This window comes from Anomaloglossus baeobatrachus, chromosome 3 (assembly GCF_048569485.1).
Source record: "Anomaloglossus baeobatrachus isolate aAnoBae1 chromosome 3, aAnoBae1.hap1, whole genome shotgun sequence".
Classification (NCBI taxonomy): Eukaryota; Metazoa; Chordata; class Amphibia; order Anura; family Aromobatidae; genus Anomaloglossus; species Anomaloglossus baeobatrachus.
This window is the reverse complement of record NC_134355.1, coordinates 134,411,240-134,670,964: the sequence shown is the minus strand read 5'-3', so window position 1 is coordinate 134,670,964 and position 259,725 is coordinate 134,411,240. Positions and strand designations below refer to the sequence as shown.

At 48.1% G+C, this 259,725-nt stretch overlaps 2 protein-coding genes across 5 annotated transcripts; one reads left to right on the top strand and one right to left on the bottom strand.

The window, feature by feature from the left end:
• Positions 1-17,281: 17,281 nt before the first annotated feature.
• On the bottom strand, positions 17,282-166,339 carry DHX57 (DExH-box helicase 57). 3 transcript variants are annotated; one of them, XM_075339468.1, is made up of 24 exons: positions 166,237-166,339; positions 149,981-150,213; positions 145,667-145,819; positions 145,283-145,501; positions 142,091-142,899; positions 128,281-128,489; positions 127,461-127,582; positions 127,175-127,370; positions 119,597-119,721; positions 119,351-119,484; positions 111,809-111,863; positions 105,370-105,587; positions 98,003-98,119; positions 89,367-89,463; positions 89,103-89,276; positions 62,479-62,679; positions 52,180-52,456; positions 40,631-40,726; positions 38,679-38,762; positions 36,378-36,515; positions 32,575-32,649; positions 31,031-31,162; positions 30,744-30,944; positions 17,282-19,038 (listed from the first exon to the last, which is right to left on the bottom strand). In XM_075339468.1, the coding sequence occupies exons 1-24, from the start codon at positions 166,246-166,248 to the stop codon at positions 18,895-18,897; spliced, it is 4,221 nt and encodes a 1,406-aa protein (XP_075195583.1). In that variant the 5' UTR covers positions 166,249-166,339; the 3' UTR covers positions 17,282-18,894. The 3 variants fall into 3 exon arrangements, with proteins under 3 accessions (XP_075195583.1, XP_075195584.1, XP_075195585.1); XM_075339469.1 differs by lacking the exon at positions 166,237-166,339 and adding an exon at positions 166,087-166,134; XM_075339470.1 differs by lacking the exon at positions 31,031-31,162.
• Positions 166,106-256,916, top strand: MORN2 (MORN repeat containing 2). 2 transcript variants are annotated; one of them, XM_075339472.1, is made up of 6 exons: positions 166,106-166,305; positions 172,000-172,053; positions 207,752-207,858; positions 208,368-208,504; positions 245,251-245,372; positions 256,755-256,916. In XM_075339472.1, the coding sequence occupies exons 1-5, from the start codon at positions 166,278-166,280 to the stop codon at positions 245,351-245,353; spliced, it is 429 nt and encodes a 142-aa protein (XP_075195587.1). In that variant the 5' UTR covers positions 166,106-166,277; the 3' UTR covers positions 245,354-245,372; positions 256,755-256,916. The 2 variants fall into 2 exon arrangements, with proteins under 2 accessions (XP_075195587.1, XP_075195586.1); XM_075339471.1 differs by lacking the exon at positions 256,755-256,916 and having other exon boundaries at positions 166,108-166,305; positions 245,251-248,071.
• Positions 256,917-259,725: the final 2,809 nt, after the last annotated feature.

The following is a 259,725-nucleotide window of genomic DNA, read 5'->3' as shown; positions in this document are numbered from 1 at the left end:
AAATCAATGATGGAGTGATTTTGGCAAGTCTCTCTCTCTCCAAGCGCTTCATAATCACCAGTGCAACGTGGCTGTCACACTGCTCCCATTGCCTCTTATTCTTCTTCTTCATTAGCCTCATGACATTCACTGCACCCGCTCATTAGCCTCATGACATTCACTGCACCTGCTCATTAGGCTCATACATATTCACTCCTCCCCCATCTGTAATTGGTTGCAGTCTGACGTGTCCCCATGCTGAGTGATAGCTGTCTGATTGCAACCAAGCCTAGCCGCCGGTGGGTGTATCTACATCATACAGTACAATAAATAATTAAAAAGGCGTGCGGTCTCCCCAATTTTGATACTCAGCCAAGATAAAGCCTTACAGCTGAGGGCTGTTATTTTCAGGATGGGGAGACCCACGTTATTGGCAGCCCCCAGACTAAAAATATCAGCCAGCAGCCGCCCAGAATTGCCTCATTCATTAGATGCGACAGTTCCAGGACTTTACCGGCTCTTCCCGCTTACCCTGGAGCAGTGGCAATCAGGGTAATAAGGAGTTAATAACAGCCCAAAGCTGCCACTAAGTCCTAAATTAGTCATGGCAGGCATCTGAGACACCCCCCATTACTAATCTCTAAGTGAAACTAAATAAACACATATAAAAAACAACAAAAAGGAGGAATAAATATCATTACTTACAGCAAAGATGGAACTGCAGCTGTACATTACCTAGAACAATTTTATTATTATTATTATTATTATTATTGTTTATTTATAGAGCACCATTGATTCCATGGTGCTGTACATGAGGGGGTTACATACAGAATACATATACAAGTTACAATAGACAGACTGGTACAGAGGGAAGAGGGCCCTACTACTACTCCAGCAGGATACAGCTAAGGCCCCACTAGGTGAAGGCATCACAGGTGCAGGAGGAGCAAATCACACACGCTTCCAAAATATGGAGGGGTCGATTGCTGGATGATAAAACTGCACAATGATGGCTTGCATAGAGTGCTGTTCACACTTGCAGATGCACAAACCCGCAGTTATTAGGCGACGCCCATACTATTAGATCCGGCGGGCTGCCAAGCCGTACTTCATTTGTGCATCATACAGGGACAGGAACTCTAATATGCAAGGCCTAACAAAAAGGGGCCTGGCTGTATCCTATACAAAAAAGAGGTTTTTAATTGGTGTTATGGCTACAAGACAGAAGCCTACAACCCTTGTCACGGGAAGCCAGACTGTAAAGGATCTAGAAGAGTGAGTGGAAAGGTAGCGGGTGAGGTGAGAGTAGACGAGGCGCTCCGAGAGTGGAGATGAAGGGGGAGATTGGAGACTAGTCTGAAGTTGCTTGTGCTGGACGGATCAAGGGAAGGTTTTTTTTAATAATGGAGTAATGATAGAGTGTTTGAGGGAGGAGGGGAAGATACCAGAAGAGAGAGAGAGATTGAAGATTTTAGTGGTGACAACCGGAGAGAGGGATTGGACTAGGTGTGAGGGAAAGGGATCAGTAGGGCAAGTGGTAGGACGAGAAGATGAGAAGAGCCTGGAGACTTCCTCATCTGACTGGGTCAAATGTGGAAAGTGAGCTGGATGGGATATGGGGAGGGATGGGATTCATGACGCTTGGTGGCTGGGAGCTGATCTCTTGGCGGATGTTTTCTATTTTCTCTGTGAAATACGAGGCCAGGTCATCAGCATGAAGGTCTGTACTTTGGGACTGAGGAGGGAGTGAACGGTGTCAGAGCTTTTTTGGATTGTTGGATAGTGAGGAAATAAGGGTGGTGAAGTAGGTCTGAAGAGATTAAGGGAAGAATTGTAGGTCCTTAAGATGAACTTGTAGTCGAAGTTTTCTGGTGTGCGGGTTTTCCTCCATTGGCGTTCGGCACTCCTAGAGCATCGCTGGAGAAATCGGGTTTGGGATGTGAGCCAAGGCTGTTTGGAGGTTCTGAGGGTGAGGGGTGCTGCTTGGTCTAGGGTACTTCTGAGTGTGTCACTGTAGTGCTTTACAGCCAGATCAGAACAGGAAAGTGAGGAGATAGGGGACAGTGATGAGTGTAAAGAGTCTGTAAGTGTCTGAGAGTCAATGGGCTGTAGTTTTCTGAATGTGTGATAGGTGGGAGTGTGCTGGGGTGGACGAGGGTTTGTGAGCTTGAAGGAGAGGATATTTTGGTCAGAGAGGGGAAGAGGGGAGTTGTCAAACTGAGAGATTGAGCAGAGGCGGATAAAGACCAGGTCAAGAGTGTTACCATCTTCATGTGTCTCAGAGGATGAGAGCTGTGAGAGGCCAAGGGAGGTGGTGAGAGATAGAAGCTTGGATGCAGATGGGGAGGAGGGGCTGTTCATGGGTATGTTAAAGTCTCCTAGGATGAGGGTTGGCAATTCTGAGGACATGAAGTGTGGCAGCCAGGCTGAAAAGTGGTCAAGGAACTGGGTGGGTGAGCTTTGGGGACGGTATATGACAGCTACAATGAGGGAAAGGGGATGGAAGAGCCTGATGGTGTGAACCACAGATGGGACTGAGAGTGATGGAGCTGGGGGGGATGACCTGGAAAGTACATTGTCGGAACAAGAGTAAGGGTATGTGCGCACGTTGCTTTTTACCTGCTTTTTACCTGCTTTTTTGCTGCTTTTTCTTCTGCGCTGTTTAATGCCAAAATGGATGTGTTCTTCTATTCAAGCAAAGTCTATGGGAATTTGGGTTTCTTGTTCACACTATGTTGTTCAAAATGCTGCCTTTTTGAGGCAGAACTTTGGTTAAAAACTCAGCTTTTCAAAGAAGCAACATGTCAATTGTTTTTGCCATTTGGGTTTTGCACTGCAAAGCTGAGTTTTTGCCCAAAGTTCTGCCACAAAAAGGCAGCATTTTGAACAACATAGTGTGAACAAGAAACCCAAATTCCCATAGACTTTGCTTGAATAGAAGAACACATCCATTTTGGCATTAAACAGCGCAGAAGAAAAAGCAGCAAAAAAGCAGGTAAAAAGCAACGTGCGCACATACCCTTAGGCTACTTTCACACATCCGGTTTGAGCACTGCGGCTCAATCCGGCTGTGAAAACTATGCAACGGATGCGGCGAAAACACCGCATCCTTTGCATAAGTTTTTACATGCGGCCCGTCCGTTTTTTCCGGTTGCGGCATGCTACTGAGCATGCGCAGTGGAAAAAAATGCATGCGGCGAGCGGATGCGTTTTTTTTCCGCATCGCGCCGCATCCGGCCTCCATAGGTATGCATTGAAAAATGCACCGCAGCGGCCGGATGTGGCGCGATGCGGTGTTTTTTGCCGGAGCAAAAAACGTTGCAGGGAACGTTTGATCCGGTCGCGGCATCGGCTAAATCTGCCGCATGCGGCAAAAACCGGACCGAACGCAAGCCCCTGCGGCACAATACGGCACTAATGTAAGTCTATGCAAAAAAACCCGCAACCGGCGTTACAAAAGCCGGTTGCGGTTTTTTTGCAGAACGCCGTATTGTGCCGCAGAGCAAAAATCCGGATGTGTGAAAGTAGCCTAAACCGACTCCACCACCATGTCTGTTTTCAGGTCTTGGTGAATGTGAAAAGTGTAAACCACCGTGAGAAATGGCAGCAGGGGAAGTAGTGTCAGAATCCTGAATCCAGGTTTCAGTGAGGGCTAGTAGGTTAAGAGAGTTATTGAGAAAGTAGTTGTGGATGTAAGGAAGCTTGTTACATACGGACCGTGGATTCCAGAGAGCACAATTAAGAGGGAAGTGAGGGTGTACAAGTAATGTTAATAAGATTATCAGGGTTTCTATGGGAGGTCGGGGAGGGGGTAAAGTTAGCATGGGGTGAACCAGGATTAGGAGAGATATCACCTTAAAGAAGTAGAAGGAGAAAGATCAGATTTTTTTTTAACTTGTGGCATGGCTTTTTCTGCAAGACCCTGGAGCATGATGGATTGAGATTATTCAGATAGGTGAAAAGAGCTTGGGAGCAGTAGATAGGAGAGGGGAGGAGAGAGGGGCTGATGTGGATGAGTAGTGATTGAGGGGGGGACAAGGCGGTGAAAGTGGACAGTAAAAGCATATAGGATGATAGAGATAGAAATAATGGTCATGGTTGACACAGAAGGTGTCAAAGAGTAGTTTACCTGCCTCCTGCCCTGACTGCCATTGAAATAACTGCCCAGCACTTAGCAACGATGGCACGTTGCATAAGATGGCACGCATGCAGGCACCCCACATGCATGCACCCCTTAAGGAGCACACAAATATATAACTTTAAGAAACACTAAAAAAAAAAAAAATCATGAAAACAATGTGCTAGCCAGTTATGGTTACTTTTCGAGACCAAATGGGGAAAAATTATGGAATCATGAAAAACAAAAGAACATCACTAGTATTTTGCTGCACCACCTCTGGCTTCAAAAACAGCTTGCAGTCTCTTAGGCATGGACTTAATGAGTGACAAACAGTACTCATCATCAATCTGGCTCCAACTTTCTCTGATTGCTGTTGCCAGATCAGCTTTGCAGGTTTGGTGCCTTGTCATGGACCATTTTCTTCAACTTCCACCAAAGATTTTCTATTGGATTGAGATCTGGACTATTTGCAGGCCATGTCATTGACCTTATGGCTCTTCTTTCTTGGGCATTTATTGAAGATGTAATGACAGACATCTCCCGAGTGCCATTATCTGACATGCAGCCCCATATCATCAATGATGGTGTAAATTTACAAATTCTCTTCAGGCAGTCATCTTTTTATTATTTAGCTTTTCCGTTAGTAAATTCCATTTCCTTTCTTACAGTTCGGTCACAGACATTGACTCCAGTTTCCTCCCATTTGTTCTGTTGTGCATTTCCTGTTTTGGAGACTTATTTTAAGTTTCCTGTCTTGACACTTTGATGTCTTCCTTGGTCTACCAGTATGTTTGCCTTTAACAACCTTCTCATGTTGTTTGTATTTGGTCCAGATTTTAGACACAGATGACTGAAGAACCAACATCTTTTGCAATATTGCGTGATGATTTACCCTTTAAGAGTTTGATAATCCTCTCCTTTGTTTCAATTGACATCTCTCGTGTTGGAGCCATGATTCACATCAGTCCACTTGGTGCAACAGGTCTCCAAGGTGTGATCACTCCTTGTTAGATGCAGACTAACTAGCAGATCTTATTTGATGGAGATGTTAGTTTTGGGAATGAAAATGTACATGACGATTCCATAATTTTTTCCTCATAATTGAGTGATTCCATAATTTTTACCCGTTTGGTCTTGAAAAGTAACCATTACTGGCTAGCACATTGTTTTCATGATTTTTTTTTTTTGTGTTTCTTAAAGCCAGAAAGTTGCCATTTGAAATGACTTTAGTTTTGTGCCATGTCTGTGATCTGCTTTTTATAAACAAAAGTAAACAACTGAATGAACATCCTTAGAGCCAGGTGATTCCATAATTTTTGAAGGGGTTGTATGAGACAGTAATCTAAACGTCATATTAAGGTAACTGCTAGCGACCAGCGGCTATAGGGTAGTACAGAAAATCTGTGAGCCCCGGGGGGTTGTAAGTTGTGATTCAGACAGATGACAACCCATCTAGATAGATGGAACAGCAATATTTGTTTTCAATGTACCTCTGAGAACCTCTTGGAGTCAGGAGAATGTGGAAAGGGGTTGGTGGGAATTGGTGAGGGAAGGTTAAACCATATAAAACATAGTACAACATGTACATACATAACAGTGTAACTGGAGTAGATTAAGGCACTGTTCATGTGCTAAATTTCTACTCTAGAGGGGCAACAAGCGTGACCCAAAGACACAATGCTCAGCTAAGTCTTGATAAAGCGACTTCCAAGGGAAGATGTGATCATCCTGCAGGCTGTTTCACACATCTGCTTTTTGCCATCATTCGCAATCCGTTGTTTTGTGAAAAAAACTGATCCAGTACTGGATCCGTTTTTTTGTCATTGACTTGTGTTAGCGATGGATTGTCTCACGTTTTATCCATCGTGCGATGGATCCGGCATACGTTGTTTGTTTTAATGGAAGCCTATGGGCGCAGGATCCTTCACAATCTATTAAATCTCTCTCTCCTTTTCCAATAGAAGAAAAAATTACGACGGATACGTTTGACAAGATCTGTTTTTTTTTTTTATAGGATCCATAGCATCAGTTTTACCACAATCTGAGATGGATCTGTCACATCAGACACAAAACAGATTACGACTGATAACAAAAAACTGATGTGTGAAAGAGGCCTAAGAGAAGAAAAGCTGAGTGGGGAGAGTCATGACGTGTTGGGGCCCGGTAGCTTTGGGCACTGGTTGCCATGGCGTCTCACTCGGTGCCAGTCCTTGAGGGGTCGAGGCCTCTGTGGCATAGGGGCATCTGGCAAGGTGGGGATGCCTGCTTTGTTTAGGGAAGCCACACCCTCATCCACTGATCGCACCACATTTGTGTTGTGCGAAAATAGTAGAGCAAAAGGAATCCCCATTTTATATTAGCCTTAGCCAGAGCCATAGTAACCCCCTTAAGCTCTCTCCTTCGTACCAGGGTGGCTGGGCATAAGTCCGCATACAGAGACACAGTACCTGGAAATCCAGGAAGGAGTGGGGTAGCCCGGGCAGCAGCCAGGATCACATGGGGGAAGCACTCTGAGCCGGCTGGCACAGAGCCCTATGGATCCTCACGATACTCAGCAAAGATGCATCTGTCTGGGGCAGGAGAACTTTGAAGAGATTATAGGCAGTCTCCTTCAGAGATGAGAGAGACTCTGGGAGCGCTTTGATTATTATATTAGAGAGGTTGTCCGAGGACAGTAATTAGCGCTTTACCCAATACCTGCAGCTAGGTTAGGCAAAGTTCCCCCTTAATTTGCCTGGGGTCAAAGAGATTTTTTTATACAGGAGATTTTCTATGACTACGGTGCCTGGATTGATTATCTGGAAATGAGATCTGAGTATCTCGAAAATTGCCGGGGTAATATAATAGATTTTTTTATACGGGAGATTTTCTAGGAAAAAATCCCAAAACCAGCGCTGATAATAGGTTAGTTTATTTAATACTTTATTAAGGGTGATCCTTGTTTCAAGCAAACATACACGCATAGACCCATAAAACATATAATGAATAGCCGCAATAGATCACAGCAGCTGTTTGACAGATTAAACAATCGTAATGCCCCAGCCGGTGGCAGATTACGATCATAAACTTGCAACAGAAAGGGTCCAAAGACCATTCAGAAAGGTGCACAATTCAATAATAGTAGCGCTACATAAAACATTGGGGCCAAAAATGATTAGTGCCACGTTGAGGAGGAAAAAATAAATATTCAGGCTTATAATAAAAGCCAAAATTTCCGCCGTTCTAAGGTCCTATAATTGTGTACAACAACGATGTAAAGGCGCACCGGCTCAGAGTTATTCCAAGAAAGTTGTTACCTGAGACTAGTCCTAAGCGCCAAGTCCCCGTAGGTATATTTCTGCACTGTGCTCCCAGAGGCCTGGAATCAATTCAGCGCAAGGCTTCCCTGTCTGTGTTGCCAGTGCAGGAGAAACAAAGCCGGCATGCGCTGTATAGTGCCGACTTCCAAGAGAGAAATAGTTTCAAACAGGCGTATAGCTTCTCCAATAGCAGCCCGGGCGTGTGCCGCATGCACAACTGATTAGATCCACAGGAGGGAAGAAGCCACCAAATAGATCTTCACCACACAGGGTAAGCTGAGGACAGTCCAAATCCGACGCGCGTTTCGGGGGCGTTACCGGTCCCCTTCCTCAAGGAATACTGGTCTGGTCTCAGGTAACAACTTTCTTGGAATAACTCTGAGCCGGTGCGCCTTTACATCGGTGTTGTACACAATTATAGGACCTTAGAACAGCAGAAATTTTGGCTTTTATTATAAGCCTGTATATCTATTTTTTCCTCCTCAACGTGGCACTAATCATTTTTGGCCCCAATGTTTTATGTAGCGCTACTATTATTGAATTGTGCACCTTTCTGAATGGTCTTTGGACCCTTTCTGTTACAAGTTTATGATCGTAATCTGCCACTGGCCGGGGCATTACGATTATTTAATCTGTCAAACAGCTGCTGTGATCTATTGCGGCTATTCATTATATGTTTTATGGGTCTATGCGTGTATGTTTGCTTGAAACAAGGATAACCCTTAATAAAGTATTAAATAAACTAACCTATTATCAGCGCTGGTTTTGGGATTTTTTCCTAGAAAATCTCCTGTATAAAAAAATCTGATTATTATATTACCCCGGCAATTTTCGAGATACTCAGATCTCATATCCAGATAATCAATCCAGGCACCGTAGTCATATAGACCGGATCTGTCCTCCTCCAGGGCCTCTGCTGTGTTGTCGACCCGTTGTTCCAGGGCGGCAGCTTTATGAGTAATCTCCTGGAGCTATGCTGTGAAGGCCTCAACTGCCGCTGACAGTTCAGACCGAAAGGTCAACCAGATCGACTGGAGGAGGTCTTCTGAGGTCCGGAGGTGGGGAGGGAGACTGGTTCCTGCTGAGTGGCATCTCGCGGTCCTCGTCTGACCTCGCTGGGGAAGATGGCGCTGGCACCATGATGGTAGGCCGGGGTTCCGTCCGCGTTGCTAGCAACTCCGATATGGAATGGGCAGCCGTCCCCGGAGAAGACAATCTTAGAGCGGGTCATTTAGCTTTAGAAGGTGGCTTGACTCACCCACTGGGATGCAGGAGGATGGAGTGTTTTTTTTTTTTTTTTTTAAGGCGCATATAGACTCTAATGTGTATGCGTTTTATCTATGAAAAACAAAGTTAGACCATATATGTGAAAAATAGATGTCTTAGGGCTCATTCACATGACCGTTCCCCGTCTGTCCTGGTCAGTTCCTGTTTTTTTGCGGACCCACGGACAGGACCATCTTTTCATTGTCTTTTCTGTAGGATCAGATTGCATACAGAAGAACTTTCATGTGCATCCGATCCTACAAAAAAACACATTGGATGCTGCATGTCCGTTCCGTTATTATGGAACATGTCCTATTCTGTTCCGTAATAACGGATCGTGACTCAATACAAGTCAATGGGCCCGCAAAATCCCTGGAAGCCGCACGGAAGCACTTCCATGTGACCTCCGTCGGGTGCCCGTGCAGTCTGTGTCCCGCTTTCTGCCTGCCCCGCAGCTGCCCGCACTGCAGTATCAGCAGCTTCTCACACTGCAGTACTGGCAGCCGCGGGCATGACGAGCGCTGCTGTCAGGAGGTTACATTAGATCATTACCTGCTGTGACAATCTTCTGCTCTCCTGACGTCAGCGCGGTCACTGCCTTCTATGCCCGCCGCGTTCTCACATCAAGTCTCGCGGGCGGCCAGAGACTGTCACTATCAGTGACGTCACGGGCCCCCACGATTCCTCGCTGTGAACGCGGCGGGCATAGAAATCAGTGACAGCGCTGACATCAGCAGTGCAGAGATCGTCACAACAGGTAATGACCTCATCTAACCTCCTGACAGCAGTGCTCGTCATCCCCTGCAGTGACCTGGGCTGACCTATTGATGTTAGCTCAGGTCACTGCACTACTCTCCCAGCCAATGTGGAACATTCTGTTCTTCATTGACTGCGTCATTGACTATGGTATGGATCGTCGTGGGACTGCCTTATTAGATTACGTCGGACCCAGATTTGATTCTTTTCAATAAATTGGTGAAAGAGGGAATGTTTTGGGGAGTGTTTTCTCAAATAAAACTTTTAATTTTTTTTTATTACTGACTGGGTTCGTGATGTCAGGTATCTGATAGACGCGTGACATCACTAACCCCAAGGCCTGATGCCAGGTGACATTACACATCTGGCATCAAACACATCTGGCGTCTTTCTCATCTATAGCTATCCCTCCATTCATTCATTCATCCCTCTATCTCTGTCTCTATAGCTATCCATCTCTATATCCGCTCATCTATTTATCTTTCTTGCTGCTTCCGTTTTTTGCAGCCCGCAAAAAAAGCGGAAGGCACACAGATGACACATGGATCGTACATGAAATGGAAGCCACGCGGATGCATCCATGAAAAAAACGGACCTTTTTTGCGGCCCGCAAAAACAGAACGGTCGTGTGAATGTAGCCTTATACTGCAGCATTTTTACAATCAAAAGCAAACAGATCAACATTAACAGAAGAATTAAAAATGTAATTTGGGCTCTAAGGAAAATGAATAACATTCCCTAACATTTACTTATAAGCCCGTACAAGCAACGAGGAATAGGCAGAACATATACAATGTAAGTCCTCCCCCCCCCACCCCATATACAGAACCACACCTGTCTGATTATTTTTTAACTTTATGCTGACCTCTGGTTACAAAGGCCTTGCACAAAGGATGGGCTCCTTCGTCAGATAAAGGCTTCTCATTATGGTGAGTGAACTCCTGGGTGACATCCAATATTATCAACTATACTAAGCCTGCATTACTGTAAAATACAAAAAAAAAAATTTTAATTGTTTTCAATTGTATTTTTTTTTTTTCTTTTTTTTTCAATCAATCATTCAGATTCTTTAAGGGAACTGGTAAAGTAACAAAAGAAATGCTATTAATATATGTGAATGAATATATGTGAAATATGGAATTAATCTGCAGGTTAATAACTTTGAGGCCATAACAGCCCCGCTGCCAGGAGGACAATAAGTTTATTCTTCCCAGCGGCCCTGCGGCTTTCAGTGAGAGGCGCGGCCAACTTAGTTCAGCAGATAGTGAGCGGCAGCAGTAACCGCGCTCTCAGCACCAACTTGACAGCTGGGCTCAGCATAGATCACGCTGTCACTCAGTGCCAGGTTTTCAGCTGCCACTTACTATGCACATAGCAGTGAAACCTTACTGGCCACGTCTCTATGACTGAAACCTCGAGTGAATAAAGTTCATTTCTTCGGCGCTCCATTGGGAGACCCAGACGATTGGGGTGTATAGCACTGCCTCCGGAGGCCACACAAAGCATTACACTTAAAAGTGTAAGGCCCCTCCCCTTCTGGCTATACACCCCCAGTGGGATCACTGGCAGCTCAGTTTTCAAGCTTTGTGCGAAGGAGGCTCACATCCACGCATAGCTCCACTGTTTAGTCAGCAGTAGCTGCTGACTATTTCGGATGGAAGAAAAGAGGGCCCATATAGGGCCCCCAGCATGCTCCCTTCTCACCCCATTTCCATTGGAGGTGTTTGTTAAGGTTGAGGTACCCATTGCGGGTACGGAGGCTGGAGCCCACATGCTGTTTTCCTTCCCCATCCCCCTGAGGGGCTCTGAGGAAGTGGGATCTTACCGGCCCCCAAGCCCTGAGGCCGGGCTCCATCCACAGACCCATAGAACCTGCTGGATATGGAGCTGGGTACCATTCAGGGACAAGGCCCTGCAACATTCAGGTACTCTGTGTCCCCGTTTGGACGGCCGTGCACATTCCAGACTTGCTGGGTGTGCTAGTGCGCCGGGGACTGTAGCGCTGCGCGCTGGGGTTACAGTCACTCTGAGTGACTTTATGTATGGGGGACTGCCGCGCCGGCCGCCCCTGGAGCGGCGGCGCGGCTGAGACTTGTAGTGCGCCGGGGACTTAGCGACGACCGTGCTTTTACGACGGCGTCGCTTATAAATTTAGTCCCCGGCTTTTGCGGCCTAGCTCCGCTTCGTTCCCGCCCCCTCCCTGTCAATCAGGGAAGGGGAGAGACGCTGTACGATTAGTCAGCGCCGAGGGCTGGAGTCTTATTTACATGCTCCAGCCCTCTCACTGAGCACAGTGGGGCGCAGGTTTCCCGCTCTTTGTCTGCACACGCCCAGGGCCTGCCCCCCTCCATAGGACGCCGGCAGCCATTCCTACATGCAGTCTGGCTGGAGAACGGACACAGGCTCTGGGAGACCCAGACAGGGGATTTCTGGCGACCACACACCCGCGTTAAGCGGGCGGTAAGCAGCACATTAGTGCTGGCCCCACTAGTGCCACAGTGTTATATTGGTGTACTTTTTTCTCTGTACCATATATATATATATATTGCACTGTAAGGTCGCTTCTTGGCTGTATACCCTATCTTGCTCTGAGGAGACGACAACATGTCATCCGCAAAACGCAAGGGTGCCAAGACACAGGCTGTATACGCTGCTTGTGCTGCTTGTGGGGCTGATCTACCGGCAGGTTCCAAAGACCCCCATTGTGTGCAATGTTCAGTCCCTGTGCCACTTCGTCAGCCGGAGTCTGTGGAGGTAGTGACCCAGGCAGAGTCACCGGTGAACCCTGTCCCGGTGACGGGGACAGAGTTCGCAGTTTTTGCTGACAAGATGTCTGTCACTATGACAAAGATCCTAGAGACCTTGCAGGCCAGGCCAGTTACTCAGACCATGGACACTGCTGCGGCAACGTTCCCCGGTCCCCCTCAGCTGGAGTTAATCCGTGCATCAAGGGGGTCCCAGGCATCTCAGGCTGAAGGCTCTGACTCAGATGACAGTCCCAGGCTGCCTAAGCGAGCTCGCTGGGAGAGACCCTCCACGTCATCACGCGGATCAGGGTCTCAGCGAGAAGAGTCTCTGCATGATGACACAGAGGAGGGTGATCAGGAGTCTAATCCTGACACCGCTCTCAATCTGGATACTCCTGATGGTGACGCCATGGTAAATGACCTTATAGCGGCCATCAATAGCCTATTGGATATTTCTCCTCCTGCCCCTTCAGCAGAGGAGGCAGCTGCACAGCAGGAGAAGTTCCATTTCAGGTATCCCAAGCCTAAACTGAGTACTTTTCTGGACCACGCTGACTTCAGAGAATCAGTCCAGAAACACCATGCTTATCCAGACAAGCGTTTCTCCAAACGTCTTAAGGATACACGTTATCCCTTTCCCCCTGACGTGGTCAAACGCTGGACCCAGTGTCCAAAGGTGGACCCCCCAATCTCCAGGCTTGCGGCTAGATCCATAGTTGCAGTGGAGGATGGGGCTTCACTTAAAGATGCCAATGACAGACAGATGGACCTTTGGTTAAAGTCTGTTTATGAAGCTATCGGCGCGTCGTTTGCTCCAGCATTCGCGGCCGTGTGGGCACTCCAAGCTATTTCTGCTGGTCTGGCACAGGTGGACTCTATCATACGTCCAGCAGTGCCGCGAGTGGCGTCCCTAACCTCACAAATGTCTGCGTTTGCGACTTACGCTATCAACGCTGTCCTGGACTCTACGAGCCGTACCGCAATGGCGTCTGCTAACTCTGTGGTTTTGCGCAGAGCCTTGTGGTTAAAGGAATGGAAAGCGGATTCTGCTTCCAAAAAATGTTTAACCAGCTTGCCACTATCTGTAGACAGACTGTTTGGTGAGCAATTGGCTGAAATCATCAAACAATCCAAGGGTAAAGACTCCTCCTTACCCCAGCCCAGATCAAGCAAACCTCAACAGAGGAAGTGGCAGTCGAGGTTTCGGTCCTTTCGAGGCTCCGGAAAGACCCAATTCTCCTCGTCCAAAGGGACTCAGAAGGAGCAAAGGGGCTCAGATTCCTGGCGGGCTCACTCACGCCCCAAGAAGGCAACCGGAGGCACCGCTTCCAAGGCGGCTGCCTCATGACTTTCGGCCTCCTCCCTCCGCATCCTCGGTCGGTGGCAGGCTCTCCCGCTTTTGCGACATTTGGCTGCCACAGGTCAAAGACCGGTGGGTAACAGACATTTTGTCTCCCGGGTACAGGATAGAGTTCAGTTCTCGTCCTCCGCCTCGGTTCTTCAGAACCTCCCCACATCCCGACCGAGCAGATGCCCTTCTGCAGGCGGTGTGCTCACTAAGAGCAGAAGGAGTGGTGATCCCTGTCCCTCTGCGGGAACAGGGGCAAGGTTTTTACTCCAATCTCTTTGTGGTTCCAAAAAAGGACGGCTCGTTCCGTCCTGTTCTGGACATAAAGCTGCTCAACAAGCATGTGAACGCCAGGCGGTTCCGGATGGAATCCCTCCGCTCCGTCATTGCCTCAATGTCTCCAGGAGATTTCCTTGCATCAATAGACATCAAAGATGCTTATCTCCACGTGCCGATTGCTACAGAGCACCAACGTTTTCTACGTTTCGTGATAGGAGACGACCATCTCCAGTTCGTAGCTCTGCCATTTGGCCTGGCGACAGCCCCACGGGTTTTCACCAAGGTCATGGCGGCAGTAGTAGCAGTCTTGCACTCTCAGGGACATTCGGTGATCCCTTACCTGGACGATCTACTTGTGAAAGCACCCTCTCAAGAGGCATGCCAACACAGCCTGAATGTTGCGCTGGAGACTCTCCAGACCTTCGGGTGGATCATCAACTTTTCAAAGTCAAATCTGTCACCGACCCAATCACTAACGTACCTTGGCATGGAGTTTCATACTCTCTCAGCGATAGTGAAGCTTCCGCTGGACAAGCAGCGGTCACTACAGACAGGGGTGCAGTCTCTTCTTCATGGTCAGTCGCACCCCTTAAGGCGCCTCATGCACTTCCTAGGGAAGATGGTGGCAGCAATGGAGGCAGTCCCGTTTGCGCAGTTTCATCTGCGTCCACTTCAATGGGACATTCTCCGCCAATGGGACGGGAAGACAACTTCCCTGGACAGGAAAGTCTCCCTTTCCCAGACGGCCAAGGACTCTCTACAATGGTGGCTTCTTCCCACATCATTATCACAGGGAAGATCCTTCCTACCCCCATCCTGGGCAGTGGTCACGACAGACGCGAGTCTGTCAGGGTGGGGAGCAGTTTTTCTCCACCACAGGGCTCAAGGGACGTGGACTCAGCAGGAGTCCACCCTTCAGATCAATGTTCTGGAAATCAGGGCAGTGTATCTTGCCCTACTAGCCTTCCAGCAGTGGCTGGAAGGAAAGCAGATCCGAATTCAGTCGGACAACTCCACAGCGGTGGCATACATCAACCACCAAGGAGGGACACGCAGTCGGCAAGCCTTCCAGGAAGTCCGGCGGATTCTGATGTGGGTGGAGGACAGAGCTTCCACCATATCAGCAGTTCACATCCCGGGCGTAGAAAACTGGGAAGCAGACTTCCTCAGTCGCCAGGGCATGGACGCAGGGGAATGGTCCCTTCACCCGGACGTGTTTCAGGAAATCTGCCGCCGCTGGGGGGTGCCGGACGTCGACATAATGGCGTCTCGGCACAACAACAAGGTTCCGACCTTCATAGCGCGGTCTCGCGATCAAAGAGCTCTGGCGGCAGACGCCTTAGTGCAAGATTGGTCGCAGTTCCGGCTCCCTTATGTGTTTCCACCTCTGGCACTCTTGCCCAGAGTGCTACGCAAGATCAGATCCGATTGCGGCCGCGTCATACTCGTCGCCCCAGACTGGCCGAGGAGGTCGTGGTACCCGGATCTGTGGCACCTCACGGTCGGCCAACCGTGGGCACTACCAGACCGACCAGACTTACTGTCCCAAGGGCCGTTTTTCCATCGGAATTCTGCGGCCCTGAACCTGACTGTGTGGCCATTGAGTCCTGGATCCTAGGGTCTTCAGGATTATCACAAGGGGTCGTGGCCACCATGAGACAGGCTAGGAAGTCCACTTCTGCTAAGATCTACCACAGAACGTGGAAGATTTTCTTATCCTGGTGCTCTGCACAAGGAGTATCCCCCTGGCCATTCGCGTTACCTGTCCTTCTTTCCTTCCTGCAATCTGGGTTGGAAAAGGGCTTGTCGCTCGGCTCCCTTAAAGGGCAAGTCTCGGCACTATCCGTGTTTTTTCAGAAGCGACTAGCACGACTTCCTCAGGTGCGCACGTTTCTGCAGGGGGTTTGTCATATCGTCCCTCCGTACAGGCGGCCGTTAGATCCATGGGATCTAAACAAGGTCCTTGTTGCTCTCCAGAAGCCGCCCTTCGAGCCTCTGAGAGATGTTTCACTTTCTCGGCTCTCACAGAAAGTGGCCTTTCTGGTAGCGGTCACGTCTCTTCGGAGAGTGTCTGAACTAGCAGCGCTGTCATCTAAGGCTCCCTTCCTGGTGTTCCACCAGGACAAGGTAGTGCTGCGCCCCATTCAGGAGTTTCTCCCCAAGGTAGTATCCTCTTTTCATCTTAATCAGGATATCTCCTTGCCTTCCTTTTATCCGCATGCAGTTCATCGGTATGAAAAGGATTTACATTTGCTAGATCTAGTGAGAGCACTCAGAATCTACATTTCCCGCACGGCGCCCCTGCGCCGCTCGGATGCACTCTTTGTCCTTGTCGCTGGTAAGCGCAAAGGGTCGCAGGCTTCAAAAGCCACCCTGGCTCGATGGATCAAAGAACCAATTCTTGAAGCCTACCGTTCTGCTGGGCTTCCGGTTCCATCAGGGCTGAAGGCCCACTCAACCAGAGCCGTGGGTGCGTCCTGGGCATTACGACACCAGGCTACGGCTCAACAGGTGTGCCAGGCAGCTACTTGGTCGAGTCTGCACACTTTCACCAAACATTATCAGGTGCATACCTATGCTTCGGCGGACGCCAGCCTAGGTAGAAGAGTCCTGCAGGCGGCAGTTGCCTCCCCGTAGGGGAGGGCTGTCTTTGCAGCTCTAACATAAGGTATTTCTCTACACACCCAGGGACAGCTTTTGGACGTCCCAATCGTCTGGGTCTCCCAATGGAGCGCCGAAGAAGAAGGGAATTTTGTTACTTACCGTAAATTCCTTTTCTTCTAGCTCCTATTGGGAGACCCAGCACCCGCCCTGTTGTCCTTCGGGATTTTTGGTTGTTTTCGGGTACACATGTTGTTCATGTTCAATGGTTTTCAGTTCTCCGATGTTACTTTGGAGTGAATTTGTTTGAACCAGTTATTGGCTTTCCTCCTTCTTGCTTTAGCACTAAAACTGAGCTGCCAGTGATCCCACTGGGGGTGTATAGCCAGAAGGGGAGGGGCCTTACACTTTTAAGTGTAATGCTTTGTGTGGCCTCCGGAGGCAGTGCTATACACCCCAATCGTCTGGGTCTCCCAATAGGAGCTAGAAGAAAAGGAATTTACGGTAAGTAACAAAATTCCCTTCTTCCTCCTGGCAGCGGGGCTCTCAGTGCAGAGTCTGCGTTAGAATACTATTATCTGGCAGATAAGGCTGGAGACACACTTGTGTATGACTCACGTGATGATCGCACCACACTGCCCAGACTGGCCGGTGGCTCTTCTTATAGGAGCGTGTCAGCTGCATAGAAATACGTGACGCTGACCTGCTCCTGTTAGGAGAGCTGCGGCCGGTCCAGGCAATTTGATCCTTCCACGTGACACAAGCAAGTGTGACTCCAGCTCTTACCCCATATCTTTAAGTTAATAGCATTTTTTTTTTTTACCTGAGATTCTCATTTAAGGATGTTAAAATGTGTAATGTAGATACTAGTACACAAATTCTAGGCTCTTGAGAAATACTGTTCTTTATTTATATAATTTAAAAAAGTGTGTAACATGTAGTTACAACAGTTTCCAGAAATAAATTACAGTCCAATTTTAATTCTCCATGAAGTATAGGGAAGACATTAGGGCTATATGCACACGATGCAGTTTTTGTCTGCACACAAACTGCAACCAAAACTGCACCTTGTCACAGAGAGACTGGAAAGGTCTTAAACGCATGCAATGTAGTGGCGTTTTGCATGTGTTTTTGGTGAGGTTTTGGAGCCAAAAAAAGCACCAAAAACGCAAGTAAAACGCATGCAAAACGCACCAAATTGATAGCATGCGTTTTTCCTTGCATTTTTGATGCCCTCATTGATTTCAATGGGAGACAAATGTTGACAAAAACGCAAGAATGAACATGCTGCTTCTTTTTTGTCACAAACTTGTAAAAAAAAAAACGCTGACAAACTACAACATGCGCACAGTAAATCTGACTTATCATAGACTTTGCTGGGAAGTCAAATGTCAGAAAGTTCTGACAATAAAACTGCACCAAAAAATGCGACAAAAAAACGCAGAGTGCGCATGTAGCCTAATCAGTTTTCCCAGGGTCTGCAATATGCTATTTGCTGCTAATAGAACATGATTTGTGCCAATTACTTGATAGACTTTTTTAGGGTATTGAACAAAAAGGCAGCTTTCTAAATCAGCAGCAGACTCAATTTTTATGAATAGCTGATGTTAATCTATTTTCTCATGCTCTTCATTGGGAGACACAGAAAACCATAGATGTATGCTGCTGCCACCAGGAGGCCAATGCTAAGTATTACATTACAAAAAAAAAAAAAAAAATGAAGTAATCTCAGCTTGCTACAGCAGCTATTTTATTCTCCATGTCAGCAGTTTTTCACTTTTTTGACATTTTAGGCTGCACACGTCAAGCTAGGTGGATACGTTTGGCAATACATTTGGCAAACATCTTGGAAAAGCTTGTGGCCCAGAAGGGAAATGTTGTCAGTGGCCCACACGAAAAAAACTTAAGTACATATGCCGCCCTATGGGTTCATACGCTCGCAAGTCTATAGCCTCCTGCTCATGTGCTTAAACCCAAGCAGGTATATAAAATGTATGTAAAGACATATGGCCATATTGCATTCAGATGTCTGTAAGTGGTAGTTTCTTACATAATCTCTTTGTGATTGGTGGGGAGCTAACCTCTGGGATCCCCCCAAATGACAGTGCTGAGAACTGGAACATGACCCGATTTAAGTGAATGGGAGCATCACGCTCCTATAAATGCCTAGCCAAATACCAAAAAAAAAAAAAAAAAAGTAATTTTCAAGAAGTTATCTGACTGCAGATAGACTTTTTTTCCTGTTTCAGTGGGACATGTATACTGTACATACAAAAATGAATGAGAATTTTTTTTACAATTTCCCAATTGGGATCACATGGAGACAATAGTAGGTTTATGTTACAAAGTTGCATTTTATTACATGATTAAGCCGCTAATGCCGCTCTAGGAGTCCACTTATACTCCTGCGTACGTGAATAGCAATACGGTGAAATGAGGACTTTTGTCTGTAAACAGTCTCTTCGAATATTGGGACAGAAATAATTCTGTAGGTCCGCGTTACTGTGTAGACACGAGTTTTACAATCATGGCAATAATACGGGAGCCCCGGGGGCAGGTGCACAGGTCCATTGTCGGATTCTTAATTTTATCCTTCAACAACTGATCAAGTTCACTCCGCAGCTCCTTCACCAATTCTGCTACCTGTAAAGACACAATTACAAATAAACATTGCCTGTACATGATCAGTGTATCTTATATTATTGTTAACCTACAATACTACAGAACTAGCTGCTTTGAGAATCTGTGCAATCTTTGGTACTGTGTTCCCAGTATCATGGTATCAATATCTGGTGATGGTGTGCGTCATCTGTTACAACACCAGTCACTTGGCTGCAGCCTCCACATTTCATCCAAACTAGAAATTAGAGGTTTCGTCTTTATTAGACTTAATGTGAAGTCTTCAGCCGATGAGTGGGCACTGATTTTCTGCAGTTGTCACATCTTTCCCCTCTCTCTTAAGAGGCAGGGGACACAGTACCAAGTGCAGAGGAGTGGCACAAGTCTGATAGGTGAGTAGTGCCCTTTTTTATTTTTTTTACATCACCCTAGGCCGATTACGGTGAACTTTTAAAACTAGAGGATAACCCCTTTAGGACGTTGAAGGAAAATCTGCTGACTGCCTGCAGCCACCACTAGAGGGAACTTAGACTCTTACTGCCCAATATGGAGTGTGCAGTGATCTCCCTCTAGTGGTGGCTGCAGGACACAGCAGGCTATCTTTCGAATCTATCTTTAGGGTGGACAGTGTATTACGGTAATACAAATAGAAGTACAAACTTTGGCTCAATTTGAAAAACTGAATAATGGAAAACAGTTTCTCAATTTGAAAAGGCTGATTACTATTCAGGTTACATGCTCCTTCAGGAGTAATTTTAAGACTAGGAGAACTGTGCACTCTGAGAAAGGCAGCGCTAATAAGTCTGCAACACATTTGTTAAAATAAAGATTAAGTGGACAATCCCTTTAATGTGTGTATTTACTGCAAATGACTTTTAGAAGTGAAGACAACTTCATTTTAGCAATATATCCACAATACTTATACAGGCCAGATGTACAGCAAAACAATGCCATTTTGTCATATGTCCAGTGACGTAATGATTAGGGTCACATAGGACCCCGCCTAGATCCCCTACAGACTGTCTGTGGCTTGTTAGACACGCAGGAAGCACCGTCTGTGCTGGGCTGAGTGCTCAGAAAAGGAGGAGAGCTGTGTCACTCATTGTGGGATCAGACCGAGAGTCTGGGATAATGCACACAGAGCCGAAATCCAGGAGTCGGACGCAATGGGAGCAGAGGTGAGCGCGACCATCCTATGACGCTGCGCATTCATTAGCATGTTAGCACATCCACAGGGTACCTGAAAAGGTAACCCTGTAAGGTACTAATTTGAGGCTAAATCCCCAAACCTTGAGCCCCAGCATATGGGTGGGTGGATTATTAGTGCCTAGTACACTGAATGGGTTTTTTGGGGGAGGGCACTCTATAGTGCCAACACCAATCACTCAAGAGGTCTGTGAGTTAAATTCTGCAGAGATTAGATGTGAGTCTGGTGGTCTGGGCCGGATGGAAAATGGGAAATGAATAGATCCAACCAGACGTGTGTAAGCCACTGGATTTACCTGTACAGCAGTCATGTATACCATCTGCAGAACTGATATCTACCACTATATGGTCACTATATATGAAATACACAAATTAGGACAGAAAATGGAACCATATCAAAAATGCATAAATGGACTACACCCTAGGATGAAATTTTTAAAATAGAGAACTAAAGGGGAGAAATAGTCCTGGTCATATCACAGAAATCAAAAACACGTTAAATACTAGCTCCTTGCAACAATATAAAACATTTATTAAATAACATTATAGCAAGAAGTGAAATACAACATCATCAAATCATAATTATCAGGTTTTTACAGGGAGTCCCTGAAGACAATTCACAGAGGGCCAGCAAACCACACATGGCAGGAAGTAAAAAGTTGTTTTTATAATAATCATATCCCATATATAAATCATGGATTTCAAGATGTAAATTAAATGATTTTTTTTCACGCTAAAGTGCAACTCTCAGCTAGAGTGGGGTTTCCAATTAGGAACTCCTACATGGTATAATACTCCAGACAATCGAAAAAGCCATGATGCAGTCTTAATAGCAGGAATCACTCACCCATGGTGGTTTAAAATTCCCAAGAAAAACGTGCCCCAAACACTATATGGTCACTGTATGGGTGTAATAGATTCAGTACAGTGGGGGTTTTTTCATTGTAATATGTAATTTTACAGCAGTTTTTTTTCTTATATATGGTAATATTAATGGTAATTGGCCTTTGAGTACTAGGTTTTGTTCAGTAACAGTATGAAGTGTTTGTTTAGTATATGCTGGTAATGTGGTCATAGTTTGGCAGTACAAGTGGAACCTTGAATTATGAGCATAACTTCTTCCGGGAATGTGCTTGTAATCCAAATCACTCTTATATCAAAGCAAAGTTTCCCATAAGATATAATTGGAACACAGACGATTCGTTCCACATCCCAAAAATATTTACTGTATTCCTATAACATTATTACAGCAATACAAAATACTGACCAGTATACAGAACAGCCAGAGAGCCTGGTATATACAGCCTATGCCTGCCACACATACATCACAGATGTACAGGAAGTTAATCAGTTATCTAAAGTTGGTTTAGTAGTGGCGTAGCAAGTATGGATCACTGAACACGCAAAGGCCGGAACCCGGAAGTGAGGAAAAAAGAGAATTTTGTTTACTTACCGTAAATTCTTTTTCTTATAGTTCCGTCATGGGAGACCCAGACCATGGGTGTATAGCTACTGCCTCCGGAGGACACACAAAGTTACTACACTCAAAACGTGTAGCTCCTCCCTCCCAGTATATACACCCCCTGCTAGCCAGTCCTAGCCAGTTTAGTGCAAAAGCTGAAGGAGGACATCCACCCACAAGAAGAGACAGAGTAAAAACCGGAAGAACCGGAACCTCTGTCTACAACAATAACAGCCGGTGAAGACACCGGAACAAGAAACCTGCCAACAGGCAATAGGGAGGGTGCTGGGTCTCCCATGACGGAACTATAAGAAAAAGAATTTACGGTAAGTAAACAAAATTCTCTTTTTCTTTATCGTTCCTATGGGAGACCCAGACCATGGGACGTTCCAAAGCAGTCCATGGGTGGGAATAAACAGACAACTGAGAAGCAGGCAAAACCTAACTTCACAAATGGGCGACAGACGCCTGAAAGATGCGTCTGCCTAAGCCCGCGTCTGCCAAAGCATAAGCATGGCTTGGATAGAGCTTCGAAAAAAGTATGCAGACTAATTCGAGCTGCAGTCTGACAGACCTACTGAGCCGTAGCCTGGAGCCTGAAAGCCCAAAAGGCACCGACAGGTCTGATCAAATGTGCTCTGATCCCCGGCGGGGAAGGCACTTGAGTACACTTGTTGGGCCTCGGAAATGGCCGACCTAAGCCAACGACCCAGGGTCGGCTTAGATGCCGAGAGACCGCTACGCTGACTAGCGGTCAGCACCAGAGAGAGGTGCACTGCCTAATAACGGCGGTGCAAGACACATAGATCCGGAGCGCCCGCACCAGATCCAGGATATGCAACGCTTTCTCAAACGATGAACAGGAGCCGGACAAAAGGAAGGCAGGAAAATTGCCCCGGATAAGGTGGAAGCAGTAACCACCTCAGGGAAAAAAGTCCGGAGTCGGACGGAGACCACCTTGTCTTGATGCAAAAGGCCAAGAAGGGGGTGACTCCGAGAGAGTACAGCTAGAACTCTCTGGCGGGAAATTATAGCCACTAGAAGACTACTTTCTATGAAAGATGAAACAAAGAAACCTACCTAAGAGGCGCAAAGGGGGGTTTCCGGGAACCGGGAGGACCGGATTAAGGTCCCAGGGCTCCATAGGCCGCAGGAAAGGCGGAATAATGTGAGATGCGCCCTGAAAGGAGCGCACCGGAGCCAGCCGGACGATACGCCGCTGGCACATACTGACAGAGCCGAGACCTGTCCCTTATGAGGGATAGTCCTAGCTGTAAACCGGACTGTGAAAGAGACAGGAGGGTCGGCAAGGCTAAAAAGGTCAAAGGACACTTTGAAGCTTGAGTCATAGCGGAGATGACTTCAGGAAGGATACCAGAAGTCGCCAAGATCCAGGACTCAAGATCTACGCCGTCAATCTGAGAATCCAGAATTCTGACGGAAAAAACGGACCCTTTTGAGAAAAGGTCTGAACGGTCCGGAAGATGCCATGGCAATCCAACGGACAGAAGGAGCAGGTTAGGGTACCAAGCCTGCCTGGGTCAGTCTGGAGAATGAGAATGACCCGACGGCCCCCTTAACTGATCTTGCGCAGGACTCTGGGCAAGAGGTAGAGACGAAGCTGGGATCAAACATGAACCAGTGTGCCTACCGCAATGGACCACGGTTGGACAGCTGAAATAGTCTGCCTCGCAGTTTTCACATCTAGGATGTGGGCTGCGGATATGGTGGACTAGGAGTCCCTTGTCCACTGAAGAATGATGAGCCGCCAAGATTGCCAGACGGCTGAATGTCCCGCCCTGGAAGTTGATGTAGGAAAACGCTGTCACGTTGTCCGACTGGCTCGAATGTGCCTAGCCGCCAACAGATGGTGAAGGCTTAGAGAGCTAGAAATACAGCTCTGATTTCCAGCACATTGAACCAGAGGGCTGAATCGGACAGAGTCCAAGCGCCCTGCGCTCCACGTTGGAGATATACTGCTCCCAAGGCGGAAAGACCAGCACCCTGGTGAGGATCACCCGGGACGGGGCTAGGAAGGAGCATCCCTGAGACAGAGTGGCCGAAACCACCACTGCAAGGAGCCCCTGGTCAGTGGCGAAGCCACCACTCCGAGAAGGAGGGAGGTCGCGTGTACAGCGGAAACCCTCCAGTCTCAGAGGACGCAGGAGAAACTGGGCAAGGCATCGCTTCCATTGACGCCACCGTCTGACCAGCACCTTATTTGGTGTCTGATAGAACGACGTCGACCCGGAGGGACTACTGATCGACTAAGAGCAGCTTCACAAGTGCCGACAGAGTCTCGAATTGCGTCCCTGAAAACCTCTGGTGCGAAGTCAGAGTGGACCTGGACAGAATGACAAGCCACCCGAATAGATTAGAGTGGCGAGAGTAAGCGAAGTATTCTACTAAGAGTCTGCGCTGGATGAAACCCCGATAAGAAAACCGTCCAGGGCAAACGATCACTGCCAACCCCTAGGGGTGCAGGACCCTAATCACAGCAGCCCCAAGGAGAATACTCGAGGGGCCGTGGCTAACCCAAAGGGAAGAGCCACGAATTGGACCACTCCGATGGCAAAACGTAGTCAACGCTGGTGTGAAACTGCGATTGATCCTTGCCGAAAGGCATCCCTGATGCCGATGGCTGCTAGGGAATCTCCTTGGGTTCTTGATTGATCCGGTGAAAAACACACGGAACAAGACCGAGACTCCATGTGAAAACGCCACACCTGACCATGCTTGAAAAGCTAAAGATCCAGGTCGGAAGGCACCGCCCTCTTCGGGGACTAGAAATAGATTTAAGCAAAAATCTCAGAACCGTTCCCAGTCGGGAACCGGAACAATTACTCCGTTGGCCTGCAAGAAATGCCACGGCCTGTGAGAAGGCGGCGGCCTTGGAGCCGGGAGGAGTTGACAGAAAAAATCTGTTTGGCGGGTGGACAGAATTCCATCCTGTAGCCATGGGAGATATAAACTCGCCCCCACTGAACGGAGACGTGGTAGAACCATACGTCGCCAAGTGGAGAGAGCCTGCCACCGACCAAGGAGGTGGTTGGCGTGGCCAGATAGCTCGGAGGAAGCTGACTCCGAGTCTCCTGCGGTCTTCTGAAGACGCAGCTTCAAGCCATTTGGTTCTATGAACTAAGGCCGAGCTAGAGGACGATCAGAAGGAGGAACGGAAACCACCGAAACCTCAACTGATTCCTGCCCTGGTTTAGGTTTGTGGCAAGGAAGAACTCTCGTCGCCGAGAGCTTCCTAAATTTCATCTAGTTGGTTCCGAAGAGACTGGTCCCACCAAAGGGGAGCCCAGCAAGGAACCTCTATAGAGGCATCTGCCTTCCATTGCCGAAGCCACACCTGCGGATAGCGAGGAAAGTAGCCAAAACCACCGCTGTGCGGTGTCCAGCATGGCAGACTTGGCAGAGGATGGAAAGACTGAAGTCTGGAAGTTCAGGCAACCGTCTTGGGCATAGAGTCCCTGTGAGGGAATGCATCTCCTCTGAGGAGCCATCAGCCACTGACATAACGGTCCGGGCTGAGCCACCTGAGGTGAATGAGCCCACCTCTTGACCATCATTGGTGGACGGGGGAAACCCAGTCCTCAGAATCACGCTTCATGGGAAGCGACTGTCAGAGCGGACCCTGGGCTGGTTACAGGGGCCTGACAACTGCGTGGTTAAGGAACACACGTTGTGTTCACCTAGATAAGGTAACTCCGGCGGATTGAGGTCCAGTACAAAGTTAATGTACCGTGGGATCCTTATAGAGGTGCCGTCAGCCACTGATACAACTATCCGGGCTGAAAGTCTGGACACCGGAATGGCCACGCTTGGCGAATGAGTACACTCCTTGACCACCTCTGATGGGAGGGGGAGACAGGCAGCAGAACCCCGCTGTGGGATCTGCAGGACAGGCTGCGGGCTTGGACGCAGCGGGTTGAAAACTGGAGTGGTTAAGGAACACACTCCTCGTCTTGTTAAAGGTATACTGATGCCTTTTTGCCAGCGGGGAATACTCCCCTGATACAGGCGGATGGAGGTCCAATATAATGGACGCAATCTAATCAATCGCATCCTCGTCATCTACGGACGGATCAAAGTACGTAAAGCAGCGTCCGAGCCCCTGATAGAGACATCCTCCTCGTCCAGTGGGTCAGCTCGTATCGGAGCTGCGGGACGGGGAGGACAGGGGACCCTGCGTCTCCCTGTCAGGAGGACGGGGTCTGTGAGCTTTGCTGAGCAAGCAGAAAACGCCCTGAGAAGGGGGTTGCATGCTCAGGGGATGCCGGGACAGCCGACCCCTGGAAAAAGAGATTCCCCCAGGGGTCAGCCACCGAACCCGGAGCAGCTGGAGGGACCATGCATGAGGCTCCAAGCTGAGGGGCCACAGCTGTTATGAGCTCGGTACAGCCGTACGAGACTACCAGCAGTGGATAATAAAAAACAGCCTGCAGCCTCGCTCTGTGAGACCTGCTGCAGAGGTGGGGGGCTCTGTCTAGAATGTGTAGAAAACACAAGACAGGGGTTCAGCCTGGGGAGACTCCAGGCTGAGGCACCACCACCTAAGAACCATGACAGTATGGGTCTGTGCCGGTTCAGGCAATATGAGCTTACATGCAGAACATGTAGTGTACAGCCTTGGAGCTCTGCTCCTAGTGAGACATGCTGCTGAGGAGGAGGTTCTATAATAAAGAATTAACTCCTTCACGATGCCCTGATAGTATATAAAAGTGCACAACCAGAGGTTGTGACTTGTCAGGCCGCTGTGAGTGCCCCCCCAGGTTCCAAGCCTGGACCCCCAGCTAGATATTCACTCCCTCTGCACTGCAGAGCAGCCAGCGCCAATCAGCGTACTAAGAACGCTGAGAAAATGGCGCTAGAGTGAGGGGGGAGGGCGGGGGTTAACCCAGGAGCGGGAATCGGAGGGCTAAGAAATGTACAGGGGAGGGAATCATCTCCTCAACAAGGAGTGTCCTCCCCTGTGCAGAGCGGCCGGCGGGCGGTGCTGCAGCGTCCCCCTGCATGACTGACATGCAGGGGAACGAGACGAAACTAGGCCGCGGCCGAAGCCGGGGCCTAGAGTTAAACATGCGGCCGAAAATCAGGCATCATCGGCGCGGTACACAGAAAAAAAAACAGTGGAACCGGCCGGAAACACAGTACAAGCAGCATTATCAAAGTCAAACACTGTCCCCCTAATAAAGTGCCCCACATTGCAGAAGGACCCTCTGAATAACGTCTCTATACTTAGCTTTGAGACGCAGGGTCCAGTCCCTGGTGGGGTGGGGGTCCAGTGCTCCGTCCAGCAGGGTCCTGTCAAAGGGCTGCGGATGGAGGCCGGTCTCCTGCAAAGCAGTGAGAACCGTGTTGGCTCCCACTTCAAGCCAGAGCCCCAGCATGGGATGGTGAAGGAGCGCGGCATGAAGGGCTCTTGCCCTGAATCAACCTTAACAGCACCGCCGCCAGGGGGGTGTGAAGGGACATGCCGGGGGTCCAGTGGACCCGCTTTTCTTCCAAATCTGTAGAAAAAATGAAAATCAAAAAAGGATGCATGTGTGTGTGTGATCTTTCCTGACACAAAGCAAAAAACTGGCTAGGACTGGCTAGCCGGGGGTGTATATACTGGGAGGGAGGAGCTACACGTTTTGAGTGTAGTAACTTTGTGTGTCCTCCGGAGGCAGTAGCTATACACCCATGGTCTGGGTCTCCCATAGGAACGATAAAGAAAGACCGCGATTGAGGGCTTATGTGCAAGCGCTAGAAGCAGTGAATATTACTACCACAGTAATATCTGTGCCGGGAGGGAGTTACAGTACTGTTGAGGGGTGGGGAGGGTTCACGTTATGCTCGTATTGTGAAATCTTGCCATTTACCAAAGTTACAATTTTTTATAAAATGTCAGCATTTCTTGCAAAACGCTCTCAAACCAAGTTACTCTTAATCCAAGGTTCCACTGTACAAGGCATGACAACCAGTGGCATACATACAGTTTGTTTGCCAGACTTACATCATGAAAACTCTTGCACGGCCGCGCCAGTGACCACTCTGACCATAGAGAGTTAATGTTCCTTTATTTCATCTTTAGGTCGACGCGTTTCTGGAGTCTCTGCTCCCTTCCTCAGGACACACAGGAAAAAAGTACATCAAATCTGCTAGACCATGAGGACTGCAGGATCTATATACATTCCGTCATGATGACGTCAGAACCCAACCTCTTTCTCAAAAAAATCGGCGGGAAAGACATCAAAAAAACAAAAAAAACACATAATGAAAATGACACAAGAAAATGAGCAAGAAAAACAATTACATATGATAATATCACCATATTATCTCATAAAATGAAATAAAATAAAGGTTTGGAATAAACAGATTACTGAGAATTAAAAAATGTGTGGATTATTGTGTATTAGATAAAATACGGGAATAAAACACTGCAACTTCAGTGCCACTCCAAAGCGGTCTCGAACCCCTAGGAATATTTACTCCTTTCTCAAAGAGGTGGCACATCAAAGGGAGAAACCATGTCTCCACCCTAGGAGTCCTGAAAACACCCTTTGAAATCAAGTGTAGAAAGAAACACCTATAAATGTGTAGCCGTGTGGGAAGATACGTACAATTACTAGTGTTAACGTGACAATACTGCGTAAGTCTCAGCGTGAAATACCTAAGAAGGGGTGAAGAAAGTTCAGAGCGTGGGAAAAAAGAGAGTGCGCATGTCAGAAAAAGGTCCGGAGCTTGTTGAGACGGGGTGAAGAAAGTTCAAAGCGTGGGAAAAAAAGAGAGTGCGCATGTCAGAAAAAAAGGGGTTCGGAGCAAGTCAGTCTTCCAAGCTCCATACAGAGAATAGTCTGCCGGTTTCCGTAAAAAATTATTACAGACCCCGAAAAATAAAAACAGAAAACCAAAGAAGAATGTTGTGAAAAAAAGGGGAAAATATATACATATTAAAAATGTATATATATATATATCTAAAAACAATGTGTATAAATATGCAACTGACACAATGTATATATAAAAGTAGATAAAAATCAGTACATGTTCCTAGTTTGTTCCTAAAAGTACTGATTTTTATCTACTTTTATATATACATTGTGTCAGTTGCATATTTATACACATTGTTTTTAGATATATATATATATATATATACACATTTTTAATATGTATATATTTTCCCCTTTTTTTCACAACATTCTTCTTTGGTTTTCTGTTTTTATTTTTCGGGGTCTGTAATAATTTTTTACGGAAACCGGCAGACTATTCTCTGTATGGAGCTTGGAAGACTGACTTGCTCCGAACCCCTTTTTTTCTGACATGCGCACTCTCTTTTTTTCCCACGCTTTGAACTTTCTTCACCCCTTCTTAGGTATTTCACGCTGAGACTTACGCAGTATTGTCACGTTAACACTAGTAATTGTACGTATCTTCCCACACGGCTACACATTTATAGGTGTTTCTTTCTACACTTGATTTCAAAGGGTGTTTTCAGGACTCCTAGGGTGGAGACATGGTTTCTCCCTTTGATGTGCCACCTCTTTGAGAAAGGAGTAAATATTCCTAGGGGTTCGAGACCGCTTTGGAGTGGCACTGAAGTTGCAGTGTTTTATTCCCGTATTTTATCTAATACACAATAATCCACACATTTTTTAATTCTCAGTAATCTGTTTATTCCAAACCTTTATTTTATTTCATTTTATGAGATAATATGGTGATATTATCATATGTAATTGTTTTTCTTGCTCATTTTCTTGTGTCATTTTCATTGTTATGTGTTTTTTTTGTTTTTTTGATGTGTCTTTCCCGCCGATTTTTTTGAGAAAGAGGTTGGGTTCTGACGTCATCATGACGGAATGTATATAGATCCTGCAGTCCTCATGGTCTAGCAGATTTGATGTACTTTTTTCCTGTGTGTCCTGAGGAAGGGAGCAGAGACTCCAGAAACGCGTCGACCTAAAGATGAAATAAAGGAACATTAACTCTCTATGGTCAGAGTGGTCACTGGCGCGGCCGTGCAAGCCCTACTTCACCATTCTCTGTTATCAGCCATTTTGGGTGCTGCTGCCTTTGGCCGGGATTTGTTGCCTGCATAGTAGTTGTGACTCTCACAACTCTCTGGGTGAGTGATATTCATTATTTCACCTTATATATTACTCGGATAAGACCCTATTGCGCTTCTCTTTTCCACAGTTTCTTTTATTTATATATCATGAAAACTCTAGCATATGTTGATTTCCCCAGTGACAAAAGAGTTGAGCATTTTGAAGGACATCATGCTTAACCTTTTATTTCACCAGTCAGCAAATGACGACTTGTTAGATAAGGCCAAAGCCATTGATCTCTGTCGACCATCAACTGTGTATGGGGGTCTTCTAACTTTCCCTAAAGGCCCCTTTACACACTGAGACTGTAGCAATCCCGGCCAGGTTGGGATCGCTGGTGGGATCGCTGAAAAAGTCTCTGGTGAGTCGCTGGTGAGCTGTCAAACAGGCAAACCTGGCCAACGACGCAACAGCGATCCGGACCTGCATAACGACCTAGCTAGTCATTGGGGACGTTGTAAAGCAGCTTTTTGAAAGGGAAGTAGCTAACAAAGTCACTGTAAAGTCCCCTTTACACACTGAAACTTTCTAGCGATCATGCTGCACAGCGGGAAACAAAGGACCAAAGAATAGTCCTGAACGATTTGTAGCGATCAGCAACTTCACAGCAGGGGCCAGGTCGCTGATGTGTTTCACACACTGCAATGTCGCTGGGGAGGTCGCTATTACGTCACAAAACCGGTGACGTTACAGCGATGCCGTTTGCGATGTTGCAGTGTGTAAAGCCACCTTAACATATTATGTAGGGGAAGAGAAGGATATAGCCCTGTTGAATTTTAATGGCTGATAATTTTGCTCAGTGCATATACAAACTGCTGTCAATTAAGTCTTATTGAAAACACAGAAATGCTTAGCCAAGCCCAAGCAGTCCCATGTAAGGGGGACTCCGCAGAGATAGCCAACGTGCATGGCCAGCTTTACACTTCTTGTTATTTAGGCTCAATGGTCCTAATTGGTAGTGATTTTACCTGATGTGAGGCAGCTGCAAAACGAATCCATCCATCATCCAGCGAAACAACAAATTCTCCTTTGTGAAGCTCAACATTAACTTGTCCACCACCGAATAATACCAGAGGGTATACAGACACCATACTGCAGTCTCGTACAAAAACACGGCTGGTCTTAATTTTTTCATGATACACCAAGTAAGGGCTGTCAAAATGTCGCACCTAAAACAGATACCCAATAAAAAGATCTCATAACATGGATAAATGAAGAGGGCTTTACCCCAGGAACCAGGGGGTAGGTGTCTAACCTGGAAATTAATGGAGGAAGGGTGGATGTGAACGTAACCATCATTCTTGGTGACAAACTTCAGCTCCTCAGCTTTAGGTTGCATTTTTACGGCTACACTTGTAGATTGATACTTTCCTTCTGGAGATTTCACCTGAACACACATTTAAAAGACAATTTATACTGGTTTTAAGACAATCTGAACAAAGGAGTAAAGAGACTCCAGTCAGATGTTAAGGGGATTATCTGGTTTGGTGCATGCTTTTCCTCATTTCTAGTTAAGCAGATAATGAGAGGGATAGTACCAGCTTCCTGGAAGTAACTGCATATTGTAATGTTTCTATACTTCAAAAACAGTGTTGTTGCAATGCAATTATTGGAAATGATCACCGATTCATGGTTTTATTCTACATTTCCCTTAAAGGGGTTGTCCATTCCTTCTCACTCCCTATGTTCACCTCCATTAAAATACAAAAGCTTATACTCCCCTCCTATGCCGTTCTAGCAGTGTTGGTATTCATGAACCTGGGGCTTACGTGAGGTTGTTACCATCACCCAACCACCGGTGGATGCTTTCTTCTCGCCTTCAAATGTATAAGGAATTACCAGGAAGTGAGTGGCCAGCCGAAGCTCTGACTTCCTGTTGATTACTCATAAGTCTGAAGGTGGATAGAGAGAAGTCGGTGGGGATTGGACAATGGGCTCACTTGATGCATCAACCTCACAAAGAGTACCGGGAACATGAGTGCCGGCACCTTTGGAACAGCGCCGGCACGTGAGATTAGTAGAAGCTTTTCTATTTTACCCGGGAGCAAAAATATATATGAAAATCAATCTCTGCAAGGTACTCCAGAGAGATGTATGCCAGTTATACTATGAATCACGGATGTGTGCAACCGAACTGAACAGTGATTTACAGATTGGGTGAGGTCTCCTGCTGCTGATTTCAGGTTGAGACCTATGGCCAGTCCATATTGTAACACTGAAACACAGATATGCGAAAATGGCCTTACCGAGAACTGCCAGGGCCAGCAGCTTTACAATTTTACCTGCTAGAGCATGGGGTTCCAATTCTCCGAAAAATGGAGAGTCCCAGAGGTAGACTTTGCACTTTTGATATACTTTAAATGTTTTAGTTTTACAGAGGACCCTGAAATTAGTTCAATATGAAATTATAGCCCTCAGTTTACAAAAGATTGTGCACCCCCTCTAGGTGAACGCCGTCTCATCTACCTAGTCTACTCTATTACTACACCGTACATGTGCAGTGATCTGCGGGGAGATCTTGCTGACAGATCATTACATAGATCTATGTAAATGACGGATTTGGTTCCACCATGTCACAAGGTCCGGTTGATGAAATCATCAGATTTTTTAAGAACGTGGTCCCCAAAGAGATCTTTAAAATGCCTTTAATATTTTATATTAGTTGTTAAATGGAATAGTGACTGGATTTGCTATTCATTTATTAGAACAGTTATCAATGTATTCATTGTATTCTGCTATTTTCTGTAGAGCTGTAAATTAAGACATGGAAAAAAAAAAAAAAAGTAGCCATGGACTTACTTGGACCACATTGGGATACAAAGCTGCACACAGCATTGCTGACATTAGTCTCATATTCTCTGCATTGGTATTAGCCTGTAAGGAAATAAAATAAAACAAGGCTGATTAACCCCTTCATCACCATGGACGGATATATCCGTCATGAAACATGTCCCGTTAAGCCCCGCCCCCTCCCGCGGGCAGGTGGCGGCGGTCGGCACACATATCAGTTGTTTTCAACAGCTGACATGTGTGCCTGCTAGCCGCGGGTGGAATCGCTTCCACCCCCGGCCATTAACCCCTTAAATCTTGCTGCCAAAGTCTGGCAGCAAGATCTAAATGCGCGCGGCCATGTTTTTTACTTACCGCCGCTCCCACCGGAAGTCACGTGCGTGATCACGTGTCTATCGGTGCTTGCCATCGTAGCACAGGGTCATGTGATGACGCCTACAGCTATGATGTTTCACTTTCGTTTTCCCTCGGCCGAGAGCAGAGGGAAAAAGAAAGTGACTGTATCTGCTGTTTACAGCTGTATAGCTGTGATCAGCAGATAGATAATAGCGATCGGATTGCTGATCGCTATAGCCCCCTAGGGGGACTAGTAAAATAAAAAAAAAAAAAAAAGTAAAAAAAAAAAAGTTTAAAAAAAAAAAAAAAAAAAAAGCCTAAAAGTTCAAATCACCCCCCTTTCCCACCATTGAAAATTAAAGGGTTAAAAAATAAATAAATATACACATATTTGGTATCGCCGCATTCAGAAATGCCCGATCTATCAAAATATAAAATCAATTAAACTGATTGGTAAACGGCGTAGTGGCAAAAAAAATTCCAAACACCAAAATTACGTTTTTTGGTCGCCGCAAGTTTTACGCAAAATGCAATAACAGGCGATCAAAATGTAGCATCTGCGCAAAAATGGTACCATTAGAAACGTCAGCTCGAGACGCAAAAAATAAGCAGTCACTGAGCCATAGATCCCAAAAAATAAGAACGCTACGTGTTTCAGAAAATGGCGCAAAACGTGAGACACTTTTATTGGACAAACTTGCGAATTTTTTTTTAAACCCTTAGATACAAGTAAACCTATACATGTTTGGTGTCTACAAACTCGCACCGATCTCCGGCATCATACCTACACATCAGGTTTACCATATAGTGAACACCGTGAATAAAACATCCCAAAAACTATTGTGCCGTCACTTTTTTTGCAATTTTTCTGCATTTGGAATTTTTTTGCTGTTTTCCAGTACACCATATGGTAAAACTTATGGTTTCATTTAAAAGTACATTTTGTCCCGCAAAAAACAAGCCCTCATATGGCAAGATTGACGGAAAAATAAAAAAGTTACGGCTCTCGGAAGAAGGGGAGCAAAAAACAAAACCGCAAAAACGGAAAGTGCCCCGGGGCTGAAGGGGTTAATAGCAAAAGTGTAATTTTTAGAGTCTACTGAAATGCCATGTAGTGCTGCTACATTATCACAGGGTCTTTCAAATAGAAAGCCTCTCTCTCTCTAGCTAGCTAGCTATAGTCATAGCCAAAAGTGTTGGCACCCTTGAAATTATTTCTCCCAGAAAATTATTGCAATTACACGTTTTGCCATATACATTTCCTTTGTGCGCATTGGCACAACACAAAAAAAGTCAAATTGGACATAAGCCTATTTTTGTGGTTTTGTGTGTAATTAACAAAATTGTTGGCACCTTTCCAAAATTGTGGGTAAACAACTTTGTTTCAAGCGTGTGATGCTCATTCAAACTCACCTGTGGCAAGTAACAGGTGTGGGCAATATGAAAAACACACATGAAACTAGATATAAATGGGAGAAGTTGACTTAATCTTTGCATTATATGTGCCACACTACGCGAGGAGAACAGAAAGAAGAAAACTGATTGCTTGAGCACCAAAATTGTTAAAAATATTAATCTCAAGATTAGAAGTGAATTTCCAGAAATCTAGATGTTCCTTTGTCCACAGTGTGCAACAGAGTCAAGACATTGACAGCCAATTGCACTGTAACTAATCTCCCTTGTCGTGGACGGCAGAGAAAAATTGATGAAAGGTTGCAACGCAGGATAGTCCAGATGGTGGATAACCAGCCCCAATCAAGTTCCAAAGAAACTCAAGCTGTCTAGCAGGCTCAAGGTGCATTTGTGTTAGCGCAAACAATCTTTCAACATTTGAATGAAATGAAAAGCTATGGCAGAAGACCCAGGAGGACCCCACTGCTGAAACAACATAAATAAAGCTAGACTGAAGTTTGACAAAATGCACGTGAGTAAGCCAAAATCCTTCTGTAAAAAGTGTCTTGTGGACAGAAGAGACAAAGCTAGAGCTTTATGGTAGCATATCATTCTACTGTTTATCGAAAACAGAATGAGGCCTACAAAGAAATGAACACAGTAACTACAGTTAAATATGGTGGAGGTTCAAAGATGTTTTGGGGTTGTTTTGCTTCTTCTGGCACTGGGTCCCTTGACTTTGTGCAAGGCATTAAGAAATCTGAAGATTATCAAAGGATTTTAGGTCACAATGTAGTGCCCAGTGGCAGAAAGCTGGGTTTGTGACCTAGGTCATGGGTCTTCCAGCAGGATAATGACCCCAAACATACTTCAAAAAGCCCCCCGAAATGTATGGAAAAGCACTGGAGAGTTCCCATCGAACACCTGTGGAAAGATCTTAAAATTGCTGTTGGGAGAAGGGCTCATTTTTGGGGGGAAAAGTTGTAGTTTTGAGAGATGCCATTCATTTTACCATATACTTTCTAGGGAAAAAAATATTCTTAGCGCAGTGAAATTCTAAAAAACAAAACAAAACTGCTCTCTCACCCCCTCTGAATTTCAATTCCATCTAAGGCTAGGTTCACATTTCCGTTGTTTTAAATCCGTCAGGTCCGTCAGCAATGGATCAGTCGTTTTTTAGATGTCAACTGACGCAACGGATGTGTTTTTCACAGGATTCCTTTCACAGGAATCCTGTGAAAAAACTGATCCGTCGCGTCCGTTACATCTGCTGTGCGTCCGTTTTTTGACGGAGCAGTCATGATCCGTTTGTGTTTGTGACAGCCCAGTGGGTGTGCCAAACATGCTGGGCATGCTCAGTAGAGCATGACGGAATCCAGCGCTGGATTCCGTCGTAAGACTGATTACGACGGAATCCAGCACCATAGACATTCATTACAAGCTTGACGGATGGCGACGGATTCATGCGCGGCGCGTTAATTTTGACGGCCCGAAAAACGTTACATTCTGCGTTGCTCCCGCCCGGCGGTCAGTCCAAAAACGACTGACCGCGGCGCAGCAGATGCAACGCAAGGTAATCAGTTGCAATCCGCCACTAATACAAGTCTATGGGACACAACGGAATCCGCTAAATGGATTGCGTTGTTTACCATAGCCGCGGATTGTGACTGATACATTTTAACGGAAATGGGAACCTAGCCTAAAGGAGGAAACAATGAATTGGGTGCTATTTGGCCGCAGGGATCGTGTGACAAAGTCCGTGAATCCAGGGGACCCAGTACTGACACCACTGGAATAAGTTGTGGACAACACCTTTAAATGCCCAAATTTAAATCAAAAACAAAAAAACTATAAACACTCACATGACTATCAGGAATCACAGCACTGACAGACATCACTGTAACAAGGGTTGGTCTAGGAGGTAAATAAATCTGTTTTTTTTTCCGCTTTATTTTATTTGGGGCACCTCTACAACTGAAAAGCTTATCCAGTAGTTGACCACCGCTTTACTTTTATGCACAGGTCCCAAGTAAACATAAAAACTAAATATGTTTTGCAGATTATTATGTAAGGAAAGCACTTGCCTCTTCACCTGTAGTTTCCACCACTCCATCTCCCTTGTGCCCCCATCTCTTTTCAATATCTCTAGCCCTGAGCCCTTCTCTCACAAAGCCAATGTCGGACAGAAGTTCTGTAAACTGTCGTTTCAGACTCGCCATTTCCTGCAAAATAAAAGGTTGCGGTAATATACTATTGTTCTATAGTGCGGCAGTGCTTACATTTCATAAAATAGGATGTCAACAGAAAAATGAACTTATGTTTTACAATTAAAGGGAACCTGTCATGCCCCTTGACTGTTCCTAACTGCTACTTTAGCAGTATGCATGTGGATTTCTGTATGCTGCACACTAACACCGCAGACTGTGAAGATTGTACAGCTGCAGCTTTGCTTCGTGCTGATGAGCTAAAGGGAAACTGTCACCTGGATTTGTCCCCTATAAGTTGTAGCCAGCACCAGTAAGCCCTTATATACAGTGTTCTAGAATACTGTATATAAGTGTCCAGGCTGATCTGTATAACACAAAAAAGAAAGGTGGTTGGGTCTGAGTGGTATTGCTGGTCTCGAGTCTGGCGCCTCCTGGCTACATGTAGATGACACATCCTACATCATCCGCACTGTGTCCTCCAGTGCACTACTGCGCATGCGCACTTTGCCCTGCTGAGGGCAGATCAAAGTATTATAGGGCACATGGGCAGACGTTCTTTGACCTTTCCCTGCACCTGCGCATTACAGTATTTTGCTGTGCCCTCACCAGAGCAAATCAAAGTGTGCATGTGCAGGAACACATTGGAGGTCTCTATGCGGAGGACATAAGACACATCGTCCACACGGAGCTATGAAGGAGGACGGCGATAGAAGGAAGACAGGAAGCGCTGGACCAAGACCAGCAACACCCATCGGACCCGACCGCCCAGCAGGTAAGTTCAATAAAAGGTGTTTTTTTTTATGTTCTACGGAGCAGCCTGGGCACTTATAAAAAAGTATTCTACTATGGTGTATATAAAGGCTTACTGGTGGTGGCCACAGCTTATAACTGAAAATCCTGGTTACAGGTTCCCTTTAAAGTGAATCTGTGAGCAGGTTTTTGCTACCTCATCTGACAGCAGCATGATGTAGGCAAAGAGATCCTGAATCCAACAATATATCACTTAGATTACTGTGTGCAGTCATTCTCACACAATCAGAACTTTTAGATTTAGCCATCTAGCAGAGTTGGGAGAGCTTGCTCCGCCCTCATCAGGCTCTTACTAGAGATTGTACATTGACAGTGAGGTGCCAATCAGAGGTGGCAGTGTCTGACTGCACATGATATTGTCCAAGATGCTTAAACAAACATGGCAAATAAACAATAGATTGGACCTTGATAAGACAGATAACCCTGAATTCTCTGTGTTAACACTTGCAGCATGTTGTCTTCAGCTTACATAGCAAAAGCCTACTGACAGATTCCAGGGTACTTTACACGCTGCGACATCGCTAGCGATCTCGTTAGCGATGTGAAATTCTAGATCGCAAGTGCGATCTTTCGAAATCGCACATGCGATCTAGAATTTCACATCGCTAACGAAATCGCTAGCGATGTCGTAGCGTGTAAAGTACCCTTCCCTTTAAGACTAATCTAGGAGGTGATTATCCCCAGACTATTCCTGCTTCAAATATTCTAATCACACCTTCCTTGGTATGATTGACAGTCTGTAGAATGCTGAGCTCTACTAGAACTGAGAAGGCGCTCAGTTACGCCAAGGCGAGCTTGATTAGAGGGTGCGAGGCAGGACTAATCTAGGGGAAAGAGGCAACCTACTGGATCAGTCCTGCCTTATTTCATAGCTACAAAAGTTGATTGTTCAAAGATTATAGCATTTGAATGTTATGATACGATTAAACAAATCCTCATTCATACCACTATAGTAGTTAAGAGGACAGTCAGAGGACCTGACCGGTTTCTTTTAAAAGGGATTGTCTACTTTAAGCAATTTCTTTTTTTGCTTTTCCAAATAAAAGCTAAAATCAGAAGTGGTGCTGCCGGGAACCCCATGGATGAGCCATAATCAGCAGGGGAACCTGGCAGTGAGTGTTCAATTCATAAGCAAAAAAAAACTATAATTAAATTGCAATGATGTTAAATAGTGGTCACCTGTCACCAAGGAAATCCTGAGCACATTCTGGTGCAGTTATACAGTCTTAAAGCATTTGGTTGCAACCATTACTGTTATGGTTAAGGGGCAGTTACTGCTTCATATTAGTTTACTCCGATAATTCCTTCAACTTCGGAAACCATTCAGTAAGTATACAAAAAGAAGATACACCTGAAACAAATATTTACCTGGAGTACTCTGGAAGACAAGAAGTTCTCTCGACAATACTGGTACCCAGCCCGCGAGTTCTCTTTAATGACTGTACGCCAAGCCTACATCAATGGAGGAAAGAAGAGATTTCATTTTTCATGACACTGATCCAAAGTGCAGCTGTCTTCTTTAACATTATATTATATTATATATTTTAAATTGGATGAACCCAGTGGGGGGAGATTGGGGGAAAAAGCTTTTAAAATCAGAGTAAAAAAAAAACCCAAACACTTGTTTTTGAGTCAAAGCTATAACTTTATAATGTTCCATCACTTGAGTGAGTGAGCTCTCATTGCTGTGTGACAAGCTGTACTCATTATTTGGTACCATTTTGTCATACATGAGATTTTATCACTTTTTCTTTACACTCTAGAAGGCAAAATGAATAAAAAAAAAAACATACAACAAACCATATAAACAGCAGTACTTGATACAGTTTATGTTTCGCTACTTTTACACAAACAAAATGGCTAAAATTGTTAAATTCTGAGACCCACAGCTTTTTAATTTTTCTGTACACAAGTACTTGTAACAGCTGAATTTTTGCAGGAGAAAGTGTACTTTACACTGGTGCCATTATTGGTACATTCAACTTTTTGATCATTTTGTTAAAGCAACAATCCTGTGTTTTTCCCAGTAATTTTTTTTTTCACTGCTCAAGTGGCACTTTAAAATGTAAGACCCCCGTCTTATACACCCCTTCCAGCAGCTTCACCTTTTACCGACATGGCTCTGGTCCCCTGGCGCCATCTTGTGACAGTAACTTCTGACTGGCTGGAAGTCAGAAGTTACGTCACAAGCTTCCAATGCATCTCTATGGCAGACAGAAGGAGGCATGAACAAGGCTCTCATAGAGATGCATTGATTTGTGATCTCCAGCATGCTCCATGAAACACTGAAGCTGCTGGCAGGTCACAAATTGCCAGAGACAGACCAGGGTGGCACCGATAGAAGGTGAAGCTGCCACAAGGTAAGTATAATACAAAATACTGGATTGTTGCTTTACAATGTTGCCAGTCTAGATGAACACCACTTTGTTTGTATCTATTTGTTTTGGACTATTCATCTTATTGCATAAATAATGTGAAAATCATAAAGGGTTGTTTTAAATGTGGAGATACCAAATGTGTTTAGTTTTGTGGCCATTTTTTTTTTTTTTTTTAAACTAAAACACTATTTGAAAACTGTAATTTTGGGGCTTTTTTTACTTTCAAACACTGATTTTTTTTTTTTATAATGTGACCCTTAGATAATATGCATATATTATTTATGCAATCAAAGCCTGGGATTACTAAACAGACAGATTTGCTATAATTGGCTTTGGTATATGGTAAACCCAGGGGCCATTATTAGGCCAACACTCCTCGTGATGCTGTCATTACTGACAGTGCTTGCAGACACCCTTACAAGCCAATGTCTTTTAGATACCGGCGTGTCAGCATCAATTTTTAAACAGAGGATTAGCAGGGCTTTTACCTGAAGCGTCTTTGATGTCTTTTTCATCACTTTTCTGCAGACTTATTAATATTTATAAGAGATTGGTGGTTTCAACCGCTGATTGGCAGATTTCTATGTACAGTGTGCAGAAGAAAAAGCTGCTAATCAGTGGTGGGGTGAGGTTACACTATCTGGCAGCACGCCAAGTAGTTGTTCTCTAGTGATAATCTCCTGTTGATAAATAGCGATTTTAGAAAAACCTAAAGCAAGCAGCTCAGTGACACATCGCTGGAATCAGGGTCTCTGCCCCTACATTATCCTGCGTTCAAAAGAGGTAAAAAATCTGGTGACAGATTCCCTTCAATTTATGTAAACTCTTTAACCATATAAAACAACTAGAATGGAAGTGATGCAGATGTTAGTCCAGGATGGTTATGCCCCATGTATGCTGGCTTTTACAATGAAAGGTCTGGGTAAGAACGTTCGCCTCTACCTTATAAGCCTGGAGAAGAGCCAAGTGATCACTGCTGCCTACAGCAAATTCTTGTTTCTTCTTGTTTGCATCTTCCTTTTTATCCCATGGACACACCTGAAAATAAATAAAAAATTAAATTTTAATAGATGCATAGTAAAAAGACAAGAAGTAGAAAGCTGGCAGATTTAGGTTGACAATGATGCATGTTATTTCAAGGGAAAAGGACCATAAAAGAAAAAAAATATATAAATTTGATTATTCCATTTATCATGATAGCAGCTTAAAGGGAGTCAGTCAGCAGTTTGACCTCTCAGAGCGGGAAAGGTGAGGGGTAATACAGTGTAAGCATACCTAGGCTCCAGACCGTGCTCCATGTATGATTGGGAAAAGCAAGTTCTAACCCTCTTGGAGCTGCGATCCCAAGTGTCTGGGGAAGGTGGGGGGGGCATTTATCCACAAATGAAGGGTGCTGGGCACTCTGCACTGAACACTTCCCAACCCTTCCTTCTGCTAAGACTGATTGGACACTACAACTGTAACTCATGAGCAGATGGAAGGGGCTGTGGAAAGCACAGAACACTCTACATCAGCGGTTCTAAACCTGGGGGTCGCGACCCCTAGGGGGGTCAAACGACCAAAACACAGGGGTTGCCACCTCTCTCACCTCCCCATCCACCTTCCCCCGTATGCCAGGACTGCTAGCTTTACTCCCGGCATAGCTTTGGGATCCCCGCAGGAAAATGAATCGATCGCGCATCGGATCTAGGGAGATACCAACTTCCGACGTCCCCCCTTCTTGTTTGGTGCAGCCAGGACAGATCCGGAATCTGTGGCACGTATCAGGCAACCAAATCCAGGGATGCAGGACGAACGCGGCTGCCGGCATCGGTAATCGGCTTGAAGGGCTGCGGGAGAGCACGCCATAAAGGAGCCGTTCGGTACCCAGCAGTGATCCGCCATCACTGTGTTACAGTGTGCCCCCGGACAGACACCTCCCCCATCCCCTCTGGAGTAACAAGTAAGACTCCCAGACATTGGGAATCTACCAGTTATTTTTGTGGCTCAATAACTGGTCATTTAAAGCAGAATGTCCTGTTTTATACTTTTATGCACTGACTGTGGGCTAGGGGGGAACTGGATGAATCTGGAGGGAGGCTTTCTATGAGAAATGTGCCCCAGAGCTGAGGGATGGAGCTTGCTGACCCAGCTATAGGAAACCTAAAAGAAGTGACAAATGGAGAATTATCCCTGTAATAAGGAAGGCTGTCTAATTAAGGGCAGTCTTACCCATTGGGCACGGTAGGCGGCTGCCCGGGGGCCCCTGAGTCCTAGGGGCCCCTCTGCCCGTAGGTGGGTTAAACAGGTGTGTAGGGGAGTTAATCATGAAAGGAGCCGGGTGGAGAAGGACCTTCCAGCCTCCTGCACACAGAGGGGTAAAGGACCTTATCACATGACCCGCAGGTCCTGAAAGTGTAAAGAACAAGCAGACTACAGAGAGGAGGAGGGGGAGGACCAGGATCTGTAAGTGTGTGTGAACCTGTGTGTGTATATGTCAGTGTGTGTTTATATGTCAGTGTGTGTGTGTATATAAAGAGACAGTGCTCTGACAGTGCGCTGTTAAGACGGCCCTGATTAAGGGGGGGGGGGAACGCTCCACAATCCATAACATCGCATTATGTGTGTCCGGCGCCGGACACACGTAATGCGATGTTATGGATTGTGGAGCTGCCAAGAAGATTATAAAGGTGAATTTTTGAGCATTCCTGAGGATGAAGAAGATAAGAAAAGATGTATTAGGATGCTATTCACTGCACCCACAAGGTAATGGCAGCAGCTTCATAGGGTCCAGGGGGGGTGACAGGTGCGCTTTAAGCATGTGAATACGGCCCCCTGGTCATAGTAACAGGTGTGTAATAGAAGACAACACAGGGAATAGTAAATAATAGGAAACTTTAACAAGCTCTTTAGACGTGACTATCTTTTATTTTTTCTTTAGCAAACCGTCTCATGACAATGAATCGTGTAGAAAAGAATATTAAGAAAAGAAAATACACTGAGGATTTCTTGCAGTATGGTTTTACCTCAATAATTACAGCAGGAATTGAGAAACCACAATGTGTTATTTGTTGTGAAGTTCTCTCAGCTGAATCTATGAAGCCGAACAAACTAAAACGGCATTTTGATAGCAAGCATCCACTCTTTGCTAGCAAGGATATCAGCTATTTTAGAAGCAAAGCTGATGGACTCAAGAAATCTAGATTTGACACTGGTGGCCAGTACCATAAACACAATGTAGCAGCTGTTGAAGCGTCATATTTGGTGGCACTCAGAATTGCCAGAGCTATGAAACCTCACACCATTGGTGAGGATTTACTGTTGCCAGCTGCAAAATACATAGTTCGAGTGATAATTGGAAATGAATATGTTCAGAAATTGAATGCAATTTCCTTATCTAATGACACTGTCCGCAGAAGAATAGAGGACATGTCTGCTGATATTCTTGATCAGGTGATCCAGGAAATTAAATCTGCACCACTACCAATATTCAGTATCCAGCTTGACGAATCTACAGACGTGGCAAACTGTGCACAGTTGTTGGTTTACGCAACGTATATTAATGATGGCGACTTTAAAGGTGAGTTTCTTTTTTGCAAACCGCTTGAAACAACAACTGCACATGATGTTTTTGATGCAGTTGGTTCTTTTCTAAAAGCGCATTACATCTCCTGGGAAAAGGTTTGCGGTGTATGCACAGATGGCGCTCCTGCTATGCTAGGATGTTGCTCAGGATTTCAGCGTTTGGTACAAAATGAATCGCCAAAAGCAATCGGAACACACTGTATGATACATCGCCAAATATTAGCGACTAAGACACTGTCGCAAGATTTACAAGAAGTAATGAAAAGCGTCATAACGTGTCAATTTTGTTAAGTCGAGCGCCTTAAACAGTCGGCTGTTTTGCCAACTGTGCAACGATCTAGATGCGCCAAACAATGCTCTGTTATTTCACACTGAAGTCAGATGGTTGTCAAGAGGAAAAGTTTTAAAATGTGTCTTTGAGCTTCGTGAGGAACTGAAAACGTTTTTTAATCAGAAAGCAAGACCGCAATTCGAAGCACTGTTTAGCGATATAACTGAGCTGCAGAAAATAGCTTACTTGGTGGACATCTTTGTCATCTTGAATGACTTAAATTTATCACTGCAAGGACCAAATGCAACGTGCCTCGATTTGTCTGAAAAAATGAGATCATTCCAAATGAAACTTCAGCTTTGGAAAGATAAATTGGATAAAAATAAAATTTACATGTTTCCTACATTATCTGCCTTCTTTGAGGAACATGACATTGAGCCAGACAACAAAGAAGGGAATTTTGTTACTTACCGTAAATTCCTTTTCTTCTAGCTCCTATTGGGAGACCCAGACGATTGGGTGTATAGCTACTGCCTCCGGAGGCCACACAAAGCATTACACTAAAAAGTGTAAGGCCCCTCCCCTTCTGGCTATACACCCCCCGTGGGATCACGGGCTGCTCAGTTTTAGTGCTAAAGCAAGAAGGAGGAAAGCCAATAACTGGTTCAAACAAATTCACTCCGAAGTAACATCGGAGAACTGAAAACCGTTCAACATGAACAACATGTGTACCCGAAAACAACCAAAAATCCCGAAGGACAACAGGGCGGGTGCTGGGTCTCCCAATAGGAGCTAGAAGAAAAGGAATTTACGGTAAGTAACAAAATTCCCTTCTTCGGCGCTCCATTGGGAGACCCAGACGATTGGGACGTCCAAAAGCAGTCCCTGGGTGGGTAAAGAAATACCTCATGTTAGAGCTGCAAAGACAGCCCTCCCCTACGGGGAGGCAACTGCCGCCTGCAGGACTCTTCTACCTAAGCTGGCGTCCGCCGAAGCATAGGTATGCACCTGATAATGTTTGGTGAAAGTGTGCAGACTCGACCAGGTAGCTGCCTGGCACACCTGTTGAGCCGTAGCCTGGTGTCGTAATGCCCAGGACGCACCCACGGCTCTGGTTGAGTGGGCCTTCAGCCCTGATGGAACCGGAAGCCCAGCAGAACGGTAGGCTTCAAGAATTGGTTCTTTGATCCATCGAGCCAGGGTGGCTTTGGAAGCCTGCGACCCTTTGCGCTTACCAGCGACAAGGACAAAGAGTGCATCCGAGCGGCGCAGGGGCGCCGTGCGGGAAATGTAGATTCTGAGTGCTCTCACCAGATCTAGCAAATGCAAATCCTTTTCATACCGATGAACTGGATGAGGATAAAAGGAAGGTAAGGAAATATCCTGATTAAGATGAAAAGAGGATACCACCTTAGGGAGAAACTCCTGAATGGGGCGCAGCACTACCTTGTCCTGGTGGAACACCAGGAAGGGAGCCTTGGATGACAGCGCTGCTAGCTCACACTCTCCGAAGAGACGTGACCGCTACCAGAAAAGCCACTTTCTGTGAGAGCCGTGAAAGTGAAACATCCTTCAGAGGCTCGAAAGGCGTCTTCTGGAGAGCAACTAGTACCCCGTTTAGATCCCATGGATCTAACGGCCGTCTGTACGGAGGGACGATATGACAAACCCCCTGCAGGAACGTGCGCACCTGAGAAAGTCGTGCTAGGCGCTTCTGAAAAAACATGGATAGTGCCGAGACTTGCCCTTTAAGGGAGCCGAGCGACAAGCCCTTTTCCAACCCAGATTGCAGGAAGGAAAGAAAAGTAGGTAACGCGAATGGCCAGGGGGATACTCCTTGTGCAGAGCACCAGGATAAGAAAATCCTCCACGTTCTGTGGTAGATCTTAGCAGAAGTGGACTTCCTAGCCTGTCTCATGGTGGCAACGACCCCTTGGGATAATCCTGAAGACGCTAGGATCCAGGACTCAATGGCCACACAGTCAGGTTCAGGGCCGCAGAATTCCGATGGAAAAACGGCCCTTGGGACAATAAGTCTGGTCGGTCTGGTAGTGTCCACGGTTGGCCGACCGTGAGATGCCACAGATCCGGGTACCACGACCTCCTCGGCCAGTCTGGAGCGACGAGTATGACGCGGCTGCAATCGGATCTGATCTTGCGTAGCACTCTGGGCAAGAGTGCCAGAGGTGGAAACACATAAGGGAGCCGGAACTGCGACCAATCTTGCACTAAGGCGTCTGCCGCCAGAGCTCTTTGATCGCGAGACCGCGCCATGAAGGCCGGGACCTTGTTGTTGTGCCGGGACGCCATTAGGTCGACGTCCGGCACCCCCCAGCGGCGACAGATTTCCTGAAACACGTCCGGGTGAAGGGACCATTCCCCTGCGTCCATACCCTGGCGACTGAGGAAGTCTGCTTCCCAGTTTTCTACGCCCGGGATGTGAACTGCGGATATGGTGGATGCCGTGTCTTCCACCCACATTAGAATCCGCCGGACTTCCTGGAAGGCTTGCCGACTGCGTGTCCCTCCTTGGTGGTTGATGTATGCCACCGCTGTGGAGTTGTCCGACTGAATTCGGATCTGCTTCCCTTCCAGCCACTGCCGGAAGGCTAGTAGGGCCAGATACACTGCCCTGATTTCCAGAACATTGATCTGAAGGGTGGACTCCTGCTGAGTCCACGTACCCTGAGCCCTGTGGTGGAGAAAAACTGCTCCCCACCCTGACAGACTCGCGTCTGTCGTGACCACCGCCCAGGATGGGGGTAGGAAGGATCTTCCCTGTGATAATGAGGTGGGAAGAAGCCACCATTGCAGAGAGTCCTTGGCCGTCTGGGAAAGGGAGACTTTCCTGTCCAGGGAAGTTGACTTCCCGTCCCATTGGCGGAGAATGTCCCATTGAAGTGGGCGCAGATGAAACTGCGCAAACGGGACTGCCTCCATTGCTGCCACCATCTTCCCTAGGAAGTGCATGAGGCGCCTTAAGGGGTGCGACTGACCATGAAGGAGAGATTGCACCCCTGTCTGTAGTGACCGCTGCTTGTCCAGCGGAAGCTTCACTATCGCTGAGAGAGTATGAAATTCCATGCCAAGATACGTTAGTGATTGAGTCGGTGACAGATTTGACTTTGAAAAGTTGATGATCCACCCGAAAGTCTGGAGAGTCTCCAGCGCAACATTCAGGCTGAGTTGGCATGCCTCTTGAGAGGGTGCTTTGACAAGTAGATCGTCCAAGTAAGGGATCACCGAGTGTCCCTGAGAGTGCAAGACTGCTACCACTGCCGCCATGACCTTGGTGAAAACCCGTGGGGCTGTCGCCAGACCAAATGGCAGAGCTACGAACTGAAGATGGTCGTCCCCTATCACGAAACGTAGAAAACGTTGGTGTTCTGTAGCAATCGGCACGTGGAGATAAGCATCTTTGATGTCTATTGATGCAAGGAAATCTCCTTGAGACATTGAGGCAATGACGGAGCGGAGGGATTCCATCCGGAACCGCCTGGCGTTCACATGCTTGTTGAGCAGTTTTAGGTCCAGAACAGGACGGAACGAGCCGTCCTTTTTTGGAACCACAAAGAGATTGGAGTAAAAACCTTGCCCTTGTTCCTGAAGAGGAACAGGGATCACCACTCCTTCTGCTCTTAGAGAGCCCACCGCCTGCAGAAGGGCATCTGCTCGGTCGGGATGTGGGGAAGTTCTGAAGAACCGAGGCGGAGGACGAGAACTGAACTCTATCCTGTACCCGTGAGACAAAATGTCTGTTACCCACCGGTCCTTGATCTGTGGCAGCCAAATGTCGCCAAAGCGGGAGAGCCTGCCACCGACCGAGGATGCGGAGGGAGGAGGCCGAAAGTCATGAGGCAGCCGCCTTTGACCAGCGTGATGACGTGGATGGTCTCTCCCAGCGAGCTCGCTTAGGCTGCCTGGGACTGTCATCCGAGTCAGAGCCTTCAGCCTGAGATGCCTGGGACCCCCTAGAAGCACGGATTAGCTCCAACTGAGGGGGACCGGGGAACATTGACACAGCAGTGTCCATGGTCTGAGTAACTGGCCTGGCCTGCAAGGTCTCTAGGATTTTTGTCATAGTCACAGACATCTTGTCAGCAAAAACTGCAAACTCTGTCCCCGTCACCGGAACAGGGTTCACCGGTGACTCTGCCTGGGCCACTACCACCATAGACTCCGGCTGACGAAGTGGCACAGGGACCGAACATTGCACACAATGGGGGTCATTGGAACCTGCCGGTAGATCAGCCCCACAAGCGGCACAAGCAGCGTATACAGCCTTTGTCTTGGCACCCTTGCGTTTTGCGGATGACATGTTGTTGTCTCCTCAGAGCAATATAGGGTATACAGCCAAGAAGCGACCTTACAGTGCAAAATATATATATATATGGTACAGAGAAAAAAGTACACAAATATAACACTGTGGCACTAGTGGGGCCAGCACTAATGTGCTGCTTACCGCCCGCTTAACGCGGGTGTGTGGTCGCCCGAATCCCTTGTCTGGGTCTCCCAGAGCCTGTGTCCGTTCCCCAGCCAGACTGCATGCAGGAATGGCTGCCGGCGTCCTGTGGAGAGGGGCGGGCCCTGGGTGTGTTCAGACGAAAAGCGGGAAACTTGCGTCCCACTGTGCCCAGTGAGAGGGCTGGAGTATGTAAATAAGACTCCAGCCCTCGGCGCTGACTATAGAACAGCGTCTCTCCCTTTCCCTGATTGACAGGGTGGGGGCGGGAACGAAGCGGAGCTAGGCCGCAAAAGCCGGGGACTAGATTTATAAGCGCTGCCGTCTGGTCGGCGCGAAGTCCCCGGCGCACCACAAGTCTCAGCCGCGCCGCCGCGGCGGTCCCCAACACATAAAGTCCCTCAGAGAAGCTGCAGTGACTGTAACCCCCGCGCGCAGCGCTACTGTCCCCGGCGCACTAGCACACCCAGCAAGTCTGGAGTGTGCGCGGCCTGTCCATACGGGGACACAGAGTACCTGAATGTTGCAGGGCCTTGTCCCTGAACGGTACCCCCGCTCCGTATCCAGCAGGTTCCATGGGTCTGTGGATGGAGCCCGGCCTCAGGGCTTGGGGGCCGGTAAGATCCCACTTCCTCAGAGCCCCTCAGGGGGATGGGGAAGGAAAGCAGCATGTGGGCTCCAGCCTCCGTACCCGCAATGGGTACCTCAACCTTAACAAACACCGCCAATAGGAATGGGGTGAGAAGGGAGCATGCTGGGGGCCCTATATGGGCCCTCTTTTCTTCCATCCGATATAGTCAGCAGCTACTGCTGACTAAACAGTGGAGCTATGCGTGGATGTCTGACCTCCTTCGCACAAAGCTTGAAAACTGAGCAGCCCGTGATCCCACGGGGGGTGTATAGCCAGAAGGGGAGGGGCCTTACACTTTTTAGTGTAATGCTTTGTGTGGCCTCCGGAGGCAGTAGCTATACACCCAATCGTCTGGGTCTCCCAATGGAGCGCAGAAGAAATTATGATGATAACTTCTGTGAAAGAACATTTGCACATGCTTTCAGAGGAAATTTCATCATACTTTCCTAATCTACCTGACACCCCATTTGCACTTGCCAGAAGTCCATTCACAGTGAAAGTTGAAGATGTTCCGGAGACAGCACAAGAAGAGTTCATCAACCTAATTAACAATGATGCAGCGAGAACAGATTTCTCTACAATGCCACTGACAAAATTCTGGATTAAGAGTTTACAGTTATATCCTATTCTGTCTGAGAGTGTGCTGCGCCTTCTTCTTCCTTTTCCAACAACATATCTTTGCGAAACAGGGTTTTCAAGATTGCTGGTAATCAAGTCTAAATACCGAAGTAGACTTGTTGTGGAAAATGATCTTCGCTGTGCCCTTGCAAAGACTGCCCCAAGAATTTCTGAATTAGTAAGCAAGAAGCAACCACAACGATCTCACTGAATTTGGCAGCATACTGTAGCAAAATATTGCACTGTTGTTTACTGTTATATTTAAACCCATGCTATGCCATGGTGAAATGTTATTTATTGGAATTCGGAATAAATATTTCTCAACATATAATTGTTTTTGTGATTTTTTTAAATTATGTTTGATTTGTAGCAATGAGAATACATAATGCATATCAGATATTTACATTCCGAATCATAACTAGCAAAATTACAGTTTTAAAGTAGCCACCAAAATTATTTTTTGGGTTGGGGGTCACCGCAACATGAGGAACTGTATTGCGGGGTCACGGCATTAGAAAGGTTGAGAACCACTGCTCTACATGATGGGCACACTCCCCCGGACAGTTGTTATAATAATGCGAAGATTATATCTTGCTTTCCTTGTTTAACTTAAGTATTTTTAAACTTTACCCCAATATGATCTAGCGCTGATAGGAGTTTTAAAGAGAACCTTTTACCAAGTTTACACTGCCTTGTCTAAAAGCACTAAAACAAATATTAATGGATTCACTGGTTTGCAGCCAATGTAACCTGATGGGCTCTATTAGAGGTTTCAAATTGAAGGCTTCCCTCTGTCCTTCCTCGCCATCCTCCATAGTGCTGACAGATCTTTCCTCATCTGTGTAGGGATATCGGTCACTCTTATCTAGCAGGACAGGTACAATTGCTGTAACACTTTACTGCACATGGGGGATAAACCAGCCTAACTTATATCACCCTCCATAAGAACAGCATGAACTTAAAGGAGTTTTCCGAGCACAAATTGTTAAAACATTATAAAGCCTATATGAAATGAAGATCGATCCCAATTTACTTGATGTTGAAATTCGTCTGTCTCTTAGCTGTGGCCATGTGACATCCAGCTCCTTACCTCCTGCTACAGTATGCTCAAAGCACAGAGTACAGAGATTTCCTGTCTGTGCTTCGAACAGATTGTAGCCTATCAGTACAGCCCTTCATAGAGGCAGGACTCAGCCAGCAGCTCTCAGTAGTAAGCCGGGGCCACACTGGGACTAATGCGATCCTCGCATGACACTCGGCTCCCGCTGTGCTGCCAGCGTGAGCCGAGTGTCATGCGAGAATCGGCACTGCGACTCATCATGCGATTGGACCTCAGCTGCGGGCAGCGGGCCGGCACTCAGGAGGGGCGAACCAGCGCTGCGGAGGAGAGGGGGGGGGGATTTATCTCCCTCTCTCCTCCGTAGTCTGCTATTGCGATTCTCGCCCTGCACTCGCGGTACACCAGTGTTTTGCGAGTGCAGTGCGATCTTTCTCTCGCTCCATACCCTTGAATGGGTGCGAGAGAAAATCTCGCATTACACCTCTGTAGCATGCTGCGACTGTTTTCTCGGTCCGATTGGGGCAGAGAAAATGAATCGCTCATGGGTGCTGACACATAAGCTAATATCGGTCCGAGTGGAATGCGATGTTTTATCGCATTCCACTCAGTCCGATTTTCATGCTGTGTGTCTTAGGCCATATACGCTGAATGTTGATGTCATGTGGGGGCATAGCCCGTGGCCCTTGACAAGTTATGAGTGACTGGGGAGGGGGGAGAAGGGAGTGTACAGTGAGAGGCAAAGTAGAAGCCACATACATAATGCAGGCTCCACAAAGAACAACAATAGTCCTATCCGCTAGTGACTTTGGCCAGAGGGGATGGTGCTGGTTGCAAGTTTATATTAGAATAAATGAGTACATTTTTTTTTTACTCTCGACCCCCCACAGTACACAGATACTAGGTGTAGTACAAAGAATGTTGTTAGGAGGGAAAAATTGTGTGCAGTGCTTTATCCATCTTGAGGCTGTCCAGGAGTCTCAGAGTGGTGTTTTGTAGGCAGAGAGGGTGGAAAATGAGTTTAGGAGTGAGGGAGCTCAGAGTCAGATAGAGCACACTACCTCCTGGAAAATGTAATCTAGAGGCTTAGAGGGAAAGTTCAGAATACAAACAATTGCAGACCATGAAAAATGGCTCCAGGATTTAAAAATATAAATAAATATATAAAATATTTAAAAAGGGGGCATTGGAGACTCATTAGGCTGGGGCCACACGGGGACTACTGCGATCCCCTTGCATGAGACTCGGCTCGTGCTGGCAGTACAGCAGAGCCGAGTCTCATGCTTGTGTCCTTGCAACTGAGGTCCGTTCGTGCGAGCAGACCTCAGCTGCAGGGGGCGGGCCGGCACTCAGGAGGGGAGGGAGGGATTTCTCTCCCTCTCGCCTGTGTAGCCGGCTATAGACATTCTCGCTCTGCACGCACGGTACACCGATGTACCGCGAGTGCAGTGCGATTTTTCTCTCGCCCCATTCACTTGAATGGGTGCGAGAGAAAGAGTCTCGGATTACAATCGCAGCATGCTGCGATTGTTTTCTCGGTCCGATTAGGGCTGAGAAAATAATCGCTCATGTGTGCTGTCACACAGGCTAGAATTGGTCCGAGTGGAATGCGATGTTTTATCGCACTCCACTCGCACCGATTTTCTCGCCGTGTGGCTTAGGCCTTACACAGATGGCAAGATGTGTTTTGTTTTTTCATTTGAGCCTGGAAACCTTCTTTCTTGACAGGTTTGATTTACAATGATCCCATATGTCAGTAATTCCTTCTCCTAATGGATACTAGAACCAGACCTTTAGTGATGACACACCAGAATGCAAAATCTGTTTCATCACATCAAACTCACATTGTGGCTAAAGAGAAGTTTGGGTTAAACATCATGATACTCACAAATGGAGACTTAGAAGCCAGGCTAGCAGCAATAGTGAGAACTGGGTCCAGACAGCGAAAGATGGCACCAAAGAGCATGAGTTTACCAATCCTCACATCTACCGGCAGAGAGGCCAAATGGTACCCAAGTGGCGTCAGCTTTTCTTGCTGGGTAAGTGCACCAAGATCCTGAAGACGTAACTTGGAAGCATGCAGAGATTCCACTCTGGGAGGTTCAATTAATCGGGACAAGACTGTATCCAGACGACACTCTGAAAACATCTCTAAAATTTTTATTCTGTCAAAAAAAAGTAAAACAAGGAAAATTCACAAGAGCACTGTTATACTGTATAGAGCTGTAAATAGTGGGTAGAAGAAGTACAGAGTAAGGAAAATGATGAAACATACATAGGCTACCGCATGTCAAACATCAGTTCCCCAAGGAAAGTCATGCTAAAAAAAGAAATAATCTAATGCTTTGAGTAACGACAATTTAAATTACATGGAATAATAATATAAAAAAAACCAAAATGTGGCCACGAGATCGCTGAACTAATGAGTCAAATTATGTTAACATATTCAGCAACCCGATTTACCTACTGGGCAGATTGCTGTAGATTTCATAAAATCACTGTTTTAATCAGCAGATCATCATCATCAGTAGAAAGTACTAGTAAACCTGCTGCCAAGTAGTCATCCAAATTCATGAGCTCGGTGTAACCTCACCCTCAGCACTGATTAGCAGCTTTCAGCCCAAGCACAGTGCACACAGAAAGCTGCCAATCCGTGCAGTGGGTGGAGTTAAACAAGGCTAAGCAGCCAGAGAACTGGCAGCAAAAACCTGGTGATAGACTCCCGTTAATGAAGTGAAGAAGCTAAGCTAATAGAACCAGTAATCTAGTAGAAGGAGTAGGCATCGAAACCGGCACGAATACACTACAGAATAATCTGTTACACATTTGGATTGCCAGTACCACACAGCGGCAAACCAAAATTCATATCCATAGAAATATTAATTTATATATATATATATATATATATATATATATATATATATATATATATATATATATATATATATATATATATATATATATATATATATACACCCTATACGCTAGTATACCCAGAACAGTGCATAGCTATTTATTCTATTCCAATTCTCATCATGCTATCAATATCTTCACATAGTAGGATTCTGAGCATGAGTTACTAAGTGGCAGTAGCTCCTGGCCCCAAGGAGTTGTGTACTCAATGAACCTATGCTATGTAGTATGGTATTCATTGCAATAGGTCATACATAAACAAAACGAAACGGTTTCCCTTGACCGGAAACTATGGCTTTAATGACTTCTACATTGGAGGTTCCGTTGCATAATCTGTGATTTATTTCTTCCCAACAAGACGAGATAGAGTGGAGGAGCCAGATACACCTCATTTATAAGTAATGTTAGATAACAATGTTGTCCATTGTGCGAAAGATCTGGCACATCAACGTGTTGGTTTGTGGTATAAATGGATACCATGGCACAAATGTGAACAGTATGTATTACAGTTCTGCCAACTCTGAGGTTGTACAGTACAATACATTATTACTCTTTTAGAGCACTACAATATACCGTATTTTTCGCTTTATAAGACACACTTTTGTTCCCCCAAATTTTGTTCCCCCAAATTTACATTATATATATATATATATATATATATATATATATATATATATATATATATATATATATATATATATATATACATACATATATACATATACATATATACACACACACACACACACACACACACTGCAGGGTACGCTCTGGAGCGCTGCTGGGGGCAGGTGAAGCTGCGGGCTGCAGCCTTTGATCTCCTGCTCCCACTCATATAATATGCACAGCCGCTGTCCATCACCGTGGTGCTGAAATTGCACCACAGTGACGGGCTGGGGGAGCAGTGCATATTATATGAGCCTGTGTCCCACTGTGATCGCACATGCCCCCCCTGTGTTAGATATGGCCCCCATGCTGCTCATCCTAAAATAAAAAAGCTTTACTTACCCCTTCCAGCGTTTCTCCCCGGTGTCCATGCTTCCACTTTGATCAGGTACGCAGAGATCTCAGTCTGCTGTGCCGATCACATGACCGGCACCAAGAACCAGGAAGTGGAGGAAGAGAAGCACGGAGGGAGACAGGAGGGAGATCGCTGCTGGAGGAGGTAAGGAAAGAGTGTTTTATTTTACTATGAGCAGCAGCCTGGGGGCGATATCTAACACAGGGGAACGTGTGCAATCCATAGGGGACCATAGGCAGCACAGGGGAACGTATGCAATCCATAGGGGACCATAGGCAGCACAGGGAAACGTATGCAATCCATAGGGGACCATAGGCAGCACAGGGGAACTTATGCGATCCATAGGGGGCCATAGGCAGCAAAGGGGAATGTGTGCAATCCATAGGGGGCCATAGGCAGCACAGGGGAACATATGCAATCCATAGGGGGCCATAGGCAGCAAAGGGGAATGTGTGAAATCCATAGGGGGCCATAGGCAGCACAGGGGACTGTGTGCAATCCATAGGGGACCATAGGCAGCACAGGGAACGTGTGCAATCCATAGGGGGGCCATAGGCAGCACAGGGGAACGTGTGCCAGCACAGGGGAACGTGTGCCAGCACAAGGGGGCTATATTCAATATAAAAGGGCAATATACAGATTAAGGGGGCTATTTTTAGGATGGGGGGCTATGAGGGACATATACCCTATATGATTTGTTAGACGGACACTGGCATTATAAGATGGACCCCATTTAACATTAAAAAAAAAAAAAGAAGGGAATTTTGTTTACTTACCGTAAATTCCTTTTCTTCTAGCTCTAATTGGGAGACCCAGACAATTGGGTGTATAGGCTATGCCTCCGGAGGCCGCACAAAGTATTACACTCAAAAGTGTTAAGCCCCTCCCCTTCTGCCTATACACTCCCCGTGCTCCCACGGGCTCCTCAGTTTTGGTGCAAAAGCAAGAAGGAGGAAAAGATTATAAACTGGTGTAAAGTAGATTCAATCCGAAGGAATATCGGAGAACTGAAACCAAACAACATGAACAACATGTGTACACAAAAAAACAGGGGCGGGTGCTGGGTCTCCCAATTAGAGCTAGAAGAAAAGGAATTTACGGTAAGTAAACAAAATTCCCTTCTTCTTTGTCGCTCTATTGGGAGACCCAGACAATTGGGATGTCCAAAAGCAATCCCTGGGTGGGTAAAATAATACCTCGTAATAGAGCCGTAAAACGGCCTCTTCCTACAGGTGGGCAACCGCCGCCTGAAGGACTCGTCTACCTAGGCTGGCATCCGCCGAAGCATAGGTATGCACCTGATAGTGTTTCGTGAAAGTGTGCAGGCTCGACCAGGTAGCCGCCTGACACACCTGCTGACCCGTAGCCTGGTGCCTCAAAGCCCAGGACGCGCCCCCGGCTCTGGTAGAATGGGCCTAGAGCCCTGAGGGAACCGGCAGCCCGGTAAGCTTCGAGAATTGGTTCCTTGATCCACCGGGCCAGGGTTGATTTGGAAGCCTGTGACCCTTTACGCTGGCCAGCGACAAGGACAAAGAGTGCATCCGAGCGGCGCAGGGGCGCCGTACGAGAAATGTAGAGCCTGAGTGCTCTCACCAGATCTAACCAGTGCAAATCCTTTTCACATTGGTGAACTGGATGATGACAAAAAGAGGGTAAGGAGATATCCTGATTGAGATGAAAGGGGGGTACCACCCTTGGGAGAAATTCCAGAACCGGACGCAGAACCACCTTGTCCTGGTGAACACCAGGAAAGGGGCTTTGCACGACAACATTGCTAGCTCAGACACTCTCCGAAGTGAAGTGACTGCTACTAGGAAAATCACTTTCTGCGAAAGGCGTGAGAAAGAAATATCCCTTATTGGATCGAATGGTGGTTTCTGAAGAACCATCAGCACCCCGTTCAGATCCCAGGGTTCTAACGGCCGCTTGTAAGGATGAACGATGTGACAACCCCCTGCAGGAACGTGCATACCTGTGGAAGTCTGGCTAGGCGCTACTGGAAAAAACACAGAGAGCGCTGAGACTTGTCCCTTAAGGGAGCCGAGCGACAAACCCTTTTCCAGTCCAGATTGAAGGAAGGACAGAAAAATGGGCAAGGCAAAAGGCCAGGGAGAAAAACCCCGAGCAGAGCACCACGACAGGAAATTTTTCCACGTCCTGTGGTAGATCTTGGCGGACGTTGGTTTCCTAACCTGTCTCATAGTGGCAATGACCTCTTGAGATAATCCTGAAGACGCTAGATCTAGGACTCAATGGCCACAGTGTCAGGTTGAGGGCCGCAGAATTCAAATGGAAAAACGGCCCTTGAGACAGCAAGTCTGGTCAGACTGGTAGTGCCCACGTTTGGCCTACCGTGAGATGCCACAGATCCGGGTACCACGACCTCCTCGGCCAGTCTGGAGTGACGAGGATGGCGCGGCGGCAGTCGGCCCTGATCGTGCGTAACACTCTGGGCAACAGTGCCAGCGGAGGAAACACATAAGGGAGTTGAAACTGCGACCAATTCCGAACTAAGGCGTCTGCCGCCATAGCTCTGTGATCGTGAGAGCGTGCCATGAATGCCATGACCTTGTTGTTGTGCCGGGACGCCATTAGGTCGACGTCCGGCCTCCCTCAGCGGCAACAGATCTCCTGAAACACGCCCGGGTGAAGAGACCATTCCCCTGCGTCCATGCCCTGGCGACTGAGAAAGTCTGCTTCCCAGTTTTCGACGCCCGGGATGTGAACTGCGGAGATGGTGGAGGCCGTGGCTTCCACCCACATCAAAATCCGCCGGACTTCCTGGAAGGCTTGCCGACTGCGTGTTCCGCCTTGGTGGTTGATGTAAGCCACCACTGTGGAGTTGTCCGACTGAATTCGGATCTGCTTGCCTTCCAGCCACTGCTGGAACACTTTTTAGGGCAAGATACACTGCCCTGATCTTCAGAACATTGATCTGAAGCGAGGACTCTTGCTGAGTCCACGTACCCTGAGCCCTGTGGTGGAGAAAGACTGCTCCCCACCCTGACAGACTCGCGTCCGTCGTGACCACCTCACAGGATGGGGGTAGGAAGGATTTCCCATGCGATAATGAAGTGGGAAGAAAGCCACCCCCTAAGGGAAGCTTTGGTTGCCTGAGAGAGGGAGACGTTCCTGTCGAGGGACGTCTGTTTCCTGTCCTATTTGCGTAGGATGTCCCAATGAAGAGGACGCAGGTGAAACTGCGCGAAAGGAACTGCCTCCATTGCTGCCACCATCTTCCCCAGGAAGTGCATGAGGCCCTTCAAGGGGTGTGCTTGACCTTGAAGGAGAGATTGCACCCCTTTCTGTAGTGAACGCTTGTTGATCAGCGGAAGCTTCACTATCGCCGATAGGGTATGAAACTCCATGCCAAGATATGTCAGCGATTGGGCTGGTGTCAGATTTGACTTTGGAAAATGGATGATCCACCCGAAACTCTGGAGAGCCCCCAGAGAAGCGTCGGGGCTGTGTTGGCATGCCTCTTGAGAGGGTGCCTTGATCAGCAGATCGTCCAAGTAAGGGATCACCGAGTGACCCTGAGAGTGGAGGACCGCAACTACTGTAGCCCTGACCTTGGTGAAAACCCGTGGGGCTGTAGCCAGGCCGAACTGCAGTGCCACGAACTGCAGGTGTTCGTCTCCTATGGTGAAGCGCAAGAAGCGTTGGTGCTCTGGAGCCACCGGTACGTGGAGAAAAGCATCTTTGATATCGATCGATGCAAGGAAATCTTCTGGGGACATTGAGTCGATGACGGAGCGGAGGGTTTCCATCCGGAACCGTCTGGTCTATACGTGTTTGTTGAGCAGTTACGGGTCCAGGACAGGACGGAAAGACCCGTCCTTCTTTGTAACCACAAACAGGTTGGAGAAAAACCCGTGACCCTGTTGCTGAAGAGGAACAGGGACCACCACTCCTTCTGCCCTCAGGGTGCCCAGCGCCTGCAGAAGAGCCTCGGCTCGCTCGGGAGGCGGGGATAACCTGAAGAATCGAGTCGGGGGACGAGAGGCGAACTCTAACTTGTAACCGTGAGACAGAATGTCTCTCGCCCAACGGTCTTTTACCCTTGGCAGCCAGGAGTCGCAAAGGCGGGAAAGCCTGCCACCAACCGAGGATGCGGATTGAGGAGACCGAAAGCCATCAAGAAGCCGCTTTGGTAGCGGCACCTCCGGTGGTCTTTTTGACTTAGACCGCCATGAATCGGAGAGCCCTTGATCTATTCAGAGGCCTTTTGGACGAGGAGAATTGGGACCTGCCCGTGCCCCGAAAGAACCGAAACCTCGACTGCCCCATCCTCTGTTGGGGTATGTTCGGTTTGGGCTGGGGTAAAGATGTATCCTTTCCCTTGTATTGTTTGATGATTTCATCCAAACGTTCGCCAAACAGTCGGTCGCCAGAAATTGGCAAACTGGTTAAACGCTTTTTTGGAAGCAGAATCTGCCTTCCAGTTCCGTAGCCACAAGGCCCTGCAGAGTACCACCGAATTGGCGGAAGCAACCGCCATACGGCTCGCAGAGTCCAGGACAGCATTAATAGCGTAAGACGCAAATGCCGACGTCTGTGTGGCTGCGTCAATTTGCGCTTGACCTGCTGAGATAGCTTGTAGCACCCATACGGCTGCAAATGCTGGTGTAAAAGAAGCGCTGATAGCTTCATAGATGGATTTCAACCAGAGCTCCATCTGCCTGTGAGTGGCATCTTTGATTGATAGATGCTATAAGATCGTTCACTATGGCGTCCCCATCAGGCGTATCAAGATTGAGAGCGGCCTCAGGATCAGAATCCTGATCAGCTGTCTCCGCTTCATCATCCAGGGATTCCCCCCGCTGAGACCCTGACCAATATGAAGATGTCGAGGGAATTTCCCAGCGAGCTCGCTTAGACGGTCAGGGGCTGGGGTCTGTATCAGAGACCTCACTCTGGGATCTATGAGACACCCCGGGGAGACCTCTGGTCCAACTGAGGTGGGCCAGGGAGCAATGATTCAACAGTGCCCCTGTGCTGAGATACCGGTCTGGATTGCTCAGTGGATCCTGCCAGCAGATGGGTCGTACATGCGGCGCAGGCAGCATAGTAAGCCTGTGGTTTGGCGCTCCTGCCTTTTATGGGCGCCATGCTGTTGACTTCCCTGAGCAACACAATATATATACAGAATCAACTGTGCACCATACAGTGTAAAGCATATCTTATAAACATATGATTTAAAATTACACTCCTGCACAAATGTGGCTAGCACCACAGATGCTGCATACCCCCCGCATAAAGCGGTTGTGAGGCCACCAGGGTCCCTGCCTGGGTCTGTCAGAATTTGTCCCCCTCTGCAGCATTCAAGGAGCTGACAGGAATGGCTGCCGGCTTCTGAGGAGAGGACAGTGAGGGGGGTGGAGTATGCAAAGCATGCTCCAGCCCTCAGTGCTGCTCATCCTGTGCAGCGTCCCGCCCTTCCCCTGCTTGTCAGGGCTGTGGGCGGGAGGAAGAAAGACTAGGCCGCAAAAGCCGGGGACTCGAGTAATAAACGCGGCCGCCGTAAAAGCGCGGCCGCGCGGAAGTCCCTGGCGCACTACAAGTCCCAGCCGCGCCTCAGTGTCAAAACATGGCGGCGGCGGTCAGCGCGGTAGTCTCCCTACATAAACACACTCAGCGATGCTGAGTGTGTAATGGCACGGCTGCCGGCGTCCTGAGAGAGGAGGAAGCCGTGGGCGTGACCCTTAGAAAGTGCGGGAACTGGTGCCTCACAGTGCAGTGAGGGGAGTGGAGTATGCAAAGCATGCTCCAGCCCTCACTGCAGCTCGTCTGTAAAGCGTCCCGCCCTTCCCCTGCCTGTCAGGGCTGTGGGCGGGAGGAGGAAACACTAGGCCGTACAAGCCGGGGACTCAAGTAATGAGCGCGGCTGCCATAAAAGCGCGGCCGCGCGGAAGTCCCCGGCGCACTACAAGTCCCAGCCGCGCCTCAGTGTTAAAAACATGGCGGCGGCGGTAGTACGGTAGTCCCCCTACATAAACACACTCAGCGACGCTGAGTGTGTAATGGCACATTAACCCGGTCAGCGCCGCGGTCCCCGGTGCACTAGCACACCCAGCAATGCTGGAGTGTTGCTGTGCGCAGTCCCCACAGGGACACAGAGTACCTTCAAGTAGCAGGGCCATGTCCCTGAACGATACCCGGCTCCTATCCAGCAGAGTCTTAGGAGCTGTGGATGGAGCACGGTCTCAGTGCCTGGAGACCGGTAAGATCCCACTTCACCCAGAGCCCTGAGGGGGATGGGGAAGGAAAACAGCATGTGGGCTCCAGCCTCCGTACCCGCAATGGATACCTCAACCTTAACAACACCGCCGACAAGAGTGGGGTGAGAAGGGAGCATGCTGGGGGCCCTATATGGGCCCACTTTTCTTCCATCCGACATGGTCAGCAGCTGCTGCTGACCAATCTGTGGAGCTGTGCGTGCGTGTCTGACCTCCTTCGCACAAAGCAAAAAACTGAGGAGCCCGTGGGAGCACGGGGGGTGTATAGGCAGAAGGGGAGGGGCTTAACACTTTTAAGTGTAATACTTTGTGCGGCCTCCGGAGGCATAGCCTATACACCCAATTGTCTGGGTCTCCCAATAGAGCGACAAAGAAATTCTCTTTTCCTTCACCAAATTTGGGGGTGCGTCTTCTAATCAGGTGCGTCTTATAAAGCGAAAAATACGGTAATTCATAGGTTTTATTAAAGTAACTAATTGGGCTAGACACACTTTTTAATAAGAAATAAAAAATCTTGTTACAAAAAGTATGCATCTAAGACCCCATTCACATGTTGAATATTTGGTGGGGTTTATACTGCAGTATTTGTAGCCATAACCAGGAGTGGAACAATCAGAGGAAAAGTATCATAGAAACACGGGCACCACTTCTGCATGTTTTACCCACTCCTGCTTTTGGTTTACAAATACTGAGGTAAAAAAACCTCAAACTCTCAATGTGTGGACATGGCCTTACAGTTCGGAGGCAGCTTCCTCTGCTCGAGGAAAACACTGACACAGCATCCTTCACAATCACTGAGGGAGCTATTCTCTCTCCTCCAGCCCAACACTGATCAGTCTGATTGTTGCAGGAACGAAAGGAAGATACCAGGACTGGCACATTACTAACGCTGCAGGTCACATGATTAGTTACATGCCTGGAAAGAGTGGTAGTGTATTCATTGGTGTGTGTGTGTGTGTTTTCTATACATACACATATAGGTGGATTATGATCAGGGCAATCTGGGCTACTGCTCTGGGCTCGAGGCTCCAGGGAGGCCTATGGCAGCGTACATTTTCAGGCAGTAAGCTTTCCTGGAGCTCGGTATTGGTAATACAAAATGACAGTGCAGCTCCAAGGAAACTCTCGTCGCCTCCTCTGTGATGTGCCGGCGTGATAACGTCATTGCATCAGCATACATGCACTGACAACCCAAAAAAAAAGTAGAGCCTTAGGGACCTGAGCACCGCCGTAAGAACAGGAGAGAGGCATGTGTTTTTGTTTTTTAAATATACATGTGCATGGGATGTATGTCTGTAAATAGGGAGGCTATGTGAGGGCTCATCCTGTACATAGGGAGGCTATGTGAGGGCTCATCCTGTACATAGGGAGGCTATGTGAGGGCTCATCCTGTACATAGGGAGGCTATGTGAGGGCTCATCCTGTACATAGGGAGGCTATGTGAGGGCTCATCCTGTACATAGGGAGGCTATGTGAGGGCTCATCCTGTACATAGGGAGGCTATGTGAGGGCTCATCCTGTACATAGGGAGGCTATGTGAGGGCTCATCCTGTACATAGGGAGGCTATGTGAGGGCTCATCCTGTACATAGGGAGGCTATGTGAGGGCTCATCCTGTACATAGGGAGGCTATGTGAGGGCTCATCCTGTACATAGGGAGGCTATGTGAGGGCTCATCCTGTACATAGGGAGGCTATGTGAAGGCTCATCCTGTACATAGGGAGGCTATGTGAGGGCTCATCCTGTACATAGGGAGGCTATGTGAGGGCTCATCCCGTACATAGTGAGGCTATGTGAGGGCTCATCCTGTACATAGGGAGGCCATCTGAAGGCTCATCCTGTACATAGGGAGGCTATGTGAGGGCTCATCCTGTACATAGGGATGCTTTGTGAGGGCTCATCCTGTACATAGGGAGGCTATCTGAAGGCTCATCTTGTACACAAGGGGCTATGTGAGGGCTCATCCTGTACATAGGGAGGCTACTTGAGGGCTCATACTGTACATGTAGCAATACCTCAAACAGAGCTGTTCGAGCGGGATTCGATGGATCTCTGGTGGCTGCTGCTCTAGAAGTTGATGCTGATAATGATGACTGGTGAAGAGGTGAAAGCAAACTCCAGAGGCCACACGGCCAGCTCTTCCTTTCCTTTGTATAGCGTTGGCTCGAGACACCCAAGTGTCTTCCAGGCTCTCCATGCTTTTACCAGGATCATACCTAAAAAGCAGTGATGTGAACATCTTCACATTTATTAAAATCTCCATACCAAAAACTTTAAATAGATAAAGAGATTATATAAATATATTAAATACAATTTCTATATGGTCTTTTATAAGGATCTTGGGTAAGAGATTTAGTGTCAAACTAAACTGTGTGCATTATGGCAACACATAAGGTACCCGTTGTGCTATATTACGCATGCTACGCTATGGTGCCTCTGGGAAGTGTTGCAATCTCCCCTGTGTTGCTTCCATAACATAGCGTACATTGGAACAAGTCAGTTTTCTTTTTCTCAAGTGATCCATAAGAACCTCTGTTTATTAAAAGAATATTAAGAGTGAGAGTATCACCCCCTAGCTGTCAATAAGCCTTAGGCTATAACAGTGTGTGAAAGGAGCCTATGTTCACTGTTCCCGTCGTCACTTCTGTTCGACCTCCCCACCGCAAAATTGGTTTGGACGCATGCGCCAACAGGCCATTTACTATAAAAAGGTGCAGACGGAGTCACCGTGTGCTCTGTCTTGCACCATTTTCGGGTGTATACCTGCTTTCTGCAGGACACACAGAGGCAGTCGACTACATCTGGCATACCTCCCAACCGTCCCAGATTCTGCGGGACTGCCCCGATTTTAGAGGTGTGTCCTGCACTCCCGCAGCTCACAGCTGATGTCCCGGCACCTCCCCTCAGTGCAGTGAATGAAGGGAATTTTGTTTACTTACCGTAAATTCCTTTTCTTCTAGCTCTAATTGGGAGACCCAGACAATTGGGTGTATAGCTACTGCCTCCGGAGGCCACACAAAGTATTACACTTAAAAGTGTAAGGCCCCTCCCCTTCTGCCTATACACCCCCCGTGGGATCACGGGCTCCTCAGTTTTAGTGCAAAAGCAAGAAGGAGGAAAGCCAATAAACTGGTTTAAGCAAATTCAATCCGAAGGAATATCGGAGAACTGAAACCATTCAACATGAACAACATGTGTACACAAAAAAACAGGGGCGGGTGCTGGGTCTCCCAATTAGAGCTAGAAGAAAAGGAATTTACGGTAAGTAAACAAAATTCCCTTCTTTGTCGCTCTATTGGGAGACCCAGACAATTGGGATGTCCAAAAGCAATCCCTGGGTGGGTAAAATAATACCTCGTGATAGGGCCGTAAAACGGCCCTTTCCTACATGGGGGCAATCGCCGCCTGAAGGACTCGTCTACCTAGGCTGGCGTCCGCCGAAGCGTAGGTATGCACCTGATAATGCTTGGTAAAAGTGTGCAGACTCGACCAGGTAGCCGCCTGGCACACCTGCTGAGCCGTAGCCTGGTGCCGTAATACCCAGGACGCACCCACGGCTCTGGTAGAATGGGCCTTCAGCCCTGAGGGAACCGGAAGCCCAGCAGAACGGTAGGCTTCAAGAATTGGTTCCTTGATCCACCGAGCCAGGGTGGATTTGGAAGCTTGCAACCCTTTACGCTGACCAGCGACAAGGACAAAGAGAGCATCCGAGCGGCGCAGGGGCGCCGTGCGGGAAATGTAGATTCTGAGTGCTCTCACCAGATCCAACAAATGCAAATCCCTTTCACATTGATGAACTGGATGAGGACACAAAGAAGGTAAGGAGATATCCTGATTGAGATGAAAGGGGAATACCACCTTAGGGAGAAACTCCGGAATCGGGCGCAGAACCACCTTGTCCTGGTGAAACACCAGGAAGGGAGATTTGCATGACAGCGCTGCTAGCTCGGACACTCTCCGAAGAGACGTGACCGCTACTAGAAAGGCCACTTTCTGTGAAAGGCGAGAAAGGGAAACATCCCTCATAGGCTCGAAAGGCGGCTTCAGGAGAGCAATTAGAACCCTGTTCAGATCCCAGGGCTCTAACGGCCGCTTGTAAGGAGGGACGATATGACAAACCCCTTGCAGGAACGTGCGTACCTGTGGGAGTCTGGCCAGGCGCTTCTGAAAAAATACAGATAGCGCAGAGACTTGTCCTTTAAGGGAGCCGAGCGACAAACCTTTTTCCAACCCGGATTGCAGGAAGGAAAGAAAAGTAGGCAAATGGCCAGGGAGAAACTTCCTGAGCAGAGCACCAAGCTAAGAATATCTTCCACGTCCTGTGGTAGATCTTGGCAGAGGTTGGTTTCCTAGCCTGTCTCATGGTGGCAATGACCTCTTGAGATAATCCTGAAGACGCTAGGATCCAGGACTCAATGGCCACACAGTCAGGTTCAGGGCCGCAGAATTCAGATGGAAAAAAACGGCCCTTGAGACAGCAAGTCTGGCCGGTCTGGTAGTGCCCACGGTTGTCCTACCGTGAGATGCCACAGATCCGGGTACCACGACCTCCTTGGCCAGTCTGGAGCGACGAGGATGGCGCGGCGGCAGTCGGACCTGATCTTGCGTAGCACTCTGGGCAACAGCGCCAGAGGTGGAAACACATAAGGGAGCCGGAACTGCGACCAATCTTGAACTAAGGCGTCCGCTGCCAGAGCTCTGTGATCGTGAGACCGTGCCATGAAAGCTGGGACCTTGTTGTTGTGCCGGGACGCCATTAGGTCGACGTCCGGCATCCCCCAGCGGCGACAGATCTCCTGAAACACGTCCGGGTGAAGAGACCATTCCCCTGCGTCCATACCCTGGCGACTGAGGAAGTCTGCTTCCCAGTTTTCTACGCCCGGGATGTGAACTGCGGATATGGTGGATGCCGTGTCTTCCACCCACGTCAGAATCCGCCGGACTTCCTGGAAGGCTTGCCGACTGCGTGTCCCCCCTTGGTGGTTGATGTATGCCACCGCTGTGGAGTTGTCCGACTGAATTCGTATCTGCTTGCCTTCCAGCCACTGCTGGAAGGCTTGTAGGGCAAAATACACTGCTCTGATTTCCAGAACATTGATCTGAAGGGTGGACTCCTGCTGAGTCCACGTACCTTGAGCCCTGTGGTGGAGAAAAACTGCTCCCCACCCTGATAGACTCGTGTCTGTCGTGACCACCGCCCAGGATGGGGGAAGGAAGGACTTTCCTTTTGACAATGAGGTGGGAAGAAGCCACCACCGAAGAGATTCCTTGGCCGCCTGAGAAAGGGAGACGTTCCTGTCGAGGGACGTCGACTTCCCGTCCCATTGGCGGAGAATGTCCCATTGTAGTGGACGCAGATGAAACTGCGCGAAAGGGACTGCCTCCATTGCTGCTACCATCTTCCCTAGGAAGTGCATGAGGCGTCTCAAGGGGTGCGACTGGCCTTGAAGGAGAGATTGCACCCCTGTCTGAAGTGAACGCTGTTTGTCCAGCGGAAGTTTCACTATCGCTGAGAGAGTATGAAACTCCATGCCAAGATATGTTAGCGATTGGGTCGGGGTCAGAATTGACTTTGAAAAGTTGATGATCCACCCGAAACTCTGGAGAGTCTCCAGCGCAACGTTCAGGCTGTGTTGGCATGCCTCTTGAGAGGGTGCCTTGACAAGTAGATCGTCCAAGTAAGGGATCACAGAGTGACCCTGAGAGTGCAGGACTGCTACTACTGCTGCCATGACCTTGGTGAAGACCCGTGGGGCTGTCGCCAGACCGAAAGGCAGGGCTACGAACTGAAAGTGTTCGTCTCCTATAACGAAGCGTAGAAAACGCTGGTGCTCTGGAGATAAGCATCCTTGATGTCTATTGATGCTAGGAAATCTTCTTGAGACATTGAGGCGATGACGGAGCGGAGGGATTCCCTCCGGAACCGCCTGGTTTTCACATGCTTGTTGAGCAGTTTTCGGTCCAGAACAGGACGGAAAGACCCGTCCTTTTTTGGCACCACAAACAAATTGGAGTAAAAACCGTGACCTTGCTCCTGAAGAGGAACAGGGATCACCACTCCTTCTGCCTTTAGAGAGCACCCGCCTGCAGAAGAGCACCGGCTCGGTCGGGAGGTGGAGAAGTTCTGAAGAATCGAGTCGGGGGACGAGAACTGAACTCTATCCTGTACCCGTGAGACAGAATGTCTCTCACCCAACGGTCTTTGACCTGTGGCAGCCAAATGTCCCCAAAGCGGAAGAGCCTGCCACCGACCGAGGATGCGGAGAGAGGAAGCCGAAAGTCATGAGGAAGCCGCCTTGGTAGCGGTTCCTCCGGCTGCCTTCTTTGGGCGTGACTGAGCCCGCCAAGAATCTGAGCTCCTCTGATCCTTTTGAGTCCTTTTGGACGAGGAGAATTGGGACCTGCCCGAGCCTCGAAAGGACCGAAACCTCGACTGTCCCCTCCTCTGTTGGGGTTTGTTAGGTTTGGGCTGGGGTAAGGAAGAATCCTTAGACTTGGACTGTTTAATGATTTCATCCAATCTCTCACCAAACAGTCTGTCACCAGATAACGGCAAACTGGTTAAGCACTTTTTGGAAGCAGAATCTGCCTTCCATTCCCTTAACCACAAGGCTCTGCGTAAAACCACGGAGTTGGCGGACGCCACTGCCGTACGGCTCGTAGAGTCCAGGACAGCATTAATAGCGTAAGACGCAAATGCAGACATTTGAGAGGTTAAGGACGCTACTTGCGGATCAGATGTACGTGTGACAGTGTGAATCTGCGCAAGACCAGCTGAAATAGCTTGGAGTGCCCATACGGCTGCGAATGCCGGAGCAAACGACGCGCCGATAGCTTCATAGATGGATTTCAACCAGAGCTCCATCTGTCTGTCAGTGGCATCTTTAAGTGAAGCCCCATCGTCCACTGCAACTATGGATCTAGTCGCAAGCCTGGAGATTGGAGGATACACCTTTGGACACTGGGTCCAGCTCTTGACCACGTCAGGGGGAAAGGGATAACGTGTATCCTTAAGACGTTTGGAGAAACGCTTATCTGGATAAGCGTGGTGTTTCTGAACTGCTTCTCTGAAGTCAGAGTGGTCAAGAAAAGTACTCAATTTACGCTTGGGATACTGAAATGGAATTTCTCCTGCTGTGAAGCTGACTCCTCCACTGGAGGAGCTGAGGGAGAAATATCTAACATTCTATTGATGGACGCTATAAGATCATTCACTATGGCGTCACCATCAGGTGTATCCAGATTGAGAGCGGTCTCAGGATCAGAATCCTGATCAGCTACGTCTGCCTCATCATACAGAGAGTCCTCCTGCTGGGACCCTGACCAGTGTGATGAAGTCGAGGGCCGCTCCCAGCGAGCTCGCTTAGGCTGTCAGGGACTGTCGTCCGTTTCAGAGCCTTCACCCTGGGATGCATGGGACCCCCCGGAGCACGGATTTGTTCCAAATGAGGGGGGCCAGGGAGCATTGAATCAACAGTGCCCATGGTCTGAGTTACCGGTCTGGACTGCAAAGTCTCTAGGATTTTAGACATAGTCACAGACAATCTATCAGCAAAAACTGCAAACTCCGTCCCTGTCACCTGGACAGTGTTCCCAGGTGGTTCTCCTTGGGCCACCTCTAGCAGAGACCCCGGCTGAGTAAGTGCTACAGGGGAGCATTGCACACAATGGGGGTCAGTGGAACCTGCCGGTAGAACAGCCTCACATGCAGTACAAGCAGCATAGAAAGCCTGTGCCTTGGCACCCTTGCTTTTTGCGGACGACATGCTGTTGTCTAGCCATCTAGGAGGGTATATAGCCAAGAATAGCGACCGTACAGTGCAATGTATAGCATACAAGCATAAAGTACAAATGAACACTTCGGCATTAGTGGGGTCAGCACTTCAGGTGCTGCTTACCGCCCGCTCAAAAGCGGGTGTGTGGTCGCCAGAATCCTGTGACTGGGTGTCCCAGAGCTTGTCTCCCTTCTCCAGCTCAGACTGCAAACAGGAATGGCTGCCGGCGTCCTGTGAAGAGGGGCGGGCCGTGGGCGTGCCCCAGACAAAGTGCGGGAAACTGGCGTCCCACTGTGTCCAGTGAGGGGGCTGGAGTATGCTAAGCAGACTCCAGCCCTCGGCGCTGTCGTTCTGAACAGCGTCCCGCCCCTCCCCTGACTGGCAGGCCTGGGGGCGGGAACGAAACGAAACTAGGCCGCAAAGCCGGGGACTCGAGTAATAAGCGCGGCCGTCCTATGTGCACGGCCAGCGCGGAAGTCCCCGGCGCACCACAAGTCCCAGCCGCGCCACAGTGTAAAAACAGCCAGCAGCGGCCGGCGCGGCAGTTCCTAATACATAAACTCACTCAGCTAAGCTGCAGTGAGTAATAGCACAAGCGCTCCGCGCTGTTGTCCCCGGCGCACTAACACACCCAGCAATGCTGGTGTGTGTGTGCGCGATTTGTACGGGGACACAGAGTACCTTAATGTAGCAGGGCCCTGTCCCTGACGATACTCAGCTCCATATCCAGCAGGTTCTCCGGGTCTGTGGATGGAGCACGGTCTCAGTGCCTGGAGACCGGTAAGATCCCACTTCACCCAGAGCCCTGAGGGGGATGGGGAAGGAAAGCAGCATGTGGGCTCCAGCCTCCGTACCCGCAATGGATACCTCAACCTTAACAAACACCGCCGACAAGAGTGGGGTGAGAAGGGAGCATGCTGGGGGCCCTATATGGGCCCTCTTTTCTTCCATCCGACATAGTCAGCAGCTGCTGCTGACTAAAACAGTGGAGCTATGCGTGGATGTCTGACCTCCTTCGCACAAAGCATGAAAACTGAGGAGCCCGTGATCCCACGGGGGGTGTATAGGCAGAAGGGGAGGGGCCTTACACTTTTAAGTGTAATACTTTGTGTGGCCTCCGGAGGCAGTAGCTATACACCCAATTGTCTGGGTCTCCCAATAGAGCGACAAAGAAAAATTAAATTACATTTTCATCGGCTCTGGATTAGGGGGGCGGCCAGGACTCGAACCCATGAACTGTGAAGCTCATTGTTCCATAGGCAGCAGCTCTACCACTGAGCCACTGCCCGTATTGAAAAACATAGGAAAATTTGGTTATCTTGACCTCTATATTGCAGTAGAGAAATCAGAAGCAGATTATCCAGATGTAAAGATGGATGGATGGATGGAGGGATGGATAGAGAATAGATTAGATGGATGGATGGATAGATAGAGGATGGATGGATAGAGGATGGATGGATAGAGGATGGATGGATAGAGGATGGATGGATAGAGGATGGATGGATAGAGGATGGATGGATGGATAGAGGATGGATGGATAGAGGATGGATGGATAGAGGATGGATGGATAGAGGATGGATGGATAGAGGATGGATGGATAGAGGATGGATGGATAGAGGATGGATGGATAGAGGATGGATGGATAGAGGATGGATGGATAGAGGATGGATGGATAGAGGATGGATGGATAGAGGATGGATGGATAGAGGATGGAAGGATAGAGGATGGAAGGATAGAGGATGGAAGGATAGAGGATGGAAGGATAGAGGGCTAGATAGAGGGCTAGATAGAGGGCTAGATAGAGGGCTAGATAGAGGGCTAGATAGAGGGCTAGATAGAGGGCTAGATAGAGGGCTAGATAGAGGGCTAGATAGAGGGCTAGATAAAGGGCTAGATAGATAAATACTGCATCGCTTTGTAGGTGAAGGAAAAGAAGGGAATTTTGTTTACTTACCGTAAATTCCTTTTCTTCTAGCTCCAATTGGGAGACCCAGACAATTGGGTGTATAGCTATTGCCTCTGGAGGCCACACAAAGTATTACACTTAAAAGTGTAAGGCCCCTCCCCTTCTGGCTATACACCCCCAGTGGGATCACTGGCTCACCAGTTTTAGTGCCAAAGCAAGAAGGAGGAAAGCCAATAACTGGTTTAAAGACCAATTCAATCCGAGGAAACATCGGAGAACTGAACCATACCACATGAACAACATGTGTACCCGAAAAAACAGAAAAACCCCGAGAAAACAGGGCGGGTGCTGGGTCTCCCAATTGGAGCTAGAAGAAAAGGAATTTACGGTAAGTAAACAAAATTCCCTTCTTCTTTGTCGCTCCATTGGGAGACCCAGACAATTGGGATGTCCAAAAGCAATCCCTGGGTGGGTAAAAGAATACCTCATGATAGGGCCGTCAAACGGCCCTCTCCTACAGGTGGCCAACCGCCGCCTGAATGACTTATCTACCTAGGCTGGCGTCTGCCGAAGCGTAGGTATGCATCTGATAATGCTTGGTAAAAGTAAGTAGACTCGACCAGGTGGGTGCCTGACACACCTGCTGAGCCGTAGCCTGGTGCCGTAATGCCCAGGATGCACCCACGGCTCTGGTAGAATGGGCCTTCGGCCTTGAGAGAACCAGAAGCCCAGTAGAACTGTAGGTTTCAAGAATTGGTTCCTCGAGCCCCCGAGCAAGGGTGGATCTGGAAGCTTGCGACTGTTTACGCCGACCAGCGACAAGGACAAAGAGTGCATCCGGGTGGCGCAGGAGCGCCATGCGGGAAGTAGAACCTGAGTGCTCTCACCAGAACCAACAGATGCAAATCTTTCTGAAATTGATGGACTGGACGAGGACACAAAGAAGGTGAGGTGATATCCTGATTGATATGAAAATGGGATACCACCTTAGGGAGAAATTCCGGAACCGGACGCAGAACTACCCTGTCCTGGTGAAGGACCAGGAAGGGAGTTTGTATGAGAGCGTTGCTAGCTCGGAAACTCGCCTAAGAGACGAGACCGTTACTAGAAGGCCACTTCCCGTGAAAAACGGGAAGGGAGACATCCTTCAAAGGCTCGAAAGGCGGCATCTGGAGAGCAATTAGAACCTTGTTCAGATCTCAGGGCTCTAACGGCCGCTTGTACGGAGTGCTGAGAAGACAAACTCCCCGTAGGAACGTGCGTACCTGAGGAAGTCGTCGTTTCTGAAAAAATACAGATAGCGCTGAGACTTGTCCCTAAAGGGAACTGAGCGACAACCCATTTTCCTACCTAGATTGCAGGAAGGAAGGAAACATAGACGATGCAACCGGCCAGGGAGAAACACCCTGCGCCGAGCACCGAGATAAGAACATCTTCCACGTCCTGTGGTCAATCTTGGCGGACGTTGGTATGCTAGCCTGTCTCATGGTGGCAACCACGTCCTGAGGTAATCCTGACGACACTAGGTTCCAGGACTCAATGCCACACCATCCGGTTGAGGGCCGTAGAATTCAAATGGAAGAATGGCCCTTGGGACAGCCAGTCTGATTGGTCTGGTAGTGCCCCCGGTTAGCCTACCGTGAGGCACCACAGAACCGAGTACCACAACATCCTCGGCCAATTTGTAGCGACGAGGATGGCGCGGCCGCAGTCGGTCTTGATCTAGCGCAGTACTCTGGGCAACAATGCCAGAGGTGGCACCTAAGGTAGCTGGAACTGCGACCAATGCTGAACTAAGGCGTTTGCCGCCAGAGCTCGATGATTGTGAAACCGTGCCATGAAGCTGGCACATTGTTGTTGTGCCGTGACGCCATTAGATCGACGTCCGGCCTCTGTCAGCGGCGCCAGATCTCCTGAAACCCGTCCGGGTGAGGAGACCATACTCTTTCGGCCACACCTCAGCGACTTAGGAAGTCAGCTTCCTAGTTTCCACACTTGGGATGTGAATTGTGGATATGGTGGATGCCGTGTCTTCCACCCACATCAGAACCTGCCGGACTTCCTGGAAGGCTTGCCGGTTGCGCGTTCTTCCTTGGTGGTTGATGTATGCCACCGCTGTGGAGCTGTCCGACTGAAGTCGGATATGCTTGCTTTCCAGCCGCTGTTGGAAGGATTGTAGGGCAAGATACACTGCTCTGTGTTCAAGAACATTGATCTGAAGAGTGGACTCTTGCTGAGTCCACGTACCCTGAGCGCTGTAGTGGAGAAAAACTGCTCCCCCCCTGATAGACTCGCGTCTGTCGTAACTATCGCCCAGGACGGGGATAGGAAGGACCTTCTTTTTGACCAAGAGGTGAGAAGAAGCCACCACCGTAGAGATTCCTTGGCCGCCTGAGAAAGAACGACGACTCTGTTGAGGGACGTCGACTCCTCGTCCCATTGGCGGAGAATGTCCCATTGTAGTGGACGCAGTAAAACTGCGCGAAAGGAACTGCCTCCATTGCTACCATCTTACGTAGGAAGTGCATGAGGCGTCTCAATGTGTGCGACTGGTTCTTAAAGAAGAGCTTGCAGCCCGTAGTGAATGCTGTTTGTCTAGCGGCAGCTTCACTATCGCTGAGAGAGTAAGAAACTCTATGCCTAGATATGTTATCGATAGGGTCGGGGTCGGATCTGACTTTAAAAAGTTGATGATCCACCCAAAACTCTAGAGAGTCTCCAGCGCAACGTTCGGGCAGTGTTGGCATGTTTCCTAAGAGAGTGCCTTGACAAGTAGATCGTCTAAATACGGGACCACAGAGTGACCCTGAGAGTGCAGGACTGTGACTACTGCTGCCCTGACCTTGGCGAAGACCAGTTGGACTGTCGCTAGCCGGAAGGTAGAGCTACGAACAGAGGGTGTTCGTCTCCTATAACGAAGCGTAGAAACGCTAGTGCTCTGGATCAATCGGCACGTGTGGATAAGCATCCTTGATGCCTAATGATGCTAGGAAATATCCTTGGGACCTTGAGGCGATGACATGGCGGAGGGATTCCATCCTGAACCGCCTGGTGTCCACGAGCTTGCTGAGCATTTTTAGATCCAGAACGGGACGGAACGGCCCGTTGTTATAGGTACCGCAAAGAATTTGGGGTAAAAACCGTGACCTTGTTCCTGAAGAGGAACGGGGGTCATCACTCTTTCTGCCTATAGAGTGCACCCTGTTTGCAGAAGAGCAGCGGCCCGGCCGGGAGGTGGAGAAATTCTGAAGAATCGAGTTGGAGGACGAGAAGTGAGCTCTATCCTGTACCCGTGAGACAGAATGTCTCACACTCAATGGTCATTGACCTATGGCAGCTAAATATCGCCAAGGCGGGAGAGCCTGCTACCGACCGAGGCCGCAAGTCATGAGGAAGCCGCCTTGGAAGCGGGTTTTCAGACTGTCGCTTTTTTGGACGAGACTGGGCCCGCTAAGAATCTTAGCTCCTCTGATCCTTTTGAGTCCACATTGGACGAGGAAAAATGGGACCTGCCCGAGCCTCGAAAAGGCCGAAAACCCCGACTGCCTCTTGCTCTGTTGGGGTTTGTTGTGTCCGGGCTGAGGAAAGGATGAATCCTTACCCCTGGACTGTTTGATGGTTACATCCAACGCTCACCAAACAGTCGGTCAGCAGAAAAAGGCAACTGGTTAGGCAACCTTTTTTGGAAGCAGACTCTGCCTTCCATTCACTTAACGAGCAGACCAGGCTCTGCTTAAAAACACGGAGTAGCGGAGGCTACCGCCGCACGGTTCGCAGAGTCCAGGACAACCTGAATCGCGTAAGAAACAAATGCAGACATTTGAGAGGTTAAGGATGCCACCTGCGGCACAGATGTACGTGTAACCGTGTCAATCTGTGTAAGACAAGCTGAAATAGCTTGGAGTGCCCCAAGGGAGAGAATGCCGGAGCCAACGGTGCGCCGACAGCCTCATAGATGGCTTTCGACCAGAGATCTATCTGTCTGTCAGTGGCATCTTTGAGTTTGCAGTTCCATCTCCCACTGCAACTATGGATCTAGCTACAAGCCTGGAGATTGGAGGATGCCGCTCGGGACATTGGGTCCAGTCCTTGACCAAGTCAGGGGACAGGGATAACGTGTATCCTAAGCCGTTTGGAGAAGCGCATATCTGGATAAGCGTGGTGTTCCTGGACTGCCTCTCTGAAGGCAGAGTGGTCCAGAAAAATACGTGAAGCTGACTCCTCCACTGGAGGAGCTGTGAGAAATAACCCACATTCTATAGATGGACGCTATAAGATTATTTACTATGGCGTCACAATCAGGTGTATCCAGATTGAGAGCGGTCTCAGGATCAGAATCCTGAGCCGCTACTTCCGCCTCATTACACAGCGAGTCCTTCTGTTAGGACCCTGATGAAACCGAGGCCGCTCATAGCGAGCCCACTTAGGCTGTCTGGGACTGACGTCCGTGCAGAGCCGTGACTCTGGGATGCGTGTGACATTCCCGGAGCTGTTAGTTATTCACACTGAGGGGGGCCATGGATCAATGATTCAACAGTGCCCATATTGTGAGAGACATGTCCGGACTGCTAGGCTTCTAGTATCATAGCCATAGTCTCAGAAAAAACTGTCAGTAAATACTGCAGACACCGTCCTCATCCCCTGGCCATTAGTGCATACAATGGGAGTCTATGCTGTACCAGCTGTATAGAAAAACATGTGGTTCTGCACCTTTGTTTTACACAGAGAATATGCTGATAACTCCTCCGCATAATCCAGGAGGGTATATACAACGTGCGACCAAACAGTGCAATGTATATAGTACAAGCATATCTATAAGTGCACTTCTGCACTAGTGGGGTTAGCACCACAGGTGCTGCTTAACGCCTGTTACAGCGATTGTGTGACTATCAGAATGCCAGGGTCTTCCACACTTGTCTCTGTATCGTACAGAAACTGACACTAATGGCTGCCGGTGTCCTTGTAGAGAAGGAAGCCGTGGGCGTGCCTGAGAAAGTGCGGGAATCCGGATTCACAGTGCACACAGTGAGAGGGGTGGAGTATGCAAAACATACTCCAGCTCTCAGCTCTGCTCTATGCAGCGTCACGCCCCTACCCTGACTGTCAGGGCTGTGGGCGGTAACGAAGGGAGACTAGGCCCAGAAGCCGGGGACTCGAGTTAACAGCGCGGCCGCCGTAAAAGCGCGGGCCGCGCTGAAGTCCCCGGCGCACCACAAGTGCCAGCCGCGCCGCAGTTCCAGCGGCCGGCGCGACCGATTCATAGAAGTGGCCAGCGTCCCGCCCCTCTCCTGACTGGCAGGTCTGGGGGCGGGAACGAACGGAAGCAGGCCGCAAAAGCCGGGGACTCTAGTTATCAGCGCGGCCGCCGTAAAAGCGCGGGCCGCGCTGAAGTCCCCGGCGCACCACAAGTGCCAGCCGCGCCGCTGCCAGCGGCCGGCGCGACCGATTCCTGGAACTGGCCAGCGTCCCGCCCCTCTCCTGACTGGCAGGTCTGGGGGCGGGAACGAACGGAAGCAGGCCGCAAAAGCCGGGGACTCTAGTTATCAGCGCGGCCGCCGTAAAAGCGCAGGCCGCGCTGAAGTCCCCGGCGCACTACAAGTGCCAGCCGCGCCGCAGTCCCAGCGGCCGGCGCGACCAATTCCCATAAGTGAGCCTGCTTCAGCAAAGCTGAATGAGGCCATGGCACAGGCGCCGCAGCGCTGATGTCCCCCGGCGCACTACAACACCCAGCATGCTGCGGTGTGAGCGCCAAATGCACGGGGACACAGAGTACCTTGAGGAAGCAGGGCCATGTCCCTGATGTACTCCGCTCCATCCAGCATCTTCTCCAGGGGCTGTAGATGGAGCCCGGTCTCAGTGCCTGGAGACCGGTAAATCCCACTTCACCCAGAGCCCTGTAAAAAGGGATGGGGAAGGAATCAGCATGTGGGCTCCTGCCGCCGTACCCGCAATGGGTACCTCAACCTTACAAACACCTCCGACATACAGTGGGGTGAGAAGGGAGCATGCTGGGGACACTATATGTGTCCTCTTTTCTTCCATCCGACATAGTCAGCAGCTGCTGCTGACTAAAAAGTGGAGCTATGCGTGGATGTGTTGCCTCCTTCGCACAAAGCACAAAACTGGTGAGCCAGTGATCCCACTGGGGGTGTATAGCCAGAAGGGGAGGGGCCTTACACTTTTAAGTGTAATACTTTGTGTGGCCTCCAGAGGCAATAGCTATACACCCAATTGTCTGGGTCTCCCAATGGAGCGACAAAGAAAAGAGAATTTTGTTTACTTACCGTAAATTCTTTTTCTTATAGTTCCGTCTTGGGAGACCCAGACCTTGGTGTTTAGCTTCTGCCTCCGGAGGACACACAAAGTACTACACCTAAAAGTGTAGCTCCTCCCTCTGAGCTTATACACCCCCTGGTGAGCCAGTCACAGCCAGTTTAGTGCAAAAGCTGAAGGAGAATAGCCACCCACAAGTAGAACAGAGCAAGAGCCGGAACAACCGGAGACTCTGTCCACGACAACAGCCGGTGAAAACACACGGAACAAGGAAATTGCCAACAGGCAACAAGGAGGGTGCTGGGTCTCCCAAGACGGAACTATAAGAAAAAGAATTTACGGTAAGTAAACAAAAAAGGGAATTTTGTTTACTTACCGTAAATTCCTTTTCTTCTAGCTCAATTGTCTGGGTCTCCCAATGGAGCGACAAAGAAATTCTCTTTTTCTTTATCGTTCCTTTGGGAGACCCAGACCTTGGGACTTTCCAAAGCAGTCCCTGGGTGGGAAATAAACAGAAAAACTAAGAAGTAGGCAGAACCTAACTTCACAAATGGGCGACCGCCGCCTGAAGGATGCGTCTGCCCAAGCTCGCATCTGCCGAAGCATGAGCATGCACTTGGTAGTGCTTCGAGAAGGTATGCAGGCTAGCCCAAGTGGCAGCCTGACAGACTTGTTGAGCCGTAGCCTGATACCTAAAAGCCCAAGAGGCACCGACAGCTCTGGTCGAGTGTGCTTTGATCCCCGGCGGAGGAGGCGCCTGCGCTCTCTGGTAGGCGTCCGAAATGGTCGACCTAATCCAACGGGCTAAGGTCGGCTTAGAAGCAGGGAGGCCCTTGCGCCGACCTGTGGTTAGCACAAAAAGAGGTGCACCGCCTAAGCGCAGCGGTGCGAGACACATAGATCCGGAGAGCACGCACCAGATCTAGAGTATGTAGAGCTTTTTCAAAGCGATGAACAGGGGCCGGACAGAAGGAAGGTAAGGTAATGTCCTGGTTAAGGTGGAAGGGAGAGACCACCTTCGGAAGAAAGTCCGGAGTCGGACGGAGAACCACCTTGTCTTGATGAAAGACTAAAAAAGGTGACTCCGAGGAGAGCGCAGCCAAATCAGAGACTCTCCTGAGAGAAGTTATGGCAACCAGAAAGGCCACTTTCTGTGAAAGACGATACAAAGAAACCTCCCTAAGAGGCTCAAAGGGGGGTTTCTGCAAGACTGTGAGAACCAAGTTAAGGTCCCAGGGGTCCAAGGGCCGCCGGTAAGGCGGAATGATGTGAGACGCGCCCTGCATGAAGGTGCGGACCTGAGCCAGCCGAGCGAGACGCCGCTGGAACAAAACTGACAGAGCCGAAACTTGTCCCTTGAGAGAGTTGAGGGACAGTCCTAGCTGCAGACCGGACTGTAGAAAAGACAGAAGAGTCGGCAAGGAAAATGGCCAAGGAGGATGGCCGGTAGAGCGACACCAGGACAGGAAAATTTTCCAAGTCCTGTGATAGATCTTAGCGGAGGAAGACTTGCGCGCCTGAGTCATAGTGGAGATGACTTCAGGGGGGATACCAGAAGCCGTCAAAATCCAGGACTCAAGAGCCACGCCGTCAATTTGAGGGCCGCAGAATTCGGGTGGAAAAACGGACCTTGAGAGTAGATCTGGACGGTCCGGGAGATGCCACGGCATCTCTACGGACAGTTGGAGCAGGTCTGGATACCAAGCTCGCCTGGGCCAGTCCGGTGCAATGAGGATGACTCGACGACCCTCTATTCTGATCTTGCGCAGGACTCTGGGCAAGAGAGCTAGAGGGGGAAACACGTAGGACAGACGAAACTGGGACCAGTCCTGAACCAGAGCGTCCGCGGCGAAGGCCTGAGGATCGTGGGAGCGAGCCACGTAAAACAGGAACTTTGTTGTTGTGACGGGATGCCATTAGGTCCACGTCCGGAGTGCCCCATTTGCGGCAGATCGACTGACATACTGCCGGGTGCAGGGACCACTCGCCACCGTCCACGCTTTGACGGCTGAGATAATCTGCCTCCCAGTTCTCCACGCCTGGGATGTGGACTGCGGATATGGTGGACCTGGAGTCTTCCGCCCATTGAAGAATGCGTTGTACCTCCATCATTGCCAGGCGGCTGCGTGTCCCGCCTTGATGATTGATGTAGGCAACCGCTGTCGCGTTGTCTGACTGGACTCAAATGTGCCTGCCCGCCAGCAGGTGGTGAAATGCTAGGAGAGCTAGAAACACGGCTCTGGTTTCCAGCACATTGATTGAAAGGGCTGACTCGGACAGAGTCCAAGTGCCCTGTGCTCTGTGGTGGAGACATACCGCTCCCCAGCCGGATAGACTGGCATCCGTGGTGAGAATCACCCAGGACGGGGCCAGGAAGGAACGCCCTTGGGACAGGGAGAGGGGCCGAAGCCACCACTGAAGAGAGCTCCTGGTCCGTGGCGACAGAGCCACTAACTTGTGTAAGGAGGAAGGCCGCTTGTCCCAACAGCGGAGAATGTCCAGCTGCAGGGGGCGCAGATGGAACTGGGCAAAGGGAACAGCCTCCATGGACGCCACCATTTGACCCAGCACCTGCATCAGACGCCTGAGGGTATAACGGCGGGGCCTCAGGAGAGAGCGCACCGCCAACTGGAGTGACAGCTGTTTGTTTAAGGGCAACTTCACAAGTGCTGGCAAAGTCTTGAACTGCATCCCTAGGTACGTGAGACTCTGGGTCGGCGTCAGAGTGGATTTGGGAAGATTGACAAGCCACCCGAATTGGGCTAGAGTGGCGAGAGTGAGCGAGACACTCCGCTGACAGTCTGCGCTGGATGGAGCTTTGACTAGAAGGTCGTCCAGGTAAGGGAGCACTGCCAACCCCTGGAGGTGCAGAACCGCAATCACTGCTGCCATGACCTTGGTGAATACCCGAGGGGCCGTGGCTAACCCGAAGGGAAGAGCCACGAATTGGAAATGATCTTCTCCTATTGCAAAGCGTAGCCAACGCTGGTGTGAAACTGCAATTGGCACATGTAGATAGGCATCTCTGATGTCGATGGACGCCAGGAAATCCCCTTGGGTCATTGAGGCAATGACTGATCGCAGAGACTCCATGCGAAAGTGCCGCACCCGAACATGCTTGTTGAGAAGCTTGAGATCCAGGATGGGCCGGAAGGTACCGTCCTTTTTGGGAACTAGGAAGAGGTTTGAGTAAAAACCTCTGAACCGTTCCCGGGCGGGAACTGGTACAATTACTCCGTTGGCCTGCAAGGCTGCCACGGCCTGTGAGAAGGCGGCGGCCTTGGAGCAAGGGGGAGTTGAGAGAAAAAATCTGTTTGGCGGGCTGGAAGAGAATTCTATCCTGTAGCCGTGAGAGATGATATCTCTCAACCACTGATCGGAGACTTGTTGAAACAAAGCGTCGCCAAAGTGGGAGAGCCTGCCACCAACTAAGGACGTTGCTGGAGCGGGCAGAGAGTCCCGAGGAGGCTGCCTTAGTGGCAGGACCTCCTGCGGTCTTCTGTGGACGCGCTTTTGGGCGCCAGTTGGATTTCTGGTCCTTAGCTGAGTTAGCGGACGAGGCGGAGGGCTTAGAGGACGACCAGTTGGAGGAACGAAAGGAGCGAAACCTCGACTGAATCCTACCCTGGGCAGGTTTCCTGGTCTTAGTTTGTGGCATGGAAGTACTCTTCCCACCAGTAGCTTCTTTAATAATTTCATCCAGCTGTTCTCCGAACAGCCGGGAACCAGCAAAAGGGAGCCCAGCAAGGTACTTCTTTGAAGAAGCATCTGCCTTCCACTCTCGAAGCCACAAGATCCTGCGGATAACGAGGGAATTAGCCGAAACCACCGCAGTGCGGTGAGAAGCCTCTAGCATGGCAGACATGGCATAAGATGAAAAAGCTGAAGCTTGAGAAGTTAAGGCAACCATCTCGGGCATAGATTCCCTGGGGAGGGAATGCATCTCCTCTAGAGAAGCAGAGATGGCTTTGAGAGCCCACACTGCTGCAAAAGATGGGGAAAACGCGGCCCCCGCCGCTTCATACACGGATTTGGCCAGAAGGTCAATCTGACGGTCAGTGGAATCCCTAAGGGAAGTGCCATCAGCCACCGACACAACGGTCCGGGCTGAGAGCCTAGACACCGGAGGGTCTACCTTTGGGGAGTGAGCCCACTCCTTGGCCACCTCAGGTGGAAAGGGAAAACTGTCATCAGAACCACGCTTTGGGAAGCGTTTGTCAGGACAGGCCCTGGGTTTGGTCACAGCGGTCTGAAAACTGGAGTGGTTAAAGAACACACTCTTTACTCTCTTAGGCGAGGTAAACTGGTGCTTTTCTGCCAGAGAGGGTTGCTCCTCTGATACTGGCGGATTGAGATCCAGTACAGAATTAATGGAAGCAATCAAGTCACTAAGATCTGAGTCACCCTCGGAAAGATCAATGGGGCACATGGAGTTAGCCTCCGAGCCCCCTGTAAAGGCATCCTCCTCATCTTGCGAGTCAGCTCTTGAATCAGAGCCGCGGGATGAGGAGGGAGAGGAAACCCTGCGGCTCCTCTTAGGAGGACGGGGTCTGTGCCCTGATGATGAATCATCTGTGAGCTCCGGTGGACGGAGGTCAGATGATAGGGATCCTAAAGGACCCTTAGCAAGAGCATTAGAGGCACCCTGTGAAGGGGGCTGATGCATATTCATCAAAGTCCTGGACAGAAGTCCCATGGACTCAGCAAAAGACTGGGAGATAGACCTAGAGAAGGACTCTACCCAGGCTGGGGGTTCAGCCACAGGTGCAGAAGCAGCCTGAGAGACCACTGGGGGTGAGGCTCCAGCTGTGGCACCTCCAAGTTAGAGCAGACATCACAATGTGGATAGGTGCTCGGTTCAGGCAGCAGGAGCTTACATGCAGCGCATACAGTATAAAGCTTTGGAGCCTTGCTCCTCGTGTGCGACATGCTGCTGGAGTGGGGACAGCTTCTACAAAGAGAATGAACCCCAGGGAGTATATACAGAGGTCCACAACCAGAGACCGGCTGTGGCTTACCAGACCGCTGGAAGCGGTGTTGTGTGCCCTCCAGAACCCGAAGCCCGGACCCCCAATGCACAGCACCTCAGCAGGGATGCAGAGTGCAGGATGGCCCAGCGCAGAGTGAACCCTGTCCAAGAAAATGGCCGCCGGAGCGAAGAGTGGGGGCGGGACGGGGGCTTCCCTGTAGGAAAGCGGGATCTGGAGGGCCATAGAGACCTGAAGGGGAGGAGTCATGCACAAGCAGTGGGGAGTGTCCCTCCCCTGTGCAGGATGGCCGCCGGGAGGAGCCGTGCCTGTCCCTCTGCATGAGTGACATGCGAGGGCCGGTAATAGAAACTAGGCCTCCGGCGAAGCCGGGAACTAAATTTGAGCAGCGAGGCCGACGCGCAGGCACCATCGGCGCGGTTCTCGGGCGAAAGCCAGAGAACCCACCGGAAATGCCAAAATAAATACAGCTAACACACTCTCCCCATACAATAAAGGACATAGACCCCCAACATATGAACGTCTCAGGTACTTAGCTGCTGAGACGCAGGGCCAGGTCCCTGGGGATGAGTGCTCCGGTCCAGCAGAGTCCTAAAGGGCTGTGGACGGAGACCGGGCTCCTGCCAGGCATGGAGACCGCGCTGGCTCCCACTTCAAGCCAGAGCCCAGGAGGGATGGTGAAGGAGCACGGCATGTAAGGCTCCAGCCTTGGAAATCAACCTTACAACACCACCGACACAGTGGGGTGAGAAGGGGCATGCCGGGAGTGCAGACGTGGACCCGCACTTCTTCAATCTCTTTCCAAAAAGCAAAAAATCATATGAGAATGCATGTGTGGATGTATGCCTCCTGAACACAAAGCGATAAACTGGCTGGGACTGGCTCACCAGGGGGTGTATAAGCTCAGAGGGAGGAGCTACACTTTTAGGTGTAGTACTTTGTGTGTCCTCCGGAGGCAGAAGCTAAACACCGAGGTCTGGGTCTCCCAAAAAAACGATAAAGAAAACGGATTTTTGTGTACTCACCGTAAAATCGTTTTCTCTTAGCCATCATTGGGGCACTCAGGACCATGGGTGTTATGCTGCGTATCCATAGGAGGACACCAAGTAGATGCAAAAGCATAGCTCCTCCTCTGCAGTATACACCCCCTGGCCGGGCCAGGCAACCTCAGTTTTAGTACACAAGCAGTAGGAGGAAAAAAACAGTAAAAACTTCTCAACAGAGGAACATGAGAAAAGAAGAGTCATAACCAAATAAGGTACTGAGAGAACCAAGGCCCAACAGGGCAACAGGGTGGGTGCTGTGTCCCCCAATTATGGCTAAGAGAAAACGATTTTACGGTGAGTACACAAAAATCTGTTTTTCTCTGACGCCTCATTGGGGGACACAGGACCATGGGACATCCTAAAGCAGTCCATGGGTGGGAAACATAAAAGAAGACAACACAACCCAAGGACTAGGAACCAGTCCCAGACAGCCTGGAGTGCCTACTGAGAGAGGTGCTCTACTGACGTTTGCAGAATTTTCCTACCCAGATTTGCCTCAGTTGAAACCTGGGTATGGACTCTGTAATCCTTTGAAAACGTATGTAGGCTAGACCAGGTCGCAGCCTTACACACCTGTTCCAATGAAGCCTGATGCCGAATGGCCCACGAAGCGCCAACTGCTCGCGTGGAATGAGCCCGCAGCCCACTAGGAATGGGCTTGAGTTGCAAGTGGTAGACTTCCTGGATCGCAGAGCGAATCCAGCGAGCCAGAGTCGCCTTTGAAGCTGCCTGTCCCTTCTTAGGCCCCTCAGGAATAACGAACAAAGAGTCCGTTTTCCTAAAGGGGGCTGTCCTGGATATGTAATATCTGAGAGCTCTGACGAGGTCTAACAAATGCAGAGACCTTTCCACCCTATGAACCGGGTGTGGACCAAAGGAAGGCAGAACAATGTCCTCGTTCAAATGAAACGGGGTAAGAACCTTTGGAAGGAAATCCGGAAGGGGGCGCAGAACCACCTTGTCCTGGTGAAAGATCAGAAAAGGCTCGCGGCAAGAGAGTGCTACTAGCTCCGAAACCCGTCTGATGGACGTAATTGCCACCAGGAATGTTACCTTCCAGGACAGAAGAGCAAGGGAGGATTCCTTGAGGGGTTCAAAGGGAGACCTCTGGAGACCGTCCAGAACGAGGCTGAGGTCCCATGGTTGCAGCGGCCGTTTGTACGGGGGAACTAGATGGGAAACGCCCTGGAGGAAGGTCTTGACTTGCGGTTTATGAGCCAGGCGGCATTGGTAGAAGATTGAGAGCGCTGAGACCTGCCCTTTAAGGGAACTGAGAGCCAACCCCGCTTGCAAGCCAGACTGTAGAAAGTCGAGAATTCTGGGGATGGCCAGAGGCATAGGCTGGACGTTAATTTCCCTGCACCATGAAAGGAAGATTTTCCACGTACGGTGCTAAATACAGGATGAATTAGGCTTTCGGGCGCTGATCATGGTGGAAATAACCGCGGGGGAGAATCCCGCTCTTGTTAATACCCAGGTCTCAATGGCCATGCCGTCTGCTTCAGGGCTCTGGAGTTCTGATGGGAAATGGGCCCTTGGGTCAGCAAGTCTAGGATGTCTGGAAGGCGCCACGGTGCGTCTGTGAGCATTTGTACTAATTTGGCGTACCAGGCGCGCCTGGGCCAGTCCGGTGCTATCAGTATCACCGGGACTGCCTCTGCCTTGATCTTCCTGATTACCCGCGGCAGCAGGGGTAGAGGTGGAAATATGTAAGGCAGGCGGAAGTGGTGCCAGGAGCAGACTAGAGCATCCGCGCCGATGGACTGCGGGTCGCGTGACCTGGCTATGAACGCGGGTACCTTTGCATTCAACCTTGAGGCCATTAGGTCCATGTCTGGTGTGCCCCAGCGAGTGCAGATGTGTAGAAACACATCTGGGTGGAGAGACCATTCTCCGGCGGCCAGGCCTTGGCGACTTAGAAAGTCTGCTGCCCAGTTCTCTACCCCCGGTATGTGTACCACTGATATCACTGATCCCGTCGATTCAGCCCAGCTGAGGATCTTGTGGGCCTCGAGAAAAGCCGCTTTGCTGCGGATGCCCCCCTGCCGATTGATACAGGCTACAACTGTCGCATTGTCCGATTGGACTCGAATCTGACGACCCGCTAGCAGAGAGCAGAACGCTCTGAGCGCAAGGAAGATCGCGCGGAGTTCCAGGGTGTTTATGGGTAGGGAAGACTCCTGAGTTGTCCAACTTCCTTGAGCAGTGTGATGCAGATACACTGCTCCCCAACCTAGGAGGCTGGCGTCCATGGTCAGGACCAGCCAGTTTACTGGGAGAAAAGATCTCCCCTTCGATATGGATGAGGACCGAAGTCACCAGCGGAGTGCGTACCTGACTGAAGGTGTCAGGTGAAGATGTCTGTCCAGGGAGAAGGGGCTCTTGTCCCAGGCCGCTAGAAGGGCTAGCTGCAGTGGGCGGAGGTGCAGTTGAGCAAAGGCTACTGCTTCCATAGCCGCCACCATCCTGCCGAGAACTTTCATGCTGAATCGAATGGAGCGAGACGGAGGACGTAGAAGGCAGCGTACCGCTCGTTGAAGAGCGATCGCCTTGTCCTGAGGGAGAAGGATCAAGCCCCGACGGGTGTCCAGGGACATGCCCAGGAAGGTGATGGATCGTGATGGGATCGGGGATGATTTGTCCAGATTTACTAGCCACCCTAAGCGGGATAGGGTGTCCACAGTGATCTGTACGCTGGTTGAGCAGTCGCGGAAGGAGGGGGCCTTGATGAAGAGGCCGTTCAAGCAAGGGAGAACGACTACTCCCCTGGCGTGAAGGACGCTCATGGCGTCCGCCATGACTTTGGTGAAGACCCTTGGTGCGGTGGCAAGGCCGAAGGGTAGAGCTACGAATTGAAAGTGGGAGTCCTGAACTGCGAAGCGGAGGAACTTTTGGTGATCTGGGGCGATGGGTATGTGCAGGTACGCGTCCTTGATGTCTATGGAGGCGAGGAATTCCCCTTCGACCATGGATGCAATAATGGACCTTAGGGACTCCATTCTGAATCTCCGTACATGCACATGTTTGTTTAGTGTTTGAGGTCCAGGATGGGTCGAACTGACCCATCCTTTTTGGGGACCACAAAGAGGTTGGAATAAAACCCCCCGAACTTCTCGTCGTCTGGGACAGGTATTATCACTCCTGCTGTTTGGAGCGAGTGGATTGCTGAGAAAAAAGGTTTGCGTCGTTTTCGAGTCTTTGGGGGGTTTGAGAGAAAGAACCGACTCGGGGGTCGGGTCCGAAATTCTATGTGGTAACCGGAAGACATAAGGTCTCGCACCCATTTGTCGTCAGAGATGGCAGCCCAGATGTGTTGAAAGAGCCGCAGTCGACCTCCTACAATGAGTGTGTCTTCCGGGGCGCCGAAGGAGTCATGAGGGGGGAAAACGTCGTGGCCGAGTCTCCCTATTCCTGGACTGTTTCGGTCTAGGCTGCCATGACGAAGTGGGTTTCGGGGAGAGCTGAGAAGGTCGGTCCCTGCATAGTCCGCGGCTGGTGGCGGGGACAGCATGGGATGTCGACCAACCAAATGAGTTCCGAAAGGAGCGGAACGAGGACTGTGGACGCCTGGTGAAGGACGTCCTGAACTTCAGCTGGGGGAGGGAGGTACTCTTTCCTCCCGTGGCGTCAGAAATGAGCTTGTCCAGACATTCGCCAAACAATCGGTCTGGAAAAAAGGGAAGGCCCGTGAGAGACTTCTTGGAGGCAGAGTCCGCTTGCCATTGTCGGAGCCAGAGAGCTCTATGGATGGCTATGGTATTTGAGGCGGCAAACACTGCGCAGGTAGCAGCGTCCATGGAGGCCTGCATGAGGTACTCCGCCGCAGCGGCAATTTGAGCTGTTACCTCTGTGAAGGTATGAGTGAACTGGGATTCCTCAAGCGAAGTGTTAAAGGGATTCTGCCCAGACCGAGATCGCCTTTGCGACCCACACAGAGGCAAAGGAGGGCGAGAGGGAGGAAGCCGCAGCCTCAAAAGCAGGGCAGGCAAGGTGCTCCACCGGTCTGTCTGTCGGGTCCTTGATGGAGGAACCATCGGGTAAAGACAGGAGCGCCTTTGTGGTAAGGCGGGAGACCAGGGGGGGGGGTCGACCGAGGGCGGATCGGCCCAGCCCTTAGGGGCAGGTGAGGCAAAAGGGTACCGGGACTCCATGAGTTTTCGGTTACCGAAGCGCCTGTCAGGCTTCTCCCTTTGCTTTGTGAGGATATCCTGAAACTCTGGGTGATCAGCGAAAACCTTTTGGGGTTTCCTTGCCCTCTTAAAGGAGACCGCATGGTCAGTGGTAGTGGATGGGGGATCCTCCACATGCAGAGTTTGGTTGATTGCTGCTATAAGGGAGTCTTTTGCAGTTTGATCATCTGGGGAGGCTGGAACCAAGGAATCCTCTTGGTATAAAACAGCATTCTCCCTGCTCCAGCTCTTCAGAAGCCGTGGAGCGTGTGGGAGAGCCTGCCCTGTGTGCTCCCGAGGGAGAGCCCGCTGGAGACACCTGGCCGTGTGCTGTTTTCCTGATCCCTGCAACCGGTGATGCATGTGCCCGGATTACCTCAGAAGGATCCTCCATAGGGGTATCCTCAGGCTGCGTTCCGTCCAGGGACCCAGAAGGGTGTGGAGGACGACATTGCATAGCCAGAACCAGGTTCTGTGACAGTTTTTCCATGGATTGGGACAGAAACTGTGCCCATTCCAGTGGGCTGGGGGCCCTAGGCTCTGGGCTGCCGGTTGCGGCGGTGGTGGCAGGGGTGGGGTCTTGGGGGGCTATAGGGGTACATGACTCACAGAGAGAAGAGGTGTGTTTACGTGGTAGCTCAGCGTGGCAGGCAGTGCAGGCTGAATAATAGACTATGTGGGCCTTAGTGCCCTTAGATTTCTGCATGTTCCTAATAGGAGTATGCCAGGAGGGGGAGCAATGCTCAGCAGAGCTACAATTGAAGCAAGCACCTCACCAGAATCAGCCGATGGCCCTGTCCTCAGGAAGGATTAAGCTCTATGAAGATCTTCGCAAGCTTTCCTGGGGGGGCGGGGCTTATCGAGGCCGCGGGGGGTGGGGTTTGGCGCTAAAAGAGTGGGAAGATGAGTCAGTGTGCCCCCCCTGCTGTGGGTAGTAAAAAAAAAAAAAAAACGGCGGGAAGGGAGCTTCTGATAGTTTTCCTCCCTCTCCCTACAGTCAGCACACAGCTTGTCACCAGTGGTTATCAGCCGGCTTTTCTGCTAGAGCAAATAAACAGAGCAAATAAAACAGCGTGAGTCCCTGAGCCCTGGGCCCTCCCCCCTGCCACCGGGAAATTATCTGCAGGACTTTCTGCAAACAGCAGAACTTCCCCCTCCTCCAGCCAGCAAGCTAGAGAAAGTTAACACTGTGTGCAGGATCCTTGCTCCTTGCACATAACATAATAAATACTGTAAATGTCCTGGGAGCCTTCCCTGCAGCGTCTTTTCTCCCTTTGTCTGGGAAAACCAGTCAGGGGGGATCTCACTTTAAAACACTGCTTTCCAGGCAGTGAAAATAGCAGAGTCAGCTTGCTGTGTCGGTGTCATATTCAACTTAGAGCCTGCAGAGAGGGGCTGAGGAATTGATGCCATCTTTAACTCAGAGCCTGCAGAGAGGGGCTGAGGAATTGGGCTATAGGGGCACAGGCCTCTACCCTGGGCTTTGGAAAATCGGTGTCTGTGGAACCCGTCGTCCAGCCCAGGATCCAGCGTCGCAGGAGGGGGTACGTGGAGGTGACACTCCACGTTCCTGCCCGTTGATGGTAGTGGGAGATCGGTCCCAAAAGGAAACCGTCGCCCTCAAAAAATAACAAACCTTGAAAGGAAGTGCCTCCTACAGACACTAAGCTAAAACTGAGCTTGCCTAGCCCGGCCAGGGGGTGTAAACTGCAGAGGAGGAGCTATGCTTTTGCATCTACTTAGTGTCCTCCTATGGATAGCCAGCATAACACCCATGGTCCTGTGTCCCCCAATGAGGCGTCAAAGAAAGAAACAGGATTTATGCAGCGTGTGACCATGGCTTTATAGGCCCAAATAAGCAACATGTGATACAGTAACACATATAAATAAGAAAATTCTGGCTGCTATGACTATGAATGACCAGTCCGGGGCATCTGCTGAATGACCCTTACTGCCAAATGGGTGTGGCTAGGGGCGTGGTCAAAATTCATTTCTTCAAAAGTTGGGAGGCGTGCGTCTGGGAGTCCACCTGCAGAAAGTATATTCGCCCGAAAATGGTGCAAGACACAGCACATGGTGACTCAGTCTCCACCTTTTTAGTCAATGGCCCCGTCGGCACATGCATCCAATACCTGTTTTGAAGGGGTGGGGGGCGACTGAAGCGCTGAAAAGGACCAGTGAACATAAGCTACAACGCAGTGTGAAAGCAGCCTTATTTTACAGATCTATACTATGGTAATGTCCGTTTTTCTTGAGAAGTATGTCTTTCATCAATGCTGAGCAATGCTAGCAGAAGTATGATTGCTGCTCTGCTGTACATATGACCAAATTTAATATTGTACCAGACTGATAAGCAAATATAATTTCTGTTAGTAAAGATCAGCAGGTCCTGGAACTGGTGGACAGTTGCCGTAAGACATCACCAGTCAGTAGCAATGCTGATGCTCACATGTACAGGTCTTATTTCTGGCACATGTAATACCTTTTTTCTCTCATCTTGCCCGAGTCAATAACATATACCACATCGTCAATGGTGATAGAAGTTTCAGCAATGTTGGTGGAGATAATTATCTTTGTAACTCCTTGCGGTGGCTTAATGAAGACTGCCTGCTGTTCCTCGCTGGATAAGGACGAGTGTAGGGGGTAAATTACACACCTGTCGGAGGGATCAGATGATCAGTAATGACTATGTTGTGCCAATGTATTCTTAGGGTAACATATATATAACAAACAATGAGAAATGTACCTCTTACTACGCCTATTACTAAACAAGGCGTTTGATTGCAACTGTTCATACAGCATCTTGATTTCTGCAAAACCGGGAAGAAATACTAAAACCGCTCCTAATAAAAGAAATAAAAACACAGGTGGTGCAGGTGATTATTACAATACTAGACACGGATACACAAATGTAGACAGACATGTATTAAAAGGAAATTAAACTGCAGCAGAATTGTTCAGGTTGATTTCCAAACCTGTTCAGGGGGCTCAACTTATGTCTCCCACGTCTGTGCGCTCATATAAAATGATATGAAATTCATATAACTCTGATACGGAACCAGTCCAGAGGAGGAAGACATCGTCTATGTATCTCTACCACCCAAGAACTTCAGCAAAGTGGTGGGACACATTAGATAAGATCCTCCAATGACATCATAACCAAATTAGCATGTGTGGGCACCATGTTCATGCCCATAGCGGTCCTTCATTGCTCTATATAATAATCATCACTGAATAAGAAATAATTATTACGTAGTACAATTTCAAGGAAATTCATCATAAATTCAGTACTACTTGATGTGAATGTTGTCTTATTTAAACTTTCACGCATTACTGCCAGACCTTTTGTATGACAGTAATGAATGGAGGGTGATTTGAACTTTTGGGGGTTTTTTTATATATATTTTTTTTAATTTTACTAGTCTCCCAAGGGGGCTATAAGGATCAGCAGTCTGATTGCTCGTTCATTTCTGCAGATCAGAGCAGCACAGCTCTGATCACCAGAAATGCTGAGTTCTTGTTACAGCCACTGCTCTGTTGGCTGTAACAGGAACTACGTCATGATAGCGACAGGAGCCATCACATGACCCGTTGCTACCATGGCAACCATCGGCTCCCCCATGATCGCATCATAGGGCCTCTGCTGGTGGCAGGGAAAGGCGATTTCCCCACTGCAGCTATTTAAAACCGCATGGTCACATTTTGACAGTGCGATTTAAGGGGTTAACAGGCGCGGGTGAATCGCAGATCTACCCACACCTGATAGCCGCACATTTCTGCTGTACAAATCAGCAGACATGTACGGAGATCGCCACTGGCTCACCGCAGCTTAGGATCTACCATTACATCCTAGGTCTTGAAGGGGTTAAAAAAATAAAAATAAAATAACAATGCTAGGGTATGTCCTCCTCATCTGCAAATTACTCTCAATTCCTGCAAAATCCTATTTTTGAGATCTGCTATACAACAGGCTTGCTACCTCAAATTCTCTGAGGCCTCCTTCACACGTCCATCTAAACACGTATGTGACAGAATGGTTCTGCTGTCAGTCAGCTTTTTACATCAGTGTACGGTCTGCATCCGTTTTTACCATCAGGGTGCCAGAGTTTTTTCATAGATGGCTAAAGAAATAAATAAATGACAAAGCTTCTATACTTTGCAATATTGCGCAGGAACAGCACACAGATGCCATCCATGTGCTGTACATGTTTTTCATGGACACATTGTATTGGCCCTTGTCATCTGTGCTGCTGAGAAAAATAGATATGTCTCCGTTTGGTTTGCACGGACACATGACTATCACCATATTTTATAAGGGGTACGTGTGGTATCTGTGAAAAAAAATGGTTACCACATGTATTGAAAACATGGATGTGTGAAGGGGGCTTTAAGAGGGGCACTCTGGGGAGATTAAAATGTAATTATAACATAACATTGGAAACTATAAATACTGAAATACTTTCCTTCCTCTTTCCTTTGCATTGGACTTTTTGGAGTTGTTAGCGCAGACATTCTGGCAGATTCTCAACACATCGGCTGGCATATCATTGGTGCAACCTATGAGGCCGCACGGGGATTAAGGGGTGCTTTACATGTTGTGACATCGCTACTGATAGATCGTCGGGGTCACAGTTGTTGTGACGCACATCCAGCGGCGGTAGCGACATCGCAATGTGTAAATCCTAGGAGCGACGATGAACGAGCACAAAACAGTCAAAAAAAGAGAATTTTGTTACTTACCGTAAATTCTTTTTCTTATAGTTCCGACATGGGAGACCCAGACCATGGGTGTATAGCTTCTGCCTCCGGAGGACACACAAAGTACTACACTCAAACGTGTAGCTCCTCCCTCCTAGCATATACACCCCCTGGTAGCCAGTCCTAGCCAGTTTAGTGCAAAAGCTGAAGGAGGACATCCACCCACAAGTAGAGACAGAGCAAAACCCGGAACAACCGAAACCTCTGTTTACAACAACAACAGCCGGTGAAAACACACGGAACAAGAAACCTGCCAACAGGCAATAGGGAGGGTGCTGGGTCTCCCATGTCGGAACTATAAGAAAAAGAATTTACGGTAAGTAACAAAATTCTCTTTTTCTTCATCGTTCCTTATGGGAGACCCAGACCATGGGACGTTCCAAAGCAGTTCCAATAAACAGAAAAACTGAGAAGTAGGCGAAACCTAACTTCACAAATGGGCGACAGCCGCCTGAAGGATGCGTCTGCCCAAGCTCGCATCTGCCGAAGCATGAGCATGCACTTGGTAGTGCTTCGAAAAGGTAAGCAGACTAATCCAAGTGGCAGTCTGACAGACCTGCTGAGCCGTAGCCTGGGCCTGAAAGCCTAAGAGGCACCGACAGCTCTGGTCAAGTGTGCCTTGATCCCCGGTGGGGGAGGCACTTGAGTACACTGGTAGGTATCGGAAATGGCCGACCTAATCCAACGAGCCAGGGTCGGCTTAGATGCCGAGAGGCCCTTACGCTGACCAGTGGTCAGCACAAAAGAGAGGTGCACCGCCTAAGAACAGCGGTGCGAGACACATAGATCCGGAGCTCCCGCACCAGATCCAGAGTATGCAACGCCTTTTCAAAGCGATGAACAGGAGCCGGACAAAAGGAAGGCAGGGAAAATGCCCCGGTTAAGGTGGAAGCAGCAACCACCTTAGGGAGAAAGTCCGGAGTCGGACGGAGAACCACCTTGTCTTGATGAAAAACCAAAAAAGGGGGTGACTCCGAAGAGAATGCAGCCAAAACAGAGACTCTCTTGAGGGAAATTATGGCCACTAGAAAGACCACTTTCTGTGAAAGACGAAACAAAGAAACCTCCCTAAGAGGCTCAAAGGGGGGTTTCCGGAAGCCGTGAGGACCGGATTAAGGTCCCAGGGCTCCAAAGGCCGCCGGTAAGGCGGAATGATGTGAGATGCGCCCTGCATGAAGGAGGGCACCTGAGCCAGCCGGGCGATACGACGCTGGCACAACACTGACAGAGCCGAGACCTGTCCCTTAAGGGAATTGAGGGATAGTCCTAGCTGCAGACCGGACTGTAGAAGGGACAGGAGGGTTGGCAAGGCCAAAAGGCCAAAGGATACTTCCGAGCTCGAGTCATAGTGGAGATGACTTCAGGAGGGATACCAGAAGTCGTCAAGATCCAGGACTCAAAAGCCACGCTGTCAATCTGAGAGCCGCAGGATTCTGGCGGAAAGACGGACCTCGTGAGAGAAGGTCTGGACAGTCCGGGAGATGCCATGGCACCTCTACGGACAGATGGAGCAGGTCTGGGTACCAAGCTTGCCTGGGTCAGTCTGGAGTAATGAGAATGACCCGACGGCCCTCCTTTCTGATCTTGCGCAGGACTCTGGGCAAGAGCTAGAGGGGGAAACACGTAAGACAGACGAAGCTGGGACCAAACTTGAACTAGTGCGTCTGCCGCAAAAACCTGAGGATCGTGGAGCCACGGTTTGACGGCTGAGATAATCTGCCTCACAGTTTTCCACGTCTGGGATGTGGGCTGCGGATATGGTGGACTAGGAGTCCTCCGTCCACTGAAGAATGCGTTGAACCTCCAACATTGCCAGGCGGCTGAGTGTCCCGCCCTGGAGGTTGATGTAGGCAAACGCTGTCGCGTTGTCTGACTGGACTCGAATGTGCCTGGCCGCCAACAGATGGTGAAAGGCTTAGAGAGCTAGAAACACAGCTCTGATTTCCAGCACATTGATCCAGAGGGCTGATTCGGACAGAGTCCAAGTGCCCTGCGCTCCATGGTGGAGATATACTGCTCCCCAGCCGGATAGACTAGCATCCTGGTGAGGATCACCCGGGACGGGGCCAGGAAGGAGCGTCCCTGAGACAGAGGGGCCGAAGCCACCACTGAAATGAGCCCCTGGTCTGTGGCGAAGCCACCACCCCGTGGAAGGAGGAAGTCCGCTCGTTCCAACAGCGGAAAATATCCAGCCGCAGAGGACGCAGATGGAACTGGGCAAGGGAATCGCTTCCATTGACGCCACTATCTGATCCAGCACCTGTATTAGGTACCTGATGGAACGACGTCGACCGCCAGTGGAGGGACTGCTGTTTGACTAAGGGCAGCTTCACAAGTGCCGACAGAGTCTCGAATTGCGTCCCTGGGTACGTGAACTTCTGGGTCGAAGTCAGAGTGGACTTGGACAGAATGACAAGCCACCCGAATTGGTTAGAGTGGCGAGAGTGAGCGAGGCACTCCGCTAACAGTCTGCACTGGATGAAGCCCAGACTAGAAGGCAGTCCAGGGCAAAAGGATCACTGCCAACCCCTAGAGGTGCAGGACCGCAATCACAGCTGCCCCGACCTTGAGAATACTCGAGGGGCCGTGGCTAACCCCAAGGGAAGAGCCACGAATTGGACCACTCCGATTGCAAAACATAGCCAACGCTGGTGTGAAACTGCGATTGGCACATGCAGATAGGCATCTCTGATGTCGATGGATGCTAGGGAATCTCCTTGGGTCATTGATTGATCGCAGAGACTCCATGCGAAAATGCCGCACCTGAACATGCTTGAGAAGCTTGAGATCCAGGTCGGAAGGCACCGCCCTCTTCGGGGACTAGGAATAGATTTAAGCAGAAATCTCAGAACCGTTCCCAGTCGGGAACCGGTACAATTACTCCATTGGCCTGCAAGAATGCCACGGCCTGTGAGAAGGCGGCGGCCTTGGAGCAGGGGGGAGTTGACAAAAAAAATCTGTTTGGCGGGCTGGATAGAATTCTATCCTGTAGCCGTGGGAGATGGTATCCCGCACCCACTGATCGGAGACGTGTTAAAACCATACGTCGCCAAAGTGGGAGAGCCTGCCACCGACCAAGGACGTTGCTGGCGTGGCCAGATAGCCAGGAGGAGGCTGACTTAGTGGCAGCATCTCCTGCGGTCTTCTGAGGACGCGGCTTCGTGCGCCATTTGGGTTTACGATCCTTGGCTGAGCTAGTGGACGAGGCCGAGGGCTTAGAGAACGATCAGATGGAGGAACGAAAAGAACGAAACCTCGACTGATTCCTGCCCTGGACAGGTTTCCTGGTTTAGGTTTGTGGCATGGAAGAACTCTTCCCGCCAAGAGCTTCCTTAATAATTTCATCCAGTTGTTCCCGAATAGTCTGGTCCCAACAAAAGGGAGCCCAGCAAGGAACTTCTTTAGAAGCATCTGCCTTCCACTTCCGAAGCCACAGGAGCCTGCGGATAGCGAGGAAATTAGCCGAGGCCACCGCAGTGCGGTGAGAGTCTCCAGCATGGCAGACATGGCATAGGATGAAAAGACTGAAGTCTGGAAGTTAAGGCAACCATTTCGGGCATAGAGTCCCTGTGAGGGAATGCATCTCCTCTAGAGAAGCAGAGATGGCTTTGAAAGCCCGCACTGCTGCAAAAGCTGAGGAGAACGAGGCCCCTGCCGCCTCCATACTGATTTGGCCAGAAGGACAACCTGGCGGACAGCAAAACCTTAAGTGAGGAGCCATCAGCCACTGATACAACGGTCCGGGCTGAGAGTCTAAACACCGGAGGGACCACCTTTGGTGAATGAGCCCACTCCTTGACCACCACTGGTGGAAAGGGAAAACTGTCATCAGAACCACGCTTTGGGAAGCGTTTGTCAGAGCAGACCCTGGGCTTGGTCACAGTGGCCTGAAAACTGGAGTGGTTAAGGAACACACTCCTTGTTCTCTTAGGCAAGGTAAACTGGTGCCTTTTTGCCAGAGAGGGTTGCTCCTTTGATACTGGCGGATTGAGGTCCAGTACAGAATTAATGTACAGTGGGATCCTTAGAGAGGTGCCGTCAGCCACTGATACAACTATCCGGGCTGAAAGTCTAGACACCGGAGGGACCACCCTTGGAGAATGAGCTCACTCCTTGACCACCTCTGGTGGAAGGGGGAAACAGTCATAAGAACCACGCTTTGGGAGCGTCTGTCAGGACAGGCTCTGGGCTTGGTCACAGTGGGCTGAAAACTGGAGTGGTTAAGGAACACACTCCTTGTTCTCTTTAAGGTATACTGATGCCTTTCTGCCAGAGGGGGATGCTCCCCTAATACAGGCGGATTGAGGTCCAGTACAAATATAATGGACGCAATCAAATCATTAGCATCTGCATCACCTTCGGACAGATCAATGGTACATGAAGTAGCGTCCGAGCCCCTAGTAAAGACATCCTCCTCGTCCAGTGAGTCAGCTCGTGAATCAGAGCTGCGGGACGGGGAAGGACAGGGGACCCTGCGTCTCCATTTTAGGAGGACGGGGTCTGAGACCAGATGAAGAGTCCTCTGTGAGCTTTGCTGAGCGAGCCGTAGCAGCAGAAGCGCCCTGAGAAGGGGGCTAATGCATGCTCAGCACCACCGGAGCCGGAGCAGCTGGAGGGACCACTGATGAGCCTCCAGGCTGAGGGACCACTGTGTTCATGTGCTCGGTACAGGCAGTACGAGTCTACATGCAGTGCATATTAAGGACAGCCTTGCAGCCTTGCTCTGATGTGAAACATGCTGCAGAAGTGGGGGCTCTGTCCAGAATGACCCCCAGCAGAGTATATAAACAGAGAATATAAGCAGCTGCACAACCGGAGGTTGTGGCTTGCCAGACCGTTTAACCTACATTTCTGTGCCCTCCAGTCCCCCAGCCCAGGCCCCCATTTGTCACAATGTGGTATCTCTGTGCCTATGCAGACATTGAGAACGCTGAGAAAATGGCGACCGGAGCGAGGAGAGGGGGCAAATGAGGTATACAGGGGAGGGAATCTTTCCTCAGTGAGGAGTGTCCGTTCCCTGTGCTGAACAGCCGCTGGGCGGAGCCGCACTGTCCCTCTGCATGACTGACATGCAGGAGCAGTGAAACCGAAACTAGGCCTCAGGCGAAGCCGGGGCCTAGATTTAAACATGCGGCCAGCGTGCAGGCACCATCGGCGCGGTTCTCCAGTAAAAACTGGAGAACCGGCCGGAAATGTTAACACAATCATATAACACACTCTCCCCAATATATAAAATACAAGGGACCCCTGGAAAGACCACTTTCTGTGGTAAAAACGTCTCAGTACTTAGCTTGTGAGACGCAGGTGCCAGGTCCCTGGGAGGTGAGCGCTCCGTCCGGCAGGATCCTGAAAGGGCTGCGGATGGAGACCGGTCTCCTGCAAAGCAGTGAGAACCGTGATGGCTCCCACTTCAAGCCAGAGCCCCAGGGGATGGTGAAGGAGCGCGGCATGTGAAGGCTCCAGCCTTGTAAAATCAACCTTAACAGCACCGCCGACACAGTGGGGTGAGAAGGGACATGCCGGGAGTCCAGACTGGACCCGCTTTTCTTCCAAATCTTTGAAATCAAAAAAATCAAAAATCAAAAATCAGAGAATGCATGTGTGTGTGTGACCTCCTGAACACAAAGCATTGAAACTGGCTAGGACTGGCTACCAGGGGGTGTATATGCTAGGAGGGAGGAGCTACACATTTGAGTGTAGTACTTTGTGTGTCCTCCGGATGCAGAAGCTATACACCCATGGTCTGGGTCTCCCATAAGGAACGATGAAGAAATTGCTTATCTGTGTCACGTCGTTCATTTTCATAATGTTGCTCCTGCTGCAGATATGATGTTGTTTGTCGTTCCTGCAGCACCACACATCGCTGTGTGTGACACCACAGGAACGACAAACATCTCCTTACCTGCGTCCACCGTCAATGCAGAAGGAAGGAGGTGGGCGGGATGTTACGTCCCGCTCATCTCCGCCCCTCCGCTTCTATTGGCCGGCCGCTTAGTGATGGTATTGCGGTGACGCCGAACGCACCTCCCCCTTGAAGGAGGGATTGTTTGGCGGTCACCGCGACGTCGCCGACAAGGTATGTGCGTGTGAAGCTGCCGTAGCGATATGCTATCGCGCTGGACATCGCTAGTAATTGCTAGCGATGTCGCAACGTGTAAAGCCCGCCTAAGAGGAAAAGGATCCATTTCTACCTCCACGCAGGAGGAACTGTGCATTGTGAGGAGCTATTGGACTGCAAAGTGCCGATATACTGTTCTTGAACAGGGGCCCTTTTCTGTTGGTGTCTCAATGGATTTGGTTTACAGGCTGCCATCGTGATTGCTCCAGTTCACCACATGGGAATGTCCGTAGTATGGTATTTTACCTTATGTGGTGGCGGTTGTCGGTGGTGGAAGATCATTGGCTACATGTTAACAAAGACCAGCAGAGCATCATGTATATTTTGTAACATTTACAAATACAAAATACAACTTTGTTTCATATGGTCAGAACCCCTGGAATTAATGGGTCTTTAAATTGACTAATGTTAAAATAAATGTTAAAATAAAAAAGGGAAAAAAAAACAAAACTGTCTAGAAGGAGCAAGACAACATATAATTCACTTTTCACTGACCGTTTACTAACCTGGTGGATAAGCGTGGTCTCCACTGACTATCCATTCCAAAAGAGATTCGATCAAATCCAAGTTAATTTTATCCAAGTCCATAGCAGACAGTGTTTTAATAACGGATTTACTAACTCCTGTGATCAGATCAGTAGAAAAAAAAATAAATCATACATTTATACAGTGAATGTCACAATAAAAGAAGGGAATTTTGTTTACTTACCGTAAATTCCTTTTCTTCTAGCTCCAATTGGGAGACCCAGACAGTGGGTGTATAGCTACTGCCTCTGGAGGCCGCACAAAGAACTACACTTAAAAGTGTAAGGCCCCTCCCCTTCTGGCTATACACCCTCCCGTAGGAGTACGGATTCCTCAGTTTTAGTACCAAAGCAAGGAGGAGGAAAGCCAATAACAGTTTCAAAACAAATTCAATCCGATAACAAGATCGGAGAACTTAAGAAACAACATGAACAACATGTGCACCCGAAAAACGAAACCCTAAGAACAAATAGGGCGGGTGCTGGGTCTCCCAATTGGAGCTAGAAGAAAAGGAATTTACGGTAAGTAAACAAAATTCCCTTCTTCTTTTTCGCTCCTAATTGGGAGACCCAGACAGTGGGACGTCCAAAAGCAGTCCCTGGGTGGGTAAAAAGATACCACATGAACGGGCTGTCAGACAGCCTCTTCCTACAGGTGGGCCACCGCCGCCTGAAGGACCTGTCTACCTAGGCTGGCATCTGCCGAAGCGTAGGTATGCACTTGATAGTGTTTGGTAAACGTGTGCAGACTCGACCAGGTAGCCGCCTGGCACACTTGCTGAGCCGTAGCCTGATGCCGCAATGCCCAGGACGCACCCACGGCTCTGGTAGAATGGGCCTTCAGTCCAGATGGAATCGGAAGCCCAGCAGAACGGTATGTGTGAAGAATTGGTTCCTTGATCCACCGCGCAAGGGTGGATTTGGAAGCTTGCGATCCCTTATGCTGACCAGCGACTAGGACAAAGAGCGCATCAGAACGGCGTAGAGGCGCCGTGCGAGAAATGTAAATCCTGAGTGCTCTCACCAGGTCCAACAGATGTAAACCCTTTTCAAATTGGTGAACTGGATGCGGACACAAAGATGGCAAAGTGATATCCTGATTGAGATGAAAGGAAGAAACCACCTTGGGAGAAAACTCCGGAATTGGACGCAGTACTACCTTGTCTTGGTGAAACACCAGGAAGGGAGATTTGCAAGATAACGCCGCTAGCTCGGACACTCTTCGAAGAGACGTGACCGCCACAAGAAAAACTACTTTTTGTGAAAGCCGAGAAAGGGAAACCTCTTTCAACGGCTCGAAAGGCGGCTTCTGGAGAGCAATGAGAACCTTGTTCAGATCCCAGGGTTCCAATGGCCGTTTGTAAGGAGGAACGATATGACAAACTCCTTGGAGAAAAGTGCGTACTTTAGAAAGCCGTGCCAAGCGCTTCTGAAAGAATACGGATAGCGCGGAGACTTGACCCTTAAGCGAGCTAAGCGACAAACCTTTTTCCAACCCAGACTGCAGGAAGGAAAGAAAAATTGGCAATGCAAATGGCCAGGGAGAAAACCCTTGAGCCAAGCACCACGCTAAGAATATCTTCCACGTCCTGTGATAGATCTTAGCTGAGGATGGTTTTCTAGCCTGTCTCATTGTGGCAACAACTTCATGAGATAAACCTGAGGCCGCTAGGATCCAGGACTCAATGGCCACACAGTCAGGTTCAGGGCCGCAGAATTCAGATGGAAAAACGGCCCTTGAGACAGCAAATCTGGACGGTTTGGTAGTGTCCACGGTTGGCCTACCGTGAGATGCCACAGATCCGGGTACCACGACCTTCTTGGCCAATCTGGAGCGACGAGTATGGCTCGATGGCAGTCGGACTTGATTTTCCGGAGAACTCTGGGTAACAATGCTAGAGGTGGGAACACATAGGGGAGTCGGAATTGCGACCAATCCTGAACCAAGGCGTCTGCCGCCAGCGCTCGGTGATCGTGAGACCGTGCCATGAAAACTGGGACCTTGTTGTTGTGCCGTGACGCCATCAGATCGACGTCCGGCGTCCCCCAGCGGCAACAGATCTGTTGAAACACGTCCGGGTGAAGGGACCATTCTCCTGCGTCCATGCCCTGGCGACTGAGAAAGTCTGCTTCCCAGTTTTCCACGCCTGGGATGTGAACTGCGGATATGGTGGACGCTCTGCTTTCCACCCACGTCAAAATCCGCTGGACTTCTTGAAAAGCTTGGCGACTGCGTGTTCCCCCTTGGTGGTTGATGTACGCCACCGCCGTGGAATTGTCCGACTGAATCCGAATCTGCTTGCCTTCCAGCCATTGTTGGAAGGCTCGCAGGGCAAGATAGATTGCTCTGATTTCCAGAACATTGATCTGCAGGGTGGACTCTTCCTGAGTCCACGTCCCCTGAGCCCTGTGGTGGAGAAACACCGCTCCCCACCCTGATAGGCTCGCATCCGTCGTGACCACTGCCCAGGACGGGGGAAGGAACGACTTTCCCTGTGACAATGAGGTGGGGAGAAGCCACCAACGCAGAGAGTCCTTGGCAGTTTGAGAGAGGGAGACAGTCCTGTCGAGGGACGTCGATTTCCCATCCCATTGGCGTAGAATGTCCCATTGTAGAGGGCGCAGATGAAACTGCGCGAACGGGACTGCCTCCATTGCTGCTACCATCTTTCCTAGGAAATGCATGAGGCGCCTCAGTGAGTGCGACTGGCTCTGAAGGAGAGATTGCACTCCAGTCCGTAGCGAGCACTGCTTGTCCAGTGGAAGCCTCACTATCGCTGAGAGAGTATGAAACTCCATGCCAAGATAAGTCAGAGATTGGGTCGGGGTTAGATGAGACTTTGGAAAGTTGATAATCCACCCGAAACTCTGGAGAGTGTCTAGTGCCACCTTCAGACTGTGTTGGCATGCCTCTTGAGAGGGTGCCTTTATAAGCAGGTCGTCTAGATACGGGATGACCGAGTGACCCTGCGAGTGCAGAACAGCTACTACTGCTGCCATGACTTTGGTGAAGACCCGGGGGGCTGTTGCCAGACCGAAAGGTAACGCTACGAACTGTAGGTGTTCGTCGTGTATGACGAAGCGTAGGAAACGCTGATGCTCTGGTGCAATCGGCACGTGGAGATACGCATCTTTGATGTCTATTGATGCTAGAAAATCTCCTTGAGACATTGAGGCTATGACGGAGCGTAGGGATTCCATCCGGAACCTCCTGACTTTTACGTGTCTGTTGAGCAACTTTAGATCCAGGACGGGTCGATACGATCCGTCCTTTTTTGGGACCACAAACAGATTGGAGTAAAAACCGTGACCTTGTTCCTGAAGAGGGACGGAGGTCACCACTCCTTCCGCCTTTAGAGCGGCCACCGCCTGCAACAGAGCATCGGCTCGGTCTGGTGGTGGAGAAGTTCTGAAGAAACGAGTTGGCGGACGAGAACTGAACTCTATCCTGTACCCGTGAGACAGAATATCCCTCACCCAACGGTCTTTGACGCGTGACAGCCAAATGTCGCCAAAGTGGGAAAGCCTCCCACCGACCGCGGGTGTGGGAATCGGAGACCGCAAGTCAGGAGGACGCCGTCTTGGCAACGGTTCCTCCGGCTGTCCTTTTTGGGCGTGACTGAGACCTCCAAGAATCTGAGCGTCTCTGGTCTTTTTGAGTCTTTTTTGACGAGGCGAATTGGGACCTGCCCGGTCCTCGAAAGGACCGATAACCAGACTGACCCTTCCTCTGTTGGGGTTTGTTTTGTCTGTGTTGCGGTAAGGATGAGTCCTTACCCTTGGAGTGTTTGATGATTTCATCCAAACGCTCTCCAAACAATCGGTCACGAGAAAAAGGCAAATTGGTTAAGCACTTCTTGGAATGAGAATCTGCTTTCCAATGTCTCAACCACAGGGCCCTACGCAAAACAACGGAGTTGGCTGACGCCACTGCCGTGCGGCTTGTAGCGTCAAGAACAGCATTAATCGCGTACGACGCGAATGCCGCCATTTGCGAGGTCAATGGTGCTACCTGCGGGGCAAATGCACGTGTGACTGAGTCGACTCGCGCAAGCCCGGCTGAGATAGCTTGGAGTGCCCATACGGCCGCAAAAGAAGGCGCTAATGACGCTCCAATCGCTTCATAGATGGATTTCAGCCAGAGCTCCATCTGCCTGTCAGTGGCATCTTTAAGTGCCGCTCCATCTTCAACTGCAACCAAGGATCTAGCTGCAAGCCTGGAAATTGGAGGATCCACTTTTGGACACTGGGTCCAACCCTTGACCACCTCAGGGGGAAAAGGGTAGCGTGTATCTTTAAGCCGTTTAGGAAAACGCCTTTCAGGATAAGCGTGGGGTTTCTGGATTGCGTCTCTAAAGTCAGCGTGGTCCAGAAAAGTGCTTAATGTACGCTTAGGGTATCTGAAATGGATTCTCTCGTGCTGCGAAGCTGACTCCTCTACAAGAGGAGCTGGTGGGGAAATATTTAACATCTTATTGATGTTAAATATAAGATCATTAACTATGGCGTCACCATCTGGTGTATCTAGATTGAGAGCGGTCCCAGGATCAGAATCCTGATCCGTTACGTCCGCCTCATCACCCATAGATTCATCTCGCTGGGATCCTGACCATTGAGATGAATGTGAAGGCCCGTCATAGCGAGCCCGCTTAGGCTGCCTGGGGCCATCGTCCGAGTCAGAGTCTTCACCCTGAGGTGTATATGCCCGTCCCGGAGCTTGGAGCTGAGGGGGACCAGGGGGCAATGATTGCACAGTGTCCGTGGCCTGAAGTACAGGCCTAGCTCGCAATGTGTCAAGAATTTGTGACATAGTGAGAGACATTCTGTCAGCAAAAGCTGCAAACTCAGTTCCTGTCACCTGGACAGCATTCACAGGTGGTACACCCTGGGTCACGTCCAGCAGAGGTCCCGACTGTGCAAGCGCCGCAGGGGCCGAGCACTGCACACAATGGGGGTCCGTGGAGCCTGCTGGTAGAAAAGTCCCACATGCGGTGCAGGAAGCATATAATGTCTGTGCCTTGGCACCCTTGCGTTTTACGGACGACATGCTGCTGGCTCTCTGCAATGTGAGAGAGTCTATAGCCAAAGGGCGACCAGCGCTATGTAATACCAAGTATTTGTAGAAACAAAATACTAAGAATACTACTGGCACAAGAGGGGGTGAGCCCTGAGGGCTGCTTACCGCCCGCTGAATAGCGGGTAAGAGGCGCAGAATTCCTTGTCTGGGTCTCCCCGGCTCCCCTCTGCAGCTCAGCGTGTCAGCAGGAATGGCTGCCGGCGTCTGTGGAGAGGGGCGGTCCGTGGGAGTTCCCAAACAGAAGTGCGGGAAACAGTGTCCCCTCTGTGCCGATTGTGAGGGCTGGAGTATGTAAAAACGACTCCAGCCCTCGGCGCTGATGCACTGGCCAGCGTCCCGCCCCTCTCCTGACTGGCAGGTCTGGGGGCGGGAACGAACGGAAGCAGGCCGCAAAAGCCGGGGACTCGAGTTATCAGCGCGGCCGCCGTAAAAGCGCGGGCCGCGCTGAAGTCCCCGGCGCACCACAAGTGCCAGCCGCGCCGCAGTCCCAGCGGCCGGCGTGACCGATTTCCAGAAGTGGCCAGCGTCCCGCCCCTCTCCTGACTGGCAGGTCTGGGGGCGGGAACGAACGGAAGCAGGCCGCAAAAGCCGGGGACTCGAGTTATCAGCGCGGCCGCCGTAAAAGCGCGGGCCGCGCTGAAGTCCCCGGCGCACCACAAGTGCCAGCCGCGCCGCAGTCCCAGCGGCCGGCGCGACCGATTCCCATAAGTGTGCCTGCTTCAGCGAAGCTGAATGAGGCCATGGCACAAGCGCCGTAGCGCTGATGTCCCCCGGCGCACTACAACACCCAGCATGCTGCGGTGTGAGCGCCAAATGCACGGGGACACAGAGTACCTTGAGGAAGCAGGGCCATGTCCCTGATGTACTCCGCTCCATCCAGCATCTTCTCCAGGGGCTGTAGATGGAGCACGGTCTCAGTGCCTGGAGACCAGTAAATCCCACTTCACCCAGAGCCCTGTAAAAAGGGATGGGGAAGGAATCAGCATGTGGGCTCCTGCCGCCGTACCCGCAATGGGTACCTCAACCTTACAAACACCTCCGACATACAGTGGGGTGAGAAGGGAGCATGCTGGGAGCCCTGTATGGGCCCTCTTTTCTTCCATCCGACATAGTCAGCAGCTGCTGCTGACTAAAAACAATGGAGCTATGCGTGCGTGTCTGACCTCCTGCGCACAAAGCTAAAACTGAGGAATCCGTACTCCTACGGGAGGGTGTATAGCCAGAAGGGGAGGGGCCTTACACTTTTAAGTGTAGTTCTTTGTGCGGCCTCCAGAGGCAGTAGCTATACACCCACTGTCTGGGTCTCCCAATTAGGAGCGAAAAAGAAATGTACGTTTGTTACATAGTTTGAAAACAAGACATAAATCCATCAAGTTAAATCTTCCTTTACCATTAATATATTTTCTAATCACTAGACATAAAAAAAACTCACATTGCCATTTGTGGTGAGAAAAGCATCTAGCCCTTTCTTAAATGCCGTTATATTACCTACTATTACCATCTCGGAGAGAAGGGCATCCTACAGTCTGACTGCTCTAACTGTAAAGAACCCTTTCCTATCTGTATTTGCTTTTCCTCCACATATAATGTATATTCCTTGGTCCTTTGTAAAAACTTTGGAAAGAATAAATAATGTTATTGATCACCCACCCATGTATTTATTTAGATTAATTAAATCTTTAAGGAATCCTTTTATTTAGCTTAGAAAACCCAACTTTTCTAGCCCTTCTTTATAGGAGAGCCCTTCCATTCCATGTAATAATGTAGTTGAGACCTTTAAACTGACTATGTATATTCTTTCTAAAACGTGGAGCCCAAAACTGAATCCTATATTCAAGAAGAGGCTTTATTATATAGATTTATAGAGGGGTAATAATACATTGGGATTCCATCGCTCATTTTATATACCCTAAAATCGTGTTTGCTTTTGCCGCATGATCACAGATTAAAGCCAACGGGCTGTCACTCTCTGAGCTCAGATTCTGTCGTATGGCAACCCACTGGCTTTTATCCCTATGGATCATAAATAAAGGATTTGTATGTGCTTTGGTAATTGGATTATACTAAAGATTGTCCAGTGCTCAGCACTGCAGAAATGAGCTGCTCTCTTTGAAAGACTACGCTCCGGACATACAGATACCTGTGAGATCATACTGAGTTTCTAAAATGTAGTTACAATACAGATGCTTGTTAGACAAGAGCCGATTGGAAGCAGATTCCTCATTTGCATCCTATACCACCCTACAGATCTTATTCTACTCATGTATATTACCACTGTAACGGACTGACAGCTCCTTGAAGCTCAGCTGCTGGTCTGACATGCTATCCTTCACCGTCCTGCTGTCCTGCACAGTCAGGTTTAAATTAATATCTTGCTCCAGTTCTTCAAGAAGCTCTCCATAACTCTTCCCCTTCTTTCCTTTCGAAGAGTCCTGTGAGTAGGAGTGCTTAGATGAGCGATGATAGGGGCTACCATCTTCCAGCACATACCTGTCATGAGGTTAAAAGGAGGATTTAACTGCATAACATTAGCAAGAATACCATTGTCTTTGTTAAAGTGCTAAAAATATAATATTATGGAAGTTCAATTTACACAGAAAATAAAGCTTCACTTTTCTATTACAGTATAATTATTCATACGCATATTTCTCATGAATAGCAATTCACAAAGAACAGGATTTCTGAAAAGTAATTACGTTCTCATTTCTTGAGAAGGCTGTAACAGTTTTCCACTCCGTTTTGCAAAGTCCAAATAAAAACGGATTTTTATGTACTCACCGTAAAATCGTTTTCTCTTAGCCATCATTGGGGGACACAGGACCATGGGTGTTATGCTGCTTATCCATAGGAGGACATCAAGTAGATGCAAAGATGTTAGCTCCTCCCCTGCAGTATACACCCCCTGGCCCAGCCAGGCTACTTCAGATTTAGTACACAAGCAGTAGGAGAACAAGTAACAAAAAACGTGAGTGAATACTCATAACAAAAAAGTACTGAGACAGAAAAAAAGCTAAGACCCAACAGGGCAAAAGGGAGGGTGCTGTGTCCCCCAATGATGGCTAAGAGAAAACGATTTTACGGTGAGTACACAAAAATCCGTTTTTCTTCGACGCCTCATTGGGGGACACAGGACCATGGGACGTCCTAAAGCGCTCCATGGGTGGGTAAACAATAAACAACGCAACCCAAGGACTAGGAACCAGTCCCAGATAGCCAGGAGCGCCTACTGAGATAGGGACTCCACTATCGTTTGCAGAATTTTCCTACCTAGGTTCGCCTCAGCCGAAGCCTGGGTATGGACTGAGTAATGCTTTGAAACAGTATGTAGGCAAGACCAGGTCGCAGCCTTACACCTCTGTTCCACTAAAGCCTGATGCCTAATGGCCCAAGAGGCGCCAACTGCTCGCGTGGAATGAGTCCGCAGCCCACTGGGAATGGGCTTGAGTTGCAAGCGGTAGACCTACTGGATCACAGAGCGAATCCAGCGAGCCAGCATTGCCTATGAAGCTGCCTCTCCTTTCTTAGGCCTTTCAAGAATGACGAACAAGGAGTCTATGTTCCTAAAGGGGCTGTCCTAGGTACGTAATATCTGAGAGCCCTCACAAGGTCTAGCGAATATAGAACCCTTTCCTCCCCAAGGACTGGGTGTGGACAAAAAGAAGGCAGAACAATGTCCTCGTTCATATGAAACGGGGAAGAAACCTTCGGAAAAAAATCCGGAAGGGGGCATAGAACCACCTTGTCCTGATGAAAGATCAGAAAGGGTTCGCGGCAAGAGAGTGCTGCCAGTTCCGAAACTTGTCTGATGGACGTAATCGCCACTAAGAATGTTACCTTCCAGGAGAGAAAGAGCAAGAGAAGATTCCTTAAGAGGTTCAAAAGGGGACCTCTGGATACCGTCCAAAACGAGATCGAGGTCCCATGGGTCCAGCGACCGTTTATACAGGGAAACTAGATGGGAAACACCCTTGAGGACAGTCTTGACTTGCGGATTGCAAGCTAGGCGGTATTGATAGAATATCGAGAGAGATGAAACCTGCCCCTTAAAGGATCTGAGGGCCAACCCCTTTTGCAACCTGACTGCAAAAAAAAAAAACAACAAGAATTCTGGGGATCGCCAGAGGCATAGGTTGGACATTAGATTCCCTGCACTGGGAAAGGAAAGTTTTTCACGTACGGTGGTAAAAACGGGATGAAGGCCGGTTTTCGGGCACTGTACATGGTGGAGATGACCGCAGGAGAGAATCTCGCTCTTGTTAAAGTCCAGGTCTCGATGGCCAGGCTGTCAGCTTCAGGGCTCTGCAGTTCTGATGGGAAATGGGCCCTTGGGTCAGCAGGTCTAGGATGCTTACGAGGCGCCATGAGCAATTGTACTAATTCAGCATACCAGGCGCACCTGGCTACTCCGGTGCTATTAGTATCACCGGGACTATTTCTGCCTTGATCTTCCTGATTACTCGCGGCAGCAGGGGCAGAGGCGAAAAACATGTAAGGCAGACTGAAACGACTTCAGAGACTAGAGCATCCGTGCCGACGGACTGTGCATCACGTGACCTGGCTAAGAATGTGGGTACCTTTGCGTTCAACCTTGAGGCCATTAGATCCACGTCTGGTGTACTCCAGTGAGTGCAGATGTGTGGGAACACTTCTGGGTGGAGAAACCACTCTCCGGCAGCCAGTCCTTGGCGACTTAGAAGGTCCGCCGCCCAGTTCTCTACTCCCGGTATGTGCAACGCTGAAAAACACAGACCCCCGTCGATTCGGCCCAGGTGAGGATCCTGAGGACCTCGAGATAAGCTGTCTTGCTGCTGGTACCTCCCTGCCGATTGACCTACACCACAGCTGTTGCATTGTCTAATTGGACCCGAATCAAATGACCTGCTAGCAGAAGGGGGGAATGACCTGAGCGCGAGAAGATCGCGCTGATTTTTAGAATGATTTCTGGGAAGGGAAGACTCCTGGGGTGTCCAACGTCCCGAAGCAGTATGGAGCCAGTACGCTGCTCCCCAGACTAAGAGGCTGACGTCCGTGGTCAGGAGTAGCCAGTCCACTTGGGGGAGAAAAACTCCTTCTTGATATGGAAGAGGACTGAAGCCACCAGCAAAGCACATACCTGACTGAAGGTGTCAGATGAAAAGTTCGTCCAAGGAAAAGGGGCTCTTGTCCCAGGCAGCTAGAAGCGCAAGCTGCAGTGGGCGGTGGTGTGGCTAAGCGAGCAGCACTGCCTCTATAGCCGCCGCTATCCTACCTAGCACTCTCATGCTGAATCGTATGGAGCGAGAGGAGTACGTAGAGGGCAGTGTACCGCTTGTTGTAGTGCAGTCGCCTTGTCTTGAGGGGAAAATATCAAGCCCCGAAGAGTGTCCAGGGACATGGCCAGGGAGGTGACGGATTTTGACGGGACCGGGGATGATTTGACTGGAGTCAGAAGCCGCCCTAAGCGGGATAGGGTGCCCACAGAGATCTGCACGCTGGTTGAGCCCTTGATGAGGAGGTCATCCAAGCAAGGCAGAACAGCCACTCTACTGGCGTGAAGGGCACTCATGGCGGCCGCCATGACCTTAGTTAAGACCCTTGGTGCTGTGAGAGAGACGAGGGTAGGGCCACAAATGGAAAAAAAAAAAGTCCTGAACCGCGAAGCGGAGGAACTTTTGGTGAGCTGGAGCGATGTGTATGTGCAGGTACGCGTCCCTGATAGCTAGGGAGGCAAGGAATTCTCCTTCGACCATAAAGGTAATAATGGACCCTAGGAAGTCCATTCTGAATCTCCTTACGTGCACGTTTGCTCAGGTGTTAGAGGTCCAGGATGAGACAAACTGACCCGTCCTTTTTTGAGGACCACGAAAGGTTGGAATAGAAGGCCTTGAACCTCTCGCCATCCGGAACAGGTACCTTCACCCCCGCCGTTTGGAGGGAGTGGATTGCTGAGGAGAAGGCCTCGTGGTGTTTTAGAGCCTTTGGGGTTTCAGAAAAGACTGACCAGGGGATCGGGTCTAGAATTCAATGTGGTAACCGGAAGACACAAGGTATCACACCCATTTGTGGTCTGAGGCGGCGGCCCAGATGGAGGAGGACGAGACTCCTCGGTCTTTGTCTAGACTGCCAGGACGAGGTGGACTCGAGGAGGGCTGAGAAGGTCGGGCCCTGCGTGTCTAGTAAAAAACATCCTGGGCTAGAGTTGGGGGAGGGAGGTACTCTTTTCCTCCCGTGGCATCAGACAAAAAAAAGAGCCTGTCCAGATGATCGGCAAACCATCGGTCTGGAAAGGAGTACTGTGAGAGGCTTCTTAGAGACAGAGTCCGCTCTCCATTATCGGAACCAGAGGGCCTTACGGATGGCTATGGTATTTGAGGCGGCAATAACTGCGCAGGTAGCAGCGCCGAGGGAGGCCTGCATGAGGTACTCTGCCGCCGCAGCAATGTGAACGGTTACATCTGTGAGGATCTGAGGGAAACTGGTAGTCCTGGTGCCTGTGCGACCCACATGGAAAGGGAGAGGGACCCGCGGCCTAGAGGCAGAGCGATCGAGCTGCTCCACTTGTCTGTCTGTCGGGTCCTTGAAGGAGGATCCATCAAGTAAAAGACAGGAGGGTCCTTCAAGCCGGCGGAAGCCGGGTGAGGGTCCACCGAGGCCGGATCAGCCCAGCCCTTAGAGACAGCTAAGCCAAAGGGGTACCGGGACTCCATGAGTTTACGGATACTGAAGCGGCGTTAAAATCCCTTTTTTTGAGGTTTCTTCACCCTTTTAAAATGAGACCGCAGGGTCAGTAATAGCAGATGTGAGATCTTCCACATGCAGAGTTTTGGTTGATTGCTGCAATAAGTCCATCGCAGCTTGATCGCTCGGGGAGGTTGAAACCAAGGAATCATCCCGATACAAACATCATTCCCCTTCCTCCGGCTCCTCAGAGACCGTGGAACATGTGGGAGAACCCCATCTGTGTACCCCAGAGGGAGAACCATGGGGGTCATGCCCTTTTTCTGAACTGCAATCGGTGAAGCAGAGGGCTGATTCTTATCAGAAGGACCCTCTATAGAGGTGTCATCAGGCTGCGTTCTGTCCAGGGGCCCCGAGGGGTGTGAGGACGATGTTGCATAGCCAGCATCAGGTTCTGGGAACTGTGCCCATTCCGGGGGACTGGGAGCCGTAGGCTCTGGGCTGGCAGCGGTTGCTGCGGTGGTGGCGGGGAAGGGTAAGCTACAGGGGCACCGGACTCACAGAAGGAAGAGGTGCTATCATCCCCTAGTAGCTCAGCGTCTTATAGTTGTTGCTGTAGTTGTGCAGGGCATAAAACATGTGACTGCAGTCCCTGGCTGATGAGCCACAAACTGATTGTAATGAGGGAGCAATGCTCTGCATAGCTAATATGCAAGTGAGGCTATAACTCACCCAGAACACTGATAGCCCTCCCCCCCTCCTCCTGTGTCACAGTTCCTGTGGGAAGGAGGAAGCCAGCTCTGAGAGACGCCCACAGACTCTGATCACAACAAGAGGGAGCAATGCTCTGCAGAGCCTGTCGGGGGGCGTGGCTTATCGAGTTTTGGAGGTGACGGGGTTAGCTCTGACAAGAAGGCATAAGAAAATATAATAAACAAAAAAACAAAAAAATTGTGGGAATGGACACCCCTTCCCTCCTCCAGCCCTATAAGTCTACCACAGCTGCGGCTGCACTGAGTCCTGAGAGCTCTCCCCTCCCCCCGCCACAGGTGGAATGCTATGCAGGAGTCTGCAATCACAGCCCATGTGCATCCAGTCAGTGTAACCTTTGCTCAATTTCCTGTCAGGGAGCCAGTGTGCAGATTCTGACGCCTGCTGTGCCCAGTCACAAAACTTGTATCAACTCGGACCCTGCCAGAGGGAGTGAGGAAGTTTTCATCTGCTCTGTGCTCTGGAAAAATCGGAATGATCTCACCTCAGCTCCTGTGGAGATGGCAGTCTGATGGAGATGGCAGTCTGATGCCTGGCCACACTTGGTGCAGAACGTGTATTAACTCAGAGCCTGCAAGAGGGGCTGAGGAAGTTTTCATCTACTCTGGGCTCTGGAAAATCAGTGCCATGAGACCTGTCGTCCAGTGAGTAACAGCCCAGGATCCAGCGTCGCAGGAGGGGGTACGGGGAGGCGACACTCCGCGTTCCCGCCTGTTGATGGTTTTGGGAAATCGGTCCCCGAAGGAACCGTCACCCTCTAAAAACAAAAAATTCTTGCTGCAGTAGTCTGCAGAGATGTGCCTCCTATAGACACTAAGCTAAAACTGAAGTAGCCTGGCTGGGCCAGGGGGTGTATACTGCAGGGGAGGAGCTAACATCTTTGCATCTACTTAGTGTCCTCCTATGGATAAGCAGCATAACACCCATGGTCCTGTATCCCCCAATGAGGCATCAGAGAAAATATAATAATATGTGTTCTGTTGTAATCCAGTGTCCAGTTCAAAATGTGTAGCTGGAATACTGTTGAATACTCATTGTCTATGGAACTGCTGGAAAGTTGAGAGCTGCATTCGGATTTCTTCGGCAGTACCACAGACAATTAATACAGCGGCAATTATGCCGCTCTATTCACTGCACATTGATGTTCTATTCAGATGCCGCATTCTGGTGACTGATGGGGGTCCAACAGCTTAGACCCCTATCATTAAAGACATTGTCACCTCTCAGGTGGATTGGTGATAATTTCTTGCACTCATAATAACCCTTTAAGTTTTATACTTCACCTTGTTTTGGAAATAGCATCTTCCAAGAAATATTGGTCCACTGGGAAAGTACGACCTGCAATATAAAACATTCAGTCACTTTACATATATATGGTACACTCCGTTTAGCAAATTCATACTTATTTGTTTTCAATAGTACCAAACCCTATGGGGGCCAGTGGGTTGATAAACAGGGTGCAGAAATAACATGATATATAAAACATACAATACCACTTTCACCAGGAAAATCGATCAGTATCTTTTCCCAGTGAAGCTATAGAAACTTCACTTTATTCCAATGGGTACAATTTGTCATAAGATTTGTTTTTATTATTGAGGGGTTGTTTTTTCTATAGGTGTATATATATATTTTTTGTTATACAGGATAAAGAGAATTTTGTTTACTTACCGTAAATTCTTTTTCTTATAGTTCCGACATGGGAGACCCAGACCATGGGTGTATAGCTTCTGCCTCCGGAGGACACACAAAGTACTACACTAAAAAGTGTAGCTCCTCCCTCCGAGCATATACACCCCCTGGATGACCAAATCTAGCCAGTTTAGTGCAAAAGCTGAAGGAGGACATCCACCCACAAGTAGAGACAGAGCAAAACCTGGAACAACCGGAACCTCTGACTACAACAACAGCCGGTGAAAACGCACGGAACAAGAAAACTGCCAACAGGCAACAGGGAGGGTGCTGGGTCTCCCATGTCGGAACTATAAGAAAAAGAATTTACGGAAAGTAAACAAAATTCTCTTTTTCTTCATCGTTCCTTATGGGAGACTCAGACCATTGGACGTCTCAAAGCAGTCCATGGGTGGGAAATAAACAGAAAACTGAGAAGTAGGCAAAACCTAACTTCACAAATGGGCGACAGCCGCCTGAAGGATGCGTCTGCCCAAGCTCGCATCTGCCGAAGCATGAGCATGCACTTGGTAGTGCTTTGAAAAGGTGTGCAGACTAGACCAAGTGGCAGCCTGACAGACCTGCTGAGCCGTAGCCTGGTGCCTGAAAGCCCAAGAGGCACCGACAGCTCTGGTCGAGTGTGCCTTGATCCCCTGCGGGGGAGGCACCTGAGTACTCTGGTAGGCATCGGATATGGCTGACCTAATCCAACGAGCTAGGGTCGGTTTAGAAGCCGAGAGACCCTTGCGCTGACCTGTGGTCAGCACAAAAAGAGAGGTGCACCGCCTAAGAACAGCGGTGCGTGACACATAGATCCGGAGCGCCCGCACCAGATCTAAAGTATGCAACGCTTTCTCAAAGCGATGCACAGGAGCCGGACAAAAGGAAGGCAATGAAATTTCCTGGTTAAGGTGGAAGGGAGACACCACCTTAGGGAGAAAGTCCGGAGTCGGACGGAGAACTACCTTGTCTTGGTGAAAAACCAAAAAAGGTGACTCCGAAGAGAGCGCAGCCAAATCAGAGACTCTCCTGAGAGAAGTTATGGCCACCAGAAAGACGACTTTCTGAGAAAGTCGAAACAAAGAAACCTCCCTAAGAGGCTCAAAAGGGGGTTTCTGCAAGGCCGTGAGGACCAGATTAAGGTCCCAGGGATCCAGAGGCTGCCGGTAAGGCGGAATGATGTGAGATGCGCCATGCATGAAGGTGCGCACCTGAGCCAGCCGGGCGATACGCCGCTGGAACAACACTGACAGAGCCGAGACCTGTCCCTTGAGGGAATTGAGGGATAGTCCTAGTTGCAGACCAGACTGCAGGAAGGACAGAAGGGTCGTCAGGGAAAAAGGCCAAGGGGCATGGCCGGAAGAACGACACCAGGACAGGAAAATTCTCCAAGTCCTGTGGTAAATTTTGGCAGAGGAAGACTTCCGAGCCTGAGTCATAGTGGAGATGACTTCGGGAGGAATGCCGGAAGCCGTCAGGATCCAGGACTCAAGAGCCACGCCGTCAATCTGAGAGCTGCAGAATTCTGGCGGAAAAAACGGACCTTGTGAGAGAAGGTCTGGGCGGTCCGGGAGATGCCACGGCACCTCTACGGACAGGCGGAGCAGGTCTGGGTACCAAGCTCTACTGGGCCACTCTGGAGCAATGAGTATGACCCGACGACCCTCCATTCTGATCTTGCGCAGGACTCTGGGCAAGAGAGCTAGAGGGGGAAACACGCAAGACAGACGGAACTGGGACCAATCCTGAACCAGCGCGTCCGCTGCAAAGGCCTGAGGATCGTGGGAGCGAGCCACGTAAACCGGGACCTTGTTGTTGTGCCGGGATGCCATTAGATCCACTTCCGGAGTGCCCCACTTGCGGCAGATCGACCGGAACACTGCCGGATGCAGAGCCCACTCGCCGCTGTCCACGGTTTGACGGCTGAGATAATCTGCCTCCCAGTTTTCTATGCCTGGGATGTGGACTGCGGATATGGTGGACTTGGAGTCCTCCGTCCACTGAAGGATGCGTTGAACCTCCAACATTGCCAGGCGGCTGCGAGTCCCGCCCTGGTGATTGATGTAGGCAACTGCTGTCGCGTTGTCTGACTGGACTCGAATGTGCTTGCCCGCCAACAGGTGGTGAAAGGCTACGAGAGCTAGGAGCACAGCTCTGATTTCCAGCACATTGATCGAGAGGGCTGATTCGGACGGAGTCCAAGTGCCCTGTGCTCGGTGGTGGAGAAATACTGCTCCCCAGCCGGATAGACTGGCATCCGTGGTGAGAATCACCCAGGACGGGATCAGGAAGGAGCGTCCCTGAGACAGAGAGAGGGGCCGAAGCCACCACTGAAGAAAGCTCCTGGTCTGTGGCGACAGAGCCACCAACCTGTGCAAGGAAGAAGTCCGCTTGTCCCAACAGCGGAGAATGTCCAGCTGCAGAGGACGCAGATGGAACTGGGCAAAGGGAACCGCTTCCATTGACGCCACCATCTGACCCAGCACCTGCATGAGGTGCCTGATGGAATGACGGCGGGGCCTCAACAGAGAGCGCACCGCCAGATGGAGGGACTGCTGTTTGACTAAGGGCAGCTTCACAAGTGCCGGCAGAGTCTCGAATTGCATCCCTAGGTACGTAAGTTTTTGGGTCGGGGTCAGAGTGGACTTGGGCAGATTGACAAGCCACCCGAATTGAACAAGCGTGGCGAGAGTGAGCGAGACACTCCGCTGACAGTCTGCACTGGATGAAGCCTTGACAAGAAGGTCGTCCAGGTAAGGAATCACTGCCAACCCCTGGGAGGTGCAGAACCGAAACCACTGCTGCCATGACCTTGGTAAATACTCGAGGGGCTGTGGCTAACCCGAAGGGGAGAGCCACGAATTGGAAATGTTCCTCTCTAATTACAAAACGTAGCCAACGCTGGTGTGAAACTGCAATTGGCACATGCAGATAGGCATCACTGATGTCGATGGATGCCAGGAAATCTCCTTGGGTCATTGAGGCAATGACTGATCGCAGAGACTCCATGCGAAAATGCCGCACCTGAACATGCTTGTTGAGAAGCTTGAGATCCAGGATGGGCCGGAAGGAACCGTCCTTTTTGGGGACTAGGAAGAGATTTGAGTAGAAACCTCTGAACCGTTCCCGGGCGGGAACCGGTACAATTACTCCGTTGGCCTGCAAGGATGCCACGGCCTGAGAGAAGGCGGCGGCCTTGGAGCAGGGGGGGAGTTGACAGAAAGAATCTGTTTGGCGGGCTGGAAGAGAATTCTATCCTGTAGCCGTGGGAGATGATATCCCGCACCCACTGATCGGAGACGTGTTGAAACCACACGTCGCCAAAGTGGGAGAGCCTGCCACCGACCAAGGACGTTGCTGGCTCGGCCAGATAGTCAAGAGGAGGCTGCCTTGGTGGCAGCAGCTCCTGCGGACCTTTGTGGACGCGGCTTCTTGCGCCAGGTGGGCTTCTGGTCCTTGGCTGAGTTAGTGGACGAGGCCGAGGGCTTAGAGGACGACCAGTTAGAAGAACGAAAGGAACGAAACCTCGACTGGTTCCTGCCCTGGACAGGTTTCCTGGATTTAGTCTGTGGCAAGGAAGTACTCTTCCCGCCAGTAGCCTCCTTAATTATTTCATCCAGTTGTTCACCGAACAGCCTGGACCCAGCAAATGGGAGCCCAGCAAGGTACTTCTTTGAGGAAGCATCTGCCTTCCACTGTCGAAGCCACAAGATCCTGCGGATAGCGAGGGAATTAGCGGAGGCCACCGCAGTGCGGTGAGAAGCCTCCAGCATGGCAGACATGGCGTAGGCTGAAAAGGCTGAAGCCTGGGAAGTTAAGGCAACCAATTCATGCATAGAGTCCCTAGTGAGGGAATGCATCTCCTCTAGGGAAGCAGAGATAGCTTTGAGAGCCCACACTGCTGCAAAGGATGGGGAGAACGAGGCCCCTGCCGCCTCATAGACAGACTTGGCCAGGAGGTCAACCTGGCGGTCAGTGGGATCCTTAAGTGAGGTGCCATCAGCCACAGATACAACTGTCCGGGCTGAGAGTCTAGACACCGGAGGGTCTACCTTTGGTGAGTGAGCCCACTCCTTGACCACCTCTGGTGGAAAAGGAAAACGGTCATCAGAACCACGCTTTGGGAAGCGTTTGTCAGGACAGGCTCTGGGCTTGGACACAGTGGCTTGAAAACTGGAGTGGTTAAAGAACACACTCCTTGTTCTCTTAGGCAAGGTAAACTGGTGCTTTTCTGCCAGAGAGGGTTGCTCCTCTGATACTGGCGGATTGAGGTCCAGTACGGAATTAATGGACGCAATCAAATCACTAACATCCGCATCACCCTCGGTCAGATCAATGGGGCACATGGAGGTAGCGTCCGAGCCCCCAGTAAAGACATCCTCCTCGTCCTGCGAGTCGGCTCGTGAATCGGAGCCACGGGACGAGGAAGGAGAGGGGACCCTGCGTCTCCTTTTAGGAGGACGGGGTCTGGGAGCAGATGAAGAATCCTCTGTGAGCTCTGCAGAGCGAGCCGAAGCAGCAGAGGCGCCCTGAGAAGGGGGCTGATGCATGCTCAGCAGAGTCTGGGACAGCTGTCCCATGGAGTCGGCAAAGGACTGGGAGATAGCCTTAGAAAACGAATCTACCCAAGCCGGGGGTTCAGCCACCGGGGCCGGAGCAGCCGGAGGGACCACTGGGGAGACTCCAGGCTGAGGCACCACCATGTTAGAGCAGGCATCACAATGTGGATATGTGCTCGGTTCAGGCAGTACGAGCTTACATGCAGTGCATATTGAGTACAGCCTTGCAGCCTTGCTCCTAGTGTGAGACATGCTGCTGAGGTGGAGGCTCTGCAGTAAAGAACACACTCCTTCAGAATGACCCCCAGAGAGTGTATAAGAAAGTCCACAACCAGAGGTTGTGGCTTACCAGACTGTTTTGTGTGCCCTCCGGATCCCACAGCTTGGACCCCCAGACAGGTTGCAGAGATGCAGCAGCCAGCGCCGATCAGTGTGACAGTCTGCACTGGATGAGAACGCTGATAAAATGGCGCCGGAGTGAGGAGGGGGGGCGGGGCCTAGTCCAAGAGCGGGAACCGGAGGGCCAAGGAGATATACAGGGGAGGGAAACATCTGCTCAGAGAGGAGTGTCCTCCCCTGTGCTGAACGGCCGGTGGGCGGCGCCGCACTGTCCCTCTGCATGACTGACATGCAGGGGCAGTGAAAACGAAAGTAGGCCGCATCCGAAGCCGGGGCCTAAATTTTACAATGCGGCCGGCGAGCAGGCACCCTCGGCGCGGTTCTCAGGTGAAAACCGGAGAACCGGCCGGAAATGTCACCAAAGTAACCTGACACACTCTCCCCAACAATAAAGATGCAAAGGACCCCCTGCAATAACGTCTCAAATACTTAGCTTGTGAGACGCAGGGCCAGGTCCCTGAGGGATGAGTGCTCCGTCCGGCAGGGTCCTGAAAGGGCTGCGGATGGAGACCGGTCTCCTGCAAAGCAGTGAGAACCGTGCTGGCTCCCACTTCAAGCCAGAGCCCGAGGGATGGTGAAGGAGCGAGGCATGTAAGGCTCCAGCCTTGAAATCAACCTTAACAACACCGCCGACACAGTGGGGTGAGAAGGGACATGCCGGGGGTCCAGCTTGGACCCGCTTTTCTTCCAACTCTTTAAAATCAAAAATCAAATGAGAATGCATGTGTGGATGTGTGCCTCCTGAACACAAAGCATTGAACTGGCTAGATTTGGTTATCCAGGGGGTGTATATGCTCGGAGGGAGGAGCTACACTTTTTAGTGTAGTACTTTGTGTGTCCTCCGGAGGCAGAAGCTATACACCATGGTCTGGGTCTCCCATAAGGAACGATGAAGAAAGATAATGTTTCTTAGATGCTTATGTTTCAAAACCAGTAGGGTAGCTACCGGAGTGAAAAAGGCAGAGAGTGGTCGCCCCGGGCCCACTTACATGAAAGGGCCCACTTGGACTGACCACCACTCTTAACTGTATCACTGTGCATAGTATGCCAATATAGTTACACTCCGTGGTAGAGCAGTGAGCTATGGTTTCCCTCCATCACCACTCTCTGTTCTGTAGGTTACAAGTTGCTTTAGGCCTACAGAATGTCAGGACTACGCATGACGTCAGAGTTCCAGCACGGGTAGCAAATGACACTATCACGTTACTCCAGCCACGTTAGTATGCTGACTGTGCCTGTGGACGCCTCAGAATCCACGGGGTAAGCAAATATAATATATACCCACACACAAATATATAATATACTCCCCTAAAACAACATCCTGAAGCGTCTACAGGCACAGTCAGCATACCAGCTCATATTTTATTAGTATATTTGAGTGTGGGGGAACTCTGAGATAACGTTATTATTGTATTTGAAGGGGACTCTGGAAAATCACTACTGCATATGGTGAACTGAAGGGGCTTTTATATTATACATGGGGGATATCAGGGCAGTGTAACTATATGTGCAGGGGACATTACTTTAAATAAAGGGAAACTCAGGGGACATCACTACTATATGTGGGGAATTCAGCAATTAATAGTGCTTCAACAAAAGTAATAATGCGCTAAGGCGACACTCCAAGGACAGTATTAGTTTTTAAGAACAAGAATATTAAATGGGCTCTTAGGAGTCAATATTACATTAGAGGGACAATCAAGGTATTGTAAGCATCAAAGGGGCATGCAGAAGGCAATATTAACTTTCATGGAGGAGAGAGAGGGGAAACATGAGCATTACCATGTTCTAGAGCACTCACACAGGGCATTAATATATTCTAGGATAGAATTTTACATCTATAAGGCACTAAGGTGCTATTTTTTACTATGTAAGGAGCACAGTAGTGGGATTAATTATTATGTGGGGCACTAAGAGGAGTACTCTTACTGTGTGCCACAGCAGGTCCAGTAATGGGGACAAATATGGGAGCTGGAGGCTCAATATTGGGGTGACAGAAGGAACTGGTAATTGATAAAGATTGTGCTGCAATTGGGAGAACCCATTAAAACCCAAAATATCTAATGTTGTGACCTTATTTACAATAAAAAAAAACTAAAGTATGTGTTCTCTTATTTTTATGATCATGTGGATAATGGCTCATTTATTTTTGTAAATTAATATGACTAGACCGGTATGAGTGACTTTTTTGCTTACCAGGTATATGTATAACTGGGCATCCATAGAAGTACTGAGAAAACAGCTCGGCATTTACGGTGGCGCTCATGAGCAAAATTTTTAGATCTGGTCTCTGAATCGTGACATCTTTCAAAACTAAAAGCAGAAAGTCACTAGGTGAAAGAAAATGAAAAGATAAGCATAATGTAATGTAGAGTTCCCTAATAATGCCACAGGGAAACATATTGGTCATTTCTGGTGCCAAGGACTAGTTTGTAATCCTACCTTTCCTCTGTCCTCTCATGGACTTCATCCACAATCACATGAGTGACACCATGCAATGCGACATCACCTTCAAGCCGCCTCAACAAGACACCCGCTGTGCAATACAAAAGTCTGGTTGCGGAAGACTGCAAACAGAAGGAAACGGGAATTGTAAAGGTCTTTTTCTTCTTTCCCAAGAATATAAACACCTATAGGCACAATGTATAGGTCAATAGCCCATAAATCAACACAAGTATAAAAACATTTTATTGTGGTTGGTAACAAAAGAAAATTCCTCAGTGGATCCAGACCACAAGACAAAGATGGTGCCGATAAATCTACCCCAAGAAAGGATATTGGAGGTTCAACCTGTCATCTCATCCCCAAAGAAGGGAATTTTGTTTACTTACCGTAAATTCCTTTTCTTCTAGCTCCAATTGGGAGACCCAGACAATTGGGTGTATAGCTATTGCCTCTGGAGGCCACACAAAGTATTACACTTAAAAGTGTAAGGCCCCTCCCCTTCTGGCTATACACCCCCAGTGGGATCACTGGCTCACCAGTTTTAGTGCCAAAGCAAGAAGGAGGAAAGCCAATAACTGGTTTAAAGACCAATTCAATCCGAGGAAACATCGGAGAACTGAACCATACCACATGAACAACATGTGTACCCGAAAAAACAGAAAAACCCCGAGAAAACAGGGCGGGTGCTGGGTCTCCCAATTGGAGCTAGAAGAAAAGGAATTTACGGTAAGTAAACAAAATTCCCTTCTTCTTTGTCGCTCCATTGGGAGACCCAGACAATTGGGATGTCCAAAAGCAATCCCTGGGTGGGTAAAAGAATACCTCATGATAGGGCCGTCAAACGGCCCTCTCCTACAGGTGGCCAACCGCCGCCTGAATGACTTATCTACCTAGGCTGGCGTCTGCCGAAGCGTAGGTATGCATCTGATAATGCTTGGTAAAAGTAAGTAGACTCGACCAGGTGGGTGCCTGACACACCTGCTGAGCCGTAGCCTGGTGCCGTAATGCCCAGGATGCACCCACGGCTCTGGTAGAATGGGCCTTCGGCCTTGAGAGAACCAGAAGCCCAGTAGAACTGTAGGTTTCAAGAATTGGTTCCTCGAGCCCCCGAGCAAGGGTGGATCTGGAAGCTTGCGACTGTTTACGCCGACCAGCGACAAGGACAAAGAGTGCATCCGGGTGGCGCAGGAGCGCCATGCGGGAAGTAGAACCTGAGTGCTCTCACCAGAACCAACAGATGCAAATCTTTCTGAAATTGATGGACTGGACGAGGACACAAAGAAGGTGAGGTGATATCCTGATTGATATGAAAATGGGATACCACCTTAGGGAGAAATTCCGGAACCGGACGCAGAACTACCCTGTCCTGGTGAAGGACCAGGAAGGGAGTTTGTATGAGAGCGTTGCTAGCTCGGAAACTCTCCTAAGAGACGAGACCGTTACTAGAAGGCCACTTCCCGTGAAAAACGGGAAGGGAGACATCCTTCAAAGGCTCGAAAGGCGGCATCTGGAGAGCAATTAGAACCTTGTTCAGATCTCAGGGCTCTAACGGCCGCTTGTACGGAGTGCTGAGAAGACAAACTCCCCGTAGGAACGTGCGTACCTGAGGAAGTCGTCGTTTCTGAAAAAATACAGATAGCGCTGAGACTTGTCCCTAAAGGGAACTGAGCGACAACCCATTTTCCTACCTAGATTGCAGGAAGGAAGGAAACATAGACGATGCAACCGGCCAGGGAGAAACACCCTGCGCCGAGCACCGAGATAAGAACATCTTCCACGTCCTGTGGTCAATCTTGGCGGACGTTGGTATGCTAGCCTGTCTCATGGTGGCAACCACGTCCTGAGGTAATCCTGACGACACTAGGTTCCAGGACTCAATGCCACACCATCCGGTTGAGGGCCGTAGAATTCAAATGGAAGAATGGCCCTTGAGACAGCCAGTCTGATTGGTCTGGTAGTGCCCCCGGTTAGCCTACCGTGAGGCACCACAGAACCGAGTACCACAACATCCTCGGCCAATTTGTAGCGACGAGGATGGCGCGGCCGCAGTCGGTCTTGATCTAGCGCAGTACTCTGGGCAACAATGCCAGAGGTGGCACCTAAGGTAGCTGGAACTGCGACCAATGCTGAACTAAGGCGTTTGCCGCCAGAGCTCGATGATTGTGAAACCGTGCCATGAAGCTGGCACATTGTTGTTGTGCCGTGACGCCATTAGATCGACGTCCGGCCTCTGTCAGCGGCGCCAGATCTCCTGAAACCCGTCCGGGTGAGGAGACCATACTCTTTCGGCCACACCTCAGCGACTTAGGAAGTCAGCTTCCTAGTTTCCACACTTGGGATGTGAATTGTGGATATGGTGGATGCCGTGTCTTCCACCCACATCAGAACCTGCCGGACTTCCTGGAAGGCTTGCCGGTTGCGCGTTCTACCTTGGTGGTTGATGTATGCCACCGCTGTGGAGCTGTCCGACTGAAGTCGGATATGCTTGCTTTCCAGCCGCTGTTGGAAGGATTGTAGGGCAAGATACACTGCTCTGTGTTCAAGAACATTGATCTGAAGAGTGGACTCTTGCTGAGTCCACGTACCCTGAGCGCTGTAGTGGAGAAAAACTGCTCCCCACCCTGATAGACTCGCGTCTGTCGTAACTATCGCCCAGGACGGGGATAGGAAGGACCTTCTTTTTGACCAAGAGGTGAGAAGAAGCCACCACCGTAGAGATTCCTTGGCCGCCTGAGAAAGAACGACGACTCTGTTGAGGGACGTCGACTCCTCGTCCCATTGGCGGAGAATGTCCCATTGTAGTGGACGCAGTAAAACTGCGCGAAAGGAACTGCCTCCATTGCTACCATCTTACGTAGGAAGTGCATGAGGCGTCTCAATGTGTGCGACTGGTTCTTAAAGAAGAGCTTGCAGCCCGTAGTGAATGCTGTTTGTCTAGCGGCAGCTTCACTATCGCTGAGAGAGTAAGAAACTCTATGCCTAGATATGTTATCGATAGGGTCGGGGTCGGATCTGACTTTAAAAAGTTGATGATCCACCCAAAACTCTAGAGAGTCTCCAGCGCAACGTTCGGGCAGTGTTGGCATGTTTCCTAAGAGAGTGCCTTGACAAGTAGATCGTCTAAATACGGGACCACAGAGTGACCCTGAGAGTGCAGGACTGTGACTACTGCTGCCCTGACCTTGGCGAAGACCAGTTGGACTGTCGCTAGCCGGAAGGTAGAGCTACGAACAGAGGGTGTTCGTCTCCTATAACGAAGCGTAGAAACGCTAGTGCTCTGGATCAATCGGCACGTGTGGATAAGCATCCTTGATGCCTAATGATGCTAGGAAATATCCTTGGGACCTTGAGGCGATGACATGGCGGAGGGATTCCATCCGGAACCGCCTGGTGTGCACGAGCTTGCTGAGCATTTTTAGATCCAGAACGGGACGGAACGGCCCGTTGTTATAGGTACCGCAAAAAATTTGGGGTAAAAACCGTGACCTTGTTCCTGAAGAGGAACGGGGGTCATCACTCTTTCTGCCTATAGAGTGCACCCTGTTTGCAGAAGAGCAGCGGCCCGGCCGGGAGGTGGAGAAATTCTGAAGAATCGAGTTGGAGGACGAGAAGTGAGCTCTATCCTGTACCCGTGAGACAGAATGTCTCACACTCAATGGTCATTGACCTATGGCAGCTAAATATCGCCAAGGCGGGAGAGCCTGCTACCGACCGAGGCCGCAAGTCATGAGGAAGCCGCCTTGGAAGCGGGTTTTCAGACTGTCGCTTTTTTGGGCGAGACTGAGCCCGCTAAGAATCTTAGCTCCTCTGATCCTTTTGAGTCCACATTGGACGAGGAAAAATGGGACCTGCCCGAGCCTCGAAAAGGCCGAAAACCCCGACTGCCTCTTGCTCTGTTGGGGTTTGTTGTGTCCGGGCTGAGGAAAGGATGAATCCTTACCCCTGGACTGTTTGATGGTTACATCCAACGCTCACCAAACAGTCGGTCAGCAGAAAAAGGCAACTGGTTAGGCAACCTTTTTTGGAAGCAGAATCTGCCTTCCATTCACTTAACGATCAGACCAGGCTCTGCTTAAAAACACGGAGTAGCGGAGGCTACCGCCGCACGGTTCGCAGAGTCCAGGACAACCTGAATCGCGTAAGAAACAAATGCAGACATTTGAGAGGTTAAGGATGCCACCTGCGGCACAGATGTACGTGTAACCGTGTCAATCTGTGTAAGACAAGCTGAAATAGCTTGGAGTGCCCCAAGGGAGAGAATGCCGGAGCCAACGGTGCGCCGACAGCCTCATAGATGGCTTTCGACCAGAGATCCATCTGTCTGTCAGTGGCATCTTTGAGTTTGCAGTTCCATCTCCCACTGCAACTATGGATCTAGCTACAAGCCTGGAGATTGGAGGATGCCGCTCGGGACATTGGGTCCAGTCCTTGACCAAGTCAGGGGACAGGGATAACGTGTATCCTAAGCCGTTTGGAGAAGCGCATATCTGGATAAGCGTGGTGTTCCTGGACTGCCTCTCTGAAGGCAGAGTGGTCCAGAAAAATACGTGAAGCTGACTCCTCCACTGGAGGAGCTGTGAGAAATAACCCACATTCTATAGATGGACGCTATAAGATTATTTACTATGGCGTCACAATCAGGTGTATCCAGATTGAGAGCGGTCTCAGGATCAGAATCCTGAGCCGCTACTTCCGCCTCATTACACAGCGAGTCCTTCTGTTAGGACCCTGATGAAACCGAGGCCGCTCATAGCGAGCCCACTTAGGCTGTCTGGGACTGACGTCCGTGCAGAGCCGTGACTCTGGGATGCGTGTGACATTCCCGGAGCTGTTAGTTATTCACACTGAGGGGGGCCATGGATCAATGATTCAACAGTGCCCATATTGTGAGAGACATGTCCGGACTGCTAGGCTTCTAGTATCATAGCCATAGTCTCAGAAAATCTGTCAGTAAATACTGCAGACACCGTCCTCATCCCCTGGCCATTAGTGCATACAATGGGAGTCTATGTAACCTGCCGGCCGTGTAGCCGTACATGCTGTACCAGCTGTATAGAAAAACATGTGGTTCTGCACCTTTGTTTTACACAGAGAATATGCTGATAACTCCTCCGCATAATCCAGGAGGGTATATACAACGTGCGAGCAAACAGTGCAATGTATATAGTACAAGCATATCTATAAGTGCACTTCTGCACTAGTGGGGTTAGCACCACAGGTGCTGCTTAACGCCTGTCACAGCGATTGTGTGACTATCAGAATGCCAGGGTCTTCCACACTTGTCTCTGTATCGTACAGAAACTGACACTAATGGCTGCCGGTGTCCTTGTAGAGAAGGAAGCCGTGGGCGTGCCTGAGAAAGTGCGGGAATCCGGATTCACAGTGCACACAGTGAGAGGGGTGGAGTATGCAAAACATACTCCAGCTCTCAGCTCTGCTCTATGCAGCGTCACGCCCCTACCCTGACTGTCAGGGCTGTGGGCGGTAACGAAGGGAGACTAGGCCCAGAAGCCGGGGACTCGAGTTAACAGCGCGGCCGCCGTAAAAGCGCGGGCCGCGCTGAAGTCCCCGGCGCACCACAAGTGCCAGCCGCGCCGCAGTTCCAGCGGCCGGCGCGACCGATTCATAGAAGTGGCCAGCGTCCCGCCCCTCTCCTGACTGGCAGGTCTGGGGGCGGGAACGAACGGAAGCAGGCCGCAAAAGCCGGGGACTCTAGTTATCAGCGCGGCCGCCGTAAAAGCGCGGGCCGCGCTGAAGTCCCCGGCGCACCACAAGTGCCAGCCGCGCCGCTGCCAGCGGCCGGCGCGAGCGATTCCTGGAAGTGGCCAGTGTCCCGCCCCTCTCCTGACTGGCAGGTCTGGGGGCGGGAACGAACGGAAGCAGGCCGCAAAAGCCGGGGACTCTAGTTATCAGCGCGGCCGCCGTAAAAGCGCAGGCCGCGCTGAAGTCCCCGGCGCACTACAAGTGCCAGCCGCGCCGCAGTCCCAGCGGCCGGCGCGACCAATTCCCATAAGTGAGCCTGCTTCAGCAAAGCTGAATGAGGCCATGGCACAGGCGCCGCAGCGCTGATGTCCCCCGGCGCACTACAACACCCAGCATGCTGCGGTGTGAGCGCCAAATGCACGGGGACACAGAGTACCTTGAGGAAGCAGGGCCATGTCCCTGATGTACTCCGCTCCATCCAGCATCTTCTCCAGGGGCTGTAGATGGAGCACGGTCTCAGTGCCTGGAGACCGGTAAATCCCACTTCACCCAGAGCCCTGTAAAAAGGGATGGGGAAGGAATCAGCATGTGGGCTCCTGCCGCCGTACCCGCAATGGGTACCTCAACCTTACAAACACCTCCGACATACAGTGGGGTGAGAAGGGAGCATGCTGGGGACACTATATGTGTCCTCTTTTCTTCCATCCGACATAGTCAGCAGCTGCTGCTGACTAAAAAGTGGAGCTATGCGTGGATGTGTTGCCTCCTTCGCACAAAGCACAAAACTGGTGAGCCAGTGATCCCACTGGGGGTGTATAGCCAGAAGGGGAGGGGCCTTACACTTTTAAGTGTAATACTTTGTGTGGCCTCCAGAGGCAATAGCTATACACCCAATTGTCTGGGTCTCCCAATGGAGCGACAAAGAAAACAACTGTTTCCCCCCCCCAGCCTAAGAGGAGGTTAGTATATGATGAGGCACATAGGCTCCCCATCGCCATTCCCCTGAGCTGGTGGAAGTTTCTTGTGATCAAACAGGAAGTAGATCTTCAGGAAAAATGCTCAAGTTTTCCATTGACTTCCATTATACTAGGTACACAAGTGGAGCCTGTCCGACTATTTGTTACGAGTACGGAGCACTTTAGCATGGTAGTGCTCGCTCATCACTAGCCACAACAGTAGAAAGCCAAGTTTAAGGTGGCTTTGCAAAGCATCTGCAGTATAAATTTACTGTATATACCAAGAAAGCTGCACACACCGACACATTCATCCAACAAAGATCAAATTTCACCTTCATTTTGGTGTTCAGTGTTATGTCTTGTACATCTTTACTGTATAGAACAATTAAAAAATGGTTTTGTTGTTGTTTTTTGGATTTATTTTTTTTTTACAGCTGAATCCTATGATCTACAACACCATCAGTCATTGGGTGCACACCCCCGATTAGTATTTGCAGCATTTTGGACACAGCATGCTATAGTACAAGCACAGTCGATGGGATTTCTAGAAATCCTGTGCCCACTGTGCGTGTTTTTTCCGCAGCAACCACTGACCTGTAGTGCTTCTTTCCAGACCTCAGTGTGTCAATTGTTTGCTGTGGATTCACAAGTGTCCTCCATAAAAAGAACACACGCGAGAGACTGCAGCACACCGAACCCTAATCGTGGGTAACAGCAGCTATGGTCTCCTGCATTCTCCTGCAAAGGAAACTCGCAACCCCGCAGGTCAGGACCCGCTGCGTCCAGGATGCAGTGAGTTCTGATCGTGGGCACATACCCATAGGTTTCCATTAAATATGGCACGCATGTTTACCAGAAGGGGGAAAAAAAAAAAGTGTGTAAAGAACCTATCCTATAAACTCAGCATCCCACTGACCTTAACACTCTCCAGCCTAATCTGATAGCCCACAGAGAGACCAACTCTCTCAGCCCTCTCTTGAGCCACACGTTCCGCTACAGAAATGGCAGATATCCTTCGTGGCTGTGTACACACGATGTTGGAAACAAGGCCGACAGATCCTTGCAATGAAGCATCTAGTATAAACTGTGGGATCTGGGTGGTCTTACCGCATCTAGAGAGAAAAATCGTAACAATAATAAACATTGAACTTTGGACTAAAACCAATGGTGGTTTCTTAATGAATTCTATATGCACGGCTTACCCAGTCATCCCACATACAACCAGAACCTGATGCTTTTCCAGGCTTTTCAGTATGGAATCTTGTTGGTCCCATGCTGGCAGCTTCATCCGCTCTTGCAGCATAGATTGGTAACTTTTAGAAGCCTGGTAACATAAAAGTCAAGTTAATGCCATTTCTTAATAACAAACACCCACTAATAAAAGTCAGATCTAAAGAAGGTCCAAAGAGTTTTCCCTTTTCAGTACAACTAATACAGCGCCTATAGCTTGCTAAGGACCCATATTGCAACAGCCGAGAAGCTTGGATTTGTAAAGAGCTACATAGAGTGTTTTTCCATTACAAATTCATACAATATATCAGGGAATGCTCCTGCAAATACAATAAGAGCATTGATCCTCCAAGTAAGCATATTGTTGGGGGCAACATACAGCAACACCCAGGATGCCTGTGGGTCTATAATACATACCTCTAAAGGATAGTATATTGTCTGACTTTGCCTTATGTAGAAAACAGAGACAAATGTCCCCCAAATTCTTAATCCTATATACGTGATAAAGGCATGACAGATGAGCTCTCATTTAACTTCTAGGTATCTGCTCATTAAAAGGTGTAACCCATCCATATGCCCAATAAGCGGCTAACCCCAGGCAACATTAGCTGCTTTTTGGATTTTTTAGAGCCAGTTTGCAACAATTAGATGATTGCCACAGTGGCCCCAATCTGACAGGTGTGGTCTGTATACATTACACAGCCAGTCAGTCTGTATATGTTTGCTGTAGAGTAAATGTACAGCCATTCACAGTGTCCTGAGTGAGTGTCCTGTGGAAGATGAGATAGTTACCCGCTTTGTCTTGAAGTGTTTACAGATCTTGGCATTCTCTGTAAGTAAGGCTTTGGGGTTGCTGTATTTTTTGGCCTGTTTTTTCCTGAGATTGACATAACTTTCATTTTCTACAACCACAGTCTCCGACTCCAAATCATCCAGTTCGTCATCTTCTGTCTGGGTAAGTTTACTAAGCTCTTCCCTTACAATATTCAACTCTCTTTTCCCTAAAAAAAGAGAAAACAAGTTAGGCGTACTGCTACACGAGTTAAGACTATCACGAGGAAATACTACAGGGGCCTTATTAATTCTCATAAATAAATAGCAAGGTTGAGACCAATAAAAACTAATTTTTAGCTCAGGAATTCTTTTTTTTTCTGGATGTGACTTTATAATGTCACAAGTTTTTCTGTTTAAGTGATGTTGAAATAGTTCTGAAACTTTTTACCTACATATTTAACTACAAGTCCAGCAATACCTTAATGTAGCCAGTCTGTTCCTCCATTAGTAAGAAATTAGTTTTTGAATTGATATGCATATGATGCTACTGTAGCTCTGAAGCCTCTGTCACTCCAGCTCTATTTCCCGCCCAGTGCAGGATCTTCCTACTTAACTGACAGCTCCTTTGCCTGAAGTCACACACACTATAGAGGCTGTAAGTCAAGCAATGAGCAGAAAGCGATGGGCAAGGAATAGAGCTGGAGTGACATAGGCTTCAAATTTACCACTGTACTTCAGCCTCATTTGTGCATCAACTCAAATGCTGATTTCTCAGAAATGGGAAGAAGGGAATTTTGTTTACTTACCGTAAATTCCTTTTCTTCTAGCTCCAATTGGGAGACCCAGACAATTGGGGTGTATAGCTATTGCCTCTGGAGGCCACACAAAGTATTACACTTAAAAGTGTAAGGCCCCTCCCCTTCTGGCTATACACCCCCAGTGGGATCACTGGCTCACCAGTTTTAGTGCCAAAGCAAGAAGGAGGAAAGCCAATAACTGGTTTAAAGACCAATTCAATCCGAGGAAACATCGGAGAACTGTACCATACCACATGAACAACATGTGTACCCGAAAAAACAGAAAAACCCCGAGAAAACAGGGCGGGTGCTGGGTCTCCCAATTGGAGCTAGAAGAAAAGGAATTTACGGTAAGTAAACAAAATTCCCTTCTTCTTTGTCGCTCCATTGGGAGACCCAGACAATTGGGATGTCCAAAAGCAATCCCTGGGTGGGTAAAAGAATACCTCATGATAGGGCCGTCAAACGGCCCTCTCCTACAGGTGGCCAACCACCGCCTGAATGACTTATCTACCTAGGCTGGCGTCTGCCGAAGCGTAGGTATGCATCTGATAATGCTTGGTAAAAGTAAGTAGACTCGACCAGGTGGGTGCCTGACACAACTGCTGAGCCGTAGCCTGGTGCCGTAATGCCCAGGATGCACCCACGGCTCTGATAGAATGGGCCTTCGGCCTTGAGAGAACCAGAAGCCCAGTAGAACTGTAGGTTTCAAGAATTGGTTCCTCGAGCCCCCGAGCAAGGGTGGATCTGGAAGCTTGCGACTGTTTACGCCGACCAGCGACAAGGACAAAGAGTGCATCCGGGTGGCGCAGGAGCGCCATGCGGGAAGTAGAACCTGAGTGCTCTCACCAGAACCAACAGATGCAAATCTTTCTGAAATTGATGGACTGGACGAGGACACAAAGAAGGTGAGGTGATATCCTGATTGATATGAAAATGGGATACCACCTTAGGGAGAAATTCCGGAACCGGACGCAGAACTACCCTGTCCTGGTGAAGGACCAGGAAGGGAGTTTGTATGAGAGCGTTGCTAGCTCGGAAACTCTCCTAAGAGACGAGACCGTTACTAGAAGGCCACTTCCCGTGAAAAACGGGAAGGGAGACATCCTTCAAAGGCTCGAAGGCGGCATCTGGAGAGCAATTAGAACCTTGTTCAGATCTCAGGGCTCTAACGGCCGCTTGTACGGAGTGCTGAGAAGACAAACTCCCCGTAGGAACGTGCGTACCTGAGGAAGTCGTCGTTTCTGAAAAAATACAGATAGCGCTGAGACTTGTCCCTAAAGGGAACTGAGCGACAACCCATTTTCCTACCTAGATTGCAGGAAGGAAGGAAACATAGACGATGCAACCGGCCAGGGAGAAACACCCTGCGCCGAGCACCGAGATAAGAACATCTTCCACGTCCTGTGGTCAATCTTGGCGGACGTTGGTATGCTAGCCTGTCTCATGGTGGCAACCACGTCCTGAGGTAATCCTGACGACACTAGGTTCCAGGACTCAATGCCACACCATCCGGTTGAGGGCCGTAGAATTCAAATGGAAGAATGGCCCTTGAGACAGCCAGTCTGATTGGTCTGGTAGTGCCCCCGGTTAGCTTACCGTGAGGCACCACAGAACCGAGTACCACAACATCCTCGGCCAATTTGTAGCGACGAGGATGGCGCGGCCGCAGTCGGTCCTGATCTAGCGCAGTACTCTGGGCAACAATGCCAGAGGTGGCACCTAAGGTAGCTGGAACTGCGACCAATGCTGAACTAAGGCGTTTGCCGCCAGAGCTCGATGATTGTGAAACCGTGCCATGAAGCTGGCACATTGTTGTTGTGCCGTGACGCCATTAGATCGACGTCCGGCCTCTGTCAGCGGCGCCCGATCTCCTGAAACCCGTCCGGGTGAGGAGACCATACTCTTTCGGCCACACCTCAGCGACTTAGGAAGTCAGCTTCCTAGTTTCCACACTTGGGATGTGAATTGTGGATATGGTGGATGCCGTGTCTTCCACCCACATCAGAACCTGCCGGACTTCCTGGAAGGCTTGCCGGTTGCGCGTTCTTCCTTGGTGGTTGATGTATGCCACCGCTGTGGAGCTGTCCGACTGAAGTCGGATATGCTTGCTTTCCAGCCGCTGTTGGAAGGATTGTAGGGCAAGATACACTGCTCTGTGTTCAAGAACATTGATCTGAAGAGTGGACTCTTGCTGAGTCCACGTACCCTGAGCGCTGTAGTGGAGAAAAACTGCTCCCCACCCTGATAGACTCGCGTCTGTCGTAACTATCGCCCAGGACGGGGATAGGAAGGACCTTCTTTTTGACCAAGAGGTGAGAAGAAGCCACCACCGTAGAGATTCCTTGGCCGCCTGAGAAAGAACGACGACTCTGTTGAGGGACGTCGATTCCTCGTCCCATTGGCGGAGAATGTCCCATTGTAGTGGACGCAGTAAGACTGCGCGAAAGGAACTGCCTCCATTGCTACCATCTTACGTAGGAAGTGCATGAGGCGTCTCAATGTGTGCGACTGGTTCTTAAAGAAGAGCTTGCAGCCCGTAGTGAATGCTGTTTGTCTAGCGGCAGCTTCACTATCGCTGAGAGAGTAAGAAACTCTATGCCTAGATATGTTATCGATAGGGTCGGGGTCGGATCTGACTTTAAAAAGTTGATGATCCACCCAAAACTCTAGAGAGTCTCCAGCGCAACGTTCGGGCAGTGTTGGCATGTTTCCTAAGAGAGTGCCTTGACAAGTAGATCGTCTAAATACGGGACCACAGAGTGACCCTGAGAGTGCAGGACTGTGACTACTGCTGCCCTGACCTTGGCGAAGACCAGTTGGACTGTCGCTAGCCGGAAGGTAGAGCTACGAACAGAGGGTGTTCGTCTCCTATAACGAAGCGTAGAAACGCTAGTGCTCTGGATCAATCGGCACGTGTGGATAAGCATCCTTGATGCCTAATGATGCTAGGAAATATCCTTGGGACCTTGAGGCGATGACATGGCGGAGGGATTCCATCCGGAACCGCCTGGTGTCCACGAGCTTGCTGAGCATTTTTAGATCCAGAACGGGACGGAACGGCCCGTTGTTATAGGTACCGCAAAGAATTTGGGGTAAAAACCGTGACCTTGTTCCTGAAGAGGAACGGGGGTCATCACTCTTTCTGCCTATAGAGTGCACCCTGTTTGCAGAAGAGCAGCGGCCCGGCCGGGAGGTGGAGAAATTCTGAAGAATCGAGTTGGAGGACGAGAAGTGAGCTCTATCCTGTACCCGTGAGACAGAATGTCTCACACTCAATGGTCATTGACCTATGGCAGCTAAATATCGCCAAGGCGGGAGAGCCTGCTACCGACCGAGGCCGCAAGTCATGAGGAAGCCGCCTTGGAAGCGGGTTTTCAGACTGTCGCTTTTTTGGGCGAGACTGAGCCCGCTAAGAATCTTAGCTCCTCTGATCCTTTTGAGTCCACATTGGACGAGGAAAAATGGGACCTGCCCGAGCCTCGAAAAGGCCGAAAACCCCGACTGCCTCTTGCTCTGTTGGGGTTTGTTGTGTCCGGGCTGAGGAAAGGATGAATCCTTACCCCTGGACTGTTTGATGGTTACATCCAACGCTCACCAAACAGTCGGTCAGCAGAAAAAGGCAACTGGTTAGGCAACCTTTTTTGGAAGCAGAATCTGCCTTCCATTCACTTAACGAGCAGACCAGGCTCTGCTTAAAAACACGGAGTAGCGGAGGCTACCGCCGCACGGTTCGCAGAGTCCAGGACAACCTGAATCGCGTAAGAAACAAATGCAGACATTTGAGAGGTTAAGGATGCCACCTGCGGCACAGATGTACGTGTAACCGGGTCAATCTGTGTAAGACAAGCTGAAATAGCTTGGAGTGCCCCAAGGGAGAGAATGCCGGAGCCAACGGTGCGCCGACAGCCTCATAGATGGCTTTCGACCAGAGATCCATCTGTCTGTCAGTGGCATCTTTGAGTTTGCAGTTCCATCTCCCACTGCAACTATGGATCTAGCTACAAGCCTGGAGATTGGAGGATGCCGCTCGGGACATTGGGTCCAGTCCTTGACCAAGTCAGGGGACAGGGATAACGTGTATCCTAAGCCGTTTGGAGAAGCGCATATCTGGATAAGCGTGGTGTTCCTGGACTGCCTCTCTGAAGGCAGAGTGGTCCAGAAAAATACGTGAAGCTGACTCCTCCACTGGAGGAGCTGTGAGAAATAACCCACATTCTATAGATGGACGCTATAAGATTATTTACTATGGCGTCACAATCAGGTGTATCCAGATTGAGAGCGGTCTCAGGATCAGAATCCTGAGCCGCTACTTCCGCCTCATTACACAGCGAGTCCTTCTGTTAGGACCCTGATGAAACCGAGGCCGCTCATAGCGAGCCCACTTAGGCTGTCTGGGACTGACGTCCGTGCAGAGCCGTGACTCTGGGATGCGTGTGACATTCCCGGAGCTGTTAGTTATTCACACTGAGGGGGGCCATGGATCAATGATTCAACAGTGCCCATATTGTGAGAGACATGTCCGGACTGCTAGGCTTCTAGTATCATAGCCATAGTCTCAGAAAAACTGTCAGTAAATACTGCAGACACCGTCCTCATTCCCTGGCCATTAGTGCATACAATGGGAGTCTATGTACCTGCCGGCCGTATAGCCGTACATGCTGTACCAGCTGTATAGAAAAACATGTGGTTCTGCACCTTTGTTTTACACAGAGAATATGCTGATAACTCCTCCGCATAATCCAGGAGGGTATATACAACGTGCGACCAAACAGTGCAATGTATATAGTACAAGCATATCTATAAGTGCACTTCTGCACTAGTGGGGTTAGCACCACAGGTGCTGCTTAACGCCTGTTACAGCGATTGTGTGACTATCAGAATGCCAGGGTCTTCCACACTTGTCTCTGTATCGTACAGAAACTGACACTAATGGCTGCCGGTGTCCTTGTAGAGAAGGAAGCCGTGGGCGTGCCTGAGAAAGTGCGGGAATCCGGATTCACAGTGCACACAGTGAGAGGGGTGGAGTATGCAAAACATACTCCAGCTCTCAGCTCTGCTCTATGCAGCGTCACGCCCCTACCCTGACTGTCAGGGCTGTGGGCGGTAACGAAGGGAGACTAGGCCCAGAAGCCGGGGACTCGAGTTAACAGCGCGGCCGCCGTAAAAGCGCGGGCCGCGCTGAAGTCCCCGGCGCACCACAAGTGCCAGCCGCGCCGCAGTTCCAGCGGCCGGCGCGACCGATTCCTGGAAGTGGCCAGCGTCCCGCCCCTCTCCTGACTGGCAGGTCTGGGGGCGGGAACGAACGGAAGCAGGCCGCAAAAGCCGGGGACTCTAGTTATCAGCGCGGCCGCCGTAAAAGCGCAGGCCGCGCTGAAGTCCCCGGCGCACTACAAGTGCCAGCCGCGCCGCAGTCCCAGCGGCCGGCGCGACCAATTCCCATAAGTGAGCCTGCTTCAGCAAAGCTGAATGAGGCCATGGCACAGGCGCCGCAGCGCTGATGTCCCCCGGCGCACTACAACACCCAGCATGCTGCGGTGTGAGCGCCAAATGCACGGGGACACAGAGTACCTTGAGGAAGCAGGGCCATGTCCCTGATGTACTCCGCTCCATCCAGCATCTTCTCCAGGGGCTGTAGATGGAGCACGGTCTCAGTGCCTGGAGACCGGTAAATCCCACTTCACCCAGAGCCCTGTAAAAAGGGATGGGGAAGGAATCAGCATGTGGGCTCCTGCCGCCGTACCCGCAATGGGTACCTCAACCTTACAAACACCTCCGACATACCGTGGGGTGAGAAGGGAGCATGCTGGGGACACTATATGTGTCCTCTTTTCTTCCATCCGACATAGTCAGCAGCTGCTGCTGACTAAAAAGTGGAGCTATGCGTGGATGTGTTGCCTCCTTCGCACAAAGCACAAAACTGGTGAGCCAGTGATCCCACTGGGGGTGTATAGCCAGAAGGGGAGGGGCCTTACACTTTTAAGTGTAATACTTTGTGTGGCCTCCAGAGGCAATAGCTATACACCCCAATTGTCTGGGTCTCCCAATGGAGCGACAAAGAAAAACAGACTGGCCATGTACAGCTATTACTAGATTTATCTTTAAAAGAGCTACATGCTCATATTAATAATTGGGGGCTTGAAATACTGCCGACAAATTCCACGAATAATGAATGGATCAGAGGTCACACATGTAGGCTATAATCCATTCACACAGACACCTTTTTCAGAATTGATAGGGGTCAAAGTGATCGAATCATCTCTAATAAAGAGAATTTTGTTACTTACCGTAAATTCTTTTTCTTATAGTTCCGACATGGGAGACCCAGACCATGGGTGTATAGCTTCTGCCTCCGGAGGACACACAAAGTACTACACTAAAAAGTGTAGCTCCTCCCTCCGAGCATATACACCCCCTGGATGACCAAATCTAGCCAGTTTAGTGCAAAAGCTGAAGGAGGACATCCACCCACAAGTAGAGACAGAGCAAAACCCGGAACAACCGGAACCTCTGACTACAACAACAGCCGGTGAAAACACACGGAACAAGAAAACTGCCAACAGGCAACAGGGAGGGTGCTGGGTCTCCCATGTCGGAACTATAAGAAAAAGAATTTACGGTAAGTAAACAAAATTGTCTTTTTCTTCATCGTTCCTTATGGGAGACCCAGACCATGGGACGTCTCAAAAGCAGTCCATGGGTGGGACATAAACAGAAAACTTAGAAGTAGGCAAAACCTAACTTCACAAATAGGCGACAGCCGCCTGAAGGATGCGTCTGCCCAAGCTCGCATCTGCCGAAGCATGAGCATGCACTTGGTAGTGCTTTGAAAAGGTGTGCAGACTAGACCAAGTGGCAGCCTGACAGACCTGCTGAGCCGTAGCCTGGTGCCTGAAAGCCCAAGAGGCACCGACAGCTCTGGTCGAGTGTGCCTTGATCCCCGGCGAGGGAGGCACCTGAGTACTCTGGTAGGCATCGGATATGGCCGACCTAATCCAACGAGCTAGGGTCGGTTTAGAAGCCGAGAGACCCTTGCGCTGACCTGTGGTCAGCACAAAAAGAGAGGTGCACCGCCTAAGAGCGGCGGTGCGTGACACATAGATCCGGAGCGCCCGCACCAGATCTAAAGTATGCAACGCTTTCTCAAAGCGATGAACAGGGGCCGGACAAAGGGAAGGCAATGAAATGTCCTGGTTAAGGTGGAAAGGAGACACCACCTTAGGAAGAAAGTCCGGAGTCGGACGGAGAACTACCTTGTCTTGGTGAAAAACCAAAAAAGGTGATTCCGAAGAGAGCGCGGCCAAATCAGAGACTCTCCTGAGAGAAGTTATGGCCACCAGAAAGACGACTTTCTGTGAAAGTTGAAACAAAGAAACTTCCCTAAGAGGCTCAAAGGGGGGTTTCTGTAAGGCCATGAGGACCAGATTAAGGTCCCAGGGATCCAAAGGCCGCCGGTAAGGTGGAATGATGTGAGATGCGCCCTGCATGAAGGTGCGCACCTGAGCCAGTCGGGCGATACGCCGCTGAAAGAACACTGACAGAGCCGAGACCTGTCCCTTAAGAGAATTGAGGGATAGTCCTAGCTGCAGACCGGACTGTAGATAGGACAGGATGGTTGGCAAGGAAAAAGGCCAAGGAGCATGGCCGGAAGAACGACACCAGGACAGGAAAATTCTCCAAGTCCTGTGGTAAATTTTTGCCGAGGAAGACTTCCGAGCCCGAGTCATAGTGGAGATGACTTCGGGCGGAATGCCGGAAGCCGTCAGGATCCAGGACTCAAGAGCCACGCCGTCAATCAGAGCCGCAGAATTCTGGCGGAAAAACGGACCTTGAGAGAGAAGGTCTGGGCAGTCCGGGAGACGCCACGGCACCTCTACGGACAGACGGAGCAGGTCTGGGTACCAAGCTCGCCTGGGCCAGTATGGGGCGATGAGTATGACCCGACGGCCCTCCATTCTGATCTTGCGCAGGACTCTGGGCAAGAGAGCTAGAGGGGGAAACACGTAAGCCAGACGAAACTGGGACCAATCCTGAACCAGCGCGTCCGCTGCAAAGGCCTGAGGATCGTGGGAGCGAGCCACGTAAACCGGGACCTTGTTGTTGTGCCGGGATGCCATTAGATCCACTTCCGGAGTGCCCCACTTGCGGCAAATCGACCGGAACACTGCCGGATGCAGAGCCCACTCGCCGCTGTCCACGGTTTGACGGCTGAGATAATCTGCCTCCCAGTTTTCCACGCCTGGGATATGGACTGCGGATATGGTGGACTTGGAGTCCTCCGTCCACTGCAGGGTGCGTTGAACCTCCAACATTGCCAGGCGGCTGCGAGTCCCGCCCTGGTGATTGATGTAGGCAACTGCTGTCGCGTTGTCTGACTGGACTCGAATGTGCTTGCCCGCCAACAGGTGGTGAAAGGCTACGAGAGCTAGGAGCACAGCTCTGATTTCCAGCACATTGATCGAGAGGACTGATTCGGACAGAGTCCTAACGCCCTGTGCTCGGTGGTGGAGAAATACTGCTCCCCAGCCGGAAAGACTGGCATCCGTGGTGAGGATCACCCAGGACGGGGTCAGAAAGGAGCGTCCCTGAGACAGAGAGAGAGGCCGAAGCCACCACTGAAGAGAGCTCCTGGCTTGTGGCGACAGAGCCACCAACCTGTGCAAGGAAGAAATCCGCTTGTCCCAACAGCGGAGAATGTCCAGCTGCAGAGGACGCAGATGGAACTGGGCAAAGGGAACCGCTTCCATTGACGCCACCATCTGACCCAGCACCTGCATAAGGTGCCTGATGGAGTGACGGCGGGGCCTCAACAGAGAGGGACTGCTGTTTGACTAAGGGCAGCTTGACAAGTGCCGGCAGAGTTTCGAATTGCATCCCTAGGTACGTGAGTTTTTGGGTCGGGGTCAGAGTGGACTTGGGCAGATTGACAAGCCACCCGAATTGAACAAGAGTGGCGAGAGTGAGCGAGACACTCCGCTGACAGTCTGCGCTGGATGAAGCCTTGACAAGAAGGTCGTCCAGGTAAGGAATTACTGCCAACCCCTGGAGGTGCAGGACCGCAACCACTGCTGCCATGACCTTGGTGAAAACACGAGGGGCCGTGGCTAACCCGAAGGGGAGAGCCACGAATTGGAAATGTTCCTCTCCGATTGCAAAGCGTAGCCAACGCTGGTGTGAAACCGCAATAGGCACATGCAGATAGGCATCTCTGATGTCGATGGATGCCAGGAAATCTCCTTGGGTCATTGAGGCAATGACTGATCGCAGAGACTCCATGCGAAAATGCCGCACCTGAACATGCTTGTTGAGAAGCTTGAGATCCAGGATGGGCCGGAAGGAACCGTCCTTCTTGGGGACTAGGAAGAGGTTTGAGTAGAAACCTCTGAACCGTTCCCGGGCGGGAACCGGAACAATTACACCGTTGGCCTGCAAGGATGCCACGGCCTGTGAGAAGGCGGCGGCTTTGGAGCAGGGAGGAGTGGACAGAAAAAATCTGTTTGGCGGGCTGGAAGAAAATTCTATCCTGTAGCCGTGGGAGATGATATCCCGCACCCACTGATCGGAGACGTGTTGAAACCACACGTCGCCAAAGTGGGAGAGCCTGCCACCGACCAAGGACGTTGCTGGCGCAGCCAGATAGTCAAGAGGAGGCTGCCTTAGTGGCAGCGGCTCCTCCGTTCTTCTGAGGATGCGGCTTTGCGCGCCAGTTCGGTTTACGATCCTTGGCTGAGGTAGTGGACGAAGCTGAGGGCTTAGAGGATGACCAGTTAGAGGAACGAAAGGAACGAAACCTTGACTGGTTCCTGCCCTGGACAGGTTTCCTGGTTTTAGTTTGTGGCAAGGAAGTACTCTTCCCGCCAGTAGCTTCCTTAATAATTTCATCCAGTTGTTCACCGAACAGCCGGGACCCAGCAAAGGGGAGCCCAGCAAGGTACTTCTTAGAAGAAGCGTCTGCTTTCCACTCTCGAAGCCACAAGATCCTGCGGATCGCTAGAGAATTAGCAGAAGCCACCGCAGTGCGGTGAAAAGCCTCCAGAATGGCAGACATGGCGTAGGATGAAAAGGCCGAAGCCTGGGAAGTTAAGGCAACCATCTCGGGTATAGAGTCCCTGGCGAGGGAAAGTATCTCCGCCAGAGAGGCAGAGACTGCCTTAAGAGCCCACACTGCTGCAAAAGACGGGGAGAACGAGGCTCCTGCCGCCTCATATACAGATTTGGCCAGAAGGTCAACCTGGTCAGTGGGATCCTTAAGAGAGGTGCCATCGGCCACAGATACGACTGTCCGGGCTGAGATTCTAGACACCGGAGGGTCCACCTTTGGGGACTGAGCCCACTCCTTAACCACCTCAGGTGGAAAGGGAAAACGGTCATCAGAACTACGCTTTGGAAAGCGTTTGTCAGGACAGACCCTGGGCTTGGTAACAGTGGCCTGAAAACTGGAGTGGTTAAAAAACGTACTCCTAGCTCTCTTAGGAGAGGTAAACTGGTGTATTTCTACCAGAGAGGCTTGTTCCTCTGACACTGGTGGATTGAGGTTCAGTACGGAGTTAATGGATGCAATCAAGTCACTAACATCCGCATCACCCTCAGATAAGTCAATGGGGTACATAGAGGTAGCATCTGAGCCCACAGTAAAAGTATCCTCCTCGCCCTGCACCTCAGCTCGTGAATCAGAGCCGTGGGACGAGGAAGGAGAAGGGTCCCTGCGTCTCCGTTTAGGGGGACGGGGTCCTAAAACATGTTCTGAGAGCTCTGCAGAGCTCGGAGCAGCAGAGGCACCCTGAGAAGGGGGCTGATGCATGGTCAGCAGAGTCCGGGACAGCTGTCCCATGGAGTCGGCAAAAGACTGGGAAATAGCTCTGGAAAAAGATGCTACCCAAGCCGGGGTTCAGCCAAAGGGGCCGGAGCAGCCGGGGGGACCCCTGAAGAGGCTCCAGGCTGAGGCACCACCATGTTAGAGCAGGCATCACAATGTGGATATGTGCTCGGTTCAGACAGAATGAGCTTACATGCAGTGCATATAGAGTACAGCTTAGCAGACTTGCTCCTAGTGACAGACATGCTGCTGAGGTGGAGGCTCTGCAGTAAAGAATACACTCCTTTAGAATGACCCCCTGAGAGTGTATAATAAAGCCCACAACCAGAGGTTGTGGCTTACCAGACCACTTTTTGTGTGCCCTCCGGATTCCACAGCTCGGATCCCCAGTGGATGCAGCAGCTGCAGCAGCCAGCGCCGATCAGTGTGAGAACGCTGATAAAATGGCGCTGGAGTGAGGAGGGGGGGCGGGGATTAGCCCAAGAGCGGGAATCCGGAGGGCCAAGGAAAGATACAGGGGAGGGAAACATCTCCTCAGAGAGGAGTTTCCTCCCCTCTGCTGAACGGCCGGTGGGCGGCGCCGCACTGTTCCCCTGCAAAACTGACATGCAGAGGGACGGAAACCGAAACTAGGCCGCAACTGAAGCCGGGGCCTAGATTTTTACATGCGGCCGACGAGCAGGCACCCTCGGCGCGGTTCTCAGGAAAAACCCAGAGAACCGGCCGGAATTTACAGCAAAGTCAAAAGACACACTCTCCCCTTAATAAATGTACCCGGGACCCCTGAAAAACGTCTCAATACTTAGCTTTTGAGACGCAGGGCCAGGTCCCTGGGGGGGGGTTAAACGCTCCGTCCGGCAGGATCCTGACAGGGCTGCGGATGGAGACCGGTCTCCTGCAAAGCAGAGAGGACCGTGATGGCTCCCACTTCAAGCCAGAGCCTCAGAGGATGGTGAAGGAGCACGGCATGTGAAGGCTCCAGCCTTGTAAAGTCAACCTTAACAGCACCGCCGACACAGTGGGGTGAGAAGGGACATGCCGGGAGTCCAGACTGGACCCGCTTTTCTTCCATATCTTTGAAATCAAAAATCTTAAAAATGAAAAATCAGAGAATGCATGTGTGTGACCTCCTGAACACAAAGCATTGAACTGGTTAGATTGTCATCCAGGGGGTGTATATAGCCCGGAGGGAGGAGCTACACGTTTTGAGTGTAGTACTTTGTGTGTCCTCCGGAGGCAGTAGCTATACACCCATGGTCTGGGTCTCCCATAAGGAACGATGAAGAAACAATTTTTTTTTCCTTTACAAAGTTCTGATTTTTATCATCATCTGCTATATAACAGAAAACTATACAAATTTGATATCTCTGTAATCTGATCTGAAGAATCATGTTACCAATGGGGGTGATTGGAGTAAAAACAATATCCAAAATCCTATAGTAGAATTAACTTAAGGCCCTGTCACACACAGAGATAAATCTGCGGCAGATCTGTGGTTGCAGTGAAATTGTGGACAATCAGTGCCAGGTTTGTGGCTGTGTATAAATGGAACAATATGTCCATGATTTCACTGCAACCACAGATCTACCAAAGATTTCTGTGTGTGACGGGGCCTTTAGAATACCATTTGCATGCACTCTTTGGTATCCGCCATCTTTCCTTCTTAAAAAGGAATCTGTCAGCAGAATTTCACCCCTCTCCCCAATTAAATGTTCATGTAGCTCTGTTAAAAAGACAAATCCAGCAATACCTTTATGTGGTCAGGCTATTCCTAACTTAGTGAGAAATTAGCTTTTGAATTGAAATGCATATGAGGCTACTGTAGATCTGAAGCCTCTGTCACTCCAGCTCTATTCCCTGCCCAGTGCTGCATCCTCCTACTTAACTGACAGCTCCTTTGCCTGAAGTCACACATCATAGAGGCTATCAGTCAAGCAAGGAGAAGCCAGCGAAGGGCAGGGAATAGAGCTAGAGTGACACAGGCTTCAAATTTACTACTGTACTTCAGCCTGATTTGTATATTAACTCAAATGCGGATTTCTCAGAAATAGAAAAAACAGGCTGGCCATGTACAGCTATTGCTAGATTTGTCTTTGAAAGAGCTACATGCTCAGATTAATGTCATAGTTTAGAGGATTAAAACTCTGCTGACAAATTCCCTTTAAGGTGTAAGAAGTATAGGTAGTCCGTTTATAGGCAAACATTTGCTTGATACCTTCTGGAACACGAGTTGATCTTTCAGAGTTCGTGGGTTGCTTATTAACAATTATGGGGGGTTTCTTGGTTTCTGACGTTGGCCTAATGACAGGTTGTGGGATACTAAATCGATGATGTGCATTGGCAAGTAATTGTATAATATCTTCTTCATCCTCTAAGCAGCTGACAAGGGAATAGATGGCTGGTTCCCCAGTTTCAGCAATTGTCAATGCTTTGTCATACAGGTACTCCGCCATGTGCAAGCGGCAACCCATTGGCAGATTCTCATTTAGTGAATGAAATGCTATCAGTGGCGCTTGATAAGGATATTTATTATCCTTTGGGAAACGAATTTCAAGTTCATACAGGTAACTGTTGTCATTAGCACTTAGGTGAGAGTCATCCTTTACATTTTGCTTTGGAGAGTCATGCCTAAATCGACATTTCGACCCAAACCGGCAATTTTCTTTCAAGAAAAACCTGCAGATATCATTAGGTATTGGATTTACAAAATCTTTTGCACGGTCCCTATTTCGGGGTTTCTGAAGCCTGTCTGTGAGGTAACCCAGCTCAAGTCCCACAGTCCATACTCTATTTGGGATCCTTTCAATAAACTTCTCCCCACATATTGAGCTGAGGACAAACGTTTCTTCCTGACGCAAGGCCAAGATGTCTTCCATGCTAATATCATCAGCGGTCCGGGGAGTTTTAGTCTGGATTCCAAAAGCTTCTGAAAAACACTGCAGCAACAAATATTCAAGGGACGAGCCAACATCTCCATCATGGGTCCTCAAGGCAGTCATACATCTTTCTCGGTCAAAACCATAACTACAAGACATCAAATGTAAATATCAAATAATATTTGTCATCAACCATATTTAATACAATGAGAATGATGGTAGTGACTGGTACAAGTACTTACAGAATTTTTCATTTATACTAGTTTATCATTCATACATAGTACTAGGACCTATATATTTATCAACTCTCCTTCGGAGAAGTCCTTAATATCAGACTTTTGGGTGACTGACACCCAGCAACAACACTGATTAGGCTCACCTCACATCAGCGGTATTTTGCCGCAAAAACGCATCTGTTACAAAAGCGTTTCAGTTCCATTCATTTCCAATGGAATTGCGGCAAGATGCGGTCACATGTGGTTGCGTGCGTCATACGCAACCGCATGTGACAGTATCTTGCCGCAATTTCATTGGAAATGAATGGAACTGAAACGCATTTGTAACGGATCCGGTTTTGTGGCAAAATACCGCTGATGTGTGGTGAGCCTCAGCTGTTTGCAGATCTTGCTACAGCTGAATGCAAGCGCAGCTCCATACGCTTTGTAGTTGCTTTTCCTGGGTACTGCAGCTCAGCTCCCATTCACTTATATTGGTTGTCTGGTTAAAACAAATTATCACCTACTCCAAGAATAGGTGACAACTTGCCGATTGGTGTAGGTACCAGCGGTGGGACACCCACGAATCGAGAAATCAGGGAACTTTTATATCCCGTTACAAGATGTTGCAACAAGATGGACAGCCACCTGCCCCTCCATTCATTCCCTAAGGGGCTGCCAGAAAAAGTCAAGTGCAGCACTCCACAGCTTAATAAGGAATGAAAGGAGAACAGGTCTAGCATGTGCACTTGTTATCTATCCTAATAGTGATACGAGGGGGGATCCAAAAGTAATGATAATCGGTTATTTCTATTGCACACAGAAATTTTCTTTTCTCTTAGGTACCCACTAGTCCAGGAAAAAAAAAAAAAAAAAAAATCACTTAAATAGGCCACGATTCCCAGGAGCTACATTCATTTGAATATGAACTGCCGAGGAGTGAACATCAAAATGGAAAAAAACGAGCTCAGAGCTGTCATCAAATACCTCTGCTTGAAAAAAATGACTACCAAAGACATACACAGCGACTTGGTGGAAACATTGGGGGACTCATCTCCTCCATATTCCACAGTTGCACGCTGGGCCAAGGAATTTAAGCTGGGAAGAACATCGACGGAAGATGAACATCGTGAAGGACGCCCATCCACGTCCCTCAATGAAGAAAACGTGATAAAAAGTTGAAGAAGTTGTATTGGCAGATTGAAGAGTGACTATCAGGCATGTAGCTGAGGTCACAGGGATCTCATATGGCAGTATTCAAAGAATCCTTGCAAAATAATTGCATATGAGAAAGGTCTCCGTGCGTTGGGTGCCAAAAATTTTAACCGACGAGCAAAAGAAGAAACGAGTTGACATTTCAATAGCAAATCTCGAAAAGTTCCAAGCAGACAAGGAGAATTTTTTGTCACGTTTTTTGACCATGGACGAGACCTGGACCCACCACTTTGATCCCGAAACTAAACAACAATCGATGACATGGAAACGAGCTGACGAACCGACGCCGAAGAAATTCAAAGTGTCAAGCTCAGCAGGGAAGGTTATGGCGTCCGTTTTTTGGGACGCTGAAGGAATTATTATGGTGGACTATTTGGAGAAGAGAGCCACTATTACGGGCTCCTACTACGCAGAACAAATAAGAAGATTGCGGGAGGCTATCAAGGAGAAAAGGCGTGGCAAACTGCGGGCTGGGGTGCTGTTTCACCAAGATAACGTGCCGGCTCACAAAGCTGCAGTTGCCATGGCAACCATTCAAGAAGCGGGCTTTGAACTGGTGTAACACCCCCCCCATTCGCCAGATCTAGCCCCCAGTGACTACTTTCTCTTTCCTCGCCTCAAGGAACACCTCCGGGTCAAGAAATTTGACAATAGCGACATGATAACCGTTGTTGGGGATTTTTTTGAGTGTCAAGATCAAGAATTTTTTTGGAAGGCAATTCTAAGTTTAGAAAAGAGATGGACTAAATGTATAGACTTGTTAGGAGACAGAAACGATAGAGAAAATAATTTTTTTTTTTTTAATATATTCATTGTTTATTATAGATTATCATTACTTTTGGATCGCCCCTCGTATAAGTTCCCCAATCTGTTGATTAGTGCAGGCCACAGAGGTCAGACCCCCACCGATCAACAAGTTATCACCTATCAGGCTATTAGACAACCCCTTTAAATAGAAGCGGAGCTGCAGTACCTTAGAACTCCCAATAGTGTACTTCATACTCTTCTAACTCTGCACACTATGAACGCCACACTGCCATGGAAGATGCAAATGGCTGCTTACAAATTCATTCCTAAGGGGACGCACAACTACAGACCTACCGAGATAGCTTCCCAATAGCAAAAGGTGATATGACTGCTTCAGGCAACATCTGGGCAGAAGCTTCTGGAGAAAGCCTCCCAGCTACATCCAGTGCTTCTTTTGGGGAAGACCAGAGATCAAATCCAGAATCGGCTTCACAATATTCACCATTATCGTCATCTTCCTCGTCTTCAGAACTACTGTATTCACAGGATTCCTCCAAGTCTGACCCCGCATCACTGCATATGACAGCAAATTTACACTTTTATTATCACTTATGTACTCCAGAATGGGACCTATTACACCAGCATCTTTTTTGTATTCTTAAGAGAGATACAGACTGTAAAAAACTAAAACAAAAACAAAAAAAACCACACAAATACTTTATTACTATATCTACTTACTCAGCAACAGCGTCCAGCTCTGGCTCTTGAAGATCGCGCAGAAGAGCTTTTAACCGTTCTTGGTTCTCAGAGGTCATGTGCAAGGTCTGAAGAGGAGTGCTGTGCGTGCTGCCCCCCCGGCCCCGCGGCCCAGGTCTGTAACCACGACTGGAGCTAACCACAGAAGTAATCATAAGACATGTGCTAAGAAGTCTATACACAAAGCGCAATATTTAACTTTTGGCTGCAATTATGGATCTCTGTAAGCCCCCGAAGTGTCAAGGGCCTAAAATGAGCTACTCTGTAAACTACTCTGCAGATGTTATGTAGACTTACGGCACACCAAAACTCCAGATCTAGCCATGTCTCAACACAGGGCATTGCAACATCCTCTCATATAGTGACAGTTAGTTGCTCATGGTCTTAGCCATGGATACCTAAGCTGCAATGCCCTGCACATGATGTAAGAGTCATGGCTATAATCAGGAGAACTATACTATATTGCTAATTGGAGGTATTTGCTAATATTATCATGCCTACTATATCTTGGGAAAGGATCTTTAAAAGGGAACCTGTCACGTACAATATGCGTTCTGACCCATGAGCAGACGCATGTGTGCCCTAATTACACCTCCCTACCCATCCCTGTGTTGTAAAATTGTGTAAAAGTTTGTAATATGAAAGTAATAAAAAAAAGTTTTAATACTTCCATATTTCCTTTGTAAATAGCAGAGCTCGTCGCCCCATGGGTGTCGCATCGCCCTGTTGGCGTTTGCATACTTTCCATAGTATCACGCCCCTGTGGGCGTGATACCATGGATTCACATGGGTGACGTCCCCCGTCGCTCCTTCAGATCCCGCGCATGTTTGCACTTACCATTCCCGCAGCTTTTTCCGGGTGTTCACTCGCTGGCTTCAGACGCGCTCTGTGCATGATCAGACTCTTCTGATCATGCACAGAGCGCGTCTGAAACTGACAACGAGCAAACATAAAGGCTGCGGGAACTGTAAGTGTGCACGCGCGGGATTCTGAAGGAGTGACAGGGGACGTTGTTCATGTGAATCCATGGTATCACGCCCATGGGGAAATGAGCTCTGCTATTTACATAGCAAATATGTAAGTAATAAAACATTTTTTATTACTTTCATATTACACAATTTGACAATACAGGGATGGGTAGGGAGGTGTAATTAGGGCACACATGCGTATGCTGATAGGTCAGAACACATATTGTACGTGACAGGTTCCCTTTAAATAAAGCAAAAATAGGAGGAGCTTTCTCAGCAGAAATTTTGCATATTGATTGAAATGGCCTAAAAAGACTGATAGGCATTTTAGTGGTTAGACCCCACTAAAGATCTGACTTTCACAAGATATTGGTTTTCTCAGTAACTGGATATGGTACGAAAATTCCTTTAAACCAGGAAAACACTACATGGTTGGGTGCAGTTTATGAAGTGTAAGGGGCACTTTGCACGCTGCGACATTGCAAGCCGATGCTGCAATGCCGAGCGTGATAGTCCCCGCCCCCGTTGCAGCTGCGATATCATTGTGATAGCTGCCGTAGCGAATATTATCGCTACCTCAGCTTCACATGCACTCATCTGCCGTGCGACGTCGCTCTGGCCGGCGAACCGCCTCCTTATTAAGGGGGCGGGTCGTGCGGCGTCACTGCAACGTCACACGGCAGGCGGCCAATAGGAGCGGAGGGGCGGAGATGAGCGGGATGTAAACATCCCGCCCACCTTCTTCACTCCGCATAGCCACCGGGAGCCGCGGTGACGCCGGTAGATGTTCCTCGCTCCTGCGACTTCACACACAGCGATGTGTGCTGCCGCAGTAGCGAGGAACAACATCGGACCGTCGCGTCAGCATAATTATGGAATTCGCCGACACTACACCGATGATACGATTACGACGATTTTGCGCTCGTTAAATCGTATCATCTAGGATTTACACACTACGATATCAAGATGCGACACAGGAAGTGTGTCACTTTTGACATGACCCCACCGACATCGCATCTGCGATGTCGTAGTGTGCAAAGCCTGTCTTAGTGCTCATCAGAAAGTAGCTAAAGGTCTAAATCGGCAGTCCTGTGGCTGGTATAATGCCGCGGTCATTGCTTCCAGTGCAGATCACGAAGTAGCCTGTACTGGATCCATGATGGTGACAGCAGGTAAGTATCATTTCTTTTATTGCTTTCAGAAAATCCAGCCTTTCAACTAATAAACACCTTTTACCAAGTGAACTTCTTTAACCCCTTCACTCCCGAGCGATTTTCCATTTTTGTTCTTAGCTCCCCTTCTTTCAGGGCCATTTTTTATTTTTCAGTCAATATAGTCACATGAGGGCTTGTTTTTTTGCAGGATGAGTTGTACTTCTGAAGGATGCCGTTAATTCTGCCCCATATTGTACTGGAAATCGGTAAAAAAATCCAAGTGCCGTGAAATTGAAGAAAAAAAAAAGTAAAGTTGCACAATTGTTTGTTTTTTTTTTTTGTTTTTTTTTACAGTGTTCGCTATTTTGAAAAACGGATCTGTATCATTATGATTTCAGAGGTCTGTACGAGTTCGTAGATACCAAATATGTATAGTTTTACTTTGATCTAAGTGGTGAAAAAAAAAAAAAAACAGAAGTTTGTATTTAAAAAATAAATAAATAAAAAATTGAATAGCACTTTTGTCGCCATTTTCCGAGACCTGTAGCGTTCTCATTTTTGGTATCTGGGGCTCAGTGACAGCTTATTTTTTGAGTTTTGAGCTGACGTTTTTAATATTACAAATTTTGCATAGATGTGATCCTTTGGTCGCCTGTAATTGTATTTTAATGTAATGTTACGGAGACCAAAAAAAAACCGTGATTTTGGCATTTGGAATTTTTTTCTGGCTATGCTTTGTACCAATGAGATTAACTGATTTTATATTTTGATAGATCGGGCATTTCTGAAAGCGGCAATACCAAATATTTAGACTTTTTTTTTTTATTTTACTAGTTTCCTTAGAGGACTTTATCACTGCACTATCCAATCACTTGTGCTGATCAGAGTGATGCTTAAGTATTGCTCTGATCAGGAGAAATGCTACGTTACTAAGACGCTTGCCAACATTCACAGAAAACAAGTCATGGCAGCGAGAGGGGGTCATCATCTGACCCCACACTGGCATGCCAATCCACTGGCGCCCCATGATCGCATCACAGGGCCGCCCATGGAGGTGGGAAAGAGCGCGATCCCCGCCAAAGCACATAAGATTGCACTGTCAGAGTTTCACAGCGCAATCTAAGGGGTTAACAAGCGTTGGTGGAACTCCGAACCACCCATGTCTATTAGCTGCCCATGTCTGCTGAACAGATTATCAGAAATGTATGGGGAATAATGCAGGCTCGTCCTTGGTCGTAAAGGGGTTTAAAGAAATTCTCATAAGATTACATTTCTATAGTTAGACAACATGGAAATAAGCAAGTTTGCAATTGATTTGCTTTTTCTATGTACCATTATTCTCTGCTTTGAGAGACTTTTAGGCCTCCTTCAGATGTCAGTGTTTCTTGTATTTGCCGCATCCGTTTTTTAGCAGATATCCATTATAACCTGTATAAACACGTACAGCACACAGATAGCATCAGTGTCCTGTAAATGTTTAACATTGAAAGCAAAAAAGTATTTCTAAACATCTTTTCTAATATGCTAAAGAGGCCAGGGACTAGTCGCAAGGGCGTTACTTCCCTTGGCTAGTCAGCCCCCTTAGCATGTAAACACACCCATGTGGGTGTGCTAACATGCTAATGAATGTGCAACATCAGAGGTATGGTTGATCTCACCGCTTTCTGCTGCCACCACCCTAGACGCTGGAGTTTGATTCAGTGCGTATGATCAGAAGTCCGAGACTTCCAGTTATGCGCACTATGAAGTTGGGTGTACGCGTCTTGGCTTCAAAACTGGTGTAGTGCGCAGTACCAGAAGTCCTGGGACCTTCTGATCTGGTGCACTGAGCCTAAAAACAGCAGTGGCAGCATAGGTGAGAGTGACCATGCCTCTGATACTGTGCATTCATTAGCGTGTTAGCACACCCACAGAAGCGTGCTTACATGCTAAGGGGGCCGACTAGCCATGGGAAGAAATGCCCTTGCAACTAGTCTCTGGCCTCATTAGCATATGATAAAAGATCTTTAGAAAGACTTTTTCTAAAGATCTCTTTATCTATGCTACTACGGTAGATACAGGGATGGTTATGCAGGGATTAGCAATATACACACAGAACTGCTTGTGGTTCTGGATGCATACTGCACCTGACAGGTTCCCTTTAAGCACAGGTAGTGTCAGATACACCACTTACCTTGCTGCTCTCTCTGGTTTCCTTAAGAAGCAGATATCATCTCCGTCATCCCATGCTTTAGTAGAGCTTTTCTTTCCTCCTCCACCTCCACCTCCTCCGGGTTCAGCTCTGAATCTTCCCCCTCTATCTCCTCCTCGTCCACCACCACCTCCTCTTTTGCCCCCTCTTCCAGACCCACGTCCTTTACCACCTCCTTTGTTTGGTTTGCCTTTTCTTCTAATAGGAAAGTCCATCTGTGGAAACAATATCATACCATATAATCAAGCATCTCGCATCTGGATTCTTGTGCCTTCTCTGGCCATATTACAACATGATTTGTGTTCTGCTCCATAAGCAAACTGCTGTAAATGGAGCCTGTGCTCTGACAACTTTGTATAGCAGTAGCAGTGTCCCTTTTCTTTATAATTACAATTCTAGATTTAGCTGCTTGGACACTTCCATGTGGAACTTCAACTAGGGGTTATTTTAGAAGTACGGCTTATATTTTAAGCATATGCCAAAAAATCCTACTAGGGCTTATATTCTGGGTAGGTCTTATTTTCAGGGAAACAGGGTATATACAGAGGACTAAGGCCCTGTCACACACACACAGATAAATCTTTGGCAGATCTGTGGTTGCAGTGAAATCATGGACATATTGTTCCATTTGTACACAGCCAGAAACCTGGCACTGATTGTCCACAATTTCACTGCAACCACAGATCTGCCGCAGATTTATCTGTGTGCGTGATAGGGCCTCTACACTTTAAGATGGACAGACCTCATTTTTAAATGAGGTACCTGCCACAGCTGTTCTCCTGGCCAGTGCCTCCTCCGAATCCCCCAAAAGTGAAAGGAAACACATATGGGTGTGGCGCACCTACTCAATGCCACACGCCCATGTAGATGACTCCTGATGATCGTGTACTCATCATCAGGGTGTGTCACCCAGCACACGTCAGCCAACATGGCGGTGTGCAGCTCACAGAGAATGCCGCACAGCCGCCATCATCCTTGAGCCAGAATCCTCCTGGACCTGATCAGGCACATTCAGACCCACTAACTCTGCCGAACCTCAGGGCAAGTGGTACCGTCCTTTTATATTTAAGCTTTCCTGTTTTCCTGTCTTTGTGGGGGGATCCTTCTCTCTTGTGGTGCTTTCATGGGGGAAAGGAAATAAGCCAACATTGTTAAAAAAAAAAAGATCAAAACTTTTATAGCAAAAAAAATATCAGCTCTTCCTGCAAACAATGCAGCCCTTCAAGTTCAATTTTTTTTCCTATGTCCGGCCTATAAACCCAGCTGAGTTTGAGATCGCAGTGTTAGTTGAATGTTTCTATGATTACTTGTAAGGCCACATCTGGAATATGGGATCCAGTTTTCGGTCCACATTTTAAAAAGCACATTCAGAAGTTAGAGTCAGTTCAAAGGCGGGCAACTAGACTACTACAAGGGATGGAAGGCCTCCCATATGATGACAATAAGGAATAACGTTTGGAACACCATTCTAAGTCTGAACTGGGTGCAAAAACCTAAAAAAACATCACTATGGGGAGATAAGGTATGCACACCAGTGACTATGTAAGGGGAATACATGAAATAGCAGAAACTGCTGTGTGAATACTGACTTGAAAAATCCAATAGCTATATGTAAGAGTGAAAATGTGAAAAATGGAATCTGCATTACTGCCATGAACATATGAATCAAGAGAAATTTAGCTACTGAATTGATCAACACCATTCTAAGTCTGAACTGGGTGCAAAAACCTAAAAAAACATCACTATGAGGTGTTCCAAACGTTATTCCTATTTGTTAGTAGTTTTTCGTTTGTGAACCCTCCCCAACCACACCTATTGCCAATCCATATCATACGCATAAATAGCCTGGGTCTCAGCTTCCCACACACAGTAAGTTTTTTAACTGCATGAGAGGACACACAAGCTAGGGACCCCAACGTAGAGAAATACTTTGGCGTAGTGTTGGGGCTCTATTGCATTGATCAATTCAGTAGCTAAATTTCTCTTGATTCATATGTTCATGGCAGTAATGCAGATTCCATTTTTCACAGTTTCACTCTTACATATAGCTATTGGATTTTTCAAGTCAGTATTCACACAGCAGTTTCTGCTATTTCATGTATTCCCCTTACATAGTCACTGGTGTGCATACCTTATCTCCTCACATATGATGACAGGCTGAAAAAGTTGGATTTATTTAGCTTAGAAAAAAAGATGTCTCAGAGGAGATCTCATTTATATGTGTAAATACATGTGTGGTCAATATAAAGACTGGCACATGACTTTTTCCTTCCAAAGACAATACTAAGGACCAGGGGGCATACACTGCGAGTGGAAGAAAAGCGATTCCGACAGCTAAATAGGAAAGGGTTCTTTACAGTTAGAGCAGTCAGAGTGTGGAATGCCGACCACAAGAGGTTGTAATGGCAGATACTATAAGGCTATGTGCGCACGTTGCGTAAATACATGCAGTTACGCTGCGCTTTGTAGCGCAGCGTAACTGCCTGCGTCCCCTGCACAGTCTATGGAGATTGTGCAGGGGCCGTGCGCATGTAGCGTCTTGGAGCGCAGCGCTTCGGCTGCTGCCTGAAGCGCTGCGTTCAAGAAGTGACATGTCACTTCTTCCGTGCGCTTTGCCGGCAGCTCCTGCTCTGTCTATGGCAGGAGCTGCAGGCAGAGCGCATGGAATCGGCTTTTTTTTTTCTCTACGGACATTTTCTGCAGCGATTTGAAGCGCACGTGTGCTCTTCAGATCGCTGCAGAAATTTCTGCAGGGCTTGTACGCAACGTGCGCACATAGCCTAACAGCTTATAATAAAAGGCTGGATGATTCAGTACACAACATTGTTTGTTATAAATTACTTAGGGACAAAATGTAGAACTGGTGGAGGAAAGTTGAACTAGATGGACCTAGGTCTTTTTTCAACCTTATGTAACTATGAAACTAAGTACAATTATAAGCAGTTTATACGTTTTTACACTTTTAGGCCATGTTCACACTTTCAGTATTTGGTCAGTATTTTACATCAGTATCTGTAAGCCAAATCTAGGAGTGGAACAATCAGAGGAAAAATATAATAGAAACACAGCATCACTTCTGCATCATTTACCCACTCCAGGTATTTGCTTTCAAATACTGAGGTTAAAAAAAAACCTCCTACTGAGAGCGTGACTGTGCCCTTATTGACAAATACATCAAGTTTATGAAAAGACTCAATATTCTCAGTGTTGACCTTTATTTTTCAAAACTTCTGCCCTTCGCCCTGGCAGCCGGATATCAGCTTCTGGGCCAAATACTGACTGATTTCAACCCATTTGAATAAGTGGTTGGAGGTTCTAACAATTTCTGTATTTTTGTCTGTCCACCAACTTTTTGAACATTGACCACATATTCTTTATGGCAGTGTGATCTGAGGATTTTCTTTGCCATGCAGCCAACATTTCAATATTTTGCTCACTGAGCCACTTAGAGACCCATATGGTCACCATCATGTTGGAAAAAGCATGGTTCATCAACGTGCTCCAGGATCGTCGCTGTTGGAGGATGTTTAGATACTATCCTTTATGCGTGGCCGTGTTTTTAGGCAAAATTGTAACTGAGCCTCCTTCTTTGGATGAAATACAACCCACACATCTGAAATACATTTTAAAAATGAATCACCCCTTCCATAACAACTACTTTTAATGTATATCAGACAACTATTTTGGGGTTTGGGGGAGTTGGTGCAGGATTAGTAACAGTGATTTGGATTGGCTGATTTATACATTTTTTTAACATTTTCCTGTTTATCCATTTATTTACCCCCCCCCCCCATAGTCATAAAAGGATTTCAACATTTAATGACTTTTTTAACAACCTGATTAAAGTAGAAATTCAGCTTTCCAGCTGAATAACATAACAGATGACTGGGTCTCCTAGGGATCCAGCAGCTCCTGTTCTCTCAATTCAGTGATCACATGAATGTCGGCTCTGGAGGAGAAAATGCCATTAGCATTTCCTATTACTGTACACATAGGGCTTATTCAACTCTGTGTACAGCGAATGGGAGGACACAGCAGGTAAGAAACCATTTCTGCCTTCCCTATGGGGAGTCTGGCTGTGTCTGACAGCTGGCTTCCCACTCCTACAACTACACCATCTGAAACGGTTGTTCAACTTATGCAGTGATATTTTGGAAAATCACTGCAGAGTAGTACGTAGACCACCCAAACATTTATCATCAATAGATGGTTCAGAAGTAGTTAATAGTTAATGTGCTAGTTGTTTTTGCAAGCACTTTGTAATCTTAACTATTTAGACATGAAACCACCTCTCTAAACCATTAACGAAATGTGACGTACAGGCCAGGGTACAACACATGCTGGCTTCCTGCCTTTGATGCAGGCTCCCATGGCGAGCCCACATCTTTCCCAGCAGATGATGGCTGAATATCACAGACCTTATCTGTCTCTAACAGATGTGGGTGAAGGGGAGCGCTACCTCGGACTGCTGCCAATCTGTGATAGCAGCATCAATAGCGCCCCAGCGGGGGGGTGCGCCGTTCTAAACGCTCATCAGTACGGATGCATCGAGATCGTGGGAAGCTAATGGGTTGCCGTTACAGCCAGGGGTCTGCTGGAGACCCTTGTGCCTGTCATAGTACTCCAGTGAAAGTCACCAGCTGGCATGCACATCAGATCATGATTTTCCCTATACGTAGCAGTACTGTAGTATTGCTGTATACAGCAACTTTCCCCAATTAAAATTAAGACGTAAAAAAACACAAAAGCAAACTACCTTTGGTATCGCTGAATTCATAAAAATTCAATCTATGAAAATATAAAATAATTTAATCCAATTAGCAAATGGTGTAACGAGGAAACAAAATATCAAAAAGCCAGAAATATGGGGGTTTTTTGGCTGCCACAACAAACACAAAAAAAACTGCATCCCTCCCAGCAGCGTTTGGCTTCCAGTCATCCTGGTGCGGGTTCAGTCACTGCTCAGTGTAAAGGGTGCCCCCTGCACTGACTGACAGCTGACACAAAATTCTAAACCTGTGCCAGCACCACCCCTATGACTGGAAGACCAACGCTGCCAGGAGGAAAAGAAAAAAAAAAAAGAAGGGAATTTTGTTTACTTACCGTAAATTCCTTTTCTTCTAGCTCCTATTGGGAGACCCAGACAATTGGGTGTATAGCTTCTGCCTCCGGAGGCCACACAAAGTATTACACTTTAAAAAGTGTAACCCCTCCCCTCTGCCTATACACCCTCCCGTGGATCACGGGCTCCTCAGTTTTGGTGCAAAAGCAGGAAGGAGAAGACTTATGAATTGGTCTAGGGTAAATTCAATCCGAAGGATGTTCGGAGAACTGAACCATGAACCAAAAGAACAATTCAACATGAACAACATGTGTACACAAAAGAACAACAGCCCGAAGGGAACAGGGGCGGGTGCTGGGTCTCCCAATAGGAGCTAGAAGAAAAGGAATTTACGGTAAGTAAACAAAATTCCCTTCTTCTTTGTCGCTCCATTGGGAGACCCAGACAATTGGGACGTCCAAAAGCAGTCCCTGGGTGGGTAAAAGAATACCTCAATAACAAGAGCCGAAACGGCCCTCTTACAGGTGGGCAACCGCCGCCTGAAAGGACTCGCCTACCTAGACTGGCGTCTGCCGAAGCATAGGTATGCACTTGATAGTGTTTCTTGAAAGTGTGCAGACTAGACCACGTCGCTGCCTGACACACCTGCTGAGCCGTAGCCCTGTGCCGCAATGCCCAGGACGCACCCACGGCTCTGGTAGAATGGGCTTTCAGCCCTGAAGGAAGCGGAAGCCCAGAAGAACGGTAGGCTTCGAGAATCGGTTCCTTGATCCACCGAGCCAAGGTTGACTTGGAAGCCTGCGAACCCTTACGCTGGCCAGCGACAAGGACAAAGAGCGCATCTGAACGACGCAGGGGCGCCGTGCGAGACACGTAGAGCCGGAGTGCTCTCACCAGATCCAAAGAGTGCAAATCCTTTTCACATTGGGGAATTGGATTAGGGCAAAATGAAGGTAATGAGATATCCTGATTGAGAGGAAAAGTAGTTACCACCTTAGGGAGAAATTCCGGAACCGGACGCAGAACCACCTTATCCTGGTGAAACACCAGGAAGGGGGCTTTGCATGATAGCGCTGCAAGCTCAGACACTCTCCGGAGTGATGTAATTGCCACTAGAAAGGCCACCTTTTGCGAAAGACGCGATAAAGAGACATCCCGCAGCGGCTCGAAAGGTGGTTTCTGAAGAGCCGTTAGCACCCTGTTAAGATCCCAGGGCTCCAGCGGATGCTTGTAAGGTGGGACTATGTGGCAAACTCCCTGCAGGAACGTGCGGACCTGCGGAAGCCTGGCTAGACGCTTTTGAAAAAATACGGAGAGCGCCGATACTTGGCCCTTGAGAGAGCCGAGTGACAAACCCTTGTCCATTCCGGATTGGAGGAACGAAATAAAAGTGGGTAAGGCAAACGGCCATGGAGAGAAACCGTTATCAGAGCACCAGGATAAGAAGATTTGCCAAGACCTGTAATAGATCTTGGCGGACGTTGGCTTCCTGGCCTGTCTCATGGTGGCAATGACATCCTGAGATAACCCTGAAGACGCTAGGAGCCAGGACTCAATGGCCACACAGTCAGGTTGAGGGCCACAGAATTCAGATGGAAAAATGGCCCTTGTGACAGCAAGTCTGGGCGGTCTGGAAGCACCCACCGTGAGATGCCACAGATCCGGATACCACGCCCGCCTCGGCCAGTCTGGAGCGACGAGAATGGCGCGACGGCAGTCGGACCTGATCTTGCGTAACACTCTGGGCAGCATTGCCAGAGGAGGAAACACATAAGGCAGTCGGAACTGCGACCAGTCCTGAACTAACGCGTCCGCCGCCAGAGCTCTGTGATCCTGAGACCGTGCCATGAATGCCGGGACTTTGTTGTTGTGCCGTGACGCCATGAGATCGACGTCCGGCGTTCCCCAGCGGCGACAGATCTCTCGAAACACTTCTGGGTGCAGAGACCATTCCCCCGCATCCATGCCCTGATGACTGAGAAAATCTGCTTCCCAGTTTTCTACGCCCGGGATGTGAACTGCGGAGATGGTGGAGGCTGTGGCTTCCACCCACTGCAGAATCCGCCGGACTTCCTGGAAGGCTTGACGACTGCGAGTGCCGCCTTGGTGGTTGATGTATGCGACGGCAGTGGCGTTGTCCGACTGGATACGGATCTGCCTGCCCTCCAGCCACCGCTGAAAAGCCAATAGGGCTAGATACACTGCCCTTATTTCCAGAACATTGATCTGAAGGGAAGACTATCGGAGTTCCCTGAGCCCTGTGGTGGAGAAAAACCGCTCCCCACCCTGACAGGCTCGCGTCCGTGGTGACCACAGCCCAGGTTGGGGGTAGGAAGGATTTTCCCTGCGATAGAGAATTGGGAAGGAGCCACCACTGAAGTGACGTCTTGGTTGCAAGGGAAAGAGAGACGTTCCTGTCGAGGGAAGCCGACCTCCTGTCCCATTTGCAGAGAATGTCCTATTGGAGCTGCCGTAGATGGAATTGCGCGAACAGCACTGCCTCCATCGCTGCCACCATCTTCCCCAGGAAGTGCATGAGGCGCCTTAAGGGGTGTGACTGACTCCGAAGAAGTGATTGCACCCCTGCCTGCAGAGAAAGCTGTTTGTCTCGCGGTAGCTTGGCTACCGCTGACTGTGTATGAAACTCCATCCCGAGGTAAGTCAGTGATTGGGTCGGTGTCAACTTGGATTTTGGGAAGTTGATGATCCACCCGAACTGCTGGAGAGTCGTCAGAGCGACTGTAAGGCTGTGTTGACACGCCACCCGAGAAGGGGCCCTGACTAGGAGATCGTCTAGGTAGGGAATCACCGAGTGGCCCTGAGAGTGTAGGACCGCCACGACGGATGCCATGATTTTGGTGAAAACCCGTGGGGCTGTCGCCAGGCCGAAAGGCAATGCCACGAACTGAAGGTGTTCGTCCCTGATGGCGAAACGCAAGAGGCGTTGATGTTCGGGTGCGATCGGCACGTGGAGATAAGCATCTTTGATGTCGATCGATGCTAGGAAGTCTCCTTGTGACATCAAGGCGATGACAGAGCGGAGAGATTCCATCCGAAACCGTCTGGTTCTCACGTGTCTGTTGAGCAGTTTGAGGTCCAGAACGGGACGGAATGATCCGTCCTTTTTTGGCACCACGAACAAGTTGGACTAAAAGCCGCGACCACGTTCCTGAAGGGGAACGGGGGTCACAACTCCTTCTGTCTTCAGAGCGTCCACCGCCTGAAAAAGTGCGTCGGCCTGAGCGGGGGGCGGAGAGGTTCTGAAGAAACGAGCCGCAGGACGGGAGCTGAACTCTATCCTGTAACCGTGAGACAGAATGTCTCTCACCCATCGGTCTTGAAAATGTGGCCACCAGGCGTCGCCAAAGCGGGAGAGCCTGCCACCGACCGAGAATGCGGTTAGGGGATGCCGAGAGTCATGAGGAGGCCGCCTTGGAGGCAGTACCTCCTGCGGCCTTTTGGGGGCGTGACTTGGACCGCCATGCATAGGAGTTCCTCTGGCCTTTCTCCTGCCTGCTGGACGAAGAGGATTGGGGCTTGGCGGAAGGACGAAAGGACCGAAACCTCGATTGTATTTTCCGTTGTTGAGGTCTCTTAGGTCTGGACTGGGGTAAGGATGAGTCCTTTCCCTTGGATTCCTTAATAATCTCATCCAGTCGTTCGCCAAACAAGCGTTCGCCAGCAAACGGCAAACCGGTTAAGAACCTCTTGGAGGCCGAGTCTGCCTTCCATTCGCGCAGCCACATGGCCCTGCGGACTGCCACAGAGTTAGCGGATGCTACAGCTGTACGGCTAGCCGAGTCCAGGACTGCGTTCATGGCGTAGGATGAAAAGGCTGACGCCTGAGAGGTCAAAGACGCAACTTGCGGAGCAGAATTACGTGTGACAGCATTAATCTCAGTCAGACAAGCCGAGATAGCTTGGAGTGCCCACACGGCTGCAAAGGCCGGGGCAAAAGACGCGCCCGTGGCCTCATAGATGGACTTCACCAGGAGCTCTATCTGCCTGTCAGTGGCATCCTTTAGTGATGAACCATCTGCCACCGATACCACAGATCTAGCCGCCAATCTAGAGACTGGAGGATCCACCTTGGGACATTGAGCCCACCCCTTAACGACTTCAGCGGGGAAGGGGTAACGCGTATCAGTGAGGCGCTTAGTAAAGCGCTTGTCCGGAACCGCTCTGGGCTTCTGGACAGCGTCTCTGAAGTTAGAGTGATCGAAGAACGCACTACGTGTACGTTTGGGGAACCGAAACTGGTGTTTCTCCTGCTGAGACGCCGACTCCTCCACAGTAGGAGGCGGGGGAGAGAGATCCAACACCTGGTTGATGGACGAGATAAGATCATTCACTAATGCGTCCCCCTCAGGTGTATCAAGGTTAAGGGCGACGTCAGGGTCAGAACCCTGAGCTGCGACGTCCGCCTCGTCCTCCGGAGAGTCCTCAAGCTGGGAACCCGAGCAGCGTGAAGAAGTCGGGGAAGATTCCCAGCGAGCCCGCTTAGCCCGTCTAGGACTGTGGTCCTGGCAGGAGTCCTCCGCGTGGGACCTAGGGCCCAACCTGGGAGCGCGCTGCGGCTCGGACCGAGAGGGGCCTGGAGGTGACGATCCAACAGGGGCCGGGGCCTGTGTAAGGACCGGTCTGGACTGCAAAGCTTCTAGCAGCTTGGCAGACCATTTGTCCATAGACTGAGCCATGGATTGTGAAAGTGACTCAGAGTTTCTCAGCAAAAGAGGAGAACTCTGTCCCTGGCACCTGGACAGGGGGAGCAGGGGGGTCTACATGAGCCGGGGGGTCCACTAGTGACCGAGGCTCCGGCTGAGCAAGTGAAACAGGGGTCGAGCATTGCTCACAGTGAGGGTAGATGGAACCCGCAGGTAACATAGCCCCACAAGAGGTACAGGCCGCAAAAAAACCCTGTGCCTTAACAGCTTTGCTCCTTGTGGACGACATGCTGTTGTCTCCTAGGAGAATGATCACTGAGGGTATATGGGCAAAAACAGGGTATACAGCCCGACCGAACAGAAATATATATATAAATACGTATCTATTCCGGCACCCTAGGGGGGACCAGCACCGGGTGACCGGTGTGGCTTACCGACCGCTAACAAGCGGAGTGTGTGCCTCCAGATTCCCAGCTTTAGGTCCCCTGGAGCTGCAGAGCTGTTCACTGAGAATCCTCCACCGGCAGAATGCCCAAAAAATGGCTGCCGGAGATCTCAGGGGAGGAGTGGAGCCGTGGGCGGCGCCAGGAAAGTGCGGGAATCTGGGGTCCCCACAGTGATCAGTGAGGGGGGAGGAAACATGCAGGATGCTCCAGCCCTCACATCCGACGTCAGGTCGGCAGTCCCGCCCTTACCCCTGACAGGCAGGACCGGGGGCGGGATTTTTGCGCCTAGGCCGCGATGAAGCCGGGGACTAAATTTGAGACCGCGCCCGACAAGCAGGCACGGTCGGCGCGGAAGTCCGCCGGTCTTCACAATCCAGCAGCTGCCGCAGCGTCCGGGAAGAAGGTGCGCTCCTGCACATTCCCCAATGGGGACACAGAGTACCTTAGAGTTGCAGGGCCCGGTCCCTGAGGTTGAATAGACTCCGGTCCGGCAGATTCCCACAGGAGCTGCGGAGGGAGCACGGTCCCAGCAACTGGATGACCGTTCAGGATCCCACTTCTCCCAGAGCCGCTAAGGGATGGTGAAGGAGACGGCATGAGGCTCCGGCCTTTGTACCCGCAATGGGTACCTCAACCTTAACAACACCGCCGACATAGTGGGGTGAGAAGGGAACATGCCGGGGGCCCCGTGGGGGCCCTCTTTTCTTACAACCGACATAACTAATATGAGAATGTATGAGTGGATGTGTGCCTCCTTCCACACAAAGCATAAAACTGAGGAGCCCGTGATCCACGGGAGGGTGTATAGGCAGAGGGGAGGGGTTACACTTTTTAAAGTGTAATACTTTGTGTGGCCTCCGGAGGCAGAAGCTATACACCCCAATTGTCTGGGTCTCCCAATGGAGCGACAAAGAAAGTTTATTTTCTTCCCGGCAGCAAGAATCTGAGTGCTGATGCTAGGCAGCCTCAAAACACTATTATGCTGTATATTCAACCCATATCTGCAGGTTAATAGTGTATTCCCCTCATGACAGGTTCCCTTTAAATAAAATCTATACGTTTGCTATCCAAGTAAATCTTAACCTGGAGAATCATAGAACCAGATCATTTTTACAGTAAAATCAATGCTTTAGATGAAAAAGAAAATAAAAAAAAATAGAATTGTGCTTTTTTGACACATTTTGATTTCTGCTTTCCAGTACATCATATGATAAAATGAATAGTGTTATTCAAAAGTAAAAAAAAATTAAAAATAAAAAAGGTGTTATGGCTCTTGGATTAACAAGAACAAAAACCAGAAGCACAAAAAAAACAAACAATCATCCGACCCTACTGATGAAGCCACATTTTTTTAATCAGCCATGTGTCACCATGTGGCAAGCAGTTCTGGGTGCATATTGCTAATCCCTGCCTAACTGTCCCTGTATACACTAAAGATCTTTTATCGTATGCTAATTTGCTCGGTGACTAGTCCCAAGGCTATTGCTTCCCTTGCTAGTCGGCCCCATTAGCATGTGGGTGTGCTAACATGCTAATAAATGTGCCGCGTCATAGGATGATCTCACACACCTCTCTGCTGTCATCACCACCTGACGCTGGATTTCGGCTCAGGGCGCATGACCCTGGAGCATGACCGAATGTCATGACCTGCATGACCGAAATCCAGCGTCGGGTGGTGATGGCAGCAGAGAGGTGAGTGAGATCATCTTATGATGCTGCACATTCATTAGCATATCAGCACACCCACAGGGGAGTACTAACATGCTAATGGCGCCGACTAGCAAGGTAAGCAACTCCCATTACCATACAATAAAAGATCTTTAGAAACACTTTTTCTAAAGATAGCTTTATCTCTGCTAGTGTATACAGGGATGGTTAGCCAGGGAATAGCAATAAGCAGCCAGAACTGCCCGTAGTTTTGGGTGCATATTGGACCTGACAGGTTCCCTTTAGGCCCTGTGCACATGCTGTGGTTTTTGCAGCGGATTTGCTGCATGAATTGCTGCAGAAAATGTTCATAACCTTTGTGCAGTCCTTCTCCAGCAAAACCTATGGTTAAAAAAAAAAATGGTGTGCGCACACTGCGTTTTTTTCCTCTACAGGTTTTGCTGCAGAATTTCTGCAGCAAAAAGAATGAGCATGTCACTTCTTTTCTGCTAGTACCTGCGGTTTTTGCCATAGATAATGGTAAAAAACCGCAGGGACCAATCCGTGGCAAAACCGCAGGTGCGGTTTTACCGCGTATTTTGCCGTGGGTGCAGTATTCTGCAAGAGGGTGCGGATTTTTCTTAAGAAAAGTCCATTTTCTAGTGCGCACAAAGGCCGCTTTACACACTGCGATCTCGGTTGTGCGTCATGGGCAAATCGCTTCCCATGGCGCACAACATCGCTCGGACCTGTCACACTACTTGCCTGCCTAGCGACAGCGCAGTGACCGGCGAACCGCCTCCTTTCTAAGGGGGCGGTTCGTTCGGCGTCACAGCGACGTCACTAAGCGGCCGCCCAATAGAAGTGGAGGGGCAGAGATGAGCTGGAACGTAACATCCCGCCCACCTCCTTCCTTCCTCATTGCGGGCGGCCGCAGGTAAGGTGAGGTTCCTCGTTCTTGTGGTGTCACACATAGCGATGTGTGCTGCCACAGGAACGACGAACAACATCATACCTGTAGCAACGATATTTGGGAACTGGACAGCATGTCAACGAGCAACGATAAGGTGAGTATTTTTTGCTCGTTAGCGGTCGCTCGAACGTGTCACACACAACGACGTCGCTAACGAGGCTGGATGTGCGTCACGAATTCTGTGACTGCAACGACATCGCGTTAGCGATGTCGTTGCGTGTAAAGCGGCCTTAAGGCTATGTGCACACTAGAAATTGACTTTTTCTTAAGGAAAAAAATGGACCCTCTGAAAGAATCCCGCACCTGCGGTAAAAAAAAAAATCACAACAAAATCTGCATGCTGTTTTGCCACAGTTTGGTGTGGATTTACGGCAGATTTTCCGAAAGGTTGGTCACTGCGGGTTTTTACCATTATCTATGGCAAAAAACGCAGGTACTGGCGGAAAAGAAGTGATATGCACATTAATTCCGCAGCGGAAAATCCGCGGGTAAATCCGCAGGTATAAAAAAAAGTAGTGTGCGCACAGCATTTTTTTATACCCATAGTTTTTGCTGGGGAATGACTGCAGAAATGTTAGACACATTTTCTGCACCAAATCTGCGGGTAAATCCGCGGTAAATCCGCAGCGTGCGCACATAGCCTAAAGGCCGCTTGACACGCAACGGCATCGCTAACGTAATTCGTGACGCACATCCGGCCTCGTTAGTGACGTCATTGCGTCAGAAACACACGAACGACCGTTAACGAGCAAATTCTTACCTTATCGTTGATCGTTGACACGCTGTCCATTTACCAAATATCGTTGCTGTAGCAGGACGCAGGTTTTTCGTCGTTCCTGCAGCAGTAAACATGGCTATGTGTTACACCGCAGGAACGAGGACCAACCTCGTACCTGCGGCCGCCCGCAATGAAGAAGGAAGAAGGTGGGCGGGATGTTTGTTCCGCTCATCTCCGCCCCTCCGCTTCTATTGTGCGGCCGCTTAGTGACATCGCTGTGACGCCGAACGAACCTCCCCCTTAGAAAGGAAGCGGTTCGCCAGCAACAGCGATGTCGCTAGGCAGGTGAGTATGTGTGACGGGTGTTAGCGATGTTGTGCGCCATGGGCAGCGATTTGCCCGTGACGCACAACCGACGGGAGCGGGTACGCATGCTAGCAATATCGCTGCGTGTAAAGCGGCCTTAAGTCTGGAATGTTTCAACATATCCCAGTGATTTTGCTATTGTGTCACATGACACAGTTTGTTAATAGAAAATTTAGGTTGATTTTTTTTTATAAATAATCTCAAAACATAAAAAAATTGACAACTTTAACATTTTTTGTAATTTTCAAACTTTGAGTGATTCTCCATTTAGCTCAGATAGTCACATCACACAAAACAGTTAATAAATAACATATACCGCCTGTCTGCTCCCAGCAGCATTAGTTAAAGGTTCTTTTATTTCGTTAGGATGTTAGAAGGTTTAAAAAATTTTTTTAAAACATTAGAACCATTTTTTCAAGGAAATTTACAAAACTTATTTTTTTAGGTGTCAATTCAGTTTTGATGTGACATTAAGGAACCTATAGATTGGAAATCTATCAAAGTGACACTAATTAAAAAAAAAAAGATTGCGTCCCTCAACATATTCAGATCTTCTGTCAGGTAGTTTATTAACCCTTTAGCTGCTTTTCAGGAATTAAAAGTAGACAGGAATGAAAAATTGTATTTTTACCACCTAAATGTTGCTATCTGAACAAATTCTGAGTCCGTTATTTGGCCATGAATTACCATGGCAACCATCAGGACCACACAATCATGATCTCAGGATGCCGATGGGGTTAAGAAGAGCGCCCCCATGCTCTGTGAGCCATCTAAGTGCTGTAGTCACTATTGACATCAGCATCTAAAGGGGTTAAATGGCCATGATGGGTGCCAGATGCAGCATGGTGTCCGCTATAGTTATGTAGGTGACAGCTGCAGCATTGTCACCCATCAGAGGATGCTATTCTCTTATAGCTCAGGTCAGTATAAAAGGCATGTGTGTGGTCACTAAGGGGATCAGGTTAAAGTATGGCAGATAACATATACTTTCAACTTCAACCAATCATATGCCAAGTTTTCATTTTGGAAATCTGGAGGGTAAGACAATATATGTGATCTCTTTGGGTACGTGACTGACCATGATTAGTGTTATTTGTGTTTTGTGACACTGTTTTCGTTGCGATAAAAACCCAGCGTTTCACAGCACAGCAAAATGAATGGGATTAATACAATTCTCTGTCTCCTGTGCTTCTGTTTTACGCTGTGTACACTGACCAGCGGTCCCTGTTTCCCATCCACAGCATGTTCATTTCTCTTGCGGTAAGCCAAGTCTTCTGTGCAAATTTTCCCTATAGACTTGTATTAGATGCAGGTAAAAGACACACGTTTTCTGCACCTGATGTCAATACCAAGAATATTCAAAAACAAAACAGCTTTATTTAATTAATAACACCAAACTTACAAAAACAAAATAACGCAGCATCAAAAACACAATCAAAACTAAGTACACTAAGATGCGGAGATGGTGCAGAAACTCTGCATCAAAACTTCAACGGATTCTGACAGTGGGAACGTAGTCTGCAGCGCCCGTCGCCGAGCTTCTCCGCAGCGCCCACCGCCACGCTTCTACACAGCGCCCGCCGCCGAGCTTCTCCGCAGCGCCCACCGCCACGCTTCTACACAGCGCCCGCCGCCGAGCTTCTCCGCAGCGCCCACCGCCACGCTTCTACGCAGCGCCCGCCGCCGAGCTTCTCCGCAGCGCCCGCCGCCACGCTTCTACGCAGCGCCCGCCGCCACGCTTCTACGCAGCGCCCGCCGCCACGCTTCTACGCAGCGCCCGCCGCCACGCTTCTACGCAGCGCCCGCCGCCACGCTTCTACGCAGCGCCCGCCGCCACGCTTCTACGCAGCGCCCGCCGCCACGCTTCTACACAGCGCCCGCCGCCACGCTTCTACACAGCGCCCGCCGCCACGCTTCTACACAGCGCCCACCGCCACGCTTCTACACAGCGCCCACCGCCACGCTTCTACACAGCGCCCACCACTACGCTTCCTCAAAGCCCCTGGACAATACACAAACAGATGTTCATGTGGTACTACAATGTTCAGCACGCCCTTTGCGGCGACTATACTCTTATTTAGCCAATAACTGGACTTTCTTTCTTTCTTCCTTCCTTGTTACTATTTGTCCTGTATAATAAAGCTTTGTTTGCATTTCCAAATCCAATCCACACACAGAAGACATGACGACGAGAGCACACACAAGCACCCACCTCCAGCGAGCAGACGGCACGGACGAGGGGCACTTCCTGTCAGATCACGTGACGCCACGCAGCCAGCCTCCCAAACCCGCCCCCGGCACACCATTAGTCGGTTAAAGTCTACGTCACAAATTTTCCCCGCCTATATTCAGTGCGCTTTACCTGCGTTTCCATGGTGACACAGTAGCTCCTGAGAAGCAAAAATGGATAAAGTGGCAGCGGCGGCCGGCGGTGAGGATGGGGCGCATGTGTGGTGCACGGTGGCTACACACGGCACTGCCGTATATACTGTGTGTGGTGCTGACGTTATAGAATGATATCTGTATACAGTGGGAGTTGTGACGTCATCACTGTAGTGGCTCCTACAGACTGCTGCTATCTCCCAAGCTATGACGTTATTAACTCTTTGTAAACTCTATCAATCACTTTATGTTTTCTGATTTGGCAGAACTAAGCTCAGATATTGCTACAGTGACTGTATACAGGTGATGTAGAGAAAGGGTTAATACATAGGACCCGGGAGCCACGGGCGTCATATACAGAGGAGCAGCATGTCCACAGAGACTCCGCCCTCCCCAATCCCGCTCCGCTAGGTCTCACCTCTGCCCCTGTCCAGTTGTCATGATGGATCTAGGACGTAGAGACCAGTGAGGACGGGAAGGCCGCGGTCACACACAGACTACATACAGCAGCCGCGGTCACACACGGACTACATACAGCGGCCGCGGTCACACACGGACTACATACAGCGGCCGCGGTCACACACGGACTACATACAGCAGCCGCGGTCACACACGGAATACATACAGCGGCCGCGGTCACACACGGACTACATACAGCGGCCGCGGTCACACACGGAATACATACAGCGGCCGCGGTCACACACGGACTACATACAGCAGCCGCGGTCACACACGGAATACATACAGCGGCCGCGGTCACACACGGACTACATACAGCGGCCGCGGTCACACACGGAATACATACAGCGGCCGCGGTCACACACGGACTACATACAGCGGCCGCGGTCACACACGGAATACATACAGCGGCCGCGGTCACACACGGACTACATACAGCGGCCGCGGTCACACACGGAATACATACAGCGGCCGCGGTCACACACGGACTACATACAGCAGCCGCGGTCACACACGGACTACATACAGCAGCCACGGTCACACACAGACTACATACAGCGGCCGCGGTCACACACGGACTACATACAGCGGCCGCGGTCACACACGGACTACATACAGCGGCCGCGGTCACACACGGACTACATACAGCAGCCGCGGTCACACACGGACTACATACAGCGGCCGCGGTCACACACGGACTACATACAGCAGCCGCGGTCACACACGGACTACATACAGCGGCCGCGGTCACACACGGACTACATACAGCGGCCGCGGTCACACACGGACTACATACAGCAGTTTAAACAAATCCCAAGCACACAATCAAAAACAGGGTAATGCAAAAAGTGTTGTTCTTGGTATGTTACAAGCTTTATACTATTTACTGTGCTTATGCATATTTTACTGTTTACCTGTGTGCCATTGCTAGCAATTTTAACATACAGCATCCAGTTTGAACCTCATGTATAATACCTATGGGATAGCAGTTACACTGTCTACTCGGTTGCCTCCTCCTGGTTCTGCCCTCCTAGAAAAAAGCAAAAAGAAAGAAAACCTCTCTATATATCTGTATCACCAGTGCATTATGTCCTGTATCTTCCGCCATATTACCCACCCCTTGTGGATTTGAGCGTATAGATATTATTTATCTATGTATTGCCCGCCGGCATACTCTCTTAATTGATTAATACACCGGCGCGTACTTGAAGTCACTGTACTTTTTGCCTCCTATTTTTCCTATGGTGCTTACTTATGTATCTCTCTCCCCATCTAGCAAGTTATTCTTGAAAAGCAAAACGCCCTACCATTGGCTCGTTTATCGAACGTTTAATCCGTCTATACCCGTCATTCTCTGATTAACGTATGTGTATATATACTCCTTGTAAATATGTATATAAATATGTATATTCTTTTTCACTTATTGGTGTGTAAATAATCTCTATCATTTTCCCATAGGCAAGTCCTTGACAAAGGCCTTGTGAAGGCCGAAACGTTGGCTTTGCTTTGGCTTTGCTTAATCAGTAGTGGCATTTTCTTTCTGCTTGCACAATAAAAACACTTTTTGCATTACCCTGTTTTTGATTGTGTGCTTGGGATTTGTTTAAACTAGTGTAACGCCCTTTTCCCTTAAGCACCTCCCCCATACCCGCAGTTGAGCCCAGCTCTACCCTGTACTGGACTACATACAGCAGCCGCGGTCACACACAGACTACATACAGGTTTTTGTTCCTCTGCAGAAAATATGCAACATAAAGACTGTGATGAACTGTGAGGCCGTGTTCACACGTGCCATTAGGCTGGTTTCACATCAGCGTTTTTTTGCCTTGAGGCAAAAAAACGCAAACTGAATGTGACTGGATCCTGTTGAATTTGAGTTGAACGCATGCAAACACAAGTGTTATTTACTGGATACTGTGGTCGGAATGAGCTGAATGGGGCTGGGCAGGCATTAAAGCCAGTGTGTTTGTGTGAGAGTGTGTGTGAGCTGAATTTCCCATGACAGCGTGGATGCAGCTCTTGACGAGAGAGTGAGTGTGTGTGTGAGTGTGTGTGTGTGTGTGTGTGTGTGTGAGTGTGTGTGTGTGTGTGTGTGTGTGAGAGTGTGTGTGAGAGTGTGTGTGTGTGAGATATTCAGGCCATGTTCTGTACAGCAAACAGGATCCTTCCTGCAGCATACAACCGCAACTGTTAAAACCGGATCCGGCGCCCATTGAAATACTTTGCAGCTACTGCCGCTATTTACAGGATCCAGTGAGTTGCAGTTTTTGGACAGAGGGGAAAAACGCAATAAGTTACGTTTTTAATAAAAGGTAAAAAACTTCAACTCACCGGATCCTGACACTACTGCACGCAAACGCATGTTGCCGCAAGTCCATTGACATTGCATTGAGCAGACAACGGATCCGGTAAGATGCGTTTTGCGTTGGGTTTTTTTGGGCAAAAAAAACGCTGATTTGAAACCAGCCTTAGTGTTGCATTTTTCTGCTGATAGCTTTATCTAATTTTTTTCTGCAGCTGTCTGTACTAATATACACAATACACAATGACAACCTTCTTTCTCTTTGCATATTGCATTTTTGTTGTCTTATTTTGATGAGTTTTCTTCTGTAGTTGATGCATTCTGGATACAAATTTGAAGCAGCATTTTCTGATGCCTTTTTTAGTACAACCCCCCCCCCATTTTACTCTGAATTTTAAGACACAAATGTGTATTTTTGCATAATGACCCCACAAGTCGTATGTGTGTGTGTGTATATATGTATATATATATATATATATATATATATATATATATATATATATATATTAGTATGAGGGCCCATAGCTTCTATCTATCATATGAAGACCCGCAGCACCTCTCACTCTCTACATATGCAGCTGCTCATACAATTGCTAGAGAGGCAAATCAGAACCACTGCTCGACTGCAAAAGAGCTTCAGGAAGATTTAGCAGACTCTGGAGTTGTGGTACATTGTTCTATGTTCAGAGACACCTGCACAAATATGCCCTTCATGGAAGACTCATCAGATGAAAACCTCTCCTGCATCCTCACCATAAATTCGGCATCAGAAGCATGCAAAAGATCGTCCAGATAGGCACCTATCACCCCATCATCCTAGGCATCTGGAGATCATGCTGACACAAGTTCTAATCGGCCTTCTGAGGACCCATTTGAGGAAATGCATTGAGCATAGCTAATATGAAGGGCTGCTGATAAGTCTTTGGCTTTACCCAGAAAGAAATGAGCTAGGTTGATGAAACTCTACATTTATCCCACATACTCTCCACTGATGTCAACACACTTCTTACATCAGTATTCCAAGTTCTGTAAGCCTAGCAAAAAAAAGGATTTTGGTTGTGCCTCAAACCAGGCATCAATAGAAGCCATGGCATCAGAAATGGTGTAAAATTTGGTACCTTCAGGTATTTCTTCAGGTTTCGAAACAGATAATAGTTGGAGGGAGCTAGATCTGGTGAATAAGTTGGGTGGTCAAGCAAAATAAGTTTTGCCGTGGTCGCTTGTGCAGTGTGAGCGGAGGCGTTTTACTTGCATAAATAAGATTCCCTTGGACAGCTTACTGCACCTTTAGACCTTCAGAGCTGCCTTCAATTGGTCCAAAAGTTCAATGTAATACCTTGCATTGATGGAGGAACCCTTTTGAAGGTAGTCCACTAGCAGCACGCCCTCATTATCCCAGAACACAGATGCCATCACCTTAGTGGCTGATTTCTGCACTTGAATTTCTTTAGACTTTTGACTGCTCCTTGTTTTCAGGGTCATACAAATAAATCCAGATCTCATCCACAGTCGATCCACAAAATTCTAATTAGTCCGGAAATGCTAACAAATGGACCGGGACGTTTTCACTCGCATGCTTGTCTGATCTGTTGTCAAACATTTGGGGACCCACTTTGCAGATCGCTTCCTCATATCCAAATGTTCATGGATAATGACACAAACACGTTCACAGGAAATCCCCATCCATGATGTCTGCTATTGCTTTAGCTGAAATTCGTCAATTCTCCAGTATGAGGTTGTGCACAGCATCGACGATCTCCGGAACAACAACCACTCTGGGTCGTCCAGGACGTTCCTCATCATTGGAGCTGAAGTTGCCCGTTTTGAATTTGGCAACCCAGTTCTTAACTGTGGAATATGAAGGGCATTGCTCCCCCAATGTCTGCAACATATCACCATGAATATCCTTCGTGGACTTTCCTTGCAGAAACAAGAATTTTAGCACTCCTCTGCTCTCAGTTGCTGTGAATATCGCATTAGATTCCGCCATTTTGTTTTCCCGCGTGCGTAGAACACTGTTGCCATAAGCAACAAACACAAAATTTTGAAAACATATATTAGACACATAAGGCTTTCATGTGATGTAATTATTGTTACCATAGAAACAAAAAAAAGATTACAAAGCCAAATACTTATCACCAGCCCCTTGTAGACATATGAGATTGTGATCATTACCAATCTTATACATCCCTGTTATCAATAAATTGCCCTACATGTAACCTGCTGTTACAGGCCTGGTTTGGGGTTTATATAAGTTGCACAGGTTTATCACTTCTTACTTAAGCACAATGCACTTTTTCTGTCTGTATATTTATAGGGCGATGTAGGGCAGTTCAGGGGCAGTTGATAGTGAGTGGGGGCGCCTTATTGCTTTGCTTTTTAGAGTGCCAACGTATGCTGTCAGGCAGTGCACAGGAGGAAGTAAAGGTTATAGGTAAATTGTTCAATTAGTGTGTGGCATTTTTTGATTTTTTAATGCATATTTAATAAAGGTTATAAGTTTTCCACTATGGAGATACAGGGCGGGACGTCCACAGGTATTTCCACACTTGTTCCACAAGTTTACCGCAAAAAAAATACTCGAATCCCGCAGTAATGGATAGCTGCGGATTCCGGGGAGCAGCTGCGGTAAACCTGTGGACAAAGCACATAGCCTGAGAATTGATAGCACATCACTTCCATGTCTGATTATGTCCAACCCCTGGAGCCACCATCGTTTAGACCTAATGGGCCATGAATGGGGCTATGCTGGAATTTGGACACAGCCCTTGGTTTGTCAGTGTTGCTCTTTTAGGGAAAAAAAAAATCTGATAATTTATAGTTTGTAGTATGGGGGAGGAAGAAGGGGGTCGTCACAATGGTTGGATCCCCTCCAATCAGACATTGGTGGGTTGTACGTCAAATTGCTGTGGTAAGAAAAACAAACAATGTATGTGACTTTTCTCTATAATTAGTGACAGCTTTCTGTTTGTTTTTTTCTAGAAGTGTCTGAAGTTTTCCAGATTTCATTTGTGTTCCCAAATGGAGATACTTATGGTAAGCTCTATATCTGTACTGGAAATTATGTTGCTATGTTGGTAATGGTAAAGCTATCGCTCCAGAATATTTCTGGACAAGTGAGACTTTAGGGTAATTAAAAGCTGTGGTCCCGACTTCATTTGTAAAGACATGAAGGAGTTAAAAGACGTGGCCTAAGAATTCTTCACTATTTATACATACACAAAAAAAAATGAATAAAAAATGTCATTGTCAAAGCTGCTGCAAAACATGTATCTGGAGACTCCAAAAAAGATGCTTCAGGAAACTTGCGGGAGTGTTTCCAGAGTGCTAGATTACATACTAATACATGACTACAAGCGTGGACATATCATTGGTGCATCCTGTGCCATTGCACATGGGTCCAATAGATATGGGGGCCTCTCTCCACCTCAAAAGCAGGTGGAATTGTGCATTATGATGAGTTATTGGATTGCAAGGGACCCATATATTGTTCTTGCACAGGGGCCTCTTTCTGTGTCCACCAGTGCACGAGTACATTATATGACTCATTGTGTCACGGTCATCTCTCTTTGACAAGCTCAGGCCAAGAGCCTCTTATTACCTTCGGAAACTCTAGACATTGTCTTTTTTCCTTTTGGCATGCACGGGGTTAATGTCAGTTTTATTGCTAGCAGCAAGCTCATTACCTCGGCTCAGGTGTATCCGCTTATAACCACTCCCAACCTGGATAAATACCCTCTGATCCCTACAGAGGCCACCGGTTAGAATTCATTCTTGCTGCTGCTTGTAGAATTTACCCCATTGTTTAGTTACTTTCTCCTTACCTTATTTTCCTCCTGTGGACCTTTTCGGTGTGCCCCTGGTGTTCATTCCTGTGTGCGTGAGTTTGGTTTTCACCGCTGTCTGTCTTATTAGTCATTGGGGTTTTTGTGACTACTGTACTGGCTTGTCCCCTGGGTGGTGTGTGTGGAGGGGGTTACACCAGGGCCTGGACAGGAGTCAGGGATACTCTGGGAGCCCAGACCTCACTACCTTCAAGGGTACCTTTGTGTTGAGGGAAAACTCAGGGTACATTTACCGTAGTCTGAGAACCTGGCACAAATGTTAATACATGGTGAATAGTCAAACTGTGCTGAATCAGCATACCTGACTAAAGTTGAACCGACCAATATCACAAACCGGCGGTACCGTACGTGCAAAAAGCCCTATATGAGATGAAAAAGACCCAGTAAAGACCCAGGTGATCCATTAGTAATCTTTACTGGGTCTTTTTCATCTCATACTAGGCATTTTTGCACATACCTCCAGTTTGGGATATTGGTCGGTTCAACTTTAGTCAGGTATGCTGATGCAGCACAGTTTGACTATTCACCATATATTAACATTTGTGCCAGGTTCTCACGAAGGTTAACTCTTTCTGTGTATTCCTTTTGGATTTCATACAGGATCTCTGTTGTTTAATTGTTAAGCTGTTGGTTAAAATTTTCTGATATCCATGCTTTATATCTTTTTTTGTGATCACCTCTGGTCCGGATAATGTATAATTGTGCTTGTTACTTTGATTTATATGCCTGATCTTGTTCTAATTTTGTACCCAGTTGCACCATCAATGTATGGCTACTTTTAAGCCCTGCGTGGTCTCTTGTTATTTGTCTTAACGTCTTTTTAAATGTTTTTTACCATTTGTGTCTGTGAGGTTGTCTTTATACACCTATGGTGTTGTATGTTGTAGGTTTGTGTTTATTTTGTTCAATAAAAATTGAACATTCTGTACACTTTATTTATGGTCTGGTGATCCCTCAATTCTTCTGGCACTTCTTTTTTTTCCCCTCAGCTTTTACCATGTTCATTCAGTGCCAGGGGTGAGATTGGTGCCCTCCTTTACTCATTTCCCATGAACATGAAACATAGTAACAAAAGGAGACAATTACTCTCTATAGTGCTAAGATATCTGGAACAATGAATATGAGAATATTAATTGTTCCAACATAAAAGTGAAAATACGATATACAAACAAATGACCATGTGCATATTCATTAATAATAGCTGTAAATAAAGGTATTATAATATTACAGTGTACAAAAAAGTGCAATAGTGCTTAATTAGACAAGTAAATACCGGGTGAAGAAATCACAATAATTAAATGGAGCTCAGATGTCTCACATTATACCTCATAGGAACATTGATATAAAACAATCCATGATATTCAAAGTCCAAAATAGTAAACTGCACGTCAGAATAACGAAACATGTGTGCAGTGTGGTTTTACATGTGTAGAGGAAGCCAGAAGCATTACTGCACATAACATGGTGCAAACGCCATCTTGCTAAAAGGCAAATGTATCTCAAAAATATATTAACCCCAAATTTCTAAAAAATTCTCCTTTATTATACCAAAGCTAAAAAAAGACTCATAGACATACAATGTCTCAACTGGAATCAGCCAATAAAGGGGTAGATACATAACAATAATTCATCCTTCAATCACAGATCAATATACATTTCTCCTTCTAAAAAAATTCCTCAGAGGGAAAAGTTGCAATTTTTCAAGGATTTATATATGTTTCATACCGTTGTTCATATTACATATTAGTTGTTTTTTTTTAAAAAAAAAAAAAAAATCAAACTCACTGTTACACAGTGGTTTAGGAACTGAATGCAGAGACAAAAAGATATTTCATCTCTATAGCTAGTTCCAACCCCTATCCAGTTTTAGAGACCATATAACCACAATAATGCAAGTGTCATCCCTGATAACTCCTTTTGATGTATTTTATGACCACTATTCAACATCCAGGTCACATCCACAGCTGGTCAATTTAACAGAGGAAAAAACAGGGATAACTTTAAAACTAGGCACATCCAGGAATACCCTAGGTTATTCCTAACAGAACCAACACCCAACATGTAGTGTACACTCATCTACTGAACTGTTATTTTAGATGCCAGTTATCAGGGATGACACTTGCATTATTGTGGTTATATGGTCTCTAATACTGGATAGGGGTTGGAACTAGATATAGAGACGAAATATCTTTTTGTCTCTGCATTCAGTTCCTAAACCACTGTGTAACAGTGAGTTTGATAGTTATTTTTTTTTTTTAAAAAAAAAAAATATGTAATATGAACAACGGTATGAAACATATATAAATCCTTGAAAAATTTGAATTTTTCCCTCTGAGGAATTTTTCTAGAAGGAGAAATGTATATTGATCTGTGACTGAAGGATGAATTATTGTTATGTATCTACCCCTTTATTGGCTGATTCCAGTTGAGACATTGTATGTATTTATGTCTATGAGTCTTTTTTTAGCTTTGGTATAATAAAGGAGAATTTTTTAGAAATTTGGGGTTAATATATTTTTGAGATAAAATTGACCCCTGGAATATATCAAATTGTATTATAAAAGGCAAATGTACTGGCAAAAACAGCACCACTGAATAGATAGACAGAAAAGATCCCAAGATACAAAGCGAATATTGAAATGACCCAAAAGAATCCAAGGAAGGCCCCATTACCGGGGGCTGGTATAACTGGAATAAAATTTACAAGAAGGGCTAGATCTAATTAAATATATCAAATAGAAGCGGTTTCTGAAAGACAAAAGTCCGTCTTTAGGGGGCCTGCACCCAGCTCTCCCCGCTATTTATGTCTGCACTTTACCATGAAATAAAGCACCTTGGAATATTGGATGGTATATGCCGTGGCTTCCTACTCCTTGGATATTGGTCTAGATCTAATTAAAGACACATCACTCCACTCACAACACAAAAAGGGTACAAAATACCTAGAGATCTGAGCTTACAGTGATCAGTTCAAATAGGCAAAAGTGCAAATAATATACTGTATTTTTTGGATTATAAGATGCACTTTTCCTCCCAAAAATTTGGGAGGAAAATGAGAGGTACATCTTAAAATCCGAATGTAGCTTACCAGCGAGTGGTGGAGAGGGGTCGGCGGTGGGCGGCCCTCCTCTGAGATGCTCTGTGCAGCGGCAGGCAGCCCTGCTCTGTGCGGTGATGGGCGACCCTGCACTGCGAGGCTCTGTGCGGCAGCGCCGGCCCTGCACTGCGAGGATCTGTGTGGCAGCAGTATCCCTGCTCTGGACGGCGAGGCACAAGCCATTCTAAAAATGTCAGCGGTAAGGAGTCTCAAATAATGGTGCGGCCACCATATCTTTTCTGCCTATCTATTGAGTGGTGCTGTTTTTGCCAGTACATTCACGGTGAGCATGAGTGGACCTACTGGACCAGAGGGCGACCCCAGGCTTACCCTTTAGTGGGAGGGGCTTGACTAAGCACCCACCATGAGGCAGACGCCAGGTGCCACTCCCATAGCAGAGACCGGGCCTGTGGCCGCTGACCCCAAGGGCAGGGACGGACACAGGTACAGACAGGCAGAGTCCCTAGTGCCTGATTGCTGAGGCAAACAGGACAGACAGGCAAAGTCACTAGAAAAGCTGGGACCACTGGAGTGGCTGAGACAGAAGGCACGGCCGGGGTGGATGGACACAGTTACTTGTAAAGCTGGGACCACTGGAGCAACTGAGGCGGATGGCACAGCCAGGGTGGACAGACACTAGTAAAGCTGGGACCACCAGAGTAGCTGAGGCAGATGGCACGGTGGGGCTGGACAGACACAGTCACTAGTAAACTAGTCGGAGCACCTGGGTAGCTGAGGCTGATGGCACAGCTAGGAGAGCCGGACATCGGGGTACAGAAGGGACCGGGAGACCGGAAAGGACACTGCTACATAATAATGGGAAGCACAGCGGATAAGGGAAGCTAACAACTAGCTGGCTAGGGAACAAACCACTAACTAATAGTGTTGATCAGACAACTTCCTTAGTGTGAGAGTGCCCTAAGGCTCACCGCACATCAGCGGTACCTTGCCGCAAAACCGGATCCGTTACAAATGCGTTTCAGTTCCATTACTTTCAAATGGAATTGCGGCAAGATGCGGTCACATGCGGTTGTGTATGACACACGCAACCGCATGTGACCACATTTTGCTGCGATTCCATTGGAAATGAATTAAACTGAAACGCATTTGTAACAGATTTGGTTTTGTGGCAAAATACCGCTGATGTGAGGTGAGCCTAAGTACTCAGTGCCTCTCAGCGATCGGATGAGAGGCAATTCCAAGAAATGGTGCGCTGACCCTTTCAGAGAAGGGCAGCGGTTCGTGCATATGCCCTAGGAGCACTCCCACAGGCTCTGGGTGGGAGAAGTAGTGAACACCCACGTGGAGAACCGTGGGAAAGCCATGTAGCATGGTGCGGACCAGCCGTAGAGGTGAGTGAGGGATGCAGGGACACCAGTGCTACAGTAATGGATCTGGCTTCCTCTACACACTGTGATGTCACCTTACATTCTCTTGCTGAGTGAGTGCAGACAGGTGCAATGCGCTCCCCACCCCTTTCCAATATGGCGCCGGAGACTTCAATCATCCCTGTGCATGTGTGGAACCACATTGCACACCTGTTTATTTGTTTATTTGTTCTTAAATGTGCCATTTACGAATTTGGACCCTGAATATGGTGGATTGTGTTATATCAATGTTCCTATGTGTTCCTATGAGGTGTTGCATCTGAGCCCCATTTAATTATTGTGATTTCTTCACCTGGTATTTACCTGTATAATTAAGCACTATAGCAATTTTTTGTACACTGAGATATTATAATAATTATATTTGCAGGTATTCTTAATGTATATGCACATGGTCATATATTTGTATATTGTGTTTTCACTCTTCACATGTATTTTTTTTTTTTTTCAAACATTAAACACATTTTTCAATATGCCATTTGTATCCCATTACTGTTTGAGAAGGTTCACACTTCAGAGCTGAAGCATTGCCACTGCTACCATATGCTTATATACCACTGTGGTTTTGTTTTGGGGTTTTTTTTGCCTTACTGCTTTGTGTGCTGCCTCCATTTTTTTTTTTATCTGAATTTTTTGGTGTGTTTTTTTTTTGCCAGGAAGGCTTTGCACCCACTTTGCTCTGGTGCTGTCCTACTTTTTCTATGTTTCTCTATCTATCTTTGATTGCTTTAATATTTCTGACAAGTCACAAGAATTTACATAGATTATTCTAGATTGTACGAGATGTTAAAAACGCATGTCATACCGATGCTAGGCAAGAAATTAATCACACACTCGCAGAGCACTCGCATGACATTTGGAGTGACATACACATGACATGTCCAATTTTTCGGAATGAACTTCGGCACGATTTTTACGCTGATGTAATCAAACCACTCTCCATATTGTACAATTAATACAGAACAGCTGGCGAGAGTTAAAGGCAGATAAAATAAGCAGTATGATGGGAGGTCTTATCATATACGGTTTGGCTTATAAATGCATTCTTTTAACTTTTATAGAGAAGTCTATGGCAGAACACATAAAAAACTACACTTATAGTATTCTAAAAAATACTACTGACCCCGAAAACAGAAGTGAAGAAAGAGCACAACAAAAATGCATTGACTTTTATAGTAAACATTTGGTTTTAGCTGAATAATACATTACACAAAAATCGTGTGAAAGCAGCAAAAGGTGATCTTAGTAATGCGCAAGTACAAAGGATCAGGACTAGTGATGAGCGAGCATGCTTGTTACTACTCTGTACTCGCACGAGTATCACTGTACTCGGGCTACTCGGCGGGGACCGAGTAATCTCGCGATACTCGTGCTGTACTCGTGGTCTTCATCCCTGCATGTTGGCGCTCTTTTGAGAGCCAGCCCTCATGCAGGGATTGGCTGGCAGACCACTGCAATGCCACAGCCCTGTTAGTTGTGGAATTGCAGTGATTGGCCGGCCCGCACAGCGTGACCGAGCCTTTATACCGGCGGGCGTGCTGTGCTCTGCTCACAGCCATCCAGACAGTCAGTGCAGGGAGAGTGTTGCTGCTTCAGGGAAAGGTTTGCGGCCCTTTATAGCTATTTCCGTAGCAGGGCTGCAAACAGTGTGACCAGAAGTCCTTCTCAGGACTATTCTAGTTGTATACAGGCAGGCAGGGTATAGCCAGGTCGGAGTACAGTAGCAGAGTCCTTCTCAGGACTATTGTTGCTATATACAGGCAGGGTATAGCCAGGTCGGAATACAGGCTAGTGACCAGAAGAGTCCTTGTCAGGACTATTGTAGCAGTATACAGGCAGGCAGGCAGGGTATATAGCCATTCCTAGTGGTGACCGTATACCAGCCTTCATCATATCTGGGGCTGGTGTACACAGTCTAAAACAGTCCAGATAGTGTCAGACTTCTCAGTAATTTTTGCTCCTAAAAACCTGTTAGGTTCTTAGTGCGTCCGTGCTTGCATTTAAAACCGCACGTGTGTGCCTGTCGGTGGCAGCGTACAGGTGCACTTGTGTGCGTTTTTACCAAACTATTATATAACGCACAAGTGTAGTGTATAATACACATCAGTCAGCAGTGGCTGATAGTGTCAGACTTCTCAGTAATTTTTGCTCCTAAAAACCTGTTATGTTCTTAGTGCGTCCGTGCTTGTATTTAAAAACCGCACGTGTGTGCCTGTCGGTGGCAGCGTACAGGTGCACTTGTGTGCGTTTTTACCAAACTATTATATAACGCACAAGTGTAGTCTATAATACACGTCAGTCAGCAGTGGCTGATAGTGTCAGACTTCTCATTAATTTTTGCTCCTAAAAACCTGTTAGGTTCTTAGTGCGTCCGTGCTTGTATTTAAAAACCGCACGTGTGTGCCTGTCGGTGGCAGCGTACAGGTGCACTTGTGTGCGTTTTTACCAAACTATTATATAACGCACAAGTGTAGTGTATAATACACGTCAGTCAGCAGTGGCTGATAGTGTCAGACTTCTCAGTAATTTTTGCTCCTAAAAACCTGTTAGGTTCTTAGTGCGTCCATGCTTGTATTTAAAAACCGCACGTGTGTGCCTGTCGGTGGCAGCGTACAGGTGCACGATTTGCACAAACTTGGATATAACGCACAAATCTAGTGAATACACGTCAGCACAGCATTGCAAAATGCGCAAGGGCGTTGGCAAGGAACAAGGAAGTGGACGTGATGGTGGTGCAGGCAGAGGCCGAGGTCGTGGGCAAGCTCTAATTTGCCACAACAAAGGGCCACATCTAGTCGCTCGCACGTCCTGTCCCAAATTCTTGGGGACCGCAGCAGTACACCGCTCTTGAACCAAGACCAGTGTCAACAGGTTGTTAGTTGGATAGCGGATAATGCTTCCAGTCAGATTGGCACCACCACAAACACTCTGTCTTCCACACGGTCAAGTGTCAGTAGCCGTGATACTGCACCGCACATTTCAGAACCTGATCCTCCTTCCTACCACAAGGCTGAGTACACGTCCTCGGACATTAATGATCCCACATTTGGACACTCGGAAGAGCTGTTCACGTTTCAATTCGCACATTCTGGCCTCTCGCCAGCTCATGTTGAAGTGGGTCATGAGGAGATCGTATGTACAGATGCCCAAATATTTGAGCAGCCACGTTCTCACGAAGTTGGCAACGTGTCTCAACAAGGGGTGGACGATGATGAGACACAATTGTCAGGAAGTCAGGAGGAGGAGCAGGGTGCGGAAGAGGAAGACGACGTGGTGGATGATCCAGTAACTGACCCAACCTGGCAGGAGGATATGCAGAGCGAGGACAGCAGTGCACAGGGGGAGGGAGGCTTAGCATCCCAACAGGCAGTAAGAAGCAGGGTGGTGGCTCCAGGCAGAACTCAGGCAACCGTTCCCCGGAACAACAACACGACACAAGGTGCCTGTACAAATGTTAGGTCTTCCCGAGTCTGGCAGTTTTTTAAGTTGGCTCCAGATGATTCTAAAAAGGCCATTTTCAACACCTGCCGTGCCAGCATCAGCAGGGGTACCAAAACTAGCAGCCTGACCACCACCAGCGTGATCAGGCACATGTCAGCCAAGCACCCGACTTTGTGGGAAGTACAACAGAGTCGAGGAGCAGTGCTTGCTGATGTCACTGCTACGTCTTCGCTGGTTGTGCATGCGAGCCAATCCCCTGTCCATGCTGCCTGCGAACAAGCCTCCTCCGGTCCTGCACCTGCAGTTGCCTACGCAGAAATAACACCATCATCAAGCACGTCCTTGTCCCAGCGCAGCGTTCAGTTATCCATTCAGCAAACCTTTGAACGCAGGCGCAAATACACTGCCAACGCCCCACATGCCACAGTTCTAAATGCTAACATTTCGCGACTGCTTGCGCTGGAAATGTTGCCTTTTAGGCTGGTGGAGACAGAAGCATTCCGCGACCTGATGGCGGCAGCTGTCCCACGTTACTCGGTCCCCAGCCGCCACTATTTCTCCCGGTGTGCCGTCCCCGCGTTGCATAACCACGTGTCACAAAACATCACACGTGCCCTGAACAACGCTGTTTCACCCAAAGTCCACCTAACCACAGACACGTGGACAAGTGCTTGTGGGCAAGGCCGCTACAGCTCGTTGACGGCACACTGGGTTAATATTGTGGAAGCTGGGACCCAGTCTGAGCGAGGGACGGAACACGTCCTTCCCACACCAAGGTTTGCAGGCCCTACCTCAGTCAGGGTTTCACCCACACTCTACAGCTCCGGAATGTCATGCTCTTCAGCCTCCTCCTCCTCCTGTGCATCCTCATCCACTTTACCCTCCACACCAGTCCCAAGCTGGAAGCACTGCAGCACTGCCTCGGCGAAGCGTCAACAGGCTGTGCTGAAGCTAATCTGCATAGGTGACAAACCCCACAATGCAGAAGAGGTGTGGACAGCTCTGAAACAGCAGGCAGATCACTGGCTCACACCTCTGAACCTAAAGCCAGGAAAGGTCGTGTGTGACAATGGCCGGAACCTGGTGGCGGCTTTGAGGCGAGGCCAGCTGACACATGTTCCATGCGTGGCCCATGTGCTCAACCTCGTGGTTCAGCGGTTTCTAAAGTCATACCCAGAGCTGTCTGATCTGCTGGTAAAAGTTCGCCGCCTGTCTGCACATTTTCGAAAGTCACCTACTGCTTCAGCCGGCCTTGCCGGCTTTCAGCGCCGTTTGCATCTTCCGGCTCACAGACTGGTGTGTGATGTCCCCACGCGTTGGAATTCAACTCTGCACATGTTGGTCAGGATATGTGAGCAGAAGAGGGCAGTTGTTGAGTACCTGCATCACCTAAGCCGTCGGGAAATGGGTCAAACTCCACACATAACACCTGAGGAGTGGAGATGGATGTCCGACCTATGTACCATCCTCCAAAACTTTGAGGACTCCACCAAGATGGTGAGTGGTGATGACGCCATTATTAGCGTCACCATACCGCTACTCTGCCTTCTAAAACGGTCTCTGCTCAAAAACAAACATGATGCATTGCAGGCGGAGCGCGATGAGTTGCAGCAAGAAACAGTAGTGGGTGTGGGTGATAACACACAGCCCAGCCTCGTCTCATCACAACGTGCAGTGGAGGACTATGACGAGGAGGAGGATGAAGACATGGAGCAACTCTCCGGCCAAATTGAGGATATGACATGCACACCAGTCATATCCTCGGTTCAGCGTGGCTGGCCAGAGGACAGGGTAGATGAGGAGGAGGAGGAGGACAGCATGTTCAGTCATCGTGTTGGTCAGTCTACTGAAGTCCTGGCTGTTAAGAGTCTGGCGCACATGGCTGACTTTATGGTAAGCTGCCTGTCTCGTGACCCTCGCGTTAAGAACATCTTGGCCGACAATCATTACTGGTTGGTAACACTGTTAGACCCACGCTACAAGGAGAACTTTATGTCTCTTATTCCCGAGGCGGAGAGGTCAACCAAAATGCAGCAGTTCCGGAAGGCCATAGTCACGGAAGTAGGCAAAGCATTCCCCTCACAAAACGCTAGCGGCATAGGTCAGTAATCAGTGGACAACCAAGGCGTACAGCCGAGAGAGGCACAAGTCCAATCCGCCAGAGGTAGGGGAACAGTCTTTAAGATGTGGGACAGTTTTCTCAGCCCCTCACGTACCACAGCTCCTGAGGTGCGGGGTAGTGCCACAAGAAATCCTAAGTTTGCCCAGATGCTCAAGGAGTACCTTGCAGATCGAACAACTGTACTCCGACATTCCTCTGTGCCTTACAATTATTGGGTATCCAAGGTGGACACGTGGCATGAATTGGCTCTCTACGCCTTGGAAGTCCTGGCCTGCCCTGCCGCTAGCGTTTTGTCAGAGCGTGTTTTTAGTGCCGCAGGTGGAATCATTACAGATAAACGCACCCGCCTGTCAACTGAAAATTCTGACAGGCTGACTCTGATCAAGATGAACAAGGGTTGGATTGGGCCAGACTTCACCACACCACCAGCAAATGAGAGCGGAATTTAAAGTTTGTAACGGGAATTTGCCATGTACCTCCACTCACCCATGGGTACACACTTCTGGACTTTGGATAATCGCTGGACTGCTCCTCCTTCTCCTCATGCGCCACCATGATGACCGTTACAATAGTTAGGCCTTTGTTTCAGGTATACCCCCAGTGGTAAATTTTTTCGCCCATTCTTTGCAGAATGGACATTACAACGACAGGAGACCCGCTCCTTTGCAATGGGAACAATGTTTTGAGGCCCTCATGCACGTCTCTATCCAGGGACAACGTGGAGCCTCCCAATTTTTGGCTGCCCTGCCTAAGGGCTATACTATAATACACCCACTTCCTGACAATGGACACTTAATGTTTTGAGGCCCTCATGCATGTCTCTATCCAGGGACAACGTGGAGCCTCCCAATTTTTGGCTGCCCTGCCTAAGGGCTATACTATAATACACCCACTTCCTGACAATGGACACTTAATGTTTTGAGGCCCTCATGCATGTCTCTATCCAGGGACAACGTGGAGCCTCCCAATTTTTGGCTGCCCTGCCTAAGGGCTATACTACAATAGACCCACTTCCTTACAATGGGCACTTCAGGTTTACAGGCCATCATGCACGTCTCTATCCAGGGACAACGTGGAGCCTCCCAATTTTTGGCTGCCCTGCCAAAGGGCTATACTACAATAGACCCACTTCCTTACAATGGGCACTTCAGGTTTACAGGCCATCATGCACGTCTCTATCCAGGGACAACGTGGAGCCTCCCAATTTTTGGCTGCCCTGCCAAAGGGCTATACTACAATAGACCCACTTCCTTACAATGGGCACTTCAGGTTTACAGGCCATCATGCACGTCTCTATCCAGGGACAACGTGGAGCCTCCCAATTTTTGGCTGCCCTGCCTAAGGGCTATACTACATCAGACCCACTTCCTTACAATGGGCACTTCAGGTTTACAGGCCATCATGCACGTCTCTATCCAGGGACAACGTGGAGCCTCCCAATTTTTGGCTGCCCTGCCTAAGGGCTATACTATAATACACCCACTTCCTGACAATGGACACTTAATGTTTTGAGGCCCTCATGCACGTCTCTATCCAGGGACAACGTGGAGCCTCCCAATTTTTGGCTGCCCTGCCTAAGGGCTATACTATAATACACCCACTTCCTGACAATGGACACTTAATGTTTTGAGGCCCTCATGCATGTCTCTATCCAGGGACAACGTGGAGCCTCCCAATTTTTGGCTGCCCTGCCAAAGGGCTATACTACAATAGACCCACTTCCTTACAATAGGCACTTCAGGTTTACAGGCCATCATGCACGTCTCTATCCAGGGACAACGTGGAGCCTCCCAATTTTTGGCTGCCCTGCCTAAGGGCTATACTACAATAGACCCACTTCCTTACAATGGGCACTTCAGGTTTACAGGCCATCATGCACGTCTCTATCCAGGGACAACGTGGAGCCTCCCAATTTTTGGCTGCCCTGCCAAAGGGCTATACTACAATAGACCCACTTCCTTACAATGGGCACTTCAGGTTTACAGGCCATCATGCACGTCTCTATCTAGGGACAACGTGGAGCCTCCCAATTTTTGGCTGCCCTGCCTAAGGGCTATACTACAATAGACCCACTTCCTTACAATGGGCACTTCAGGTTTACAGGCCATCATGCACGTCTCTATCCAGGGACAACGTGGAGCCTCCCAATTTTTGGCTGCCCTGCCAAAGGGCTATACTACAATAGACCCACTTCCTTACAATGGGCACTTCAGGTTTACAGGCCATCATGCACGTCTCTATCCAGGGACAACGTGGAGCCTCCCAATTTTTGGCTGCCCTGCCTAAGGGCTATACTACAATAGACCCACTTCCTTACAATGGGCACTTCAGGTTTACAGGCCATCATGAACGTCTCTATCCAGGGACAACGTGGAGCCTCCCAATTTTTGGCTGCCCTGCCTAAGGGCTATACTACAATAGACCCACTTCCTTACAATGGGCACTTCAGGTTTACAGGCCATCATGCACGTCTCTATCCAGGGACAACGTGGAGCCTCCCAATTTTTGGCTGCCCTGCCAAAGGGCTATACTACAATAGACCCACTTCCTTACAATGGGCACTTCAGGTTTACAGGCCATCATGCACGTCTCTATCCAGGGACAACGTGGAGCCTCCCAATTTTTGGCTGCCCTGCCTAAGGGCTATACTACAATAGACCCACTTCCTTACAATGGGCACTTCAGGTTTACAGGCCATCATGAACGTCTCTATCCAGGGACAACGTGGAGCCTCCCAATTTTTGGCTGCCCTGCCTAAGGGCTATACTACAATAGACCCACTTCCTTACAATGGGCACTTCAGGTTTACAGGCCATCATGCACGTCTCTATCCAGGGACAACGTGGAGCCTCCCAATTTTTGGCTGCCCTGCCAAAGGGCTATACTACAATAGACCCACTTCCTTACAATGGGCACTTCAGGTTTACAGGCCATCATGCACGTCTCTATCCAGGGACAACGTGGAGCCTCCCAATTTTTGGCTGCCCTGCCTAAGGGCTATACTACAATAGACCCACTTCCTTACAATGGGCACTTCAGGTTTACAGGCCATCATGCACGTCTCTATCCAGGGACAACGTGGAGCCTCCCAATTTTTGGCTGCCCTGCCAAAGGGCTATACTACAATAGACCCACTTCCTTACAATGGGCACTTCAGGTTTACAGGCCTACACGTCTGTATGCAGGGGCATTGGTGAACCTCACAATTTTGGACTGCCCTGGCAAAGGAAAATACTACAAAGACTCACTTCCTCAAAATGGGCACATTAGACTCAGAGGCCTTTATGTACGTCTCTTCTCAGGGACATCGGAGTGCCACACAATGTTTTACGTAAAATCTTTCATGTATTAATCTCAAAAAGTAACATACATTAGCTCTATCTCACTATTGGGTATGTGCCCTTAACATTTCCGCCATGAAAATTCATTTTGGTGTCATTTTTGAAGGTTTTCTGGTGAGTCCGTAAAAATGGCGTAAAACGCGGACAAAATTGTTCACAGCTGTGACTTTTGAGTGATAAATGCTTCAAGGGGTCTTCCCCATGCTGTTGCCATGTCATTTGAGCACTCTTCTGAGACTTTTGTGACATTTTTAGGGTTTCTACATGCTGCCGGGGGTCATTTCACAAAAATACTCGGGTCTCCCATAGGATAACATTGGGCTCGGTGCTCGGGCCGAGTACACGAGTATCTTGGGATGCTCGGCCCGAGCCTCGAGCACCCGAGCTTTTTAGTACTCGCTCATCACTAATCAGGACATTAATTACTTGTGAAGGAAATACAATGTGAACATTATTACAGGAAAGGGGTTTTTACAGCTAAAATAATCAAACTATGGAATGTCCTCTCCCAGTGTAGCACCCACAGGGCAAGGGGTTAACTTTAATCGTCGCCGGACCGGTGATGTTGGGTCTGGGATGTCACGGGTGGCCCTTGCCAGGCTTCGTGGCCCCAAGGTGTACAATAAATGGGAAGGATAAAGGATGGTGGATGGGATGATGGGGATAGTTTGTCTCGTGATGCCACCTGTGGTACGCAGCCATGGATTAGCCGCCATTGCGGGTGATGTCCTCTGGGGCGGATGGTGTCGCAGCAAGGATGGTTCTGCTCCCCACAGGTGGAGCGGGCCCCGGGGAGGATAATGACTATGATGTCCGTTGGCGCCGAAGCGCGGGGCGCCGGTAATAAGAGCCTGAGTCAGCTGCTGCAGTTCCAGGTACTTTACTCACAGTTCAAATGCTGCCCCCAGGGTACCAGTTTCCGCCGTGATGGGCCCCAGCCGATCCCGAATAAGTTGGAGGTAGCCACCGGTGCTTGAAAGTGTTATTTCTCAAGGGATGCCCCTCCAGAAGTGAGAAACCCCCGTGAAGAAAGAAGAAGAGAGTGGTGTCGTGTAAGAACTGTAGTCCCGACTTGACTGAAGTTTGTGTAAGAGTTGCTCCTACTTCTACCACAAGTGGTGCCTGCCCCCCAGTTGGTTGTCCTAGTGACTGGGAAAGTCCCATGCCTCGTGATGGCCACCCCCCTATCTACCCTAGTCCAGTCCCAGTGAGAAGGCACCTAAACTGTATGTAAGGTGAAATGTGGAAACACAGGTAATTAACCCCCTCCTTACCAGAGATGAATACTGCACCTTAAGTGAGGTGCAGAACCCTGTGGTGACTGAAGCCTCAGGGGCGCCACATCAGTACTTGCTCTGGCGGACACAGACAGAAAAGGGCACCTGTGCAAGAAAAATATATGGGTCCTTTGCAGTCCAGTAGCTCATCGCAGTGCACAATTCCACCTTTGGAGGCTGCCTGTGTGGCAGCACAGATTTCACCAATGACTTACCAATAGCAAATACTGTGTCAGCAGCATTGAAGAAAGGATAAAATGACAAATGTCATGAAGTGTTATAAATAATTTAGCATTGAATAATATATAATTGATTTGACAAAGGCCGAACTTGATGGACTTTTTTTTTTCCAACCTTAGTAGCTACACTTTGTAATTGTGGTTTAGTTACTGCTTTGTAAAAAATGTTGTTTCAGACCTGTCTACTGATCAGGTTAGATCACAGTCACATCTTTGTAAGGGGTGGGCAGACCCCTTACAAGGAAGCACAGGTTTTCTCTGAAGTGGTTAATGCTGTCCCCATAGAAACTGTAGAGGAGGGAGGAGGAGCCGGCAGCTTAGGGGGAAAGGAAGTGTGTGCTGAAGTCACATGTGTCCGGGACGGGAGAGAAGAAACAGCCAGGGGCAGAGTGTGGAGCTGAGTGGGCAGAAAGAAAGAAAGAAAGAAAGAAGGGAGCTGGAAGAACAGGGAAGCCGGAGAGAAAAGGAGCGGGCGGAACCTCATAGTGCGAAGCAGTCCCGGTGTGGGTCCGGGCTGTGGGTAGCCATAAGTGGGAGCCAGGTGAAGTAGAGTAGCCGGGCACATCCCCACTGGAGGAGACGTCAGGGCAGGCTTTCCCCAGCTAAGAAAAGAACGTGAAGTCATCTGTAACTGCCGGTTTTTGGAAAGAGTTGTGAAATAAAGAATGTCTTTTATTTGCATCGAACCATGCCTGGAGAGTGTTTATGCGTCGGACGACATCTGCACCACCACACTCTGCCCCACCAAGACATCCCCCGTCCCGATAGTGACGGCGGAGCCAGGGGTAAGCCTGACAGAAGGGGCCACAACTACAAGCCCAGAGCCGCCCCTGGCACCCCGTTACATGTGGCGTAGTCGGCAGGATCCGGATCATATGCAAGGGGTCCCGCTCCAAGAAGAAGGAGATCAAGTGATGCCGAGGACACTGGATCCAGATTATTGGAAAAGAGTCCCGATCCCATGGTGGGAAGAGGAAGAAGTGCCTAAGGCGTTGGACCGGGCACAAGATGGCGGCAAGATGGCCGTTGTCTGTGAAGACACAGAAAGCGCGCGCAGAATTGGCGCCAAAAGAAGAGCCTGGGGCTGGCCGGTGCCGAAAAAGAAGTTCGGAGTACTCCGCCCAAAGAGGGGAGGTGCCGGTCCCAGGGCACGAAGGAAGATATGTGAAGTGGGCGGTGTTCCAGAGAAAAAGAAGAACCGCCGCGTAGGGGTCGACCTGATGTGTGAGACAAGAGCGGGAAAAGTAAGCCCGCCTCCACTTCCTCCAGCATCTCCACTGACCCCGACGCCATTACCAGAAACGCTGACTCCGAGCAAGATGGAGACTCCAGGAAAACAGCAAGCTGCGGTAGCCGCACTAGTAGCGACTAGCCTGGGCAGAGGACGCCCGAAGCAGACTGCGGCTGCGGAAGGACCCACCCTTAACCTACCGGCTGTGCCAGGAGGACCGGAGCGGCCCACTACACAAGAGGCCGCACAGTGGCAACAGGAAATCGAGTGGGAGGAATGCCAATACCGGCGGCGGTCGCAGCAAAGACCGGTGCTAGCTGAACTCTCCCACCCGAGACGTTGGAGCAACCCGCCAACTACGAGCCCTTCCGGAGGCTGCGCCGGTTGCCCGGACAGTCCCTGTCGGAGTACGTGCAGGCCCAACGAGCCGAATGGCAACGTGCATATCATCCGGAGTGACTTTTCAAGACCGGAAGATGGCGGGCCTGTTTTTGTTCAACACCGGCGTTGTTTTGAGCCGGAAGAAGGTGTGTTGTTTGTAACCGTTCAAGTTGCTGAGCCCGGAAGAGAGCCTGATGCTGGACTGAGCCAGGGGCTCCCTCCGCGTCGTTACGAAGATTTTTGCCGAGTTGTGTTCCTGCCAGCTAACGTCTAAGACCGGGAGTGCTGCAAAAGCCTCCGGGCAGAAACTCCACTAAGACCGGGAGTGCCTGCCGACGGCCTCCGGGCACGACTAAGACCGGGAGCTTCCAGGAGGAACTCCGGGCGCTGGACTGGTGTGCCCTTGCGGGTGCCCTCAGGTGAACATGTTCGCAGTTTCATTAAAATGACTTTGTTTAGTTTTAAAATGTGATTTTAGATTTGTGCCTTGCCGGGAGGCTTAGGCTTAAAGAGGGGAGGTATGTAAGGGGTGGGCAGACCCCTTACAAGGAAGCACAGGTTTTCTCTGAAGTGGTTAATGCTGTCCCCATAGAAACTGTAGAGGAGGGAGGAGGAGCCGGCAGCTTAGGGGGAAAGGAAGTGTGTGCTGAAGGCAGTTGTGTCCGGGACGGGAGAGAAGAAACAGCCAGGGGCAGAGTGTGGAGCTGAGTGGGCAGAAAGAAAGAAAGAAAGAAGGGAGCTGGAAGAACAGGGAAGCCGGAGAGAAAAGGAGCGGGCGGAACCTCATAGTGCGAAGCAGTCCCGGTGTGGGTCCGGGCTGTGGGTAGCCATAAGTGGGAGCCAGGTGAAGTAGAGTAGCCGGGCACATCCCCACTGGAGGAGACGTCAGGGCAGGCTTTCCCCAGCTAAGAAAAGAACGTGAAGTCATCTGTAACTGCCGGTTTTTGGAAAGAGTTGTGAAATAAAGAATGTCTTTTATTTGCATCGAACCATGCCTGGAGAGTGTTTATGCGTCGGACGACATCTGCACCACCACACTCTGTCCCACCAAGACATCTCCCGTCCCGATAGTGACAGCGGAGCCAGGGGTAAGCCTGACAGAAGGGGCCACGACTACAAGCCCAGAGCCGCCCCTGGCACCCCGTTGCATCTTCACCAGAGCCTGCTCCTGCGACATCCGCTTCTGTCATCAGGCTCCGCCATATTCACTGTGTAAGTGGTTCAGGTGATAGAAGAGAAGTCAGAACCAGAAACTGGACAGCATAAGCTCTGCCCATCCACTAAGGTTAGAGTAGCTGGAACCTGCAGTACTTTCCAGTGTGACAGAGTGGGTTGTGTGTGCTGTCCAGCTGAAGTCATTAGCGCCTACCTTCAGTCTATTAAAAAGCACCACACCCTACTTAAGCTTCCAGCTGTTTGCTGGAAGCTGCTAGATAGAGCTTGTGCTTTCCTGGTTAGGTCTGGTAGTTCTCCTGCTCTGTTTTGGTGTTCTCCTGTTTGACCTCAGTCTGTTTTTTGGACACAGTGGTTGTGTGTGCTGTCCAACTGAAGTCATCAGCTCTTGGCTTCAGCCTTTTAGAAGGTACTACACCCTACTTAACCCCTTAACGACTGCAGGCAGTAAAGTTACATCCTAGCGGTCATAGTGTTAATCCCCACCTGCTGCTGCGGGCTGCAGGCAGTGATCTGCGCACATGTCAGCTGATTTGTAGAGCTGACATGTGTGCCTAGAAGGTACAAGTGAAATCGTTATCTACCTGTACCTGTTAACCCCTTACATGGAGCTGTGAAGATGTGACAGCGCCATATTAACGGTGCCCGCGGTAGATCTATACTCACAGGCCGATACCAGAAGTCACGTGATGTGTCCACGTGGATCCAGTGGTTGTCATGGTAGCACAGGGTCATGTGATAACTCCTGTAGCTCACATGACTATGGTCTTGTAAGAAGCAGCCGAGTACTGCAGCTTACAGGAGATGATCATTTCTCCTATTCTGAGCAATGCTGCTCTGATCAGGAGAAATAAATGAGCGATCAGACTGCTGATCCATAAAGCCCCCTAGGGGGACTAGTAAAAATAAAGTTTTGAAAAAATAAAAAAAACCTAAAAGTTCAAATCACCCCCCATTCGCCTCATTGAAAATTAAAGGGTTAAAAAAATAAAAAATATACACACATTTGGTATCGCCGATTGCAGAAATGCCCAATCTATCAAATTATGAAATCAATTAATCTGATCGGTAAACGGCGTAGTGGCAAAAAAAATTCCAAACGCAAAAATTAAGTATTTTTAGTCGCCGCATATTTTGCGCTAAATGCAATAACAGGCGATCGAAATGTAGCATCGGAGCAAAAATGGTACCGTTAAAAACGTCAGCCCAAGACGCAATAAACAAGCGTCACTGAGCCATAGATCCCGAAAAATGAGAACGCTACGGGTTGCGGAATATGGCGCAAAATGTACACCACTTTTTTCGGACAAACTTCTGATTTTTTTTTTTACCCCTTAGATAAAAGTTAACCTATACATATTTGGTGTTTATGAACTCGCACCGACCTCAGGCATCACAACAAAACATCAGTTTTACCATATAGTGAACCCCTGTGAATAAAATATCCCAAAAACAATAGTGCAATCGCACTTTTTTTTGCAATTTTTCCATATTTGGAATTTTTTTGCCGTTTTCCAGTACACTCTATTGTACAACTCATGGTTTCATTTGAAAGTAGAGCTTGTTCCGCAAAAAAACGAGTGCTCACATGACCAGATTGACTGAAAAATAAGAGTTACGTCTCTTAGAAGAAGAATGGCGGGAAAAAAAACGGAAAGTGCAAAATCGGCTGGTCGTGAAGGGGTTAAGCTTCCAGTTTTCTGCTAGAAGTTGCCAGATAGAGCTTGTACTGTGCTGGTTACGTCTTGTAGTTCTCCTGCTCTGTATTGGTGTTTTCCTGTTTGATCTCGGTATGTTTTTCAGACGCTTCCTTTGCCTGTCTGGATGGCAGCCCATTTATAGGCAGCAATCTCCTGGACCACATTGTAAATCCAGATGCCTGTATAGGGGCTAAATGATGTCCGGGTTTTTGCCAAACCTATCAGAGATAGCCGCTTTGAGCCAGTGGCCTCATACAGACGTCGCAATGACATACAGCTTGTCAACGTGTCTCCCCAGCATAATGCTTTCCATTCATTTTTGCTAGCTTAGCCAACAGCTGCTCCTCATGCATACCATACACTTGTACGCTGCAGCCATTGTACATGTGTCCTGAATAGGGAGACGGGAATAAGACACTACAAGACTCCTTTTACAGTACGGTGTCTTATCTGCCCTGAAAACAGAGGATTGGTCATGTTGAAATTCAGCAGCTCAACATCTATTGTAAGTTAGAGTAGGAAACCATCATTAAATGATTGACTGGTAATGTAATGTGCATGAACACGTTCAGATAGAGGACATTGTCAGACATGGCTGTTCTTTTATGCAACTTTATTTTTAATTTATTGACCCTTGCATTATTTTCTTCCTATAAATAATGAACATCAGCCACAAACTGTTTTCCTTCTACCAACCAAACATAGAAGGTCTGTGCATAGAGCCATATATCAATAAATGTGAGCAGATATGGTCCTAGGGTCTGTGTTTTTTTGTTTTTTTCCGGTCTCATAAAAAGGACATTTCAGGTATAATATCTGGTCTGGGACTTGTAGAAACTTTAATTCAGAAACTCCTTATGTGCTTCATATAACTGCATTTATTTTATGAATTGTTACAACTGAACCCTAAAGCGGGCTTTACACGCTACGACATCGCTAATGCGGAGTCGTTGGGGTCACGGAATTCGTGACGCACATCCGGCCGCATTAGCGATGCCGTTGCGTGTGACATCGCTAAGCGATTTTGCATCGTTGCAAAAACGTGCAAAATCGCTAATCGGCGACACGGGGGTCCATTCTCAAATCTCGTTACTGCAGCAGTAACGAGGTTGTTCCTCGTTCCTGCGGCAGCACACATCGCTGCGTGTGACGCCGCAGGAACGAGGAAGCTCCCCTTACCTGACTCCCGGCCGCTATGCGGAAGGAAGGAGGTGGGCGGGATGTTACGTCCCGCTCATCTCCGCCCCTCCGCTGCTATTGGGCGGCGGTTCAGTGACGTTTCAGTGACGTCGCTGTGACGCCGCACGGACCGCCCCCTTAGAAAGGAGGCGGTTCGCCGGTCACAGCGACGTCGCCGGACAGGTAAGTATGTGTGACGGCTGTGGGCGATGTTGTGCGGCACGGGCAGCGATATGCCCGTGTCGCGCAACAGATGGGGGCGGGTACCCACACTAGCGATATCGGGACCGATATCGCAGTGTGTAAAGTAGCCTTAAGTCTATGTGTCCACGGGATTATGTACCCGCGGATTTGGCCGCGGAAAACCTGCGGATTTATCTGGATTTTCTAGATAAATCCGCAAGTTTTAGCAAGTACAGACACTCCCCACGTTATCCTATGGGACCTATCCTATGGTTCACCTGTCTCTACTGATGAAGCAGATGCTACCAAAATACCCTTGATGCTCCTTTCAGACGCCTGTGTTTAAACAGGTGCAAGTCACACGTATCGGTATGGTCATCTGTGTGTCATACGTGTGACGTCCATGTGATGTCAGTGCTTGCATACGTGTGACATCCGTGTGACTGGTACCAGTAAAAAATACATGATACTGAAATGAATGGTGTTTTAATGTGTAAAAGATGGGCAAAGTCTGAAAAATGATAGATATAGAAAAATAGAACAGATAAAATACATAGCGAGATATAGCTTATTCAGCTGTTTTACAGCATTTTGATTTTTTAATTAAAAAATCAACAATGACATGGGGTTCCTCCAATTTTCATATCCAGCACAGGAACAGCAACAGCTGCAGACTGCAACCCTCAGCTCTCTGTTGTACCTTGGCTGGTTATTAAAAATAGAGGGGATCCCACACTTATTTTTTACATTTTGTTTTCTTTAAAAAAATGATGTGGGGTCCCCTCCATTTTACTAAAACCAGCCAAGGTACAGCAGACAACTGGGGGCTGATATTCTTAGGGTTGGAAGGGCCATGGTTATTTGGGCCATTCCAGCCTAACAACAGCAACCTGCAGCTGCCCCAGGAATGGCGCATCCATTAGATGCGCAAATTCTCGTGCTACACCCAGCTCTTCCCGTTGCCCTGGTGCAGTGGCAAACTGGGTAATATTTGCGTGGTTGATGCCAGCTCCAGCTGGCATTAAGACCTGGTTTTAGTAATTGGTCGCGTCTAGCAGACACCCCCATTACTAATCCAGTCGTTGAAAGGAGAATAAAGAAGTTTATTTGAACAACAAAAAAAACAACTCCAGCCCTTGTTCACCAATTTATTTCTTTTTTTTAAAAAAATAAATAAAAATACAAAAGGTCCGCCGTAATCCATGGTGAGGTCCCACAATGTTCCCCAAAAGCAACCTGATAAGACATAAAAAGAGAAAATTATTTAATAAATCAAGAGAAAGAGACATCCTCTTTTCCAATTTATATCCCTGTCAAAGCCCTAATCCTGGTCTGCTGTAATCCAATTAGGGGGTCCCATGTTGATCCCATACTGATGGCACATTCAATGGCGAACCGAAGTTCCCCATTGTTTGTGAGAGCAGCCCCTACAGGCACATACACTGCTGTGTATGCTTCCCTGCCGTGACCTGGACCTCATAAGGTCAGCCCAGGTCACCACAGGGGTGCCCTTTTCAGTGTGTGTGCTTCTCTGTGGTAACCTGGACCTCATAAGGTCAGCCCAGGTCACCTCAGGGGTCCCCTTATTAGTGTGTGTGCTTCCCTGTGGTGACCTGGACCTCATAAGGGCACCCCTGCGGTGACCTGGGCTGACCTTATCAGTGTGCTTTCCTGCAGTGACCTGGACCTGATAAGGTCAGCAGAGGTCACCACAGAGGTACCCTTATCAGTGTGTGTGTGTGTGTGTGTGTCTGGGTGCGGCAGTGACATCACAGGTTAATCAGAGTTCATAATGAACTCACAATGTCACTAGGGTGCCCTCTGAGTGTCATTGGAGTTCGTGGGATAATCCGATGACCCCCTGTCGTCACTGCACAGTCACACTGCTGGTTACTAGCCTGTCCTGGCACTGATGTCCAGGCACTGCTGCTGCTAGCTCATCACTGCAGTGCATATGTAATGAGTCTAATGAGCGGGGGTCGGTAGCAAGTGGTGATAGCATTGCGGAAGACTGCATCACTGGAGACATGTGAGTATGGAAAAACATGCTTTTTTCAAAGACACGTGTTTTCTCCGGTACATGTCACACTGATATCACACGGATCCATCAGTGTGCAATCCGTGTGACACCTGTACTGCCGGAGAAAAAACGGACATGTCTCTATGTATGCGTGCGGGGCAACGCCAGCTCACACAGTCCGTGTGAAAAGAAGGCTGTTTCAGTAACACCATAGAATGACATAGGTACGTGTGGCATCAGTGTTAAAAACGGATGTCACACGTACCTGAAACGCGGACATCTGAAATCTGCCTAAATGTGTCTCTATCCCTCAGATGTCTGTTCACACGAAAAGCAAGAGACATAGCATCCTCCAAGCAATCCAGAATCTTTACCTTTAGGTTCCAACGGAATACACTGATGACTACTATCACTAGTAGCGGCAGAATGTGCATGCTGTTGTTGGCCCCTAATTTCAGCAACTTTCTGTTACCAGGCCTGTAGTTGAGCAGCCAAGGAGCAAATTGAATCTATAAAGAAGTGCGCAGAATGCACCAAATGGGCTGGCTATAATGTTATGACTGAACCCGAAAACTCTCACGGGGATGGACAAAGCAGGAGTTTGAAAACCAGAAATCCACAGGTTTTCAAACAAAAAACTGCAGGGAATAGCAATGTCTCAGTAAGAAAACCTTAACTGAGGAGCTGGGACTCCAGACAACCATCCATCAAGAAATGTAGCCAGCACTGAGGCATGTGAGTAGTATGTATAAATAGCCTCTCCCAAAATGTGATTGGGCAAACCAAGCCCAAAAGTGCACACACCTGAATAGAAATGAAACAGGAAGGCACAGCCTAACGAAGAAAGACAAAAGATCCTTTAACAGTTGGACCAACACCAAAACAGAAACTGACCAACAACCAGAGATCACTGGTCCGAACCCCGGAGTGGAGCCATGACATGAATATTTCCTGTGTTAATGCCTGATGTCCAGGCATCCTGTACGACATACAGGATACATAATGTCTCCTGCCATCAACATTAGTCTTGGAGTCAATCAGCATTTGCCAACTCTGTGAAGTAGTCACTTTTTCCCTGCCAGAAGATGAAGAAAGGGACTGGCAGGGGACAGGGCAGCCGTTTTGGGCATTTTATTTGTAGACCATGTTGAAAAGAAAAAAAAACAGCTAGATAAACCCTTTAACATTTTCTCCCAAACTGATACTTTTATTTAATTTATTTATCATCTTATTTATAGTAAGAATCTTATAAAAGTAAGTTCTTACACTTTACTACACTGTAGTTCTAAAAACTTACAAGGCAAGATGTAACCTCTTACCATTAGGATGGAGTAATGCTGTGAGGTCATCCATGGGCAGCAGAAACTGTAAGCTGCAGCATCAGGAGAGACTAGAAAAAGTGCTCATTTGGAAAGCCTATGTAGAGGATACGGTGTAAGTTCAGTGCCTTCTGTCACGCTGAGAATACTGTAATCGCTATTACCAGATGTTGTACAGCTGAAAGGAGCTGATCTGTGAGGACACAGAACAATGTTCACAGCACTTCCTACACTGTCTGCAAAATTTTTAGGCAATTTGTATTGAAAAATGGCCTTTTTTTTCTTACTGACGCTTTAAAACAACGGTAAGGAATATTGCCCCCCCCCTTCCAACGGGGAAAATTTCCTAAGGTGACATTTGTGTATGACAGCTGACACCCAATGTCATTGGCCCAACTGGTTTTATAACTGATCAAGGCCAATTAACCCCTCTGAATACCACTGTCAATTGCAACGGCAGCATCTAAGTGGTTAAAAGGGTTTTAAAGACCTCTTTTGACAGGATCGGCACCACGCGATTGTAATCGCAGGTGCCGATTGATGCCATGGTACCTGGAGGTCATCTGATGACCCCAGGGTTTGGTGACCTATTAGACCCTAACAGTCACAGTCAGTGAGTCACTAACAGGTATCCAACACTGCAGTACAATTATTAAAATGCATTTGACTATCGATTAAAGTAAAAAAAATATTGGGGGGCTTGTCTGGGACTCCATGGAGCAGGACGTGTAAGGGCTGAGCTCCTCCGCCCGGGATACCTAAAAGCCCTTAACATAAGCTTTGCATAAGCAGGAATGGGGAAGAAAAGACCCCCAAAAGCTACTAAGGACCCGGTGACCCCAGCACTGCTCACCCTGGACTCCTACCTTACAAAGGAGACGCCAGGGGAGCGGGAACAAGAGACGCCACAGGCAGCAGGAGCGCCACAAAGCAATCACCCCGGGGCAGCCGCGATGGAGGATTGTGCAGGAGAGACGGAGCGGAGATTACCCACCCGCGCCGCGGACAGAGGAGAAGGAAGAGATCGGGAGCCGGTGGATCCCGGCGGGAGCGGGCCTTCCCTCGTGGGCAAGATGGCGGCGGAGGTGGCGGAGGCGGCGTGCAGCAACTCACCAGCACAGCTGCACGAGCTGGAGCATCGCCAGGCAAGTGACGCTGCGGATCTCCGGAATACCGGCCCAGTTGAGAAGTATGTGTTCCCCCCTGACGCGAGCGCCGGTGATGCAGAGGAGATGGAGGTGATCATGCCGCCCCTCCCCCCCATAGAACTGTTGGAACGTGGCGGTGGCTGGAGCCCGGCTGCCCACACAGATAGCGTGCAGAGGGGGTTGGAGCAGGCAGAATGGGCATATGAGGACATGGAGCTGAGGAGTGATGGCCCTGAGGAAACAAGAGATGAGGAAAGGAGCGAAGGGGAGACTCTGGGGGAAAACTTGGGGTATGATGGGTTGGGCCCGCAGCCTGCTGGAACCCCCCGGCTCCCAGGGGATACAGTAAATATAACAACAAATGACATGCTCTCCCCATCGGGACCTCCAACATTGCTAAGTGAGGCCCTTACACCCAGACCTCAAAGAGCCCATAAACCACCCATGGACACAGGGCCCCGGAACCCGGGCCCCGCGGCTCGATGGAGGGGAGACCCTGAGCCACCCCCTGGCCCATCTACTCTGGAAAACAACAAAAAAAGGCCCCCAGACAGTATGAAGGCCAGTTCAATGACCACACAACTGGGGTGCCCCCCACCAGAATGGTGGGAATTTATCAAACAAGTCCCCACCAAGACAGATTTCCAAACACTCATCTCAGAAGTCAAGGACGCCTGCAAATCTGAAATAGCAGCAGTCCGAAAAGACATTCTTTCCATCTCCAAACGAATAAACCAACTGGAGAATGAACATGGTGAGGCTAGAACAACCATCCGCCACCTCCAATCCCAAACCTCCTCTCAAGCTGACGTCATAAGAGAGTTACAGCGCCATGTTGAAGATCTGTATAACAGAGGCAGGCGACATAACATCCGGGTCAGGGGCGTGCCTGAGGTCCAATCAAAGGAAGACATCACCACAATCTTGCAAACCATATTTAATTCGCTCCTCCAACGGCCCCCAGACAACCCAATACCCATGGACAGAGCGCATAGAGCTCTCCGCCCCAAAAATCTAAAGGGGAACCCAAGAGACATTATATGTCACATCGTTGACTTTCAACTTAAAGAAGAAATAATGCTCAAAGCCCGACCGCCAAAACAAGTGATGTATCAGGGCACCAAGATCCAGCTTTTTCAAGACCTATCGTGGATAACATTACAACAACGGAGGGCTCTCCGCCCTCTACTGTCATCCCTGCAGGTTCATAAGGTTCTTTACAGATGGGGGTTCCCGTTTAGCCTCACTGCACGGCGTGGAGAGGCGTCGGCCACCCTCCGGGCCCCTGTAGACCTGGAGCCTTTTTGTCGGGTTTTTGATCTTCCTGTTCCAGATTTACCAGACTGGACTCTGCCTCAACAGATGCCACTGCTTCCTCCAACGTGGCAACCAACGACCTCACCCCGCAAACGGCGGCCTGGGAGTTCAAGAGAAAAGGGCCCTACTTGACAGTGCCCTCCTGCACATTTGTGGCTACTTATAGTCTTCCATTGGGCTTGACGGGCTCATTTTTATAGTTTTTTCGGTGATTTTTTGCCTTACTTTTGGGGGGAGGAATGTCTCCCCATTCCGGAATCCTGGGGGAGGGCGGGGACCCGAGGGACTGTTCTGTGGAGTTTCACCACTCACCCATTAGCAGAGTTTGACTAGTATAGTCGCACGTTGGTTTACAGTGCAGGTTGTACTTAGTGTATTAGTTTCTATTTAGAGTGAATGCAAGTCGGCTCTGATACTGGGATAGTGGACGAGTGGTGTCGTTTACCATACACCTATCTCATAACTGAAAAGTTTCTATTTTTTCTGTCGAATATAGTTATGTTTTTTTCTGTTTTTCTATGTCTATCTTCTACTTACAGGTATGCGTCTCACCAAATGCAGAGGGGTTCATGGAGCGCAGTTTTTACACACACCAAGTCGAGGTACCGGGCACTAGCCTTTACATTAGAGTACGCTGAGATTTTGGGATGGCTAGGTTAATGAGCCTTAATGTTAAGGGGCTGAATTCTGATGTAAAGAGGAGGCTGGTCCTCCAAGAGATGCGAAAATCAAAGGCGGAGGTGGTGTTTCTGCAGGAGACGCACTTCACAGAGAAAAGTTCATTTAACTTTGTCCGCCATTGGTTTCCCCAATCCTTCTCAGCCACAACCACAAAGAAGAAGGCAGGGGTGGCAATACTGATCTCTCGCACATGCCCACTCCAAGTGAGTAAGTGGGAAGCAGATCCCTCAGGTCGTTTTTTGATCGTCCAAGGTACTCTAAATGGAATATCACTAATTTTGTGTAACCTGTATGCACCAAACTCTAACCAGCTTAGATTTATTTCTTCAACGTTGTCACGCCTCCCGAGGGACCGTGGGATCATCCACATCATAGGAGGAGACTTTAATACGGTATTCTCAGACAAGGCTGATAGAATGCTTGCACCTTCACATCCGGCAGGCTCACATAGATCACCACATCTATCCACTGGGTTCCGCAAATTGATCCGCAAACATCAATTATTTGATCTTTGGAGAATCGATAACCCGACGGCGAGACAATATACCTTCTTCTCACATCCCCATAAATCGCATAGCCGAATAGATTACTTTCTGGGCAATACCCTTACACTTAGAGCACTCCAACATGCACAAATTGGCAGTATCACTTGGTCGGACCACGCCCCTGTGTTGATATCTCTTAATCTGACAACCCCTCTCCTGAAACGCACCCACTGGAGACTGAACGAATCCTTACTCACTAACATCACCTCTCGAGAATCTCTTCGTAAAGTCATACAGAACTACTTTTCAGAGAATTCTCAGTCCCTCCCATCTTTCCCATTAATATGGGAGGCCCACAAAGCAGTAGTTAGAGGGGAATGTATAGCCCTGTCTTCTAAACTCAAAAAAGATTCACAACAGCAGTACCGTCAGTGCGAAAGGGACCTCCGCACAGCAGAGAATCAGCTTCAAACCCACCCCACTAAAACTCGCCTGAAAAAAGTGATAGACTTAAGAACTAAACTAAAAGAGATCTCACATGGAAACATAGAAAGACTCCTGCCAGAAATACTATGAATACGGTAATAAGCCCCATACGATGCTAGCTAGAAAGCTTAGAGACCAAGCGATAACTAGTGCCCCATGCGCAATAAAAGATACTGCAGGCACCCCTCACTATGACCCCACGAAAATAGCTCAACTTTTCCACACATACTATACGTCGCTGTATTCTATCCCCCCGCGGTTACCAATGACGCATCTGAATAGAACAAAAATATTAAATTACTATTTGACTGACTGTCACCTCCCAAAACTGTCTCAGGAGGCATTGGAGGACCTTAATCGGAGGGTGGAGCCAGAGGAAATTCATCAAATCATTCAGGACTTACCAGGCCACAAAGCCCCGGGTCCTGACGGGTTTACCTATCTATATTATAAGACCTTTGAGGGGGAGCTGTCCACCCATCTAACACACCTTTTTAACCTTTTCATGGAAGGTGACGCCATGCCAAACACATTCCTACACTCATACATAACTGTTATTCCCAAAATAGGAAAAGATCCTTTGGAGTGTGCGAGTTATCGTCCTATTAGCCTTATAAATTCGGATCTTAAGCTATTCACTAAACTACTGGCTGACCGTCTAAACAATTGGCTCCCACATCTGATCCATAAGGATCAGGTTGGTTTTGTCCGTTATCGCCAGGCAGGAGACAACACTCGAAGGATTTTGAATTTGGTGGACGTGGTGAATAAGGGGGGAATTGAAGCATTGCTTGTGGGGCTAGATGCAGAGAAGGCGTTCGACAGGCTGGACTGGTCCTTCATGTTCTCTGTTTTGGGCCATTTCGGCCTGTCGGGGCCATTTGTTTCGTCTCAGGGGATTGTATTCTTCTCCTGCAGCGACAATCCGCCTCCCCAATGCGCATTCGGGGCCCCTCCCTATCAGAAACGGTACTAGGCAGGGATGCCTGTTGTCCCCCCTGCTTTACGTTCTTAGCATTGAGCCACTGGCGGCGCATATCAGACATAACCCAGATATTATGGGGATCAAAGTACGAGAGAAATCCTTCAAAATAGCCTTATTTGCGGATGATGTTCTGCTGTCTCTGACCAACCCTATGATCTCCCTACCAAATCTCCACAAGGTAATAGCCCAATACGCTAGGCTTTCGGGATATAAACTTAAAGGGAACCTGTCAGCAGAAATTTCCCCTAAAACCTAACAGATTCCCCCTCTGCAGCTCCTGGGCTGCATTCTAGAAAGGTCCCTGTTATTATTGTGCCCCCTTTCTGACCAAAAAAAAGAGTTTATAAAGAGGTACCTTTTTGGCTTCGGATTCTATAAATGTGACACGGGGGCGGGCAGCCTGATGGCCGTTATTCTGCCCCCTGGTCCTGTATGCCGCCCCCATCGCTGATTTCCATACTTTTGGACGCCGCCCACTGCTCCAGCCATCCCCGCGCATGCCCAGTGCCAGTCTCACGGGACTGAGCACCGTGACTGCTGGTGACGTGTGCGCAGGCAAGTGATTATGGGCGGGACTGTGACTGTTATCAGCAAGTACCCGCCCATAATCTCGTGAGCGCGCAAACCTCTCCAGTGTCACACTGTGCTCAGTGTAGATGCTAGACTGTATGGGCTGCTTCCAGGGATGACATCCCTTTGTCACGTGATAGTATTTTGAACACGCCCCTATCACGTGACAAAGGGACGTCATCCCTGGAAGCAGCCCATACAGTCTAGCATCTACACTGAGCACAGTGTGACGCTGGAGAGGTTTGCGCGCTCACGAGATTATGGGCGGGTACTTGCTGATAACAGTCACAGTCCCGCCCATAATCACTTGCCTGCGCACACGTCACCAGCAGTCACAGTGCTCAGTCCTGTGAGACTGGCACTGGGCATGCGCGGGGATGGCTGGAGCAGTGGGCGGCGTCCAAAAGTATGGAAATCAGCGATGGGGGCGGCATACAGGACCAGGGGGCAGAATAACGGCCATCAGGCTGCCCGCCCCCGTGTCACATTTATAGAATCCGAAGCCAAAAAGGTACCTCTTTATAAACTCTTTTTTTTGGTCAGAAAGGGGGCACAATAATAACAGGGACCTTTCTACAATGCAGCCCAGGAGCTGCAGAGGGGGAATCTGTTAGGTTTTAGGGGAAATTTCTGCTGACAGGTTCCCTTTAATTCGGACAAAACTGAGGCCTTACCTCTCAACATTCCGGAGGCTAAATTACAGTCCCCTAAACAAAATTTTAAGTTCTCTTGGCACACGGACTCTCTGCGATATCTCGGAGTCAAGATAACTTCTAATTACAAGACAATATATCAGGCAAATTTCCCACCCTTGATACGAGAAGTTGAAAATAGTCTAAAGAAATGGTCGTCCTTACAGATCTCCTTTTTAGGTAAAATTGCCACAATTAAAATGTCAATCATTCCTAAATTCCTGTACTTGTTTGAAACTCTCCCAATACGAGTACCCCTAGGAGTGCTAAAAAAGGTTCAATCATCGCTCTTGCGTTTTATTTGGCACTCGGGGCGACATCGAATCCCAGATTCGGTCCTATGTGCACCATGCACTAAGGGAGGCTTGTCCTGCCCGAATATTACACTCTATTACTATGCTTCACACCTACGTTGCCTGGCCTCCTGGACGACTCTACCAGCCTTCAATAAATGGACAGAACTAGAGAAGCTTTGGATGGCTCCTTTTCATCCAAGCTCTCTAATCTGGGGCCGACCTGTCGAAACCCCCTCTAGAGATCTCCTAGGCCCAATGGCATTCACAAGAGACTTGTGGCGACAGTGTAGGATGAAGTTCCAGTTGGCATCACAGTCTTCCCTGTTGACCCCCTTCCTGTTCACCCCACATCTAACTTCAGGTATGAACCCGGAAGTGGTCGGGCGGTGGGCAGAGGCAGGCCTCTATTGCTTTCGGGATATAGTTAATCCAACCACATTAAAACTCAAGCCATTTTCGGACTTGCGACACCAATATAAGCTACCCTTTCACCTATATTTCTCGTATCAGCAGATATCACACTTCTATGCGGATGTTATGGGACAGAGGGAGGTAGGCCGCCCTTCGGCATTTGAGACTCTCTGCTCAGGCCGGTCCTCGACCAGGGGACTAATCTCAGCCATTTATGCAATACTGGTGGCGGGGAATCCCTCGGACACAGTGAAGCACACATATATGAGGAGATGGGAGGGCTGGGTGGGGAGACCGCTGTCGGAGGCACTCTGGTCGGTCATATGGGCGAGGACATTCAGGTCCTCAATTAGTACTCTCTATAAAGAAAACCAAGTTAAAGTCCTTATGACATGGTACCATACCCCGGAGCTACTGCATAAGTTTAACCGTGCTTGCCCAGATGTCTGTTGGAGATGTGGGCTCAGCGGGGCATCCTTATACCATGTATTTTGGACATGCCCAGCCATAGAAGGTTTCTGGGGGGAGGTGGAAACCCTGATAGGCAGATTGGTTGGTAAAAACATAAGCAGGGATCCGGTGGTCTACCTGTTGAATGCCCTCCCATCGTTTCTAAGTAAGCCAGAGATAAAATTACTGCTTCATATCCTCACAGGTGCCAAGTGCTTGGTGTCATTGTTCTGGAAAAGGGTGGCGCCTCCGTCTGTTTCAGATCTGTACGCTCGAATAACAGATGTCAGAAATATGGAGAGATTAACGGCCCAGCTTCATAACACAATGGATGGGTTTATAACAACTTGGTCTTTGTGGGACACTTTTGCGAATTCATACCAGATATAGGGTAATGAAGGTCTCTATTATATTGAATTATATACTTCTGAAGAAACGCGCACAACTGGACAGCGACATATTTTTCTTATCCAAACACTGAGGACTCTCTGTTCTTTTAAACAATTTTTTTATCTCTACTGGCTAACACGGTACAAAGATATATTTTACTTGTATTATATTGAATGTTTTTGCACTATATAGTAACGAGATCTGAGAATTTGCTATTGAGACCTCCAGGTTGGGCTCTGACCCCTATCTTCTCTTACTCTTATATGGGATAACAAACTGTTTACTTTTCATTTTTCTTCTGATATGCCCCTATTGCATTGTATTTGACTGCATGCCTGAGAATTATTTCTGATACCTGTGTATTTGTCTTACTTTTGGTTGTAAAAGATGTTAAAAAATCTTCTCAAAATAAAAAGTTGAAGAAAAAAAAGTAAAAAAAATATTAATCTGTGAAATAAAATGTGTAAAAAATAAAATAAAAATACACAACGAAGTGCGCAAATATCATGAAAGCCTGTTTCACCATTAAACACGCAACATTTGCGTTAAAAAAAAAGTACATATAACTGGTATCGGTGTGTTCGGAATGACCAGATCTAGAAAACTCGTTATTTATTCCATATGGCAAACACCATAAAAAAAGTCTAAAAAAACATGCCAAAAATGTTGCTTTTTCATCATACTGACACAAAATTGAATAAAAAGTAATCAAAGAGTCTTATGTAAAAAAAAAATGGTGTAAATAAAACCTCCAAACCATCCCCCAAAAAACAAGCCTGAATATGGCTTGTTGGAAAAAAATTTAAAAAAATTAGAGCTCTTGGAATATAGCAATGCAACAACAAATACATATTTAGAGTATATTGTTTTTAGTGAGTGAAAGTAGCAAAACATAAAATAAAATTCTGAATATCTGGTATCTCTCTAATCGTACTGACCTGTAAAATAAATCGGTCTTATCACTCTTATTGCATGGTTAGCCTGCAAAGGAAAAACCTATAAAACAAATAAGAGATTTGCTGTTTTTTGTTCATTGTGTATGAAAAACCTGAATAAACAGTGATCAAAAAATGTTATATACCCCAAAATAGATACCCCCAAAATTTGCAACTTCTCACGCAAAAAACAAGCTTTCATACAGCTGTGCTTATCAAAAAATAAAAAAATTACAGCTGTCAGAATATGGCAACAAAAAAAATATTTTTTTTATAAAAAAGTATTTTTTTTCTGTTTGATAGCAGCAAAACATAAAAAATAATATATAAAATTGGCATTGCTGTAATCGCAACGACCTGAAGAAGAAAGCCATCTTATCATTAATACTGCACTCTGGGGCACGAAAATAAAAATAAGAACTATTCTTGTACCGCTGTCTATTTGTTCATTCTACCTCCCACAAACCAGAATAAGCCTCGGTTAAATCAATGTGAAGGAGACTGAAAAGACAAAAGGCGCTAATAGGGTTACAAACGTTTATAAAATAAATATCAGATGTGCTCACCTGATACAGTTGTGAAAATAGTCACAACTTCTATTGAAAGCGTGTAGGTTACGGCTGCAGCAGGCACCACGAGGAGTAAAGGACGCTTTACACGCTGCAACATCGCTAGCGATCACACCCGCCCCCGTCGTTTGTGTGTCACGAGAAAATCGCTTCCCGTGGCGAATAATATCGCTTGGAGGCGTCAAACGGACTTACCTTCCTAGCGACGTCACTGTGGGCAGCGAACAACCTCTTTTTTTTAAAGGGGCGGTTCGTGCGGCGTCACAGCGACGTCAATCAGCGGGCCACCAATAGAAGCAGAGGGGCGGAAAGCAGCCGCATTAACGTCACTCCCACCTTGTTGCCGGAGGACGCAGGAACGTTGTTGTTCATTGTTCCTGGGGTGTCACACGTAGCGATGTGTGCTGCCTCAGGAACGACCAACAACCTGCGTCCAAAATGAGCAACAGAGCAGCAGACGCAGCAGCGATCATAACGACACGCGTCGCTGTGGAAGCCATGCTGCACTTCGTAACTAAGGTAAATATCGGGTAACAATTACCCGATATTTACCTTGGTTACCAGCACACACGCTTAGCGCTGGCTCCCTACTCTCCTAGCCAGGGTACACATCGGGTTAATTACCTGATGTGTACTCCGGCTCCGGCTACGTGTGCAGGGAGCCAGCGCTAAGCGGTGTGTGCTCTCACGCTGCCAGTGCCGGCTCCCTGCTCACGTAGCTGCAGTACACATCGGGTAATTCACCCGATGTGTACCCTGGCTAGGAGTGCAGGGATCAGGGAGCTGGCACTGACAGCATGAGAGCGGTGGTGCTAGTAACTAATGTAAATATTGGGTAACCAAGGAAAGGGCTTCTTGGTTACCCGATGTTTACCGTGGTAACAGCTTACCGCAGCTGCCAGACGCCGACTCCTGCTCCCTGCTCGCTTCAGTTCGTCGTTCTCTCGCTGTCACACACAGCGATGTGTGCTTCACAGCGGGAGAGAGACGAGCAAAAAATGAAGCAGGACATTCAGCAACGAGCAGTGACCTCACAGCAGGGGCCAGCTTGTTGCTGGATGTCACACACAGCGACGGGACGTCGCTGCAACGTCACAGAAGATGGTGACGTAGCAGCGACGTCGTTGTCGCTGTCGCTGTGTGACAATACCTTTAAGGTGAAAACAGGCTGGGGGTAAAGGGATTAATGGTCCCCAACAAAAAGGCACTGAGAACCCTAATTAGCATATTTGATTGAACTTCGGTTTCTGCAGAAAGGAGGCAGTGATTCAAACACAAAAGCTGCAATTTCATAGAGGCCATATTCATTGAAAGGCGATGTGCTTAGTTTATATGGTTAGTGTGGGCTGGCAGACTCCCTTTAAGCTCATATTATTTTTATTTCAGATGGTGAATGCAGAAAATCAGAAGCAGGAACACTGGAAAGGAGTGGAATAGGAGTAAACAGGAGTCCAAATGGTGTGACTTATACTGGGTCATGGAAAAATGACAGGGTAATTTGCCATGAGCAGTTTCTGTCAGGCCTTCACTCATTACACAAGCTAGATCTCTAGAGGGACAAGTAAAGTACCTTTCACACGGGGGCATTCATAGAAACCAGAGAACCCCATTGCAAAAGTCCTAATTCACTCCCACACATCTTTCTACAACCCAAAAAAATATTCAATATACCCCAACATGCAAAGTGTGGTGCTCCCCCCATATATTACGATACCCGCCACAGTGACCCTCAACACAGTATTATGCCTTTCAGCTCCTCAACACAGTTTAATGGTCCCCACAGGATGATGATCCCCCCCCCACACAGTATGATGTTTCCTCCATAGTTCCCTGGCACAAAGTTTCATGGCTCCCACTTAGTTACCTGGACCACGACACCCCACACAGTATTATGGTCCACACAGCCCTCACAAGCAGGGTATTGTGTAGGAGTTAAACTTCTGTCATAAATGTTGTGCAACATTATCTAGAAAATGACTTGTATCTCTTGAATTTCACACAGATGCATGGCCATGGAAAGCTTGAGCATCCTTCAGGAGCAATGTATGATGGAGAATTCATTAACAACAAGTTTGACGGCAGAGGTACTTACACATTTCCCAATGGAGCACAGTATATTGGAAATTTTACAGAGAATAAGTAAGTCGTCTAGACTCTAGAGCTCTGCCTTTTGAACATTTTTTTTGCATAAGAAGTTTGCATTAACATATCATCATGAAAGAGGACCTATCCTCTCAAAACTGCAGACAACGTGAACACAATACATATGTAAACAGATTACGAGTATGCAATGCCGCTGAAAAGGACGATTCAGTGGTAACTTAAACAACTGGTATTTATTTTACACAATTAGTGCCTGCAGTATGTGATCAGGGAATGGCAGAAGTGATGACTACTGAAACAAGGTACTTCTCGATAAGAAATGCGGCAAAACAGATGTACAGGGTATAGAAGCAATATTATTTACACTTTGTCACTTATATCACTTAATGACAGGTATTGTTATTGTTATCTTAATCCTATTCTCTTTATCAGAGAATTGTCAGTCACCCCTCCTTCTGTCACTGTCATGAAGTATAGAGCTAATCGGGGCCCGGGGTTCCTAGACTATCCCTCAGACTAGGGGGGCATTTACTGTCACTTATCCCAGAGGTACTTCTGATGGTGAAGAGATCTGGACCACCAACCTAGCCCTGCTCCTGCCAGACTGCTCTAATAACCCCTCTCCCCAACCCCAGGGGAGGGCCGGGACAGGTGTGATAAAACCACACAAATAGACAAACGGGGAACCAAAACTCCAACTTACAGCAATCACACACAGAAGTATTAGACAATACGTGATCAGGTGGAAATAAAGAGCAGGGAGAGAATAAACAGTTGACAAGAGAATTCACACAACACACCAAACAGCACTCAGTAGTTCACCAGCAACTGGATCACAATAGCACATGCAGTGGTATCGCTAAAATCTATTGTCTGCACAGGAAGTCAGTATCCACCATCTTAAAAAGGCGGGGAGAAGCTGTGATAGGTTTCTCATAACATGTGATCCTAGAGGAAACCAGCAGGCTATCAAAGATTAACCCCTGCCAGCCTGATCAATAATGAGCACACAGCTGGTCGACACCCGAGCCTGCCTGTGCAACTCAGAAGCTCCAGAGAAATCACAGTGTGGAGTGTCAGAGTCTGTGGTGGGAACAGCGCCAGAAACCACCATGACACTCGTCGAATTTTGAGCCAAATGCCATGTACAGTCACTGTCACTGCCTAAGTAATATTAACAAACAGCACGCAGGCCCTAATGGGATTTACAGGACAACCTGCTAGGCTGCACATCCAAATTTAGTGCGTGATTTCCTTAACTAGGAGGTCAGCTGCCTCTTCGCTGAAGTATGGCCCCAGTCCCCGCTTAGTACTGTACGCCTGGACAAGCAAGCAATGGCCCAGCTCACTCAGCTCTTCTCCTCTGTGGGTATTCGGTCTTCTTCTGGGTCTTCTCTTGGGTCTGGTGTCATGGGTATCTTCTCTTGGTTCTGGTATCACGGGGATTTTCTGGTGGAATCTGTATTCAGTTATCTGGGTCTAGTGTCACAAGGATCTTCTCCTGCATCTGGTATCATGGGGATCTTCACCTGGAATGGTATTTGGTCTTCTTCCAAGTTTTCTCCTGGGTCTGGTGTCACATGGATCTTCTCATTTCAGCTCCGGTCTCTTCCAGGTCTAGGCACCAACTCCTTCCCTTCTTGGCCCGGTCAGGCCTGTGATATTTAGTAACTGCAACACAACTGTCAACTGACCTGTTATCTCTTCTAAACTCTTCCATTGAGGAAACACACACTCATCTAGCTGTACTACCCGGCTTCGCCCGGGTTAATAACTGCTGTTAACAAAATAGAATGTATTAACAAAAATTTATTCTGCACACAAAAACCACAAAACAAATAGAAATGTAATTATTAAAAGGCAAAAACTAAGATAATAGAAGCATTTCACAACATATATTTCAACACCCCAGATATTCCACACAGATTTAACTAAATTGGCAAAGTAATGTGCTCCGTCTGTCTCTTTCCCCATCTGTCTCTTTCCCTGTCTGTCTCTTTTTCTCTTTCTCTTTCCCCGTCTTTCTCTATCAAGGTGTGTGTCTTTCCCCATCTATCTTTGTCTGTCTCTCTGGCTGTCTCCTCCTTGCCTTTCTGCTTGTCTGTCTGTCTCTTTCCAGGTCTGTCTCTTTCCAGGTCTGTATCTTTCCAGGTCTGTCTCTTTCCAGGTCTGTCTCTGTCTGTCTCTTTCCCCATCTGTCTCTTTTCAGGTGTCTCTTTCCAGGTCTGCCTCTTTCCTCGTCTGTCTCTTTCCCCATCTGTCTCTGTCTGTCTCTTTCCCAGTCTATCTCTGTTTGTCTCTTTCCATCTGTCTCTTTCTCCGTCTGTCTCTTTCCCCATCTGCCTGTCTCTGTCTGTCTCTTTCCTTGTCTGTCTCTATCTCTCTGTTTCTTTCCCCATATGTCTCTTTTCAGGTCTGTCTCTTTCCCCGTCTGTCTCCCTGTCTCTTTGTCTGTGTCTTTTCCTGTCTGTCTCTTTCCCTGTCTGCCTGTCTCTGTCTGTCTCTTTCCTTGTCTGTCTCTATTTCTCTGTCTCTTTCCCCGTCTTTCTCTATCAAGGTCTGTGTCTTTCCCCATCTATCTTTGTCTGTCTGTCTGGCTGTCTCCTCCTTCCCTGTCTGCCTGTCTCTGTCCCTGTCTGCATGTCTGTCTGTCTCTTTCACCATCTGTCTCTTTCCAGGTTCTGTCTCTTTCCCCGTCTGTCTCTGTCTGTCTCTTTCCCCGTCTGTCTCTGTCTGTCTCTTTCACCGTTTGTCTCTGTCTGTCTCTTTCCCTGTCTCTCTCTATCTCTGTCTCTTCCCTGTCTGTCTCTGTCTGTCTCTCTCTCTGTCTCTCTGTCTGTCTCTCTCTATCCGTCTCCCCACCGACATCTTATTACCTCACATATAAGCTTCTTATACTATGAATGTCTTTTGTTCCTATAGCAACCAATCACAGCTCCTACTAATAACCTGTAGTTTCAGGCTCCATTTACTTTAATGGAGGCATGTTTTTTGTAGCGTAACTGTAAAACACGGGGTTAAATTTTCCTGTCAAAACATAGTCTGCTATGTTCCCTGGGTCACATGAGGTGTCTGTGCAAAATTTCGTGATTGTAAATGCAACGGTGCGGATACACTTTTCGTTTCACTTTTTCCCCATTATGTAGATAGGGGCAAAATTGATTGGTAAATTGGAACGCGCAGGGTTAAAATTTCACCTCACAACATAGCCTATGATGCTCTCGGGGTTCAGACGTGTGAGTGTGCAAAATTTTGTGGCTGTAGCTGCGATGATGCAGATGCCAATCCTGGACACACACACACACACGCACGCACGCACGCACGCACGCACATTCAGCTTTATATATTAGATAATGTAAGATATCAACTGAGTGCACCATCCATTCACCATCCTCTTAAACATACAAGTCAGGTTTGGGCCATTTACTTTTCTACAAAAAAAAAAAATGCTAACTGATTATATTGATATTAAAATGTATCCAGCCGACTATAAACTTGAGTAGTTGATATAAGCTTTAAATAGTCACTATCATTTCACCAAACTTTGCATAAATCAATACTACAGACGAATATAAGTAACTTTGTAATATACTGTATATTATCAGAGAAATCTGCTTCTTTCTCCACTTATGAACCACTTCTCCTCACTCTATTATTGGATCTATAATGTACTGAGCCACTTTAAAAAATATGCCTTTGGTGTTTTAAATACAGTATTGCCATGATGTGCAGAACATTCTGTTCTACCGTATTAAATGTTCTATTAAAAACCTCAAAGGAAACACGCCTTAGTGAAAATTGGTCGCAAAAAAAAAATTGTCAATTATTCACAATGAAAAAACCCACATGAGGTCTGTGTGATCCAGGTGTAGCGCCCCACGGGGCAGGTGCATTAACCTACTCGTCGCCGGGCCGTCGACTGTCGTTGTCACGGGCAGCCTAGCTCAGTTCCGTTGCCCCGAGGCGTACAGAAGATGGCTAAGGAGAACGTTGGGGGTAGTAGTGGGGTAAATATCGTGACGCCACCTGTGGTATGCGGCCAGGGAATTGGCCGCCGCTGCTGTCTCTGTCCTCCGGGGCAGATGGTGGTAGCAGCTATGGATGGTATCGCCCCGCACAGGTGGAGCGGGTCTCGGGGAGGATGATGAGGGGAGTAGTAATGGCGGGCGCCGAGGCGTGGAGCGGCAGTAGCAGTAATAAAAAGTCAGAATCTATGGCTGCGTTTCCAGGTTGTTTAGGCTAAGTTCACATTTCCGCTAAAATGTATCATTCACAATCCGCTGCTCTGGTAAACAACGGAATCCGTTTAGCGGATTCCGTTGTTCCGATAGACTTGTATGAGCAGCGGATTATGACTGATGATGCTGCGTTGCACCCTCCTCCCGACTGATCAGTCGTGGAACGACTGACCGCCGGGCGGGAGGAACGCAGCCTGTAACGTTTTTTGAGCAGCGCGATCTGTCGTATTTCGCTGCGCATGCTTTCTGGCTCCCTGCACACGTAACCAGCTTTGGTTGGTTACCCGATATTTACCCTGGTTACGGTGCAAGGAGCCAGCGCTAAGCGGTGTACGCCCGTAACCAAGGTAAATATCGGGTAACCAAGGTAAACATCGGGTGCTTTGCTGTTACCCGATATTTAGTCTGGTTACGTGTGCAGGGAGGCCGGCACTTCACTGCTCGGCCCCGCCCCCTGCCGCACTCCACACATGTGTGTACACACACACACACACCTGTCCCCAGCCATGCAGACCAGCACTGCCACTGACACCCTCGTCTGGCCCCGCTCGGCTCCGCCCCCGCTCGGCTCCGCCCCCTTCCGCACTCCGCATGTGCACACACACACACACTCACACACTCACCTGTTCCCAGCCATGCAGACCGCAGCACTGCCACTGACATCCTCAGCGCCTGGCCCCGCCCCCCGCTTGGCTCCGCCCCCTCCCGCATTCAGCATGTATACACACACTCACTCACTCACACACACACACACACACACACACACACTCTCACACACACTCACCTGTCCTGCAGTCCCTGCGGCACTGACGTCCTCAGTGCCACGGCCCCGCTCGGCTCCGCCCCCCGCACACAACGAAGTCCGGCAAAGAATTCTGTTCTTTGTCATCCGTTGTACAGCGTTGTACAGCGCATCAGTCACATGCGTCAAGCGACGCATGTGACTGATACAAAACAACGGAAATGTGAACTTAGCCTTACTCACTTGCTATGATGGGCTCCGTCGAACCCGAATCCATATAGAGATCAGTCCGGTGTGGTGTTCGGTGGGTTCCCTCCTTATAGCGCCTGTCAGTGGATCCCCTGGCTTGAAGCTACTTGGGGACCCGGGTTTTCACGAGTAGTACTCTTGTCCCTATATGCAGGTGCCGCAGTTCCAATATGGGGTCCGTCGTGATGCGAGGCCCCGGATCCTCTCTGGCACTGTGCTGTCGGGCGCTGTGTGGCCAGGGAAGCTTGAAACTTTCCCCGTCTAGGCAGATTCTGGAAAACCAACAAGAAGTATGATCTTCCCTAGGGTCCTGCCGTCCTGTGTGGCACCGGTTCCGAGGGGAGCAGATGCACTCTCCTCACGGCAACCGTGTGAATGCTTCCTCTTTCCCTCTGGAGCACCCGTGACACACATCTGTTCCTTTCCTCTCCTTCTGGAGATTTCTCTAACTGTTGTTTTGGCTCCTGACTCCCCCTGCTGGCTGCTCCTACTCCTTCCCAAGTTCTAAGCTAGTGGGACTATGGCTCCTGTTTGAGGGCATCCTGAAAATACCACTCTGTTGGCGACCCCTTTATTACCCGACCCTAGCCCAGTCCCCAGTGGGAACAGGGCAACCTGGTGTGTATTTGAGTGTGTAAGTGGTGAAACCGGAACTGACCTCCTCAGGATCCGAGTTTAGCATTACACCCAAATTTGGGTGCAATACTCTGTGGCGACTGAAGCCTCAGGGGCGCCAGACAGTCAGTGTTGTTTTATTGGATCAGAATGGAATGGACTGTCTGTGCAAATCTCTGTGATACCTGATAACTAAATAGCTCCTCAATAAAAATGAGTGTAATATCTGACTGTCCAGAGTGCAGATAAGACCAGGACTTGTGGATGGAGCACAGTAATCTGGGCAGATACTGAGGTGCCAGCATCTTCTAGCCCTGTCCCTGAATAATACACAGTGCAACCGTACATTTTGATATACGGTATGTGATTTTTGTTCTAAAGAAGGAGAACTTGCTCTCAGAAACGAGTTGACAATAAAAATCACCATCTTATCACTTGTCTGGATCTTTCTACAATTGGGAGGCGATATCCCGTCTTTACTTCTTTGAGGATTACCACTGCCCCAGGTATACTGCAGCAGCCATCTTTGCTTTTTCAGTAGTTGTGGCTGTTCACAACTACCTCAGGTGAGCCTTTTTGTCTCTCCACGTTATCCCTATTTTGGCTACTCTTTTCTTTTCAGTTTATTATTTCCTGTTTTATACACAAAGCAGAAATATTTCTATAATCTCCTATTTCCTTCTCCACATCTCAGATGTCTGGAGAAATAATGGGAGGGTGAGAGTTCTGTATGTGGCAGGATGATGGGGCATATCTGGCATTGACTAGCATTGCAGTGGAGGACTATGTGGCATTGTTATGGGGCAGTAGAGCAATATCTGACATTGCAGTGGGGCAGTAACTCATGATGATGATATCATATACAGTCAGGGCCAGAAATATTTGGACAGTGACACAAGTTTTGTTATTTTAGCTGTTTACAAAAACATGTTCAGAAATACAATTATATATATGATATGGGCTGAAAGTGCACACTCCCAGCTGCAATATGAGAGTTTTCACATCCAAATCGGAGAAAGGGTTTAGGAATCATAGCTCTGTAATGCATAGCCTCCTCTTTTTCAAGGGACCAAAAGTAATTGGACAAGGGACTCTAAGGGCTGCAATTAACTCTGAAGGCGTCTCCCTCGTTAACCTGTAATCAATGAAGTAGTTAAAAGGTCTGGGGTTGATTACAGGTGTTTGGTTTTGCATTTGGAAGCTGTTGCTGTGACCAGACAACATGCGGTCTAAGGAACTCTCAATTGAGGTGAAGCAGAACATCCTGAGGCTGAAAAAAAAGAAAAAATCCATCAGAGAGATAGCAGACATGCTTGGAGTAGCAAAATCAACAGTCGGGTACATTCTGAGAAAAAAGGAATTGACTGGTGAGCTTGGGAACTCAAAAAGGCCTGGGCGTCCACGGATGACAACAGTGGTGGATGATCGCCGCATACTTTCTTTGGTGAAGAAGAACCCGTTCACAACATCAACTGAAGTCCAGAATACTCTCAGTGAAGTAGGTGTATCTGTCTCTAAGTCAACAGTAAAGAGAAGACTCCATGAAAGTAAATACAAAGGGTTCACATCTAGATGCCAACCATTCATCAATTACAAAAATAGACAGGCCAGAGTTAAATTTGCTGAAAAACACCTCATGAAGCCAGCTCAGTGCTGGAAAAGTATTCTATGGACAGATGAGACAAAGATCAACCTGTACCAGAATGATGGGAAGAAAAAAGTTTGGAGAAGAAAGGGAACGGCACATGATCCAAGGCACACCACATCCTCTGTAAAACATGGTGGAGGCAACGTGATGGCATGGGCATGCATGGCTTTCAATGGCACTGGGTCACTTGTGTTTATTGATGACATAACAGCAGACAAGAGTAGCCGGATGAATTCTGAAGTGTACCGGGATATACTTTCAGCCCAGATTCAGCCAAATGCCACAAAGTTGATCGGACGGCGCTTCATAGTACAGATGGACAATGACCCCAAGCATACAGCCAAAGCTACCCAGGAGTTCATGAGTGCAAAAAAGTGGAACATTCTGCAATGGCCAAGTCAATCACCAGATCTTAACCCAATTGAGCATGCATTTCACTTGCTCAAATCCAGACTTAAGACGGAAAGATCCACAAACAAGCAAGACCTGAAGGCTGCGGCTGTAAAGGCCTGGCAAAGCATTAAGAAGGAGGAAACCCAGCGTTTGGTGATGTCCATGGGTTCCAGACTTAAGGCAGTGATTGCCTCCAAAGGATTCGCAACAAAATATTGAAAATAAAAATATTTTGTTTGGGTTTGGTTTTTTTGTCCAATTACTTTTGACCTCCTAAAATGTGGAGTGTTTGTAAAGAAATGTGTACAATTCCTACAATTTCTATCAGATATTTTTGTTCAAACCTTCAAATGAAACGTTACAATCTGCACTTGAATTCTGTTGTAGAGGTTTCATTTCAAATCCAATGTGGTGGCATGCAGAGCCCAACTCGCGAAAATTGTGTCACTGTCCAAATATTTCTGGACCTAACTGTATTACCATGCCTCATCCCTGTATGTTGATTAACAGCTTGATCACAACGACCACTGCCCGAGGGTTCGCACACACCTGTGTATAAAAAATGATCCGATTTTCATCCAGAAAAGTTGAACGAGTGAAATCTGTTTGGTATTCCATGTCATGTGAGAGCTATGCGAGTTTGCGATTTTGTTTTTTTTTTTTTTTTTAGTTTTTTTTTGCCTAGCATCCATATGCAATGCATTTCTTTTCCTGCAGCTATTATTCTCCAATTATTTACAGTACCATTTACAGAATGGTAATGTATCCACAAAAAACGGACAGCATACGGATGGTCCGAGTGCCATTCTTTTCTTTTTCTCGCACCTATAGACTCGCACCAGCTTCGGCCTGGTTACATGACCATACACTGCGTGCTCTGATTTTTTTCCTTAGACCAAAAATACCGGAGAAAAAAATATCACAGATCAACACTGCCTTATTGTTTAACCCCTTCACGACCTAGGATGTAACATTACGTCCTAAATCATGAAGAGGTGATCACCACCGGCTGCTGCGCTGAGCCGTTGGTGATCCCCGCACATGTCTGTTGATATGAACAGTAGACGTGTGCCTCGCAGGCGCAGGTGGTTCCGCGATACACCCACATCTGTTAACCCCTTCAATCGCACTGTCAAAATGTGACAGTGCAATTTAAAGCCCCACTATGGGGGCCGCCATCGGAGGCCTTGTGATGTGACCACATGGAGCCGATGGTTGTCATGATAGCACAGGGTCATGTGATGACTCCTGTTGCTATCATGATGTAGTTCCTGTTACAGCCGACAGAGCACCGCCGCTCACAGGAACGCAGCATTTCTGCTTATCGGAGAGATGCTGCTCTGATCAGAAGAAATGAATGAGTGATCAGACTGCTGATCCTTAGCTTCCCCTAGGAGGAATAGTAAAATAAAAAAAAAAAAGTTTTAAATAAACTTAAACGTTCAAATCACCCCCCATTTGTCCCATTGAAAAGTAAAGGGTTAAGGAAATTAAAAAATATACACATATATGGTATCGCCGAGTTCAGAAACACCCGCTCTATGAAAATATTAAATCAATTAACCTTATCGGTAAACAGCATAGCGTCAAAGAAATTCCAAATTCCAAAATGATGTTTTTTGGTCGTCGCAACTTTTGCACAAAATGCAATAACAAGCAATCAAAACGTAGCATCTGAGTAACAATGGTACCATTAAAAACGTCAGCTCGAGGTGCAAAAAATAAGCCGTCACTGAGCAAAAAATTGCGCCACTTTTTTTGGACAAACTTCTGAATGTTTTTAACCCCTAAGATAAAACCAAACCTATATATATTTGGTGTCTGCAAACTCATAACGACCTGAGGCATCACACAGATACATTAGTTTTACCATATAGTGAACACTGTGAATAAAATACCCGCAAAACAATCTAGCAATCGATCTTTTTTTTTTCTTTGGCAATTTTTCCGCACCTGGAATTTTTTTGCCGTTTTCCAGTACACTATATGGTAAAACTCATGGTTTCATTTAAAATTACAACACGTCCTGCAAAAAAACAAGCCCTCATATGGCAAGATTGACGGAAACATCAAAAAGTTAAGGCTCTCGGAAGAAGGGGAGCAAAAAAAAAAAAAAAGGAAAACACAGAAAATCTCCCCGGTGGAGAAGGGGTTAAGACTGGTGTGAGTGCAATCCGATTTTTTTTTTTTTTACCAGATTGCACTTGACGTATTTACACGCAGATGTGAGCGAACACTGAAACTGGGTTACTACAAGGGTAAGTGCAGCCCTCTCCGCTGTGGCCACTTGTTAGGCTGGAGTCACACTTGCGATTAACTCACACGAGTGCAATGCGAGAAAATCTCAAATTGCACTCGGACCAATGTTAAGCAATGATGCAGCTCCGATCTGCTATTTTTTTTCTCAGTCCAAATCGGACTGAGGAAAAAAACGCAGCATGCTGCGTTTTGTAGAGTTTCTCGTGCGAGTCACTCCAATGCAAGTCTATGGGTGAGTGTAAAAAAACGGATGTCACACGGACGGCACACACACCAACCATCCTAGTGACATGCGTTTTTCTAAATACATTTATCGCATGTTGCAGAAAACACTGGAAATGAGTGAGGTCTGTTGATGTCGGTCAATCTCTATCTCTGTCAGTCGGTCTCTCTCTCTGTCTGTCTCTCTCTCGCTCTGTCGGTCTCTCTCTGTCGGTCTATCCCTCTCCCCCCCTCTCTCATACTCAAGGATCCCCGATCACCATCGCGGCGCTGCACGGCTGTCACAAAGCTCCAGCGGCTTTTCCTCTTTCGAAAAAGCCGGCCGCTCATTATTCCATCTAGTATTCACTGCTTTCCCGCCCACCGGCGCCCATGATTGGTTGCAGTCAGACACGCCCCAACGTTGAGTGACAGCTGTCTCTCTGCAACCAATCACAGCTGCCGGTGGGCGGGTCTATATCGTGCAGTAAATTAAATAAATAATTAAAATAAAACGGTGTGCGGTCCCCCCCAATTTTCATACCAGCCAGGGTAAAGCCATACGGCTGGAGGCTGGTATTGTCAGGATGGGGAGCCCCACGTTATGGGGAGCCCCCCACCCTAAAAATATCAGCCAGCAGCCGCCCGAAATTGCCGCATCCATTATTAGATGCGACAGTTCCAGGACTCTACCCGGCTCATCCCCAATTGCCCTGGTGCGATGGCAATCGAGGTAATAAGGAGTTAATGGCAGCAGCCCATAGCTGCCACTAAGTCCTAGGTTAATCATGGCAGGCGCCTCCCCGAGATACCTTCCATGATGAACCTCTAAGTTAAAGTACACCAATAAATCCTTTATTTCAAATAAATGACAAAAAAAACCACCCTCTTTCACCACTTTATTAATCCCCAAATACCCTTCCAGGTACGACGTAATCCACAGAGGTCCCTGTACGCTTTCAGCTCTGCTACATCAGATGCTGACAGAGAGCGGTCACAGACTACGAATGCTCTCTGTGAGGTCCCCACAGCAACTGAAGTGAGTCGAGCTATCAGCAATGACGTCACTCAGGTTGCCCGCGGTCACAGATCTCAGGTGGAGGACTTCAGCTGTGGCCGCGGGTAACCTCAGCTGATAGCGCAGATCACTTAAGCCACTCAGGAGATTTGCGGTCACCGGTGAGACCTTCACCGGTGACTTAAAATCAGGCCGCGACACAGACAGAGCCGTGGGATGACAATGAAGTCGGGTGAAGTTCATCCGACTTCATTCTGATCCTGCGGCATTCTCTGTGTCTGCTGTCAGCGGCCATGTAGCAGAGGTGAATGGCAGATGACATAGCTGCTGAGAATAAAAACGGATCACATACGGATCACACACGGATTGCACATGCACTACAATAATGAGAAAAATCACAGAATCACATTGCAATTGCATTGCACACGGATCAACACTCGGACAGAGCTCATGCTACGTTCTAGAATGAGAATCTGTCCGATTTTACAATCGCAAGTGTGACTCCAGCCTTACACTGACTTGTGTATCAGTGTAGTGAGTGGAATGGTCTGCATGAAGTGCTTGGTCACATTCTCATTTCTATTTTTGGAAAAATGCATCAAAGGCAACATTTATTACACCAAAGGTATGATTTTTAGAGGAGCTAAGTCCCTATTTGACTAAGTGGTTATTTTAGTGAGGTATCAGTTTACCACTGTCTGTTGAAGTCTATGGAGAGGAGTAAGGAACAGTGAGAGAAAGGAACAGACAAACATAAAAACTGCTGCTTTCTAGTAAAGCTTTTTCTCATGCTGTGCTGGATTCACTGCTACATTGCTCAGTACTGCTGTATACAGTATTTTTCTCCATGCTGCTGCTTTTGATCTATTTCATAGACCTAGGACAGCAGGAATCCCTTATTTCTCTATGTATTGTATAAAGAAAATTTCCTAGCAGTTAGTTTCCTTCCTCTAGCTCACAGACTACTGAAAATTAAAGAAAGAGCCTGCATAGAGGAAATCTAGTGAAACATACTAGATATGTAATTTATTGGCCAGAAATGGTTACTCCTTATGTACACATGTGAGAGCTTAAATTGAAAATTAATCTGATAATGGGTATTCTTTTAAAGTTGTTTTTTTTTTGTTTTTTTTTATTGATAACCTATACTTCAGATCCATATGTGGCGCCCCTGCGGCTTCAGGCACCACAGGGTACTGCACCCCATTAGGGTGTACTACTCATCCTAGGTTTAGGGAAGGTCGAGGCCGGTTTACTCATACACAAACATACAGTCACAGGGTTGCCCTCCCCAATGGGGACTGGGCCAGGGTCGGATCACAGTAGGGGGTCACTACAGCAGTGGGTTTACAGGACGCCACCGCACCAGGGGCTCCCCAGATCCACTGGACTGGGGACTCAGGGTCAGGGAGAAGCAACCACCAGGGGAAGTTAGGAGCACAGTGGGAAGAGCAGGTTGACCTAGTGAGAGTACTGAACCAGCCGGTGGCAGCGGCTGGGGGCAACAGCTCAGACCACACAACAGCACAACTACAGGGAGTTCAGCTTCAGACACAGAGCCAAGCGGATGTGCTGCAAGCAGCTCTGTGGGCCAAAGGCATTATATCCCCCGACAAGTCCATCCACTTAGCATGTTAGCATGCCCACAGGGGCGTACTAACATGCTATTCAATGCAGCAACACATACCTGTTTTTGCTGTGACCGCTCTTCTAAATGCTCAACATTTGCAGTCATGCGCACTAGACCTCTCTGAAGCCATGAAGCAATGACGCATACAGCCAGCTTTAGGCCCCCTTCACACGTCCGTGAAAATCACGCACGTGTTTCTCGGACGTGTCAAAGGTGCGTTTTCCCCTCCATGAGCCGTGTTTATGGCACACGTGTGTTCTCCGTGTGTTATCCGTGATAACACACGGAGAACGAGAACTTTCAACTCACCTTTCCCTGGCGTCGCTGTCCGTGGTGCTGAGCTTCGGTCTCCAGCCCTGCCGACTCCCCGCTGCTACAGCTTCCGGCTGCAGTGAAGTGAATATTAAATGAGCATAATGAGCAGCGGTCGGCAGCAAGTGACAGCAGCGGCAGAGACAGGAGGGCTGGAGAAGGTGAGTAAAGATTTGTTATTTTTTTTCTCTGACACGTGAGTTTTCTCCTGCGCGTGTCACAAGGGACCGCATCCACATTACATCCGTGTGGTCCGTATGCGGGTCGTGTGACACCCGTGATGCCGAAGAAAATGTGGACATGTCTACATGTGGAACACACGGACACGCGTATGCTCCACACGTACACACGGTCCATGGCAAAACACGCACGTGTGCGCAGACCCATTGATTTTAATGGGTCTACGTGTGCCCGTGTCTCCGATACGTGCAGGAACGGACCTAATACGTACCAGAGACACGGACGTGTGAAGGGGGCCTTATACTGTGCAGGACCGGAAGTGCCCAGCATTCAGAAGTATATTCACAGCGAACACAGGTACGCGAGGCACCGCTGGTGATGCTGAATTGATTAGCATGTTAGTACAACCCCTGTGGGTGTACTAATATGCTAAGAGGGCAGCTAGTCGGGGATATAACGCCCTTGGGACTAATCCCCACGCTCATTAGCACAAGATAAAAGATCTTTTATAATACTTTTTCTAAAGATCTGTTTGTGTATGCTACTAGATATAGGGACAGTTATGCAGAGATTAGCAATATGTACTCAGAACTGCTCATGGTTCTGGGTGCATATTGCACCTGACAGATTCACTTTGAGTCCAGGAAACCTGTTATAAAACTTTTCACATCCTGGGCCAGGTTAGGCTTTTAAAACCCTCTGCATGCTTATTGAAACAATACTTGTATCAACTGCATGCAGCTCCACTTTTCCAACAATCTACATACATACTTTTATGCTATATGGCTATAGTAGATGGGAGTTCCCTACTGGAGTTCCCCTTCCATTATTCACAGTGGAGAGCCATTAGGCCCGTTTCACACGTCAGTGAAAAACACTGACGTTTTTCACTGGCGTGTAAAACACGCACATGTCCCTCCGTGTGCCGTGAATCACGGCACACGTGGGTTGTCTAAGTGCAATCCGGGCTCCGTTCTCCGTGGCCCGTGATTGCACTTAGAGATTAAGGCGGGCTTTGCACGTTGCAACATCGGTAACAATGTGTTACCGATGCTGCAGCGATAGTCCCGCCCCCGTCGCACGTTCGATATCTAGTGAAAGCTGCCGTAGCGATTATTATCGCTACGGCAGCTTTACACGCACATACCTGCCGTGCGACGTCCCTCTGGCCGGCGACCCGCCTCCTTCCTTAGGGGGTGGGTCGTGCGGCGTCACAGTGACGTCACACGGCAGGCGGCCAATTGAAGCGGAGGGGCTGAGATGAGCAGGATGTAAACATCCCGCCCACCTCCGTCCTTCTCATTGCAGCCGGCGGCAGGTAAGTTGAAGTTCCTCGCTCCTGCGGCTTCACACACAGCGATGTGTGCTGCCGCAGGAGCGAGGAACAACATCGTACCTGTCGCTGCATTTATGGAAATGTCGGAGGCTGCAGCGATGATACGATAACGACGCTTTTGCGCTCGTTCATCGTATCAAAAAGGTTTTACACGTTGCGATATCGACTGCGACGCCGGATGTGCGTCACTTTCGATTTGACCCCATCGACATCGCACGTGCAATATCGCAACGTGCAAAGCCGCCCTAACTCACCTGTGCACGCTCCCGCTCTCCATGGTGCTGATCGCTCCCACGGTGCAGCATCCGGCCGGCACTGACCCCTGCAGCAGCTGCTTCCGGGTCGGCTGTATCGTGCATCATGAATATGCGCGACAGTAATGAGCCGGCTCAGAAGCAACAAGCTGCACGGGCTGCAGAGGACATCGCTGGAGCCGGGTGAGTAAAAATGATTTTTGTTTTAAAAGCACGTTTTTTTCTGGCACGTGTTTCACGGACCACACCACTGCGTGGTCCGTGGGACATCAGTGATGCCAGAAAAAAATGGACATGTCTCTGTGCGGCAATCACGGACACGCGGGTACGCCGCACGGAGACATGGTCAGTGAAAAATCACTGATGTGTGAGCAGACCCATTCATTATAATGGGTCTGCGTATGTCAGTGATTCTGGTACGTATAAAAAAAAAGCACAAACGTACCAGAATCACTGACGTGTGAAACAGGCCTCACACAGAGCCGCTTTTCCTTTGCCTCCTACATCAATTGCATTTTGCTTGGGAAATTTAGAGGATTGAATGAGTGCCAGGAAACTATCCAGCATTGGCGAAAATTCCGGCAGCAGGATCCACACAAACACCTTATTGTGAGTGTAGCTTTTAGTGGACCTATACCATACAAGCCTTCTAGGCTGGAAACACCAATTCAGTGTGAAATACACTCTCCAATATTGAAATTGCGACTTGCAACACCAAGAAGAATAAAGACATGGAATTGTGAAAATCACTGCATCGATGGACATATTGATATGCAAATGATGAAAAAGGTGAAATGGAATATTCAAAACTTCTGAATTAATTCAGTATTGAGTATGAGCATCACATGCAGAAATGCACACATTTGCACAACTTGGAATGCCTTCAGAAAGGTTATTATTATTGCATTTAGGATAGAAATCATCAAGATCCACTGCTGGCAGCTTCCTTTGCAATTACCGCTTGTCCCAGATGTGCTCAATGAGAGACAAGTTCAATGATGCTGCAGGCCATGGTAGAATGTTAAGGTAACACTGGTTGCTCACAGTAACATGAGCAACATGCGGTCTTGCGTTGTGTTAAAAAATGGCTCCTGAGGCACAATGGAGAAATAGCCATAGCACTGGTTTCATTCTTGTAGTGCAAGTGGATGAAACATATCAAGCCTAAAGGCCGCTTTACATGCTACAACATCGCTAGCAATTGCTAGCGATGTCGAGCGCGAAAGCACCTGCCCCCATCGTACATGCGATATCGTGTGATCTCTGCCGTAGTGAACATAATCGCTACGGCAGTGTCACACGCACATACCTGCTCTGCGACGTCGCTGTGACCGGCGAACCGCCTCCTTTCTAAGGGGGCGGTTAGTTCAGCATCACAGCGATGTCACAGCAGCGTCACTGAACCGCCGCCCAATAGAAGCGGAGGGGCTGAGATGAGCAGGACGTAACATCCCGCCCACCTCCTTCCTTCCTCATTGCGGCCGGCCGCAGGTAAGGTGAGGTTCCTCGTTCCTGCAGTGTCACACATAGCGATGTGTGCTGCCGCAGGAGCGACAAACTACTTTGTACACCGAGCAGCAGCGATATTCGAGAATAGGAGGGCATGTCACCGATGAGCGATTTTGACCGTCTTTGCGACAATTCAAAATCGCTCATAGGTGTCACACGTAAAGACATCGCTAAAGCGACTGGATGTTTGTCACAAATTCCGTGACCCCAATGAGATCGCTTGAGCAATGTCGCAGCATGTAAAACGGCCTTTAGGGGTACTTTACACGTTGCGACATCGCTAGCATCAGCTAGCGATGCCGAGCGCGATACTACTTGCCCCCCATCGCACATGCGATATGTGGTGATTGCTGCCGTAGCAAACATTATTGCTACGGCAGTTTCACATGCACATACCTGCTCGGCGACGTCGCTGACTGCCAAACTATCCCTCCTTCAAGGGGGAGGTGCGTTCGGCGTCACAGCGACGTCACCGCGACGTCACTACTCGGCCGGCCAATAGAAGCGGAGGGGCGGAGATGAGCGGGATATAACATCCCGTCCACCTCCTTCCTTCCGCATTGCCGTTGGGACGCAGGTAAGTCGCTCCTGCGGGTTTACACACAGCGATGTGTGGAGCTGCAGGAACGACAAACAACATCGTACCTGCGGTCAACCCGACATTATGGAAATGAACGACGCTACACAGATCACAGATTTTCAACGGTTTTGCGATCGTTTATCGTCGCACCTAGGATTTCAACGTTGCGATGTCGCTACCGGCGCCGGATGTGCGTCACTAACGACGTGACCCCCGACGGTATTTCGGAAGCGATGTCGCAGCGTATAAAGCCCCCCTAAGGCATCAAACAGTGTCTACATGAACCATCAGAAGGCATTTCAACGACATTGAGCTACAAACCAGATGTCAAGATTCAGATGTTTCAGTGAGCTCATGTTACTGTTCTCATAGACTGTCATGGTGCAGAGTAAGAATGCAGTGGAGGATGGATTGAAGGTCTTGCCTTTAGAGATTTGTTCTACTTTTTGGGGGATGCAAAACTAGCCAGAGTTTGGTTGAGAGACCACATGGCGAACCGTCACACTGGTCCTACTCTTGGGATTATGGTGTGGGGTCGGGTAATGTACAGTAGGTGGTCCTGTTATATCTTTATTCCAGGTGCACTAACAGCTCAACTTTAGTTAAAAAAATGTTTTATTGAAATGTGTAACTTGTAACAGCATAAAATATTAAGTTCAGTGCAGAATGAATTCCCCACACCGGGATGGGGGCTCACAAGTATTGAGGTTTATATTCTGACAAGTAACTACAAAGAAAGAGAAAAGAGAGAAAAAAAAAGGAAAAATAAGAGGGGGAGGGAGGGAATAGGAAGAACATCCTGGCACCAACATCTCAACTTTACATCAATTTGGTCAAGCAATCAGTGGTATCGTCATTTATCTAAAGTTTCCTAGGAATCGTTTTTCAGCACAAGGCCAGGCAGCATTTTGCTGGTACTTCTGTAAGCAACTGGCATTGCCTGAAGCACTTCTGGATTTGTCTTGCATTGAGCAGATCTGGGACGCCATTGGTCGACAACTGCAAAGGGAACTGCCAGCAGCAGATATTGATGATTTGCCCATGTGCATTCATCATGGCAGAACATTCCTCAGACAACCATTAATAACCTTTTTTTTTTTTTTTTTTACTAGCAGTCCTACCTTCATTAAGTATTTAAAACATCAATATTTATTAGATAAATTTAAAAGTACAAAATAATCCCACACCGTGAGTGAATACACACAACAAAAACAAAACAAAAAATCGGACACAATGAGGCCACAAGTGGGGACCCCCTTATATATGCGGAGTTTTTGTGGAAATCTCGGTACTGTTTATCTAGATTAGGGCAACAGGTTTAAATGCACCCTAAATCTGTCTGTCCGCTACCTATCAATGGAGATATAACTTATGTTACACGCACCCTAAAGTTAAAAAGGTGCCCCCATTCCACGACGGCTAGCCCTTTGTAGCTGCCCCTAAGCTCCCTCACTAGTACAGATACAGGTAGCTTAGATGTTTAAATAATTAGTTCAATAGAGAGATCGCTTATCTTAAATACTCTCACGGCAGCTTAATACACGAGCACAGTCCGAAAAAAAGCTAATGAGGCCACAATTGGAGACCTCTACATTTATGGAACTCACAGTACTGTCTACTCAGATTAAGGCAACGGAGTCTAAATACACCCTACCTCAGTCTGTCCGCTACCTGTCAATGGAGATATAACTTTCGTTACACGCACCCTAAAGTTAAATAGGTGCCCCCATTCCACGGCGGCTAGCCCTTGGAAGCTGTCCCTAAACTCCCTCACCAATTCAGGTATAGGCAGTTTATATATATAGATAATTGTTCAAGATGGTCACTTATCTTATCTTATGTTCTCATGGCAGCCTTTCCACATAAAGATACAGTCCGCAATATGTCCAAAAAGAACTCGATGCGTTTCCCCCCACTAATATATATTGGGGTTCATCAGGAGTTTCAAGGCACAATCGCCTGTGGAATAAATAGTTCAGTTAAAAGTCTTGTCCAAAAGATACCACTGCGCAGATGGAGGTTCCCCATACTTTATTACATACCATTCTGATGTCCAGCTGCATGTATGCAAATGTCCCTCAAAAGACGGTGCTTGTGGCAGAGCAAGCTGCATCACAGACCAGAGCTCTTAAATACATTCCCTAAAGGCAAGATATGATCCACCTGGGTCCGACCCACCCACTCACCATGGAAACCTGGTTTGTTTATCTGTCAGAAAACCCTGTTCCACCAGAGTTTCAAACAGGGCGCCGATCGGGTGGTGTCACATGATCAGACATGTGAACGCTCGGCCCCGCCCCCTTACGTCATCCACCACAGTGATGTTATATCTGGAGTTATGTTATGTTGGCACTCAGCCTGAAAAACTGTGAAGGACCCCCTCTCCTAGCGCTCCATCCGCACTCATATTTTATTTTGTCATAGTGGAGCGCTCTGTATTTAGAAGGAGGAGGCCGGCCGGGTGATGTCACACGGCCAAACACATGACTACTCAGTCCCGCCTCCCCGTGTCATTCGCCATAACCATACTGTGTTATAAGATATTTTACACTGGCGTTAAGGCATATGCTGAGTATTATTCACCTCCTCCATTAGCGCTATACCTTTAGTCATATTCTATAAAGCGCTATGAATTTTCACGGAGGAGGCCGGTCGGGTGGTGACACGTGACCAAACATGTGACTGTCCGGTCACGCCCCACTATGTAATCCACCGTAGTTATAATGTGTGATGCGTTATTTCACACTGGCATTAAGCCTGAGCTGAATGCTGTTAAGATCCTCTATTGTCGCTATATCTAAAGTCATGTTTTTTATTAACATATCATATTAAATTAACACAGTATAGCGCTGTGAACCGGCCGGGTGATGTCACATGCCCGGACACGTGACTCCCCCAGTCCCGCCCCATTATGTCATCCACCGTAGATATATTAAATTGTGAGTTGTTTTTTACTGGCATTAAGCTCGAACACAATGCCATTAACCTCCTCCAATTGCACTATATATGTAGTCATCGTTATACTATCATAGTGGTGTGCTGTGAGGTTTTATGGGGGAGGCCAGCCAAATAATGTCCCAGTCCCACCCCATTATATCATCAATTATAAAAGTCTGATATCGTAAATCAATTTGTATTAGTGTTAGACTCAGAATGGTTGATATTCACCTTCTCAAGGGAAGGGGGGGGGGGGAGGAGTTAGGGGGGTGGGAGGGGAGGGTAGATATTCCATTTTTTGGGGGAATAAAGGCATCTGGTATTAAAATTGTTATATAGTAGCTTCCCTATCGCTTTTTTTGCCCATGTTGTCCCGATTGAAACAGAGAATTGTACCACACCATAGTCAATCTCATCTCAAATATTTAATCCATCGGGGCATAAAAAACATCGGCATGTCCAGAATAAGGGAAGTGGGAAGGGGGGGGGGAAACAGAATAGACAAAGAACCTCCATCTCAAAGTTCATTTTACAGAGCAAAGGTATTCCTTGGAACAAGACTTAATCCAAGGAAATAAGTAGTAAGAGAGTGAATGGATATATCACCCCTATATCATTACTGAAGCCTATCCCTTCACGGGACTATCCTGGCCAGGCGGGTATTATTTTAATGCTATAAGCAGAAAAGGCTATTTCTAAAAAAGGCTTCCTGTACCTACAAAAAGCAGCCAAATGTAAGTTGCTCATTCAGTCCCCTTGGTTGTACACATTCAAATCTATAGATCCATCTGCTTTCAATTTGTAAGAGCAGCTGGTTCCAATTTCCTTTCCTTTCTGGTTCAGGAACAACCTCAAGGACCCTGAATGCAATAGACTTGTTGTCCCCCCCATGGATTTGTCGAATATGCCTTGACACCGAGGTGTCTCTGTTGTTTCTTACATCTCCCAGATGTTCTCCCACGCGTTTTCGCAGCTCTCTTTTAGTTTTGCCGACATAGTCCAGGGGGCATGTGCAAGTTGCAACATATATGACCCCTTCTGTGCCGCAGTTAGCAAAGTCACGGCTCTCATACCTTAGTCCTGTGGCAGAACAGACGGTCTGTTTTCCTTGTGATATCCACTTACAAAACTTACAGTGGCCACACTTAAAAGTACCGTCAATTTTTCTGTCCAACCAGGTACCTCCCTGGCTGGGTGCCTTATAGAAGCTGTGAACCAGCCTATCTTGCAAGGATCTCCCTTTCCTAAATGTGATTGTGGGGCGATTACCAATGAAATCCCTCAAATTGGGGTCTGCTCTTAGAATGCCCCAGTGTCTCTCCAAGATCTTATAGATCTCACGATTATGATTGTCAAAGGTTCCGATAATCCTCGTAATTCCATTTGGATCATCCTTTACTTTGGGTACCAACAGTTCTTCTCTTTTGCACTGGACTGCATTTTTATATGCTAGTTTTAGTGTACCAGGGGGGTAACCTCTATTAGTAAATCTCTCGCAGAGATCTTCTGCTTGCTTATGAAAAATCTGATTGTTCGAGCAATTGCGTTTTAATCTTAAGTATTGCCCCCTTGGTATCCCTCTTTTAAGGGGTTCGGGATGATGGCTTGTCCAGTGCAAGAGGCTATTTGTTGCCGTGCTCTTTCTATAAACCTGAGTCTCAATCTGTCCCTCAGCTCCTCTTGTGAGCAGTACGTCCAAAAAAGCCAAACTATCCATGCCGACTTCGCATGTGAAGAATAAACCGATACTGTTGGTATTAAGATGTTTGACAAATTCATGAAAAGAACTGACAGTCCCAGTCCATAGGACCAGGACGTCATCTATATATCGGCCCCAATATGTTATATGCTCCGCCCACTTTTGGCATGGTTCATGGAATACCACAGTGTCTTCCCACCAGCCCAGGAACAGATTTGCGTATGATGGGGCACAAGAACACCCCATCGCTGTGCCCCTGAGCTGGTGGTAGTATTTCCTATTGAAGACAAAAAAATTGTGGGTCAAAATGTATTCCATTAATTTGATGACAAATTTATTGTGGTTATCAAAATGTGTCCCTCTCATGCCAAGGAAATAGTTTATTGCTTGTAGGCCCAAATTATGAGGTATTGAACTGTACAGTGCTTCAACATCTATTGAAGCAAAGATGGTCCCTTTGTCAATCATAACACCATTCATCTGAGTTAGGAGATCACTTGTGTCACGTAAATAGGAGGACAGAGATATTACATAAGGTCTGAGAATTGTGTCCAAGTATACACCCACGTTCTGTGATAGTGAGTTTATGCCTGCTACAATTGGTCTTCCTTTAAGGGGAGATGTCCCCTTATGAATTTTTGGTAGGGCATAGAACGTGGGTGTAACCGGAAACTTCTCATTCATAAATTCGAATTCCTTCTGTGAGATTATGCGTTCTCTTAGTCCCGTCATCAAGATCTCAATTAGTTCATCTGCAAATTTCAAGGTTGGGTCCCTCTCCAAAACCGCATAGCCATCAGAGTCACGTAGGATTGAATGACACATCCTCAAATATATCTCGTGACTCAAGATGACTATGTTTCCCCCTTTATCTGAGGGTTTTATTACAAGGTCTTTGTTATTGGATAGTGTTACCAAGGTATCCATTTCTGATCTGGTTAGGTTAGGAGGGATGTTAAACTTACTCCCGGACAGCTCTTTGAGTTCCTCAGAGACTACCTTGACAAATATATCAACGCTGTCAAGATCGCCCCTGGGTGGCATCCTCACACTTTTTTTCTTAAGGCCAGTGAAGGGTCCCATTCCTGGTTCTCTTTCACTTTCATTATTCAATTCTATTAGGGTATCAAATGTTTCCCTATCTTCAGCTGTAATACCCAATGAATTATACTTTGTTTCGTCTGTGGTTTTAAAAAACTTTTTCCATTTTAGTTTCCTACCAAACAGTGTGAGGTCCTTTGTCCAACTGAAGGAATCATACCTCTCAGTTGGCACAAATGATAAGCCTTTCCTCAAGAGCTGTATATCCAGATCTGATATTTCAATACCTGACAAATTAATTACCTGGTTGTTCACCTCCTTCCGCCCCTGTTGAAATTGGTGAAGGGTATTCTGGGTCTGAGATCGTAAGGCAGGGTTTTTCCCTCTAAAAAAGAGGTCGACGTCCCAGATAGAGAGGATGCAGATGAGGATGGCATAGAGGGTGATGGTAACATCTCCTGTCTTACCCCCTGCCATCTCCTCCTCTGGCGTCTCTGTCTCCTATTACGAGGTATATTCCTAATTTCCCCAGATATCCCTCTTTGTCTCTCTGAATCAGATGATTCAAGGTCAGAAGAGGGCACGTCAGTCTGATAGCTCTTTTCCTCAGTCAAAAACCTGTAGGCCGTTTTGTCCTTAAATTCCTTGAGATCCTTGATAAAGTTATTATGCTTTCTCTCTTTAAGGCTATTGTGGAATTTTTCCACTGAATTTTGTAGGGATTTCTCTTTTTTCTCAAAATCTGGGTCTGTTTTAAATTTTAGGGCTGCCTCAATCCGTTCTGTTAGTTTGGTTGAGGTTTTAGCTAAGGTGAGTCTCTCCTCAGTCAACAATAATTGCATGAATTTGATGGAGGTTGTAATGGACTCCTTTTCCCACTGTTCCAGCAGATTGGTGCTTCTAGATCTAGCGGCTGGGACAATGGTAATTCTCAGCCCTTTGGGTACAATCCCTTGCTTGATGTAATTTTCAAGGGATTGGCATTAATAACCTTGTTTATAACAACCAAGGGGTGTAAGTGCAAGGGTTTCTTTGCCTGGCTCTTATAATCGATATTTAATAAATCAAGAATCTTTGAAAATGTTGTTTCCATTTTTTCATCATTTGCATATCTTTACCAAGTCTATTGATCCTGTGATTTCCATATTTCCACCAGTTTTGCTTCTACAATTTCATTGTTAAGGAGTGTAGTTCTTTTTGGCAAAACCTGAACTCGATCAAATAGGAAGGGAAAAACTGCCCCAAAAGCCACATGCGTTAGCACTGTGGGACACCATGTGATCCTGAGAATTAAGTGGCCACAGTATTCATTAAAACAAACCTGTCATGTTGAAAATGGTATTAGCTCTGCAGGTAGGATCAGTGGTGTATCTAAAGTTCGGGCCCTGGTGCAAAATTTGGACCTGGGCCCTACATCCTCGTATGTTGGTCAGATATATGTATACGATGTATACATTTAGCGTTCTAAATCCTTGAAAGACATGCGAGTTGCCCTCCCCCAGTTATGTATAAATGTCCCTAATCCTGCTCTAATGTACCTCATCATGGGCTCCGTACTGGTATATCCTGTCCCCCATCCTGGTATATACAGTACAGACCAAAAGTTTGGTCACACATCATTCAAAGAGTTTTCTTTATTTTCAGGACTCTGAAAATTGTAGATTCACATTGAAGGGCATCAAAACCATGAATTAAAACATGTGGAATGAAATACTTAAAAAAGTGTGAAACAACTGAAAATATGTCTTATATTCTAGGTTCTTCAAAGCAGCCACCTTTTGCTTTCATTACTACTTTGCACACTCTTGGGATTCTCTTGATGAGCTTCAAGAGGTAGTCACTGGAAATGGTTTTCCAACAGTCTTGAAGGAGTTCCCAGAGATGCTTAGCACTTGTTGGCTCTTTTGCCTTCACTCTGCGGTCCAGCTCACCCCAAACCATCTCGATTGGGTTCAGGTCTGGTGACTGTGGAGACCAGGTCATCTGGCGTAGCACCCCATCACTCTCCTTCTTAGTCAAATAGCCTTTACACAGCCTGGAGGTGTGTTTGGGGTCATTGTCCTGTTGAAAATTATATGATGGTCCAACTAAACGCAAACCGGATGGAATAGCATGCCACTGCAAGATGCTGTGGTAGGCATGCTGGTTCTTTATGCCTTCAATTTTGAATAAATCCCTAACCGTGTCATCAGCAAAGCACCCCACACCATCACACCTCCTCCTCCATGCTTCACGGTGGGAACCAGGCATGTACAGTCCATCCGTTCATCTTGTCTACAAAGGCACGGTGGTTGGATCCAAAGAACTCAAATTTGGACTCATCAGACCCAAGCACAAATTTCCACTGATCTAATTTCCATTCCTTGTGTTCTTTAGCCCAAACAAGTCTCTTCTGCTTGTTGCCTGTCCTTAGCAGTGGTTTCCTAGCAGCTATTTTACCATGAAGGCCTGCTGCACAAAGTCTCCTCTTAACAGTTGTTCTAGAGATGAGAAGGTGTGTCCAAACTTTTGGTCTGTACTGTCCCCCATCCTGGTATATACTGTTTTCCTCCTGGTATATACTGTCCCTCTCTTGGTATATATTGTGCCCCTGCTGGTATATATTGTCACCCTCTTGGTATAGATGTCCTTCTTCTGTGCCTCTCCTGTCATATTTTCATGCTTCTTGGTATATACTGTCCTTCTCCTAGTATATACTGTCCACCTCCTAGTAGATATTGTCCCCCTTCTGGTATATACTGTCCCCCTTCTGGTAAATATGTTCCTTTACTGGGCCCCTCCCAGTATATACTGTCTCCCTCCTGGTATATACACTGTACTCATTCTCCCCATATCCCATGTCGCACGGCATCCTGCAGCTTTCATCGGCATCCGTGCTATGGCAATGTGGCGCCCCTGAGGCTTCAGTCACCACAGGGTACTGCATCTCCCTTTAAGATGTAGTACTCATCCCAGGTAAAGAGAGGTTAATCGCTGGTGTTTCTCATATTCACACACAAAACAGGTGCTTTCCCACCGGGAAGATGGCCTGGGGTAGATAGTGAGGTGGCCATCACGAAGCATGGGACTTTCCCGGTCACTAGGAGAGTCACCTGGGGGGCGAGCACCACTTGGGGGAAAAAGGAAGGAGCATCTTCACACATAGTTAGCCTCGGGCACAGCTTGTGGTGAGGAGCACAGTCAGGACTTCAGTCCAGGCACATACTCTCTACCTTCACACTTCTGGGAGCACTGCAAGACCCGTGGCTTGGAGCAAGCTGCTCGGCCCGGGTTCTCTCAGCTACACGGGATTCCAGGGTCTGCGGAGAGTGCAGGAAACACCCGCAGCCCATTCCATATTCCACCTACACCGTGACATCCCCAGACCAGACATCACTAGGCCCGGCAATGAGTAACAAGTTTAACCCCTTGGCTCGTGGGTGCTACAGCAACACATAATGTCATTGTAATCCTCCGCCTCAGTCACAGGGACGCCGTTGAAAACTGCCAGTTCTGTTTGGCCTGCAGCATGTATCGCAGTGCAGGGACCTGATGAGTCTCTGCACCATGATGCATTTCAGCTGGATATATGCCCTTGGAGGCATATACCAGCTGAAGCAGACGCTTGGGCCGGCGGGCACCCTCCACCCTTGGGTCCGGTCGCGATGGCGATCCATGCGACTGTGATCATTCTGGCCCTGGGCAGAATGTTATACAACAAGAGGAGCTGATCAAATTGATATACATTTTTGTGGGAAAAGTTTCAGTAAAACATTTTATTCATTGAAATCCCTGATGATTGTACTCATATGAGTCCAGTAGGTGGTCTTATTCAGTGATTGACAGTCTTCCCTATACGACTGTGCATGCAGAGATAGCTGTCCAATACTAAGTAGGACTGCCTGGTGGACTCCTATGCATTCAAACACCAGGGATGTCAATGAAGTTTTACTAAATCTTTTCTCCAAAGACATAATGTGATAAGGAATTTAGACACACAATGCTGATGATGTGTCTTAAACGCTGTTGAATTAATGGCGCTATTTTTGCGAGCGGGGGACAGATCACTGCAGGGGGGCTGCTCGGGACGCTCGGATTCGGGTGGTTGCTGTGGCTCGAGTGGCAGCCTGACTCGGGCACGCGCAGTAGTCCGTCGCCCACAACTGAAAAGAAGGTGGGTGTTATTTACAGGGGAGAGTTTGTCAGTGACGCCACCCGTGGGTTGCGGTGATTGTTGGTGACACCGCTGCTGCCTTGGTATGGGGTGCCTGGGGTTGATGGAACAGGCAGCAGGATGGTATCCCCTCCACGGGTATGGGAGGTGTAGTCCCAGGGCCCAGGTGTAGGTGGAGTGGAGTGCTGGGACGCAGTCTGCAGGGCTGGACCGGATGATACCGGTGTACTCACTATTTTGAATGAAGTCACACAGAGTCCAGATAGTAAACCAAGTGCCGGAAACCGGTAGCCTCCGGAGGGGTGTTCTCGGGTCCCGCACACCGGTGAACAGAACAGGGGCCCTTCCTCCTGCACTCTAGTTTGGTGTCTCGTGTGTTGACTAGTCCGCATGGAACGGGAAAAGTCCACTCCCGGTATCTTTGCTGTGGGATCTGTCGCCCGTGAGATCTGACCCTTGGGATTTTTTCAGGCACTTGCAGATGCCTTATCCCCCACGTTGGGCTTCCGTCTCGCTTTATCTGGGCTGCTAGTGGGACAAGACTTGGAATCTTGTCCCCTGCTGTTTAATTGGAAAGGTGCTTGCAGCTGTCCTCGCCCTGGGGTCCAGGTACCCCAACTGTGCATGGCTTCCGGACCGGATTCCTGCTGTCGGCACCGGCGGGCTACAACCCTGCCCCGGTCCACTTACGGTCTCTTGCGACCTGATCTTCGTCGCCTGTGGCCCTGCTCTGTCGTCTGCCACCTAGTCAGCTCAGGTAGTTCGGTAGTTACAACCCCCGACCACCACTTCACTCCTCTCACTTCCTCTGTCCAAGCTTGTCTCTCTTGTTCCCTCCCCGAACACCTCAGAACCCCTAGGTGGGCGTCACCATCTGCTTGGCCCTGCCAACTGGTGTGTCCCTATTGTCCTTGGGGAGGTGACTAGGCTTTTGTGGCTGGTATGTATCTGTGTGTGGGGTTGTGTTGGAAGGCCAAGGAGGAGGGAATCCTGCATCTGGAAAGATGGATGCAGTCTCCTGTGGCAACCTGATTTTGTCAAGGCGTCACACTATATTAGCAAGTAAAATAAATAAATCATTCAGCCCAGCTTGTCCTTCTGTATATCATGCTGCTTACAGATCGGACTACATGTACAACGTGACAAGTTTACTTTAAATCACCACTCTAGCGTTTGTTTATTTATTTTTTTTTTTTATTGCACGACTGGAGTGGTGCTTTAAATGTATGCCCCCTGTCTTTTACTCACCCTCCAGCGACTTAATCTCCTATCGCCGCCTGTCTGGTCGGTCACCTGTAATTCGTGACCTGCCAGCAGCTCCAGTGTTTCATGATGCGCGGCAGAGGTCACAACTCAATACATCTCTATGGGAGCCTCATTCTGGCTCTCCTAGAGATGATTGAGCGCTTATGACATAACTTCTGACTTCCAGACAGTCAGAAGTTACAGTCAAAAGATGGCACTGCTGACTGTAGCTGCGTCTGTGAAAGGTCAAGCTGCCGAAAGGTGAGTATATTATGGAGGCAGGGGACTGAGATTAAAAGGGCCACTCCGGTTTGAAAAAAAAATACCATTGGTATAATTGTTACAGCCACTTCAGTGTTTAACCGCACATCTGTGCCCTGACCACCTACTGTGAAGAGTAACTGCAGCTTCATCCATGTGAATGGGGGACTTCAATACCTCTTTGTGGCCAGGAGCACCACAGAGAAAAACTGTTTAGATTCCTAGGTACAGTACAACCATGTCATCTTCATTGGTAAGCATATTGTCTTCCGCTGGTGTCAAGGGAATGACTATGTCATAGATAGGCTATGTGCACTCGTTGCGTATTTGCATGCAGTTACGCTGCGATCTGCACCGCAGCGTAACTGCATGCGTCCTGCGTCCCCAGCATAATCTATGAAGATTATGCAAGAGACGTGTGCACGTGGTGTCTTAGAACGCAGTGCTTCGGCTGCTGCCCGAAGCGCGCGTTCTAAGAAGTGACATGTCACTTCTTTCCTGCGCTCTGCATGCAGCTCCTGCTTTGTCTATGGGAGGGGCTGCAGACAGAGCGCATGGAATCGGCTTTTTTTTTTCACTACGGACTCTCTCTGCAGCGATTTGAAGCGCACGTGTGCTGTTCGAATCACTGCAGAAATTTCTGCAGGGCCTGTACGCAACGTGCGCACATAGCCTTAGATTCATGGTATTCTCAGATCACTGGAAAGTTTTGGGATATTGTGCTCCTTTATTATCCTTTAATTGCCGTTGCCATTTCCCGTAAAATTCCATTCCGAAGGGCTATATTTTTTATTCAGTTTAGTCGCCAGAATTTTGGTCTCAAAATATTTTTCAGCATCCCTTTAAAAGACATACAACTTTCAGTTTTCTTACAAATTAGAAGCAGTTCATCTTCCCACTTCAAGTAATACAGTATGTGCTATATTTAGATCTAATAATGCCTGTACACAAGTGCACCGCATTAGCCACTTAATGAACGCTATTAGTCTTTTTCAGTTCACTGTGGATGCATCTGAATCGTCTCATTCTTAGTTTCATCCCCCCAAAAACCCAGATTAAAGTCTAAAGAAAAAATATATTTCTACATATCAGCGTAGACATACAGAATAGAAACATAAATACACATTAGATCAGTTACAGCTACTGTACAAGTATTTAGCGTACATATGTATAGACTTGTTTATTTAGCTTTTAAATTTAAAGAACCGTCAAAAATTGAAATCTCAAATTTAGGTACAGTACAGACCCAAAGTTTGGATACACCTTCTCATTCAGAGAGTTATCTTTATTTTCATGACTCCGAAAATTGTAGATTCACATTGAAGGCATCAAAACTATGAATTAACACATGTGGAATGAAATACTTAACAAAAAAGTGTGACAGAACTGAAAATATGTCATATTCTAGGTTCTTTACAGTAGCCACCTTTTGCTTTGATTACTGCTTTGCACACTCTTGGCATTCTCTTGATGAGCTTCAAAAGGTAGTCACCGGAAATGGTCTTCCAACAGTCTTGAAGGAGTTCCTAGAGATGCTTAGCACTTGTTGGCCTTTTTGCCTTCTCTGCGGTCCAGCTCACCCCTAACCATCTCGATTGGGTTCATGTCTGGTGACGGTGGAGGCCAGGTCATCTGGATTAGCACCCCATCACTCTCCTTCTTAGTCAAATAGCCCTTACAGAGCCTGGAGGTGTGTTTGAGGTCATTGTCCTGTTGAAAAATAAATGATAGTCCAACTAAACACAAACCGGATGGAATAGCATGCCACTCCAAGATGCTGTAGTAGCCATGCTGGTTCAGTATGCCTTCAATTTTGAATAAATCCCCAACAGTGTCACCAGCAAAGCACCCCCACACCATCACACCTCCTCCTCCATGCTTCACAGTGGGAACCAGGCATGTACAGTCCATCTGTTCACATTTTCTTTGTCGCACAAAGACACGGTGGTTGGATCCAAAGATCTCAAATTTGGACTCATCAGACCAAAGCACAGATTTCCACTGGTCTAATGTCCATTCCTTGTGTTCTTTAGCCCAAACAAGTCTCTTCTGCTTGTTGCCTGTCCTTAGCAGTTGTTTCCTAGCAGCTATTTAACCATGAAGAGAAGGAGTGAAGAGTGGACCGAGCACCACAATCCAGTATGTTAAAATAAGCGGGGAGAAAAATTGTAGGAAAAATACCCTGACTATAAATAAATAAATTGCAAGTGCTTAATAACAGGGTACTTAGTATATACATTTTTGCAAAAAGGTAAGAAGCTGTCTCACCTCGTCACGGTGTACCCATCTGAGACAGTCCCTAACCTACTAAAGTTAAAAACATATTCTGTACCTGACTTGTGTCATGTCAAAACTTCAATATGAATGGTAAAGTGGTCAGCTGGGTCCCAGATTAAATACACAGCAAAAAGTGAGAAGCAGGTAATTGTTCAGCCTCAGTATCAGGAGGGCTGCACCCCCAACTTGCACTAAAGCAAGATAACAGACAAAAAACACCAACAAACTGAGCTGTAACAAAATGTTCAATAAACATGCAACATTACAAGCATGTGAATTGCAGCCTAAAGACTAGAAAAAAAACAAGGAGAAAAATTGTAGGAAAAATACCCTGACTATAAGCACTTGCAATTTATTTATTTATAGTCAGGGTATTTTTCCTACAATTTTTCTCCTTGGAAAGGAGGCTGAACAATTACCTGCTTCTCACTTTTTGCTGTGTATTTAATCTGGGACCCAGCTGACCACTTTACCATTCATATTGAAGTTTTGACATGACACAAGTCAGGTACAGAATATGTTTTTAACTTTAGTAGGTTAGGGACTGTCTCAGATGGGTACACCGTGACGAGGTGAGACAGCTTCTTACCTTTTTGCAAAAATGTATATACTAAGTACCCTGTTATTAAGCACTTGCAATTTATTTATTTATAGTCAGGGTATTTTTCCTACAATTTTTCTCCTTGGTTTTTTTCTAGTCTTTAGGCTGCAATTCACATGCTTGTAATGTTGCATGTTTATTGAACATTTTGTTACAGCTCAGTTTGTTGGTGTTTTATGTTAAAATAAGCACCTGCAAGTCCTGGAGCGCAGTTGCCTATCGTAAGCTGAAGTCTTGTTACTTTTTTCTATTTAACCATGAAGGCCTGCTGCACAAAGTCTCCTCTTAACAGTTGTTCTAGAGATGTGTCTGCTGCTAGAACACTGTGTGGCATTGACCTGGTCTCTAATCTGAGCTGCTGTTAACCTGCAATTTCTGAGGCTGGTGACTCGGATAAACTTCTCCTCCGCAGCAGAGATGACTCTTGGTCTTCCTTTCCTGGGGCGGTCCTCATGTGAGCCAGTTTCTTTATAGCGTTTGATGGTTTTTGCCACTGCACTTGGGGATACTTTCAAAGTTTTCCCAATTTTTCGGACTGACTGACCTTCATTTCTTAATAATGATGGCCACTCATTTTTTTTTACTTAGCTGCTTTTTTCTTGCCATTATACAAATTCTAACAGTCTATTCAGTAGGACTATCAGCTATGTATCCACCAGACTTCTGCACAACACAACTGATGGTCCCAACCCCATTTATAAAGCAAGAAATCCCACTTATTAAACCTGACAGGGCACACCTGTGAAGGGAAAACCATTTCCGGTGACTACCTCTTGAAGCTCATCAAGAGAATGCCAAGAGTGTGCAAAGCAGTAATCAAAGCAAAAGGGGGCTACTTTGAAGAATCTAGAATATGACATATTTTCAGTTGTTTCACAATTTTTTGCTAAGTATTTCATTCCACATGTGTTAATTCATAATTTTGATGCCTTCAATGTGAATCTACAATTTTCAGAGTCATGAAAACAAAGAAAAACTCTTTGAATGAGAAGGTGTGTCCAAACTTTTGGTCTGTACTGTATATGAAAGAAAAGGTATCAGCCAAAAAAAGATATCAGCCAAGCCTTGCTGTTTTCTCTATGAGCGAACCTCTGGCAGAATCATCTGGAAACAGCTTATCTACCTGCTGAAAAAAAGGATCTATTCAATTACCCGACCCTTATGCCCCAGGGGGACAGTTTGGAGGCCTCCATACACATCAGATCCTTATATCCTATGTGTTTGGGAGCCATAAATGTAGAAGAGCTGTTGCATAAAAAGCAAAAAAGTTCTGATCAAAAACGTCAATTTTTCTCACCTGTAAAGAACGGATAAGATTATAAACTTCTCTGTTCAAGTCAATATTTTCTATCTCCTGCTTAGAAGTTATAGACCACAGCGGCAGTAGCCATAAATCATGTAGTATATAATGCGTCAAAGCAATTAGCGTAAATATTCTAAAAATTAAATGTACCGTAGTTATTTATATTATTAGCTGCACGTGACTAATGTCAGAAGAGCAGACACCAATATAAGATCCTTGATTTTCAGATACTAATTTAATGATACAAATGGGATGTCGACCTCTAAGCTATAATAAGATCCAGCAGGTTCTGTCCAAGTGTTCATTGTTTTAGGGAAAATTAGGGCTGCATTCAGTGCCATTTTCACCTTCAATCCTCCAGTACAGGAACATTCAGAATGCTGGCACTATCCATTCAGACAGTCCCTCCAAGCGTACACAGTGGATGAGCCACAAATGTTATGCACACAAGCCTGTAATATGTGTTAAAACATTTTTTTTATATCCTAAATGGCAACTAGCCATTATTATGGCTCTCAAATTTAGCCAATCACTCCTACTTTAATAACTGTGCAAATAGAAATGTAAGCATATTGCTGCAACAATTCTAATAGCATAGTTACTCTGATCTTGGACTTAAAATTGTTGCTGGCAATTTCATGGCCAGGGCTTTGAAATTAAAGTGAACCTGTCATAACCCCAAACATTATTAATAGGGATGATCAAATACCTCAAATATTCGGCTACGCCCATATTCGACGAATAGGTCGCTGCTATTCGACTATTTGCGAATATTCGATGCGCAATGTAAAGCGGGCTTTACACGCTGCGACATCGCTAATGCGAAGTCGTTGGGGTCACGGAATTGGTGACGCACATCCGGCCGCATTAGCGATGCCGTTGCGTATGACACCTATGAGCGATTTTGCATCGTCGCAAAAACGTGCAAAATCGCTCATCGGTGGCATGGGGGTCCATTCTCAAAAATCGTTACTGCAGTAGTAACGAAGTTGTTCCTCGTTCCTGCGGCAGCACACATCGCTCCGTGTGACGCCGCAGGAACGAGGAACCTCTCATTACCTGCCTTCCGGCCGCTATGAGGAAGGAAGGAGGTGGGCGTGATGTTACGTTCCGCTCATCTCCGCCCCTCCGCTTCTATTGGGCGGCGGTTCAGTGACGCAGCTGTGACGTCGCTGTGACACTGAACGAACCACCCCCTTAGAAAGGAGGCGGTTCGCCGGTCACAGCGACGTCGCCGGGCAAGTAAGTAGTGTGACGGGTCCGCGCGATGTTGTGCTGCACGGGCAGCGATTTGCCCGTGTCGCACAACAGATGGGGGCGGGTACGCACGCTGGCGATATCGGTACCAATATCGCAGCGTGTAAAGCGACCTTTAGTCTATGGAAAACCCGAATAGTTGCCGAATAGCAAATAATCGGGCTTCCCATAGACTTACATTGCGCATTGAATATTCGCATAGCGGCGACCTATTCGTCAAATATTCGCGAAGCCAAATATTGCCGAATATTTGTGATATTCGATCATCCCTAATTATTAACCTATAGATATTAGGTTAATCTGCAAGTTAATATCATTCCAAAACTGTGCGGCAACCGCATAGAATGTGGGAGAAAATGATCCTTTTTCCTTCCGTCAACCTCTGACTTGTAGTCATAGAGGTGCAGCCAATGCAGTTTCTCACTGCTCACTATATAGTAAGTGGCAGCTGTAACCACACCCAAACCCTGACGGACAGCTGGCTCAGCAGTGCATCAGTACAGAGATGGCTGTCAGTCAGTGCCGGGACTGCTGCTCACTGTACTTTGAGCAGTGACTGAACTGCGCCAGCCGGGCCTCTATGACTGAAAGTCAGAGGCAGCCGGGAGTGATAAAGAACATTTCCTTCCATTCAGTGCGGCGGCTAGACAACGTTAGTATGCTATTAACCTGAAGATTAACACCATATCCACAGGTTAAGAGTTTAAAGGGTTTGACCCATCACAAATAAAACATCTTTTGTATAGATCATAAATATGATCAATACTTGCAATTTCCATTTTGTTAAAAAAAAATGTAATGTAAAAGTAAAACACCTGTCACATCAAATAATGCTATTAACCTGCAGATATAGGGTCAATCTGCTGGTTACTAGATTTAAAAAGGTCCCCAGCCACCATACTAAAAGTGCAGCATCTGGGAGAAAATTAACTTTAATCCTCCCTGGCGCAGCCGGCTTTCAGTCATACAGGCGTGCCCAGAGCAGCTACAGTCACAGCTCAAAGTACTGTGAACAGCAGCTGTAAGCAATCCCTGGAACTTTGACAACCGGCTCTTCAGTGCATCAGTGCAGACATTTTCTTATATAGCACTACCTTGTGCTTTAAGTGTATAGCATTGTACACTCAGTGTTTGTCATGCGTGTGTCATGGGTGACAGGCAGTCCTGTAGTGTCCAGCTATAGAAGGTCACAGTGTTTGGCTGCAAAAACTGCTCCCTGACCGTCTATTATTCCTGCTTGGTGTATTTGGTATCCTATGTGTCTCCTTTGCTTGGTTTTCATCTCTTTCCCTTTAGGATGGTGCAGAGTTCCTCACCCTTTCAGCTCTTTATATACTCTCATTATCCCTTACTCTGTGCTGGTGATAGCTCTAATACGCTTAACAAGTCTACAATGCAAGCAGTCGGCTTGTATTCATCTGGAGAAACTTTGTTGTTGTTTGCATTTCCTCTCCCTGAGTCATCTGGAGATAAGATATTTTGATTACTTTCCCCCTGTTTGTTATCCCTGTGTCTTCTCTAGAGCTTAGTGGGGTTGACTAATTGCTCATCCCATCCGTTCCCTACCTAGGGCCTATTTCAGTGTCAGCCAGGGTCAGGTATCCCGCTCTGCACATAGGTTCGGAACCTATCTAGGGTGGTGATTGCCACCGCACCACGGCAATCAGGAAAAGCCCGGTAACGTTCTGGAATTGTCGCATCTAATGGATGCGACAATCCTGGGCGGCTGCAGCCTGCTATTTTTAGGCTGGGGGTCCCGACAAGCATGGTCTCCCCAGCTTGAGAATACCAACCTCCAGCTGTCGGGCTTTATCATGGCTAGGTATCAAAATTGGGGAGGACCGCACACCGTTTTTAAAAATCATTTATTTAAATAATCTTTTTATAAAGCTGCATACGGTTCCTTCTATTTTGATACATAGCCAAGATAAATGCACAGCTGGGGGCTGCAGCCTGTAGCCCTATGCTTTATCTGTGCTGGGTATGATAACATGGGGGACCCTACTTCAATTTTTTTTTTATTTAGTTTTACACAATAGTGACACGCAGACAGGATCTGAGATTGCAAGCAGTCAGACAGGCTGTCACACAGGATGAGGGCATGTCTCACTGCAACCAATTGGAGACGCCGGGACTGTCGATGGGCAGGGAAACCAGTGCATATAGATGAGCGATAATGAGCAGCGCCAGAAGTAGAATGAGCAGCCCAGAATCAGTTACCGCCGCACAAGTGATTCAGTGAGTATAACGCTCTTGCTTTATTCTTATTTTGTTTATTTTTCCTTTATTTATTTTTTATTTCCCAAGTTGCCGGATCATTACCCCGAGTTCTCTGAGAACTCCGGGCCTGGCACTCACGTACTTTTAAAACCGCGCAGATCTGTACTTTTACAGTCCGGGTCCTCCCATCACTACTCATAAATACCGTTTTACAATACAACAATGCTGTCTTAAGTGCGGGTATTTCTACTTGTGGTGCTCATTTTCTATACAGAATAAATCGAGATGTTTTGAAAATGTTTCCATTTTTTCATCATTTGCATATCATTAACACGTCTATTGTTTCTATGATACCACGACTTTTCCTTCTTGGTGTTGTGATTTTAATTTTGAGAAGTGTAGTATTAAAATAGAGAATTTTAAAATAAAACCTAATTATCTCCCTAATTAAATTGTATTTTCAATAACAATGTGAGTTTGCAGTGTCTGTCACATGTGATCCTGTTTCAGAGAACAATCATCTTTAGTAGAAATAGACATCTAGGGCAGTAAATTAGAGCATTTCATGCATGAAGTACGTGTCAGAGAGAATTAAGCCTCACCCAGCCTCTTCTACCTTCACAGGATAATAGGAGAAGGTGAATATGTGGATGCCAATGGGCTGCAATGGAAAGGATCGTTTCATTATAAAGCAGCACCTGGACTGAAATTAAGGCTGAAGATGTAAATGACACCAGATTTACAGTGTATGAAACGACTTTTCACCTTCTATCCTCAAATCATTTCACCATTAAAGGTTTTCAAAAGTCTGATCTATGGGCTAAGCAAGACTTCTAGTCACAGACAAGTGCTGGGGATGTGTCCTGAAATCTCTTTCATGCTGCAGACTACAAGGAGATAACATTTACATACAATAGAATTTATTATTCATCACCGCTTTTTGTGGGAAGAATAGACAATTACAACTTGCATTGAAAAAATGATTTGCTCTATATATGATGTACTAAAAATACAGTGTGTGTGCATGTTGTGCACGTGTGTGTGTATGTATACATATATATATATATATATACTATATATAGAAATAGTCAAAAGAACTATTAATAGAAATCAACAGTATCAAATATCGCATGGTGACCAAAAATGGTGATAGACCATATATAATGACCTAAAAACATGCAAAATAAATGGACCTGGGAAAATCGCTTACATGAACACAAACAAGAGGAAAAGAACGCAATCAGACACCCATGTACTGACACAAGTGATGACCTTTATTAGACAAGTGAACAATGGTAGCAAGTAATACAAACAAACAAGGGGGCGCCATTCCAAAAGGGTGAACCTGAATATTAGATAGCGCCAATGCTAGACAAAAAGTAATGACCCCAAAGTATACTTAGTCTGTGCACTCACATAGGAAGAAATTATGAATGTTCATTTAGGAGTAAAGATACTTGCATAGAGGACCATTTAAAGTATTTTACACTCACCTATATGAATCAGGGTGGACCGGTAGGAATGGCGTCTGCCCCAACATCCGTTTCGGCTGGAAAGCCTTCGTCAGGGAGGCAATTACAAAGCTCAGATGTTTCCTGTAGTTCTTCAAGTTTGCACACACTGTAGCAGGAATTTTGACCCTCTCCTCTATAGAGATGTTCTCCAGTTCCTTCAGGTTTCAAGGCTGTCGCTAGGCAACATTGAGTTTTTGTTCCCTCGAAAGATTTTCTATTGGATTCAGGTCTGGAAACTAGCTAAGCTACTCCAGGACCATGAAATGCTTCTTACAGAGCCACTCCTTAGTTGCTCTAAGGCGGGCTTTGCACACTACGACATCGCAGGTGCGATGTCGGTGGGGTCAAATTGAAAATGACGCACTTCCGGCATCGCATGCGACATCGTAGTGTGTAAAGGCTCGATGATACGATTAACGAGCGCAAAAGCGTCGTAATCGTATCATCGGTGCAGCGTCGGCGTAATCCATGATTATGCCGACGCGACAGTCCGATGTTGTTCCTCGCTCCTGCGGCAGCACACATCGCTGTGTGTGAAGCCGCAGGAGCGAGGAACATCTCCTACCGGCGTCACTGCGGCTTCCGTAGGATATGCGGAAGGAAGGAGGTGGGCGGGATGTTTACATCCCACTCATCTCCGCCCCTCCGCTCCGATTGGCCGCCTGCCGTGTGACGTCGCTGTGAAGCTGCCGTAGCGATAATGTTCGCTACGGCAGCTATCACAAGGATATCGCTGCTGCGACGGGGGCGGGTACTATCGCGCTCGGCATCGCAGCATCGGCCTGCGATGTCGCAGCGTGCAAAGTACCCCTAACTGTGTGTTTTGGGTCATTGTCATGCTAGAAGACCCAGCCACGGCACAGCTTCAATGCTCTTGCTGAAGGAAACAGGTTGTTAGCCAAAATCTCGCAATACCATCCTATCCATCCTTTCTTCAATATGGTGCTTTCATCCTGTTCCCTTTTCAGAAAAGCACATCCAAAGTATGATGTTTCCACCTCCATGCTTCACATTTGAGACGGTGTTCTTGGGGTTGTGCTCATCCTTCTTCTTCCTCCAAACACAGCAACTGAAGTTGATACCAAAATGTTCTATTTTTGTCTCGTCTGACCACATAGCCTTCTCCCATGTGTCCTCTGGATCATCTAGATGATCTTTGGCGAACTTAAGATGGGTTTGGACATGGGCTGGTATGAGCAAGGGGACCTTGCGTGCCCTGCAGAATTTTAATCCATGACGGCGTAGTGTGTTACTAACGGTAATCTTTGAGACTGTGGTCCCTGCTCTTTTCAGGTTATTGACCGGGTCCTCCAGTGTAGTTCTGGGCTTATTCCTGACCTTTTTCAGAGTCATCCTTATCTCTCGAGTTGAGATCTTGCATGCAGCCGCAGATCGAGTAAGATTGACAGTCCTCTTGTGTTCCATTTTCTAATAATTGCGCCAACACTTGTTGCCTTCTCACCAAGCTGCTTGCATATTGTCCTGTAGGCCATCCCAGCCTTGTGCAAGTCTACAATTTTGTCCCTGATGTCCTTCGATAGCTCTTTGGTCTTGGTCATGGCGAAGAGGTTGGAGTGTGATTGACTGTTTGGGTGTACAGGTGTCTTTTATACAGGTAATGGGTTCAAACAGTTGTAAGAAATACAGGTAATGAGTGCCAAGTAGGAGGGCTTCTTAAACAAAAAATAACAGGTTTGTGACAGCCAGAATTCTTGCTGGTTGGTAGGTGATCAAATACTTATTTCATGCAATGAAATGCAATTTAATTCATTAAAAAGTATACAATATCATTTTCTGGATTTTTTTTGGTGGATTCTATCTACATAGTTGAAGTGTACCTATGATAAAAAATTGCAGACCTCTCCATTCTTTGTAGGTGGAGAAATTTGCAAACTCGGCAGTGTATCAAATACTTATTTTTACACAGATAAGAGAAGAAAAATGTGTGTTTTCAGCTCACCCAAGGTAGATTAGCTTCCCAGGAGTTCAATTAAATCCAGGCGGTGAACGGAAGGCTGAACGTCGGTGATTCAGTGCAATCCAAGATAAAGGGGGGTTATTCCAGCAACACGTCCTGTAATAACATCAACCTTTATTCCAAAATCCTTTTAAAATTCAAGACATCAATGCGCAAAAGAGGGGGGCCTTTCCTCATACCCCTCAGGGTTATTAAAACCGCTTATGCGTTTCGGACGTGCTGTCCATACTCATAGCCAGTAAGGACAGTATGTCCTTACTGGCTATGAATAATCTGCAATCAAAGTTCCAATCTGAAAAGTGAAGGTATGATATTAATCACCATCCTTGCGCCAGTATGGCAGTGCCTTTACTTTATATGGTAAATTCCTAGTGGTTGGTTCCTTTTAAGGCTATGTGCGCACTAGATAATGGACTTTTCTTAAGAAAAATCCGCACCCTCTGGCAAAATACCGCAACCGCATCAAAAACCGCACCTGAGTTTTTGCCGCGATTTGCCACGTTTTTGACGCAAGTTGGTCCCTGCGTTTTTTTATCATTATCTATGGCAAAAACCGCACGTACCTGCAGAAAAGAAGTGGCATGCACATTAATTCCGCAGTGGCAATTCCGCAGGTAAATCCGCAGGTATAAAAAAACGCAGTGTGCGCACAGCATTTTTTTATACACATAGGTTTTGCTGGGGAATGACTGCAGAAATGTTAGACACATTTTCTGCAGCAAAGCTGCAGCAAATCCACGGTAAAAGCCGCAGCGTGCGCACATAGCCTAAAGGCCACTTTACACGCTGCGATATTGGTACCGATATCGCTAGCGTGGGTACCCGCCCCCATCGGTTGTGCGACACGGGCAAATCGCTGCCCGTGGTGCACAACATCGCCCAGACCCGTCACACTACTTACCTGCCTAGCGACGTCGATGTGACCGGCGATCCGCCTCCTTTCTAAGGGGGCGGTCCGTGCGGCGTCACAGCGACGTCACTAAGCGGCCACCCAATAGAAGTGGAGGTGCGGAGATGAGCGGGACGTAACATCCCGCCCACCTCCTTCCTTTCGCATTGCGGGCGGGACGCAGGTAGAGAGAGGTTCCTCGTTCCTGCGGTGTCACACAGAGCGATGTGTGCTGCCGCAGCAACGAGGAACTACATCGCTTCTGCAGCAGCAACGATATTCGAGAATGGACCCCCATGTCACCGATGCGCGATTTTGACCGTTTTTGCGACAATTCAAAATCGCTCATAGGTGTCACACGCAAATACATTGCTAAAGCGACCGGATGTGTGTCACAAATTCCATGACCCCAATGAGATCGCTTTAGCGATGTCGTAGCGTGTAAAGCAGCCTTTAGGCTGTGTTCCCACCATAAGTTTTGGTGATGTGTATTTTTTTTGTTGCAGAAACGCAGCATCTTACGTTTCCAGCAAAGTGGATGGGATTTATAGAAATCTTCTGCCCCCTGTGCTCCTTTTTTACTCGTTGTAAACTGATCTGAGATGCGTGTGTCAAATCCGCAACATATCAATTTCTCCTGCAGGTATGCTGAGTTTTCTGTGCAGATTTCCCCCATAGACTTGCATTAGATGTGGAAAATCTCCAGGTAGAAAACGCACATCTATTTTTAGTGCGTTTCTGTTTGCAGAAAAACATCAAAGACGCATGTATTCTATAAGTATATCAATAAAATGTTAAGTAATGCAGCAATCCCAGTATCAGTGTATATATCAGCATTAAAATTAAATCCTTTATTGATATTAAACTAAAAAGAAGAACACCAGTTCCTCTAAATCATATATCATCAGCTCACAAAGCCATCACCCTGTATATATGGTATAAATCCCCAAGCAGCTCAATATTAATTTAGGCTGTATTGGGTATACAAGGTGGTGGCCACTAGATCAAAACAAATTAGCAAAAACAACACAATAAACAAAACAAAAAGTGAATATGCCAGGTCAAAGGACAATGGTCCAATTTGATAGAAAAACTAAGCATAAAAAATAAATATACCTTACAAATATGTTATCAACAAGTACCAGGTACTGACAATGGTCAGATACCATAGATATTAACATATGTTAAGGCACATAAAAAGGAGTGGTCTCACCAATTCCTTCCAAAAAGAGGGGCAGGCAGTCTCTTCTTCGGAATCCTGGGTTCAGTATGCTGGTCCAGCATTCACTCTCCCTATCCACCAGGAGGTCAAAAAATAAAATTACCTGCCGCCCCAAACTCCCGTCCTAACAAGGACGGTCCACATCTAAATTGCAGAGTTGGACCCCTAAGCTGACCCTGTTAGTGTCCCGACGCGTTTCGTCCACATCGACTCCTCAGGGGGTGAGTTGTCCCTTCTGATTGGAGGAGCCATATTAACACTATGTTTAAAAGACCCCACTTTTCATGAGCCAGACTCTTTGACATCTGAGGCATGTGAGGGCTGGCAATAAGGACCTGGTATACTTCTAACATTATGTCCCCTGAGGAGTCGATGTGGACGAAACGCGTCGGGACACTAACGGGGTCAGCTTAAGGGTCCAACTCTGCAATTTAGATGTGGACCGTCCTTGTTAGGATGGGAGTTTGTTAGGACGGGAGTTTGGGGCGGCAGGTAATTTTGTTACTTTTTGACCTCTTGGTGGATAGGGAGAGTGAATGCTGGACCAGCATACTGAACCCAGGATTCCGAAGGAGAGACTGCCTGCCCCTCTTTTTGGAAGGAATTGGTGAGACCACTCCTTTTTATATGCCTTAACATATGTTAATATCTATGGTATCTGACCATTGTCAGTACCTGTTACTTGTTGATAACATTTTTGTTAGGTATATTTATTTTTTATGCTTAGTTTTTCTATCAAATTGGACCATTGTCCTTTGACCTGGCATATTCACTTTTTGTTTTGTTTATTGTGTTGTTTTTGCTAATTTGTTTTGATCTAGTGGCCACCACCTTGTATACCCAATACAGCCTAAATTAATATTGAGCTGTCATGATGTATTTTACCTTCTCACTGTATTTGCTGTAATACTATGTTTTGGGATGTAAGTAACCATACCTCCCCCCCATCTCCTGTGTCTCTGGGCCCATAACGCAATTATCTCTTGTCCACACAGCCAGGGGAACTTCTCATTGTTTCGTAAGCAGTGGATAACGCCAACTACACAAACCTGTAGACATCTCGCAGCCAACCTTCTAGAATCTTCAAGTGGGCCCAACCATTGCATAGACCCCTACCCTTGAGGGGCGGGCCCACGAGCTCAGACAATTCACTCCTGTTTCTAAATGCAGTTGGGAGCTGAGTTTTGAAGAGGAAGAGAGCGAGATCTGATTCTGCGGACAGATCTTGCCGTCCAGTGGATTGTGTGGGATTTCTGGGACTCTGAAGAGGACTATTTCGTCGTGATCTGCTACTTTGGATTATCGGGAGGTGCCCCCGAATCTGTTTTATTTGGACTTGTCGTGTGCTGTTCCTGTATTCCTGTTAGTAAACCTGTTGGATCATCCTCGGCCTGTTGTCTCTCTTTGCTCTGATGTACACCCCGTCACAAACTGGTGGCAGCAGCGGGATCAGAGCAGAAGAAATGGAGGACAACGGCCAATCAACGTCTGAAACCAGAACCTCAGGATACAGGAACTGGACTGTGGTGAGCCTACAAACAAAGACCCGTGAATTAGGTGTCGGCTACAAAGGACTCTCTAAGGAGCAACTAATTGAGGCATTGGAAAACGCTTGCCTGCAAGATGGCACCGAGGAACAATTTCCACAGCAAGGGGCAGCCAACACCAAAATGCAGATGGACTGTCCAGGCAAGAGGAGCCTTGAGTCCTGTCAGCCATGCCTGCGTGTACTTAACCAGCGACCTGTAGAGGTCCCTAGTACGTACACAAGTTGGGAGGGGAAGGAATTGTCATGATGTATTTTACCTTCTCACTGTATTTGCTGTAATACTATGTCTTGGGATGTAAGTAACCATACCTTCCCCCCCATCTCCTGTGTCTCTGGGCCCATAACGCAATTATCTCTTGTCCACACAGCCAGGGGAACTTCTCATTGTTTCGTAAGCAGTGGATAACGCCAACTACACAAACCTGTAGACATCTCGGAGCCAACCTTCTAGAATCTTCTAGTGGGCCCAACCATTGCATAGACCCCTACCCTTGAGGGGCGGGCCCACGAGCTCAGACAATACACTCCTGTTTCTAAATACAGTTGGGAGCTGAGTTTTGAAGAGGAAGGGAGCGAGATCTGATTCTGCGGACAGATCTCGCCGTCCAGTGGATTGTGTGGGATTTCTGGGACTCTGAAGAGGACTATTTCGTCGTGATCTGGCACTTTGGATTATCGGGAGGTGCCCCCGAATCTGTTTTATTGGGACTTGTCGTGTGCAGTTCCTGTATTCCTGTTAGTAAACCTGTTGGATCATCCTCGGCCTGTTGTCTCTTTTTGCTCTGATGTACACCCCGTCACATGAGCTGCTTGGGTATTTATACCATATATACAGGGTGATGGCTTTGTGAGCTGATGATATATGATTTAGAGGAACTGGTGTTCTTCTTTTTAGTTTAATATCAATAAAGGATTTAATTTTAATGCTGATATATATATCAATAAAATGTTGTCAAAGCCAAATACCAGGAAGTATCAAAACCAAAGCCGTTTTATTTAAAACATGACATAGCAACAAGAAACAAAAACACAATAAAAACACATGTAAAAAAACAAGTAACCTAATTTACATAATAGATGCAGAAATTCTGCAATATGAGAAGCTCAATGTGGGAACGTAGCCTTAGGCGGGCTTTGCACGTTGCGACATCGCAAGCCGATGCTGCGATGTCGCACGCGATAGTCCCCGCCCCCGTCACAGCAGCAATATCTTGTCATTCCTGGCGGAGCGAACATTATCGCTACGCCAGCTTCACATGCACTCACCTGTCCTGCGACGTCGCTCTGGCCGGCGTCCTGCCTCCTTCCTAAGGGGGCGGGTCGTACAACGTCACAGCGACGTCACACTGCAGGCGGCCAATCAAAGCAGAGGGGCGGAGATGAGCAGGATGTAAACATCCCACCCACCTTCCTTCCATATAGCTGCCGGCGGCAGGTAAGGTGATGTTCCTCGCTCCTGCGGCTTCATACACAGCGATGTGTGCTGCCGCAGGAACGAGGAACAACATCGTACCTGTCGCAGCAGCGTAATTTTGAAAAAGTCGGAGCCTACACCGATGATACGATAACGACACTTTTGCGCTTGTTAATCGTATCATCTAGGATTTACACACTACGATGTCGAAAGTGACGCTGGATGTGCGTCACTTTCGATTTGACCCCACCGACATTGCAAGTGCGATGTTGCAACGTGCAAAGCCGCCCTTAAAGATTTTACTCCAGTGCAAATCCATCCATTAAGACTCGTGTATGAAACACAAACACTTAGTAATAAATTAGGTACAAAACACTTCACTTTTTTTCCTTCTACAGTTCTGACACATTTTGATTAATTTTACACTATAAAATTTTTTAACCTCTTTCCCTCAAAAAAAGAAACGAAGAACAAAAAATGATGTATACCAAAAAAAAAAGAAACCTGTTAATCATCCAGTTATGTTAAGGGTACTTTCACACTTGCGTTGTTTGGCAGCCGTCGCAATCCGCCGCTCTGGGAAACAGCGCAATCCGTTAATGGATGTACGCTGTTTCCCATAGACTTGTACTGACGACGCATTGCGACAGATGGCCTTGCGTTGCATCCGCCGGTTGACGCTGTGTTGCATCGCCGGACGGAAAGAACGCAGCATGTAGCGTTTTTCTGCACTTCCCAGAGTGTCAAAAAAATGCAATGTGCAGGATTCCGTCGGCGTCTGTCATTTTTATAATGGAAGCCTATGGTTGCGGAATCCGGCATTTGACGGATTCCTGTGACGGATTCGTCTTTACACAACTGAGCATGCTTAGTTGAGTAAATCGCTGAAAAAAAGCTTGATTGGATTTAGTTGTTTTGCAGGATCCGTCGCATCAGTTGTGCCACTATATGCAACGCATCCGTTACATCCGTCACATAGTGCAATGTGACAGATGCCACACAACGCAAGTGTGAAACTAGCCTTACAACAACAAAAATATAGTTGCCTGTCATAATTAAGGTAAGCATCAAATGAAAACATTTGCTGCATCGTTGATACGTCTTTCCCACAATCTAGATTATTCACTTATGAATAACATTGGTCATTGAGACAATCACCAGTACAGGGGTCCTGTAACCTCTGTTTCTGCTGTCCAGCACATTAGTGGTGAGGAAGGGTTGGCATGGAGTGATAGTTCAATACGTGTTTTGCTCTTTGAATATTTGCACATTACAGCAAAATAAGTCGTTTTTGTCAGTGCCCTGTATAATTTATGAGTACTGTACTTGGTTTTGCTATAACAAGCCAAATGATCAGGTTCCCAGGGGCCCATGTCAGTTGCCTAAGTTCAAAGAAGACAAGAACACTGGCTGACACAATTAGGGTTTAACTTGCTGAAAATATAACAATTGCAACACTTTCTTCCGACAATGAGCAGGCATGTATTTTCTTTAAAGTTAAGAAGAATTGGAATATATACAATTTAAAGGGGTTTTTCAGCTCCATGAAATATTTTGCAAACAGCTGACAACCATTTAACATACCAAAAGGAGAAAGACGTGTGTATTGAATAGTCCATACATGGATCGCAATGGCTGGACTGACAGTTGGTTCACTTAAACTTGACAGCAAGTCACCTGTGACTACATCGCTGTCACTCGGGCGACTTGCTGTCACAGTTTATTTATTTATTTTACTGCACAGTATAGACAAGCCCACCGGCTGCTGTGATTGGGTGCAGTGACACAGCTGTCACTCAGCGTGGGGGGCGTGTCTGACTGCAACCAATCACAGGCGCCTGTGGGTGGGGAAAGCAGGGAATACGAGATTGATTAATGAGCGGCCGGCTTTTTCAAACTAATTGTTGCCGCGCATTCTCTGCACAGCTGTTCCTCTCAGCGCTGGTGATCGGGGAGCGGTAAGTATGAGCCGGGGGAAGAAACAGACCAAGCGCCAATGTAAGTATGACTGACAACATCATGAAAAAAGGTAAGTATACTGAATTTAACAAAAAAATAACATTGTTCGTTTAAAAACGCACACGAACGAAACGTGCTGAACATGGACATACTCCGTGTGCGGTCCGTGCAGGCACGGACCCATAGACTTTAGCGGGTCCGTGCCTGCGTGATGCCGGCCAAAAACGGACATGTTGTCCGTGTCGAAAAGCGCACACACGTACTTAGCACACGGACACACGTTCCGTGTGATTTTACGTGTGTGTGCCATCTACCATTGAATAACATGGGTATCTCCGTGTCTCCGGTACGTGCAAATACGTACCGCACACGTACAAAAAAACGGATATGTGTTGTGGGTCTAAAGGTGACTACCACACTACTTGGAAACATGACTGTAAGCGCATGTTTGGTACTAACCAGGAATACTCACAAGACTTGTTGTTTCAAGATGCGACCCAAGGGCTGACCCATCACAATTTTACCCTTGTTAAGTTGGCTTAGTTCCTTATGTTTGCTTTTTTTTCCTTCTTCCAAAACATCAATTAAGAAATCTTGCATGTAGCATACATATTTTTCATGAGGGGCAGCAGTAATGTAGTTGAAAACTTCACCAGCATGTGGTCTTACTCTAAATCAAGGTGGAGGGGGGGGGGTTAAATTGGCTAGTACTGGGTATGCTGTTTTAAAGGTATAATATTGTTTACCTGTAAGGGTATGTGCGCACGTCTCTGCATTCTGTTCCGCAGTGTATAAGTCACTGCATGTGCGTTTCAAAACGCAGCCGAAAAGCTGCATTTTGAAAGCATTGTGCCATGCTGAATTCTTGCGGAATTCATGCGTTCTGAATGCTTGCTCTGCCATAGACAGAGTGAGGAAAGCATCCGGAACGCACAAAAGAAGTGACATGTTGCTTTTTAGAACGCAGCGTTTTGGCAAAATATTTCAGCAGCCGAAACGCTGTGTTCTGAAACGCAACGTGTGGATGGAATTTGCACAATCTTCATAGATTGTGCTGGGGACGCAGGACAAATGCATTTACGCTGCGGTGCAGAACGCAGCGTAAAAGCATGAAAAAGCACACGTGCGCACACAGCCTAAAACTACTTGGCCATTAACATTTATAATGAATCTAGTTCCCATTTGCTGTAAACTACATCGGTGCCGGTTTATAAGTAGTGTTGGTACAAATCTATTTGCATCACCAGGTCTATCCTCCATGTCAGCAATCAGTGGCCGCTGGACTGAGCACTGGGAACTGCCTGACAGCATTGGTGGCTCTTCTTTTAATTAGCTGACCTAGCATGACATCATATGTGCGCCATGCCATAGTGTTGACATCACGTCAGGCTGGCTAATCAAAAAAGAGCAGCAGATACCATCAGAGGTGGTTATCAGAGCTCCTATCCAGCGGCCACAGATTACTAATGCAGCCGATGGACTGGGTCCTGTGAATCAATTTGCTTCAGCTCTAATTGGAAGGACATTTCAGCTTTTGATAGATTTCACTTTTTGTGCGCTGCTTTCTCTGCATCACTTCATAAAAGTATCTGATGTGTTTCAGGAAGAATTGTGACTGACAGCTCAAGTTTGATAGCATCAGCTCAGCAACCAGCTGAAGACTGTATTGATCAGAACCTACACACCCACACAGACTGTAACCTATGGCATAAAGGATCATCATGTTAAAATTTCTATTAATAAACGTACATTTCCTAAGCCAATCAATCTCTGCGAAGTCGGTGACCAGATGTCAATAATGTATAGTCCGTTTCCTTCCTCATTATTAAAGTAGAAGGTCTCATTAAGAACAATATCCATTATTATGGCTTCAACAAGAGCCAGCTTATTTCATCAATTTCGCAGAATTTATAGATCCTGTATTGACTTTTTTTCCCCCCGTTTTAATAAAAGGTTTGAGATACCTCTTGTCACACAAAATGGTTTCAAGGGCTAGAAACGAACATTAGACGTCACTGGGTGCTTCTTCCATCAGATGGACTTTAATAGGCAACCTGAGATATGTCACTATTCATTCATCTCTCGATGTAGAGGCAGCCCAGGAAATAGTAAAGGAGTATGAGAAATGTGAAAAAAGGAAAAAGCTCGGAATTAGATTTCCTTCTAGCACCTGAAAACCACAGAATTAATAATTGGTAATAAGCACCTGGGAACATGAGGAAATCTTTTCTATTTTGGTGTAATACACAATGTATAAAATAAAATAAGACATTAAGTATATAAACAGTTCTATCCAAAAATAGGCTTAATTTGTTTAAAAAAAAATCCCCATATGATTTTTTTTAATGAGGTGATGAACCCAATCATCTTCCAGCCTGGATAATTGTTATCAACAACATATATATATCACAAATTTAAGTATGGATTCTCACTAGTAAAATTCACATCCGCATTAGAGTTCTGTACAAGATCTACATAGTCATAATACCAGGGTCGAACTGGGGTGTCTGGGGCCCACAGGAGGAATTGACTCTTATGGGCACTTTGCACACAACGACATCGCAAGCCGATGCTTGCGATGCCAAGCACGATAGTCCCCACCCCCCTCACAGCAGCGATATCTTGTGATAGCAGCCGTAGCGAACATTATCGCTACGGCACCTTCACATGGACTCACCTGCCTTGCGACGTCGATCTGGCCGGCGACCCGCCTCCTTATTAAGGGGGCGGGTCGTGCGGCGTCATAGCGACGTCACACGGCAGGCAGCCAATAGAAGCGGAGGGGCGGAGATGAGAGGGACGTAAACATCCTGCCCACCTCTGTCATTCCGCATAGCCGGCGTGAGCTTCAGGACGCAGGTAGGAGATATTCCTCGCTCCTGCGGCTTCACACACAGCGATGTGTGCTGCCGCAGGAACAAGGAACAACATCGTACCTGTCGCAGTCGCGTAATTATGTAATTCCCAGAGACTACACCGATGATACGATTACGACAATTTTACGCTCGTTAATCATATCATCTAGGATTTACACACTACGATGTCGAGTGCGACGCCGGAAGTGCGTCACTTTCGACATGACCCCTCCGACATCGCACCTGCGATGTCGTAGTGTGCAAAGTGCCCCTTAGGTTCCACTCTACAGCGATATGCAAATACTTGTTAGCAGTTATCCCCGTTAGGCTATGTGCCCACGGGAGAGCATACCTTAGGAGTTTTCTGCAGGTATTTCTGCAGGTTCACGCAGCAACTCCCTGGAATCCGCAGCTATCCATTGATGCGGTATTTCTGCAGAAACAGTGCGGATTTTGTGCTGAATACCTGCGGATTTTCCGCCCTGTATCTCCAAGGGTAAAGGCAGGAATTCCGCAGATAATTCCGCATTAATAATTGACATGCAGTTATCCGCATGAATAATTGACATGACCTAATAATACCACATACAACAGAGAAATACCACCACACTGTGACCAGACCACATATTACCACCACACAGTGCCTGAATAATACTACAATAATGATCATGAATAAAAACTACAATACTAATATTACCATCAGTGCCATTATACACAGGAGCTCTGTATATATTGTCAGTGTACAGGTAATACAGCGATCACCAGTGACATTAAACACAGGAGCTCTGTACATAGTGTATAGTGTGTGTGTGTACATGTAATACACTGACATTACTAGTGAACTCTCTAGTTGAAGTTATTCATCTTGATTTTATTCTTCATCTGGCACTGACTGCCATCACTTCTTCCTACCATGACTTGACTCTACAGAAAATAACACAGTCACCTATAGCTGATCACTCCCAGAGCACATTCCTCACTTTTTCCCCAGATGTTGTCTTTGAAGGGATTTGAACCCAGGTCTGCAAAGCAGCAGTGCTAACCACTGAACCACTGTGCTGCCCATAACACTAAATCAGGGATTATGAGGGATTATAGTCAGGTGTGTGAGTAAAGAGACAAAAACTGCGTGAGAAAAAGCCAAACTCAACTGCAAAGGTGAGGTTGATGAAGACAATTTCATGTCAAGATAGAGCACAGCAAAAAATGGCAACAATTTCAAAGCAGACTGGGGTTCCAAGATTTGTTGTCCAAGGAATTTTAAAGATACACCAAGTAATGGACAATGTTGAGCACTGTAGATGGAGTGGTCGGTCAAGAAAACAGTGTAGTACTTCAAAAACATAACATGATTACTTCCCTTCTAAATCAGAAAATATCCCTCAGCACCATCAGCTCAGAACTTATTGCAACCAATGGATCCCTGTTATGACATTGGAGTCAGGCTGACACCTTGGCAGCAGTCAGCTTCATTAATTTAAATGACAGTAATGCAGAAATAAACCATCAGCTGAGGTGTGCCGTTCCCGTGCCAGCAGCCGGGCTGCTGCTCGGATCCGGATCCGCGGTGGCTCGAGGGGTCTCCGGACCCGGGGGTCGCGCGGCCACTCGATGAAGGGGGGCTAGGTACAGTGGGGTTAGAAGTTTGTGACGCCACCCACGGTGCATGGTAAGATAAGGTACCACCGCGGCTGTTAGGGACACGCGGTGGTGGTAAGG

Coding starts and splice junctions, on each gene's coding strand:
- MORN2 (XM_075339472.1), top strand. CDS start 166,278: ATGGATAAAGTGGCAGCGGCGGCCGGCG. Junction 172,054..207,751: donor CCCAAATGGAGATACTTATG/GTAAGCTCTATA, acceptor TTTTTATTTCAG/ATGGTGAATGCAGAAAATCA. Junction 207,859..208,367: donor GGTCATGGAAAAATGACAGG/GTAATTTGCCAT, acceptor AATTTCACACAG/ATGCATGGCCATGGAAAGCT.
- DHX57 (XM_075339468.1), bottom strand. Junction 142,900..145,282: donor GCTATTGGGAAGCTATCTCG/GTAGGTCTGTAG, acceptor GATGTCTTGTAG/TTATGGTTTTGACCGAGAAA. Junction 89,464..98,002: donor AGACCACGCTTATCCACCAG/GTTAGTAAACGG, acceptor TTCTTTTATTAG/GAGCGGTTTTAGTATTTCTT.